Below are 288,358 nucleotides of genomic sequence, written 5' to 3' on the forward strand. Positions count from 1 at the left end.
GCTGGGACCAGATGCCATGATCTTAGTTTTCTGAATGTTGAATTTTAAGTCAAACTTTTTCACTCTCCTTTTTCACTTTCATCAAGAGGCTCTTTAGTTCTTCTTCACTTTGTGCCATAAGTATGGTGTCAACTGCAAATCTCATGTTATTGATATTTATCTTGGCAATCCTGATCCCTTTGTCCCTACACCCCATTAAACAGCCTTCCCTCACCAACACCCGTATCTGCAAAACCAGGCCAACCCTTGAGAGAACAAGGCCTGAGACAGACAGCAGAGCAGGTCCTGGTTTCTAGAAAGTTACAGTACTAATGCCCTTCTTACAAGAAAACAGATAGCAGGCTCCTTAAATATTAAGCCGTTTAGGGGAAGAAAAAAAAACACCTCTATTACATCATGAAATCTATGCTAAACCAAAGCAGGATGCACTTGAAGTTCATTTTTCTGCTTCACTTTAGAAGTCCCATGTTTATTAATCCTGGGAGAAGAACAGCTCTAGCTCTAGCCAAACTTGGCAGTTTAAACATCTGTCATTTCTACAGTATCTGTTTTTATTTAGCGACGTTACCTGTTTCTATCCAGTGCTGTTCTATTTCGCATATGACATTTTAGTGTGTGTTCAATGTTTTGGACCATATCTATGCTACAGAGGGCAGTCACTTTAATTTATGAGTGATCCCAATTGTCACTTCCCCCAACCAGCAATGGAATTTTTCAATATCCTCAGAATAAATCCCTCCTCTGGAGCAGTAAACATAATATGACAGTGTGTCAACTACGGATTTGTTTCAAGATTATTTACTTACAATTCAACAACACTGCTGGCCCACGAAGTGCCCCGTCAGCGAAAGTTGCATTGTTTGAAGTAGCTCAGGGAAACAGCCAGAGTTTCAGAATCCAAAGAATGTAGTTTTCTTAAATACCTCAGGATTACAAGATGCTATAGAACTAATAAATTCGCTCCTTAAAATAGCCCAGAAGGAATCCTTAATGTTTGAAAGTGTAGGTTATTGATGGGGAGAGAGAACGGAGTTTTGTCCCTAAGGCTCACATAACAAATATCATGAATAACTTTTTTCTGCTTTCTTCTCTTTGTGATTATTTTTTAAAGATAAATTCCAGAGGCAGATAATCTTTTGGAAGAGAAGGCTGGGGTGATGAAACAAAGAGATTATCTGCAAAAACCCACTTCAGGACAACCTTTTACGCAGCGAATGTTTCAGTTCAGTTCAGTTCAGTCGCTCAGTCATGTCCGACTCTTTGCGACCCCATGAATCACAGCATGCCAGGCCTCCCTGTCTATCACCAATTCCAGGAGTTCACTCAAACCCATGTCCATTGAGTCGGTGATGCCATCCAGCCATCTCATCCTCTGTCATCCCCTTCCCCTCCTGCCCCCAATCCCTCCCAGCATCAGAGTCTTTTCCAATGAGTCAACTCTTCGCATGAGGTGGCCAAAGTATTGGAGTTTCAGCTTCAACATCAGTCCTTCCAATGAACACTACACCCAGGACTGATCTTCTTTAGAATGGACTGGTTGGGTCTCCTTGCAGTCCAAGGGACTCTCAAGAGTCTTCTCCAACACCACAGTTCAAAAGCATCGATTATTCGGTGATTAGCTTTCTTCACAGTCCAACTCTCACATCCATACATGACCACTGGAAAAACCACAGTCTTGACTAGACGGACCTTTGTTGGCAAAGTAATGTCTCTGCTTTTTAATATGCTATCTAGGTTGGTCATAACTTTCCTTCCAAGGAGTAAGCGTCTTTTAATTTCATGGCTGCCATCACCATCTGCAGTGATTTTGGAGCCCAAAAAATAAAGTCTGACACTGTTGCCACTGTTTCCCCATCTATTTGCCATGAAATGATGGGACCAGATGCCATGATCTTAGTTTTATGAATGTTGAGCTTTAAGCCAACTTTTTCACTCTCCTCTTTCACTTTCATCAAGAGGCTTTTGAGTTCTTTCTTCTTCACTTTCTGCCATAAGGGTGGTATCATCTGCATATCTGAGGTTATTGATATTTCTCCCGGCAATCTTGATTCCAGTTTGTGCTTCTTCCAGCCCAGCGTTCCTCATGATGTACTCTGCTAATAAGTTAAATAAGCAGGGTGACAACATACAGCCTTGATGTACTCCTTTTCCTATTTGGAACCAGTCTGTTGTTCCATGTCCAGTTCTAACTGTTGCTTCCTGACCTGCATACAGGTTTCTCAAGAGGCAGGTCAGCGAATATTTACCTAATGCCTACTGCTGTTTCTCAGGACGGTGGGTGGGGCCAGCTCCCCCACCTCTGGGGTGAATTGGGTCCTACAGCTGTAGGTGGACCTACCTGTCTGGTACTTTAGTGACTGGACGGAGCAGGACATTCAGCAACTAGGTCATTGTTTACATTTAAAGCATTGTGTTAGTTGCTCAGCCATGTCAGACTCTTTGTGACTGCATGGACTGTAGCCCACCAGGCTCCTCTGTCCATGGAATTCTCCACATAAGAATAATGGAGTGGGTTGCCATTCCCTCCTCTAAGGGATCTTCCTGACCCAGGGATTGAACACCTCATCTCTGGTATCTCCTTCGTGGGCTGGCGGGCTCCTTACCACTGGCTTCATAATTAAACTTGTAGCTAATGAATATTAAGTGACTAAACTGGACAGAGCCTTGACTCGGCAGCTCCTTCCAAGGGCCTATATGAGAGGAAGTTGGTGCTACACCAGGAAAGAAGGGTTGGGGGGATGGAGGTGGAGAAAGAGCAGACGGACTGAATCTTCTGTGTGAATCGGAAAATGGCTGAGAATCTCTAACCTCAGGTGATTCACTGAGAAAATGGCAACAATAAAACATACCTCGTCGGCTTTTTCAGTGAACCGAGGTAGTAGATGTGCATGTAAGAATGTTTTGTATACCACAACGCACGACATTTCCTGAGCATTTAGGTGGACCATTGTGTTAAACACTTGACACACGTTATCTCCTGTAATCACCAATGCAACCCTGTAAGGTTAACCATCCTGTGTTATAGGAACTTGAAGTTTAGCAGGCCTGCGGCCATGTGACTAACAGTGGGCAGGGCTTGCGTTGAAAGGCGGTACCCAGGGCTCTGGGCCAAGCTCAAGGCCCTCATCGCGCAGACGCCTCTGCATCTGGGCCACAGGATCGCCCAGTGTATACAGGCCGCTGACATAATTGAGACAACTTATTTCAGATCATAATGTACCCAAGAGCTGCACCCCTTGGCTTCTCCTGTTGGGGCTGCGCCCGCCAAAGTACAATGACAACAGAGGAAAGACATCTCTGTTCACTAAATTGCCATTTCCTTCTCCAGTGCATGAAAGTGAAAAGTGAAAGTGAAGTCGCTCAGTCGTGTCCGACTCTTAGCGACCCCGTGGACTACAGCCTACCAGGTTCCTCTGTCCTTGGGATTTTCCAGGCAAGAGTACCGGAGTGGGGTGCCATTGCCTTCTCCAAGATGAAGAATAGTTTCCGAATATGTTCTTAATCCTATTCCATTTATCTAACCATTAACCCCAGCCTTGTAAATGCCGGGAGTTTCCCCGCACTAAATTAATCCTGATGAACCGGGGTTTCTAAGGCGTTCTTTCCTTTATTTTGAACAATGTGTAAGCATGAAAGAGTTTATGTCTTAGTCTCGAAAACTTGACTGTGTTGTGAATTTAGGATGTTCACAGTTTTAAATTATAAAGACAGCTAAATAATGCCTATCACTTTCTTAAGATTTGCTAAATAGTCACAATCTTGATAAGGTCACAAAGACAGGTCTGCAGTGAAATATGTATCTTCTTCACCTTTTTCAGCCTGACTCGATGGATGAGTTTGAAGTGGAAGTTTACATCTGAAAGCCAATTTTGCCCCCTTGCCTGATGCCCATCTGTTATCCTTAAAATCTTACTGAAAATGCCTCTATGAGATTCTAAGAGGATTGTGGAACTTTCAAATTAACTAATTATGGGCTCCCACTATGCACTGAAGCTTGAAATCACCCTGGCAGACCAACATTTTTATGAGATGTAAGTGAAAACAATACCATGAGTAAACCACTGTTTCCATTTTAAGTTTTGTCCCATGCACCACACTCAGGGAAAAAGAAACCCTGACCTATGCCAAAGGAAAAAATAAAAGAGAACATGGATTTCAGATAAGAATGATCCAGAAACCAAAGGAATTTGGAAAGGACTGTGTGGAAGCAAATATAGAACTTGAAGGAAAGGAGGGGGACCAGCATTCCGGGTGATGAGCCTACTGAGTTTCAATAGACGTTTTCGCCAGCATCTAAATGAGAAACCTCCATGGGGATGGTCAGTTGCCAACTGGAGAAAGGATGAGGGGACATCATCTCCTCCTGCCCTGACTGCCCCTTTCCTATTTAGAGGTGTCACAGGCAAGAGCAGGATTATGATTACATGTTGGTGAAGGGATTTCTAGTGGCTGCTTCAGAAGAGACTCACGTGACCTATTGGTTTCCTTGAACATTTTGTTTGCTGACACAACTGCTAAACTTTGAGATGCAGTGGCACTGTAATTCAGAAGCTTCTTTTTAAATGTATATTGCAGGAAATTCCCTGGATGTCCAGTGGTTAAGGCTCTGCTTCTACTGCAGGGGGCCATGGGTTCAATCACTGGTGCGGATGTTAGAATCCCAAATGCTGCAGGGCGAGGCCAAAAATAAATAAATAAGGGAGAAGATGCAGTATAGTCACTGCCACGCCTGAATATAATACAATATAAAATAATATAAAATATAATACTATAATATAATCTATGTTGCCAATATTGTTTTATTGGCAATATAAATTTGCCAATAAAGCAGTAACTATAAATAACTCTATATTGCAGGCACGAAAGTGACTTTCGGTCAAAATCTACTTCTTAGATTTTGTTGTTAATGCAAATCCCTTCTTCCTAAAAGGACACATTTTCTGTACCATCTCCTGGCACTTTCATTTGGTCTCTCCAGTTCTCAGTAAGTAGGGGAACAGACTCTGGGGAACTGATAACAGGGCAGTTGTGTCCTATGTGGGGAAGGGGCACAGTCCCCGCTGTTCCGCTTCCTCAGGGTCCAAGCTTGGGGCCCAGGAGTAGCGTCTAGGACCCTACCTGGATCGGCCTCACTGCCAGTCACAGGGGCGAGTCCTCTACTCCCAAGGAGGTGCTGGGGGAAAAGGTCACAGGAATGTGACAGGCAGACTGGGCGCTTCTCCTTCCATGCAGGCTCAGGGAAAGAGAATCACCCAGATGACTGCTCCATCTGCAGTTCACTGTCCCTATGGGCGGGCCCCACAGCAGGGTCCATCCTTGGATAAAGATAGTGATGCGAACCTATTTGCAGGGCAGGGATAGACGTAGAGAACGGACTTTGGACACAGCAGGAGAAGGAGAGGGTGGGACGAGTGGAGAGTAGCACTGACATATATACACTACCATGTATAAAATAGACAGCTGGCAGGAAGCAGCTGTATAGCACAGGGAGCCCAGCTCAGTGCTCTGTGACGACCTGGAGGGGTGGGATGCAGGGGTGGGATGGAGGCTTAAGAGGGAGGGGCTATGTGTATACTTGTGGCTGGTTTGTGTTGCTGTACAGCAGAAACCAATGTAACATTGTAATTATCCTCCAATTAAAAAAAAAAAGATATTGATACTGTACTAAAGCAGCTAGGCATGAACAGGCTTGAGGCCAGATTTCAATTTTCCCTCTGTCTGTCCTTTTCTCTGAGAAGTGTCCTTACTAGTTGAACTCCAGTGAGCGATGCAAGGACTGGGCAAATACCAGGTTCTGCCTGACCTGTTTTTCACAAGACCTGTTTTCTTGGGCCTGCATGGTTATTTTATTTTATTTTTTAAATTTCAAGGTCTTTTAAAAGGGTATGAACTCCCCAGGTCACTGCTAATCCCTAAATACATCCTTAACCACGCAGGCCACTTTGCTCATTCTGTGTTACTAAGACCCCCGTGGGCTTTTGACCTTTCCCCGTCTGGGAAGCAGAAAATTCTTAGTTAACAGAAGAGTCAGCTTCTCACGCTGAAGTCTCAGGGGCCTTGGATAATGAAAGAAGGTGGATCAAAGAAGAAACTAATAGCTTAGTCTATGAGATATTTAAAAAATCCGGCTAAGCCACTCTCATTCCTCTTGGTTCTGCATTTTCTGTTGTGTGCCTGGACTTGGGGGAGTCCTCCAGAGACTCCTTACAGGGTGGTCAACTGCTGGATCATAAAACCTTTGAGGTTCTGCTTTGTTTATGTCAACACAGATTGTGTCTTTCTCAGCTTATTACCATCAGAACAGTGTCTGAGTGGGGCTGATGTGGCCTCTGGGAAGAGAAGGCAGCCATTCTTTCAATGGATGCAATTCATTTTAGCCCACAAGTTCCGCATGCCCTGGAGATTCATTTCTCCTCACATTTTTCCTTCCTTCTTCTTCAACACCCAAATCCAAATGATGTATAAGTGGAGCAGATCTTGGCTGGGGAAGAGTAGGGAACATTGGCCATCTTTATGTTTTTCACCACAAACTCCACAATAGATCTGAGTTTACTAAAACATACAAGGTTATTCTAGTCCCTATGTTGTAGCCACGTGTTCCAGGAAACAAGCTCACTCAGAAGGACAACGCAGATAGTGAAGTGCAGTTTATTATACCTGTAGGCCCAAGGCAGAGCCTCATCTTAGCCAAGGACCCCGACCAGCATTTGTGAAAACCTTATATACCCTAAGTGTACGTGCCCAAACCCACCTCCCCAAATTCCCTGAAACTAGCCTGAACAAAGGAAGAGAAAGATACAATCAAAGTTAACCCTGATTCATATGCGTTAAGCCTAGGGAGTTAACAGTGGACAATTATCAATAGGCCTGTGGTCATACCCCAATAAGCATAATAGAATTTATGATTCTATTTGGTTACACAGATAATTAGGGTATTCTTTTAGGCAATGGAGAGTCTAGGTATGAGCCCTGGGGTTCTTCCATCCGGAGGGTCTGTTTTTACAGTTGGTATGTCGTTTCCATAGATACTGGGTATATAGCTCAAAGTCCACAGTCCAGCCCAAGATGGAGTCCTGCTTTCAAGATGGAGCCTGTTCTGTTTCCTCCTTCACCTATGCTGTGTGTGACTGCTCAGTCGTGTCCAACTCTTTGTGACCCCATGAATTGTAGCCCACCAGGCTCCTCTGTCCATTGGATTTCCCAAGCAAGATTACTGGCGTGGGTAGCCATTTCCTTCTCCAAAGGATCTTTCCAACCCAGGGATTGAACCTCACTCTCTTGCATCTCCTGCATTGGCAGGTGGATTCTTTACCACTGAACCACCTGAGAAACCCATATTCTAGTCCCTGGAGGTATACTTAAAGTTACCAAATAAGCATAGAGCATTTTTTCTTGAAAGTAATCAAATTTGCTCAATGATCAGTCATTTAAAACTATAGTAAAACCAGCAAGTGTGCAATGAAACAGAAAGCAAAATTTACTTTTTTAAAAGACCAAACACAGGATTATAAAGACATTTCATTCTTGGTGTAGGCTTCTTCCAAATGTTCTCCTAGATCCCATGGGAGTGTTTTAGATTTCCTTTGCTATTAGGAGTATCCGGGTGAAAGTTTGAGAACCAGTGTGAGATTCTGGTAAATTCTTTTCTAAAACACAGTCTGCTTTTGTATCTGAGAGGAGTAGTTCTTTATTTCTGGGGTTCGTGGAATGAGAAATTATGTAGCCCTTGGCTGGACACTTTAAGTCTGTTCCTGGGCTTGCCAAAAAGCCCTGGGTTGAGTCACTGAACTGGACTTCGTATTCCCACTCTGAGACCACCGGGATTGTAAAACTTGCCGCTGAGTCTATTTCTTGTAAATAACCCCATGTAGTCACGAATAAATAGTTTCGTTCTGTTACTGTTGGTTTGGGGGCCACGCCCCTACAGACACAGTTATCCTGCTTGTGTAGACTCATCAAGCATTGGCATTCTTTCTGTTCTGCATTTGTTGGAAAGTAAATAGGCAGCAATAAAGCAATTTTATTATGCATATTTTCTGCCTTGGGTGGCACCTGGAATTTGCTGACTTTGCTGAGTGCAACTTAAATTTTAAAAGGCTCCTGTGCCTCACCTTATTCATGCCATGCAAGTCAGATGGAAAACCAAATAATTAGAATAAGCAAGCTGCGTGGGTCCTTTCTCTTGCTCTCAACTGACTCCAGACCCTGCTGTGGAATTCCAGCAGCTCTTTCCCGACCCCCCCGCCACGACCTTCTAGCTGCTAATCTTCCATGACCAGATCGAAACAACCACCTTGCCTCCTCGCCACATCTTAAATAATCAACAACTGAGCATATTACCTAGGACACTGTGGTACAAAAAAATGTTGAGAGCTGAGAACAAAACCACTCCTAACCATTGATTTTCCAGAATATCTCATTCACTTTAGGTTGGTCTTGTTTGACTTAGAAAAGTGACTTTAAAACATTGAAGCTGATTTTCACAAGCATTATATAGTCTCTGACTAATGCCAACTGAAAACACTTTGCGCAAACTCCTTCCCACTAACTTGTACCCAAAGGGGACGAGGTGAAGCAGAATTGAAGAGCAGAGGTAAACTCCAGACGTATTACTCTTTCTGTCAGTGACACGGAAAGGAACCCTGTCTGAGAGCCTACAAACTCCTGTTAACCTTTCTAGGCAAGATGCTAAATCGTTGTTTGACTTAGGGCAGAAACTCAGTATCATAACTTCCCAGTGATCCTGCATTTTGGTAATGACCTCAACTTTTGGAGAAAGCAGCATGGTGTGGTGAATGAAGCCTCAGCATCAGACTCAGACCAGCCAAGGTTTAAATCCCACAGCCATCACTGCACCACTGGATATGTGACAAGTCCTCCCAGGCCTCTTTTTTTTTTTTTTCTCTGCAAAATGAGGAATGATTTCAAGGATTTAATAAGACAACAGATGAGATGAGGAAGCCCAGTGCTAGGCACACACTCAGTGTAAGCTTCCCTTCTTTTTTAAAACCAGATCGCTGACTATGAACATAAAGTAACTCCCCACGAAGAGCTGACTTTGGCCAAGAGTGCTGTTTTCTGCGAAGGGAACTCTTGGTGGCCCTTGGTTGTGACCGCTGATCCCACACATCTGGAAACTATGACAACTGTTTTGCTTTGAGCTCAGCTTGGCCCAAATGTAGCTCTATATAAAGCAGCTTCTATCCCTCAGTTTTTTTCCAACACATCATAGCTTGGCTTGAATTTGGGCAGAAGAGTGGGTGTCAAAAGAAATGCACAAGGTCTGGGAGGAATTCACATTCAACTAATAGTCACCCAGCCCGGGATGGCCCCTGGAGTAGCTCCCTATAGTAACTGTCCCTGGAGTAGTTCATTCAACACTCACAGGCACCTAGTAGGAAGCTCTATAATTATGCCTATTTTGCAGATGTCTCAGCTGAGGCTGGGAGGTTAAGTGGCTTTCTCAAGGTCACAGAAATAATAAGGTTTGGGATAAGATCCCAGGCTTTTGGACCTGGTAAAGAAAGTAGGAGGATTTGCAGGGTTAAAAGATGAGCAGTGGCAGTGTCTACCCCTGCCAAAGTCTATTTTGAGCTGACACCACCTGCGACAACATCTGCTGGAGGTGGGGGTATTGGGAGGAACATCCCGGATATTTTGCCTTGACCTTTAGAAACCCTGTACCCAGGCCCTCTGTCCATTATGTCACATATTGACTGGGGCAGGTAGTGAGACCTGGCTAGTTAAACATGTCATGTAAAACAATATCTGATCAGTAATTGAAAAAACAATTTGTAAAACTCTGTTAGCATAATTTAATCTTTTTTGTTTGTTTCATTTTGAAAATTAAGAAGTATTAAAAAAAAGAAATATTTTAAGCCCAACATTAATGTCATTTATTTAACTCAGCAAACATTGATTACTCTACTTAATATACATCAAGCACTGTTCTAGATGTTGGAGATACAAAAACTCGTCAATTAAAACTCTTAAAAGTGCCCTTTCTTATCACTGATCAAATAGTGATAAACTGAGGGATTTTTTTTTTAATAAAGAATGCTAAAATTGTCGGTTTTCTGTTTTTTTAACCATTTAAAGAACTACAGAGCAATTTTTTTAACCACCAAAATCAGTAATAGTTTATTTGAATTGTTTTTAATTATTTAGAAAGAAACACTCATTTTTTAATTTATGTGATGGAGAAACCCTGAAGATGTCCAGACTTGGATCAGACAAAAATAACTGAGTCCTAGGCCTACAGAACAGTTTTAAACACAGTTCCCTTATGGGCTTACTTGATAAACTTGCTCTTTCTTTTCACCTGCAAAGCATCCATTTCCCTCTCACCCTTTGTTCTCAGGAGGCAATTTTGAGGCCCAACACACTCTGCATGACCTCCTCCTGTGTCCAGTGCCCAAGCAGAGTGTGGGTTTCAGCACAGCCCCAACTGGATGGCAAACAGTGAGAGTAATATGCTGCGAGAGTTACTTAAACAAAAACAAAAAAAAACAATACCAGAAAGCAGGCTTGCTGCTCCCCTCTCTCCAAATCAAAGCCTCCTGAATAGAATAATGACTGTTATTCAAGCACAATTATACCGAGTTCTTAGAATTGAAACGCTGAAAGTAAGTCTTCTATTCGGATACTGCATTTCCTATTTCAGCATATGCCCAATAAGCTAGTGATGTTTTTATTATTGTTGAGTGTAATGTCAGGAGACAAAGTCCTACAAATTTTCTACATAACTTTTTCCATGTTATCTGTTTTCCATTTACATCGAGTTGAATTCGCGGTGTGACTTTTAATATTCTTTCTTCCCGCACATTTTATGCCAAGGGATCAAACTCAATCCTGAGTATCCTAAATGTACAGTCAGACCAAGCGCATGGTTTTTTGTTTGTTTTGGTGATTTTTGTTTGCTTGTTTTTTAATTTGTATGGAAAAGGAGCGAGGACCTACAAACCTCCAAATAAACCTACAAACCTAGTCCTATGAATGCTGACAAATGGCCTGGAAAGAGCAAGGGCCTGCACGTTTAAGGAGACCACGTGGTTACAGGCAGTTCTTGCCCACTCAGGTCTCAGCTCGAGGAAAGTGGGTAATGACCGAGGGAACTGTGGCTGTAACGTATGTCAGCTCTGGCAGATGGGGCGGGCTTAGCCAGCAGGGTCCTGGGTACCACAAGGGACGCAGATGGGAAGGCCTGAGCCGAGACCCCGCGTTCCTGGCCGGGGCGCCCGAGCGCCAGCGCGGTGATCTCAAGCGTTACGGAACAACCGCCGCCGTCGCCGCAGGATGGCTTCCGGCTTCAAGAAGCCCACCGGGGCCTCCACCAGCCAGAAAAGAAAGGTGGGGCCCAAGCCCGAACTCACTGAAGAGCAGAAGCAAGAAGTTCGCGAAGCGTTCGACCTCTTCGATGCTGACGGCAGCGGCACCATCGACGTTAAGGAGCTCAAGGTGGCCATGAGGGCGCTGGGCTTTGAACCCAGGAAGGAGGAGATGAAGAGGATGATCGCTGACGTGGACAAAGAAGGCACCGGGAAGATCAGCTTCAACGACTTCTTGGCCGTGATGACTCAGAAGATGGCTGAGAAAGACACCAAGGAAGAAATCCTGAAGGCGTTCAGGCTCTTTGATGATGACGAGACCGGGAAGATCTCTTTCAAAAACCTGAAGCGTGTGGCCAAAGAGTTGGGAGAAAACCTCACGGATGAAGAGCTCCAGGAAATGATTGACGAAGCCGACCGAGATGGAGACGGCGAAGTGAACGAGGATGAGTTTCTTCGCATCATGAAAAAGACCAATCTCTACTGAGTCCCTTTCTAGGGAAATTGTCTGGCTTCCCTGCTTCTCGATTCGTGAAATCTGGAGTTGGAGGCCAGAGCCATCTCTCCTCTTCCCCCCAGTTTGTCTAGATAGTTCTATTTCCAAATCTCTAGTTCAATTATAGAATTTTCAAATGCTTTTAATGTTGAGTTTTGGTTTTCATTCCCAAGAATGGACCTGGGTTGAATCAAGGGTCCTGAAACTTCTCTCCAGGCACCATTTGCCTTGCATTGGTGGACACTCTTTAAACTGAAGGCGACGTGGCCTCTTGAGACAACTAGCATTGTGGTTCCCTTGTTGTTTCTTTGGTATTCTTAAATTATCTTGCTACCTGTATTATTGCTTACGTTCAAGTCGTTCTCACAGGATAAGATGTCACCAACAGGCCATCCAGCCATTGATTATCACTTAACTGAATTCCTGGTTTGAAGGAAAACAGTGCAGCCACTTATGGGCTCAGAAAAGGTATTGTTCCAAGAGATACACTTGTCTTTGGCTGGTGGTAAATGGTGCAACTTAAATTATCCTCTGGCTTCATCACAGGCATAGACTCTTGATTTGCGTGTACCTTACCTACTGTGGATTATCCAGGGCCACAATGTATTCTTGGGCTACAGAATAAAAAGAAAATTTACTATTGGCCCAAGCAAAGTGTGATTGCTTAAGAGATTAAGCTAACTAATACTTTGTGTAAATATTTACAAATGTAAGATCTGAGCTTAGAAAGTAGTTAAAAAAACGATAATACACGTTGAACTACTTATCTGTCTTTGAAAAGATAGTGTTTCAGTTATTAGACCAACTATACTATAACCTTAGTCATTTCATTACCTCTTTATTAGAAGCCACTGTCTACCTTCTAATTCTTAGAACATCTTATTTCTTGATACTTAATCTCCTCTCCTATATATAGCTGATTCCCTAAAGTCTGGCATATAAGTATTTCTCTATGTTATAATCTCAAGAAACTATTCATTGTGACTTGTGTTTGTGTTAATACTACTTGTCCTCTGTTATAAATTAAACCTTTCTTGTTTTGAAATAAGATACCTACCCTTTTGAACATCTGCAAATATGAAGTTAGAAGTTAAATAATATAACTGTGGGAAAATACTATAATCTGCTGAGATGGAGGACAAATGTTTTGATAATAGGCAATGAAACTACCAAAACAAGCAGGATATTTTGGTGACAACTTAACCTAAATTAAACCTTCATGCAAAGTCCCATTAAAATAAATGCTGAAATTCTGGAAAATTTTTCACTTGCTTTGCCAGCAATTTTACCCTTCAGAGGGCTGTTAATGTAATCAGGAAAACTACTATTCTGGGTTTAATTCTCATTAACAGGGACTAATTTGTCAGAGCAGCAGGACTGGCTGAAGTGATGGGTATGTGGGCATTTACTGTGAGAAAGGATTTTGCTGAGGTAGCTGGCACAGGGCAGGGGAACTCACCCAGACTGCAGATGCCAACAGTTCAGGTTCAAGGTCTTAGTGTGGATTCAGGTGCAGTTGGAGGGGACTCAGGTTCAGCTTGGGTCAAACACCAGTGGGAGGGGCCTGGTCTGAGGGTAAGGGGAGGAGTGTGGCATTCTGGGAAATAAGAGTTCCTGGCGTCCCGCTGACCAGAGTCTTGGCCCAAAGAAGTACATATGGATCAAGGTAGAAAAACCAGAAACAAAGTTGGCAGAAACTAGGAGCTAGGAGAAAGGGTCAGAGTTTCAGCCAGCTGGACTGGGTTCAGTCTTGGCTCCTGGCCCAGCAGAGGATAGAAGTGAAAACCGGGAACTGGGGCTGAAGCCCAGTAATCAGGCTGCTCGAACTCTGTGGGGTCAACTGTGGAGGCTGTAGCCTAGGACTTCAAGGGTTGGCTTAAGGACACGATCCATCCCACACACAGGAAGTAGTAACAGTAGTAGTCGTAGCTGCTGTGTCGTGTCTGACTCTTTGCGACCCCAGGCTCCTCTGTCCATGGAATTCTCCAGGCAAGAATACTGGAGTGGGTAGCCATTCCCGTCTCCAGGGGATCCTCCCAACTCAGGAATCGAACCCGGGTCTCCTGTATTGCGGGCAGATTCTTTACCATCTGAGCCGTGAGGGAAGCACACACAGGACGGGGGCTCCTTATTTCTGAATATTTCTGAGCCCCATTCATCGCTAAGGAAGAACTTCTCAATGGACTACTAGTCTTGCTTCTCAATAGGTGCATATTCTGAGGGATGCAGGGTAAAGTGGAGATAGGAAGACAACTACATTGACATTTGAATTTTTTAAATATTTACTTATTTTGGCTGCACTGGGTCTTAGTTGCAGCTTGTGAGATCTAGTTCCCTGACCAGGGATGGAACCCAGGCCCCCTGCATTGGGACTGTGGAGTCTTACCCACAGGATCACCAAGGAAATCCCAACACTTGAATTTTAAGAGAAATAAATCATACATGTCTGGCTGAGTCAGACATATCCCAGTCTTTATACAAACAGAACCCAATTCACCGAAAATTTATAAACACCTTTTTGCAGATGAGTAAACACAGCTATAAATGTTGGGAAGAACTAAGAAAGTAGTTTTCAATGGGTTATTACAAATGATCCCAGGAAAGAAGCAGGAAGTATACCAAAGAAACTGTGTAGGGGGACTTCCTTGGTGGTAAAAGTACCCTTATCCTTTTTAATAGATAATTTTATGTATCAGTTGGCTTAGGTCATAGGGTGCCCTGATATTTGTTTAAACACTATAGGTAGGACTTCCCTGTGGTCCAGTAGCTAAGACTGTGCTCCCAATGCAAGGGGCAGGGGTTCAATCCCTGGTAGGGAAGTATATCCCACATGCCTCATCTAAAGATCCCGTGAGCTGGAACTAAGACTTTGGCTGCTGCTGCTGCTGCTGCTAAGTCACTTAGTCGTGTCCGACTCTGTGTGACCCCATAGGTGGAAGCCCACCAGGCTCCCCCGTCCCTGGGATTCTCCAGGCAAGAACACTGGAGTGGGTTGCCATTTCCTTCTCCAATGTGTGAAAGTGAAAAGTGAAAGTGAAGTCGCTCAGTCATGTCCGACCCTTAGCGACCCCACGGACTGCAGCCTACCAGGCTCCTCCATCCATGAGATTTTCTAGGCAAGAGTACTGGAGTGGCTTGCCATTGCCTTCTCTGAGACTTTGGCTAGACACCAAATAAAATATTTTTAAAAAATTAAAAAATTATGGAGGGCACTCATTGATAAGTCCTTGCTTTCAAAAGTTAAATGTAACAGGTGAAAAGTAGACTATTTGAGCCGAGGATGAAAATATGAGAGTATAAAGTTTGTATTGCTGTCATGAAAGCTAACGCCCCAGATAAGCAGAGGACAGTAAAGGGATTTTTTTCCCCTTAGGGCATCCTAGTTGTGTTTAAGATGAGAAGACTGAGGATGTTGCTGCTGCTGCTAAGTCGCTTCAGTCGTACCTGACTCTGTGCGACCCTATAGACAGCAGCCTACCAGGCTCCCCCATCCCTGGGATTCTTCAGGCAAGAACACTGGAGTGGGTTGCCATTTCCTTCTCCAACGCATGAAAATGAAAAGTGAAAGTGAAGTCGCTCAGTCGTGTCTGGCTCTTAGTGACCCCATGGACTGCAGACTACCAAGCTCCTCTGTCCATGGGATTTTCCAGGCAAGAGTACTGGAGTGGGGTGCCATTGCCTTCTCTGATTGAAGATGGGATTGGTCCAACTCTTTAAATTGTTGCAGGTTGGTTTCCACAGGAAGCTGACTCTGAGGTTTGTGTGTGCTTAGATGCTCAGTCATGTCCGACTCTTTGTTACCCAGTGGACTGTAGTCTGCCAGGCTCCTCTGTCCATGGGGATTCTCCAGGCAAGAATACTGGAGTGGGCTGCCATGTCCTCCTTCAAGGGGTCTTCCCAACCCAGGGATCGAACCCACACTGCAGGCGGATTCTTTACTGTCTGAGCCACCAGGGAAGAGTTTATTTTAGTGTGTTCTCTGGATCACTTGTGTGAGGGGAAAAGAAACTAAGACCCAGCAGAGGGAGAAATTGAGCTATGATGTGGTTATAACAAAGGTCTCAGCTGATCTCCCGAGGAACCGTGGAGCAAAGATGACCCTGCAGACGATCCAAATTGTGACAAGGATATTGAGCCTTGAAAACTTGTCATTGATTGACAGTCACTGGACCTGAGCTGTCCCTAGGAAAGGGCGTATGACCTTGAGCAAGGTGGCTGTCCTCAGCCAAGGGCAATCAGTCCCTGGGAAAGAGAAGTCAGTTGCAAAGTCTTAGCTGTCAAGACTCCCAGCTCCTTGGGGATGACTTCAGTTCTGAGGGACAGGCCTGAGGGAGGTGTGAGGCAGGGCCTCACACTTAGATCTCTCTTCCTGAGGGAACTTACAAAAGGAAATCTGGAGGGAGGAACTACAGCCCCTATCACAGTGGCTGGTCTCGAGGCCACAGGCAGTGGTCATCACTCTCCCTGACGACCCAGTCTTGACTCCCCTCACCCCCAGCCCCTCTATGACCTGGTGAGTTGCCTAATGGGAGGAGCCAGTTCCTCATCCCTGAGGATGAGCCCCCATTCTCAGGCTCTGGCTGCTGCACACATCTCCCTGCCCTCAAAATTGAGCACAGGAGCCCCAAAAGACATTCAAGTGTGTCACCTGGGTGCCAAGCATACTGTTCCCATGTTCTGCCCACAGCTCTGCACCCTCCTGATGACCAGGAGTAGTTACTCATGGTGGTGACACCTCCCCTAGACCGCTGCCCTCTCAGCATGACTTAAATCATTTTCCTTCTCTCTTGAAGAACTTCTTTCCTACAAAGCTGGCCTATTGGTGGTAGGTCTACTAACTTCAGCTTTTGCCTATCTGAGAAAAATCTTTATTTCTTCTCCACTTCTGAAAGATTGAGAGCTTCCCTGATGGCTCAGTTCGTAAAGATCTACCTGTAATGCAGGAGACCCAGGTTCCATCCCTGGGTTGGGAAGATCCCCTGGAGAAGGGATTGGCAACCCACTCCAGTATTCTTGCCTGGAGAATTCCATGGACAGAGGAGCCTGGTGGGCTACAGTCCATGGGGTCTCAAGAGTTGGATACGACTGAGTGACTTACACTTTCACTTTCTGAAGGATTACTTTACCAAAACCACCGTTCCAAGTTAGTGGTGGTTTTTGGTTTGTTTGTTTGTTTTAACTTTCAGCACTTTAAATATTTCATTCCACTTTCATCTTGCTTGCATGGTTTCTAAACAGGAGTCTGTGTAATTCTTATCCATGTTTTCCTACAAGTAAAGTCTTTTGCCCACGCACCTCCGGCCTGTTTGGGGAATTTGTTGGTGATTTTCTGCAGGTTTTTTTTTAATTTGATAATGAAAGACTTTAATTGTAATGTCATCGGCGCATGCCATTTCTTTACAGGTTCATAACTGAACTGAACTGAAGTTTACTAGATATTAAGAAACACTTGGACATTTTAAAACTAAATAGCAAGCATTTAAAATACCACGGTGTTCAGCTGATATGTATATTTAAAAGCATAAAGGAGATTCATAAAAATGAAAACATGTTTCAAAAATAAGAGTGCAAATACATCCTATTTTATCATCTATAGTAACGTAGTATGGTACTTCATTCATTCACTTGCGTATTTATTCATTCACTTGTGTACTTATTCATTAAAGTATATTGACCTGCAACATTACATTTTTTAAAAATTATTTATTGATGTATTTTTGGCTGTGCTGGGTCTTCGTTGCTGTGGTCTGTTCTCTAGCTGTGTAGAGTGGGGGCTACTCTCTAGTTGTGTGGTGTGGGCTTCTCGTTGCCGTGACTTCTCTTGCTGGGGAGCACACGCTTCAGTAGTTGTGCCTCTCAGGCTCTAGAGCACAGGCTCAGTAGTTGCAGCGCAGGGGCTTAGTTGCTCCACAGCATGTGGGATCTTCCCAACTCAGGGACTGAACCCATGTCTCCTGCATTGACAGGCGGATTCTTTGCCACTGAGCCACCAGGGAAGCCCAACACTGTTTTTTCCAGGTATACAGCATACTGACTCGATATTTCTATGTATTACAAAAGGATCACCACTTCTACAGCTTGATAACCACATGTAGATTTTTGGTGGTGTTTGAGATTCCCGAACCTGCGGTTTCTGTCATTAATTTTTGGACGTTCTCAGTCATTATTACTTTCAGTATTTCCTTTCCTTTCTCTCTCTCTCTTTTCCTTTTGGTATTCCCTTTATACATACATACGTGATTCCCTTGGTAATTGTCCCACAGTTCTTACACATTCTGATCTTTTTCATTCTTTCTCCCCTTTACATTTCAGTTTTAGGTGTTTCTATTGAATATCTTCAAGCTTACTGATTCTTCCCGTGGCTCTGTAAGGGTATTAACGAGCCCCTGAAAATGGCGTTCTTCATTTCTGTATCAGTGTTTTTTATTTCTAGAATTTCCTTTTGACTCTTTCCTAGGGTTTCTATCTCCCTGCTCACATACACGTTCTTTCATAATGTCCACTTTTTCCATTAGTGCCCTTGCTGCTGCTGCTGCTGCTAAGTCGCTTCAGTCGTGTCCGACTCTGTGTGACCCCATAGACGGCAGCCCACCAGGCTCCTCTGTCCATGCGATTTTCTAGGCAACAGTACTGGAGTGGCTTGCCATTGCCTTCTCCAATTAGTGCCCTTAGCATATCTATTATTTAAATGATAATTAATTTGGTTGTTGGTGATGTTGAGTTTTTCTACAACCCTAATGATTTTCTGTCCAGTTATTCTGACAGTTTGTTGAGAGAGGGACAGTGAAGTCTCCTATTATAATTGTGGATCTATTTCTCCTTTCAGCTCTGTTAGTTTTTGCCTCACATATTTTGCTGCTCTGTTGTTTGGTGCATAGACCAATTGCTGTGACTTCTCAGTGGATTGACTCTTACTATCATATAATCTTTCTCCCAGTCTCTGATAGCTTTATGAGCGCTGAAGTCTATTTTCTCTGATATAAATTTAGCACTTCTGCTTCCTTTGATTCATGTTTGCAATATATATCATTTTCTATCCTTTTACTTTCAACTTGCCTATACCATTATATTTGGATTGAATTTCTTATAGACTGCGTCTGGTTTTCAATCTACTCTTTCAATGTGTATCTTTTAATCAGTTTATTTAGGCCCATACTTTTAGTGTAGATCTACTAATGACAAATTCTTTTTTTTCCCCCTCTGAGAATGACTTCATTTCCCCCTTCATCCTGAAGGATATCTTCACTGGATATAGGATTCTGGGTCATCAGTTCTTTTCTTTTGGCACTATGCTATCAAAATAAGGACTAAACTAAGGTAAAAATGAATGTGTTCCCAGGCTACGTTCATAAAACTGTGATTCACCTAATGAGGAGGGAGATATCTCTATGGTCTGGAGGACTATGCTCACTTCTGGGAATTACATCTTAAAAGGAATTGAAGAGGGGGCTTCCCTGGTGATCCATTGGTTGAGACTCCGAGCTCCCAATGCAGGGGGCCTGGGTTCAATCCCTGGTCAGGGAACTAGATCCACATAAAAGTTACTTCATGCTGCAACTAAGTGATGTAGCCAAATAAAATTTTCTTAGAAGAGATAATATATGCATAGACAAACAACTACATATTTTTAAAAAAAGGAATTGAAGAAGTCAAGGCCTATTGATATCAGGGGGATAAATACGGTGAGGGGATACAAAACCACATCCTAAGAGGAATGGCATAAGAGAACTAAGGCTGCTGCTCCTGAAAAGAAAATACTCTCAAAGAATAGGACCTCCAAAGAAAATAGGATTTGTTCCCCTGGGTTCCCAGGGGTTTCAGACAGAGGGAATGGTAAGGGAAAGAGATTTAAATTTAGTACCAGGAAGACTTTTCAACAACCAGAGCTGCACAAAATGGACTGCATTGCATAAAGATTATGTTCCTGTTGCGAAGGTGCGGAGCTTAGGGTTGGTGGAATATTTTACCAGGATGTTTTGCCAGGATGCCACATGTATTTCAATCTATCGATGTTGAAATGCCTTCCCAGGCATCTCCATTTTCATATGGGTTTCTTGGATGTAAAATGAAATGGAATGTATCTATTCATTTTTATTGAAGTAGAGTTGATTTACAATATTGTGTTAGTTTCAGGAGTACAGCATAGTGTTCAGGTTTTTTTCCAGATTACATCTGAAATGGAATGTTTTTAGATAGAGAAACTTTACACTTGGCAGAGTCTATCTTTATTTTAACAACCAAACAAATTTATGTATCCTACATAAGAATATTTTGTGACTTCAGTGGATGATGATACTTATAGAAAATGTCTGCCCTGTTAGGATCTTGCCTGATACATTTATAATTCAAGTTGATGCTAAAAAGTGATAGGTGTGATTTTAACAGCGGCCAACACTTAAATAGCAATTACACTGTACCACCAACTGTTCTAGGAGCTTCTATGTGTTCAATTATTATCTCCATTTTACAAAAGCAGAAATAGAGACAAGAAGAGATTAAGTAATCTCCACAAGGTTACTCGGCTAGTAAGTGGTAAACCGAAGTCTCTATGACTCCTAAGTCTAGACTTAAAATTTATACCCTGCCCACCACCCTAATTTCTTAGTTTAATCAGCTTGTCAGGACCTGTCTGGTCCAATGTATGTGTTTCCTCACAGCATATTCTTCTGAAGATTCTCAAGTGGAAAATCTAACTCCTCTGAGACTGGTCTTAAGCTTTGGAAATAAACTCAAGTTATTTGTACTTAAATCTGATGGACAGAGTGGTTGAAAAGCTGGATATTATCATTTGACGTTTAAAACTGTCAATGCCACTGAAATGATGAGTCTAATTTCTCTGAATGGTTTGTAAACTGGCTTCAAAAGTCCTTCCAAAAGAGAAGCACAGACAAGGTGGTGACTGATGGATAGCATCGCTGGAATAGGTCTCTAATCACCTTGGCAACCCAGTGTTTTGAAAGAACAACATTCACTGGAATATGTACATCTGGTGATGTTGTTATTTTCAAAGTTACACACTACACAGATGCATCCTTTGCTTTGTCAAAGAACTGTTCTTGCATTTGTTAAGAAATAAAAAGGAGGAGGGAGAAGGCACCAAGTAGGAGATTCCGATGCATCATGTACTTGAATAACACCAGATCTTGATTAGGTGCCATTAGGGAGGAAGGGTAACGCCCTTGGCATCTCCAACGAAGTACAGACTCTTAGGAAGCAATAGCTTCCTAGTGAGACAGATCAAGTTTGAAGTCCAACACAGAGCCAATTCCTAGCTGGTTTGGCAGGAGGAGGTTGGGGGGCGGAGGGGGATTACTTCTCTGAGCCTTAATCTGTAAAACAACATCTTATCGGGGTGTCAGAAATAATTTCTATAAAGGGATCTGACCCAATAAAGGAAACATGTTAAAAAATAATAATAAATCAAGTGTACTCAAAAAGACAAAGTAGATGAATGAGAACATCTTCCTCACATATAGAGTGGAATAGCCTCTAAAAGACACTGTCAAAAATAAACACAGGGCTTCCTTGGTGGCCCAGTGGTTAAAACTTCCGACTTCTAACACAGAAGGTACAGGTTTGATCCCTGGTGGGAGAACTAAGATCTCACATTTCGCGCTGCATGGCCAATAAATAAGTTAATAAATAAAATTTTTTAATTTAAAAAGATCAACTTAACCTGTTGATTCTTGGTTCACCTTCCCAGGACCACTGAGAGGAAGTTTGGGACCCAGAGTAGGTACATATTTTAAAATTTTATGTCTCCTTAGCTTGGGCAGGCTTGACATTTCTGTTGGCTTCCCCTCTCTCTCACTCTCTCCATCATGGAGTGTCTGGGCTCTTCTGTCCATGGGATTCTCCAGGCAAGAATACTGGAGCGGATTGTCATGCCCTTCTCCAGGGGATATCTTCCTGACCCAATGATCGAACCTGCATCTCTTATGTCCTATACATTGGCAAGCAGGTTCTTTACCACTATTGCCACTGGGAAGCCCAAATAAATTTTTTTAAATAAAAAAAAAAACAACTCACCTATCGCTTCTTGATTCACCCCCCAACACCACTGAAAGGAAGTTTGGGACTCAGCATAGGGGAAATATTTTCCAATTGCTTGGCTCCTTAGCTCAGGTAGGCTTGCCATGTCTGTTGGCTTCCCCGTTCTCTCACTCCCTCCTGCATCACCAGGAGTGTGTGAACCAGTGCCCCCCAGGCCCAGGGGCAGAGTCTGGCTACTAGGAGCCGCCTGCAGCTGTGCCTCCAGCCAGTGCAGCCAGCGGGCGAGTCGGGGCTGAACACCAGCCAAGACCTGCTCGTTAAACCCAGCGCCTGGCACAGGGAGCAGCTGCCCACAGTACCTTTAACTTGGCACACGAGACTGCCTGCTTTTTTTCTCTTTTCTTCCCAATCGGCTTTATCTGTCCTTTTTTTTTTTTCTTAATTTGCACAATGCATTGAATATGTCACTCACGGGCCTGCCACCAGAATAGTTTTTTGTTTGTTTTTCTTTTCTTAACTGAGTTAGGTGGCCAAGTTTGAAAAGTCAGGGACTTCATGCAAGAATCCGCATTTCTTTCAGAAAATGGGATGTTCTTTGCACCACAGTAGGCCATATTCCTTCCTGACAACACTTTAGCTGGAGCCAGATGGCCTCTGCTTGCTGCAGACCTAGGCGGCTAGTTTTCCACAGGCCCCCGGGAGCCTGTTGGGTTTCCCACACCCGGGGCCAAGGGAGGGCGGGAGGGTGGTGGTGGGGTGGGTAAACTTCTGTGCCAACAGGTCTGATTTCCAGCTGGTGGCATAGATGCCTCCAGAGGGCAGCATGCGCACACACATGAGTGACAGGTGAGGGACAGCATCCTTTAGATGCTGACATTTGTCTGAGTCTGAACAAAGATCCAGAGAAAGCCACTCTCAGGTCAGGCAAACCCCATGGACATGCGGTCTCTGTGGCGTGGGCAGAATAAAGCCTCTCTCTGTTCTTGCCCAGGGATGTGGAGACACTGGTGGCTGCTTCAGAAGCTGCCAGCAAAACTCAGGCCACCTTCTGGGCTATTCCAGTACGTTTCTTCTCTTTATCAAAACAGCCAGGAGGCAGAGGTACATGGCAGGAGACAACCCTTCCCTACAAAACCATTGGGGAAAAAACCAGGCAGCCAAAGTCACTCTGACACGCCTGTATCAGTGTTGGGCAGTTTATGGGTAAATGGGTTATGCACGACTAGGTAAATTCAGCATTGGAGGAAGGGGCCCAGTGATTTCAATCCACATTCCTTCTGGGCCCTGGTTAATGATGTTAATGAAATGAAGAGCTGCACACACTATTTATGGCCAGGTTAAGCCGATTACCCTAGCTTAGCCTGCTTTCAATGTGCAGATCTCACCAGCGGAGGACGCAAGTCTCTGTTACCTGTTTTTCTCTCCCTGGGACTTCTCCCTGGACACTGAAAACAGGAATCCTAATAAGGCCATTTTTTTTACCCATCTCATTCGAGAACAGGATTTTCAAACTCCCCCTTCAACATTGATGAAACTCCCTTAGTCCCTGGCAGGGAGGTGGGAAATTTCCAAAAATAGTCAGCTGCACAATCACTAGGAGAGCAGAGATGTTGATACCTAATAAAGATGCCATAAGTAAAGAATGATGAGCCACCATGAGAAATGACTCGCTAGAGAAGGACACGTTGGAATGTGGGATAATAAAAATCACTTAAACTTTGTGTGACCTTGAAGAAAGTCACGGCGACTTTCTGCCAGGTCCCTGGGACGCTGGGTTGAGATACAACTGTTTCCTTACTATCTAGTCTGCTGAATTTAGACACGCTCTGAGCCCTCCTCCTTGGACTGCCAGAGTCTCCCTCCCATCTCAAGGGCTGTCTAAGTTCCTCCCTGCACTTTACAACCATTAGGCAGGAGCAGTTAATGAGACTATCAGTTCCGTGGAAGCTTGTAGCAGTGGGGAGGGGCGTCCTCTTTGATAATTTAGAACAGTGCTGAGCGGGAGGGTCAGGTCTCCTGGGGTGGTGTCACGAATTGAAAAAGTGACTGTGGCACTGCGCTCCTCTACAGTTTTCTACAGCTGGTCCAGATTTTCCATGGGCTCACCTTTAAATTAAAAGAATTTCTGCACTTTCAAGAATTTGAAAACAAAGCCATGTGTGAGAATATGAGACCCACTCCTATGCCCTTACAAGAAATAGGTTGCATTCCTTTTTCTGCACTTAAAAAAAAAGCACCTCTTTTTTTTTTTAGAATGCCATATATGTAAATGATCCCCAATGAATCTTTAGCATGTGCCCATCTTGTTTTGATTTAAACTGATTTAAACTAAACTTTAAAAATATGCCCATTGTTCCCTTTTAGGAGCTCTTGGCAACGTTTTCAGAATTGGAGCTATATGAGCAAATTAGCAAATGAATAGAATTAGCAAGTACCATTTAGCAAGCACTCATGGTACAAATACGTCTACAATACAGAAAAAGCATCACCATAGATCTTATAAGGCTGTATAAGGTTTCTTACCTAATTTCATTCTTAATTAGCAAAATCCCATGAAATTATATAGAGAGGTGGAAAATAATAAAGTCACTGGAATAGGATTTTTACACACCTTTCAGTGATTTTGGTTTTGTTTTTAAAGGAATTGTGTAATGTAGTGGCGCTAGTGGTTAAGAATCTGCCTGCCAATGCAAGGAACGCAGGAGATGCAGGTTCGATTCCTGGATTGGAAAGATCCCTGGAGAAGGAAATGGCAACCCACGCCAGTATTCTTGCCTGAAAAATTCCACGGACAGAGGAGCCTGGCAAGCTACAGTCCATGGGGTCACAAAGAGCTGGGCACGACTGGGCATGCATACCCAGGAGCGGGATTGCTGGATGATAGTGGAAAGAACAAAAAGATCTGGGTAAGACAGAATTTTTGTTCTCTACCTTCACTGTTCTGTGATATTGGGCAAATCACCCTTTTTATTTAACTACAAAGTGGAGTTGGTAATGCTCATATTACAGGGTTGAAAAAATTAAACGAAATTCTATGTAAAATGTCTAATAGGGTGACTGACACAGTGGAAGATGCTGGGTTAAGGTAACTCTCAGGGACATAGGTTTGATCCCTGCTCCAGGAAGATGCCATATGCTGTGGACCAGCTAAGTTCCTCGGCCACAACCCCTGAGGCCACACTTTAGAGCCTGTGCTCCTCAACAAGGGAAGTCACCGCAACGAGAAGCCTGAGGACCACAACTAGAGACTAGCCCCCACTCACCGAAATCGGAGAAAGCCCACATTCAGCAACAAAGGCCCAGCACAGTTAAAAATTAAAAAAATTTTTTAAAAAGATAACCTGGGACTTCCCTGGTAGTGGATTGGTTAAGACCTCGTGCTTCTAAGGCAAGGGATGTGAGTTCGATCCCCTGTCAGGGAACTAAGATCCCATATGCAGCACAGCAAAAAAAAAAAAAAAAAATTAAAAAAAGAAAAGGTAACTGATTATTTGTAGTTTCTTCAAATGATAGTGACTTAAGTTGCCTAAGTAATTTTTTTAAACTTTAGAAATAGTTGATTTTTTCAAGTAATTTAAATGATGTGGTGATGATCATTTTGTAATATATAGAAAGATCAAATCACTATGCAGTGATTTGTGAACTAACACAGCTTTGTAGGTCAAATATACTTTAAAAACAAGCCCAAAGAAAAAGAGATCAGATTTGTTGGTACCAGAGGTGAAGTTGGGGGTGGAGGAATTGAATGGAGACCATCAAAAGGCACAAACTTCTAGTTATAAAATAAATACTAGGAATGTAATGTGTGCGTGTGCTCAGTTGCTCAGTCATGTCCAACTTTATTCCCCAGGCAAGAATATTGGAGTCGGTTGCCATTTCCTCCTCCAGGGGATCTTTCTGACCCAGGGATCGAACCCCTGCCTCCTACATTGCAGGTGGGTTCTTTACCACTGAGCCACCTAGGAAACAGGGATGTAATACACAACATAATTATAAATTATAAATATTATATAAATTATAATTATAAATTATAAATATAATTAACAGTGCTTTATGTTATATATGAAAGCTCTTAAGAGAGTAAATCCTAAGCATTTTCATCAAGAGGAAATTTTTTTCTATATCTTTAATTTTGTGACTATACGAGATGATGTATTTTAACTAAACCTCTTATGGTAATCATTACTTATTGTAATACTGATGTATGTAAGTCAAACCATTATGCTGTGTATTTAAAACATACACAGTGCTGTATTCAATTATATTGCAGTAAAACTGACAGGAAAAAAGATATAATTCACTTACCACACAATTTCTTCATTTAAAATATACCCCCCAAATTATTTGAGTGATTTATTTTTAGCACCAAAAATATCAGTGACATTTTTGTCACTATCAGAAAATTAGCATAATGTCACAGTTATAAAAATGAATAATGATTTAAAGCATAATCATTCATTAAATTATTTCCCCAATGTCACATCACATGGGCAAATCTTAATTTTGGTGACTAGCTTATCTATCGGAGAAAGCAATGGCAAGCCACTCCAGTACGCTTGCCTAGAAAATCCCATGGATGGAGGAGCCTGGCAGGCTGTAGTCCGTGGGGTCGCTATGGGTCGGACACGACTGAGCGACTTCACTTTCAGTTTTCACTTTCACACATTGGAGAAGGAAATGGCAACCCACTCCAGTGTTCTTGCCTGGAGGATCCCAGGGACGGGGGAGCCTGGTGGGCTTCCATCTATGGGATCACACAGAGTCGGACACGACTGAAGTGACTTAGCAGCAGCAGCAGCTTATCTATTCCTCTTATTTGCAAACTATGAAGGGGCCTGTTATCACTCACATGTTATGTATGTACAGTAGTTGGATTTTTTAAAAGGTTTTTTTGATGTGGACCATTTTTAAAGTCTTTATTGAATTTGTTATAGTGTTGCTTTTGTTTTATGTTTTAGTTTTATGGCCTCAAGTTATGTGGGGTCTTAGCTCCCCAGCCAGGCATTGAACCTGCATCTGCTGCATTGGAAGGCAAAACCTTAACCACTAGACCTCCAGGGAAGTCCCCAGTTGAATTTCTTTTTTTTTTTTCTTAATTTGCTTCAGTAGCTCTAGCCTTTCCCATGAAGATTAAAGGCAATCCATTTGTCTTTTTTTTTTTTTTTCTTTTCTGAAAATCTCTCATAAATTATAAATACTATACACTGGCTAAGTCTTTTCTGTACTTCCATATAGGACACATAAATCAGTATCTATATGAAGTTTCTCACTAATAAAAGGAGTTTATCTGGTTCCAGAACCAGGCAGTCTTATTGCATATTGAGCTTCCACGGTTCAGCCAAAAGTCTGAGGATAAAGACTTGCTGCAAAAAATTTTGACTAGTTCTAAACCACTTTCTCACTTGGTAAATAAATACAAAAGTTAGAAATAGCCACTGGTACAATCATTATGGGTGCATATTCCTCCTGTAGAATATTTGAACAAGGGACTTGCAGTTTACAGAGAAAGCTGGCCAGGTGTTTATAAATATATCCAGAAACCTGAGCAAATTAGTGGAAAGACAGACCTGTTATTTCTATAAATACGTTAGAGTACATTTTGATTTTACACCTGAGGAACTAATTAGATTAAGTTTGTTTGTAAGGTTTGGGGTTAAGAAAATACTGTCAGTAAAGGGTTTTTCTTAGGACTTCTTAATTAATTAATCTGTAAAGTTACCAGATCCCAGTCAAAGAAGATTTGAAGTTTTACAAAACTCAAGATAACTATCAAAGAACTAGAACAGCTTTATCATCTCTAAATAAAGTCTCAGTGAAGCTGTATCCTAAGGAATCAAAATCTATATTTTTTAATTTTAAAAATATGTGTTTATTTATTTGTGCTGAGTCTTAGTAGCAGCACATGGGATCTTTAGTTGTGGCATGTGGGATTTTTTTTTTTTAAGTTGAGGCATGTGAACTCTTAGTTGCAGCATATGGGATCTGGTTCCCTTACCAAGGATCAAACCCGGGCCCCCTGCATTGGGAGTATGGAGTCTCAGCCGCTGGACCAACAGAGAAGTCCAAAAATCTACGTTTTAAAATTAACCCTAATTGTAAGGTGATCAACTGTCCCAGGTGACCTGAGGCAGAAGATTTCTCAGGCTAAAGGATTTCAGTGCTGTATCCAGTACCGTTTAGTTCAGTTCAGTCACTCAGTCATGTCCGACTCTTTTTGACCCCATGGACTGCAGCACGCTAGGCTTCCCTGTCCATCACCAACTCCTGGAGCATCCTGTATCCAGTACAGTCACAGGCAAACCAGGACAGTTGGTCATCCTACCTTATGGTCTGATATATATCATTAGATAGAATACCTGGATTCTTTCATGCCTCAAAAATCTACCTGGCTTGCCTGACTCTATAAGCTTTTATTCATAATTGCCTATTTGGCACCAGGATCTGGAGACAATATTGTATAATTACTAGACAAGCATCACTAATTGAAATATTCTGTGGTTCTCATGCTTTGTGTCTCATGCTGATAGCCCCACATGGATAGTTCTATATCCAGGTTCATGGTGCTTCAGACATTTAGCCATTAGACTGAACTCAGCAAAGCAAGATGACCAAAACTGACCTTTCCAGTGGCTCCTGTCTTGGTTGTGCTGTTATCATCTAAGTTAGATATGATATCAAGAAATGTATAAAAACAGTTCCATGTGAAAGTAGATTGTAAACAGTTTGCCCGCCTTTCTGCCTACTTTCCTACAAATATTAAGTTAAATGTAGTACATGCCCTTAAGTTGTAATTCACTTGAATTACATTGAATGATTGAATTCACTTGATTCATTGAATGATTTTCCAGGGCCAGGCCCTGTGCTAGGTGCTGGAACTCCAAGAATGAATGAGAGGGCTTCCCCAGGTGGTGCAGTGAATAAGAATCCACCTGCCAATGCAGGGGACACAGGTTCGATCCTTGGTCTGGGAAGATTCCACCTGTCTCAGAGCAACTAGTCCTGTGAGCCACAACTACTGAGCCCAAGCTCCGGGGCCCACAACTTCTGAAGCCTGCACACCTAGAGCCTGTGCTCCCCAACAAGAGAAGCCTGTGCACCACAATGAAGAGTAGCCCCCACTTGCCACAACTAGAGAATGCCTGTGTGCACCAGCAAAGATCCAGCACAACCAAAATAAATAAATGAATAAGAATGAATGAGAAATAGTTCTGGAACATTCCATCCCAATGGAAAGGGAAACATGCATTGGTTGCTTTTGATTTGCCATCGTCTCCCCCTGATCCATTCTCTTCCTCTCTCTGCCTTGCTCCACAATTCAAGGATTGTTCTCTATTAGCTGCATCTCTGGGGTTGTCTGGCTCTGTGGATTCTGATTGAGTTCAGCCAGTGGGAGGTGGCATTTTGGCCTGAAGCTCTGGCCATTTCTCTGTGATGGTAACTCTGTCCTGCAAGCTTCCAGTGCTCACAGGGCTCCCATAACCAATCGTCAATTTCCTCACCTCCACCAGCTTCTGTGACTAGTCCCTTCATAAAGTTAGTTTCATGATTTCTTCTGAGTGTGCCTTCTGTTTTCTGTGCCAACCCTGACTGATTCAACAGGTAAATAAACTGTTGAAATAAAGGAAGGTAAGTGAAGGAATAGAGGCATACACACAAGTAGAGTGGTGTGATACAGAAGGGCAATTCAAGAGTGCCCAGAGAATGGGAATAAGTAAATGTTTCTTGGTCTGAACACTAAAGGTTAAGTAATAAGTGGGAGAAAGACCTGGAAGGGGCAATGTCTAGCATGGAGAGAAAACTAACTAGGATATATTCATGCAACTGTTAGCCGGTTGGAGCGCTAATATATGGAAGGAAGCAGAGGGAGATAATGTGGAAAGACAGACCAGGGTCAGGCAATATAAGGATGCTAAGCAATTCTGTTCATTACACACACACACACACACACACTCTCTCTCTCTCTCTCTCTCTGCCAAACACTGTTGTAGGTACTTGAGATTCATTACACAATAAATAGAACAACAATCCATGCTCTCAGGAGATCTAAAACAGGGCAGCAGTAGAGATGCAGAGGAGGGACAAATATTCAATACACAGAAAATTAAAAACGAAAACAATGCCCAGACAGTGCAGATAAGTCCTAAATAATTTTTTTTATTTTTAGTTTTGAAATAATTATGGATTCACAGGAGGTTCCAAAAAATGTATAGGATGTACCATGTACCCCTCAGTCAGCCTCCCCCAGTGTTTACATCTGATAATTATTATAGTGCAATATAAAAACCAAGGAGCTGTCATTAATATAATTCAGAGTCTTCACTTCTCATCAGTTATACACACTCGTGTGCATGTTTGTGTCTCTATGTAATTTTATCATATGTGTAACGTAGCCACACATATGAAACAAACTCAAAACATCATGCTACCTCCTGAGAGCCCCCTCCATCTGTCATCCCTAACTCCTGAAAACTACTAGCCTGTTCTTCACCTATAACTGTGGCATCTCATGAATGTTACATAAATGGAATCATGCGGTGTGGATCCTTTGGGGATTGAGTTTTTTTCATTCAGCATAATTTATTTACTTATAGCTCATCCAAATTGCGTGCATCAATATTCCATTCCTTTTTTTTTTTTTTTGCTCAGTAGTATTCCACGTCATGGATGTACCAGTGTTTGTTCAACCCACTGAACCCACTGAAAGACACATGGATAGTTTGCAGTTTGGGGTTATTATGAACAAAGCTGCTATGAACAGCTGTGTACAACCTAGACGCTTTTTGAGTGAACGAATTTGAGAGAATGGATACGCTGTGACCAGCTGGAGGGGATGAAGCCGAGCATTTTTAGTGAAAAATGAGCTCCAATGTACGTGCAGCCACCAAGCACTGCAAAAAGGGTTTATTTTGTTTCATCTATGTTCTTATACATATGTGTGTGTGTGCCTGTATATATATATATATGCTGCTACTGCTGCTAAGTCGCTTCAGTCGTGTCCGACTCTGTGCGACCCCATAGACGGCAGCCCACCAGGCTCCACCATCCCTGGGATTCTCCAGGCAAGAACACTGCAGTGGGTTGCCATTTCCTTCTCCAATGCATGAAAGGAAAAGGGAAAGTGAAGTCGTTCAGTCGTGTCTGACTAGTAGCGACCCCATGGACTGCAGTCTACCAGGCTCCTCTGTCCATGGGATTTTCTAGACAAGAGTACTGGAGTGGCTTGCCATTGCCTTCTCAGTATATATATATATATATATATACTTTGAAAGTGAAAGCCGCTCAGTTGTGTCCAACTCTTTGCGAACCCATGGACTATACAATCCATGGAATTCTCCAGGCCAGAATACTGGAGTAGGTAGCCTATCCCTTCTCCAGAAGATCTTCCCAATCCAGGGATCGAACCCAGGTCTCCTGCATTGGAGGCAGATTCTTTACCAACTAAGCTATCAGGGAAGCCCCCTATATATACTTTATTAATAATCAAATGGTATCTTTAAAATAAAACAATTTAAGATAAAAAAACTGTGAATTTAAAACTCTAAAGTAAAACTTGACAGCATCTTAATGTTGTCAAGACCCAACAGTGCTCAATAGAATAATTTTAAATATTTAAGTAAATTTTAAATGGTCTTTGTTGTGGTCTGGCACTTTTAAAATTCTGATGTTTTACAAATTCTGTTTCGTTAGTTGTTCAAGCTCCTGTTCTTTTCTTAACTATTTATTTAGTTAGTTGTGCTGCATCTTAGTTGCGGGAAGTGGGGTTTTAGTTGTGGCATGCAAATGAAGCGTGAGAATTCTTAATTGTAGGATGTGAGAATCTAGTTTCCTGACTAGGAATTGAACCCTGGGCCCCCTGCACTGGGAGCAGAGTCTTAGCCACTCAACCACCAGGGAAGTCCTTCAAGCTCCTCTTCTGTAGCTATTAATATGAAGCCCTATTGTATCAGTGCTCCCCAAAGAGTTTTAAAATAAGTTTTAATTTGAAGAAAAGAGCATTCTATACATAGAAATTTCAAAAATAAAAAGTGATGAAGGACACATTTCAGGATAACATGCATAATATTTTACATCACCTACTTCACAATAATTCCAAGATAGTTTCTTTTACTTTTCTTCTGTTTTTTTAAAAGGCTACTTTTTAATAAATTTACACATAACCCCAAAATATTCCCTAGTCTTTTTGCCTCCCAGCATCACACTTTTCTTCAACAGTCAAATAAGGATAATTCATCCTGGCAAGTCTGTCACCTCCTTTCAGATAAAAATCTGCCAATAACCCAAAGAGCATTCATAATGGCTCCCAGTCTATCTGTAAGATCCATGTATAATTTCTTTGCCCAATTTTAATATTTTAATTGTGTTGTCTTCTTCTTCCAAAAATTTACAGTTAGTACACAGGAAGAGTTCTTTTTTTTTTTTCATATAGAAAAAGTTAAATTTGTTCAGGTAACAAGTCAAGGGATTTATTGTTTTACTTATATGTTCCTGTTTGTACTTTATTATTTCATTTGTACTTGGGATTACTTTGGCAATTATGGATCAGAAGATGAGGCTGACATGTACTATTCAATCGATACAATGATTTATTCCTCCACAGATCATTAGCATATACATCTGTGCCTGCATGCTAGGTTGCCTCAGTCGTGTCCAACTCTTTGCGACCCCATGGACTGAAGCCTGCCAGGCTCCTCTGACCATGGGATTTTCCAGGTAAGAATACTGGAGTGGGTTGCCATGCTCTCCTCTGGGGGATCTTTCCAAACCAGGGATCGAACCTGTGTCTCCTGTGGCTCCTGCATTGCAAGCGGATTCTTAACCACTAAGTCATGGGGGAAGCCCAGAATAGGCTACAGCTGTCCCCAAATAGCATGATATTTTGCCCATCCCATTGCCATGGAGATCAAGAACCAAATTAAAACTTATTTGCCAGGGTCATAATAATGAAGTCAGAATTTAAAGAAAAACTTGCTTTTCAATTATGTATAATTTTGCTCATTTGCTCTGATGGTCTGCTGATCTCTACATGTTTTGTTGTTCAGTTGCTGAATCCTGTCTGACTCTTTGTGACACCATGGACTGCAGTACAGCAGGCTTCCTTGTCCTTCACCATCACCCAGGGTTTGCTCAAACTCATGTCCATTGAGTCAGTGATGCCATCCAACCATCTCGTCCTCTGTTGCCCTCTACACACTTTAATTTATCACTAATAAAGTCCCTCAAGCCAGGAACTCACATGAGTTTTGACATTCCATGAACCCAGATACAACACATAGTCTGGCAGTCTGCTTGGGTTGGCTCCTGGATGGAAGAACAGAGTGAAGTCTGGGATAATTCCCAAACATCTGGATCTGGTGACAGGGAGCCCATGGTAAGGCGAGCTTGAGAAGAAAAAGCTGGATTAGGAACAGTTGAGTCTGAAATCCCAGTGGGCTATACAATTCAAGAGGCAGCCAGTAGAAGGCTGGCTATGAGTGTTTGAGATTCCGGGTCACATCAGCCAAACAAAGTGGCCTGACATTTTCCACAAGAAGAAAATCCTGGGAAATATAAACATGTAAGGCCAGGACAGAGGGAGAGGGACAGGAAAAAGACCATGCAGGTTTCTAATGTTTGATAATGTGCCTGGTGCAGAGCCGGTACTCTGAAAATACTGCAAAAGAGATGAAGACAGAACTCTGCCATGGGGGCCTAGAGTGCGTTGGGTAGGCTCAGCCCATTCTTTTTGTTCAGTTGCTAAGTTGTGTCCGACTCTTTGTGACTCTATTGACTGTAGCACACCAGGCTCCTCTGTCTTCCACTGTCTCCTGGAGTTTGCTCAAATTCATGTCCATTGAGTCAGTGATACCATCAGCTCTTTGCATCAAGCATTAAAAGCTTCAGCTTTAGCATCAGTCCTTGCAATGAATATTCAGGGTTGATTTCCTTTAGGATTGACTGGTTTGATCTCCTTGCAGTCCTTGGGACTCTCAAGAGTCTTCTCCAGCACCGCAGTTGGAAAGCATCAATTCTTCAGCACTCATATCTGTACATGACTTTATGGTTCAACTCTCACATCCATACATGACTACTGGAAAAACCATAATTAAATCTATATGGTGCTGGTCTGTACAGATAAATTCTGATTTTATGATGAGGTTAAATGGGATGTACTTTCTTCACCTTTTATTCAAGGTTGATGTTTTTCATGAAAGATTTGGAAATCAGGATTCAGTGCCTACTTTTGCTGCCTGTGTAACATAAGCCTAAAATAATCATTTTGGTTTAGTCTGAATTTTTAAAAGAGGCTGTTGGTCAGCCTTCCAATTACATTGTGCTCTAAGGCTTGATTTGTATTAACTAATTTCATCTGTTCAGCAACTCGATATGGGTGATAAAGTAGCTGTAATATGTTATTTTACAGATTGACTCAAACTATGTTGAAGCTTGATGAGAATAAATAAATAAGAATCACAGAAACTAAGACCTGGGAGTACCAGTTGAAAATATTTCTTCCAATAATTTCTCATTTTTGGATGACACAGTGAAATCCAGAGCCCACAGTGGTGAGGATTCTGATGGTACCTAATTCCTTTTAATTTTTTAACACTTTTTTTTAAATGGCTAACTCTTATTTATTTATGTTTGGCTGTGCTGGGTCTTCGTTGCTAAGCAGGCTTTCTCTAGTTGTGGGGAGCAGGGACTACTTTCTTGTTATGAAGCATGGGCTCTAGGACAAGGGGACTTCAGCACTTGGGGCACTTGAGCTTAGTTGCTCTGTAGCATGTGGAATCTTCCTGGTCCAGGGATAGAACCTGTGTCCCCTGCATTTGAAGGCGGATTAACTACGCATGCCAGTTGGAGGGTTGGTGATCCTCACTAGTCTTAACCAGCTCTCTCCAACTGGACACAGCTGACTCCATGTCCCTGGAGAAAAACTTGGGCAAACATCTTACTGCTTAACCACTGGACCACCATGGAAGTCCCTGGAACCTGGTTCTTAAATTAGTGAACTTTATACTTCACCACTTGTCCTCTCTGTTAGTGAGCTAGTCAACATTTGTCCACAAAGAGGGCAAATTTTTAAAAAAGTATTGACACTCTACATCTAAACTGTTCCTTTTTAATGTGAATTATATCTTTATTACATGAATGACTGAATAAGGGAAGATAAAGAAGAAAGCAAAGGCGAGAGGAAGGAAGGAGAGAGGGAAGGAAAGAAATAGAGCTAGTGATTTTAATTATTACTATTGTTGCTGAACCAAGTTCATTTCTCCTGACATTCACACAAGCCAAAGCAGTCAAGTGAGAAGAGGGGAGAACAACTCCCAGATCAGCCCCCTTTTGGGGTGCAATGGGCTTGGGGTCCTTGGGGGATAAAGCATAAAGAAACAGGATGGTTTGAGGGGCGGGGAACCAGGGATCATGAGGAAAGGTGCTTGGGGAAAGGTGTGAAAATCGTTACTGTTCTGTGAAGGCCTCGGCACGTTCAAAAATGGAGACGCTTAGCAAGACCCGAGGGTGGAATTTTTGGCCCTCTGCCATCAAAAGGTCACCAACTGGACACTTACGCATGCCAGTTGGAGGGTTGGTGGTGCTAACTAGTCTTAACCAGCCCTCTCCAACTGGACACAGCTGACTCCAAGTCCCTGGGAAACAACTTGGGCAAACATCTTACTGCTTAGGCTGTGTGCTGCTTGGAGGATGTGCAAGTCTTAAAAAGACCTTGATTAGTGAAGGCAGGTGAAGTGTATTTAACTAATGATTACCCATGATTTCATTGTTGTTTAATCACTAAGTCATATCCAGCTCTTTGCAACCCCATGGACTGTAGCCCACCAGGTTCCTCTGTCCATGGAGTGGGTTGCCATTTCCTTCTCCAGAGGATCTTCCTGACCCAGGGATCTAACCCACATTGCTACATTGGCAGGCAGTTTGTTTACCACTGAGTCACCTGGGAAGCTCCATGGTTTCACTACAATCTACATAAATCATGTATTTGACTCTTTATGTTTTTGTCTTTTATTTTCTCTTAGGCATTCCCTTCTTGGGGTGTGTGGGATGTGTGTGTGTATGTGTGTGTTCTACCAGAGTAACACTCCCTCCCAAGCAGGAGTATGTTGCTTGACTCATGAGAGAATCCAAGCTGTGGGGAATGCGCTGACTTCACCCTTCTTCCTCGCCTTGTCCACCTTCCTGTGCAAGACAGTAAACCCCAGCTCATGCACAGGACCCACCCCTGCCAGGCTGCACGACTCCAGGGACCGCTGGCATTGTATTCTGGATATGGGCTCCACAGAGAAATCAGCACAGATGACACAGGCTTCTCGGCTTGCTCTCTGTCAAATAGGTACCCAAAGGGAAGCCCAGAAGTTGTCTGGCTGTGCCAAAGGCAGGGTGGGCCAGTCTAATCAGAGATGACATAGTAGCAGGTTCACTACAGGCACACATGGAAGATGCTCTGTCCAAGCCTGACCTGTTCAAGTCCATCTGTCTGACTCTTCCATTTCTCAGTGAATACCCTGTGCATCTTTTTGTTGTCCTTGATTAAGATTACCTTGCTTCTAGGTCTCCTTAGTTACCAAGCTTTGCATGCTGCGTGCTGAGTCGCTTCAGTAATGTCTGACTCTTTGCAACCCTGTGGACTGTAGACCGCCAGGCTCCTCTGTCCATGGGATTCTCCTGGCAAGAATACTGGAGTGGGTTGCCATGCCCTCCTCCAGGGGATCTTCCCAACCCCAGAAATCCAACCCACACCTCTTATGTTTCATGCCCTGGCAGGCAGGTTCTTTACCACTTGCGCCACCTGGGAAATTTACCAACCTACTAGTTATTAATATAATATTTTACACCCCACTTAAATCTTGAACATAGTGATGTCATAATTATGAAAGTAACCAGATTTGCATGAAGTGTTGCCTAATCTTAAGGACAAAATGACAGCTGTGAAAACAGATGAAATAATTAGAGGAAGAAACTGTTTGGAAGCTTTGGGATATTTTAAAAGTAATTAGTACTAGTTAGCAATAAAATTCTGTTCTCAGAAATTACACTTAAATGGGAAACATGGTGACTGCAGCCATGAAATTAAGACACTTGCTTCTTGGAAGAAAAGCTATGACCAACCTAGACAGCATACTAAAAAGCAGAGACATTACTTTGCCAACAAAGGCCCATCTAGTCAAAGCTATGGTTTTTCCAGTAGTCATGTATGGATGTGAGAGTTGGACCATAAAGAAGGCTGAGCACTGAAGAACTGATGCTTTTGAACTGTGGTGTTGGAGAAGACTCTTGAGAGTCCCTTAGATTGCAAGGAGATCAAACCAGTCAATCCTAAAGGAAATCAGTCCTGAATATTCATTGGAAAGACTGATGCTGAAATTGAAGCTCCAATACTTTTTGGCCATCCGATGCAACTCTGGAAAAGATTTTGATGCTGGGAAAGATTGAAGGTGGGAGGAGAAGGGGATGACAGAGGATGAGATGGTTGGATGGCATCATCAACTCGATGGACATGAGTTTGAGCAAGTTCCGGGAGCTGGTGATGGAAAGGGAAGCCTGACTTGCTGAAGTCCATGGGGTCGCAGAATTGGACACGACTGAGCAACTGAACTGAACTGAACTGATGGAATACAGAGGAAAAAAATATCTGCCACTGGAGAATGAGCCACCAGTCTTCCTAAACATTGGTTTCATTTTCAACAAAATGTGAGCTTGTTGGGACTTCCCTGGTGGTCGAGACTTCACTTTCAAATGCAGGGGGTGCCGGTTTGCTCCCTGGTCTGGGAGCTAAAATCCCACATGCCTTGAGGCCAAAACAACAACAAGAAAAAAAAAAACAACACAATGGAAAAAGCATGTAGAGTCCAGCCATAACTTCAAGTGAGTCCAAATTTGGACAACAGAAAAGTAACGAGAAAGGTTCTCAGTGTCAGAGTTGGCACTGATGCTGCACAATTTCCTATGATTGACTTTCCCAGAACTGGACTCTTGTCTTCCTGAGAAAAAGACCCCAAATGCTGCTTCTTCCTTTGGCCGTGTGATCACCTCTCAGAATAAAACACATCTGTTTGTAGGGGTGGTTTGCTGCTGCTGCTGCTAAGTCACTTCAGTTGTGTCCGACTCTGTGTGACCCCATAGACAGCAGCCCATCAGGCACCCCCCGCCCTCCCCCGCCCCGTGCCTGGGATTCTCCAGGCAAGAATACTGGAATGGGTTGCCATTTCCTTCTCCAATCCATGAAAGTGAAAAGTGAAAGTGAAGTCACTCAGTCATGTCCGACTCTTAGCGACCCCGTGGACTGCAGCCTACCAGGCTCCTCTGTCCATGGGATTTTCCAGGCAAGAGTACTGGAGTCCATAGGGTCACAAAGAGTTGGACATGACTGAAATGACCTAACACACACACAAGACAGCTAAATGAGATGTGAACAAGACTTCTGGTGTGTCTTATAATTCCCCATCCCCGTGTCCAAGCAGAGCAGAGATAAACTCCAGATTGCACATTGCTCAGACACAAGGATCAACTTCTAAGGGCCCCAAAAGGCAGGTGAATCAGTTTAGAACAGTCAGTGTGACCTGCTGGAAAGTACTGAACATCAATAAGTAGTGATCAGTAAGTCCAATCAATAAGCATCAATAAGTCGAATCCCTCCAACTTGGAAAAGGGACCCCAAAACAATCTTGAGATTTCAGTAGCCAGAGACCCAAACTACAGTAGCTGCTATGGTGACTCTCTAATTGTTTTTTTGAAGAATCATTGGCTGAATTTTTAGCTCAGCTAATCAATTAGTACATTGTAGTGAAATTACACTCTTTATATGCTAGATGTTATCATCTCATCTAGTTAAAACGTTTGCACATGTTTTTTAAAATGCCAAACACCCATGTAAATAATCTTCAGAATGTTTTTTAAATTAATTTTTATTGGAGTATAGTTGTTTTACAATGAGGTGTTAGTTTCTGCTGTACAGCAAGGAGAGTCAGTTACATGTGTACATATACCCACTGTTTTTTAGATTCTGTTCCCATATAGGTCATCACAGACTATGGAGCAGAGGCCCCCGTGCAATACAGTAGGTCCTTATTACTTATCTCAGAATGTTTTATCTAAGCATTTTCTTACTCTTTTTCATATTGTTCCTTACATTTCCAGCAAAGACATTTGTTTGACCTATATACGAAGAGGGGTGTGTGTGTGTGTGTGCGCTCACACGCACGTGTGCTCAGTCATGTCTGCCTCTTTGAAACATTAAGGACTGTAGCCTGCCAGGCTCCACTGTCCATGGAATTTTCCAGGCAAGAATACTGGAGTGGGTAGCCATTTCCTCCTCCAGGGGACTTTCTCAACCCAAGAATGGAACCAGCGTCTCCTGCATTGGCAGGCGGATTCTTTACCACTGAACCACCTGGGAAGCTCGTGTAAGAAGATATACAGAAAAAATTTCAAATTAAAAAAATATTTTAAGTCTTTAATGAGTCTTATCAAACATATCTGTGTATGCTTGTTTTGGCAACACAGATTCAAACACTGGAACAATACAGAGGCAGGGCCCCTGTACAAGGATGACACGCAAATGCATGAAGAATTCCATATTAAAAAAAAAATTGTGTAAAATAAAGTAGCTCAAGGTCACTGTTCCTGATCATGTAGACAGTCCGCCCTCTAGTGTTTCTTTCCAGACCCTACCACATTCTAAACCATACTCTTAATCTCACAATGTTAGGTTAATAGGATTAAGAGCTGTGTCATCAAATTAATAGAACAAGATTAAATCCCTGACACAGACAAACGTTAAATCAGAGGAAAGTGAAGGTCCTTACAGAAGCTGGTGGCAACCTCATTGGGGAGAGCCTGCAAAGTTAGTGGTAAATATGTTAAAATTTTATTTGGGAAATAGGGTCTAGATCCCTGGGAGAAGGGAATGGCTCCTGACTCCAGTATTCCTGCCTGGAGAATCCCTTGGGCAGAGGAACCTGGAGGGCTACAGTCCACGGGGTCACAAAGAGTCATACACAAATGAGCGACCAACACTGAACTGAAAGGGCCTTAACAGAAAGAGAAGAATTAGCTCAAATGATAATTCTAGATGTAAGATATGATAGCTTTGTAACTACTAGTACTTTAAAAAGACATTCCAAATGTAGATTAAATAATATAGGGTTGGTTTTTTATTCCAAAATAACAAATATATATATAAAATATAAATATCCTTTTTGGGAGGAGATAAGATCATCTAATTTATAGATATAACTGTGAAATCATATGTTTTTATTAGGAATGTTTACAACTAATTATATAAAAGGAAATTTATATCTAAGAAGAAAAAAATTTGTGTATGATTCATTTATCTGATGGGTTTTAAAAGATATATGAGAAAAATCTGAGGTGTTCTTGCTTTCATAAAAAAAAATAAGTAGTAAACCATCTAGGTTAAAAATTACTTATGACCTCAGAATTTTGGAGAAAAAACAATCCACTCTGACATAGCTAATTCTGTGTTTGGGGTTGTTTACTGTTGACAAGGAAATAAAATGAAGTTTGGATTCTATGGGGCTGGGATCCATACTTCTGATTGACTTAAATTCCAAATGCTTCAGACGAAGACCTTATTTAACTGCCATAAAGAATGCAAACAAAAGAGGGACTTGGGTTGTCTTTTCAAAGAATTTATTTAGATTTCAAGTTTCCTTATGTCTCAACCATATTAACATATATTGTCTAAAGTCATAAAGAAAACTCGACAGAAAAATGCTTTGGATTACCAGGTGTTTTCAATTGATGCCAACAGAAACTAAACCACAGGCATCTGATGCAGGTTTATCCTTCCTTTGCAGTCACGGCGGAAGCATGAAGCTGCCACTCTTGGTGTTCATCGTGTATCTGCTGTGGCTGAAAGCCTGTCACTGTGCACCTGCTTGGAAGGACAGAACTTCTATCCGTGAAGACCCGAAGGGTAACGTTTGGTCTCTTTATCTGCGCTGTGTCCCGTCTGCCTGTTTCCATGTCCTGCTGGCACTTACGGTGATTTACAGTTGAGAGAGAACCGTACTCAGAACGCCCTCTAGTTTCACAGGGAGACGTTCTCCAGGCTCTTAAGCCAAGTAGACAAGACGCCAAACATCTGGATTAAAAATAGAAAATTCCAATTGTGTCTCTGAGAACGGTTCACAGTTCCAGATGTTCGCCATCACAGAGATAAAACTTGCCAACGTCTCAGGCTGCACGGCTTGGGTTCATCCAGATGTTTGGTGTCCTCTGAGCAGGGTTTTAATGAACAGTGAAATTCTTTGCTAGCGTTAGAAACATTTAAACAATTAAAGTCATCTATCCAGTTATTCGTGAGACCGTGAAAGGATGGGTTAGAGCGACATCGAATCTGGTTGGTCTGTGCTCATTAACTTGGAGCCTTTGTTTGACAAGATATGCTTTGGGTGACTATCTTAGAAAAATAAATTACTTTAAATGTTCCTTTTGGGGGTCTGTAAATAAATTTGGAGGCCAGGTTAAGCTCCTTTGGCAGCCACGTTGGCTATTGTGAAAAGAGTATGACAAACAATGAATTTCATACTCACTAAAGGCTTATTAAAAGGGTGTTAGAGACGTCTGGGAGGTTATTAAAGAATCTTGCATTATACCAGATACTTTCTAGGTTTGATGCCTCCTGGGAAGGTAATTGAAGCTGAAAGAAAGGGAAATTGTTCTCTCTGTTTGAGGTTCCCAGTTGAGCATTTAATATAAATTGTCTGTGAAGAAAATTCAATGTTTTCTTCTAATATAAACACACTTGAGTTTTAAGGGAAAGAAACAAAAAATTGGATAAATGAAAACAGGCTCTGAGGAGAATGATAAGATGGGGTTAAATGAACTCTGACTTGGCTGGAATCTCAGAAGTGAAGAACAGAAGGTATTTCCCTTGGGGTGGAGGGGACAGGTAGCCCCCTCCATGTGGTAGCTGATAGCCCAAGCATAGTGATCTGCTTTTGGAGTCTGATGCAATAAAAAAAACAATTAAGCCTCTACTGGGGGGACACGAAAAACTGGTAAACTCATTGTATTTTTTATATTATTATTATTATAAAACTTTAAACTTTTAATTTTGTATTGGGGTATAACTGACTAACAATGCTGTGGTAGTTTCAGGTGAACTGCAAACGGACTCAGCCATACATATACATGTATCCATTCTCTCCCAAACCCCGCCACCCATCCAGGCTGCCACCTGACACTGAAAAGAGTCCCGTGTGCTGTACAGTAGGTCCTTGTTGGTTATCCATTTTAAATATAGCAGTGTGTACCTGACCTTCCCAAACTCCCTGCAACCATGAGTTCGTTTTCTAAGTCTGTGAGTCTCTTTCTGTTCTGTAAGTTCACTTGTATCATTTCTCTCTGGATTCCACATGTAAGGGATGTCCATAGGATATTTTTCCTCTGTTTGACTTACTTCACTCAATGTGACACTCTCTAGGTCCATTCATGTAGATGAAAATGGCATTATTTCATTCTTTTTAATGGCTGATACTCATTGTATTCTGATACACTATAATCTGATTAGATCTTAAAGGAAAAAACTACAACATAATCTTTTAGGTTTTTCCAAGGCTGGGGAGATAGACGTAGATGAAGAGGTGAAGAAAGCTTTGATTGGCATGAAGCAGATGAAAATCCTGATGGAAAGAAGAGAGGAGGAACACAGCAAACTAATGAGAACCCTGAAGAAATGCAGAGAAGAAAAGCAGGTACGGTCATTGAAAATCATACCTGTCCTGGGACGTCCGGCGGTAAAGATGCCTCACTCCCAATGCCGGGGCCACGGGTTTGATCCCTGGTCAGGGAACTAAGATCCCGCATGCTGAACGGTGCAGCCTAAAAAAAAAAAAAAAAAAACGGCAATAACTGTATAACTGCTCAGAAATATGTCTGGACCATAAATAGTGCACATCTGAATGCAGTGGAGAAATTATTTATTTACCCTAATCATAGTTTTTCTGGAAATCCATCCTATTGGAGGACGACTTTGAAGGAAATTTCAAATTTCTTCAAAGAACATATTTCTTATAGATTAGGCCTTTGAAAGACTCCAAACTCATGTATTTGGAGGATTCAATGCTATTTGGGAAATGCTACTTTCTTAAAACTGCTCAATGGTACCTTTTGAGTTGGAATGTCAAGTCAAAAATGTCTGGAAGTTTTTGGCCAGATCAGTGGCCTACAAAAATTGTTTTCTTTCCCATTCTTTTTACTGTAATTATTGTTAGTATCCACTCCTGAATATATGCATTTTCATTTATTTATAAATTAGATACATGAATTGCTACCAAGTCCATATTTCAAATAATCTTTTACATATTTTGAAAAAATTTTAGCTTGTTGCCAAATCTGTTTAGATCATCATTTTTACTGACACAATGCCAACAAAGAGCTCATAATGAAAACGTGTTAACCCTGCCGTTATTTCTTACCTCCCTGAGCAGGAGTTATTCATATTTTAAAATCTGCTGGTTATTTTTTTTTTTCAAGAATCTTTTAAAGTCTCCTACCTTTTTAGTGAGGGCTAGTTTAAAGTAGTTAAAAACCATCATTTACCTGTGCTTAGTTGTTCAGTCACATCGCCAGGCTCTTCTGTCCATGGAATTTTCCAGGCAAGAATACTGGAGTGGGTTGCCATTTCCTACTCAGGGGTGGGGGGGAATCTTCCAGACCCAGGGATCAAACCCACATCTCTTGTAGCATCTCCTGTATTGGCAGGCAGATTCTTTACCTTTAGTGCCACCTGGGAAGCCCTCATTTACCTGAGTCCTCTTAAAAGGCAATTCACTGCAACTGGCTCCAAGTGAACAAGGCAACCAATGTCGATGCTTCTGGAATGTACAGAGTCCCTCTTCCCCAGGGTCCTCATGCATAGCTGGCCACATGCAATGGCCTGACACGAGCACCAGTGCCTGTGAAATAGTATATCAGCCTCATCAATTTAATTCATGTACCTTTACTTAATAGTTTCTGTCTAAACTATATAACTTATCAATGGAGAATATATATTATATTCAGACACCCATGGGCTATATTAAAAACTGTTCATATGTTACAGTATAAAGCTCAATACATTTCTAAATTATAGACAGTGCATGGCTCATAGTTTAATGGCAATAACCATTAACATCACACACAGAATAGTTAAATTTTTAAAAAAATTATTTCCAACATGCCCTTAAATCAAAAAGTATGTCAAAACTATAACAAAAATAATTTGCAAAGCATTTTAAATTTTAAAATTGGGAGTGTGTACTGTGCTTGGAAGCTCAGTTGTGTCTGACTTTTTGCGACCCCATGGACTGCAGCCTGCCAGGCTCCTCTGTCCATGGGGATTCTCCAGGCAAGAATACTGGAATTGGTTGCCATTCCCTCCTCCAGGAGGGATCCCTCCCAACCCAGGGATCGAACCCAGGTCTTGCACATTTTTAAACTTTATTTTCATGAAAAAGTGTTTAATTGTGTTAAAATATATATAAGAAAATTTGCCATCTTAACCACTTTTATGAGTACAGCCCAATAGTATTAAATACATTTGCATTGTTGGCAACCAAGCTCTAGAATTCTTCCCATTTTGCAAAACCAAAACTCTTTTGTTTTGTTAGTCACGAAGTTATGTCGACTCTTTGAGACACCTTGGACTGTAGCCCGCCAGGCTCCTCTGTCCATGGGATTTCCCCGGCCAGAATACTGGAGTAGGTTGCTGTTTCCTTCTCCAGGGCATATTCCAAACCCAGGGATTGCACCCATGTCTCCTGCAAAACCAAAACTCTACCCATTAAACAACTCCCCATAGTTGATTTTTAAATTAAAAAATAAATAGAACTTCTAATATCTCCTCTCTAGATCTATAAAGGTGGGATTCACCAAGCTCCAGGACTTCCCTGGAGGCTCAGATGGTAAAGAATTGGCCCTCAATGCAGGAAACCCAGGTTCAAGCCCTAGATCGTGAAGATCCCCTGGAGAAGGGAATGGCTACTCACTCCAGTATTTTTTGCCTGGAGAGAATTCCATGGACAGAGGAGCCTGGTGGGCTGTAGTCCATGGGGTCACAAAGAGTTGGACATGACTGAGCGACTAACACTTCCACACCAGCTCCAGGCAGATTCTGGCATTCACAGTGGCCACTGGGTGTCCCCTGAGCCATTGGAGCAGGGCTATGTCACAGGCTGTGACCTCAGAGCTAGAGTCAGCCTGTCACCAGCTGGTTGATTTTGCAGCCACACAGGGTCCCTGGTGAGGAGACGGCTTGAGCAGCAGCTGCAAAACCTCCTTCCTTTCAGCAGCTAGCGAAAGACCTTGAGGAAATCAAAACCTTATGAAGAAATGGGGAAGCTCCTCTAAGCCAGGTTCTTCCCTGGTGGGCTTGTGAGTCTGACCACCAGGAATAACCACACTAGATATCATTTACAGGCCCTTATAAAACACATTATCACATCCTTCCAGCATCTGAGTAAACCATCATTTTCATTTTACATCTAAGGAAACTGAGTTTTGAGACGTTAATTAATGTGTTAACCCAACCCTGTCATGACTGACCCAGGAGAAAGTGAGCTGGCACTGTGCCTGCAGGACCTAGGACCTTCTGTTTTTCTCCTTTTCCCTGGCCTCCTGGTGAGCCAAGGAGGCAGCACATACTATGAAAAGAAAGCTCAGTGTGAGGTCAGCAATGTTAGTTCCATTTCCGATGCTGCAGGATCTCAGAAGCTAGTAGAATTTTTATTATTTCTTAAGACTTATTTATTCTATTTTTTTTTAAATCATTGAATTATCCTCTTAAGGTACGGGTCACTCATAAAAATTCATTTGTTTTTCAATGAATTTTGTTTATCTCATTATTTGGCCATGCCACACGGCATGTGGGATCTTAGTTGCCCCACCAGGGACAGACCCACACCCCCTGCATTGGATGCCTGGAGTCTTAACCACTGAACAGACAGGGAAGTCCCAAAAATTCATTTTAAAAAGGAAAAATCTGTTTAACCCAAAGTCTCCCTTCCTAAAATGATTTTAAACCTAAAGTAAAGGATACTTTACATAAATTACGAATTGGCAGATACGCGGTGGACAACCCCAGTTTCCCAGAAAAAAAGACTCCATTCATCCTCGGGTGACGTGGCATGATCTCAGTCCCCCTCCTCAGTTTCTCCCTGTTTATGTTTAGTACGTGTGTGCTTCAGTTGTGTCTGATTCTGTGTGACCCTACGGGCTGGAGCCCACCAGGCTCTTCTGTCCATGGGATTCTCCAGGCAAAAATACTGGAGTGGGCTGCCATTTCTTTCTTCAGGGGATCTTCCAGATCCAGAGACTGAACCCACGCCTCTTGCGTCTCCTACGTTGGCAGGCGGGTTCTTTATCACTAGCGCCACCTGGGAAGCCCATTTTATATTAGTGGGAGCATCTAAAGCTTCCTCTTACTAAAGTGGGAAACCCTAAAGCAGTCCTTCAAGTGAGTCCACACCACGCACCCCTGTCCAGGTTTGGGTGACTGCAGGAAGACAACCCTAAATATGAAATCTATCGCTGGGTGGGACATTTGGAGGAAGCAGAAGGCTCGGACAGGACATTCCTAAACCAGAGACCTACTTCCTCCGGGGCAACATTTCACTACCAAATCTTGGGCCATGTGATTTGGCCATTGGTTTTCATTATGCTCTTGGAGGTAAGCGAAAGCAAATCAGATGATTACAGGCTAGGTGTCTTGCTTGCTTATTTCAATATGAAAACTTAAGAAGTAGATCCTATGAGTATTCCTGTTTGCTACAAAGGAAATGGCTCAGAAATGATTAAATAATTTGCCCATAGGTCCACAGTGAAGGTAGTTTGTAATTGGAAATACTGGGATTTTGGTTTACAGTGACAATGAGCATAATATTTAAAAAAGACTGAGAAAATTTGGGTGGTATTGTTTCCTCCTCTGGTGGAACAAGTTTTCTTGAGAAGTTGCAGGATTCCATAATTGTTCCACAAAGCCCCAGAAGATAGGTTAAACCTTTCTAGATCACGAGGTTTGTTTGGTAGGCTGGGGCCCGGCCAGGTTTCCTATATGGCACGCAGTAAAGGACAGCTGGCTCAACCCCAGGATTTTGCCACTAGGAAAGATGAAAATTCTGAGCTTAGCAGAGATGTGGGAGTTGGTTAGTGCCCAGTTGTCTCTTTGGGCTTAACATGCCAGAAAGGGGTACTTATCTTTTTCTTTTCCAGTAGGTAAAATTATGCACTAAATTGGTTTTCGAAACTGTGCTCACTCGTGTTTTTCCACTTAAGGGAGTTGCCATCAGCTCTAAGGTTCTCCTCTTATGGATGCGTCTATTAGCTTCCCTAACTCCCCTGAGCTACTTCTCAGCCCTGGAGGGAGCCGGTTTGCACAAGTCCCCTCTTGCAGGCAGGCCTGGGGGTCTATGGGATGCTGGCCTGGCAGGGAGCTCTGGGGGCGGGGTTGATGTTCTCTGGACCGGTGTCACCTCTGCTGGGTGGGACCTGGTCGAGTTCAGCAGGCACCGCCAGGAGGCGTGCTCGGAATGTGGACAAGAAACACAAAGCTGCTGAGAACACAGCATCTCTGCCATTAGAATGCAACTTACTGCGAAGACTTGATTTGATGTACCAGAGTTGTGGTTTCTGGCAGTGTTTGAGAGCGTATGAAAATTAAAGGCAGCATAAATGAAGGAGATAAATGTATCAACTTTGTCAGCCTTAAAATCCCATCTTCACATCCTCCAAGGACTAGACGTGAAGACAGACAAGTAAGCAGATCAATTAGTCATTCTGCAGAGCAAGGGCTGTCTTTGTGGCTGGTTCACTCATGAGCAGCGAATGCCCATCCCATAGCAAGCTCTCAATAAGCAGCTGTTGAATGTATAAATAAGCAGGTGGATAAGAAGTGTCCAGTTTTCAGCAGAGATCAAGAGGTGCCCTTCTCTTAACTGAACTGAAAGATTCTGCGTAAATCTATCAGCTGCTCATTTGTAGCAGAAATGAGGTTTAGTTTAGAAGACACGCATTTTGTAAAGTGAGAAATCAATTAAGATATAGCACACAAAGTCATGCAATGGAAATAGGGTGTGTGTTTCTACTTTTTAATTAGGAGGCCCTGAAGCTTATGAATGAAGTTCAAGAACATCTAGAAGAAGAAGAAAGGCTATGCCAGGTGTCTTTGATGGATTCCTGGGACGAATGCAAATCTTGCCTGGAAAGTGACTGCATGAGATTGTATACAACCTGCCAAAGCAGTTGGTCCTCTATGAAAACCATGGTAAGGAAAAAGCAGAACTCAAGATTGCTAAGTTCTTAAGGTACCTGCTTCAGCTTACTTTTAAAAGTGATTTAATATTTAGAATAGAGACGGTTGATCTGATATTGACCTTTTGCAACCTGGAATCTAGCATTCATATTTCTGCATGAATCACCGGTGGATCTGTAATTTATAAATTAGAACAGCCACCCAGTGTTTATCCCCCCTCTCATGACACTGTATGTATCTCTCAGAAATACTCTTTCTGCCTTGTATTTGTTATTTGTGAACCTATTCATGCTAGACTGTAAGCTCTACGAGGGCAGGAACCGTATCTTATCTGCCTTCATTTAAGTACCGAAGGTTTTCAGTAAATGTTTGCCGAATTGCATTCTGAGTAATAGTATTATAGTTTCTGATTTCAACCTGCTTTGATATTTTTCTCTGGAGGCCAAACCTTTGAAGGCATCCTCTGCCTCCTGAATCTTTTCTTCAATGGGCTTGCCTTCTTGTGACAGCACACACATGTGTGTGCACACACACACACGAGCCCATATTCATGGCCCCTTTATCTCAATCTATGTCCTGAGGACTGGCGTGTTTTCTTTTTTTGTCCCCTTGGGCTCTCTTCTGGGCAGAGAGAATCACAGAAGGTGGTGACCTGAATAGGATGAGCTCTGACCCATAAAAGGCTCCTCTGCTTTTGGCCCTCCCCCTTGAATAAGTGGGCTGAGTATGAAACACAGTGAAATTCTTCTCCCTGTCAGAGCATGCACTAATTAGAGTCTGTTCTTGGCTTGGCAGTGCCATCCCCAATTACAGAGGGAGAAACCCCTAGGATAATTCCTATGCCAAGTTCATTTGCCTCCACTGTTAATCGCATCTGCTCTATTTTTACAGCCAGTCTCAGATACAATAGAGTATGTTGGATGAGCACTGGGTGGAATTCAGGAGCTTTGAGGACCATTCCTATCTGTGATAACTGTGTAACCTTAGGACAGTTTCCTGAGCCTTTAAATTTTTGTTTCTGTGTCTGGGTTCAGGTAAACAGAAGCTGACAGAGGGAGAGGCAGATGATCCACCCAGATTACTTTTTGAGAAAGGCACGAGTCCCCTAAGGATTCCTGGAGAACTCTTTGAACAGAACTGGGGTAGGGCGGTGAATGGTGGTGTTCCAGCAGTGATGTTTGATGGTTGTTATGTTCCAAAACACACAACATGGTCACATCACTTTCATACAAGGGCAACTCTGGCATGGACTTACATGTCACAAAGATGAAGGAGAACATGGTGTGATTCCTGGAAGATCTCTCTCTGAGTAAGAAATTCTATAATTAGAGCTTCATTCCTTTGACTGCAGCCAAGGAGGGCTTTGATCACTGGTAGGTGATGGATAGAGAGGCCTGGCGTGCTGTGATTAATGGGGTCACGGAGAGTCGGACACGACTGAGCGACTGAACTGAACTGAACATGTAACATCCCTAAGTAACCTATTTAGATGTATTAAGCATCTATCGCAAAGAGTCAGACACAGCTTAGCAACTGAACAACCACCACAACAAAAAGCATCAATTAGTTCAGTGCAAATGTATTGATTTTTTCTTTTCCATGGACTAATTTAAAAACATGAGACCAAGGAAAGTAGGAGGACACTAATAACATCCCACTTAAGTGGGGAAGAAACCTAAGACACTAAGGCAGAAATGAAAGACGGGAGCCTTCACAGTTTTCAGGCAATCAACATGGTCTAAAACCATGCATGCCAACTACCACCAGTACATAAGGGCTGTGGCTTGTCAACAGTATTGAAAATCTGGCTTTCTTAGGTCTTTTGGTAGGCAAACAGAAGCCAGGAGGAATTTCAGACCCTTTTTCCATAATTAAAGTCAAAGCCACGTGCGAGCATGCATGCTAAGTCACTCAGTTAAGTCCAACTCTTTGTGACCCCATGGACGGTAGCCCCCCAGGCTCCCCTGTCCATGGAATTCTTCAGGCAAGAATACTGGAATGGGTTGTCATGCCCTCCTCCAGTAGCTCTTCCTGACCCAGGGATCAAACCTGCATCTCCTGTGGTTCCTGGATTGAGAAGGATTCTTTACCACTGAGCCACTGGGGCAGCCCCAAAGCCAGGTACATGAGTGGTAGATCTTAAAGTGGATCACCTCTTCCTAGTTTGCCCAGGATTGTTCTTGATTTGGAATGACTTCTGTAAGTTGACTTAAAAGTTTACAATAAAAAACAGTCCCGAAAGAAAATACATTTATTTCATTTCTGTCCCCCACTTCACCCCATAGATTGAACGGGTTTTCCGGAAGATATATCAGTTTCTGTTTCCTTTCCATGAAGATGAAGAAAAAGAGCTCCCTGTCGGTGAGAAGTTCACTGAGGAAGATGTACAGCTGACGCAGATAGAGCATGTGTTCAGCCAGCTGACCGTGGATGTGGGATTTCTCTATAACATGAGCTTTCACGTCTTCAAACAGATGCAACAAGACTTTGACCAGGCTTTTCAATCATACTTTATGTCAGACACAGACTCCATGGAGCCTTACTTTTTTCCAGCTTCTTCCAAAGAGCCAGCAAAAAAAGCACATCCTATGCAGAGTTGGGACATTCCCAGCTTCTTCCAGCTGTTTTGTAATTTCAGCCTCTCTGTTTATCAAAGAGTCAGCACAACAGTTACAGAGATGCTGAAGGCCATTGAGGACTTACCCAAACAAGACAAAGGCAAGTGTTAAAAGATTATTTGTACTTAGATATCTACACCAAAGTAAAGTTTTATTTAGCTTTGGAAATGGTAACTGTTTCTAAGTCATCGTACTGTGTTTCCAAGAGTGGTGGTTAATGGATAATCAAAGTCTCATAGCCTCTTAAAAGAGACTCTGAGGTCTCCCAAACACCAGCCCTCTCCCATCTTTGTCAAAAGCTTGGTAGGACTGTTTTCTCTTTTTAAAGCGAATGTTCAAAGCTAACAAAGAAAATGCTGGTAAAGTGAGAACTTTTAAAAGATGGTAGCCTTCTTTATTAAAACTTGGGCAGGCACTCAGGTGTATTCTGCTTGAACATCATGAGGTTTCTTTAAAATCAGTCCAGACTCCTCAGCTCCCAGTTAAGGAAGAAGCTTTAGGGCCATGTAAAACCAGGTCACATTTAGGGTCCTCCATGGCCTCCTCCGCATCGCTACTATAATTCTTTAAATCACAACATTTGTGCACAAAACCAGATTCAGTGTTCATAAACAAACCCAAAACTACAGAAATAGGAACTTCTGTAACTTTTACGAATCGCCTTCTGCTAGTACCACTCATGCCCCCTGATATTCTGTGTTGGAAAAACAATCCTGCTTTATATTTTTAAATGAATTTGGCAGCACTAGGTCTTAGGTGCAGCATGTGGGATCTAGCTCCCTGACCAGAGATTGAACCCAGGCCCCCCTGCATTGGGAGCACACAGTCATAGCCTCTGGATTACCAAGCAAGGCCCTGCTTTATGTTGTAACACAGGAGGAGGTCCCTTCTTTGGGCTTCTGTGGAGTGTGTGGGGCCCAGCATCTCAGAAATGAGAGATGTCATGTGGGCCACAGGTAGAATCTGTGTTTCCTTGAACTTATCTCTGTGGACCATTAGGCCAAGGACAGGCATGTTCTTTGATGAAAAATAAAACAAAACTCTTTCCAGAAATCCCGTTTATCCATAGGATTTCCCAGGCAAGAATACTGGAATGGGTTGCCATTTTCTTCTCCAGGGAATCTTTCCAACCCAGGGATGGAACCTTGGTCTCCTGCATTGCAGGCGGATTCTTTACCATCTGAGCCACCAGGGAAGTCTCTTTCCAAAGATACTCACATCCTAATCCCCAGCTGCTGCTGCTGCTAAGTTGCTTCAGTTGTGTCCAACTCTGTGCAGCCCCATAGACGGCAGCCCACCAGGCTCCCCCATCCCTGGGATTCTCCAGGCAAGAACACTGGAGTGGGTTGCCATTTCCTTCTCCAATGCATGAAAGTGAAAAGTGAAAGTGAAGTTACTCAGTCGTGTCCGACTCTTAGCGACCCCATGGACTGCAGCCTACCAGGCTCCTCTGTCCATGGGATTTTCCAGGCAAGAGTGCTGGAGTGGGGTGCCATTGCCTTCTCCGCTAATCCCCAGACCTGTGAAAATATTAAGTTACATGGCTGAAGGAAATTAAGGCTGCCAATGGAATTGTGGCTGCCAATCAGTCGACCTTAAATAGAGAGAGTGCAACTTCCCTGGTGCTCCATTGGCTAAAACTCCTCACTCCCAGTGTAGAGGGCCTGAGTCTGATCCCTGATGAGGGAACTGGATCCTTCATGCCGGCACAAAGATCCTGCACTCAGCAAAGAAGATCCTGTGCACCGCAACTAAGACCTGGTAAAGCCAAATAAATAAATAAAAATTAAATTAAAAAAATCAAAACAGAGTATTTGGGGTTGTCCAGGTGGCTCCAGTGAGATCACACGAGCTCTTAATAGTAGCAGAAGGAGGCAGAAAAGCACTGATAGAGATGGTAGAGGGAGAGGGACTTGGCCCTACTTTGCTGGATAGGAAAATGGAGGAAGGGAACTAGGAGCCAAGGAAGGTGGTGGCCTCCAGAAACTAGACAGACATGGAGATGGATTCTCCCCCAGAGCCTCCAGAAAAGATCAGCCCTGCCAACACTCAGCCCACTGAGTTCCATTTCAGACTTCTGACCTACAGAACTGTAAAATAATCTATGTTGTTTCAAGCCACTAAATGTGTGGAATCGGTTACAACAGCAATAGGAAACTATTACATGCCTCTCATCAATGATATACTCTCTGAGTGAGCTTCCCTAGTGGCTCAGTGGTAAAGAATCTGCCAGACAAGCAGGAGATGCGGGTTTGATCCCTGAGTCCAGAAGATCCCCTGGAGGAAGAAATAGCAACCCCTTCAGTATTCTTGCCTGGAGAATCCCATGGACAGAGGAGCCTTGCAGGCTGCAGTCCATGGGGTCACAAAAGAGTCAGACACGACTAACAGACTACACAACAGGATTCTATCAAATTGTGTACTATAGTAGGTTCACACAGCGCTGGGTGCCAGGTGATGTGGGTTTTAATCCTGCCCTGGAGAATGTTTCTGTCTTTAATTTTCCCCTGGGGAAAACAGGCAAGCTGGGAGAACAAACGATTACTAGAAGTGCTCGAAGGGAAGTAAATGAATCCACGATGCTCATGAGATTTTCACTGCTGATCAGAAGGCAATCGAAATCCTGAGAAAATAATAATCACTTGCCTGCCATAGATAATCCTGACATTTCTGGAACCTTGCGTGAAATTGGAAACATTCCGACGAGTTCTGGCCAGGTTCTCCACACAGCTGGAGAGTTCCAGAGATATTAGAAATGTCTGTTTCTTAAACTAGATGTAGGTATTTACTTTATGACTGTTCTTTTTTTGCATTTCACATATATAATGTTAGGAACAGTAGTTCAAAGATTTAGGAAAACATCTAAAGCAGATCTAAATATCTAAAGAGAACCTTTTTCTATTCTAGAAGAATTAATCGTCCATGTAAAGATGATGAAGGGGGTTCCTAGAAGGGGTCCTGAGGCTCTGTGTTGGCACGGCTGAAGGGAGGTGATGGGTCACTGCCATGGGAATAGAATGGGGAATGGCTGTCATAGAGACCTGGAATTCACCACCCCTGAGTATAGCAGGTGTTAATCTAGATGTTGAAAAAAGACAAGGGTAGCTTATGATGCCGGAGAAGGCAATGGCAAGCCACTCCAGTACTCTTGCCTAGAAAATCCCATGGATGGAAGAGCCTGGTAGGCTGCAGTCCGTGGGGTTGCTAAGGGTCGGACACAACTGAGCGACTTCACTTTCACTTTTCACTTTCCACTTTTACACACTGGAGAAGGAAATGGCAACCCACTCCAGTTTCTTGCCTGGAGAATCCCAGGGACGGGGGAGCCTGGTGGGCTGCCGTCTATGGGGTCACACAGAGTCGGACACGACTGAAGTGACTTAGCAGCAGCAGCAGCAGCTTATGATGCAGATAACACAGCTCCCAACTTTTAGGAGTTCAGTTTAGAGAAAGGACTTCCCTGGTGACTCAGACAGTAAAGACTCCACCTACAATTCGGGACACCTGGGTTCAATCCCTGGGTTGGGAAGATCCCCTGGAGGAGAGCCTGGCAACCCACTCCAGTATTCTTACCTGGAGAATCCCCATGGACAGAGGAGCCTGGCGGGCTTACAGTCCATGGGGTCACAAAAGAATTGGACACGAATGAGCGCTAAGCATCAGAGGAAGGAAAACAGATCAATGGACAATTACACAACCGTGTTGTAACTGAAATGACAGAAGAAGGTATAGAAGAATGACAAGATTAGGATGATAAGACTGAATCCCTCCTCTTGAAGGACTCAGAGACTAACAGAGAACACAAAAATGAACCAGCACGTCATGCAGAAATGTTCTACCATAGAACTCATGGGGGTTCTGTGGGGCCAGAGGAGATGCCACTAAATCTATAGGGAGTGGGGAAAATGACTAGTATTCTACAAAGGGAGTGCTGCTTTACACACCAGAAGATCTAGCAAATGCCTGGTAGGTTTTTAAACAATAAACTTCACAACTTATCTCAAAATGGAATGTTTCATTGTTTAACATCAAGGATTTAATGTAACAGAATATCATCAGGTTACCAATTAATAATAAATTTTTTCTAGTGTGAAATAGTTGGGAACTATCAATTTTCTGTTGCATGCACTCCTTTTTTATCATCATTTTTATATGGATGATTAATTCTTCTAGAACAGAAAAAGGTTCTCTTTAGATGTTTAGATCTGTTTTAGATGTTTTCCTAAATCTTTGAACTACTGTTCATAACATTATATATGTGAAATGCAAAAAAAGAACAGTCATAAAGTAAATACCTACATCTAGTTTAAGAAACAGACATTTCTAATATCTCGGGAACTCTAATACACATTTGAATTATAGCTCGAAAAAATTAAAACTTGTTGTTGTTCAGTTGCTAAGTCATGTCTGACTCTCTGCACCCTATGGACTGCAGCACAACAGGCTTCCCTGTCCTCCACTATCTTCCAGAGTTTGCTCAAGTTCATATCCATTGAGTTGGTGATGCCATACAACCATCTTATCCTCTGCCATGGATAATTACTAAAAAAAATTTTAACAGAAGCCCAAAAAGAAAAGTGGCTAATAATTCCCTATTTAGTTAACAAAAGTGACATCAGAAATAATAATGATAAAACGAAGACACACTAAATTTAAAAGAATTCAAATATTCTAAAGAACAAAATTAATGAAAGCTGCCTTCTCCCACCCCTTTAAGTCTCTCTTCCAAAAGATAGTGAGTATTAATAATTCCTCAAGAGTCCTTCCTGAAAATAAAATTATTTGCATGAACCTCTGCGTGGGAGGTTGGAATTGGGGCAAGTAGTAATAATAGTAATGATGAGTAGTAATCTTAATATTATATTTTAATAGTAATGAGATTACTGGATTAAAGGCTATATGCACTTTTAATAGATGTCAAATTGTCTTAGCAACTGGTTGAACCAGTATGGCCTCCTGCAATTGAATATAGAACAAAGATTTTGAAAGTGCTGGTTAGAAAGAGAAATGCCATTGCACCCACGCCTTTAAAGTTCAGACTCTCTAATGACACTGATGTGAAATTGCTGTGTTCCTTGCAGATTCTGCCCACGGTGGACCAAATTCCACAACGTGGCCTGTGCGGGGCAGAGGGCTGTGTGGAGAACTTGGCCAGAACTCATCGGAATGTTTCCAATTTCATGCACGATGCCAGAAATGTCAGGATTACCTATGGGCAGGTAAGTGATTATTATTTTCTCAGGATTTCAATTGCCTTCTGATCAGCGGTCAAAATCTCACTTTTACAAGCATCATGGATTCATTTACTTCCCTTTGAGCACTTTTTCGTGAGTTCAGTGACATCTGGGGGTGCTCAGGGCAGGTTTACAGACTCTTATTATTCAAAAGTAGGTCAACTCACTTTTTCTCTTTTTGAAACTCCCTTGCTGTTCCCGTGGAAAACATGTATGATTAAGGACCAAACAAACACTCAAGTGAGCAAAAGAGATCTCTGGGTAAATTAAGGCAATTATTTGATTTTTAATGCAAAGAGGGGGAAAAAAAACCACCCAGGAAGAAATCTTCACATTGTGTAAGCAAATTTTTGGCCAAGTGAGTTTTTTGTTTGTTTTTTTAAGTGGCATTAACTTCTTCCAGTTGGTGGGTTAATTACTAATTGTATTTAGTGATTTAGTACTGGGTTGGCCAAAAATTTCATATATAAGTAACATCTTATGGAAAGACCCAAATTAAATTTTTGGCCAACTTAATTTTTAAATATAGGTAGCTGGCTTAAAACTCAACATCCAAAAACTAAGATCATGGCATCCAGTCCCATCGCATCATGGCAAATAGATGGGGAAACAATGGAAACAGTGACAGACTTTATTTTCTTGGGCTGCAAAACCACTGCAGATGGAGACTGCAGCCATGAAATTAAAAGATGCTTGTTACTTGGAAGAAAAGCTAAGGCAAACCTAGACAGCATATTAAAAAGCAGAGACATTACTTTGCCAACAAAGGTCCATCTAGTCAAGGCTATGGTTTTTCCAGTAGTCATGTATGGATGTGAGAGTTGGACCATAAAGAAAGCTGAGCACCAAAGAATTGATACCTTTGAACTGTGGTGTTAGAGAAGACTCTTGGGAGTCCCTTGGACTGCAAGGAGATCAATCTTAAAGGAAATCAGTCCTGAATATTCACTTGAAGGACTGATGCTGAAGCTGAAGCTCTAATACTTTGGCCCCCTAATGTGAAGAATTGACTCATTAGAAAAGATCCTGATGCTGGGAAAGATTGAAGGTGGGAGGAGAAGGGGATGACAGAGGATGAGATGGTTGGATGGCATCACCGACTCGATGGACATGAATTTGAGCAAGCTCCGGGAGTTGGTGATGGACAGGGAATCCTGGTGTGCTGCAGTCCATGGGGTGACCGCAGAGTCCAACACGACTGAGTGACCAAACTGAACTGGGTGGCTTCTCACAAGCCCCAGGGAGCCTGTCACTTCCTAGATCTGACCAACAGCCACCTTTCATTCCTTCCCCAGGAGAAAAATTATCTCCACCGGCCCTTCTCACTTTCCTCTGACCCTCGAGTTCCTTCCTCAGCTGAAGTCACTTCCCATCTACTAGGTTCTCAACATAAATTTTCTTACTAAAGCCAAGAAGAACTTTTGATTCCTCTACTTCTATTTCTTTGTCTCACCAAAGCCCTTAAGGGAAGGAAATTCTAAAAAGTGTGGCTAAGAATTGGAGCAAGAATTAAATATAACTCAAGCTTTTTATTAGAGCAGATGAGGGTCTTATTTCTTCAGAATTGCTCACTGGGTGACTCTCCACAACTCTGTTTCATCATTTGGAAGATGAAATTAATATAGCTACTACACACAGGTGTTTCAAGAATTAAGATGTCTGAAGTATTCATGATTCTCATTATTCAAGATTTTGTGCTTCAAGTCAGAGTTACAAGGTTATATACAGACACAAATTTTTGTAGCAGAAAAGTATACACTAATGTAAAAGTGAGTGAAAGTGTTAGTTGCTCAGTCGTGTCTGATTCTTTTCGACCCCATGGAGTGTAGCCCATCAGGCTCCTCTGTCATGGAATTCTTCAGGCAAGAATGCTAGCGTGGGGTGCCATTCCCTTCTACTGACCTCTTATAAGAATAGTCCAATTCAAACATCCCACTGATGTATCATTAACTTCCTTACATCCAGTGAAACGCTTTGAAGAGTAATCTCTCCCTGATTGTCACAAGATAATAGAGAAGATGGGGGTGGGGTAGGGTGGGGAGGTGATTAGAGCAAGGTGGTCAAAAGGTACAAAGTTCCAGTTACAAGATAAGTAAGTACTGGGGTGTAATGTACAACATGACAACTGTAGCTAACACTGCTGTGTGATATACAGGAAAATTAAAAGGGTAAATCCTAAGAATTCGCATCACAGGAGAATTTTATTTTCTTTTTATCTATTAACATATGAGATGATGGATTTTGACTAAACCTACAGCAGTCATCAGTTGACAGTATGTGTAAATACAACCTTCCTGATTTATTACTTTTAATAGTTTCTGTGTGACCCTGAATATTCATTGGAAGGGCTGAAGCTGCTCCAATACTTTGGCAACCTGATGCGAAGAGCTGACTCATTGGAAAAGACCCTGATGCTGGGAAAGACTGAGATCAAAAGGAGAAGAGGGCAGCAGAGGATGAGATGTTTAGATAGCATCACTGACTCAATGGACAGAAATTGGAGCAAACTCCTGGAGATAGTGGACAGGGAAACCTGGCGTGCTGCAGTTCTTGGGGTCACAGAGTTGGACATGACTTCAGTTCAGTTCAGTTCAGTCGCTCAGTCGTGTCCGACTCTCCGCGACCCCATGAATCACAGCACGCCAGGCCTCCCTGTCCATCACCAACTCCCGGAGTACACTCAAACTCATGTCCACAGAGTCGGTGATGCCATCCAGCCATCTCATTCTCCGTCGTCCCCTTCTCCTCCCGCCCCCAACCTTTCCCAGCATCAGAGTCTTTTCCAGTTGGTCAACTCGTCGCATGAGGTGGCCAAAGTATTGCAGTTTCAGCTTTAGCATCAGTCCCTCCAATGAACATCCAGGATTGATCTCCTTTAGAATGGACTGGTTGGATCTCCTTGCAGTATAAGGGACTCTCAAGAGTCTTCTCCAACACCACAGTTCAAAAGCATCGATTCTTCGGCGATCAGCCTTCTTCACAGTCCAACTCTCACATCCTTACATGACCACGGGAAAAACCATTGCCTTGACTAGACGGACCTTGGTTGGCAAGGTAATGTCTCTGCTTTTTAATATACTATCAAGGTTGGTCATAACTTTCCTTCCAAGGAGCAAGCGTCTTTTAATTTCATGGCTGCAATCAGCATCTGCAGTGATTTTGGAGCCCAAAAAAATAAAGTCTGACACGGTTTCCACTGTTTTTCCATCTATTTCCCATGAAGTGATGGGACCAGATGCCATGATCTTTGTTTTCTGAATGTTGAGCTTCAAGCCAACCTTTTCACTCTCCTCTTTCACTTTCATCAAGAGGCTTTTGAGTCCCTCTTCACTTTCTGCCATAAGGGTAGTGTCATCTGCATATCTGAGGTTATTGATATTTCTCCCAGCAATCTTGATTCCAGCCTGTGCTTCTTCCAGCCCAGCGTTCCTCATGATGTACTCTGCATATAAGTTAAATAAGCAAGGTGACAATATACAACCTTGACGTACACCTTTTCCTATTTGGAACCAGTCTGTTGTTCCATGTCCAGTTCTAACAGTTGCTTCCTGACCTGCATACAGGTTTCTCAAGAGGCAGATCAGGTGGTCTGGGATTCCCATCTCTTTCAGAATGTTCCACAGTTTATTGTGATCGACACAGTCAAAGGCTTTGGCATAGTCAATGAAGCAGAAATAGATGTTTTACTGGAACTCTCTTGCTTTCTCCATGATCCAGCGGATGTTGGCAATTTGATCTCTGGTGCCTCTGCCTTTTCTAAAACCTGCTTGAACATCTGGGAGTTCACGGTTTACATACTGCTGAAGCCTGGCTTGGAGAATTTTGAGCATGACTTTACTAGCGTGTGAGATGAGTGCAATTGTGCGGTAGTTGGAGCATTCTTTGGGATTGCCTTTCTTTGGGATTGGAATGAAGACTGACCTTTTCCAGTCCTGTGGCCACTGCTGAGGTTTCCAAATCTGCTGGCATATTGAGTGCAGCACTTTCACAGCATCATCTTTCAAGACTTGAAATAGCTCAACTGGAATTCCATCACCTCCACTAGCTTTGTTAGTAGTGATGCTTTCTAAGGCCCACTTGACTTCACATTCCAAGATGTCTGGCTCTAGGTCAGTGATCACATTATTGTGACTATCTTGGTCGTGAAGATCTTTTTTGTACAGTTCTTCTGTGTATTCCTGCCACCTCTTCTTAATATCTTCTGCTTCTGTTAGGTCCATACCATTTCTGTCCTTTATCGAGCCCATCTTTGCATGAAATGTTCCCTTGGAATCTCTAATTTTCTTGAAGAGGTCTCTTGTTTTTCCTATTCTGTTGTTTTCCTCTATTTCTTTGCACTGATCACTGAGGAAGGCTTTCTTATCTCTCCTTGCTATTCTTTGGAACTCTGCATTCAGATGCTTATATCTTTCCTTTTCTCCTTTGCTTTTCGCCTCTCTTCTTTTCACAGCTATTTGAAGGCCTCCTCAGACAGCCATTTCGCTCTTTTGCATTTCTTTTCCATGGGGATGGTCTTGGTCCCTGTCTCCTGTACAATGTCACGAACCTCCATCCAGAGTTCATCAGGCACTCTATCAATCAGATCTAGTCCCTTAAATCTATTTCTCACTTCCACTGTATAATCATAAGGGATTTGATTGAGGTCATATCTGAATGGTCTAGTGGTTTTCCCCACCTTCTTCAATTTAAGTCTGAACTTCGCAATAAGGAGTTCATGATCTGAGCCACAGTCAGCTCCTGGTCTTGTTTTCGCTAACTGTATACAGCTTCTCCATCTTTGGTTGCAAAGAATATAATCAATCTGATTTCGGTGTTGACCATCTGGTGATGTCCATGTGTAGTCTTCTCTTGTGTTGTTGGAAGAGGGTGTTTGCTATGACCAGTGCATTCTCTTGACAAAACTCTATTAGCCTTTGCCCTGCTTCATTCCGTGCTCCAAGGCCAAATTTGCCAGTTACTCCAGGTGTTTCTTGACTTCCTACTTTTGCATTCCAGTCCCCTATAATGAAAAGGACATCTTTTTTGGGTGTTAGTTCTAAAAGGTCTTGTAGGTCTTCATAGAACCGATTAACTTCGGCTTCTTCAGCATTACTGGTTGGGGCATAGGCCTGGATTACTGTAATATTGAATGGTTTGCCTTGGAAACGAACAGAAATCATCCTGTCATTTTTAAGATTGCATCCAAGTACTGCATTTCGGACTCTTTTGTTGACCATGATGGCTACTCCATTTCTTCTAAGGGATTCCTGTCCACAGTAGTAGATATAATGGTCATCCGAGTTAAATTCACCCATTCCAGTCCATTTTAATTCACTGATTCCTAGAATGTCGACGTTCACTCTTGCCATCTCCTGTTTGACCACTTCCAATTTGCCTTGATTCATGGACCTAACATTCCAGGTTCCTATGCAATATTGCTCTTTACAGCACCGGACCTTGCTTCTTTCACTGGTCACATCCACAACTGGGTACTGGTTTTGCTTTTGCTCCATCCCTTTATTCCTTCTATAGTTATTTCTCCACTGAGCTCCAGTAGCATACTGGGCACCTACCGACCTGGGGAATTCCTCATTCAGTATCCTATCATTTTGCCCTTTGTCACTGTTCATGGGGTTCTCAAGGCAAGTATACTGAAGTGGTTTGCCATTCCCTTCTCCAGTGAACCACATTCGGCTGTGGTCCATGTGATCACATCGGCTAGTTTCCTGTGATTATGATTTCAGTTTGTCTGCCCTCTGGTGCCCCCTAGCAATACCTACCGTCTTATTTGGGTTTCTCTTACCTTGGTCGTGGAAAATCTCTTCACAGCCGCTCCAGCAAAGTGCAGCCGCTGTACCTTACCTCTTGGACGAGGGGTATCTCCTCAAGGCCGCCCCTCCTGACCTTGAACGCGGAGTATCTCCCCTCGGCCCTCCTGCGCCCGCGCAGCCACCGCCTGTTGGACGTGGGGTAGCTCCTCTCGGCCGCCGACCCTGGCCTCAGGCGTGGGGTAGCTCCTCAAGGCGGCACCTCTTTGCGTTGTTCGTTGCGCCCAGGCCTGGCGTCTCTCGCGTCGCGTCATGACTTAACTGAACAATAACAACAAAATTCATTCCTTAAGATTCTTCTGTATACAAGACTATGTCATCTGTGAATAGAGATAGTTCTACTTTTTCCTTTCTTACGTGATTGTTTTTTACACCAAGTTTCACCTTTATTTTAGGGAAATCTTTTTCCACTCTCTGAAAGAGTAAATGAGAATCCCTTGTAGAATTCTCCTTGCCTAAAATCATGAGGGAAGTCACCACCTTCTTCCCCCGTAATTTAAAGAAAATTTATATAGCTGTTTTAAAAGTTAACAACTCTAAACTTGCAAATGAAGACATTTTGAAAGAATATCTGGATCTCCTTTGAAATGTATACTGTATCTTGTTAACTGTGACTCCCTTTGTTTTCAGAATATTTTCTTGAATTACTTCTGAAATATATGTGCATGCGTGTGTGCTAAGTTGTTTCAGTCCAGTCTGATGCTTTGCAACCCCATGAACTGCAGCATGCCAGGCTCCTCATCCTCCACTATCTCCTGGGGTTTGCTCAGATTCAGATTCATGTCCATTGAATTGGTGATACTGTTTATGATTAGTCAATTACAGCTTGTGTGAGAGCTCTGTGTCAGGCTGGAGCCTCCACTATATGGAGCAAAACTAGTTCCGCTGTCAGGGGAGAGAGCATGATAAAACCTAAACCGTTCTTAAAGGCTTCCACGAACAGTGAGACACGTCACTCTGAAGGTGGCACGCTCAACGTCCAGGCGGCAGGGAAGTGCAGTCACTCCATGTGAACTGACCTGAGTGTCAAGGAGCAGCCCTAGTGACCTTCAGAGACACTATGGAAAGGAAGACAAGAAAAGGCACGTTGGCTATATCTTCAGTGTGTGTTGGCCCTGTGATCAGTCACTTTGCAAGGTTATTTCATTCATGCCCTTTGAACCTGGTTGAAAACTCACCAGGTACAAAACGAGTGAAAACTCACTCTTGGTCAAAAAGGCTGAAAACAGAAAGCGTAAGGGCTGGGACTTAACTCCACAATCTTTTTTTTCCTTTTTGCTGCTGAGCATGCATGCATGTGAGCTCAGCCACTTCAGTTATGCAGGTCTCTTTGGGATCCCATGGACTGTAGCCCACTAGGCTCCTCTGTCCATGGGACTCTCCAGTCAAGAATACTGGAGTAGGTTACCATGCCCTCCTCCAGGGGATCTTCCCAAGACAGGGATCAAACCTGTGTCTCCTGTGTCTCCTGCATTGCAGGCGGATTCTTTACCACTGAGCCACCAGGGAAGCCCCTAAATTTACACTACCCAACTCCAAAGCCCGTGGACCTTTTTCTTTACGCTGTTACTTCCTTCTTTGCTAGACTGTCCTGCTGTTCCCGAACTACACACAAAGGCGGATGAGGCCCTTGAGTTGGTCAACATATCCAATCAGCAGTATGCCCAGGTACTCCAGATGACCCAGCATCACTTGGAGGATACCACGTATCTGATGGAGAAGATGAGAGAGCAGTTTGGTTGGGTAACAGAGCTGGCCAGCCAGACCCCAGGAAGCGAGAACATCTTCAGTTTCACAAAGGTAATGGAGAGCCGAGAACAGATATGGAGATTACACGTGCATACATTGATTTTTCTGTTTCTTATTAATTCCATCTGAATTTGAAAACAAGCTGCAGGAGGATATTCATACATTGTGATTGTACTCAGGCTGACTTGTGCATGGCCTTTAGAAAACAAGACACTCTATAGAGAAAACCAACTTAAAACACAAAATACTTTCTGATCCAGAGATGGCTAATTCTTTGTTTTAATCATACTGCACTTTATTATTTTCTTTACAGTATTATTTATTTGTTTTTGGCTATGCTGGGGCTTTTGCTGTGTGGGCTTTTCTCTAGTTGCAGTGCATGGGCTTTTCATGGCAGTGGCTTCTCTTCTTCAGGAGCTCAGGCTCTAGGGCATGTGGCCTCAGGCATTGTGGTGCACGCGCTGAATTGCCCCACAGCACGTGGGATCTTCCCAAATCAGGGATCGAACCTGTGTCTCCTGCATTGGCTGGCAGATTCTTTACCACGAAGCCACCAGGGAAGCCCCCACAGATGGCTAATTCTAACGAGAGCTATAGTGAGATAACTGAAACAGGTAACCTTGAAGAAACCTGGCCAATACTGTTTCTAAGAGAGAAGATTTTCAGGTAAAGAAACTTGAGTTCAAAAGCTGGCTCTGAAACTTACCAGCTGAGTGAGTTTGGGAAAACTCCACCTGGAAAATGGGAATAAAACAGCTACTTTAAAATGGGTGCCTGTAAAGTGATGAGTATAGATTCCTTATCTGAAACAAGAACTCTGTAAATTATAGCTCTCACTAGCTTTTGACACAATAAGCTGGTGACTTACTTTGAAAATTAAACACATTTTTATATTAATATTCACAAATAATCAGATTGCCATCTTAAGTTGCACTTATACCTTGTATCCCACTTCTCATCAATAACTCCTGTTGCATAACATAAAACAGTGATTGACTTTCTTTCCTAATGCTCCCCCACTCCATACACACACATATGACATTAATACACGATGCACCAGGCTAGTGGTTCCTGATGAGGTTGGTATTGGTGGGCTCCTAAAAAGACCTGGATACAGAAATCACTGGGCAGAGCTATCGGAGGTGCAGTGTTTTGTGCAGCATGTAATGTTAGTGCCCTACCCAGACTAATGCTAACTGCTCACCCTTGCAACCTTCTCTAAAGGGTTGTCCTTGGAGCCACTTATCCCTCAGGATCAGGCTGAAGCTGGAGCTTACCTGAAGCCACTTCCTGGATTAGCTTCTCCCTCTTCTCTGTCTTGCTTGCCTCATCCCCTTAAAAGCTCTACCTGAAAGCACTCTTCATAAATCACTGTGTCAGATGCCGAGGCTCTGCTTCTTGGCAATCTGACCTAAGACATCTTGTATCCTAGTGAATCACTGTCTTTCAAACTACGAGGTCAGTGGTTGAGAAATAAGTTTAGAGTCACAAACAGCACATTAAAACAGAAAATGGAATAGGACAGACTAGAAGAAAAAAACATTAGAGTGCATTGTATTTAATAAGTCAAATGTGTATGTCATGAAACTTTCATTTCCATATGTATGTTTATATGTGTGGATACATCATACGGGGCTTCCCAGGTGGCGCTGGTGATAAAGAACCTGCCTGCCAATGCAGGAGACATAAGAGACGTGGGTTCAATCCCTGGGTCAGGAAGATCTCCTGGAAGAGGGCATGGCAACCCATCCCAGTATTGCCTGAAGAATCCCATGGACAGAGGAGCCTGGTGGGCTATAGTCCATGGGGTCGCAATGAGTTGGACATGACTGAAGTGACACACACACGTACACACACATTATACATAAGACTTCTTTTTTCTTTTTATTGAAGTGTAGTTGATTTACAATGTTGCATTAGTTTCAGATGTACCAAAGTTATTGTTTTATATATATTCTTTTCAGATTGTTTTTCATTATAGGTTATTACAAGGTATTGCTCTAGAGTAGGTCCTTGTTGTTTATCTATTTTATATATAGTAGTTTGTATCTGTTAATCCCAAATTCCTAATGTATTCCTCCAGCTTTTCCCCTTTGGTTATCATAAGTTTGTTTTCTAAGACATGTGTTTTTGAGTCATGGTAACAAACTTGTTTGTAACCACAGACCATAGTCAAAAGGTTTTGAAAGCCACTATCAATTCCTGCTGACTCTCTAATCCTGTTACTTCATTAGCTAGATCATTCCTTAGGATCATAAAATAATTCGACATATTTTGACATATGTGTTCATCCTCACAAATACAGACTTCTAGTTTAAGGATAAAAATTCTTGTAAGGAATAGGGAAAAATAAAATTTCAAGAAAAATTTTAGTAGTGTATTCAATCTTTAGAAGAGTAGAGGCAATATTTAATTATTTTTATCATCATCAAGATTTCCATTCTATGCTTTAATTTGCTTCCATTCTAGTGTCTCTGAGTAACATTGACTTATTTAACTAAAATTTTTGATATTTTTAAATGTACTTATTTTTTAATTGAAGGATAATTGCTTTATAGAATTTTGTTGATATTGATAACAAAGGCATTTCCATACAAAAAACTCCATATAAAGTAAAATTACATCATTTTCGATGATACATTTTTCTAATAAAATCACCACTAAAAAGCACTTACTATTTGTCAGGCAATGTTCTAAGAACTTTCCCCATGTATTATATAATTGAATACCCTCCGTGTTCCTATAAGGTAATCTGCATTGGCAGGCAGATTCCAGCAGCAGCAGCAGCAGCGCCTCCTGGGAAGGAGCACTCACCAAATACTCCATCCACTCACTCAGACCGTCTAGCTTCTCTTGCAGTTAAGTTGTAACCATGTGTTAAGATCTGGCCAATGAGACGTGAACAAAAATGAAGAGTTGTTTGTAGACTGAGATAGAAGCCTGTGTGTGGTTATGCATTCTCTTTCTCTACTGAGGGTACAAAGAAAGCCATATCTTGTTACACATGCTACCGCACACCGACGTGATCTTCCTCTCTTAACCAGGGTCTTGAGCATCTTGGTGGTTCAGAGTCCTTGTGCTGGGACACGTAACATAAGTGAGAGATAAATTATGTTGTATAAAGCCACTGGAATGCTGGGCTAATATGCTACCTCAGGCACAACCTAGCCTATCCTGAATGTGTGCTAAAAGTTAGTAACTTTTTATTGTATGATCCTGTTTCTTAGGTAGTTCCAGGTGTTCACGAAGGAAATTTCTCCAAACAAGATGAAAAGATGATAGACATAAGCATTCTGCCTTCCTCTAATTTCACACTCACCATTCCTCTTGAAGAAAGTGCTGAGAATTCCGACTTCATTAGCTACATGCTGGCCAAAGCTGTACAGCATTTTAAGGAACATTTTAAATCTTGGTAAGCAGAGTGTTTGATTAGGGATGTTTGCTGATAGGAATAGATGGTTCTTAAAAGGGAAAAATGACAAACTAGCTTTTGAATACCTTGAAAACATATTCAACCTCATTAATAATCAAAGGCATGAAAAGTAAGACAAGATAGCAGTTTTTACCTATTGAATTTTCAAATTAAAAAAAAATCCTGATAGAATGCAACGAAGTGGGAATTCTCATATGTGATTGCCAGAAACATAAACTGGTTTTGCCTTTTTGAAAAGTCATTCAATTATACATATCAAGAGTCATCAAATTTCTTTTTGATATAATAATTCCACTTCTGGAATCAATCCAAAGGAGTAAATCTAAAATTGAATTGAAGTTCCCACCCCAAGATCTATATTTGCAAAATTATTTAAAATAGTAAAATGTTAAAAACAATCTGAATGCCTAAAAAAACAGAAAATGGTTAAAAGTTGTGGCTAAATATGCTCCAATTATCTTATAAAACCATTAAAAATATTTATAAAACTTAAATCATGACATTTAAACGTCATAGAATGTTGGAACAAGAGTTTATTCTAAGCCTATCTATAAGGCAAATATTATTATTACCATCTTCCAGAAAAGAAACTTGAGACTCAGGGTCCAAGTGTTAGTTGCTCGGTCATGTCTGACTCTTTGAGACTCCATGGACTGTAGCCCACCCGGCTCCTCTGTCCATGGAATTCTCCAGACAAGAATATTGGAGCAGGTTGCCATTTCCTTCTCCAGGAAATCTTTCTGACCCAGGGATGGAACCCAGGTCTCCTGCATTGCAGGTAGATGCTTTACTATCTGAGCAACCAAATGAATTACTCAAGTCAGGAGGGAGTAGAGGTAAATTTTAACTTAGTTTTCTCTGAATCATAATTGCCACATTAAACTGGTTCCTGTTGGGACATTTGGTCGAAAAAAAAAAAAAGTTAAAAATGAGTTCAAAACTATAAATGTAATGATCAAAGCAAAAACATCTACAATCTGCATTAAAAATAAAAAGGGTTGGCAGGAATTACAATGGGAAACATGATTTTTTTAAACCTTTCCATCTTTTGATATTTTCACAATTTTCTATAATGAATAAATAATTTTGAGATTTCAAATTAGAAGATATGTTGCTAAAATAGCTAGGTAAATGTAGATTGAACACTGTATCAATGTGTTCTGCATCTTTAAACTTTAGTATAAGTACTTCTATTCCATGGTAATCCTACAGTGAGACAATGTAAATCTGTTCAGTCTACAGGAAAAACAACTGAATAACATTTCAGGCGTACATTAGTCACCATCTCTGTTAAACTTAGGATAATCTTCTGAATTAGTGGCACAATTAGAACTGTACATAGTATTCTCCTTTGGTAAAATGGTCAATCTTAAAGAAGCATTAAATGTTAATTCTAAGTTATTACTCATAAGGGACCTTGTTAGTAGGTCACTATCAATGTATAATTAAGCTGGGTATTACTGGATTTGCTGCCTCTTTATCTCTGAATTTTGGAGAAGTTGTTGTTATATCAGTCAACCAATATCCTGGGTGTTCATTGGAGGGACTGATGCTAAAGCTGAAACTGCAATACTTTGGCCACCTCATGCGACGAGTTGACTCACTGGAAAAGACTCTAATGCTGGGAAAGGTTGGGGGCGGGAGGAGAAGGGGACGACGGAGAATGAGATGGCTGGATGGCATCACCGACTCTGTGGACATGAGTTTGAGTGAACTCCGGAAGTTGGTGAGGGACAGGGAGGCCTGGCGTGCTGTGATTCATGGGGTTGCGGAGAGTCGGACACGACTGAGCGACTGAACTGAACTGAACTGAAGTGAAGGCACAGGACTTCCCTAGTGGCTCAGATGGTAAAGAATCTGCCAGCAATGCAAGAGACCTGGTTTTGATCCCTGGAGAAGGGAATGGCTACCCACTCCAGTATTCTTGCCTGGAGAATTCCATGGACAGAGGAGCCTGGTGGGCTATAGTCCATAGGGTCACAAGGAATTGGACACAACTGAGCAACTAACACTTTCACTTTCACTTTAAGTGAAGGCACAAGACCCAGGTACTGTGGAGAAGAAAACGATGGGTTTGGGAGAGAAAAGATGCACAGAATAGTAATTCGAGGTGGCATTTAGTGAGTGCCCAAGGGGGCCCTCTGGGAGTGGAAAGTGTCTTTACTTTCCATGGGGGACAAACTTCTCAGGTGACATATTTCCTTGTTTTCTCTTCTTTTCCTGTTTGTCTTCTATCTCCCTCATCCTTTCCTCTTCTTTCCTCTTTCTCTCTCTCCCTCTCCTCCCTAAAATATATGATATATATATCATATATATATATGTTTGATCATATATATGTGATCATGCGCTCATAATATAAAGATGAGAGACGTCCCTGGTGGTCCAATGGTTGAAACACTGCTCTTCCAATGCAAGAGGCGTAAGTTTGATCCCTGGTTGGCTGCTGTGTAGTGCAGCCAAAAAATGAAATAAACAAAAAATATACATAAAGGTGAAAATATCCCCCAAAGATTCCTCAATTAGAGGAAAATGTGAGCAAATGGAGCCAGAAAGACCAGAGTGCCTAGATACTGGGGACCCTGAGAGGTCCTATTAAACTGGTCTCCTCCCACGAGGGCTCTTTGCCACCTCCCTCTGTCCAGAAACCTCCCCGTTATGAGCTTGAGTTCTTGCTTCAGTTGTAAGCAACCAAGACCAGCTCAATTAAAAGACATCAAGGATACCGTGCCCCTCACAAAATGAGTGGAGAAGCTGGGCAGCCGTGCCTGGGGCTTCAACTCTGTAGGCCACAGTGAGACTCTGCAGGATTTTGAGGAACGAAACATGTTTGTGCTCGAATGGGATTGACAACTTATTTCTGACTGAATAATAAAAATATTTCCAACAAAATTCTTTCCCAGATTTTGGAATGAAGAGGCTGCAAAGATAATTGGAAATATGTTGAAAAATTGAGATAGTAGACAAATTATTTATTAATAAGGCTCACAGAGTGATCATTTGCAAGGGCATTATTATTTTTTTAACAGTTTTTTAATTCTAAAAGTAACAATCATAAATTCCAAACATTTAGAAGATAAAATATATCCACAATCCCCAGTCTTCACAAAACTGCTTGCTTGGTTTTTTCACATTTTCTACTTATCTTCTTAGATAGATTCCAGGAAACAGAATTATTTGCTTAAAGGTTCACATTTGATTGAGACATATTGCCAAATTTGATAGCAGCAATGTCTAAAGTCCTATTAATACTTTCTTATATCCTAACTAGTGTTTTGATTTAAAAACTTTACTAATAAATGAAATTTTTTACTATTACAAATTTATGTTTTTGATTATTTGTGAGAACAGACATCTTTTAAAATTTGCTTACTAGTTGAATTTCTTTTGTGCATCCTAGTCAAGGCAGCAGGTAGGTTTTTGTCAGTGTTATGATTAGATCAACACATCAAGGTCTCAAACCTGCCATCAGTTGAAAGAGCAACGTACTGAGGAAAGTAACAGTAAAGATGGAGGAAAAGAAACACCCTTGTCATTTCCTTTCAAATCTATGAATACTTGTGAGGTCCTTACTCCAAGAATGTAGCTCATTAAAACATGAATACCAATTTTATAGGTTAGAACATATATTAAGAACCCTCTCCTGGAATTCTCATCTACTTGTCTAGTATCCTAAGTGCCTAACTTTATTGATTGGTTTGCGATGTGTTTATCTCCCTATTCCAAACTTCCCCAGCTGCCGTGGCCAGGATCCACAGTAACAGGCTGTAACAGAATATTTTGCATGCCCCAAGTATCTAATAAGCGTTTGGGAACTGGTTCTTACTGTAATTATCAGAATGAAAGGCACTCATAGGAAACGCATTGAATAAAGTAGTGTGCCATAAGCAGTAGAAGTTTACTGAACAAATTACTATGTGCATGCAGAATACACTCCAGAAGGAGTGTTTTATCTTCACATAAGAGACAAGGGCCTTTGTAGAGGTTTCATGAGTCAGGGCAACTGAGAAGATCCCTTTGAGTAGTATTATTAAAAACATCCATACAGATGAGTTTTCTGTTATTTTGCTATGTGTTAATTTTTTCAAAAGCCAAGAGTATTTATTCTGTTACTCATCCTAGACTTTATTTCAAAGGAAAAAATGCCCTCTGTCTGTAAGTAATTTATTAATATTTTGATTATTGATGCTTTTTGTAAAGGTTAAAACTGATACATCGTAAACACAGCAAACCTCTTCAGCTGAGACCTGAAAATCTCAAAATACATAAGATAATGAAGTAAATATAGTTGCAGGAAAATATGTCACTTATGCAGATTCTTTACTATCTGAGCCACCAGGGAAGCCCGTACATATTGTACAGCACTGTTAATTTTCTTATGTTGAATGGCAGCTTAATAGCTATTCAAACTGAATTAAAAGTGAACATTCCTTTTTTAGAAAATCAAATGTAAATATCACTGTATTTTATGATATATTCACAGTTTGTATATTAAATATTAAATCACCAGGGTGTCTGTGTCCTATCACTTCTACTACAAATATGTCAGTTTCTAATTAACAGAGAATTTTTCTTTCAATTTGCTTTTGAGTTTACAATATATATTTGACTTATTGAAAAAAATCTGTAATTCATTCCTTTGTCTAGTAAATATCTATAGCTTCTCTATAGTTTTTATGGTAAAATATGCATAACAAAATTTACTATTTGAATCATTTTTAAGTGCACAGTTCAGTGGCACTAAGGAAATTCATATTGTTGTGTAGCCATCACCATCATTCATTTCCCGGACTTTTTTCATCTTCCCAAACTGAAACTCTGTCCCCATTAAACACTAAGTCCCATTCCCCAGACCTTGACAACCACCATTCTGTCTCTATGAATCTGACTACTTTAGATATGACTCCATGAAGTAGAATATTTGTCCTTTTGCAACTAGCTGATTTCACTTAGTGTTAATGTCTCCAAGGTTCAACCTATGTGGTAGCATGTGCTGGAATTTCTTTCCTCTTTAAGGCTGAATACTACTCTGTTGTACACGTGTATCACATTTTGTTTATCCATTCATCCAGAGATGGACTCTTGGGTGGCTTCCATCTCTTGGCCATCGTGAAGAGTGCTGCCATGCATATGGGTGTACTGTTTCAGTTCAGTTCAGTTCAGTCACTCAGTCGTGTCCGACTCTTTGCGACCCCATGAATCACAGCATGCCAGGCCTCCCTGTCCATCACCAACTCCCGGAGTTCCCTCAAACTCATGTCCATCGAGTCGGTGATGCCATCCAGCCATCTCATTCTCTGTCGTTCCCTTCTCCTCTCGCCCCCCAATCCTTCCCAGCATCAGAGTCTTTTCCAGTGAGTCAACTCATCTCATGAGGTGGCCAAAGTATTTAGATTCTTTTAAAAATTAACAGAACAGTGCTGACTTTTAACAAGGCCATCCATACTGTATGTAAAACACAAGATGTCTTTGGCTGACACTTACTTAACCTCAGAATCTGGACCTTGGTGCAATATGAGAAGAAATTCATTTGTCAGTATGTGTCACCAAGGATTACACTGGGGATATATAAAGTCAGTCACTCTACACATAGACTATGTATAGTCAGTCTTTCAAATTATAGACAGCAATATATTTAAAGAGAGGACTCAAAACCATTAAAACTATTTCTTTTTCACCCAGTCTTGAGCTATTTGGTAGGAAGTCTAGTCACGTAAAGTTCAAAGGCAGTCCATTGAACATAGTCAATTTCAAATGAAGGTAAAGCTCTTATATCTGAAGCCTATAGAAAAAAGTATACTTCTGATAGAATTCTGGATAACTTAATGTAGAGTAAATCTCAAATAGTCTATTCCACCATATATTTGACATATTTGTCATAAAAGGTGCCAAAAAAGCAAGTTACAAAAGGAATCTGACTATTTGGTAGCCAAAGTTTATCAAAAATTTGTAGAGTTAAGAAAGGAAAGGGAAATACTGGACACACTACAGCTGTCAGAGAAAGCCTTTGCATGCAGGCTGGCCAGGATTTTAATCCGGGCTGCCAGATTTTCTAGGTGTTTGACTAGGCAAGACCCTTAATCTCTCTAAACCTCAGTTATTTTATCTATAAAATGATAACCGTAAAGTTTTTGCTTTATTGAGTAGTCTGGAGAACTACAGTGAGTCATAATGATAAGCATCAACTGGTGGCGGTGGTGGTGATTCAGTTCAGCTCAGTTCAGTCGCTCAGTCGTGTCCAACTCTTTGCAACCCCATGCATCGCAGCACGCCAGGCCTCCCTGTCCATCACCAGCTCCCGGAGTTTACCCAAACTCATGTCCATTTTGTCGGTGATGCCCTCCAGACATCTCATCCTCTGTTGTCCCCTTCTCCTCCTGCCCCCAATCCCTCCCAGCAATGATGAATATAAAGTAAATATTTTTAAAATTTGAAAATATTTAAAAATTTCCTGGGACACAAAAATCTAGGTATCAAATATTCATTCTAGATTGAGCTATATGTACATATAATTTATAATGTACATAATTGATCAAAATAAACATTACACATTCCTATGACTGTTAAACACAGTGAAATTTTTAACAGAAATAGATCTCTTAATGAGAAGAAAGAGCTTTTTACTCCCAGCAAGTTAATGGATCTATTAAGAATGATTATTTACGCATGGGGTCGCAAAGAGTGGACACGATTGAGCGACTGAACTGATACTGACACTGATTTCTTCCAAGAATGAGACAGGATTCAGCATCCCTATCATCCTTGTTTTGTGTTTTTATAGATTCAAGCGCTGAGTAAAGCTGAGGGTATAACGCATTAGAGGTTGGACTGTTCTCTCCCCAGATCTTCCCCTGCTGGTTTCGTTTCACTTTTCAGGTCTCAGCTCAAATGTGACCCTCCTCAAGGAGACCTCTCCTGATGGTGGGATCAAAAGTAGTCCTTCTGAACCCGATTACACGATCATCATCGCACCCATCACTCTCTGCAGGTGTCTTTTTCAGGGACTTCCCATTGCTCTTCTGGGCTAGAGTGTCAGTTCTTTTGCCAGGAACCTTGTCTGTCTTGGTGATGGCCTGGGACGCACTGTGCTATAAATGCTGTTGGATGAATGAATGATGTGCTTGTATGAAAGGATCACTCATTTACAGAGCAGCCACCAGTAAAGAAACCAGGCTCTTAGTTATCATCAAACCAAGGTCCTCCAAGCAACACAATGGAAGAGGAACCTCCTTGGGTGCTGGGAAGTCTAAGGTTGTATCCTGAGATTCACCTGCGGTATAAGTGATATTCCAGTCTAGCAACTAAAGTGTTAGTCCCTCAGTCGTGTCTAACTCTTTGAGACCCCATGGACTGTAGCCCACCAGGCTCCTCTGTCCATGGGATTCTTTCAGGCAAGAATACTGGAGTGGGTTGCCATTCCCTTCTCCAGGGAGCAATTAAACAGCTCAAAATAACAAAAGGGAAGTAAATACATAAGAGTAACTACAACCAGACAATCTGGGAGATTTCCTGTCTGGGATCCTACACATGGTTGGAAATGTGTGGAGACATTTTGGGTCAGTGTGGGGTGGGGAGAATGCCTACATTTAGTTGTCTCCCCGCCAGCATCAACAGTCCTGCAGTAATTGACATGAAGGACCATCCCTTGCTGGAAAACTGCTCCTTTGCCCCTCATCTTAGCTTCTAACACCCAGTGGCGCTTTCAAGCTAAGGCAGACCACGTGAGTCCCCATCCCTGTCTGAAGCCTCTTTTCTGAGATCAAGTTTTCAACAGAACCTTCTCTTCCCAAATGACCATCAGAAAGAAAGTCCACTGCATCTGGAGACAGCACAACCACAAGGAAGGTGCTGGGGGGAGGGAAAGAATGAATCTAGTTGATGGTGGAAAAGCCAGTCTAGCAGGTGATGGATTAAATAGATTTAATAGATTAAATTATTTAAAACAGCTGCTCCCTGTGCATTACAGTTTACCCTTTGTGAGCAATCATACAACCAAACAAGCAAGTACATTCCAACTCTGAGGCTCCCGAAATGTTCCCTGAAACACTCCCTTAGTCTAGTTTTAGTGCTTGTTTTTCCCTCTGATTAACCCAAACGGCCAGCTATTTTGTAAACTGTCTTCAGGACTGGATTTATTTTATATAGGCTTTGTGCTCTGTAAAGACACAAATTCTGGGAGTCCCCTAGTGGCCGAGTGGTTAGGATTTCAGGCTTTTACTGCTGTGGCAGCTTCCTACCCTGGTGAGGAACTGAGATCTCAAGCCAGAGGCACAAGTCAAAGGAAAAAAAAAAAGTGCAACATTGTTTTTGCTGAGCAGATTAGGCAGACCTGAGGGTGAAAAATATTAGTCTTCCCAGAATGTTTTCCTGTTACAAAAAATTTAACCTTGAGTTTAAGAAGTGCCCTATAGCATAAAGATTCAAGAATCTTGCTTGTCTATCTTTACTATCAATAAAATTGAGATGGGAGGAGGAAGAAAAAAGAAAAACCATCGATTTTACTGAACGGAAAGAAAGTGTTTAATATGTTTCATACAGAGCCCACATCTCATTCTTCCTAACCCCAGATGTGGCAACAAAAAATTTATTGAGCATCTACCATACCCTGAAGACACAGTTGACTCAAAAGACTGCTGTTGCCTGTACATGTATTAGTACCTTTTAAACGCATTATCAAATATTTTACACCTATCAGTGTTTATATTATAAATATTTCACTAATATTGAAAAATTTGGTATGCAAAACTGAAAAGGGCTGGCTGTCATTAACTTTAACTTAATCCATTTGCTCCAGCTGCTGGCCTTGAGTGAAGATGCGGGAAAATAGAAATGCAAATCACTTGCAAGAGTCCCCCTCAGTTGTAGGAAACATCTCAAAGAAATAGGGTTTTGTTTTTCGATTTCATGAACACGTGGAAATTGTTCCAGGCTTCCTTTGATCACAGAAAAGCGCGGTCGACCCCAAGTCTTTCCAACGAGAGTGGCTTTTCTCAGGCAATACACCAAGATACAGCTTTAGAATTTCTTTCGAGGCCAAGGGTTCTTCACTTTTAAAATGGAATACAAGCCACTGGGGAAGGCGACAGCGTTCTTAGCCCAAGGTCCCGCGAGCTCTCGGGACGCGACGGGCCGTTTCTCGCGGGATCGGGTGGGGCCTACGTCACTGAAGCGTCACAGGAAGAGGCGGAGTCTCGCGCTGTGGCGGGAAAAGAGATTCCTGGGAAGCGCTAGTAGACCGTGCCCGCCGCCGTCGGGTCCTCGCCGCCGCGCCCGCAACCAGCACTATGCCGGCCGCCGGCTCCGAGCCGCCACGCCCGCCGTCGCCGCCCGCAGTGCAGGAGCAGGGCGCCGAGCCGCGGCCGCCGCCGCCGCACGGGGAGCTGCAGTACCTGGGGCAGATCGAGCACATCCTCCGCTGCGGCTTCCGGAAGGATGACCGCACAGGCACCGGCACCCTGTCGGTGTTCGGGATGCAGGCGCGGTACAACCTGAGAGGTGAGGCGGCCGCGTCACGGGAGCGGGCGGGCCCGGTGCGCGCGGAACTGCGGTGGGGAGAGCGCTGCGGACAGGCCGGGCCCAGCGACGGGCATCTAGCCCTAACCTCTGCAGCCTGGGTAAGGGGAATGGTTTCGGCCCCGCTTTACAGACGCCGAAACTGGCTCGGACTCGAGACGTGAACTTGCATAAGGTCACACGGACTGGACGGACAGAGCTGGGAGGTAAAAACAGGCCCTCTGGCTCTTAATCACGCCGTTATGCTGTCTCCCCTAAGCCGGCTTGGCTCTGCAACGCTAGCCCCAGACTAGAGGGTGGGAGAGGATCTGCCCGGGCTTGACCAAGGCCGTGACTGTAGGCCCTCTTTTCCGCCACTACTCTTCCCTTCGCGTTGACTGTTCCGCTTTGTTTTTAAAAATTGGAGCTCAGATGACGTGGGCGGGGCCGCGGCGGGAGGAGACCGCCGGGAAGCAGGGGCGGGAACTTGGGGCTCGTGACAGCGAGCCAGCTTTCCTCCCTAATCTTGAAACAGAAACGCGAGAATCCGAGGAGTTCTTATTCACTTTTTTTTTGGGGGGGGGTACCGTGCCACAGGGCTTGCGAGCTCTTAGAACCTGGGCCACAGTAGCGAAAGTGGGGAGTCCTAACCACTGGACTTTTTGGGAATTCCCTTATTTGCTTCGCTGGTGGCTCAGTTGGTTAAGAATCCGCCTGCAATGCGGGAACCCTGGGTTCGATCCCTGGGTTGGAAAGATCCCCTGGAGAAAGGAACGGTTACTCAGTCCTGTATGCTGGCCTGGAGAATTTCATGGACCGTATATATAATCCATGGGGTCGCAAAGAGTCGGACACGACTGAGCGACTTTCACTTTCCTGGGGAGAAAGGTGTCTTGGAAATTGTTAGTGCCAGGCTCTCAGGGGACAAAGAGGTGGGATGGGGGTCGGCCTCAGACAGGCGTCTGTGAAACGGGTGCGGAGGGTGGTTGTCAGTGGGGAGACCAGCTGTTGAAGGAGGTGCACCCAGGTCAGGGCAGAAACCCTCTGCCACATACCCATGCAGAGACTGGAAAATCCGGAGCTGCTGTGACCAGATTGGCTTGGACAGCTTGGGGAGTTTTGTCTTGAGTAGAGGGATCCACCTTCCTGCAGCTCCTGCGTGGTAGCCTCCCATGAGCCACAGACCTCATTTTCACTCCAGCGCCTCTGCTTAGACTTGGGCGCTGTTGATTATCTTCGCCTATCTTCAGCTTGCCCATGTGATCAAAATGGAGGAAATGATCCCCCAAATGGAGGGAATGTAGGTGCTTGAAGACTCTGCCCTTGTTACATGAGTATCACCTGTACAGTCGGCTGAATAGGTACTGAATTTGAGATAAGCTTTTACATTTTTCTCAGCTGTTTGATGCAGACTTACCACCTCCTGGTGCCTGTAAAATGGAGATCATAATGGAGCCTCAAGCAGGATTGTATTGAGAATCACATAGGATTGTGCATATCAGGTGTTTAAACAGTTAACTATTTTTAGTTCAGTTAAAAAATAAAGGTTGGGGGCTTCCCTGGGGAGCGCCATGGTTAAGACATCATACACTACAGGGGGCATGGGGTTCAAGCTGTTACAGGGGGAACTAGGATCCCACATACCAAATGGATAACCAACAGGGATCTCTTATATAACACATGGAACTATGCTCAATGTTACGGAGCAGCCTGGATGGGAGGGGAGGTTGGGGAGAATGGACATGTGTATGTCTGAATCTCTTTGCTGTTCATCTGAAACTATGATAACATTGTTCATCGGCTATATCCCAATACAAAATAAAAAGTTCAAAAAAAAGGAAACAGAAAAGTTTTTAAAATATATAAATAAAGGTTAATTTTCTTTGCAAATATTTAAGAACTAAGAGAGTCCCTTGGACTTCAAGGAGATCCAACCAGTCCATCCTAAAGGAGATCAGTCCTGGGTTTTCATTGAAAGGACTAATGTTGAAGCTGAAACTCCAATACTTTGGCCACCTGATGCAAAGAGCTGACTCATTTGAAAAGACCCTGGTGCTGGGAAAGATTGAGGGCAGCAGGAAAAGGGGACAACAGAGGATGAGATGGTTGGATGGCATCACCAACTCGATGGACATGGGTTTGGGTGAACTCTGGGAGTTGGTGATGGACAGGGAGGCCTGGTGTGCTGTGGTTCATGGGGTCGCAAAGAGTCGGACACGACTGAGTGACTGAACTGAATTGATTCAATTTTAGCCAGGGCAATATCTGCTATTACCTGGTGGTGAGCCTGTTCTTCCTGGCAGGATAATCGTGCAATAGGAGCCTTCAGGCTGTGTCCTAGGGCACATTCTGTGTGTTGTCTTCACACCTCTGGGAAGGGTTTGCACTGACTGGGTAGTGGCTGCTGGCTCTTTCCCTGTCCACATGGGCCTCCCCGCCCCATATCTCTATGTGAAATTCCTGTGTCTGGTGGTCAAGGGGCGCAGGAGGGTGATCTCACCTGAAGTGTGTCACTGACTTGGGGCTGCAGCCTTGGGAACCCCACTCTGATTCGGGGGTGCCCGTGTGGCAGAAGTCACAGGTTTCCAACTCCTTTGCAGTCACTTCCCAGGCCTTCTGTCCTGGGGCATGTCCTCTCTTTTTACAGAAAAAGTTGGATGGCATGTTCTGTCTTCTCATCTTGAAATTACATGGCAAACTGTTTTCCAGATGAATTTCCTCTGCTGACAACCAAACGTGTTTTCTGGAAAGGTGTTTTGGAGGAGTTGCTGTGGTTTATCAAGGTAAAGAAGTTGCTGCTATTGGAAGTCAATAATCTGTTGTCAGTACAGCACCAGCGAAATCCTTTTAAAAGCGCATCATGTCACTCCTTGGCCTAAAGTCCTTAGTGGCTCCTGTTTTATTCAAGGTCCTTATAGTCCTGTCTCAGCTCTGGCCTCAGCCAGAGTCACGCTCGCTCTGCTCCTCTCACCCTGGCCTCCTTGCTGATTTTTGAGCACACCAGGACGTCCCCATTTGGGGCTGGGTACTCGCCGTTCCTGCTCCCTGGAATCCCCACCCCTGTGTAGCACCCTCACCTTAAGTTCTCTACTCAGTGAGTTTCCCCTGCCTCCGATGTAAAACCGTGATCACCCCTACCCCTCCTTTGTTTTTTCTCTAGATAAGCCTCATATATAAGGTCTTCCCCCTTTACCCCCTTCAAGGGAGAAGGCAGACAAATGAATAAAATACTATCATTTTAAAAATATTTATTTAAAATAAAAATTTTTTGACATTTAGAAAAGTACTATAAGCTCCATGAGGGCAGAGAATTTCTCTTGTCTGCGTCTCCTGGAACCCGGCCTGCCGCACAGTAGGCACTCACGGGGATTGCTCACTGAATACAGATCCCAGCAGTGCTCTCCTGGGGGGTGAGTCAGAAGAGGCTCTTGAGTAATAAGCTGAGCATGGTGATGGTGGGCAGCGGCCACACCTGGGTCTCCCCTTCATCTCTTCTTCATCTCACTGGTCTGAGGCTCTGGCCAACACTGCTCACAGGGTGCCTAAAGAGATGGGCTCTCTTCTGGGCTGGGCTCGAGGTTGGGCTTCCTTCAGTGGCTTGTATTGTCTTGGGCCAAAGCAGGCCAAAGACCTCAACGCATTTTAGAAAAGGTTTAGGTTTGGATACAGATCTCAGAAGAGGATGTTTGCAGACTAGTTAGAGCCCAGGCTGAATGGATGGGGAGGGAGACTTTTGAAGCAACATGAGTGATCAAGAAATGAGTCATTGGAAGTGAAAATAATTAGTACGGACTCAACGACAGAAAGGGAGGAACTGGGATGCTCAAAAATAGAGGTCATGCACTTGTTTGATCATAAAGCTGTAGTGCAGGATTTCAGTGAGTCCTCACCAGGAAGACAGCAGACCCGCCTCTGATAGTCACTCCATGGGTGACTCAAGATAGAGGAGTTGATGTACCTACACTTCAGCTGGGGTCTTTGGGCGAGATGGGGAGATGCAGTCTGTTCCTTGGTTCGTATCTGTTGAGTGCCAAGCGTTTGCCTGTATTATCTACTCCTCCCAGTAATGTGGGTGGTGATTGCTACTACTGTGCTCTTTCTTGGGTGCAGATGCTGAGGCTGGAGGGGTCAGGGAACTGGTCAGAGGAGAAGCAAGGAGATGGCAGGCCTAGCGCCCAGGTATGTGGCCTCACTGCCTGCTTGTAACCATTACAGCACATCCTAGCCAGAGGCCAAATGGGGTCTTGACCTGGATGCACCATCAGGATACATGGGCCAACTCTAATGAGATGAAATACATAAGAGGAACATAAAGCTTATACTCGGCACTAAAAAAAGACAAGAACCCACACCTTAACTTTCCAAGTACAGGTTGTTGATAAACATAACTTGATAGTGGTACTTGTAAAGATATATGACTGACATATTTGACAGAAAAGCTGATACTGATCAGGCCTATCAGTGGAAACATCCTATATAACAGGTCTAAGATACACCAAACACATTGTGAGTGTGGAGTAGATTCATTCTGGGGTGTTAAACTTAGTCACAAGACATATTTAGTTAAGAAACAGGACTGTTAGATGGGAGCAGTGGAAGGACTTGGAGATGTTTAGAAGTCTTGGTTGAGGAGAACAGGAAAAAAGATTTGAGGGAGTAATTGCAAAGAAGGATCAGACTGTCCCAGGGGTCTTTGGAAAGCCTGGGCTGGTACCAGCCTTCCTAGTGATGGGGCGCATCAGGTACTGCCCCTGTCTGTCAGCACAGGCCCACTTGTGGGCTTGGAATTCACTGGATGCCACGTCTCTTACAGGGATCCACCAACGCTAAGGAACTGTCTTCCAAGGGAGTGAAAATTTGGGATGCCAACGGGTCCCGAGACTTCTTGGACAGCTTGGGCTTCTCCAACAGAGCTGAAGGGGATTTAGGCCCAGTTTATGGCTTCCAGTGGAGGCATTTTGGGGCTGAATACAAAGATATGGATTCAGGTGAGGAGCTGGAGGGGGGGCCTTGGATTTCCTCAGTGCCTCTTACAGCCTGGGTTTGTTAATGTGGCTGCAAGTGAAGCCTGGGGGATAGGAAGCTGATGATGGGGAAATGGATATATAACTTGGACCTTGTGAGGGGCTGCTTCGGATCTAGGGGGAGGGTTGGGTCACACACCAGGAGATGAGCACTTGTGGGTCTGGGCACCTTCCATACCTTGTTCATCAGCAGACAGTGACCTGGTGGGTCTGTGTTGGAGGGAGGTTGGAAGTTCATCTGGGGATGAGTCCCAGGGACTGACTGCCCTATGGTCACCTTGATCTTCCTTTCCAAGACCGAACCACCCAGCACACTGCTGGTGGCGCTGATGTGACAGCACCCATCTTGATCGCCCTCTCCTCCCCACCCTGCTGGGGTGGAGATGAAACATCTCACTCCTGGACACCCACCCTCCTCTGTCACTTGGTGGCACCACTTCTCACACAAATTATCGTTGGGAAACCCCACAGCACTTAACAGATTTCCCCAGCTTTGCAAATTTGTGTGCAGTTTCAGCCCATGGCAATTTATGTAGTCATCAGCACAATCAAGATACAAAACTGTTCCATTACAGGTCATCTTTTTAAAAATCTTTTCTGGAACTGTGATAGTGACAGGGCTTTCTTTCCCCAAAGTAAGAACTCCTGGACTCAAGCATAGTCTGACTCCAGCAAACAGACATTTAACCATAGAGATGGGAGGCTTTGCACTTCTCAGCTTCCAGTTCAGTCCAAAAGGAGGCAAGTTCAGAGACCAGACATGGGAGAAAAGTACAGGGTGGTATATAATAGAGAGGTTTCCTGATGTTTACAGGTCAGTAGCTGTTTAGCTGTTAAATTGTAATTTTTGGTGGGAGTGTTGGAAGACTAGTATCTAGATGACAAAAAGGAATCATCATCGGTTGTTGGACCACGTAGGGTAGGAAACATTCTACTGCAGATCCAGCCCTGCCTGGCAGTGAAATGGGACAAGAATCGTTGATGGTACAGACATGATGTCCCATAGGGACCACTGGAAGAAACTGATTGTTGAGGATGAAGGAGGTTTAGTGATAGGAGAAGGGGGAGGAGGGACACCGTGGCCAAGTATTTAAAAGTCTCTTAAGTAGTGGGAAAATAGACATATGGCTCCAGAGGACAGACCTAGGAGCCCAGACTCAACATAACCCAGCAAAGTATGAGACATCACTACTGTTCACTGGATATTGTGTGACTGGGCCGGCAGGGCCTTGGGGGGAGGACAGTGTGCTCGGTGACCTGGGCCCCTCTCCCGGGATGCCGTGGTTCACATGTGTGGTGGTCTCTTGTTTTTGCCAATTCTGCAGATTATTCAGGTCAAGGAGTAGATCAACTGCAAAAAGTGATCGACACAATCAAAACCAACCCTAACGACAGAAGAATCATCCTGTGTGCTTGGAATCCAAAAGGTTAATGGCACCCTAGTCATCCTCCCGTGTCCTAACTGAGCCTTGAGCAGAGGAACCGGGTCGGAGGTGGTCCTGGGAACTGTCCCCGGCTGCACAGCTGCTCGTGTGACCCTGGCCATGTCCCATGTGGCCCCATTTTTACCTTCAGAGAGCTAGCTTGGGCCCAGATGAAATTAATTTGTTTTTACGGGCTTTAATTATAAAAATATCCATGAAAATTTAACATTTTAAATTGGGACAGTTGGAATTTCTGATCGCCTCCACCTTACTGTTATGAACCTTTTAAACAATTGTAAAATTAAGCTCTCCTGAAGTGTAGTAAATAGCCTGAGTGGAATTTTTGCATTAACGATAGCAATTTGAGTACAGGAGGGTGTGCCTGAGTCACCAGTCTCATGGTCCCTGCAAATGAACTTATTCCCCCTGTACTTGTGGCTTGGTGCCACGGAGGTGGGCCAAGTGATTCATTTCAGCTCGGATGAGAGCGGGTGGCTTCAGCAGTCCTTGTACACCCACAGAGGCCTCACGGTAATGGACAGGTATCCGTCGTCGGCCTTATGCCATACCTGGGGTGGGAATGGTTCATGGGGGTCACTGGCCCAGTGGCTCTTCTCATCATCTCTGCTCTAAGAGCTGGCTTCTGCTGCTTTTTGCTGTGCTTAGAGTTGTGTTCCTTAAAAACCACGTCCTCTCCTGACTTTCCCGTGTGTTGGCCCCTCAGATCTCCCTCTCATGGCCCTCCCCCCGTGCCATGCCCTCTGCCAGTTCTACGTGGTGAATGGGGAGCTGTCCTGCCAGTTGTACCAACGGTCGGGAGACATGGGCCTGGGTGTGCCCTTCAACATTGCCAGCTACGCCCTGCTCACCTACATGATCGCACACATCACGGACCTGAAGGTAGGCTGCTCTGGGTCGGGTGGAGGGGGGACCAGCCTAGAACACTGGGCTGTGAGGTCCTGTCACGTGGGAGAACTGATGGCTGAGAATTCCGGCTCTTTATAGTCTTTAGATGCGATCTGTGTAAATGAATGAACTGCTCACTCTGGCTTGCCTGGAGCAGTTAATATGACTTTGGATCAACTTTTCTCAAAAGCGATACTGGTTAAATTTCCTTGTGAAGAGCTTTGGGATGTCTGCATGCTTACATGTTGACAGTTTCGATTTCTTCTGTGGTGTTTAGCCAGGTGACTTCGTACACACTCTGGGAGATGCACACATTTACCTGAATCACATCGAGCCGCTGAAAACTCAGGTAAGAAATGTACCTGTCACGCTATGGGGTCTGGTACCTTCTCTTGAGACCTTGTCCATATGGGAGGCGTCCCTCCTGTAATAGATGTTCTCCTCCAGGCTCTGATGGGGCTTAGAGGAAAGGCTTCCAGGTTTGTGGATGGTGGTGGACAGGCAGGGACCACACAGGTGGGCCTCAGTGGCCACACACACCAACCGTGGCAGGTGCTGTGAGGTACTGCACGTGTGTATCTTCTTTCCCATCATGGTTTGTCCTAGGATATTGAATATAGTTCCAGTGCTATACAGTAGGTTCATTTACCCGTTTTATGTATACCAGTTTGTACCTGCTAACCCCAGCCCTCCACTCCCTTCCCCCTTGGAAACCACCAGTCTGTTCTCTGTCCATGATACTGTTTCTGTTTCAGGGATAGGTTCATTTGTATCATGTTAGATCCCACACTTACGTGACGTCCTGTGGTATTTGTGCTTCTGACTTTGCCTACATGTAGCTGCTAATGGCATTTCATTCTTGCTGAGTAGTAGTCCATTGTGTGTGTGTGTGTGTACACGCGTGTGCAGATATATACCTAAGTGCGTGTGTGTACATGTGTGTGCAGATATGTACATGTACACAAGCCTGATATTTATCCGGTCGTCGATGGATATTTAAGTTGTTTCCTTGTCTTTGCTATTGTGAGTAGTGCTGCTATGAATACAGGGGTGCATGTATCCTTGAATTATAGTTTTGTCTAGATACATGCCCAGGAGTGGAATTGCTGGGTCATATGGTAATTCTGTTTTTGGTTTCCTGAGGAACTTTTCATACTGTTTTCACTAGTGGCTGCATCTGTTTACATTCCCACCACTAGTATAGGAAGACTCCCTTTTCTCCACACCCTCTCCAGCATTTGTTATACTCTTTAATGATGGCCATTTTGACTGGTGTGAGAAGGTACCTAATTGTGTCTTTGATTTGCATTTCTATAATTAGTGATGTTGAATATTGTTTCATGTGCCTGTGGGCCATCTGTGTATCTTCTTTGGAGAACTGTCTCTTTAGGTCATCTGCCCATTTAGAAATTGGGTTTTTCTTGTTGTTGAGTGTATTACAGAGCTGTTTGTGTATTCTGGAAATTAAGCCGTTGTCAGTTGCATTGTTTACAAATATTTTCTGTAGATTGTCTTTTAGTTTTATGGTTTCCTTTTGCACATCTTACAAGCTGTGCAAAAACTTGTAAGTTAGATTAGGTCCCCTTTGTTTTATTTCTATTGCTTTGGGAGACTGACCTAAGAAAACGTTGGTATGATTTATATCAGAATGTTTTACCTGTGTTTTCTTCTGGGAGTTTTATGGTGTTGTCTTATTAAGCCTTTAAGCCAGTTTCTTTTCAACAAAGGATGATTTAAGTGGCAATTTAAAAAAAGGAGTGTCTGTGCTTAATGAACTCTGAAGGAAAAAAAACTTGAACCAGAAACCTTTCAGCCCCTTCTGGTTAGATCTGGGAGAGGGTGGTCCCAGGGTTCATCTGGATACTCCGGTCGTGCTGACAGAGGAGGAGGGCATGCCCTGTGTCCACGTCCTCATTGCTGCTGTCTGTCCAGCCCAGGAGTCCTGGCTTCATCCCTGTTAGTTGTCAACATGTGTCCTCTTGCCTTGTCCTTTCTGCCAGGGGCAGTTGGGCTAGGGATCATGGGACTCAAGTAAACATCCTGTAACTACTTCTTAAAGTAAAAAACCGTGCCCTGTTTTTAACAAATTTAAGAACTTACAGCCAGTGAACCACCAAGGCTCCTGACACCATGTGGTCCACTGATGACCCTTCACTCTCCACGGGGGTGAGAGAATGGGTCAGCAGCCTTGAGTAACAAGGGACGAGGTATCTTCGGTACTCCACCCCTGCACCGTAATACTTTCCTGGGAAAATTCTGTGATTTGCTTCTTGAAGGGACATGGGGAGCAAAAATTAAAGCAGGGCGTATGGATCTGGGAAAATAATGGTCTTATGTTGTTTTTAGGTTCAGCGAGAACCAAGGCCTTTCCCCAAGCTCAAAATCCTTCGAAAAGTTGAGACAATCGATGACTTCAAGGCTGAAGACTTTCAGATAGAAGGCTACAATCCTCACCCGACTATTAAAATGGAAATGGCTGTCTAGAGTGCTTTTAAAGGCGTTGTTTGAAGGATATTTACACCCAGGTAAAAGTTCACTTGGCTCTAAAGGCGAAGGATCTAGGTCAAAACCTGTTAGTGATCTATTGGTTATTATCCATTAACTTTTAAGAATGTTGCCACTGGCAAATAAGAGCTGTGCTGTTCTCTTAGTAATAAAAGGCCTTGGGTTTGGGTGACTCACTGAGGGTGTCTGTACATGCAGTTATTTTGAATAAAGACAGGAAAGAGAATTTATATATATTAATTCAAATTTCATAGTGTTTTTAGGAAAATGGTCAGTGCATTTCACGAATTATATAGAACTATTTCCCCAAATCCGAGCAAGCTGGGTAACACCCATGTTAATGCCTAGTGTGGTTATGAACGTTTAAAGTTTTATATCTTGCTACAATAAATGTTCTGCATTCATGTTTTTTAAAACTCTGTATTATCATTTATTGGTGTAGTTCCTGCCTAAAGTAGATTAACTGAACCCTCCTAAAGAAACACACATGTGCTGTGTTCTGGTTTGGATGTGGCTTAGATAGGGTATATTTTAGAAATGCTGACTAAGCTATAGTTCACCCTATTTTTCTGTGTTTCATCTAATTCTGGCTTTCTTTATCATTAAAAAACTGATTATCTAGAATAAAGTCTTTAAGGGTTATAAAAATAGTCTGATACCATTTTACCCTCATTAGCTTCAGCACAGTGTGAATTCTCTAATAGGCTTACACTGAGCAAGAGAAAGCTGCTAAACCACCTCAGGGCTATCAGTGCTTTTTTTTTTTTAACTTTGGTTGCAGAGCAGATACTGCACAGTTCTGCAGCACTGTTTGTATTACACTAATTTATGACAAGTGTGTTTTTAAAAAGATTAAGGAAGTATTCCAGCATGCTGCTTATTTTCAAAGTACAGTTCAATGTCTGGGTATCAGCGTGTGATGGAAAATTTAAGAACATCTTCCTGTACTTTGAATTAATTGGAGCTATTTTTGTTTAAATACTACACAGGAGAATTTTTTCTGCTAAAAGAATCAAGTAATAATGATGACTAAGCTGATCCCTGAGGTTAGTATGACTTTTAGCTGAACTTGTCTTGATTGGCAGGATGATTTCATTTTTTCTTCTATTTTTGTAAAACCAGACCCAAGAAATCTTAAGCCTTTTCACTTAAAGCAAAAGGTGTCAGAGATGAGCGCTTAATTCCCTTGAGCAGTTAGGAGCTTCTTCCAGACTTCACCATCTGGATAGCGGTGTTTCTTTACTGAGTCCTCCTTCATTTCTGTTGAATAACCAGGATCCTATCAAAGACAAAAAATGGAGTTGTTAATAACCTTCCAGAACAAAAGTCATTTATTTTACTTATTTCTGCTGCTCCCAGAAATGCTTTTAAGTCTCAGCCAGAGGCAACCGAATTAACATTTTTAAAAGTAAGTTTGCAGGTTGTTTGAAATGGGGGAGAGGTACCCTGCTACTTCTTAGGCTTAGTTAACTAATCACACTTCCTTTGTTAGTTCCACCTCTGTTGGTGAAAATGAGCCCCGATCTCTTGAACAGGAGGGTCAGTGGAGCAGATTTAAAAAAAAAAAAAAAAATAGGTGCAGTCAAAATCTTTTGCTAACTTGCTAGATGGTGCCTGGTTTTTAGTTTTGTTGCAGGGGGTAGAGGGCAAGGAGTACGTGCTTTCAGGTCCAGCTAGTGGGGAAAGGCTGCCAGGAGAGAAGCCTTGTCAGGGGCCATTTCACCCCAAACCCTGACCTTTGGGCCTGGGGACTTAAAAGAACCATTTGTTTCTAGATAATGAAAACAGATTCTGAAGAGAGCAAGCTTTGTTCCCCGGGGTCTAGCTCTCTAGAACAGTAAGGCAGGGCTGGCAGACCTCCTGAGGAAGCCTGGGGGTGGGGGGCGCCGCAGGCTCACCTTTGGAGGCATGTAGGAAGCCTCCCTGATCAGCACGGGATACTTGAAATGCTCATGCAGGTGGTCGACGTATTCACACATCCTGGGAGGAAGGAGTCAGGTTGGAGTAAGTGCCTTCAGTTAGATGGGCTGCTGGGCAGAGGGCTGAGCACCACTGAGAGAGATGGACTCGGCCGAGGGGTGGCTGATACCCATGGTTCTAGGCAAACCCTTCAGCCTTTTTCTCATCCCTCAAAGCCATAGGACCTTTCAGGGTTGGTCGAAACCCATCCCCCTCCTTGGTCCTGCTTTGTGGAACTGAAATGGGGGAGGCAGAAAACCCTAGGAGTGGTGGTTTTTAGAGTTGAAAATCTCTCAGCTGTATTAAAACCCAGCTGAAGAAGCAACCATTGCTTTACAGAAGTCCCCGTAGACCCTCCCAGGTCCCATTTCTCAGTCCTGAACTTGATGTTCACCTTTCCCAGGCATGTCTTCATGCTCTGCCTACATACTCCTAGTGATCTGTCTGAAGTACAATATTTAATTCTGGGAAGAAAGAAAAGCATGGTAAAACCGTACGTCTGCAGATGACTGGAAGGAGACTGTCCTAATTTAAAGCTCATCTGGGGCATGTTGAGAAATAAGATGGAACTAAAAGATGCAGCCAGATGATGAAGACTCCAGAGTTGGGAAGAGACTGGACAGAGGCAATGAGTATGTGATGAAAGCGAGGCTTTAGAAAGTCAGAAACAGGAGCTGGGTTTCGGGTTTGCATTTGTTGCAACTCCCCCCTCTCCCCCCAACTTATGTACCTAGAAAACAGCTACCAGGAAGCCACCTCTAAAAGAAAGACGACTACATTTAGTGGTGGATCTCTAAACTGCCTTTGAGTTCTAGGATGTGCCAAGTGGCCAGGGTTCTATCTGGACTGAGAGGCAGCACTGATGGTAACACCACATCACTGACCTGTCTTGGAGGCTTGCAGAGACGGATATGAAGTCAAATATGATCAGATGCTGCACCAGTTCACAGAGGCCAACTCCCCCAGCGTGTGGGCACACAGGAACTAGAAGTGTAGACAGATAGCCGCTGAGTGCCAAGGAGGGCAGAGGGGGTGGTGTGAAGGGGGAATCTGTGGCTTTTCTTAGTGTCTGCAGGTGATTATATCATCAATATTTAGGACTGAAAATCATCAAAGATTCCCTGATTAAGCCTGAGTTAGAAAAAAGTCAGCATGGCAACTCCAGATGGAAGCAGGGTATGTGTGGGGAGATGGTGCCTGGTCTGCAGCCCCATGGCACCCTTACTTTCAAACTTCTTGGCCATCAGCAACACCGAGAGGTTCTCATTGACACTTCCCAGCCTGCAGCTGTCGATCTGCAGAAACTTCAGGGCTTTTGCCTGCAGGAGTTGCTTAAATATCACTCTATTGTGGCACTGGAAAGAGAATTAAAACACACCAACAGGAGAGTCAGCCCTCGCCTTCAGGGTCTATGAACCTGGCACTGCGCCCACTCTAAGCCACTCAACAGTGGCCTCCTGGGAGCCCGGACTGTATGCATTCTTCGTCCTCAGTGGGCGTGAGGCGAGCCCTGACAGGCAGGAGGGGACCTCCTGCTCACTTCATTACAAGTCTGCTGGAAGTAAGTATGTGTGTGTGTCTCATGTAAGACCATAAGACTGTGTGTCTGTCTCTTGTTTGTCGCATAAAAGACCATCTATCAGGGTGTGACCGCCGCAGGCACTGGTAAGTGGGAGAAGCAGCATTGGGATGAGATGCAGGGGCCGCGGTGAGCAGGTGACCTGGGTGACAGAACAGACACAGGGCAGGAGAGCCGAGAATCCGTTCCTTACACGGTGCCACTCGTGGGCAGTCTGCCGTGGGTTTTGGCAGGTGCTTGTGCTCGTTTAGAAGCACAGAAAGGGAACACTGTGTGTTTAAGTAGTTTCGAGGCTGACTTAAAATCAAACGGTGCTTACTATATACCCCTGCAGCTTTAAATTGCTGCTTGTAAATTCCGATGAGATGCTTTGAAAAAGAACAGTGACCTGAGTCACAGGAATTGTAGAAGAATCTACAAACTCCTGACCATGTCTTGCTGTAAAGTAACCCCATTTCTAAGATGAAAAAAACCTCCCATCGCAGAACACAGGTGGCTAGCCTCCTCGTGTGCAGTGTCCGCAGGCATGCCAGTGTGTGCCACCCCAAGGAGATGTCTCCTACCTGTTCTCCTGTGGCCACGCCGATGCCTAAGGGGGCCAGTGCCTGTGAATACAAGGCAACCTGGTGTCAGTTTCCTGTTTTAGAACTGACACTCCTAATGTTTGAAAACATTTTGGGGCTGTTCAGCTATTTAGAGAGGAAGAAGGAAAGAGCCCTGCTTTGGAGCTGTGTGAAGTTTCAGGTGCCGCAAAAGGGGCACTGGACCACCTGGGTCTGATGGCATCACAGGCTCACATCCCGCAGCTTGCTCCTCCCCTCAACTCCTTTATAAGTCACCCCCTCTGGCTTCACAGTCAGTGCTGTGAACCTAGCTAATGGGAGACTCCCTGAGGCATAGAATGTTTCTCACACATTCTCATGCACTGAGTTCTGATACCTGAAGGGGAGAGAAGCCAAGAGGGCCCCCAGTTTGGGTGGATCTGCCCTGGTTCAAGGGCCCTGGTTCAAGGGCTCTAGGGGATATTGAGGGGCAGCCTTCTATGGGTCCGCCTGACCTTGACCTTAGCAAACCTCCACTTTGTTTCAGTCTGGGTGAGTAAAAGATCTGAACATCAGTCAGATTTCTGCATTTACAGAGTATAGGAATCACATCTGGTGACCTCTGGGTTGCTGGTAGTCTTTCAACTTTTAGTGATTACTCTCTCTAGGATAAATAGCAGCGTAAGAGGGAACAAGCCCAGGAATCCTAGGGTCTGAGACCACCGGTCTGGCAGCAGCAGTTTCTCTACCTTGGAAATGGCGGCGTGTCCCAGAATGTCGTCAGGGGAGGTAGGCTCCTCGATCCACAGCGGCTTGAACTCGGCCAGCTTTGTCATCCACTCCACGGCTTCGGGCACGTCCCAGCGCTGGTTGGCGTCCATCATCTGAAAGGGAAGAGAGACCCTTCGAGAGGAGTCCTGCCCACTGCTAACCCTGCTTCAGGGCTGTGCCTCCAGGGAGGAAGTGCTGTCTTACTCGCGGTCACTCGGCGCCACGACTGTGGGGCCTAGCATGCAACCAAACAAAGGGGGCTGCTGAGGTGAGCCTGACATGCTGTCTCGGAGATGGCATCACTCAGGGAGCTGCTGCGAGGTCCAAAAGTGCCCTGGTTTGGGCCCAAAAGTGCTGGCTGGCTCTGAAGCTCCAGCCTGATCTGCATTTGTGCATGTATGCTCAGTCATGACTGACTCTGTGACCCCATGTAGCCGACCAGGCTCCTCTGTCCATGGGATTTCCCAGGCAAGAATACAGGAGTGCATTGCCATTTCCTCCAGGGGATCTTCCTGAGCCAAGGATTGAACCCATGTCTTCTGCATTGGCAGGCAGATTCTTTACCACTTTGCCACCTGGGAAGCCCAGCCTGCATTTAGAAACCACCAAAATACATTTGTCTTGCAAGGTTTGTAGGAACTGTTTCATCACATTCTGAATCACTCACAGTTAACGCTGAGTTTGTTCTCAATGGTCTCTTACTGGCTATTGTCTACTCCGGTTGGTAGGATAATAAATAATCCAAACTATCATTAATTAAGCACCTACTGCACCAGGCGTTTTACGGATCCTGTCCCATTTAATGTCATAATAACTCTTATGAGGCAGTTCATATCAACCCATCCTACAGACAGGAAAGCTGACATGCAAAGGAGTAACTTGCAATAAGTCAAGTAAATGATGATTTCAAGTCTGGGCCTCTGGAAGCCAGGTGCTGAGTGTGCAGAGGTAAGAAAGGGCCTCTCCGTCTCTGACATCATCACGCTTGGCCAAGTCAGACCCAGAGATGGATTTCTCTGGTAGAACGTGCTGAGTGGTATACCCAGAATCGATCTGTGTCATAAATTATCTAGATGAGGATGACCTCAGAAGACAAAAGTGGTGTTAATTCATATACAAATAATGGGGCTTTTGATCCTAGGTCAAGGACTCAAACTTCTATTTTAATATATGAAACATGCTTCCAAAACAATTTAAAACTATCTTATTGTGACTTTCTTTTAGGAAAATATTTTACATGTAATAAGAAACATAAAAATACACAGGAGTGGCTGATCCTTACATTTATCTCAGCAAAAGTTCCAGATTCTTGAGCAGTGGCTCCCAGAAACCCACCTACCCAACGGCAGCCAGGCGGATTTGTTAAGAAGGGGGATTAAATGATTGACACACTGGGGCACCAGTGGGAGACCTGTTTGTTCAGGCACAGCCACACTAGCTCAAAGGAACAATCTCTAAATCGATCTTACTGAATGGTTCTGCAGAATAAAACAGTTAAAAAACTATCTACCCCCCTCACTTGTGTTTGTTGGTTTTCAGCTGTTTTTTTAAGATTTGCCTACTCCAAGATCTCAAAGCTGTACCTCTGACATACAGTGTTCAGATTCCCAATGTTCTTTAATTCTCGCTTGAAGCGGCTCGTGTTTGGGCCCTAGACAGAGGCTTCCCAGGTGGCACTAGTGGTAAAGAAGCCGCCTGCCAGTGCAGGAGACGTAAGAGATGCGGGTTCGATCCCTGGGTCGGGAGGATCCCCTGGAGAAGGAAATGGCAACCCTCTCCAGTAATCTTGCCTGGAGAATCCCATGGATGGAGGAGCCTGGTGAGCTAAATCCATGGGGTTGCAAAGAGCTGGACATGACAGAAGTGACTTAGCAGAGGCCTCATAAGAGGCTGCTTGCTTCTCAGCGGCTGGGGAGGGTACTTACTAGTGTCTTCTCAGGCCCAATCATGTTTCTGATGAGTCGGCATCTACGGATGTCATCCTGGAGATCTTCACCAACTTTTACCTTAAACCTGTAACATAAGTTTCATCTCATGATTTAGATCTGTTCACTGACTCAGTGAAGACATTTGGATTTTCTGTAGAAGTGACTGTTTCAGTAATTTACAGGTCCTGTCTTCCAGCAGTGAACTCTTGCCCTTTCCCAATCAGTGTTCAGACAAGCCACTCAAAAATAACCCTGTAAGCATCTCTCTTTACTCAGTATCAGGGCAGTAACTCTAAAGGACCTGCTGACCTCAAGTCCAGGAGTGGACAGAGCACTAGAACTTTAATAACATGATGGGTTTTGCTGTGCCATGGAAGGGAATTAAGAACAAAAGAGGTCAGACCTGGCAGGTGAGCCATATTCCTCCCCCCTCGCGCACTAGCTTCTGTCCTGCACACGGGCGTCGCCTGCTGCTCTGGAGCCTGGATGGCCCGAGGTCCCTACATCCCACTGTGCCCAGCCTGTGTGCTGACAAAAAGCCCCTCAGGTCCTCTGCGCTCAGCACCAAACACTGAAGACGACCTTTCCCTCCTGGCTGGAAGCCTCAGGAGGACTCTCTGAGCTCAGGGGCCTAGGAGATCTCTCCTGGGCCTTCTCTGACCCCCAGTGGACACTGTGTCAGCCTCTCCTGACTACCCAGAGGGAGGAAAGGTGCCAGCACTTACGAGCACTTGCTGCCAACCCCAGCTGTGCTGGTCCTTTTCAGAAACAGCAACTTTGAGGAGAACCATGAAATCTATTCTTCCCGGTTTAGAAAGAAAACAAGGTTCAGAGAGGCTGAGCAATTTCCCCACGATCACACAGCAGGTACTTAGGGAATGGGGAAGAGGCACAATGTTGATTCCAAATCCACCGTATCCCAAGCGTCTTTTCAGTGCCCCATGCTGCCTCCATTAAGTTCTTACTTCCCTAGCCCTTTACTTAGCTGAGGCGTCAACAGGAATTCAGTGCCTTTCAGTGTTTCGTGGGCATGCAAATCACCCAGGGATCTTGTTAAAATGCAGATTTTTGGTACATGCATACAATGGAGTATTACCCAGCCACTAAAAAAAATGAAAAGTTACCATTCGAAGCCACATGGATGCACCTAGAGATTGTTATACTGAGTGAAGTCAGACAAAAAATATATCACTTATAAGTGGAATATGAAAAAAGTTACAAATGAACTTATTTATACAACAGAAGTAGAGTCATGGATGTAGAACACAAACATGGTTACCAGGGGATGTGGGGGGATAAACTGGGAGATAGGGATTGACAGATACACACTACTATTCATAAAACAGGTAACTAATAAGGGCCTCCTGTACAGCACAAGGAACTCTACTCAATACTCTATAATGGTCTACTATAGGAAAAGAACCCAAAGAAAGGTGGATGCATGTGTAACTGATTCACTTTGCTGTACACCTGAAACTGACAACTTTGTAAACCAACTGCAGTGAATTTTTTTTTTTAAAGTCACAAAAAATACAGATTCTGATGCAGCAGGTCTGGGTTAAGGCTCAAAATTCTGCATTTTAAGTTAATTGGAGACTTTTTAGTCCTTATTATTCATCAAGCAACCAACACAAATAATTTTCTTAATCTACCACAGCTGCAGTGGGACTGGCTGGCGCTCCTGCTCCACAGACCACTCTCGGAGCAGCAGGAGGCAGGTGGCCAGACTCATGCAAAAATCCAAGTGACGTGTCACAGGCACACCGTCCACTGTGAGCCGCATGTATGGACTCGCAGTAGCCTCGGACAACCACAGCTAACCCAAAGGAAACCCCAGGATGCCCAGGGGTCCGTAACCACACAGCAGGACAGACGAGAAGTGCAGAGGGATAGCCTGGAGAGGAGGTAGCCTGGGGAAGAGGAGGAACTTGGCTCTTGGGAGAATTCCAAGGAGAATCATTGGGACCAGTAGCTGGAAGGTATAGGGGAGTCCAGGGTTCATTACATCGAAGCTCTTCTAACACTCAGCCCTTCAACTACACACAAACGCCCTACCAAGCTCAGCGTGTCTGGAGGTTTTCACACAAGCTGAATCAATGCTTGGTACTGCAGTAAAGAGTGGCTTTCTATTCTGGATCGATGCTTGAAATCAATGATCTCATTTCACTCTGATGTGCCAGGATTCTAACTAGACTCGTCTTTGGATAACGCTGGAAATCAATGATCTCTTGACTCTGATGTTACAGGATTCTAACTAGGCTCATATCTTATCTTTGGACAAAGGGCCTCTGATGAAACTTCTGAGTCCCAACATGCCAGGCTGCTCCTGGCGAATCCCGACCTCCCTGGTGCCCTTGGCTCCTGGCTCCTCTCCACAACTGGCCTCACTTGCCAACTGCAGAGTCAAGTTCACGATCACCCAAATGAGTTACCTGGTCCAGCCATCCTTGAGTGCCTCACTGCAGAGCTGTGGGGAAAGGAGCAGAGCCATCAACACACACCCTCCCTGGTCTCAGCGGCACCTCAGTCATCTCTGACTCGGCTTCATAAATGCTACGGCCGCACCGTGAACCAGAACAACAACAATATGTTGTTGAAATTCAGGGCACAAACAGCTTAGCCCACAGAGCAAGGCTGTTTGGTGACTTTCCTGCCTCATCTCTATGGTAACCACTTCATTCATTGTCACAACATCCCTGGTGGGGGGAATGGAGCGTCTCTGTCCCTCTTTTTAAAGCTGGGATAGTCTGCAGCGTCCGTAGACCGAGCCGGTGAAAGAGTAACAGCCAGAAGCTAGTCCCCCTTCTCTGCCAGCTGCAGGTAAGCACAGGGCAATGAGAGAGGGGAGTGACACAGCCACGGCCACCTCTGGTCCGTGAGCATCACACAGGGCAGCATTCATCGGAATCCTCAAAACCACCCCTGGGACAGCTATCATTTCCCACCTCGCGGTGAGGAAACCAACGCCAAGCATGGTCAGGGGTCACGTTATACAAGGTCACACCGTTGCCTCTGCCTGGAGCCGGCTCCCCCATCCAGAGCCGAGGCGGGCTCGCCAGGTTACAGAGCCCTGTGTCCACAAGGGAGACGCCTCTCCTTTACGTGGAATGTGTCCACGTATCCAGGATGAAGCCTGGAACCCACAATGATTCAGGAAGGCCAAGGGGAAAATGTCACATCTCCTGCTGTCTACAGAAGTCGGTTCCGCAGCCCACCTGCTTCAGCGTGGCGTCAGGGTAGCCCAGCCAGGCGCACGATGTGGTGTAGGCAGGGTAGCCGTGTGCCAGCATTTGCTCCTCTGTGGAAACAAAACCATCTGCAACAGTTTGTACCCGCCAGACCTCCAGCTTTAGAATCATCTGAGGCTGAAGTGCTGCCTGCGGAGAATCCAGCTATTCTGTCTGCCCTGTTCATCCTCATCCCCCAGCCCGGAGGATGTCACACTGGGGCCCAGTTACCCTCTGGGAGGCCCCGCTGGCCAAGCCTTCCCCTGTCGTGCGGTGTGACTGTAAAGTCAGCCCTGCTCCTGGCAGTGGCCAAGGGGAACTCTGACCTAAGAGGTCACCCCTGGAGGTTGCTGCATCCATACCCAACCATCTGTCTGCAGGGGATGGAGTGGGGCACGTGATGTGAGCCCCCAAGGACAGGGACCTGCAGAGATGCACGAAAGAAAAATAACGGAAATTTCCTCACAACCCACCTCGCTCTTTTTTCCCGACCTGACTTTGCCGCAGAATTTCTGGAAAAAATAAAAAGCGTCATACTCTTAAACAACGAGGCTCTGGGCCTGGCGGCTGCCAGGGTAGAATGAACCAGGAAGCTCCCGGTGTGTAGGGACGACTCACCACAGGCCTCCTCCTCCGTCAGGACGTCAGTGATGTACCTGAAATCGATGCAGGACACCAGCGTCCGGGGGTCCTGGCGGCAAGATGGCAGGATGGAAAGGTCCACGTCAGTCCCCAAGTGGATCTCGGTTCTAAGGATCTGCTTACGCTGGGCCTGGGCTCATTCTGTCCAGGAAAGGCCCTTTGGGCCCCCTCCCCCCCGACCCTGCCCTCGGGGCTCTGGCCTCCCTGGAGAGGCCCTCACTCTCAGCTGGGCCTCTGGCTGAGACCTCCTCCCACCAATCTAAGTCTTTTGGGAAGCAGGTTGTACTGTGACCAACGGTACCTATGCCACTGTGACCCTTCACTGTCATCAAAGCCCTTTGAACGTGGAGATTCTGCTTAAGACCACTGGCTTTGAAATAGGGAACAGGATCCAAAAGAATGAAAACTCCACAGCAGGGCAATCTCAGTTACCTCCTAGTAGTCGTAATCATTCAGTTCTGGGGGCCACCTCTGGCACCTCCCTGGAGAGGCCAGCCTAGAGCCTGCAGGTGGCCCAAGAGGTCCATGCCCTTTCCTTCAGATGATGCCCCCAGGCCACCTGCAGCCATGTCAGACAAGTGACAGCCTTTCGTTTCCATTTTCCTCCAACAATCTCCAAGGTCATGGTTCTTTGTTTCTCCTTAATTATCAGGCCAAATAATAACCAGGGCCTTTGTTAACCACCAGATTTTCAGTGACCATCCAAGACATTGCCCCGAGGTGGCTGAAGCTCAGAGAGGTTAGGCGGCATGCCGAAGGTCACACAGCCAGCAAGTGGAGCCCGGATTGAAAGCCAGGTCTGCCTGGGTCTGATGTTCACTCCCTTTAACCTGCCCAGTTTCCTCCTCCGCGGCAGTGAGATGTTTGTCCCTGGTATCAACACGTCAGGGAGAAAGGAAAGGGCAGAGGCCTATCCTTAGAATTCACCCTGGGCTCCTTCCTCAAGGATCTGATCTGCCATTTGCGTTTGATGTCAAAGTGACCAGATAATATCTTAGTAATAATACCTTGGTCTTCAGAGTTTGAAGCACTTTTCTCAACTAGTCTTTGAACCAATTCTGTGGCACTTCTAGAGAAGTTAGGATTATTCCCTTTTCACAGTCAGGAAACAGAAGCTTGAGAATTTGTATCACACGTGGAAGGAAGCACCAAAGTGGGGGAGGGGACCCACGAGACACCCCTGCCCGTGTGAGCACAGCGCTCTGCCACCTCAGACACCAGAGAAGGAATACTGGGCCTGACTGTGTACTGCCGATCGGCAGTACAGTGCCTGCTCCAGAGACCATGCTGAATGTATCCACTGATAATCGAAGGGCACGGAATCCATGAAATCCATTTCATTTACAGAAAACAAATAAAGTATTAAAGAATTTACTTACCATGTCAACAAGTAACTTCCACAGAGGCTTGAAGGAAAGAAAAGATTTGTAAAACGTGTGAGGCTCCCATGTGTTTTCTGGCAATAAATGCCTAGTGGCAAATTCCCTCATCAGAATAACGCCTGCCGGCACCCCCACCCACTGTCTCCAGTGGCCCTCACCTCTGTGGCCTGCTCTTCTCAGCCCTTTCTAACCTACTCCGATGATGTCCCAACTGCTGCCAATATCCCTCTGGGCAGACACACAATCGAACAATTCTTCTTACGTCCCCTGGGAGCCTGCTGTACATGCCTTTGCTCGCAGAGGGAGTTGTGTTCCTCTGTCATGTGCTGTATGTTCCATGGGGTCAGAGATGCTGCTGGAGGATTACCTTCCCCTCCTGCTTGGCCCACAGGTCCCACACAGCGTTGAGCACGGCCGCTGTGGCCAGATGCACCACACCCTTCTCAGGACCGATCTGGTTAGGAAACAAAAGACACCAGCATTTCTTAGAAAAGAAAAGGATATTTAGGTCTCCTTGCCAGGGACACGCTTCATGAATTAAAAGGCAGCAATGGAAGCTCTGCCCTAATGCTGGGAAAGATTGAAGGTGGGAGGAGAAGGGGACGACAGAGGATAAGATGGTCGGATGGCATCACCAACTCAATGGACATGAGTTTGAGTAAATTCCGGGAGTTGGTGATGGACAGGGAGGCCTGGCATGCTGTGTTCATGGGGTTGCAGAGAGTTGGACACGACTGAGCGACTGAACTGAACTGACTTGGAGGTTAAGCTCTTCTCCAGTAGTTTCTAACCTATAGAAGATCTGCAAGAATAGTACAAAAACTCCTGTATATTTCCTCTCTTTGTATTTACATATATATACATGCACAAACACACATATATACACAGGTAAATAAAACATAATACATAAGGAAAATTTATTTTACTGAGTCACTTGAGAGTAAGTTGTAGATCCCATGCCCCTTTGATCCTAAATACTTCCAAGTATAGTTCCTAAAAACAAGGACATTCTCTCACACAGCCATAGTGCAATGATCAAATTCAGGGAATATAATATTGATAGAACACTATTATCTATGAAGACAGTCCATAATCAAATTGTACCAACTGTCTCAATAATGTACTTTCTGTTATTCACAAATGGCATTTAGCTGACATGTCACTTTAGTCTCTTTTTATCTGGAGCAAATTTTCTTTTCTAAAAAAATAATTATCAGTATTTTCAAGGACAGCGTTCCTCCAGCTGGGTTCCTCCAGCAGCCCCATCGTGATTAGACTGTGATGCTGCCACGGCATTCTTGTTGCTGTTATCAGGGCTGTTATTGTTTAGGGCTTCCCTGGTGGCTCAGAGGGTAAAGCGTCTGCCTGCAATGCAGGAGACCTGGGTTCAATCCCTGGGTCAGGAAGATCCCCTGGAGAAGGAAATGGCAACCCACTCCAGTACTCTTGCCTGGAAAATCCCATGGACAGAGAAGCCTGGTAGACTACAGTCCATGGGATTGCAAAGAGTCGGACATGTCTGAGCGACTTCACTTTCTCTGGTGGCTCAGATGATAAAGAATCCACCCGTCAATGCAGGAGATGTGGGTTCCATCCCTGGGTCAGGAAGATCCCTTGGAGGAGGAAATGGCAACCCACTCCAGTATCCTTGACTGGGAAATCCCATGGACAGGGTAGCCTGGCAGGCTACAGTCCACGGGGACTCAAAGAGTCGGATAGCACTGAGCATGCACGTATTATCTCTTAGTGCTAGGGTAGGTTAGTACCCTTCAGGCTGCTCCACTGTGATTCCCCTTTTGAAGTAAGGAGATGAGCGTTGCCCCTAAGTTTCAGCATCCACCGATCGTTCCTGCCTCAGTTACAGCCATGATGCTTGCAATAAGGTGGTTTTCTAATGTTACCATTCCTGTTATATTAGTTTGTATTCTGTGGTAATGACAAGCCTTCCTTTGTTGGTTGTTTGCTATCTGAATGGACTCAGGGACTCTTAGGTTCTTCAATGATTTATCAGCCATGACTACCAGATTGTTTTTTTCTTAAAGCAAAGGATATAGTAAGAGTCTTTATTCCAAGTATAATTCAGAAATAAGGAAAACAAGTAAAATGCCAACAGTTAAATATTTATGACATAGTTAAATACCACCTTTATTGAATCGCCCCAGATTCGACCAATGGGAACTCCTTCCAAGGGATGCTTTTAAAGCAAGTTTCACTCGGTTTGCAGAAGTTAAGAATGAAATCCGAGGCAATGTGGACAATGTGCCTTTCTCTGTGCTCAGGAGACTGAACAGTTAGAAAAAGACAGAGCTGATGTCAGGAGACACGGGCAAGGTGTCAGCTCCTGGACTGACCTGGAAAAAGTGAACGTGTTAGTCGCTCAGTCGTGTCTGATTCTTTGCGACCCCATGGACTGTAGCCTGCCAGGCTCCTCTGTCCATGGGATTCTCCAGGCAAGAATACAGGAGTGGGTCGTCATTGCTTTCTCCAAGGGATATTCTTGACCTGGGATTGAACCCAGGTCTCTTGCATTGCCGGCAGATTCTTTACCACTGAGTCAGCAGGAAAGCCCTGATCTAACTGTGATAAAATTCTATCTCTAGAATCTCACTTTTTCATGCTTTGAACTTAAGGTTCAAATACAGTCCTACACACAAAAAGGCACTCTAGTCTCTCTCTTCTTAACTTTTGCTCTTCTCTTACATTTCTGTCCTTAATAACCTCCTCCCACAACTTCAATTCTTCTCATATTATTTCTCTCTAAAAGGTTCCCATTTGGCACTTTATCTTCTGGGGGGTCTACACCACTTCTTTCCATTCAGGGAGCAGAGATGAGGTCTGGAAGGGCAGTGATAGCTCTTGGGATCCAAGTATGTCCAGAGTCCAGTCTCACAGAAAGGACTAGATTACCTTAAAATACTGACTGTCCACATGGTTCAAGCCCTAATTCATCTGAATAAGATGTTTACCGTAATATCTTAAACCTGTTTCTATTTTCACAGTTGTTGCAATCAAAGGACATGCGACTTCAGGAATGTTATTTACAGAATAGTTTTACAAAGCAAGACACCTTACCCATCTGAGCTGCCCATCACTTGTGAGCTGCCTGTAGAAGCCTCTGAAATCCCCAACAATGTCGCCAAGCTCCTTGTTCAGCACGTGGGGGGCCAGAGCATTCACAGCACAGACAACTGTAAAAGAGGACACAACTCCTGTTTAGTGTTGGTGTGAATGAATTAAGACACGCGAGTACTGCAAACTAGAGTGGGCATTTTATGAAGATACTTTTAAATATAAAAGGTACATGCCTTCAAAAATTGCCTCAAATATGTCATCTGTGGTTGTTATAACTAACAGAATAGTTGTTCACCTATATTCAGAGCTTAATTTCTGAATAGAGCAAATCCATTTTGATTGGTTGCCACATGAAAAGAACCATAGACCTGGAAGTTTAAAGCATGTTCCCAAATCATTTTCCTATTCACTTTGTAAAGTGTCCATATGTCAGCTGCAGAACAAAATCTTGCTATTTCATTGTTCCCAAGGAATAAGAAGACTGACTTAGAGAATTTTTAGAAATGTCCTTTCATCATTATCAAGTATAGAAGATATCTGGAATTCACAATATAACTATATTAAAGATGAAATGAATTTGCAATTAGCTTAATATTTACATGTAAAACGTTAAAGTACATGAGAAAACTTCATGAACATTAAACTAATTTGAAGGTTAACCTTCATTTGGGTCAGCATTACCATCAATTACTTATTTTTGGTATTCTACTTAAATAAGAATTTGTTGTTATTTCAGATGAAGAATCAGTAAAAAAAAAAAAACAAACAACAGTCTGCAAAGACCCTTCTACCGTTTGCTCAGTCTATAAAACACTCTCAGTCTACGTTTAAATGGCCAGAATAATCAACTTAGCCTCAAAGCAATGAATTTATTATAAAAAACGTTGCTTGACTTGTTGTTTGGCATAGCCATTGCTTCAGTATTAAAATTCTCACATCACTTCATAGGGTAGTCCCAGAGACACAGTTTTACTTTAGACAGATCTTAGGAGAAAGACATTTTGAAAGTATTTAAACACATTCATAGGACACGCTTGGCTTCTGCGTGACACAGCCCTCAGATGATGATCATACTGAGTATTTAGGGCTGATCCCCACACCTTCCGTGTTCTCTAGAGCTCTTGTTACTAGGATGCGGAATGATTCCAGTTCAGACATTCACCCCCTTGAGCTGTGGGAAGACAGAGCCCCCCTCTCCCCTTGGTGATTGGTGCTCTTGGATTAGACATGTGAAGAGTAAGCTGGAGGCTCAGAGAGACCTGTATCAATACCTACATCAAACCTCCGTCTCACTAAGGAGAGGGTTACACAACAGACTGGTTTGTGTCACAGAGCAAATGCATTTAACGAACCTTGAGGATGAGCCCATCTTTTTTGGCTCCAACAGAAGCACAAACAACACTAACACATTCATCGAGAGGATGTGGACTCTCCCCCCTCAGACTGAGTCCACTGAAAGAAGTTTACTAAAATTTGATGGCTTCCATAGAAATCTGGATCGTGGTGATCTGAATCCAGACTTCCCTGGTGGCTCAGATGGTAAAGAAACCACCAGAAATGCAGAAGACGCAGGTTCAATCCCTGGGTCCAGAAGATCCCCTGGAGGAGGAAATGGCAACCCAGTCCAGTATTCTTGCCTGAAAAACCCGATGGACAGAGGAGCCTGGCGGGCTACAGTCCACGGGGTCGCAGAGTCAGCCTGATTCCGGTGTCTGAAAAGATGAATAGGAAATCGGCCTGGAGAAACTTGGGCCTTGAAGGCAGCTTACTGTTGACTGAAGCCAGGGTTCTCTCCTGTGACTACATCTGCCTAAAACTTTCTGGGATCTTCCTGCCCGGGAGGGACAAGTCAGAAAGGCTACAGAGAACATGGGTCTGAGCTCTCATGCTGCCAGGAACCCTTATGGCTATTTAGTCTCTTTTAAAAATCCGCTTTTTTCATCTCTTTTTCTTTTCCTATACAAAAACTATATTGGTCTCATCTATACTTAAAAAAAAAAATCAAGCATAACCTTCCCCTCTCTCACACATACAGGCCCTCTCTTCACGGTAATGAAAGCACTGTTTTCTTAGATTATAAAAGAATGATTAGTTAAGTAAGCTGATAAAGGCTGCAGAAGAACCATGATGAGCTAATGGAATTTTTTTCAACTTTAATTCGAACACCATGTAATGGTTCAGTGAGATGGCAGAGTCACCTGAAAAACGCAGCAAGGTCACAATTAAAATGGTTCTGTCATGCTGTGGTCTGAAACAGGCGGAAACCAACTCCATCACCACAAAAGAGCTATTTGTTCCAGGCACAGAGATGGGAATTGATTTCTCCTGCTGAAGATGTCCACAGGGACAGTGCAGGTGGGGAGGAGTATGGGAGGCCCCCACCCTGTGAACTCAGCAGCACACCTGTACCAGGAAACACAGTCCCTTCACGGCGGGCCCGAGTGAGCACAGTTCCAAGTCCTGGCTGTTACCAGTGGTTCCAAAGGCTTGTTCCAGAACGCATCTTGTAAGCTTGCTGAGTTTGGCACAAACTTTGGGGGCCGCCCTGTATGGTTAGAGCTTCATAAAGTGCTCAACCTATACCAGAGAATTAAAATGGCAGTCCAGCCTGTGGGGGTCAGTGGTCACTGCCTGGGGGGAAACAACAGTAAATGGTTGACTTAGAGGGTGGGAATCAGTGCCCAGGTGCCTCCATCTGCCTGGCCAATTCCTGGTTACCCTTCAAGGCTCATCACAAAGCCTCACAGTTGCTCTGAAGCTGTCCTGACCCTCCTGACAGTTTCCGTGTAGTTCATACTCACTTTAAAACAAATGGTCTTTCTCATACTGCGCTGTCGTTTCTTGTACGCCTGTCTCCCTGAGAAGTTCATGCGTCCCTGTTCCTTGTACATGGGACTCTCTCCCCTTTCTCTCTCCTTGTAAAGTCATTCCTGCGGTGCCTGGCAGAACATGTAACACACAGGGGCACACAGGAGGAATCCATGGAAGGGCTGGTGGATGGATGACTGGATGGCAACCTGCGAGGGGTGGGAACAGCCTAATGGTATCCACAGAATGTTCAAGAAATGTTCCCTTGTCCTACACACACACACCTCTTTTATCTGCTTGATGATATTAAAATCATTCAATGGGTCAAGACTGTTCTACAACTAGGAGAGGGCTGACAGTGCAAATATCCATGAGACAGGGGTCAAGTCACCACCAAAGTCAGAGAATCTATTTCCTTGTTTCAGCCCCTAAGGACTCAGTGAAATTGATCTGGCAGAGAGGTCTTCTTTTGGTACGTGTTGAATTTTGTTCTTTGTGCGTGCATAAAGCAAATTATGCTTTAAAAAAAAAAAGGAAATAATTTGTACTTAAATGTTCCGCAGGACTAGCTGAACAGCTGTCAGGGTCTATTTCCTTGTCTCCAAAAATTTGGAGGCTCAAGACCATGTCTGAGCCCTTATCCAGCTCTGAGAAAAGAAAGACCGACTTGTGGCTCGACAAGCAGCCTTCACTGTTGGCTCTTCCCGAATGAGAGCTCTGAAACTAGGCAGGACCTACGGCCTTTGCAGAAAGAAGGGCAGTGAACTTGAAATCGACTCCATGTGGAGGATTCACAAAAGCAAGTAGACTCTCTCTGTGCACGCCAATAAGCCTTGTTCCATGAACACATGTCTCCCCTCTCAAGCCCCTTAGCTACTCACCCAGTTCAGGTTCTAGCTCGGCAGAGAGAGATGGGCTGAGCTTGAAAGATGTGCCTGCAGTTTTATGGATAACTGCAAGGAGAGAAGCCAAATTCTGCTATTTAAAAAATTTCTCCCAATGAAATAAGCAAACCATCAAACATTGTTTTTACTCACGGCAAGCAACATATGGAGGCAAATAGGTCAGAACTGGAATGTTAGTGAAATGAAGGCATCCTAGGGCCTCAAGAGATGCCCAACTTACCAACTTCAGTTCCTCTTCCCAGAGTGAAAGTAATTCCATAGCCCTTGAGTCCGTCTTCTGCATCCGTCTCCAGGACAACGTAGGCTGCTGAGTAGTCAGGGTCTGTGTGCTGCAGGGGAAATGCAACCCAAAACCCGCAAACGTAAGAAATCCCTGAATAAACCCAGTAATGATGTCACATAAGAGCAGACGCAGTAAGAGCTCCCATTGGAGGAAACCTTTCATGTTCCCCAAAGCAAACACAGAAGCTCTGAATGGACAAAAGGAATGTCTTCCTGGAGGATGGAAGAGGGACTTGGGGTGAGAGGGAAGACCCAGGAATGAGATCTCTGTAGAGCAGAGGGAATTATATTTGGTATTGTGTAATAAACTACAATGGAAAAGAAAAAAGCTGTTGCTGGGAGGTGGTAGGCTCAGCTGGAGCTGGGCTCTCGGAAACCTTGGTGAGCGCCTGGAACATTGAAGGCCTGAGTGGTCCACATTTCTTAAAAGGCTGGTAAGAAACAATTCCAAGGACAGAGGAGCCTAGTGGGCTAAGTCCACGGGGTCGCAAAGAGTTGGACACAAATGAGTGCCTAACACACATGCACTCACACACACACAAGAAATCATTGGAACCCTTTGCTAGAACAAGAATGGGGAACAGTTTCAGGGCTCCTTTGTGAAAATATCCTATTTGTGACCAGGAAGGCTTGCTGTGCTGGCAAGTGCTGACGGAGCTGAATTGCTGAATCCAGCATGTGGTGAGGGCTGGGCGGTGGGGCTGGGTGGGATGGGGGCAATCCTGAAAGTCATGGCTGTACTGCTGAGAACTGCCACGCAGACTTTCTAGTAAGAAGGCATTTGGGGGGACTTCCCTGGTGGTCCAGTGGTTAAGACTCTGCACTTCCACTGCAGGCGGCATGAGTTTGAACCGTGGTCGGGGAACTAAGATCCCTATGGCATGGGGCAGCCCCCAAAATAAATAAAATGAAAATAGAGGCACTTGGGAACGAGCACACAACACACACCACATATCCAGGAGCTAATATACATATGTATTTATTAGCTTGCAATGCAGGTGTCAGATATAATCTCTCCTGGCCCAGATGTCCTAAACCACTCAGGCCAGAGACAAATTCCATTTCTTATTCTACAGTAAGCCAGCAACCTTAACACTTTACAAATTCAAAGAGGAAAGTCAAGGTTTCAGTTCATTGGCAAGCAGTTATTACAGCCACACCTACTGACAGCCTTCTCTGTGTCAGACTCTCTACACACATCTCATTTACATGGATAAAGCGGATCCTGCTGTACTCATTTTACAGGTTAGAAAAACTAGGCCTAGAGAGATTGTGTGGTTTCCCCACAGCTGCTATACCACAGAGGGGCAGAGGCGGTTGCCCTAAATCAGGTATTTTAATTTTACAAGTCAGCATGACTTCAAACAGATGTTTGGAGATTCACAAAGGACGGCCCAATGGGTGGTTACTTCCCTGGTAGCCCAACTGGTAGAGAATCTGCCTGCAATGCAGGAGACCCTGGTTCAATTCCTGGGTTGGGAAGATCTACTGGAGAAGGGATAGGCTACCCACTCCAGTATCCTTGGACTTCCCTGGTAGCTCGGCTGGTATAGAATCCGCCTGCAATGTGGGAGACCTGGGTCCGATCCCTGGGTTGGAAAGATGCCCTGGAGGAGGGAAAGGGATAGGCTACCCACTCCAGTATTCTGGCCTAGAGAATTCCATGGATAGTAGTATAGCCCATGGGGTCGCAGAGTTAGACACGACTGGGAGACTTTCACTTCATAACATCATATGAGAAAGGACACAAGGGTTTTAAATCAGGAATAACCTAATCTCAGAACAAAGAACATTCTTTTGAATCACTTGAGCACTTCTTAACAAGAGGCCGTTTCAGGTGCACACAGAGAACATGGAATGTAATGAACATACACAGTGTGCCCTCCATGTTCAAGAGGCAAACATTACAGTGTGAATCGAAATCCTCGGGTACCAATCCCCCTCAACTCCCCACCAGTAACAGGAAACCACTACCCTAACAGGGAGGCTTCCCACATTCATTACATACAGGGCAACTTTGTTTTTCCAGTGTGGCCAATGGTGAGTGGGCGTGGGGTTGGCGGGGAGGAGCAATGAGGATCCAAGGCGGGCAGGACTCATATTTGGGAGCCACTGCAGCAGATGTCGGAGAAGGCAATGGCAAGCCACTCCAGTACTCTTGCCTAGAAAATCCCATGGATGGAGGAGCCTGGTAGGCTGCAGTCCATGGGGTCGCTACGAGTCAGACACGACTGAGCGACTTCACTTTCACTTTTCACTTTCACACATTGGAGAAGGAAATGGCAACCCACTCCAGTGTTCTTGCCTGGAGAGTCCCAGGGACGGGGGAGCCTGTGGGCTGCCGTCTATGGGGTCACACAGAGTCGGACACGACTGAAGTGACTTAGCAGCAGCAGGAGATGTGGGTGTGGAGCACCCTGCTAACACTCTCAGGGAACAAAAACACCTTTCAGGGCTCACTTGACTGCATTTCCAAAGGCTGACATCTACCTAACTCTTCACGGTGACACATCCTCTGTACTCATGTTTTCCGGGAACTTCATGGCATCACGGACTCAATGGACATGACTTCGAGCAAACTTTAGGAGATCCTGAGGAACAGGGCCTGGAAAGCTGTAGTCCATAGGGTCGCAGAGTCGGACACCACTGAGCGACTGAACAATGAACAACAGGAGAGCCCCTTTCACATGACCCAACTGCTGTGAGCTTGTTCATCTGGTTTTCCAGCCAATGGCAAGCCACTCCAGTACTCTTGCCTAGAAAATCCCATGGATGGAGGAGCCTGGTAGGCTGCAGTCTGTGGGGTCGCTAAGGGTCGGACACAACTGAGCGACTTCACTTTCAGTTTTCACTTTCACACATTGGAGAAAGAAATGGCAACCCACTCCAGTGTTCTTGCCTGGAGAATCCCAGGTACGGGGGAGCCTGGTGGGCTTCCATCTATGGGGTCACACAGAGTCGGACACGACTGAAGTGACTTAGCAGCAGCAGCAGCAGCCAAACTTGACTCCTTCCTTTCACAGATGGGCCCAAGAGGTCCAGAGAGCTAGGGCCTTCTCCTGGCTACACAGCAAGTTGTAGGGGGAGGCAGGGATCACCATCTGAAACACCCTGCGTGGGGGCTTCCTGGGCTCCACTGCCATGGAGGAGCTCACACTGTGTTTAGTGATTCTCTGGGGGCGTCCCAACAACATCGTTTTGCAAATACGATTCGCATTTCCAACAAAATGTGAATCATAAATGTAAAAACAGGAAATACTAAATGCCAGCAAAGAAAAGCACAATAAGAAAAAGAAACCTAGGAGGATGGGGAGTCTCTAGATACCTTCACTCCTCTTACAAAAGCAACGGTTCCAAAGGTGGGAAGCTTTCAAGGGGCCCCCTCCGGGGTGCCCCGCGCCTAAGGGGCCCTAGCGTCGGCAGGGCGGGAGGGCACCGGGACCGACAGCGCTTACCATGGCGTCCGAGCCGTGGCCTCCGAGTGACGTGGGGAAGCGCACGTCGTGGACCGAGAGCCGGGAGACCCTGCCGTGCACCATGCCCACACGCGCCGGGGCGCCACGAACTTTGCTGGAGCGGACGCGGGGCGCGCGGAGCGGGAGGGGCGCGCGGAGCCGGCGCGGATTGGCCGCGCGGCCCGGGGGCGTGGCCGCGCTCGAGAACTCCGGGAAATGGTCAAACTTGGTGGGACTGGAGGGGCCGGCCCGGCTAAGGGTCCCCTGACGCACACGTTTTCCGCGCCAAGTTTCCGCCCCGCGACGGGGGCGCTGTTCCCCAAGGCGGACTAGCTCAGGGTCTCCACCACCCCGGGCCCCCTCCCCTCTCCCGTCTCTCCTCCCCCCAGACTAGAAATTGTCATGTGACCTTACCCGGAGCGGCGCCCCGAGAGGAAGAAACCCGGTCGGTTCAGAGTGCGATCGCCTCGCAGCAGATTCGGACCAGCTCCGAATCTGAAGTCAGTCAAGGCTGGCGCAGCCAGGATAGCCTTGGGCCAGAAAATCTTGAAATGACCTCAGCCTGTTTGCCATCTGATAAACTAAGAGGCGGGTCATCATTTATTACATCCTTGCTGATGCAGAAAGCTTTAAATACAGGACTGCTTATCTACCCAGCCTTGCAAGGTCTGCAGGCATTGTCCATTTTACTGAAGAAATGGGATTCAGAGAGATTAAGTAATTTAAGAGACTTGCCCGAGGCCACACAACTAGGTAAGTGGCTAAGAGTACTAGCTGCAAACCCAAGGCTCTGTCCTCTGGGTGGCAGGAATTGTGGGGTTCAGAGCTATAGGATCCCTCTTACAACATGGTGAGAGGTACGGACAGCCCCCCACGCCCAACATACACACTGCAGTGTGCACACGTTTTTATACCATTTTAGGGATGGTCCACTTAACCCCTTGTCTTGCCTACAGCACGCCACGTTTCAGTTCCTACTACTACGGACTGTTCTGACCACTGTTTGGGAAGCAGTGCTATACAGATATAGTTTTCCATTAATAACTGTTCCTGTGGGTATGGCAGGGATGTTTTCAGGGATCTCCAGGTCACGTCTGCTGCTCAAGGACGCATACACATAGAACCCTGCCAGATGAATTCCTCTGGCTAAAGACTGAGATGGTTAACTCAAATGCTACAGAGGCTGGGTGGGCACCAGGAAGCAAAGAGGGATGAGGTAAGCAGCAGTGATTGCAGCTAAAGGGACAGCCAGGCAGCGCCAGTTGATTGCGGCCCTGTAGGAATTAAGAGCGCAGATTCTAGTCGCATCTTCCTAGTTTCCAAGAGAAGTTTCAAATTTGAATGTTAATGGGAAATGGCCTTTCTTTCCACTGGCCTGTCCTACCCACTCTGCAGTTTAGACAGTTAACTTTACATATGGATCAATGTTTATTAACATTTAATTGTACTACCTATTTGTTCATCCCTATTTTTTGCTGTCTTGATTTTTAGGGTGGGGGTGTCTGGCTGGAATATATGTTCGTTTTCTTTCAGAATGGTTCTTTGGGCTAAGTGGTATATTCTGAGAACTCTGTGTTCTGAACATGTCTTTTTCTTTCAAGATTTGAAGGATTTTACTTATAGAATTATTAGTTCAAATTAATACTTTTAAAAGTAATGTTAAGTCTCATTCTTTAAGAATTTTTCCTTCCCCATTCTCTGGAAAATGTCTGGATTTTCTCTTTATGGTTTTAAAATTATTACTAACATATATTTAAGATTCACTTAGATATTAATCTTACTCCACAGCTGATGGATTCTTTCAAACCAGAAGCAGCACACTACTCTGAAAATTTTCTCTACTTGATTCTTCCTCTTCATTATTATTTTTTCATCTGGAATTTATGTTGGTTTGATATTAAACTTGCTCTGAATCTATTACCCAGGCTTTAATTTAAAAAAAAATTCCTTTTTGATTCTTTTGAGTTCTGGGCATATCTTTTGGTTAACTATTTCAGTTCACTGACTGGGTCAGTTTATTATACAGGTTGAGTTCTGCCGACACAGCTATTCCAAACGCTGACACCCCCTCCCCACACCCCTGTAATTAATAGTCCCATTACGTTTTAGGAAAAATAAAGTAAAATGGACAGACTTTATATTCTTATCGCAGCAACGAAGACCCAGCACAGCCATAAATAAATAAATAAAATTGTATAAATACTGTGTGGGATGAAAAGCAGAAAACACACTGCAAAGTAAGAGATTAGTGAACAGGAAGACAGAGCAAAAGTATCCAAATGAAGCAAAAAGAAGGATTAAACAGAAACAGAAGAGAACATTACTGACCTGTGAGGCAATATTAAATGGCCCAATATACACATAATTAAGAGCCCAGAGTGAACAGGGAAAAACAAACTGAAAAATAATCTCCCAGATTTTCCGACTTCGATATAATCCACTGAATCAAGCCTCTCAAACTCTAAATAGAATAACCTTTAATAAAGTCATGTAAATAAATTGCTGAAAACCAGGAATAAAGACTTCTTTTCAGAATGTTTTAAAAATACTTTTATGAACTTCCCCGGTGGCCCAGTAGTTAAGTCTGCCTCTCAATGCAGGGGCCATGGGCTCGATGCCAGGTCCAGGAAGACCCCGCAGACCGAGGAGCAACTGAGCCCAGCGCCTGAGCTCTGGAGCCTGTACTCTCCAACAAGAAAAGCCACCACGAGAAGCCCAAGGACTGCAACGAAGAGTAACCCCCTCACCTGTACTGGAGAAAGCCCTCAGGCAGCAGTGAAGACCCAGCACATCCATAAACAAACATTTTTCTGTATTAATATCATCTTCCTAATTTTCTAGCAGTGATATGGATTACAAAAACACAAGTTAGAAACCCAGATCTCTGATCCTTTCGGAGAGTTTGGGATCAGAAGATGTAAACCAGGCATAGTTTGCTAATTTCATGGTATATTCTTTCAGTGTTTTAGGAGACCAAGGCATTCCCAGAAAATAGCAATTATGTGAGTGAGTAAAAGGACTCTGATAGCCTTTAAGAACCCACACCACTTTACATAATTCAGTTTTCCTATTAGGATCACTGTCACTCCTTTCGGCCAATTGTTAGAGTTTTTATTTCTGTCATCTCTATTACCCCTTAAGACTGCAGGCAATTTTTTACTTCAGATTCTGTCTTCCAGCTTACTCATGCTAATTTGACTTTTAAGATGTGAGTGAAGCTGAACTGCTTCCCTGTGTATGCGGGAAATAGTGTCTGTGCCCCCCAGTGTCTCTGAAGCACTTAGAAGACTTTTTCCTCACTACATGTAAACTCCTTTGTGTGAAACCCACCCCTCCCCTTTGTTGTCAACCTTTTTGGACATTCTCCTAATCCCTTTACTACCCTCAAGGCCACCCACCCAGGTTGTAAAGCAGAGTTGAAGGAAAGTTTGTGGTAACAGAAAAACTTATCAAGCATCTTAGACATCTTGTTTCTTAAAGGTCTGTGGGCCTTTCCTGGGGTTCTCATACTATTTAACTTGGCTTTCATTGTTTTACTAGTTTCTTGGGTGCTTCCTCTTTCATTTCTTCTTTTTCTTAGCTCAGCCCTCCTAACTCCCTCATTCCTGTTCATCATTCTTTCTACTCATGAATGATTCATTCCTTCTTGGAGTGTTATACCTAACTGGTTGGTTCAGTGGCGTTTTACCACATTTGGTTTGCCAATTTTTGGAAAAATAGTTAATTGAAAAATCCTTAAGGTTCAGTTTAGAAATCAGAGTTCTAAATATACTCATTTCCTATGTTCTCTCCATTTATGGTAACTAGGGCTTCCCTGGTGGCTCAGATGGTAAAGAATCTGCCTGCAATGCAGGAGACCTGGGTTTGACCCCTGGGTCAGGAAGATCTCCAGGAGAAAGGAAACGCAACCCACTCCAGTGTTCTTGCCTGGAGAATTCCATGGACAGAGGAGCCTGGCGGGCTACAGTCCATGTGGTCACAGAGTCAGACACAACTAAGCAACGAACGCTTGCACTTATGGTTATATTTAACAGAATGACATATATTGCTACTGTACCAAAAATGTTACTTTTGTATGAACTCTCACTTTGATGTAATAAAATAAGATACAGCTAGTGGTAGCATGCTGAGTATCAGTCAGGGTCCCACATGGAAACAGATATCATACTCCAGATAATTCTAGGATATTTACAAAGAGGGGGGCAGGAAACGGGGACAAGAAACAACGCATCAATCAGTCAGTAGAAGTGGCCTTAGGCAGAGAAGACAGGGGAGAGCAGGTGCTAACAGTCCCCTAAAGGAGAGAGGAGGTCACACTGAAAGGAACCTGCAAGTGGAGAGGACACAGCCAGCCTAACTCTCAAGGAGGGAAGCAGGGGAATAAATACCTTGACCTCTCAGGTTTCCTCTGGTCTTCCGCCTGAGCTCCTCGCTGGCTTAGCTCAAGAGGAATCCAGAGCGAGGGAACCCACTGGTGAGGACAGGGGAGCCTTCTGGCGCAATGTGGCTGTTAAAGGACAAATGGATGATACCGGGGGCATACACAGCTTGTTTTACTCAGAACTATTCCTTTCTGTGTCTCGACAGCTTGAATGTGAATTAATCAGGACTCTGACTGTTATGAAGGAAACTCAAAAAAAGAAAAGAAGGGAGTAAGGAAGGAAATGGAAACAGGGGAGGAGCTGATTTTATGAAAATAAAATGCTGCTGGGGCCCATGCTCTCTCCCTCCCCTCTGCATGCCGGTTTGTTTTGGATCTAAGTGGGGACCTGGACTCCAGCAGCATCCGGGTAGCATCTTTAGAGTGCTATAATCAGACAAGAGATGAGACTCATCTTCTAGTTCCATGGAGCAAAGTCTTAGAGACTTTACTAAGAGATGTAAATCAAGATTTTGTATAAATGGGATTGGAAGACTGACTAGAAAAGATGGTAAGATATTATTTTTTACCGAACTAATTTATATAAACGTAATATAATCCTAACCAAAATCTCCCCTGAATTCTTCTGGGGTATGAAAAATAAAGTCTAAAAAGTTTATCAAGAATTTGCCAGAACACCAACATTGGGAAAAAAAAAAGGCTACTTTAATTATTAAACTGCATTATCAAGTGATTAGTCATTGAAAGTATTATACTCATGTCAGAATGTCAAGTGAATTGGACAAAACCAATGGGGTGGGAGATGCATTAACCAGTCATTGCTGCTGGGAAAATTAATGGTATGGGGGAAAAAAAAAAAATCAAGCTAGACCCTTAAATCACATTTTATGCCTTCAAAACTTCCAAGTGAATTACAGAGTGATGAAGAACACAAAAGCATCAAATGGAACAGATGAGATGAATATTTAATCTTGGGATGCAAAGGATGTTTTAGGAATAAAAAAGATTTGACAACATATAAATGTGCAACTTAAATGTCAAAAAAATACATGCAAAATTAAAAGGCAAACAGCAAACTAGGAAAACACTCTTAAGTTGAGAACTTATTTCTCTACTGTATAAAAATATTTAATAAATGTTTATTAAATGATGTGTTTGTTCATTAAATGTTACTTTTCTGGAATCATTAGGGAAAAACAAAGCTAATAATTTTAGATAAAATAACACCAGAAAGCAATTAATACTATTACCTTATTGGAAATAACAAATGCTTTTGATTGGCCATTCATAATTTAGCATAATCTTATTTTCATTATACCTATAACAGAAGTGTAAAACACATATAGAAATAAGGCCTGCATATTTTTCATTTTTAGAAAATTAAATCCTTTATGATCAAAAGTGGTTATTCTATTTTATATCCTTCACACAGAATCTTCTATGAATAACTTCACTTAAATCTCTTAGGTTTGTCAGTACATTAAAACTGTACTTGCTGATATTAAAAAAAAAAAAAAAACCTTGTAAAAACAATGTCACTCACCTGACATGGAAAATTAATCACACAGAATAAGTTTAATAATGTTCTGAATTTAAAAAGAACTGATTTAATTCTGCTCAAAAGTCATAACTCAATACTTTTTTTTCCCCCAATGGAAGAAGAAAATCAGAATATACTTTGCTTTAAATGCCATTTTTTAAAAAACTGATAGAACATATGAATAGTGGCTAAAAAGATAAATGGGTACATTCAATGAGAATTTTTATTTCAATTATCCACAAAACAATATAATAATACTTTATAAAAATATTAAGTTTTAGGCTACCATTATTCATTAAAAAAAGTGTTTGTGCTAGAAGGCTGTTTTTACCAACTTCCTTTTTTGGTAAGGAAAACAAATTAAGAGGCTGAAGAAAAGCTGTTGGAAAAAAATCTTCAAATGTACAAACTTGTTTATTTTTCTCAGAATTTAAAAATACATAAACCATTTAAACTGAATACACGTTAAGTTAGTGTTTTATTTCCTAACTATACAATTGATATTATAAGGAACTGTTCCATTCAATTAAAACCTAATGAATGCCATCAACTTTTTCTGGCTTATTTTTCAGAAGGGAATTATTAGTACATAAACATAAGTTTATCCTTTTTAAAATGCTTAGAAAAATTGAAATATCACAGTTCACACAAAGCCCTTTAAAAATCTGAAGTCACAGGTTGAGGATGTAAAAGGTAAAATGATGACAGCAGTCTTCTCAGGAAAATCCTCGTGGAAGGATTCAACACTGTGCAAGTTAGGTAAACGTAAGAAACCACTGCAGGTTTTAGTACCGGAACTACTGCCGACCTGCATGAAGTTCATCTGCCACTTTAAAATGGGCTGGATCTCAACACAGATACCACAGCACAGAACTGTTTATCTAATGACCAAATCAGGTAAGTGATGATGGCTAGTAATGATATTCCTAAAATGCTGGGACCGGATGTGTTGCTACATTTAAAATGTAACTACAAAAGAGAGTATTTTAAAACGTAAATACCAGACTTTTGTCAGACTCAGTTCCTTTGCTAGACACTTAAACCGTGACGCTGCCATTCAAATTCATATTTTGGGATTTTCTGAGTTAAGTCATAAAAATCAGTATTATTCTGTATGTTTCACTGGCATACTTTAAATATGCAACAACTGTTCCCCTCTTTTCACCAATTATACTGAGTACGTTCTCCTCAAATCAACTAAATTCTAAAGGGAAAAACGATCATCATTAAGTATACTTAAAAAGGGAATGCAGATTCAACATGGACTTGAAAACTGGAGTTCTAAAAACGTTCTGCATAGAAGCTTTATCACTGGAATTAGTGGGAAGCCTTAACTTAGTCATTTGAGGCTTCAGCACTCATTTAGTGTTGTGTGAAGAAAGATTAGCTTTATAGTCCTACCTATAACTCTTAAAATCTCAGAAAACAGATTAAGTGAGGAGCTTTGAGTGCCAGCAAAGCCATTTTGTCACTCCGTAACATCAACGTTAAACACAACATCCCATCTCTCTATCTGTAAAACTTTCACATTTTCTTTTCTCATATTTCTTTTAAATAGATTTTCCTTTCTGTTAGTCTATATTCAGTATGAGCAAAAGTGCATTCAAGTCCCTGATCTAGGATATTTTCCATTTGTGGCACCCACCGTTAAGTACATATTAGCAATCTCACAGTACCAGTCTACTTTTCAAAGATGACTGTTAAAAAACGCTGAGGTTATTTTTTTCATGCTATCTAAAGATTAAAAGATTTCCCCTTGGATTGTACGATTTCGATTATATATTGCCTTTAAAAAAAAATCAATGCAACCTTACAAAAGATTAGTTCACTTTCTAATTACCTTCATTATTTTAAACTGAGCTATTAAGAAATGATTCAAATGAAAAATGTCTTCTACTTTCCAGTTTCATGAGTATATTGAGTATCAACACAGTGCATTATATTTTCAAATCCCACTGCTGTCATCTAACATTTAATCAAGTTTTAGATGCCGTTTCCTTTTTGCTTCTAAAAATCTGGCCCACTTCCACGCAAACAGAGGCATATATTAAGGTTGCATATTAACTGTTCAACTTAGAAAAAACTTCTAAGAAGAATAAATGCAAGATATTTTTAAAAACTGGAATGGAATTGTTTGGTCCCGTGAAAATTCCATAATTCTAGATTTTATTATGGTGTAACTGATTTTAATCTCCCAAGTTTTGCCTATACTGATTGATAAAATGTCTCTTAATTGTAAGTTTGGGGAATAAAAGGAAGGGAGTGGTTCATAAGCAGCAGCCTTGCTGCTCTTCATTGTCACGCCATCATTCACATGGTCATCTGAATCTCAACTACACCTTCTTTGGACCCTGAAATCAGCTGGAAAAATTCATCATTGGTACTTGATAGAGTTTAACACTTGGAAAAAAAAAGTGGTTTTGTGCAACCATGTCTGGAATTCCAGTTTACCATCAAAAACATGCAGGGTAAAGAAGATTTTCTTCTTTTGATTCCTGTACGTAAGTGAGGAAGTCTACACAAGTTCTTTACAATTTTGGCAGATCGGTGCATATAAAATAGGCTTCTTGGATTATAAATTTTCTCCTGGCTGGTACTGTGGCTCTGTAGCAGTGAAATAGTCTTCCAGGAAGGACTGGATATACTCAAATGTTGGTCTTTCATCAGGGTCCTTCTTCCAACACAGATTCATCAATTCATGGAGGGACTCTGGACAGCCCTGTGGGCATGGCATCCTATACCCTCGCTCCACCTGCTCCAGCACCTCGCGGTTCACCATACCTGACACACGAGAGTCAAACAGCAAGAAACGGTGAGAAACAGTGATCCTAAACACCAGGAGCGAAACAGAACCAATGCCCCAACCACTAATTCGAGATATATTCAAGTGAGTTTCTTTACTGAAATGATCCTTTCTGACAGAGAAATAAATTTTAAATGTCAAAGGACATCAACAAAAGCTTAGAAAAATGCTAATCTGTTTCAACATAGCTAACTTTCTTCATTCCACCTAAAATCTGGTTTTTCGTACTCATGCCTTTCAAAGCCAACCCCAAACTTGGGCTAATGAGGAACAGAGGCAAGACAGTGTCTAAAAGGAATTCAGAAGAATGAGTTCTAATTCTGGTTTTGCCAAATATACTGATTATGTTACTTTATATTAAGTCACTTCCTTGAAACAGTCTCCTTATCTAATGTCACCTGTTTGACTTTGCTCAAATTATATTACACAGGTCCTTTCTTGTATTCCTATGTAATTCCCAACTATTTCATCAGCAGCTCACCCTGTGTTATCACAGGCTAAGCATACCCTGTTACTTGTGGGAGGAAGGGAAGGAGATGACTGAGATACATTCATGCTCATCATCTGAGAAAACAGTAGAGCAAAAAGACCCTTTTAGACAAGGGAGAAAGCTATGCACACAGAGCCCCATCTCAAGGATTGTGGCTCTCACAGAATGCTCACCATCCAATGCCAAAAAGAGAGAGGAAGGGAGGGAGAGAAGAAAGAAAACAGACAGATAAACAAAGAGAAAAATAAAGGCCTCTCCCCCATAAACTCCAACTACATGAAATGCAAGCTCACCTGGATATGGCACTCTGCCCTTTGTTACCAGTTCTGTCTGTAGAATTCCAAATGACCACACATCAGACTTGATTGTAAATCGACCATACAATGCAGCCTCAGGAGCTGTCCACTTGATTGGAAATTTTGCACCTAAAACAGTATTGACAAGCTTGCTTCAGTAACTGGTTTCTTTCTGTGCACATACGGCAAAAGCAGGGCTCATTTTTTGTCAATATCCCTACTGTACCTGTCATCAGTGTCAAATTCTTCAAAAGTACAAGATCTTCTGTAGTACTATGTAAAATTTCCATTAGCAGAAAACACATTTCTTCCCGATAAGATATTCAATGACATAAAAAAGAGCATGGCTGGTGGGGACAGAAAACCATTCAAGAAGGAACAGAGGTAAAAATGCTAGTAAGAAGCAACCAAAACCATGGATTATAGGATCCATAACTTTCTAAGTGAGCCCAGCTGCCTGCGTGCTGCAGTCCATGGGGTCACAAAGAGTCGGACACGACTGAGTGACTGAACTGAACTGAGCTCCTAGTAGTTACAACTGCAGGCTGCCAAGAGCATATTCTGTTGGTTCTAATGTCTACTGGTTTTTGACCATAATGTCCTTTCTATATTATGATCTCTCTCTAGAAAATTTTACAGTACTATCATTTTGAAAAGCCTGTATTAATTTACTCAAATATTTAGTGTCTTAGCACTTTTTATGCACATTATGCTAATTGTTATCAGACAGAAAAACACAGCCTTTGTGATGTTTATACACTTATAGTGAAAATAAGATTATAGGTGTCTTAAATACTTGAGGTTACTTACTAATATAGATATATAATGTTGTAAAATATAGTTCTTTAGATGTTCTGACAAACAGAAGATCAATTTTCATTAGCACAATCATAAAAGGTTTCATGTAAACAGTGGTAGCGAAGAATTTTTGGAGGTAAAGACTGAAGAACAGGGAGATATTCTAGCTGGAGGGGACAGCACAGAGGCATGGAGCTGGAAAAGAAAGCGCTGAGCTTCTAGTGCTTAACGTAGTAAAACCTGGATGGTTCTGAGGTTTGCTGGAAACGTTTTAAAATGTTTCTTATTTCTTGGCATGCCAAGGGAAGTGTGAAGAGCAGAATACTGCCTGCTGTATTCATAATGCAAACAACACCCACAGTCAGGTTCTTCTCTGGGGGAAAGAGCTATCAGAAAGCCACAGTATTATGCACTATGCATAATTTTATGATCAAAAAAATCAATGTTTCTATGACTTTTGAGCAGGCCTAGAGCTGTTTGCTTAATTCTGTACAACCCTGTATGTTCAAAAGAACGGTAAGAAAATCCATTCACTGAAAATGAGGTTACCAGCATTTATTAAACAGTCATTTTACCTTGTCTTGCCGTATATTCATTGTCTTCAATTAACCTTGCTAAGCCAAAATCTGCTATTTTGCACACAAGGTTTTCTCCTACAAGAATATTAGCAGCCCGAAGATCTCGATGAATATAGTTCATTCTTTCAATATAGGCCATACCATCAGCAATCTTGGGAAGAAAAACAAACATATATGGTATGAAGGGAAGGATAGAGGGGGCAATTCTGGTTAATGTTAAACCAGATCACTGAAGACACGTCTCTTGAAAAGAGATGATGGTAATGGGGCAGAGTCTAGTAGATGACAGGAAAAACAGAAAACCTTTTAACGGAGCAGGGAGAGAAGGATGAGGGGTTGAGAGAAGAGAAGCGGGTAAGGGGGAGAAAAGAGATGGCACGTGGCCCGCAAAGCCTGAAGCATTCAGCTGGCCCTTCACAGATGAACAGTCTGCCCGCCTCCACCATAAAGGGGCTCAGAGCCTGGGGCTCAGGCATATGGACGAGGCTTGACATATGCTAAGGTTGCACAGGCACGGTTTTCTTGGTATAAAGTTTCTCTGAATTGCCAGATCCTGTGGACATCTGGACACTCATTGTGAGAGGAGTCTTAGATTCAATGTGTCAATCAAGGCCCCTTAAATACCTACCACACATCTGAATAAAACTTTTAATAGTTCTCAATTATATTTAAAAACAAAACTCAGAAGAGTAAAACTACCCCATCTTAAACTGTATACCCACCATCTAAATTCTTGCTTGGGACTATATTAAAAAAGAAATTCAGCATATACTTTATTTTTCTTTATTTAAAGACCAATATGATTAATTACTTAAGGTATATTGGGCCTTCCCTGGTGGCTCAGAAGGCAATGAATCTGCCTGCAATGTGGAAGACCTGAGTTTGATCCCTGGGTTGGGAAGATCCCTTGGAGAAGGGAATGGCTACCCACTCAGTATTCTTGCCTGGAAAATTCCATGGACAGAGGAGCCTGGAGGGCTACATTCCATGGGGTCCCAAAGAGTGGGACATGACTGAGCGACTAAACCTTTCACTTAGGTATGTTACGTTCCCACCTTCTATCCTAGTAGGATCAGTGTGACCCTGTGCTGCTTAAATCTGCCGATCTATCGCACCCCATTCCCAGCTTTGTTCAGGTCTCCTGCAGCATATACTTCAGATTTCTAATATTGTCTTTGGAATAGCAATCATTCATTATCTTAACACGTATCTGCTGAAGTATAAATACGTACAGATTTTGTATTTGTGGATGCATGTGTTTCTAAAAAACCACATGATACAGGGCAGCACAGTACTGGGATCACTGACTCTAATACTTGTAAGTTGTATGAATTTTAGACACCTGGGTCCTCAGATACTACAGTATCTGTAATATACAGAGATTAGACTGGATTATCTGTAATGTTACTCCCAGCTCTAAAACTCCATGATTTCACCATATAAACAATAGTATTCTGAGGAGCCTGGTGGGCTGCAGTCCATAGGGTCACAAAGTCGGATAAGACTGAAGAGACTTAGCACGTGCACGCACACACACAAGATTAGTTTACATTTTTAATGTGCATTTGCAGTTCAAATAGACACATGGATGAACACACAAGTACCTGAGCAGCCATGTCAACCAGCTGTGGGAGCTTCAGATACTTTCCATCTCCCTCCTTCAGGAAATCTAATAAGCTCCCTGTAACAGACAGTAAGACATTCATGAACAATAAGCAAATTTAAAAAGAGTAAAATGGGCTGATTAGGATATAAAGATGTAATACTGTCTGTTCTTTGAAAAAAAAAAAAAAAATCTTGACTGTAAAGGGAAGCAAGAGCCAGAAAGAAGCTGGTGAAAAGCTGATCCTGGGACCACGGGAGGGTTTTCTGTTTAAATGAAAGGATGAAGAACACAGTGTAAGAACTGTCCTTAAATAGAGGAAGTGACACCACTTCTTTTTTAGCCTGCAAGACAGACTGGTGTTACATCAATGCTCTGCAGGACAATGTTGAAATACAGAAAGAAGCAAAAGCTACAGCTCTTTGTTTCTGGGCTCAGAATCTAGATGAAGTGCCACAATCAATCCGCTAAGTAGAGCATCATTCGGTGTAATGATCATTGCTGAAACAGTACAAAAGCTACAGAGCCCAGAAACAGCAGGGAATTGGAGTGTGTCATTTAGACAACTGTTTTTCTTTGCTCTTTAACCAATTACAACAAATCCCCCCTCCCTTAAGTGTTCCTTATATCCATTCATGGAGCATTCTAGATGTGCCAGTGGGCCTTTAACTATTTTTGGGTCATGGGTCATTATGAGAATCTGATGAAGACTGCTGACTCTCTGTCTAGAAAAATACACATGAATATGAAAAAACTGATGGAGAGCTTCAGAGGAGGTTTTCTGGACCCTCTGAAGTTCATTCATGGCGGAGAACAGGCACTTGATAAGTAACTGTGAGACCAATGCAGAGCAGTCCTTCAGGTTGCCCCATACACGTCTCTAGCCTTATTTCCAACCAGCTACCTTCTGCACGTTCCACTACCCACGGTTTTGCTCCCCATTTCCTTACAGCTCTGCAGAAATACCAGTAACCCTTCTGTTTACCCATCCACATCCCTCATCATCTTAAAGGATGGTACAAGACTTGTCTTTCCTACTGATTTTTCTACTTTTTATTCCAACCTGGGTAATCTCTTCCTCAATTTCTATGTTATTCACTGAATGTGTCAAACACCTAGAAATTCATTATGCTTTGGCCTGAACTTATTTGTTCACGCATGCTATTACTTAGTTTTATACTGAAAATTAACTCATTGGGTTAGGTCTTCTTTCCAAATTCAATGTAAGTTAGTCAGATGGCTTTATTTCTTTGATGACTTGTAATACTAGCAGACTGCTTATATATTAGAAGCATTCAATACATTTCAATTATTATTAATAATTTCTAGAGTATCCTGCTTCCCTGGTGGCTCAGATGGTAAAGCGTCTGCCTGCAATGCAGGAGACCTGGGTTCAATCCCTGGATCTGGAAGATCCCCTGGAGAAGGAAATGGCAACCCACTCCAGTACTCTTGTCTGGGAAATCCCATGGATGGAGGAGCCTGGTAGGCTACAGTCCATGGGGTCGCAAAGAGTCGGATACGACGGAGCGACTTCAGTTCCAGTTTCCGAGTATCCTGACAATCAAGAGAACACAAGAAGCAATGAGTTCAGTTGGGTTACAGAGGGCCCAGTTCTAAGTGCGTGAAGAGCAAAATGGGGAACTACCGAGTTTAAAAATGGAAGGGGCGTTTGTGATCCTACATTCTAAATATCCCATCTAGACATAATCCTAATCCGGCAATCTGACAACACAGACCTCTACCACATTCCCCAATTCAATACTTCTTGAAATCAATACACGAGGTAAATGGCCCGTTAGCTTTATCTCAACAACACTCTTATACTCTCGATATCCTGATTTAAACTTCCTCCTGGTCCCTTTCCTCCCTTTTAGTTCACCCTAATATACTCTGATGTAGGATACCTGGCAGTTTTTTTAGGCAGAGATTCCTTGTTAAAAATGCCATGTGCTCTGATTCATGTTGAGGTTTAACAGAAAAAAAAAATTTGTAAAGCAATTATCCTTCAATTACAAAATAAATAAAACATTTAAAAGTGCAAAAAAAAATGTCATGTGCTTTGGGAGGTTTAGGTAATGTTTTAGCCACCAATTAGTTCCACTGCTCAGTCATGTCCAACTCTTTGCAACCCCATGGACTGCAGCATGCCAGGCTTCCCTGTCCATCGCCAACTCCCAGAGTTTACTCAAACTCATGTCCATCGAGTCAGTGATGCATCCAACCATCTCATCTTCTGTTGCCCGCTTCTCCTCTTGCCTTCAATCTTTCCCAGTATCAGGGTCTTTTCCAATGAGCCAGTTCTTCACATCAGGTGGCCAAAGTATTGGAGTTTCAGCTTCAACATCAGTCCTTCCAATGAATATTCAGGACTGATTTCCTTTAGGATGGACTGATTGGATCTCCTTGCTGTCCAAGGGACTTGCAATAGTCTTCTCCAACACCACGGTTCAAAAGCATCAATTCTTCAGTGCTCAGCTTTCTTTATAGTCCAACTCTCACATCCGTACATGACCACTGGAAAAACCAAAGCTTTGACCAGATGGACCTCTGTTGGCAAAGTAACGTCTCTGCTTTTTAATATGCTGTCTAGGTTGGTCATAACTTTTCTTCCAAGGAGCAAGCGTCTTTTAATTTCATGGCTGCAGTCACCATCTGCAGTGATTTCGGAGCCCAAGAAAATAAAGGCTTCTCACTGTTTCCATTGTTTCCCCATCCATTTGCCATGAAGTGATGGGATCAGATGCCATGATCTTAGCTTTCTGAATGTTAAATTTTAAGCCAACAAGAGGCTCTTCGGTTATTCTTCACTTTCTGCCATAAGGGTGGTGTCATCTGCATATCTGAGGTTATTGATATTTCTTCCAGCAATTCTGATTCCAACTAGTGCTTCATCCAGCCTGGCATTTCACATGATGTACTCTGCATATAAGTTAAATAAGCAGGGTGACAATATACAGCCTTGACGTACTCCTTTCCTGATTTGGAACCAGTCTGTTGTTCCATGTCCAGTTCTAACTGCTGCTTCTTGACCTGAATACAGATTTCTCAGGAGGCAGGTCAGGTTGTTTGGCATTCCCATCTCTTTCAGAATTTTCCACAGTTTGTTATGATCCACACAGTCAAAGGCTTTGGGGTAGTCAATAAAGCAGAAGTAGATGTTTTTATGGAACTCTCATTTTTTTGATGATTCAACAGATGTTGGCAATTTGATCTCTGGTTCCTCTGCCTTTTCTAAAACCAGCTTGAACATCGGGAATTTCATAGTTCACATACTGTTGAAGCCTGGCCTGGAGAATTTTGAGCATTACTTTGCTAGTGTGTGAGATGAGTTCAACTGTATGGTAGTCTGAACATACTTGGCATTGCCTTTCTTTGGGATTGGAATGAAAACTGACCTTTTCCAGTCCTGAGGCCACTGTTGAATTTTCCAAATTTGCTGGCATATTGAGTGCAGCACTTTCACAGCATCATTTTTTAGGATCTGAAATAGCTCAACTGGAATTCCATCACCTCCACTAGCTTTGTTCGTAGTGGTGCTTCCTAAAGTCCACTTGACTTTGCATTCCAGGATGTTTAGCTCTAGGTGAGTGATCACACCATTGTGGCTATCTGGGTCATGAAGATCTTTTTTGTACAGTTCTTCTGTGTATTCTTGCCACCTCTTCTTAATATCGTCTGCTTCTGTTATGTCCAGACCATTTCTGTCCTTTATTGTGCCCATCTTTGCATGAAATGTTCCCTTGGTATCTCTAGTATTCTTGAAGTCTTTCCCATTCTATTGTTTTCCTCTATTTCTTTGCATTGATCACTGAGGAAGGCTTTCTTATCTCTCCGTGCTAGTCTATGGAACTCTCTTAAGAATGTCAGTTCTTAACTTCTAGTTTTTCTGTTTCTTTTTGGGGGAAGTATTTTCTCGTCAATGTGCAGCTTGTAGTTGGTGCTGTCACCACTAGATGGAGGTACCTCACTGACCAAGATGGACATCTGGAGAGTGATGATGCCATCAGAGGCTTTCACTATGGATTAGTGACTCATTAATACTGAAAACAGGAGATAAAATTCAAGAGGGTAAAAAGCAGGCCTGTCAGCAGCATACTTGGTGACTTACCGGTCCCTCTTCCAATGCATCATCAGCAAAGGGGAAAGAGGGAAGAGTGACAACTTTTCCTTCTCCTTTCCCTGCCCTAATCCACCCTGTTACTGAAGATCCCACACCTTGGGGTCTGGGGTTTGGAGAAAGACCCTTCAGTTGACAGCAGTGGAAAAAAGAAGTTTCTAGGAGTCCTCAGAGTATATTAAAACTAGATAAAATTAATTTCCTTAACTTTACCTGATTTCTTCATTTAGCACTGAAGACACAAATATTGTTCTGATTGTATTGTTTTAAATCAACTAGTGCAAATACTTTTTTTTCCTATTCTACTGCCTCCAGTCAAACGGAATGAAGGACTTTACTTTCAAAATAAATTCAGTGCCTTATTTTCCTTTTTAACTCTGTACTATCCTTCAGAATAACTGGGACTAATTACTAAGGATTCTGTTAAACAACATATCAGATTTTCTCTTTTCATATGTCTACATAAAAATCTCCAATTATAAAACACAATAAAAATCTGTATGCATAAAGATAGAAATGACAAAATTTATTAACACGAATATCCCAGAGATACTGACGGAAACATACCTTTTGACATAAACTCAGTGACAATGTAAATCGGCTCTTCAGAAACAACAGCATATAGTGGAACAAGTTTATCATGTCTTAGTTTTTTCATTATCTGAGCCTCTTGAAGAAAAGCTTCTGGCATCATTGTGCCTGGCTTCAGTGTTTTGATCGCTACTTTTGTGGTTCCATTCCACGTTCCTAGAGAAACAACCCACATTTCACTATTTCAACCTGTATCTTAAGAGATTTACAACAACCTTCAATGAGCAGCAGTAAGCTTACACATTTCAACAGATCACAAATGATGGCCTTTTAATCTATGGCCAAACAATGAAAGAAAACAAAAGTTCAGGCTCCTTACCCATCCATACTTCACCAAAACATCCTTGTCCTAGTTTAACCTCTAGTCGCAAAGATTCTCGCGGGATTTCCCAAGCATCTTTTGCTAGACCTTGAGTCTGGGGTTTCACAGTTGGACACACAGTTGTTAACTTATGGCATAAACCATCGGCATGTTCTAGATAAATGAATAAACTATACTGTAAATGAATAATTTACAAAAACTGAGGTATATACAGTTGTACCAGTGTTTTTAAAAGTTTAAATCATAGGAAATAAAAACACAATGTTCTATCAGTTTTATTACAAAAGCACGAACACAAAAATGAAATTGCATAAAAGAAACAAAACATACAAGTGAAACATTTTATTAAATACATTTTAAAGTTATTATTTATTGAATACTTATATCCCAGCTATTGTGCCAATTTAGCACTTGACAAATTCATATAAATAAAGGAATCTTAGAAAACTTAAGCAACTTTCTCAGGGTCACCCAGTAAATACGTGATGGAGATGGGTTTTAAACCCTAGATCCGACTGCCTCCAATGTTCAGCTTTTGATCACTGTACTTTATTTCTTCCCCAAAGAGAATGCTACCATTAACAGTTATTTCTAGAATCCACAAGCGTTAAGAAGCACAATAAAATCAAGGAAAAACTTCTTTAAAGGACTGATTTTCAAATAAAGGGACACACAAAAACAGGAAACTCCGAATTTACAATGGTTTGACTTGTGAATCCTGTTTACACACATGCCGTTCCACTTTCAACAAGTAACCACACACATCCACATTCTAACAAGTGCAATTACAACTGATGCTGCTGCTTGGTAATGTGCTGAGTCAATGTCAAGACTGATGACTGACTTGATAGACTCAATTTGCAGCCAGCTGTCACTGCAGAAGAAACTGTCATGGAAACTTACCTCCCCTAGTATTACTCACTTAAAGACTTGCGGATGCATTTATGTATCAAATTGGAGATTAAACATTTTGAGACAGAAGACTCTAATACAGACTACTGTTTAAAGATCGGTGAAGGGCTGATAAATGTCTATACTTCCTACAGGTTAATTTTCCATGAAAACAAAATGCACCTTCAGATCACAGTTCATTAGAATCATACTTCACCAAGTCTTATGTGGTCCAGCCTATGCTGAGGAAGGCAACCCAACAGGACACATAACAGCTTTTTACTAATGTGTTTAGTTTTACCTACTTAGTAAATATCCAAAAATAAAATTTTGCTTTTTCGTTTATTGTCACATCTATTTGGCACATCATACAGGAGCCCAACTCAGGTGGGAAGTATTTCTGTTCTTCATTCTGAAACTAAAATACACCGGGCACGTTCTGTGTGAGAAGGAGCACACTAAACCTTAGGAGGCATGAAAACATGGATCTGTCCTCATACAATCAAACACAAGGAAGTAACTTTCACCTGTGAAGTATGCACGTACCTGTGTAGTGTTTTACCAGTTTCTGCAGAGTATCAAACTGTGCTCTGGTTGTGATGTAGTATCCACCGTTGTCAAGTTTCCTAATTTTGTAGTGCTTCACGTTGTCACCCCTCACCTCATCCCAGTCCCGAATAGAGAGGGAATAAGCACCTGGAGGGGAAATGGACACTTACTGGATGTTCCTTCAAACACTGCCTGAGGAAAATTCTATACTTGTAGTAACAATATTCATACCTTTAGTAGTTTCACTCTCTCTTACTAAGAAAATACCTCGCTGATTCCCAGGATTCAGAAGTAATCTTTCAGCATCTTTTCTCCCCATTTTGCCAAAATACCATCTGGGGGAAAGAAAGAGTAGTGTTCTGAGTTAGAAGAGTGTAAGCATCAGAAAAATTAAACACAGATATTAGTCAGAATGGAGTGGGGGTAGGGAGGATGACAAAGAATAAAACACAGCTTTAAAATACAGCAGAACAAAATGGAAGGTCTTTCTTTAATAAGAATATTACAAATATTAGTCAGAATATACTCTGTCATAGTTTCTACATGTACTAACTACTCCACAAGCTTCTTAAACTCCATGTGGCAGTCAGAGGAACAGCAAATACAGAAGGCAAGGCAACAGTGACACACCTCCTTTTAGACAATGACAGATGGGAATATCAACACTACAACACGGAGAGTGAAAGGGCTTCCCTGGTGTCTCAGATGGTAGAGACTTTGCCAATGCAGGAGACCCAGATTTGATTCCTGGAGTTTTGATATCATCCCCCAGATTCGATCCCTGGGTTGGGAAAATCCTGTGAAGAAGGGAATGGCAACTCACTCTAGTATTCTTTCCTTCAGAATCCCATGGACAGAGAAGCCTGGCGGGCTAGGTGTTGCAAAAAGTCAGACACCACTGAGCAACTAACACACATAAAGAGTAAAAGTGGTTCTCTGGCAGCAGTGATCATTTGTATTTAGTTTTGTTGTTCAATCGCTCAGTCGTGTCCAACTCTTTGCGACCCCATGGACTGCAGGACGCCAGGCTTCCCTGTCCTTGACTACCTCCCAGAGCTTGCTCAAATTCATGTCCATTGAGTCTGTGATGCCATCCAACCACCTCATCCTCTGTCGTCTCCTTCTCCTCCTGACTTCAGTCTTTCCCAGTATCAGGGCCTTTTCTAATGAGTCGGCTCTTCACATCAGGTGGCCAAAGTATTGGAGCTTCAGCATCAGTCCTTCCAATGAATATTCAGGGTTAATTCCTCTAGGATGGACTGGTTTGATCTTGCTGTCCAAGGAACTCTCAAGAGCCTTCTCCAGCACTGGAGTTCAAAAGCATCAATCCTTCGGCACTCAGCCTTCTTTATGGTCCTACTCTCACATCCATACATGACTACTGAAAAAACCATAGCTTTGACTAAATGAACCTTTGTCAGCAAAGTAAGGTCTCTGCTTTGTAATATGCTGTCTAGGTTGGTCATAGCTTTTCTTCCAAGGAGCAAGCGTCTTTAATTTCACGGCTGCCATCACCATCTGCAGTGATTTTGCTGCCCAAGAAAATAAAGTCTGTCAAGGTTTCCATTGTTTCCCCATCTATTTGCCATGAAGTGATGGGACCGGATGCCATGATCTTAGCTTTCTGAATGCTTAAAGCCAACTTTTTCACTCTCCTCTTTCACTTTCATCAAGAGGCTTTTTAGTTCTTCACTTTCTGCCATAAGGGTGGTGTCACATCTGCATATCTGAGGTTATTGATCCTGGCAATCTTGATACCAGCTTTTACTTAGTAAGATGTAAGTGAATCATACCCAAATTATTAGGGATCCTAGTGTGGGTTTGATTTTGTGAATAAAAACGCAATTTTTGCTGTGGGGGAGCCATAGAATAGTGGAGAAGACAAAAGGACAAAATCTAAAGTAACAAGTGCCAAAGCATAACAGAGAGTTATGGAGACACATTATACATCACAAATATAAGCAGACAAACATTGATCGAGCACCTAGTCTGTGCAGGGGGCTGTGTTAACTGCTGTGATATGAAGTATTATTTATGGATCCCAGGCAAACCTGCTTTGACATAAAGGTACAGGCATGTCTCATCTTAACTGCGTTTTGCTCTACTGCACTTTGCAGATGCTGTCTTTTTAAAAACTGAAAGTTTGTGGCAACCCTGCTTTGAGCAACTCTATCGAAGTCATTTTTCCAAAAACATCTGCTAACTTTGTGTCACTGTGTCACATTTTGCTGTCTTGCAATATTCCAAACCTTTTTCCCCACATAAGACAGCAAATTTAATTGACAAATGTTGTGTGTGTTCTGACTGCCCTTTCAACTCTCCATCTTCTCTCTGCATGTCCCCAACTCTCTGAGACACGCAATACTGAAATTAGGCTTACAATGGTCTCCAAGTGTTCCTTTCTCTGAGTGAAAGAACAGTTGATTAATGCAGCAAATTTCACTGTTCTTTTAAGAAACTGCCACAGCCACCCCAACATTCAGCAACTATCAACCCAGACCCGTCAGCAGCCATCAACATGGAGGCAGGATCCTCTATGAGCAAAGAGATTATGGTTTGCTGAAAGCTTAGATGATGGTGCGCGTATTTCAGCAATAAAGTATTTTTAAAGAAGGTATGTACTTTTTTCTTTAGACACAAGCTATTGCACACTTAACAGACTACAGTATAGTGTAACTATAACTTTTATATGCACTGGGAAACCAACTCACTTTACTGCAATATTTACTTTATTGTGGTTGTCTAGAACCAAATCCACAATATTTCCAAATATGCCTGTAATGTCACTGAAGGTGAACTTTAACGTTTTAAAAGTTGTAAGAACGGTATGTAGGACTCCCATTTACCCTCCACTCAGGTTTCCTGTTAACAGTGCTTTGTCATATTCTCTCTTTCCCTGTGTACATGTGTGTGTGTGTGGCTGTGTGTGTGAATGACAGCTGCAAACATGCTGATCCACTGCCCTGAACACCCCCCTGTGCACCTCCCAAGAGACAAAGACACCCCCACACCACCGTGGGAGGAAGCGCCTGAGTCCAGGAGTGAACACTATGACAGTAACATCAGCTGAGGGCAAGTTTCTGAAGTGAAAGAGTCTGTGGAATATAAAAAGCGCTAATGTGATGTTTTTAAAGTGGGGGAAAAAAAAAAGACCAGGGACTAGGCATAATGCAGTATTATAAATGCAGCTTCACTTATGATCCTACGGTAAGCAAACACTATGGCATTAATTATTAATTCTCAAGTAACTTCTCCTATTAATACGATACATTAGCTGTATTAAGACTGGCATGTAATTGTGTGTGTGTAAAATTGTGGCTAAGCAAAATGTGCATTAAGACATTTTAAAAATCAAAATAATTAATAAAATATGAAGTGGAGCCATACTCTTCAGCCTGAATGGAATCCGCCGGGGCTACGTAATTGCTTGGGATGTAGCCGTTCTTTCCTGTAGCGATTGATCTCGCCTCCCACCAGTCTCCTTCCCTGCAACACACAGAACAACAGTCACCACAAGGCAGCCTGCAGCCCAGGACACAGTCTGCCGCAGTGCCGTCCTGAATCTGAAATGGACAAGAGAGGTTACTTCGTTTTCATTTATGCATTTGTTTGATCAAGAATTAAACTCAAAGAATAGTATTTAAAAAATAGGTTACATGAATTAAGGAAATAAGGCTAAGCAAAATCACAAATGTGTATTTTTGCTCTGAATCAAAAAGCAAAACAAAAACCCTGAAAAACAAACCCCCTTGCCCTAAAAAAACCAAAACCCACTTTAATTTTACTTATAGGATCTCTTTTTTACATAACTCTTTCAACCTAAGACAATAAACTATACTGAATAAATCTTTCAGATTACTCAGTTTTGAGTAAATGTTTTCTCCTTTAAAAGCTTTACTGAGATATAATTTCTATACCATAAGATTCCCCTAAGATATTTTGAATTTTGCAACCATCACCACTATCAATTTCAGAACATTTTCATCGCCCACCAAAAGAAACTGTGTACCCATTAAGAGCCACATCCCATCCCGACCCTTCCCCATAATTTCCAACCACTAATATGCTTTCTGTTTCTATGGACATGCCCACTGTGGGGGCATTTCATGTACATGGAACCATAAAATATGTGGTCTTTTTGACTGGATTCATTTACTAAGCATAATTTTTTCAGCATTTGTGAGTTGTTTTTTTTTAATTGCTAAATGATCTTCTTTTTAACAGTGCAAAAAAGTAATGTTCCTTTTTAGTCCTATTAGGAGGAAAAAAGTTCAGATGTCCTAGAACTCTTACAGCCAAAATATTTAGCAATGAGCGATAATAAAAAATTTAATTCCTGGAACAGTACATATTTACAAGAATGTTATCCATGAATATCCAAATAAGACTAAAATTAATTCAGAACATGAGAAGTACATGTAATTTCTAACATGCAAGCCTTGAACTCTCCCCGAATTAATGGAAAGCAGTGTATATTATCAATCTACAGTGAGGAAGACACATGGATTCTTCTACTGAAGATTAAACGCATGTTTGTCTTCACCAGAGGAAAAGTATTGAAAACACTGTCTACACTGAAATTTTATAAATGCCTGAGGTGAATTTGCTCTCTAAAAAATGAAATGGAAAATCCTTTGGATTTTCAAATGTTTACAAACTCAAGCACTTGCCTTGTAGCCTCCTGGTATATATTAAGTACATTCAGACACACAAACTGAAACCTCTGACCCTGATAACCGTTCAATGATTCATTCAGACTTTCACTGACTATCTTTTTAAGTGACAGAACTTACAACAGGGTGTACAGAAATGGGAAAAGTCCTTAACCTCAGGTAACTCTGTGGAGGGCAGGATTTGTCAGCCTCAGCATTCCTGACGCTTTGGGCTGGCTAACTCTTTGTTGTGTGGGACTGTCCTGTGCACCGTCAGATGTTGAGTAACAGCCCTAGCCTCTATCTACCAGATGACACTATCTACCAGAAGACAGTTGCAGAACCCTGGCTGTAACCACCAAAAATGCCTCCAGACATTACCAAACGGCCCCTGGGTGATTCGGCCTCTGGCTGAGAACCACTGGTGTAAAAGAATGACAGTGAAGTGAAGTGAAGTCGCTCAGTCGTGTCCGACTCTTTGCAACCCCACGGACTGTAGCCTATCAGGCTCCTCTGTCCACAGCATTTTCCAGGCAAGAGTACTGGAGTGTGTTGCCATTTCCTTCTTCAGGGGATCTTCCCGACCCAGGGATCAAACCTGGGTCTCCCGCATTGTAGGCAGAGGCTTTTACCGTCTGAGCCACCAGGGAAGAGCCAAAAGAATGATAGGCAAGTGACAAACTACAATTCAAAACTGTGGTGGCAGCTGTAACTGAGGTTAGCACAGGCTACTACGTGAACACTTAGGAGAGACACCCAATCCAGCAGGAGGTGCGGACTGGGCCAGGCAGGGAAGGTATAAAGAAAATCAAGGAAGGTTTCCTTGAGAAAGGACACAGAAAAATACACTTTGAACGACAGACAGGGTTGGCTAGATAAGGGAAGAAAAATGGAGAGGCAAGAAGCCACATTTCCGAAAGAAGAAATCACATGTAAAGGCACAGAGAAGGGGAGAAGCCCGGTGAATTCAGGGCCACAAGTGACTGAGTCTGGCAGGGCAGCGGAGTGGGGAAGGGGCAGAAGCCTGATGAGCGAGGCCTGCTCTCACTGCTGTTTCATCTTCACAGCAGCGAGCAGTTACTGAACGGCTTCAAAGAAGAAAGACAGGACTGTACTTCATGTTCTCGAACAATAACTGGTACCAAGTGGGGATAAGGATGGAAGGAAACGTGCCTGGATGCAAAGAGACCATAAATATCTATTTTGAGAAGTTACAAAGTGGCTGCTGTGCTTGCTAATGAAATTATGGGATCTGTTTTTCATAACAAGAATTGAATTTTCTAAGGTAAGATCACTAAGTGACAGAAAGTCTGAGAGTCACAAAAGGCAGGAGACAGTTTGGGACTGCAGGGGCTCCTCAGCCTTTTTCTTGTTTTTGAGAAAGAGATAAGATCTTTAAACTACCTGGCACTTAGATAAATGGTATCATAGAAATCTCTTTATAAAGGTGTTTTTTTTTTTTTTGAAGTAATGTACTTCCTTTCATATATTCCCTCAATCCTCATTCTTAAAACTCTGTTTATGGCAGAACCACAGCAACACAATTTGTAGAAGTTGTAACTTTTGGCTTGAGCAGTAGTCTTCTGCCATGTGTCTAAAGGAACCAACGCATCATCCAACCCAGTGGGCAGAGACCCAGACCCCACCACTCTTGTCTCTGAATCATCAACTAGGTCAGTGGTTTCAGTGTAATGTAGGCTGCCACCGCTATTTCTCCCTTGTAAATAACTTGTAACACTTACGTGTTGTTAATTATTTGAAATCTTTCACCCTTCTTAAATGAAAGGTCTTCTGTAGTTCTAGCTTCATAATCATATAAGGCCACAAATATAGTAACACCACCTATTGGGGGAAAGAAAGACCAAGGTAAAATATACACAAATTAACAACAGAGAAATTTATTAGTAAAAACATTGCCAATGATGACAAAGAAAGTTTAAGCATAGTTCTCTGCCTAGTCTCCAGCCCCAATTTTTAAAAGTTGGAGATTTGGACCACTGAAGTTTTCAAGTTAATAAGATGATGTCTTAAGGTCTTCCATGAAAACTTCCATACTATACAAATTCTAAAATTCTATAGAGCCAGAGAAAGAAACCTTTTTAACCTTGATTCATACTTGCAACATCTCTAGCTTGAGAAGTGATGTGGTGACTGATGAATTTAGTCACTAAGTTGACTCTTGCAACCCCATGGACTGTAGTTGCCTGCCAGGCTCCTCTGTCCAGGGGTTTCCCAGGCAAGAATACTGGAGTGGGTTGCCATTTCCTTCTCAAGGGGATCTTCTCTACCCAGGGACTGAACTCAAGGTTCTTGCACTGCAGGCAGATATTTACTGCTGAGCCACCAGGGAAGCCCAAGTTCAAATCAATTTTTTTTTGGCAGAAAAAGCGTTAACAAGTATTATAAACTAATGGCATGGATCATCTCAAATTCTTAAAAACAACAGGTGAACATTGCCATCCTTAATACTTACTGTGTAGCACATCATTTACTGTATAGCACAAGGAACTCTGCCAACTATGTAGAAAGAGTATGTGTAACTGATTCACTTTGCTGTTCAGCAGAAACTAATACAACCTTGTAAATCAACTATACTCCAATAAAAATTAATTAAAAAAGACTAACGATCAACAGTAATAACTAGGTTTTTAATTAAGATTATTTATTATATTTAACGCAGAGCAATGGTATGCCTGATAAGGATGATAAATTCCAAAAATAATCATGTCATATAAATCACTGTACGTGAATGCTTAAGAGATTAGCAATTTAAATAATCAAATTATTATCTGCAAGGGGAAGAACAGAATCTCATTTATCTGGCTTTGCTCCTGAGGCCCAGCCATGTATTAACTACCTATTTGACATCTCAATGTCTATCAAGCATTTACAACTTATTAGGTACAAAATAAAGGTGTTCATTTTTCTCCTCTAACCTGTATTGCTGAAGTCTTCACTATTTCAGCAAACACTACCAACCAATCAGGTACTCAAAGCCAACTCCATTAACAGCACTGACAGTTCTACCCCTTAAGTACCTTATCCACTTTCTTGTCCATTTCAGTGCTTCCATCCTAACCCAAGGATGTTATTTCTGTTATTTCTCACTCGGAGTGTAGTAGCCCAACTCACTCTCTATCTGCTTCCCTATATCCATTCTCCACACAGCTGGCCAGAGGGAGTGTGGGGAATTCAATCGTGCAAATCCTTTACTGATCTCTTCAATAGCTTCCTTTGACTTTGAACAGAACCCAAACTTCATACTATGGTCTGTGGATGTGTGCCACTCACAGTTGGAGTGTGTCCAACTCCTTGGGATCCCATGGACTGTAGCCCATCCAGCTCCTCTGTCCATGGAATCTCCAGGCAAGAATAGTGGAGTGGGTAGCCATTCTCTTCTCCAGGGGCTCTTCCTGACCCAGGGATTGAACCCAGGTCTCCCCCATTGCAGGCAGATCTATGAGGTCCTGAGAAATCCTGACTCTTCAATCCCTTATCATGTAATTCCACCCTCTGCCGGTACTAGTCCTCATGACTGCCAAGGCCACCTCTATCTCCTGAACTGCATTTGCTGTTCTCTCTCCCCAGAAAGCTTTTTTCCTAGTTCTGCACACATTTAGGTTGTTTTCATCAACCAGACCTCAGCTCAAATAACTTCATCTCAAGATTATTTTTCCTTGATCATTTAAAGAGCCTTCACCAATCATTCTGGTTAGCTCCTTCATAGTATTTATGAACTGTTAATCATCCTGTTTCGTTGTTTTTATAATTATTACCCTGCTGCTGCTAAGTCTCTTCAGTCGTGTCCGACTCTACGTGACCCCAGACAGCAGCCCACCAGGCTCCGCGGTCCCTGGGATTCTCCAGGCAAGAACACAACCCTCCTTATAATGTAAACTCCATTAGGGCAGAAACCTTGCTTCTCTTGCTTACAACTCTCTATACTGTACTCAACACACAGATACTCATTAGTAAATGAATATCCATTAATGGACTATTTCACATAAACACACTGCTTTAGGTAACATTTAATCATTTTGGATTACTATCTTTCCAGAAAATAAACTTATTCTGGTGATGGATAAATAACCAGCATGACCATCTATTACTATGTTATTATATTGTTAAGTATTTAGAGTTAAGGGGCTGAAGTTGGGACTCTAACTGGCTCTCTGATGTCCACAACTCCTCAAGTGGACAGTCTATAGGTGAGTGTCTGATATTTTCCGGTCACTATTTTTGTCCTGGAGGTGAGCAGAGGTAAGGGACACATTTATAGTTCAAGCTTGTAGAAGAGATTCTTCTTTTCTCCCCACAAGTTGCTCGGTTTGATGCTGGCAGCTGTCTCCCCAAGTCTAAGGATAAAGAGCATACTCCAAGGACTGCAAGAGGGAGAGACCAAAGAAACTCGAGTCCTTGATGACATGAAAAAACTACTGGTTCAAGGAATCCTAGAACCTCTCCTACCTTTAAATGTCAGTTGCACTTTTGTTACTTAAGGGAAAAGGAACCTGGCAGGGGACCCTTCACAGAAGAACTACTTCTCTTTTTAAAGTTTCTGACTACCTTTTTTAGAGCATTTCTGGCTCCATGAAAGGCTGTCGGCCATCACTTCTAACTGTTCTCTGAAAAGACATTGTAGTGTAACAAAGTTTTAGAATAGGGCATTAAATCTTTGCCCTCCTGCTTATCATCTGTGACTGAAAAAAAAAAATCACTTAACCTGTGAGCCTCAGGATTTTTATTTTTTCAATTAGCAGTACCTAACAGAACTGCATTATCATCACGAAATTGCCTTTACCTAACACATTAAATAACTACTATAATACTTTAATAATGACCAGCACTTTATAATCCTCAGAAGTTGGTAGCATCCTAGAGGGAGGGGGATACATTTTAAATCTTTCCCAATGCCTGCCACACAGTCAGCACCCAGTAATTATTTGAAAAATGAATTAGTGAAGTAATTAATGGTTAACAGTGTGTCTGCCAGTCACTCAGTCATGTCCGACTCTGTGATCTCATGGACTGTATAGCCTGCCAGGCTCCTCTGTCCATGGAATTCTCCAGGCAAGAATACTGGAGTGGGTTGCCATTCCCTTCTCCAAGGGATCTTCCTGCTCAGGGGATTAAACCTGGGTCTCCTGCATTGCAGGTAGATTCATTACCATCTGAGCCACCAGGGAAGCCCAATTAATGGTATAAACCAGTACATAATCATCATCAAATTACTGCCAAATTTCTGAGAATAATATCCACGTAGAGTTTACTTTGTATGTTAGAGATTTTTAATTTTCACATAAAGTTATTTTAAACACCCCACCCTTACCCCCTCATAACTTATTTCTCTTACAGCAGACCAACTGGATGTATGTATTGCCCAAGGTCACATTCTCAAACAGACTGTCCATCTAAAGCTCACCTGTTAAACCAGCAGGATATGAACTTGGCACCACTGAAAACGAGGAAGATGCTCCTCCAAAAGGTGTCACTGCCGAGGACCCTCCGAATGGTGTCATGGAGAGGTTGCTGAAATTGACAGATGTGCTCTTTGTGGAGGATGTTGGTGCCACCGCAGTGTGTTCTGCTCCATAATGGCTGACTCCTGTACTGACCGGTTCTGGCGTGTTTTCTGGTCTATATTTAATGGATGGACTTTTGTTCTCTTTACTTTTAATGCAGCCCATTATCAAGCCTACAAAGGTGATAAGGCAAACTGTGAGAAGCAGTTAACATAAAGGATACTTCAAAAGAGGCATACTTTAATAGTTGCCTTTAAACCGGGCATTTCTCTCCTGCAAAATAAGAAACAATAACAAATAAACCAAAAAATCCTAGGCAGCTAAAAATAAAGTCTCTACTCCTCATTTATTTTTATTATAGTTCTGCTAACATATTATTCTAATCATGTCATTCTCCAGCTCAATCACCTTTAATGGCTCAACGACAACATGCCACAGTGTACTGGAAAAACCGTGGGCTCTGAAGTCAGAAGCCAAAGTCTGAATCCTGGCTTCCTACTTTCCAGTGGAATGATTTCAGGTATGTTGCTTAACTTCGCTGCAACCTGAGTGCCTTGAAAAAGGAGAACAACAATATCACCTACTTCATAAGGTTTTCCATAAGAAGTAAGTTTATTTATCACAACTTCTAGACCATCTCTGGTACACAGCAGGTACTAGCAAATTCTGGCCGTTTTTCTTTTACCTACACCAGTGCTGTGTAACAAACAGAATCCGAGCTGTATCTATAATTTTAGATTTCCCAGTAAACACATTTAAAAACTAAAAACAGGTCAAATTAATTTTAGTAATATGTATTTCAACATGTCATCAGTATGAAAAATGCTAATGAGATTTTTACACTCTTCTTTTGTACTAAATCAGAGAAATCTGGTGTGTATTTTAAACTCACAGTACATTTCAATTTGGACCAAGCACATCTCAAGTGCTCAACAGTTGTATGTGGCTAGTGGCTACTCCACTGGACAGTGCAGTGCTATATATTTTCCCTATTGATGGACACACCCTCAGTGCTTGCCAAATCTGACTTCAGTCTATCTTTCCCACTTTACCTCCCATCATTTCCTCACTTATCTTATGCATAAAAGAGAAACAGTCTCAGATCTCGGAGTTGGAATGTCTTTAGATCACTATCTTAAAACCGGTATATTCAGAAGACCTGACAGTAAAACACAGTATAGGAACATGACTGGGACTGAAAGCTTAAGTAACTACTAAAAACACTATGAGAGAATGATTAGCTAAATATATGAAAGTCAGTTGCTTCTGAAAGTGTTCCATTCCGTTCCGTTGCTCAGTCGTGTCCGACTCTTTGCAACCCCGTGGACTGTAGCCTACCAGGCTTCTCCGTCCATGGGATTCTCCAGGCAAGAATACTGGAGTGGGTTACCTTTTCCTTCTCCAGGGGATCTTCCCGACCCAGGGATCGAACCCGGGTCTCCCGCATTGGAGGCAGATGCTTTAACCTCTGAGCCACCAAAGTGTTAGAAGGAACTAAAGGTAGGTTGGTTCATAATGTGGTAGTTGGAAAACAAAAGCCTTTAAAGCATAACGTGAAAGTTTCCAGAAACCCTGAAGGAAAAGACGAAGAGATATATGATTAACTTGGGGATGGGGGGCAGGTATGGGCACAGAAACTTTTAAGTGAAACTAAAGACATGAGAAGTAGGGAAAAGGTCTCTGTACTTGCTCATGTTCTTACTTGCTCTCGCAACACAGGAATGTACCATATAAAAATTAGTTGAGGTTCTTAATATAGACAAGGGCTCCCCTTTTGGCTCAGCTGGTAAAGAATCCATCTGCAATGTGGGAGACCTGGGTTTGATCCCTGGGTTGGGAAAATCTCCTGGAGAAGGGAACAGCTACCCACTCCAGTATTCTGGCCTGGAGAATTCCATGGACTATATATATAGTTAGTCCAGGGGTTGCAAAGAATCGGACACAACTGAGCGACTTTCATTCACACAATATAGACAATTCTTACACATGAGAAAATATACATAGCCCCTTAGAAAAATCTGAATGCCTATCAAGAGGCAATTCACAAAAGAAACACAAAAGGCCAACTAGCATATGAAGACATGTCCAATCACCCCAGTCTTCAAATAAATGCAAATCTCTAAAGATATCCTTTTTGCTTATCAGATTGGCAAATTCTGACTCAATACTCAAGGTTGAGGCATGAATTTTAATCAACAATCAATATATACCCCCAAAATACATTAAGCTGCAAAAAATATTTAAAAATCTGTACAGAGGATTTTCAATATTACCAATATCTGAAGCCTAAATATTAAGAAAATATTTTAATAAAGACACAGACTTTGAAAAAACAGCAGTTGTATGATGGAGAAAAAATTATGAAAGCCAGAATGAGTGCTAACTTAAACTGGAAAACAAACCAATTGAAATACATCATTTCACAACCGAAGTTACTGTACTCCTCAGTTCAGTTCAGTTCAGTCGCTCAGTCGTGTCCGACTCTCCGCGACCCCATGAATCACAGCATGCCAGGCCTCCCTGTCCATCACCAACTCCCGGAGTACACTCAAACTCATGTCCACAGAGTCGGTGATGCCATCCCCACCCTCATTTTCATTTCCAGCTTTCTAAGTTCCTCATTTTCACCTTTTTTTCACTCAGGATTCCTGTTAAGGTCTTTTCTTCCCGTAAGACATCACTCCTAACTTAACACTTCCTCCAAAACCACATCACTTCTAACTTGACTCTTCCTCTGTAAGTTCTGTTTCCCCCTCACCCTTCCAATTTTCCATTACTTCTCTTAACCTGTCCTCCAGTTTCTTTTTCTTAATCCAGAATCTCTGGTCCAACTAGTCACAAATATACAGGAGCCATCACTGCTGCCTACCTCTTTTAGAAATATAATTATAAATGTGGAATGTGACTTACATTTTTAAGTAATCTTCAGGTGTAAAATGTATTTAAAAGATTTTAATGGATTCTCTTAAAAAACATAACATGATTTAAAATAAGTGAAAGCCTCTTTCAGGTTCCAAGCTACTAGCTTTACAGATATATTATTTATTAATAACATATATTTATTAGACACTATAAAGGGAGCCAAAGATGGCAAGAAATGGTTCTTTTTCTTTAAAAAGGTCGCAAGTACGTGTAAGAAAAATCATAGTATTGTACAATGTGAAAACCCTGGAGGAGGGCATGGCAATCCACTCCAGTATTCTCACCTGGAGAAGCCCATGGACAGAGGAGCCTGATAGGCTATAGTCCATAGGGTTGAAAAGAGTTGGACACGACTGAAGCGAATTAGCACACATGTATGCATGCACAATGTGAAAACTGCCAGAGTGAAAACAAAAAATGCCAGAGCAGAGGTATATACAAACATGTCGGGAATACCACTGAAGTTATCAGCTCTGCTTTGAGAGCTTGGGAAAGAAAATTCTGCAGACGGTGGCACTGAGCTAGGTTTTGAAGGGCTGGAGATTTAGGAAAGAATATTCTAGAAGGAATGAAGTGTGAAGAATGGCTCCAACGTTTGGAAAAGCAAGGTATATCAGGGAACAGAAAACTTTGTGGCAGAAATATAAGGGGGGTGTTTTTGAGAATGGTGGGATAGGCAGCTAGTTAGAGGAGAATTTACATACACAGAGGGTTATTTGCTAAGCAGTAACTTTTAGATTTATCCAGGGAACATTGGAAAGTTGAGATCCTTAAAAAGCTGAAAAGCAGAAAATATGTGTTTGAGTGGAAATACGAGTTATAGACTGGAAAGAAATAATGATGGCAGTTAAGTCAAGTCATAAAACTACTGCAAAATCCACGTGAGGAAGTACAAAAGCAAGAATACTGTGGGGCCAAAGGTGAGGGGGAGATGAGAGGTCAACACTAAACACAATAATCAAGTGCAGATGAGTGGCTGGTTATGGGTGGGTGTGAAGAAAAAGGAGTCATTTATGCGCTCCCTACAATTTATCGGACACTTTAAAAGTAGTGACTATCTGTGTGCTAAAGGGCTGGAGGACTCCAAAGTTTCTAGTTCGACTGAACGGAAAGCAACACCATAACGGAGGCAGAGAAAAGAGGAACAGGTTTTTCTGGACCAACGTGTTCGGTTTCGGAAGTCAGTTTCAGGGGCCTGCCGGGAGTGATGGTGCAAAACCAAGTGGGGGACTGACAATAAAATCTAAAACTCACAATGAGGCAGAAACCAGAGATAAAGTAAATGAAAATATTTTCACAGTGTTATCACACCTTTTGGAGATAACAAAACTCACCCAAGGTACAGATTTGGAGGGGTGTGAGAAATTAATACAGTGTTGCAGGACACCTAGAGATAAGGGATAGGCAGGCAAGGAAATTAGGAAGCAGCAATTATGAGTCGGGAGTGCTTTCATAAACATCAAAACATAACTGGAAAGGATTGTCACTGATCTCAAGATGGGGCAGTTTCAACTGTCTCTTAGCACTTTTTCCCTTAAAAGAAATACGGTAATGAGCTAAGTGTGGGTAACATATAATTCTTTTTGTTAGTTTGAAGTATTTAATACATTTTTAACAAGTAGAATAGTAAAGTGGGAACAGTGAGATAAGACTTTCAAGAAGAAAATGGCTAATAATGGTAAAGACCAACATGAAATCAAGTGGCATTTAAACCGATTTTAAAAGGCCAGCTGATTAATAATCAGGAGCTCACTGATGACTTTCACAAGAGCATTTCTTAGCATCATGAACAGATTGCAGCAAAGTGAATAATAAGTTTAATAACTAGCCCATGAAAATATGGTAAATTCTGGAATGCAACATCTTCGCAAATTGGGAATGTACACTTTTTAAAAATTTTAACTGACTGATGATTGCTTTACAATATTGATTTCTGTCATACATCAACACAAATTAACCACAGGTATACATGTGTCCCCTCCCTCTTGAATTTCCCTCCTAACTCCCACCCCGCTCTAGATTATTACTGAGCCCCAGTCTGAGTTCCTTGAGTCATACGGCAAATTCCCACTGGCTATCTATTTACATGTGTTAGCGTATCTGCTTCCATGCTACTCTCTCCACCCACCTCACCCTCTCTTGCCTCTCCCTCCTCTTGTCCGTAAGTCTGTTCTCTCTGTCTGCATCTCCACTGCTGCTCTGTGAATAGGTTCATCAGTACCATCTTTCTAGATTCCACATATATACGTTAATATATGATATTTGTTTTTCTCTTTCTGACTTCACTCTGTGTAAGAGGCTCGCTAGGTTCATCCACTTCATTAGAACTGACTCAAATGAGAGAACATACACTTTTTATCAAAATGTTTTCTATGATTCCTTTGTCTAGCTCACAGGTCCTTTCTTTCACAGTCGCAGAGTAATCTACTTCAACAGAGTTACTCAACAGCCATTCTCCTCCTGCTTTGATAAAAGAACCTTGATTTTGTTCCCTTTCCTCCCACTTGACAAGTCCTTCATTTGTCCAGCCTCAGGAAGTAAATAATGACTGATTTAAGCCACTCATACAGTCGTATCCCTTTGCCAGTTAACCGTGTAAGCCACGAACATGGGCTTCCAGGAAGTTTTTCTCACTTGTAAAAAGGAATACAAGACGGAAACATTCCACTTCCATTCCTGAGATGTTATTACTGTTCTTGCCTAAATCTGAGACTACAACACACCCGCATGAGAGGACACGAACACACTGGAGAGGGAGTGCAGGAAGAGAAAGGAACTGGCTCCCTGACGCTGCTACTCAGGTACTGAACTGTGTAACCCTGTAACTCAATGAAATAACCCAAAGAAACACTCCAAAAATCTCATTCAGTTCAGTTCAGTCTCTCAGTCGTGTCCGATCCTGTGATCCCGTGAATCACAGCACGCCAGGCCTCCCTGTCCATCACCAACTCCCGTTCACTCAAACTCATGTCCATCGAGTCGGCGATGCCATCCAGCCATCTCATTCTCTGTCGTCCCCAAAGTATCTATTGTAAAGGTCACTTTTCTTGTTTGGTTTTCAGTTGCAGTTGAAAGGATCTTAAATAATAAACTACTCAAATCACATGACAATGGTTAATACATTAAATTCCTTTTCAACATATCCAGGTACAACAGCTTTGAAAAAAATTATCTTCTCTCAAAGCATCTACATAAAGTCTGAGCTATCCTCAAAGTATTTACATAAATCTGTAAAATTTATAGTCTATAAAGGTAAACTTATATTTTGGGGGGGGACTTCTCTGGTGGCCAGTGGCTAAGATCTCATGTTCCCAATGCAAGGGGCTTGGGTTCGATCCCTGGTCAGGGAACTGGTTCCCACATGTTGCAACTAAGAGTTTGAATGACACTACTAAAGATCCAGCAAGCTGCAACTATGCCCTGGTGCAGCAGCCAAATAAAATACAATTAAAAAACTTTTTTAAGCAAACAATTTCATACTGATATTTACTTGGGCATAAAGTGCACAAATATTTTGCTGAAAAAGAAGGCTTTACCTCAATTTGAATGTTGTTACTTTAAGATTTTCTGATAAATATGAATTTAAAATTTAGATTATGGAAATTTCTTCCCTTAGACCCTTGCAGATAGTCTTTCTTAAAAAAATTTTTTTTAAATCAACTTTAAGGTATAATTTACATACAATAAAACACACCCATTGAAAGTATATAGTTCAGTTGAGTTTTGGCAAATGTCTATTATAACTGTGTGGTCAATACTATAACTACAATATAGAATATTCCAATCACCCCCAAAAGATTCTGTTGTACCCTTTTCCCAATTAACCTAACCCCCAACCCCAGCCCTAGGCAACCACTGATTTGTTTTCTCTAACTACAGATTATCTTTTCTAGAGTTCCATATAAATAGAATAATTCTATATATAGTCGTCTTTGTGTCTGGCATGTTAACTAGCCATTGTGGAGGCAGCCATGCTCACCACTGTACCACCAACACTTTACTAGGCACTGTGTAGCTGAGATACTTCCATACTGTTGCCTATATAGGTAGTTCATTAATTTTTACTGCTAAGTAGAATCCCACCATAGACCATAACTATTTATCCATTCACTTGCTGAGGCTACTTGGGTTGTTCCAGTTTGGGGCTGTTATAAATAAAGCGGCTGTCAACAGTCCCACACAAGTCTTTGGGAGGGTAGATACGTGTCCTTCTCCCCTCCCCGCTCCTCGTATCCATCAATTCCTAGAAATGGAACTGCCTGATCATATAAAGTTAAGCATGACGATAAGAAGCTACTAAACCGGTTTCCATAGTGACTGGTACCATTTTGCATCCCCACCAGCAATGAAGGTGAATTAGCTACAACAACATGGAATTCCTGCAACTGCCGAGATGGTTGCCCTGTTCCTGCCGTTGCACGCCCTCACAGGCTTTTCTCAAAGTATCGGGCCTAGCCTTTTCTTTCTTTCTTTCTGAGTATTTTATTAACTTATTTTGGCTGCACTGGGTCTTTGTTGCTGCCCATGGGTTTTCTCGAGTTGCGACTAAAGGGCTCAGTAGTTGTGGTGCATGGGCTTAGTTGCCCTGAGGCATGTGGAATCTTCCTGGACCACGGATCAAACCTGGGTCCCCTGAACTGGCAGGCAGATTCTCACTCACTGGACTACCAAGGAAGCCCAAGCTAGCGTTTTCAATTACAAATCATTTCACATCACTCCGTGCCACAATCCATCCAAGACCTTGTGTCGCACTCAGAATAAAAGCCAAAGTTCTTACAATGGCTTTCAAGCTCCCACTGTGGAGCTCCCAACACTTCTCCTACCTCATCTCCCACAACTCTGCCCTTACTTGCCCCACAGCCTTGTTGTCCTTCAGATGGGCCAAGCAACCCCCATGTTGAGCCACTGAACCCTCTCTCTGCCTGGAAAACTCTTCAGCTGCATAACTGCCTGGCTTGCCCCTCAGCCTCTCCAGGTCTCTGCACTGCGATCACCTTCTCAAGAACGTCTCTGACCACCCTCCATAAAGCAGCAACGCGACACTCCCCAGAGCACTGCCTACTTCCCTTTATTTTTTGATAACATTGACACTACACAAAACGTAAGGGCTGAGAGCACAGACTGTTTTCGTTGTTTGTTTACTGGATGTACAGAACAGTGCTTAGGAACACAGACTTTAGAAACAGAATGTTTGAGTTCAAAGTCTGAGTCCACTGCTCAGCAGCTGTGGGACTTTTGGCAAGATACTCAACATTTCTGTGCCTCAGTTTCCTCATCTGTAAAATGTGAATAATAAAAGCAAGACCCAAAGGTTACTGTGAGGATTAAATGAGTGAATCTATGTAATGTGCCTACAACAGTGCTGGCATATAATAACCACTAATGTTTGCTATGATGGTAATGACTCTAAGGATAACGCTGGCTTTCCCCTCCAGAATATAAGACTGGGCTTTTTTTTTTTAAATTTTACTGAGGTATAACACATATGCAGAAAAGTAAATATAACCAACGTACAGCTCAATGAATGAGCACAAACCAAACACCAATGTACTTATCACCCAGATCAAGAAACATGGCTTAACTACCACCAACCATCCTACTGGAAATATATGTGAGAGTAGATTGCAGGGTCACAGAGTGTTTCCAGAGTGCTGGAGCAATTTATAACCCATCAGCAGATTAGGAGAGTTGTCAGCACTTCCCATTTTCACCGAAACTTGGTATTTTCAATCTTTTAAGATGTATCTGTTCTGGTGAGTGTGTAGCGAGTGGTCTCTCACTGTGTTTTAAAATTTCATGTTCATAATTATTAATGAAGTGAGCACCTTTTTGTATGTTTATTCCCCACTTCTCTTTTGTGAAACGTCTATTCAAAACACTTATTCACTTCTGTACAGGACTGTCTCTTTTTATTGATCTATAAGGCATTCTCTGTAGTATTCCCAGAACCTAGAAAAGAGTGCAAGTGTTAGTCACTCAGTCCTGTCTGACTCTTTGTGACCCCATGGACTGTAGCCCACCAGGCTCTTCTGTCCATGGGATTTCTAAGGCAAGAATACTGGAATGCATTGCCATTCCCTTCTCCAGGGGATCTTCTTCACCCAGGGACTGAACCTGAGTCTCCTGCATTGCAGGCGGAGCCATCAAGGAAGCCCATTAATAGCTGCAATGCAGGAGGCTGGGGTTCAACCCCTGGGTTGGGAAGATCCCTTGGAGAAGTGAATGGCTACCTACTGCAGTATTCTTGCCTGGGAAACCCCATGGACAGAGGAGCCTGGCGGACTACAGTCCATGGGGCCACAAAGGGTCCCATATCCAACCCAAGGAGGTTCTAATGTGACTAATTTTTATAAAGGAAACCTCTGTCTAGAACCTTGTCGAAGACAAGTCTTTCAAGGGCCTCCTACTACCTAGAGAATAAGAACCCAGCTCCTTAACTTCCCCAATTTACTTTCCCAACCACTTGCTAATCTTCCAAATATAGATCTGGGGTTGGGGGACACAAAAAAGCCAATCAGACTTTACTATTCGAATCAGAGAGCAGAGACTGTCCTTCAGGCAGAGTAACAGGATGTGCGAAAGCTCACAGAGAGGGGAGAACGAGGTGGGCTTTTGAAATCCTAGTTTGGTGCTGAAGTACAACCTGGAAAAGCACGAAGGGGAAAGATGAGACCAGAAGAGACAGCAACAGGGGAGAGAGCCTGTACTACAAGCATCTTCTGCTTCCTTCTGCTCAACACAAACTGCTCTAGATGCATGAGTATTCATTTAACTTTTGTTGAAAGAATAAATCACTGAAGCGTAACTTGATTCTGACATATTCTTTTCAACAACTTGCCTAACATTTGTTTCTCTCCAAAGGGCCAAGCATAGCAAGCATTCTAGAAATACTTGTAGGTTTTCCATTTCCTTATCAATTCCATAAGTCAGAAGTTTCTCAAATGTGTATCAGGCACTTATATATCAGAGTTACCTACATGGTATCAGAACCTTCTTTGTAACAGCATGTTTCGCAGAGCCGGAGCAAACTTGAGACGGCCTGTAAAGCACATCCAGCTCAGTCATTAGCAAGCAGCACTTCACACTGTAAGCTATGTTAGGGTATTTTGTTTTGATGATATTTTACACAGTTTGACAGTATTTCGTGTTTCAAGAGTATTTTTTTATTATTCAATTTGATCCCATAATAATCCTAATGTTACAGAGCGGGAAAAGTAGGTATAACCTCCACATCGTTTATTTGAAGAACCTGAAGTCTGGGTGGGTGAAGTCACCTGCCCAAGGGGATAAAGCTAGAAGTGAGCACAGCTAGGGAACTGGGTCTAAATGTTAGGCTGTTCTCTTTCCCCCACCCATACAGCCTCTGGGGGTGCTTGAGCATACCATTTTCTCTTCTGTGACAAGTTATTAAATATCTGCCCGTCAGAAAATGCTACAAACATGATAACATTATTGGCAGTCAGCCTCGCTGCTCCACCCACAACACAAATCTACTAACTCTGAAAACTGCAACCCACCCCTCTCCACCATAACAATGTTGTTTTATTACTAGTGATAGTGACCAAACATTCTTGATGACTTATTTTTTGAACTAAAAAAAAAATTTAAATGTATATTATTTCTAGAGACTAACTCTTGCAAGTTAACCGATTGTGATATTATATGCTTTATCCAGCAAGGGGGTAAAAAGCTCTCATTTCGTGCTCTACAGATTGAAGACACAATCAGTGATCTTTTCTCTAAGCTTCATTTTCAAATCCCCACCCTTTAGCATAGAGTGCAGAAGATAAGCAGGACACAAAAGAACAGAAAACAGACGGAGAAGAGGAAACATCACACTGCTGAAGGGCGTGTACTCTGTCTAGTAAAAGCAAACAAAGAACTCAATTTTCCAAGAGCCAAAGGAGAATAGAAAGTGTGAGCAATGGAAAACTGAGCTTGCAGTCTCATTGACAGCAGTCTTCTACCATCTCCCCCCCACTTTTTTTGTACTTAGATACACAAACAACTGACTTTAAAGAAAAAGCCAACTCACTCTAAATTCTCGGTTACTCCCCATGGTTTCTTTAATGAAGTCTGGCATAGGATCAACCATACGGACTTGATGTAAAGAACACTTAAAATGCATTGTGTTAGAAAATATAGTGACAAATTACAAATTAATGGGAAACCCCAAGATATTTATTACTTGTATTTAGAAGTATCCTTCTCTCCATAAATTCAGTCAACTCTTAAAAAAAAATTTTTTTTTAAAATCTTCTCAGGTTTTCATGCTTCACCTACTGTTCTTTGTCAAGATTTTTGAGCTAGAAACTACAGTAAACAATTAGATACTACTATGAAGTCCTTATGGAATTTAAATGCGCCTCAGACATTGTATGGGTTCTTTCTGCATTGTAGTTTTAAACCTTAAAAATATATCATGCAACTATTTCTACAACAATGTATATACCCCTTCTGTTTATCGTTTTAAGACTCAAGAAAAGAAATTAAATACACACACATTTTTAGAAACATCAGTTTATAAAACTGACCTAGAACTCTTGCTTTCTCCAAATTCCTGTAATAATTTTTTTCCACTATGCTTCTGCTGTGACAATATTTTGAGTTTCAATGCCTGTGTTAGTCAATAGATTTAAAACTGCAAAGTTTAATTGGTAAATAAAACACACAACTGTAAAGATGAAATGAACACAGATCTGAAGAGAGGGAGCTTTTCGCAACAGAATTAACAGCAAGAAATTGTCAGGTGTGTTTCAAAAATTAAAATAAGTCACAAGGGGAGGAACGTGGGAAGAGTTCAGGGAAGCAAGGCGAGAAGTGAGTCAATTTAACCTGCTTCCACCCTTAGAGACCTGGAACCTTTCTGATCTTTGACACCCTTTGGTGCATGTCTTTTACCCTGCAAAATCACAGCCTTTTATAAGCAATAAGCAGAAGCTGGGTCCTTGCCTCTCAAACTCAGGCTAGCATTTCTAGTAGTAAGAGAGAAATTTTACAAAATACATTCTATCCGTATCCAATAATTTAACTGTAGCATGTACATATTATGCGGGTTTAAAACCACTGTTTATTTAAAATAGCTGCTTATTCTGAAATAATATTAGATGTATGGAAGAATTATAATCTTCTTTTAAAACCCTGTCCTTTTTAGCTTATTTTGCTACCTAACATCCCTTCTAAAACCAGATGTTATATTACTCCATGAAGGAAACAGTTTACTTTGCTTTAAAATGCTTGTTTCAAAATCTGAATTGTCAAATATGTGAAAAAGATATTTAAAACATTTTTAACTTCCACGAAGAAAATTCTGTCCTGTTAGCAATAATTTTTTAAACTATGGTTTTGTCCTATAATATGTACTTAACACATGTTTATTTTTCTCTTTCTTGGCATTGATTTTGAAGCAAACAAAAGCTAATACAAATCTCTAGATATCTACTAGGTAAAAGGGTATGTTAAGTACCAATTGTGCCTTTAAATAGGTCTGTTTTTTCTTCTAAAAATAGAAGTCTACAGAATAGTGGTAATTACACAGTAGAATGGCAAAGACAAGCAATGACTTTCTAGTGATTTGCTGGAAGTGAACATGACATTATTTTTTTTTAATATTAATGGAAAAGTCTTTCAGATTCTCTAAAGTATCAAAATTCACTAGATAACTACAGGCATTCCCCTCCAGAAACATCAACGGTGAAGATGAAAGACTAGTTCTATAATCTTTATATCCACTAGTCAAAATATCCACTCTCTGCAGGAGGCTTTGTTAACTGGGACAGCTGTCTTCCAGAGATCTCAAATTCATCACAGTCAAAATGGAACCTGCCATCTTTCCCACCAAAATCCACTCTTCCTTCTCTGTCACCAGGTCAGTGAATGGTGAGTACACTGTTCTAGTACCCCACTGCCTCAGTCAGACATGCAAGAGTCATTCTTAACTCACAACCCTCCCAGGCCCCACATATCCAGTCAGTCACTACTAACTGACCATATATCCTGTAATCTCCAACATTCCTCCACCTTCCCCTCAACTAATTACTACTTCTCTTGGCTATTAATCATTTACTGTCTGGATTATTGCAAAAATGTCCTTCGCTGACCTTCACTGCCTCCAGTATTAAGAGTTTCTTTAGTCTTTTCTAGGTGTAATGTGAAGGATGTTTTGTGTTTTCTGAAGAGAAAATCTATTAGGAACCTTCAATGTCCCTGTCCAATACTCTTTCGAATATAAAGTCTAAATTCCTTAATGTGAAATGGAAGCCCTTGCAGGATTTGCTTTATTTACCTCTCCTGGCTCATCTCTTTCCAACCATGTCCTTGCTCTCTGCATATGAATTTTTTTAAGATCCTCAAATGCACCATTTTATTTTCATAAATGCTTGCTACAACCTACCTCTCTCCTTACGGTCGGCTCAATGACTACTCAGCCTTTGGCTCTTAAAGGTTCAAGGCATCTTCCCTGACCTCCCATGTGCTCTTATAATACACTTCATTCCTTCCCCAAAGCATGCACTAAACTGCCACTGCCTGCGGGTCTCTGCTGTAGCTTGGCCTAGTGTCTAGCCCACAAATGATGGCCAATAAATATCTTTAGTGAGTGAGTAAGAATTGACTTTGGGATTAGACATACATTTCAATTCTGGTTCTACTTCTTTGTAGCTACTGGGATCCTTGATCAAATTACTTCATCTCTCCTAAAACCAGGTCCGCTCATTTTTCTAGAGGAATGACACCTATCTTGCAAGGTTGTGAGGATTTGGTTGTGAGGATTAGCTGATACTGTATATAGAGCAGCTACCAGTATCCTAACAAAAGCAAACGTTCGCTTTAGTTAAGACTATTCTGGCTACAAGGACAGAAATTCTGGCTACAAGGACAGAAATTCTGGCTACAAGGACAGAAATTCTGGCTACAAGGACAGAAATTCTGGCTACAAGGACAGAACTAGAGACAGATTAAGCAAAATGGGGGTTTTAAATAAAGGTTACAGCAGTGTCTCATGAAATCCAACCCAAGGTCGTAAGAAAAAAAGCTAGAATCAGGAGCCCAAGTCATAAACAGTTACTTTGTTCCTTTTCTCTCTTCCTCTTGGGTCCTCCTAGCTCTGCTCAGTTCAGTTCAGTTCAGTCGTGTCCGACTCTTAGCGACCCCATGAACCACAACACAAAAGGCCTCCCTGTCCATCACCAACTCCCGGAGTTCACTCAAACTCATGTCCATCGAGTCGGTGATGCCATTCAGCCACCTCATTCTCTGTCGTCCCTGTCTCCTCCTACCCCTAATCGCTCCCAGCATCAGAGTCTTTTCCAGTGAGTCAACTCGTCGCATGAGGTGGCCAAAGTATTGCAGTTTCAGCTTTAGCATCAGTCCTTCCAATGAACACCCAGGACTGATCTCCTCTAGAATGGACTGGTTGGATCTCCTTGCAGTCCAAGGGACTCTCAAGAGTCTTCTCCAGAACCACAGTTCAAAAGCATCAATTCTTCGGCGATCAGCTTTCTTCACAGTCCAACTCTCACATCCATACATGACCACGGGAAAAACCATAGCCTTGACTAGACGGACCTTGGTTGGCAAAGTAATGTCTCTGCTTTTTAATATGCTATCTAGGCTGGTCATAACTTTCCTTCCAAGGAGTAGTGTCTTTTAATTTCATGGCTGCAATCAGCATCTGCAGTGATTTTGGAGCCCAAAAAAATAAAGTCTGACACGGTTTCCACTGTTTCCCCATCTATTTCCCATGAAGTGATGGGACCAGATGCCATGATCTTCGTTTTCTGAATGTTGAACTTCAAGCCAACCTTTTCACTCTCCTTTTACTTTCATCAAGAGGCCTTTGAGTTCCTCTTCACTTTCTGCCATAAGGGTGGTGTCATCTGCATATCTGAGGTTACTGATATTTCTCCCGGCAATCTTGATTCCAGCGGGTGCTTCTTCCAGCCCAGCGTTCCTCATGATGTACTCTGCATAGAAGTTAAATAAGCAGGGTGACAATATACAACCTTGACGTACTCCTTTTCCTATTTGGAACCAGTCTATTGTTCCATGTCCAGTTCTAACTGTTGCTTCCTGACCTGCATACAGGTTTCTCAAGAGGCAGGTCAGGTGGTCTGGTATTCCCATCTCTTTCAGAATTTTCCACAGTTCATTGTGATCCACACAGTCAAAGGCCTTGGCATAGTCAATGAAGCAGAAATAGATGTTTTTCTGGAACTCTCTTGCTTTCTCCATAATCCAGCGGATGTTGGCAATTTGATCTCTGGTGCCTCTGCCTTTTCTAAAACCTGCTTGAACATCTGGAAGTTCACGATTCACATACTGCTCACTTCCTCCCAATTTCCCTCTTCTTTCCTCACCTCCTCCGCTCCTCCCTGCCTGTTCATCCCCCTCCTGTATTTGTCCTAGTTTCCCTCTTTCACCTGATCTGTCTCATCCTTTTCTCCTGTGGCACAATGGCTTTTGGGCTCTTCACATGCTGGAACATGGATGTCAACAGTTCCACTGTTACAATCTTCATTTTAGAGCCAGAGGGTTCTCAGTATCAATTTCAAATTCTTAAACGATTCTGGCCCCTACTGGGTCAGCTACCTGCCTCTGGGTTGGTCTCTATAGCCAAGAGGTGGGATCACCACCGAAAATAGCAGTTCCCTCTTTAACCATGAAATGGTGGAGAAGGTCCTAGAAAATGAGAGTCTTAGCAATCAAAATGCTTGGGGTTTATTCCATCATGTGAAAGCTATTAACATTTAGAGAGCATTGTTTTACTCATATGAATTAGCTCCAATAACAGTATATTAGTAATTAGTCAAATTTTAAGTTACACTTCTTTGATTTTAAATTTTATATGAATAAAAAGTGTGATATCAGCATATATAAAAAGAATTAACTCTTTATTTCTAACTTCCTGAACTTCTGATCTCAATAGCTAGTGATGCAAAACAGACTACAAAGGTTTATTTATTATTTCTTATTGCCACACTGGCAATAAAACATTTACTATAAAAATGTCATCATTAATAAATCCTCATTATCATGGATTCCACATTTGCAAAATAACCTGCTTGTTAAGATTTATTGCCAACTCCCAAACCAACGATAACTTTTGGTGCTTTGGTAGATTTTTGCAGATATGAGCAGAGCTGTGAAAAATGAGTTGCCAGATCCATACCTCCCCAACTCAAGGCAAACAAGGCTCTCATACTGTAAATAAGTATCCTTTCCACAGCTTATCTAGTGCCACTTTTCTTTTCTTTGCATTTTTGTTTTTTGTTGGTGATGTCACTTTCTATTTTTAAGGCCATACTGTACAGCATGGGGTATTGTAGTTTCCTAGCAAGGGACTGAACCTACCCCCCTGCACTGGGAGCCTGGAGTCTCAACCACTGGAACACCAGGAAAGTCCCATCACTGTTTAAAACAGGATCCCAGGCACTAATGCTGAAGTGCTGTCTACTGTTTCTAAGCACAAGAAGGCTGTGGTGTGCCTTCTGGAGAAAATGTGCTGGATAAGCTTCATTTAGAACCAAGTTATAGAGCTATTTTTAAGTTCAAGGTTACTGAATCAATAATATACATTAAATAAAGTGTGTCTTTAAACAGAAGCACACATAAAACATTATACGTTCATCAGTTGACAAAATGTTATAACCAGGGGCTTACAGGAACCTAACCTTGTATTTATTTCCTCTAAGCGCAATGGTTCAGTATTCACCAAACAAGTGTTCAAGGTGACCTTCTAGACTATAACTACTGCAAATAATGAGAAATGACTGTACATAACTATTTTGATAGAAAAAATTTTCATGAGTCTAAAGTTAAACTTTTTGAAAACTGATTACATATTGCTAAATTTCCCTCTAAGAATATACTTTTAAATAATATAATCTAAAATGTTTTAAAGTATTAAAGCATTTTAGATTATATTAAATATATTAAAAATGTATACTTATTTTTCTATTTTAAAAGTCTATCTTTAAACATATTAAAACCCTCCAACAATTTCTATACCACTTTTGCATTTGAGTGAATTAAAACTCATATGAGATGTTACATTGTATTGTTTTGCCCCAAACATAAAAGTATTGAATTTGCTAGCTATGTATTTAATTATCAATTACTAAAACAGAAATCAATAATGTAACAAATCAATAGGTAGTTAAGACATTCAAATTTTTTGTGTATCTAATTTTATATACATTTACTACATTTCATATTTTTTAATAAATGAGTAAAATAAGTAATACACATAAGGTAATACACTGAAACAGCTGCCTGATTAAGCATATAGGTAAAATAACAAATTTAATCATAATCAAATGTTTCTCCTGATTAGATGATGATAACTTCAAAAAGAGCTAACATTCACTGAACAGTATGTTATAGCTACTGAGCTTACACTTAAAATGGATTATCTCATCTAATTTTCAAAACACTCTTAAAAAAACAATTACTGTTACTTTCCTTTACAGACGCAAAACCTGATACACAGAGGGTTAAGTGACTTGTCCATCCAAGATTACACAGCAAGTAAGGCAGTAAGACTCCAGAGCTCCACGGTTTACCACGGTCAAACTGAACATCTTTAAAGTTTCAAGTTGTATAAATGTGTCTCTATTTTCTATTTTTCCATACTACCTGCAAGATATGGTCTGAGGTATTTATTACAAATGAAATTCCTTGCTCTGAATCCAGGTTTACTGAATTAGAATTTCTGGAAGCAGAACTTAGGAGCCTACATTTTAACAGACAGCCCCAGGTGATGAGCAGGCACTCATTTTTAAGTCATGATGAGAGCCACCATTGTTAAGTATATGACTAACCCCTTATTCCTATGCACGGATATTTAACATTCCATGAAACAAGTTAACTACACGTTGCATGAATGAATTTCTGACTGGACACAATTTTCTCCTGTTCTCATTTTTAAGTATTGACAACAAAATACTATATGCTATAAGAAATGGTACACAAAAAGTATTTTTTCAAGTTTTCCTAAATAAGATGAATACATAGTTTTTCATGATCCAAAATTTGCTTCAAGGAAGAAACAAAAACTGAAATTATAAAATAAAAATAACAAATTCCTACCAAATTAGTGAGCTACAGCCAAGGCTGTATTCAGAGCAAAATTCATAGCCTTACACACCTATTACTGAAAAGGAATTACTACAAATAAACTACTTAAAACTCAGGGAAAAACAAAACCAAGTGAAAGTGAAAGCCACTTAGTCCTGTCTGATTCTTTGTGACCCCATGGACTCTAGCCTTCCAAGCTCCTCTGTCCATGAAATTCTCCAGGCAAGAATACTGGAGTGGGTTGTCATTCCCTTCTCCAGGGGAACTTTCTGACCCATGGATCAAAGCCAGGTCTCCCACATTGCAGGCAGATTCTTTACCATCTGAGCCACCAGGAAAGCCCAAGTAGCCACTAGAAACACCAAAAGAGGATTTTTATTAGTAAATTATACTGAGATTTCTTTTCCTGCTATTTCTAATTAATTTTTCCTTTAACTTTATTTCATTATTATAATGGAAAAACTTATAATGCGATTTACAAATAAAAATCAATGAAACAGATAAACCACTAGATTTCATCTTAATCCAAACATGAAAAAGGAGAGTACACAGTTTTAGGTGTGAGAATACTAGAGTGATAGAGGATCTGAAAAACTATAAACAGGAACTTTGTACAACTCTCTTCTAATAAAGTTTTAACAACTAGATGAAAGAGGTGCCTATCTAGGCAAATGGAAATCAGTAAAATTAATTCAGCTAAAAAGACAAAAAAAAAAGGAAAGAAAAAAAGTTAGTAACTCAGTTAAAAGACAAGAGACCTAAATAAATCAATAAGCATGAAAACTCAGTGAAAAATTCTATGAAAAAAATTGTTAAACATGTTATGGGTAAATTACCTAACACTTGTCAAGAAGAAATTAGTTCTATGCTCGTTTGGGCTTCCCTGGTGGCTTATATGGTAAAGAATCCGCCCGCAATGCGGGAGACCTGGGTTGAACCTCTGGGTTGGGAAGAACCCCCGGAGGAGGGCATGGCAACCCACTCCAGTATTCTTGCCTGGAGAATCCCATGGACAGAGGAGCCTGGCGGGGTACAGTCCATGGGGTCAAAGAGTCGGACACAACTGACTGACTATGCTCTTTAATCTCTGGATGCTTCGAGAAATTCCCTTCTTACTTTTTACTGACATTCAATACCTGACACTGGTTTGGGGTCGCCATGGAACAAGCTGGGGAAACAGGGAAAGATCTAGTGAAGAGTTTCTAGGCCAATCTTCCCACTCTCAAGAATCTTCTCTTGGGAGGGCTGCTCACAAATATCAGTCCCTAGCAAATTAAGAGTTTTCTGAGGACGCACCTGCACTGAAAAGCCCTTACAATACCAGCCACCAACAACCAGTAGCAGCACTCTATCCTTGCCCATCACCAGATGTGACCACTGGCTGTAGTTTGTTTTTTTCAGACTTAAAATTTTTATTGAGAGTCTAGACCAGCCCAGAAAATGAAGTGCAAATAATAAAATGTATATTTTCTACTTTTTAATCTCAAAATACATTTAATTTGTCTTTTGATTTTTCTAATATTTTTGGTATAGAGATTTTCTAAGAGAGCGAGTGAGGCCATTTGTCTTTTTAGGGATGCAATTTTCTTAGTTCTAAATGTCTTTTCAACAAACATGGGGTAATCAAGACACCTCCTTCCACATCATCACCTAGGTGACTCAGAAATTCTCCATATTCATTCATTAATTCAAAAAACACTTATTGAGAGCCTAAAAAGTGGAGTTACAGCAGTGAACAAAACAAAGTCCCAGTGCTCAGGCAGCCTGCACTGTTACTGGGAACAGTGATAGACAGTACCAGGCATTAACTATATGCCAGGCACTAAGTACTCTGGCACACGATAACCCGCTTCATCTTTAAAACAACCCCGTGAGTTAAATGCTGCTTCTTCTTTTCCTTTAAGGATGAGAAAACTGAGGCACAGAGATTATGTAACTTGCCCCAAATCAAAGATAGCCCCAGGCAGCCTGGCTCCAGAGCAATGATGTGAGTCACATACATAACTCTAAATCTTCTAGTAGCCACATTAAAAAAGGCGAAACAATAGGGAAATTCCCTGTTGGTCTAGCGGTCGGGACTCTGAGCTTTCATGGCTGAAGGCCTGGGGTTTGATCCCTGATAAGGGAAAGAGCAGCGAAAAACAAGCAGGTGAGATTAATTGTAATAACATCTTACTTAACCTAACATACTAACATACCCAAAACATTACCATTTCAACATGTATCAACAAAAACAGCTGAATTATTTACATTCTTTCTATGATATCAAGTCTTCACAATCTGGGTGTATTTCACATCTCAATGTGGACCAGCCACATTTCAGCCGTTCAACTTCCCATGTGGCCAGGAGCTACCTGACATGTGGTAATTAACACTAAGAAACATGTATTTGCTTTCCCTCCCTATTCCTGGGGGCTTCCCTTATAGCTCAGCTACAAGGTAAAGAATCTGCCTGCAATGCAGGAGACCTGGGTTCGATTCCTGGGTTGGGAAGATTCCCTGGTGAAGGGAAAGGCTACCCACTCCAGTATTCTGGCCTGGAGAAATCCATGAATAGTAATACAGCCCATGGGGTCACAAAAAGTTGGACGCGACAGAGCGACTTTCACTTCACTTCCCTATTCCTAGCCCAGAGCTCCTAAAACCCTTGGAATTTCCTGATAAGAGCAATAAAAAGTGAAGGAACACCTTCTGTTACTCACAATAAGTCCCTGAGTTTCTCTCAGTGGTAACCCCTCAGTTCAGTTGCCCACTCGTGTCCGACTCTTTGCGACCCCATGAATCACAGCACGCCAGGCCTCCCTGTCCATCACCAACTCCCAGAGTTCACTCAAACTCATGTCCATCGAGTTGGTGATGCCATCCAGCCATCTCATTCTCTGTCGTCCCCTTCTCCTCCTGCCCCCAATCCCTCCCAGCATCTGGGTGTTTTTCCAGTGAGTCAACTCTTCGCATGAGGTGGCCAAAGTATTGGAGTTTCAGCTTTAACATCAGTCCTTCCAATGAACACCCAGGACTGATCTCCTTTAGGATGGACTGGTTGGATCTCCCTGCAGTCCAAAGGACTCTTCAAGAGTCTTCTCCAGCACCACAGCTCAAAAGCATCAATTCTTCAGCGCTCAGCTTTCTTCACAGTCCAACTCTCACATCCATACATGACCACGGGAAAACCATAGCCTTGACTAGACAGACCTTTGTTAGCAAAGTAATGTCTCTGCCTTTCAATATGTTGTCTAGGTTGGTCATAACTTTCCTTCCAAGGAGTAAGCGTCTTTTAATTTCATAGCTGCAATCACCATCTGCAGTGATTTTGGAGCCCCAAAAAATAAAGTCAGCCACTGTTTCCACCGTTTCCCCATCTATTTTCCATGAAGTGATGGGACCAGATGCCATGATCTTCGTTTTCTGAATGTTGAGCTTTAAGTCAACTTTTTCACTCTCCTCTTTCACTTTCATCAAGAGGATCTTTAGTTCTTTACTTTCTGCCATAAGGGTGGTGTCATCTGCATATCTGAGGTTATTGATATTTCTCCCAGCAATCTTGATTCCAGCTTGTGCTTCTTTCAGCCCAGCGTTCCTCATGATGTACTCTGCATAGAAGTTAAATAAGCAGGGTGACAATATACAGCCTTTCCTATTTGGAACCAGTCTGTTGTTCCACGTCCAGTTCTAACTGTTGCTTCCTGACCTGCACACAGGTTTCTCAAGAGGCAGGTCAGGTGGTCTAGTGTTCCCATCTCTTTCAGAATTTTCCACAGTTTATTGTGATCCACACAGTCAAAGGCTTTGGCATAGTCAATAAAGCAGAAATAGATGTTTTTCTTGAACTCTCTTGCTTTTTCGACGATCCAGTGGATGTTGGCAATTTGATCTCTGGTTCCTCTGGCTTTTCTAAAACCAGCTTGAACATCTGGAAGTTCACCGTTCACGTATTGCTGAAGCCTGGTTTGGATAATTTTGGGCATTACTTTACCAGCGTGTGAGATGAGTGCAATTGTGCGGTCAAAGCCCTTAAGGGAGGAGGGAGGCTGGATGCCAGAGGAACCAACCAGGTGAATGAAGTGGTGGAACTCTCAGACCCACCAACCACTCCCACCTAGGGGGAGGGAACAGAAGCTGGAGGTTGAACTAGCCACCAAAGTCAATGATCTCATCAGTGAGTGAGTCGTTCAGTCGTGCCCAACTCTTTGCAACCCCATGGACTGTAGTCTGCCAGGTTTCTCTGTCCATGGGATTCTCCAGGCAAGAATATTGGAGAGGTTGCCATTCCCTTCTCCAGGGGATCTTCCCAACCCAGGGATCAAGCATGGGTCTCCTGCACTGCAAGAAGTGAGGCCTCTGTAAAGAAGCCTCCAGAAAACTCCTTCCAGGCGCTGAAGCGACCTGGGGGTTCTGGGAGGGTGGCTCACCCAGAAGCCCCAAGCCCTTTCCCATGCCCCTTGCTCCTCTTCCATCGCCCGTTTCGGAGCCATATCCTTTAATAATAAATCAGGAGCCAAGTAAATGAACTTTTCCTGGGTTGTTAGCCATCTCAGCAAATAATCAAACCCAAAGAGGTGGTCTTGATAATATGAATGGAAGGTAATGAAATAGAGATAAATGAGGTGAGAATTTTTAGGTGAGCTCTTCAGGTATAATTACGCTTTGCTACCATGTAGTTCCCAGATAGATCGTAAAGAATCTGCCTGCAATGCAGAAGACCCTGGTTCAATCCCTGGGTCAGGAAGTTCCCCTGGAGAAGGGCTTGGCAACCCACTCCAGTATTCTTGCCTGGAAAATCCCCATGAACAGAGGAGCCTGGTGGGCTACTGCCCATGGGGTCTCAGAGTCGGACAGGACTGAGAGACTAAGCACAGTGCATGTCTATTTAAAAATAGTTTCTCCAGATTGTTGGTACTTGAAAGTTTATAGAGTTCTGTTAAATTAGGTTAGGGGCTTCCCAGGTAGCTCAGTGGTAAAGAATCCACCTGCCAATGGAGGAGATGTGGGTTTGATCCCTGGTTCAGGAAGATCCCCTGTAGAAGAAAATGGCAACCTACTCCAGTATTCTTGCCTGGAGAAACCTATGGACGGAGGAACCTGGCAGGCTACAGTCCATGGGGTTGCAAAGGGTTGGACACCACTGAGTGAGCGCACCCGCATGCACTGCCACACACACACATACACACAAATTAGGTTAAATGATGGGAATTCACTGAATACCCAGATCATTTCAAATAAGATAAAATACTGAAACATTAACTGCTCAACAAGTCTTAAATTTCCCTACTTCTGCCTTCTTATGAGAGAAAAACTAAAGATACTTGGGTTTATCAGAAACATCCAACTAACATACTACTACTACTGTGGGCAGGAATCCCTTAGAAGAAATGGAGTAGCCATCATGGTCAACAAAAGAGTCCAAAATGCAGTACTTGGATACAATCTTAAAAATGACAGAATGATTTCTGTTTGATTCCAAGGCAAACCATTCAGTATTACAGTAATTCAAGTCTATGCCCCAACCAGTAATGCTGAAGAAGCCGAAGTTGAACGGTTCTATGAAGACCTACAAGACCTTTTAGAACTAACACTCAAAAAAGATGTCCTTTTCATTATAGGGGACTGGAATGCAAAAATTCAGTTCAGTTGCTCAGTCGTGTCCGACTCTTTGCGACCCCATGAACCACAGCACGCCAGGCCTCCCTGTCCATCACCAACTCCCGGAGTTCACTCAAACTCATGTCCATCGAGTCGGTGATGCCATCCAGCCATCTCACTCTCTGTCGTCCCCGTCTCCTCCCAACCCCAATCCCTCCTAGCATCAGACTCTTCCAGTGAGTCAACTCATCGCATGAGGTGGCCAAAATATTGGAGTTTCAGCTTTAGCATCAAAAAGTAGGAAGTCAAGAAACACCTGGAGTAACAGGCAAATTTGGCCTTGGAGCACGGAATGAAGCAGGGCAAAGGCTAATACAGTTTTGCCAAGAGAACGCACTGGTCATAGCAAACACCCTCTTCCAACAACACAAGAGAAGACTCTACACACAGACATCACCAGATGGTCAACACTGAAATCAGATTGATTATATTCTTTGCAGCCAAAGATGGAGAAGCTGTATACAGTTAGCAAAAACAAGACCAGGGGCTGACTGTGGCTCAGATCATGAACTCCTTATTGCCAAATTCAGACTTAAATTGAGGAAAGTAGGGAAAACCACTAGACCATTCAGATATGACCTAAATCAAATTCCTTATGATTATACAATGGAAGTAAGAAATAGATTTAAGGGTCTAGATCTGATAGATAGAGTGCCTGATGAACTCTGGACGGAGGTTCGTGACATTGTATAGGAGACAGGGACCAAGACCATCCCCATGGAAAAGAAATGCAAAAAAGCAAAATGGCTATCTGAGGAGGCCTTACAAATAGCTGTGAAAAGAAGAGAAGCAAAAAGCAAAGGAGAAAAGGAAAGATATAAGCATCTGAATGCAGAGTTCCAAAGAATAGCAAGGAGAGATAAGAAAGCCTTCCTCAGTGATCAATGCAAAGAAATAGAGGAAAACAACAGAATAGGAAAAACAAGAGATCTTTTCAAGAAAATTAAGAGATATCAAGGGAACATATCATGCAAAGGTGGGCTCGATAAAGGACAGAAATGGTATGGATGTAACAGAAGCAGAAGATATTAAGAAGAGGTGGCAAGAATACACAGAAGAACTGTACAAAAAAGATCTTCACGATGAAGATAATCACGATGGCGTGATCACTCACCTGGAACCAGACATCTTGGAATGTGAAGTCAAGTGGGCCTTAGAGAGCATCACTACGAACAAAGCTAGTGGAGGTGATGGAATTCCAATTGAGCTATTTCAAATCCTGAAAAATGATGCTGTGAAAGTGCTGCACTCAATATGCCAGCAAATTTGGAAAACTCAGCAGTGGCCACAGAACTGGAAAAGGTCAGTCTTCATTCCAATCCCAAAGAAAGGCAATGCCAAAGAATGCTCAAGCTACCCCACAATTGTACTCATCTCACACACTAGTAAAGTTATGCTCAAAATTCTCCAAGCCAGGCTTCAGCACTATGTGAACCATGAACTTCCAGATGTTCAAGCAGGTTTTAGAAAAGGCAGAGGAACCAGAGATCAAATTGCCAACATCCGCTGGATCATGGAGAAAGCAAGAGAGTTCCAGAAAAACATCTATTTCTGCTTCATTGACTATGCCAAAGCCTTTGACCGTGTGGATCACAATAAACTATGGAACATTCTGAAAGAGATGGGAATACCAGACCACCTGACCTGCCTCTTGAGAAAGCTGTATGCAGGTCAGGAAGCAACAGTTAGAACTGGACATGGAACAACAGACTGGTTCCAAATAGGAAAAGGAGTACGTCAAGGTTGTATATTGTCACCCTGCTTATTTAACTTCTATGCAGAGTACATCATGAGGAACGCTGGGCTGGAAGAAGCACAAGCTGGAATCAAGGTTGCCGGGAGAAATATCAATAACCTCAGATATGCAGATGACACCACCCTTATGGCAGAAAGTGAAGAGGAACTAAAAAGCCTCTTGATGAAAGTGAAAGAGGAGAGTGAAAAGGTTGCCTTGAAGCTTAACATTCAGAAAACGAAGATCATGGCATCTAGTCCCATCACTTCATGGGAAATAGATGGGGAAACAGTGGAAACACTGTCACACTTTATTTTGGGGGGCTCCAAAATCACTGCAGATGCTGATTGCAGCCAGGAAATTAAAAGATGCTTACTCCTTGGAAGGAAAGTTATGACCAACCTAAATAGCATATTAAAAAGCAGAGACATTACTTTGCTAACAAAGGTCCATCTAGTCAAGGCTATGGTTTTCCCGTGGTCATGTATGGATGTGAGAGTTGGACTGTGAAGAAAGGTGATTGCCGAAGAACTGATGCTTTTGCACTGTGGTGCTGGAGAAGACTCTTCAGAGTCCCTTGGACTGCAAGGAGATCCAACCAGTCCATTCTAAAGGAGATCAGTCCTGGGTCTTCACTGGAAGGACTGATGCTAAAGCTGAAACTCCAATACTTTGGCCACCTCATGCGTCGACTCACTGGAAAAGAATCTGATGCTAGGAAGGATTGGGGGTGGGAGGAGATGGGGACGAGAGAGAATGAGATGGCTGGATGGCATCACCGACTCGATGGACATGAGTTTGAGTGAACTCCGGGAGTTGGTGATGGACAGGGAGGCCTGGCGTGCTGTGATTCATGGGGTCGCAAAGAGTCGGACACGATTGAGCGACTGAACTGAACATAACAATGTAAATCAACACTTCCATCAAAAAAAAAAAAAAAGAAAGGACTTCCCTAACGGACCAGTAGTTAAGACTGTGCTCTCAATGCAGCAGGGCCAGGTTCAACCCCTGTCTGCGGAACTAAGATTCCGCATGTCAGGCAGTGCATCATGTGGCCAAAAAGAAAAGCAAATTATGCTATAAGGAAATGAATGTTTCTGGAGGTTATAGAATATATTTGTCAGTTTGCCAATGAGAAAATGGTGGTATGATAAAGCGTCCACAATTGATTACTTCTTAGTTTTCATCAGAAATTCAGGTTTTTAAGAGTTGAAAATTTTAATTAATATATGTAATTAAAACTAAAAATTAATAAGGAAAACATCTTTGTATCCAAGTAAAAAATGTATAAGGAATGAAAATGCATTTTGTTAAGGGAAAGAAAGTAGGGGACAAATTAATATGGATACAGAAAGTTGTAGAAGATTTGCAAGAGAAAACTAAAGAATCTTTAGAAAGCAATTCTGTGTGTGGTCAGGACTTAGAATGAATTTCACTAAGTTAATGAATTTTAATATTAAAGGCAATATGGTACAAAACTTGAATATATTTTCTTTGTTAAGAGAACAACATTTTCTCTGGAGGAAATACTGAGCTGCTAAGTTTCCTTACCTTTTAAGTAATCTGTTAGAACCTTCTGTATTTCCTGTTGAAATTTTTTATTGTCATTTTATTAAATGAAAAGTACAAGTATTATTTCTCAGCAACCTGTGATCCTATTCGAAGCTTGGCATGCAACATTTCCATCCCCCAAATTGAGGCAGAACTACACCCTGTTTCAGCAAGAAGTAGCCTGAGCAGCTGTCACTCCAACCCCTCAAAGATCTGGGGAAAGTTAAAACAGTAGCGGGGACTGAAACTAAGTCCTCCCAAAACCAAGTTCCATTACCAAGCTTATGCTTAATCTCTCTATCCAAAACCTTACCCCTTTTTTTGTCCCCTCTGACCTCAATCCTGTGCTAACTGAACACTAATCAACTGGAAACAGACACCTACAATTGCTGTTGTAGATATCATCAGTAACATACAAGATCGGGTCATTTCTTTAGGGCAAGACAGCTAACTGACTCCTGAGCCATGGACCACCTGGACAGAGAATCATAAACCAGAAACATTCTGACTCCCGATACTATGATCCAGAATGTCGCAAGACCATGGTTAATCCCAGCCTCTTTGTTCTTCCCCTTTAAGAATATCCCCAACTCCAAGACCCACTCCGATATTCTTGCCTGGGAACTCCATGGACAGAGAAGCCTGACAGGCTACAGACCACTGGTGTTGCGAAGAGTGGAACATGACTCAGCAACTGAACAACAAACTCAAGACCAAGTTGCACTGGACCTGAGGCTTGTCTCCCACTGCCTTGCTCAGTTCCCTTCACCAAATCCTATTTTTGCTAACAACTCCCGCTGTCAGAGTTTGGCTTTCTGCACTGCAGACACACCAGCTCTCTGCTTGGTTTCAGAGCCTGGGACAACTTATACCAAAAAATAAATAAGCAGTAATCAAAACAAGATGTGGCTATATCGTAGTATACAGGAAGCATCCTGAAGAGGCTCTTGCTTGCCAAATGTAGGATGAAATTGAGCAGCAAAAGGAATAACGACACTAATGGATTATAACCTGTTGGCTGAAAAGAAAATCCAAAAATCACTGATAACACAGGACAGTGAAAGGAAGATTTTCTTAGAGAACCCCAACTAATAAATGTAGAAGGAATTACAGGGTTAAGAAAAGCATTATTCTGCAGTCATCATTTCAATAACCAATTCAGGAAAGACTCACATTCATGGAAACTAAAACTATTTTTCCATGTATCAACTATTAATGAAAAAGAAAAAAATGCTAACTTTACAGTGGAGAAGCCCAACAGATATCACATTACCAAAGAAGAGTTAATACTGCCAATAACAGAACAGACTAACAAGGGGAGCCTTGTTCCTGATGGGCTCTACACGGCAGGGCACAGCACCCCGATGCAGTATTCCTGCCCGTAATCTGCATCTAATCACAAGGAAGCACAGAGAAATCTCAATGAGGTACACTGTACAAAACAAGCATTCTGACTTTTCAAAAATATCAACATCATGAAAGATAAAGGTTGAAGAACTATCCAGATTGAAGGAGACCAAAGAGACATAACTAAATGCAGTGTGTTGGATTCTGGATTTTTGCTATAAAGGACATTATTGGGACAATCAGAAAAATGTGGATTATGGACTGCTGCATTAGCGTCTTAGGGCTGCTAGAAAGGAAGGAAGGAATAAAAGAAAAGAAAAAGGCTTAAACAGAAAGGATTCTCTCACAGTCAGGGAGACTAGCAGTTCAAAATCAAGGTGCTGGCAGGACCATGCTCCCTCCAAAACTCTGGACAGAACCTCCCCTGCCCCTCCTAACTTCTGGTTGTGGGCGGCAGCCCGTGGGGCTCCTTGGTCCGCAGCTGCATCACTCCACCTCTGTCCCTCTGGTCACATGGCACTTCCCTCTTAACAGGACACCGGTCATAATGCACTGGGGCCACCTAATTCAATATGACTACGTCTCAACTAGATCACATCTGCAGACACCCTGCTTCCAAATCAGGCTGCATTCACAGATGCTGGGGCCTAGAACTTCTAGCAGAATGCAATTCAACCTACGACAGTGGTCTATTAGATGACTGCATTATGGGGATGTTAAAACCCCTTAATTTGATTTGACGGTACTGTGGATGTATAAGAAAATGACCATGCTTTAAGGAATACACACTGTAGTACTTAAGGGTAATGAGAATGACTTTTGCAAGTAACTTTCAAGGTGGGGGTGGGGTGGGGAGGATACCCACCTCCAGGGGAATCTTCCTGACCCAGGGATTGAACCCCAGTCTCCTGCATTGCAGGCAGATTCTTTAGTGACTGAGGCAAAATGTTAGCAACTGGTATATCTGGGTGAGGGAGCTCGAGGAATTCTTTGCACTATTTTTTCAACTCTTCCGTAACTTTGAAATTATTTCCAAATAACAAGTTTTTCTAAAACCACACATGAAATAATACCTATGAATAAGCTTAACAAAAAAATGTTCAGAGTCTATATTAAAAAAATAAAACTCTGTGGGATATAAAGAACCTTAATAAATGGAACCATGCCACTTATTCTTAGTGAGATCCATTATTATGATGTCCATTCTTTCCTAAATAAATCTAAATAATTAACAGTATCTACATCAAAATCACGATGTTCACATGAAGAAGTAGATGCATAAGAACAGCTGAGAAATTTCTGAAAAGAGAAAACATGAGGAAATGTGTCCCACTAGTAACCACAACCTCGTGGTTCAGAGAATAGACTCTGGAGCTGGAAAGGTGGTGGCAGTCCTAGATTGTAACTTGAACAAACATAACTTCTCAAAGCCTATTTCTTCACCTGTAAAAATAAAGACATTGAGAATACTTAACTCAGTTGCTTGCTCCGGCAGCACATGTGCTAAGACGTGAACCAGAAAGAGAAGACAGACATGGCCCCAATGCAAGGACAGGCACGTTTGTGAGGGGCTTAGGGCTTCAGAGACTTACAGGGAAGGAAAAAAAAAAAAGCAAATCCTTTCATTAAACAAAACGGCTACACGTCAGAACATTTAAGCCAGATTTTCAAAAGAAAAAAGAACTCAGGGTTTTGTAAGAAACAATCAGGTAAAATACATTTAAAGTATTTGCTGCTGTGATGGACACACAAGTAAATAATAATTAGCTGCTGCTCCTATCAAGGTCACAATTACCCTCATCATCTAGTTATGTGGTACTGGCCAAGGACTAGACACGTAAATATCCAGAAAATAAAGAGTGCCCTCAAACAAGTCTGAGAGTAAGAATCTGTAAATGCTAAAGGTGGCATTCTGAATCAGTGGGAAAAAGGAAGAGATTTAATAAACAGCTGGTGTGCTCCATCATCTGATGAAGCAAAGAACTGGAACCTTATCTCACAACATAGATAAATTTCAGAATAAAAAGCTAGATTATTTGCAATATAAACAAAAACAAAAACCCATAAACAGAATTTTTAAAACGATTGTCAGCTGTGGAAAGTATTCTTAGAATACAAAATACAGAAGTTACAAAAGGAAAATTATTTGCAATAACTTTTTAAGATTAAATAAAAATATTAGACAAAATAAAGACAAGCAGATATGAGGGAAATGCTTGCAACATGAAAGATTAGTATCCATAGTATATGAACAGTCTGTAAAAATCTATCAGAAAAAGACATCCCAAAAGCAAAACTGGCAAAGGTTATGAGCAAGCAGTTTACCACCTGGAAAAATGCACGGTAGCCTTCAAGTGAAAAAGCAAATAAAAACTGTTCACATATATAACGAAAACAAAACAATGTTCACAGACATTATGGGACAAACACCCATGCTCATATACTCCAATTTATTTTTTCTTTAAAAAACAAAACCCAGAAATACATAAAAAGAGCCTTAGGCGTGTTAATATCCCTGACTCTGAATACGATCAGAAAGATAAAGCAAAGTTTATAGGGACATTAGAAGATTTAATTGCAGAAAGGGGAAAATAAAACAGGAAAAAAAAATGTGGAAAAGGAATCACTGGCCCTTGCCTTTAGAAGGAAACGAAGCTTTATCAGGTCGGACCACTCACCAACACAGGAAAAGTACCATTGACAGATGACCCAGAGTGAGTATTCCTGTAAACTCCAAAAGGTGGGTAAAGGATTCCATAAAACGCTGCTGGACAACCAAATGTTAAAGGTTACTTCTTTGTATTAATAACATTCCAATTGTTTATAAATGGTAACTGTTTAATAAACTGACAGAATTCTGTCCAGATTCAAAGGCAACCTTCAGTGTCTGCATTTATTAAAATTCACCTTTTAAGACATCATTTAATTCTTTCCTTTTTTGAGATGTCTGTCTCCATGATTTCTATTACTGGTGGGGTCCTGGGCGTATCAGAAATGTCTTTCAGAACCTTCCAATGGATTCTTGGAGACCTAAAAGCCTGACATCAGTTAAAGCTAGATGCCCTAACTATCTCCTAACTAGTTTCTTACACTTTTTTACTAGCTTTTCCACCAAAGAATATCCTCTTGTTACAGAATTTAGGGGATTAAAAAGAAGACATGTCAGCTCTTTTTTACTACTGATTATTTCAACTTTCTGAAACTGCAGATCTGTGGTTTCTTTCTTACTTCTGGCTGTGGATTTATCTCTAAGAGTTGTCTATGCTGTCAGATTCTCCATCTTGTAAGCATCAATCATCCTAAAAGTCCTACTCATCCTCTGATAATATCCTAAGAGGTTCTTGACCCTCTCTTCCACTTGACCTTTATTACAAGCTCCTCCTTCTGACTTAAGTTCTATTCATTAAAAAAAAAATTCAAAATCAAAAATTAAGCCCCAGGAGAAGTGGCCTAAAGGAGTGGGGCAGGGGTGGGGATTTGGAGGGAAAGTGCACTTTGAGATTGGGGAAAAGGGAGGTTTTAGGTCCATTGTTATTTCCACCTACCACTACCCCCACCAAATTCTTTGATACAGCTAATTACTGTCTTTTCTTAATCACTAAAAATGCTATACAAATGTAGATAAAAGTCCCGTTCTGTTCTGACCCCCTCCCCTCCCAGAGTGTTTCCCAAACTTTTCATGTAGAAAAGTCTAGGGCTTTTTTAGAGTTTTCATTACTTTAGGTGGTAAACTGCCCGACAGAGTCTTAAACCATCATTATTAGTTTGCTTCTGTACTCAAATAAAGTGCTGCACTAAATATGCCAGCAAATATGGAAAACTCAGCAGTGGCCACAGAACTGGAAAAGGTCAGTCTTCATTCCAATCCCAAAGAAAGGCAATGCCAAAGAATGTTCAAGCTACCCCACAATTGCACTCATCTCACATGCTAGTAAAGCAATGCTTAAAATTCTCCAAGCCAGGCTTCAGCAATACGTGAACGGTGAACTTCCAGATGTTCAAGCTTGTTTTAGAAAAGGCAGAGGAACCGGAGATCAAATTGCCAACATTCGATTGATCATAGGAAAAGCAAGTGAGTTCCAGAAAAACATCTATTTCTGCTTCATTGACTATGCCAAAGCCTTTGACTGTGTAGATCACAATAAACTGTGGAAAATTCTGAAAGAGATGGAATACTAGACCACCTGACCTGCCTCTTGAGAAACCTGTATGCAGGTCAAGAAGCAACAGTTAGAACTGGACATGGAACAACAGACTGGCTCCAAATAGGAAAAGGAGTGTGTCAAGGCTGTATATTGTCACCCTGCTTATTTAACTTATATGCAGAATACATCATGAGAAACACCGGCCTGTAGGAAGCACAAGCTGGAATCAAGATTGCCGGGAGAAATATCAATAACCTCAGATATGCAGATGACACCACCCTTATGGCAAAAAGTGAAGAGGAACTAAAAAGCCTCTTGATGAAAGTGAAAGAGAGTGAAAAAGTTGGGTTAAAGCTCAACATTCAGAAAACTAAGATCATGGCATTAGGTTCCATCACTTCATGGCAGATAGATGGGGAAACGTGGAAACAGTGGCTGACTTTATTTTTCTGGGCTCCAAAATCACTGAGGATGGTGACTGCAGCCATGAAATTAAAAGACACTCCTTGGAAGGAAAGTTATGACCAACCTAGACAGCATACTAAAAAGCAGAGACATTACTTTGCCAACAAAGGTCCTTCTAGTCAAGGCTATGGTTTTCCCAGTGGTCATGTATGGATGTGAGAGTTTGACTATAAAGAAAACTGATCGCTGAAGAATTGATGCTTTTGAACTGTGGTGTTGGAGAACACTCTTGAGGGTACCTTGGACTGCAAGGAGATCCAACCAGTCCATCCTAAAGGAGATCAGTCCTGGGTGTTCATTAGAAGGACTGCTGTTGAAGCTGAAACTCCAATATTTTGGCCACCTAATGCGAAGAGCTGACTCACTGGAAAAGACCCTGATGCTGGGAAAGATTGAGGGCAGGAGGAGAAGGGGACAACAGAGGATGAGATGGTTGGATGGCATTATTGACTCGATGGACATGGGTTTGGGTGGACTCCGGGAATTGGTGATGGACAAGGAGGCCTGGCGTGCTGTGGTTCATGGGGTCGCAAAGAGTTGGACACAACTGAGCGACTGAACTGAACTCAAATATTGTTGCCTGAATTAAGAAGATAGCATCTATGTCCACGTCTTTCAAATAAATATTATAACCATGTTTACACAACTAAATTGTACAGTTTCAGGCAACTACTAGGCTACTTCCTGTCCCCTACCAAGGCAGGGCCTGCAACTTTTCCACTAAAAAGTCTGTCTCCCCTTCTATGGTGCGATGTTGTCACTAGAAGGTAACTGCCCTGCCAAGGACTATTTGTCTCAGTTCTGCTTTCAACCAAACACCCGTATATGATGCCATCAATGTAAGGGAAACTGACAAGTGCCAGAGTTCTTAACAGCATGGCTGCCAGAGACATCGCTAGGGGGTCCGTCTCCTCTTCTACGGTGTAACGCTGTCACTAGAAGGTAACTGCCCTGCCAAGGACTATTTGTCTCAGTTCTACTTTCAACCAAACACCTGCATATGATACCATCAATATAAGGGAAACCAACAAGTGCCAGAGTTCTTAACAGCATGGCTGCCAGAGACATCGCTAGGGACTTCCCTGGGGGCTCAGATGGTAAAGAATCTGCCTGCAATGCAAGAGACCCAGGTTCAATTGCTGGGTCGGGAAGATCCCCTGGAGAAACGAATGGCTACCCATTCCAGTATTCTTGCCTGGAGAATCCCACGTACAGAGGAGCCTTGCGGGCTACAGACCATGGACTCTCAAAGAGTCAGACACAACTGATAAAAATAAAATAAAAGCTAGGAACTATGATATAAAGAAAAATCCACTTACTAAAAGTACTTTTCTCACCTCTCCTTACATTTACATGTCACTGCTAAATCAAATCACAGTTTCTCCATCAGACTCGAGTAGAATGTTTATTTGAATTCATCCTGAGCATCAATGCCATTGTTTAGCACTGGGCCCGCCACTACAAGGAGTCCTGAGGTAACCACATGAGTTTTCAGCGAGGAGCTGGCTGCTGACATTGCTTTCTCCCATGCCCATGCTAGATAAACACGGTCAGCAAATTGATGCACTCTCCCACATTAAAAAATATATATACATTTAACATGTGTCTACTATGTGTTACTGTTAGATATATGAGATAACTTTAGTAAACAAAATCAAGATCCCTGCCCTCGTGGAGCTTACATTCTAGTGGCAGCCATTCCAAGCATTTAGAGTTGGCATAGTTTTTTGCTGTTTGGCTGTGCTGCCTGGCATTCAGGGAGGCCAGCTCCCAACCAGGGACAGAACCTGTGCCCCCTGAAGTGGCAGCACAGACGTGTAACCACTGCATCATCAGGGATGTCCCTGGCACAACATGATAAAACCTATCTGCCAACCCTCATGGAGACTCAATACGCACAGGCAGTAATGGAAAACTGCTGGTAGTGATATACTGCAGATATTCTATGTGGGATAATAATGCTACAACATCAAGCTGTATTCCCACAGAAAACAGTGCTCCAGCTTATTAGTGAAGATAAAGGGTACAGTCTTACATGAGAAAATGAAGAAATAAAAGGAAGCCAAGGTGGTGAGGGAAATCACTGCCAATGGAACTGGACACAGTGGCCAAAGAGTAGCAAACAAAATTTCCATTTAGAGCTTGAGATGAGACCCTTCATCCAGAGAGCAAGGAATTCATGAAACAAACAATAAGATTTAAAGGAACAAGCCAGTATGGAAGAATCCTACTGGATTTCCTCTAGAAGGAAGTGCAGCTTTGTCGGCTGGTGAGTCTGCACCAAGGTTCAGGAAATCCCTGTCCTCCCCATGGAGCAAACCAGAAAGTTTCTCTCTTTCTGCAGCATGAGCCCGAAACGTGATGAGGACAACGTAGATAAGACACAGCTTTCAGCTATTTCTACCAACTCATCAAGGAATAAATCATGTACTCAGTAGAAAAGAAGGCAATGCTGTACAGCGTGATCCAGCTTTGGAGTTGGAAAACTGATACGAGTATAAACTATAGACATATATGTATGGGGGAGGAGTGCTGACTTTATACATACAGACAATATATACACTTTACAAACCCAAACTTACTGAAGAACAGCATTTACTACAGTTGAGTTAAGAGTAGTAACCCATTTCTGCATGCTTCTTTGTTCTTCTGATTAATAAATTTGAAAAATAATTATTTAATTGAAAAAAAATGTTAATGTAATTATTTTCTTTAGCCACACCGTATGGCTTGTGAGAAGCTTATGAGATCTTAGTTCCCTAACCAGGGATTGATTCCGGGCCCTCGGCTCTAACCACTGGACCGCCAGGGAATTCCTTGATGAATTAAATTTAAATAGGAAAAAAAACTTGATTGGAAAAACATGTGAACACTGTTTCTTTGCAATCGGGCTGTACATCTTGTTTCATAAAAAAGATAATGCTTTGAAATTAGTATATTAATTTTTCATTACAAACCCAAACTTGTGAAAGGAAAGCATTTGCTACAGTCCAGTGTAATAAGCCATCTTTTTCAGCACATATAATTTCTGACCTTGACATTTATTATGAAATATGTACCACAAAGCCACTTCCATTAAAAAGAAAAGTCTAGGTGTTGAAAATTCTCAACCCCAATACAAATGCACACTTTAAAGCAGAAGGAAAAAGATAAGAAGTCCCCCACATCGCTGCCCCTTAACCCCAAGGAAGGCATCTCGCAAGAAACACTCTTGCTGTCAGTCATTCAGGCACATCACCTCGTCATGTGACCTCAGCAAATCACATATCCTTGTTGGTCCTCAATTTTCCTTTGTGTGTAATGAAAGCCTATCTTACACATGATTCTTCCATGTTTTTGGAAAGGCATTTCAAAGATTTAAGTTAAACATGATAATGTATAGCAAAGCATATGTCATAAAACAGGTCTTATTCCTTCCTTACCCAATGCCTAAGAGGAGGAGTGAACGGGTGTGAGACAGATAAAAGGACATGAAAAAGAAAATCACAGACTCCTCATTACGTCCACTGCCCAGTTTTCCCTTCCGCCTTCCTCGTTTTCGTTTCTCATTCCCAGTCTTTTGACCTGCTTCCATTTCTCACACTGTCCTACAGGGTCGGAGCAGGAGGCAAGCTTCAGTACAAGCCGGCAGGAGGAACTAGGGAAGCTCCTGTCCTAATATCAAGCTTAGAGTCCTCACATCCTAATATGGAGCTCACAGCAGTGATTTTTAAATAGTGAAAAGCAGGGAAGGTGGGGAGAGAGGGTGGCTCGCAGAAATATAGGTTCACCCACTGTATAATCAGAGCATTTGGTAGGACAGGTATTTCCTGTGTTCACGGAGCCTGGTGAATTAAAAAAACCAAACCTAAAATCAATCAGAACATATTTACCACTGAAACACTGTTATATCTGTATATTAGGCTTTTACAGGTAAACTCTAACGGGCTGCCCAGAATCTAACCAAAAAGACAAACCCTACAGAAAAGAACTTTTTCCGGAAAAAGTAATTTTACTTTCAACCTTACAATTTTAGCTTCCTTTCTTTTCCTTCAGTCTCTTTCTTTCTATTCAATACTCTGTAAACCTTAAAAAGCTAACCATTTTCAAATGCCCATGGCTTGTTCTAAATATTAATTACACATATTAAAGAAAAACATCCAAAACAGTTAGTCTGCCCTTTTGTCAATTAAAAAAGTAAATTCGTTTTAACACTAATGTTAAGTGTGTTTTCTGACACAATGGGGCAAAGCTGTCATCCAGTCATGACTGTTAAATGACATCACAACTATGAGCTTCAATGAATCAGTAAGTCCTCACTTTTCTAATTTCACTGCAAAATAAATCTGAAAATATTTTTAAAAGCCTTGCTTTCAAATGTGCTTTTTTCTAGTAAAACTTCTAGATAGGTGTTGGGGAGCCTGTGTATGTGAGTGACTAATACCTGTAAAGAACTAACATCTAGAAAAACATCAACTCAAGCCTTCCTGCCTAAAGAATTCAATCAGTTTACTAGAATCTAAATCTATGCAGTGCAAAGATTTCAGATATATCACACCCTAATACCATCAAAAATCAGAGCAGTATCCTAACGGATTATCACACTAAGATCAATCTAAAAAATTCATAACAGCCTCCTAATTATAGCCAGCTCCACCCAACTGTGAATTCCTAGAAGGCAGCAGTCATGCTGCCATCATTTTCATAACATCACAACTGGCACTGTATTTGCTGCATCATAGGTTTAATAAATGCCCACTTATTGAATGGAATACACTGCATTTGCTTGAGGAAGTCCAGTGTTAAGTCCATGGGTCAATTTTTTTACCCTTTTACTTATCTGATATCTGATCGGATCTCAAATTTTAGACTCTAAAGCATCTCCTTAACATTTTTATCAACATAAAAACGTTCAACTGTAATAGAGTCACATAAGGCATTAGAAGAAGAAGGCAATGGCAACCCACTCCAGTACTCTTGCCTGGAAAATCCCATGGGTGGAGGAGCCTGGTAGGCTGTAGTCCATGGGGTCGTGAAGAGTCGGATACGACTGAGCGACTTCACTTTCACTTTTCACTTTCATGCACTGGAGAAGGAAATGGCAGCCCACTCCAGTGTTCTTGCCTAGAGAATCCCAGTGACGGCGGAGCCTGGTGGGCTACCATCTATGGGGTCGCACAGAGTGGGACACGACTGAAGTGACTTAGCAGCAGCAGCAAGGCATTAGAAAACACTATACCCACATTTCAAACGGTGGGACTGAGGCCTACGGAGTTCACTGAATTGACCAAGACCACAAGCTTAGTGGCTAAGAATCCACTTGCCAAAGCAGGAGATGCGGGGTCGATCCCGAGGTTGGAAAGATCCCCTGGACACGGAAATGACAACCCACTCCAGTGTTCTTGCCTGGAGAATCCCATGAACAGAGGAGCCTGGCAGGCTGCAGTCCATGGGATTGCAAGAGATTCAGACACGACTGAGAGACCAAACACCAACAAACACAGCTCTTCCCTGTCAGAAGTGAAGTTAAAATCCAGGTGGTCTTCCACCTTTTGGTCCTGTCCTTATTACACTACGTTACCTTCTCTGCTCTTTTTCAAATGCTTGACTGCTGTTATTTCAAAAGTGGAAATATCAATATTAATTGCATTAGAGTAAATGTAAGAAATCCATTGGAGAAGGGAATGGCAACCCACTCCAGTATTCTTGCCTGCAGAATTCCACGGACAGAGAAACCTGTCAGGCTACAGTCTGTGGGGTCGCAAAGAGAAGGACACGACTGAGCGACTAACACACACAAGAAACCAATAAACTTGCCATGGAACAGTTTTAAGTGTTGAGCAGCAAAAGCCACTGATTTTCTCCACCTCATCCAAATTTCTACTTAATGCTAAGAAACTGAAAGTTACATTAAAAAAATTCGAGAAGTGACTATCGTCTATAATCAGTTTAGATCAACACATTGTTAGGAACAGAGGCTGAAACCAGACAATCTTTAAATTTCAGGGGTCAGTCTCCTTCTCCCAGTACTTCCTGTCTCCACCCCCACGAATAATTCAGCAGACATACCCTATGACCTATGCATTCTTTCGTGTGTTACATCAAGAAGATGAAGATTTCTTCATCATTTTGTCCTTGAAATATATTAATATTTTTAAAGTCATAATTATAATAATGACTGTCACTGATAGGATACCAAATGTATTTTCTTACAATCTAAGATTTTGGGTTTTCAACACTCATTAAAATAGTAAAAAAAAAAAAAAAAAAAAGAAATTAACATAAACTTTACTAGAAACTAGTATGTATAACTTCAACAACAAAGATTCCAGTTTATGTTAGAAATAGCAAAATGATCTTTAAGTTCACATTTAAAGTTGAAACTTTTTAAACAGTTTTATAAAAATGATTTTCTAGGCCACAACTTTGAGGGTTAAAAATCTAAAGAACTTGTTTTAACATTAGTTTCTGAAAAAGCATTAAGCTACTTTTGCAAAATTTTAGTACAGGTATACGTTATAAACACGTGTGGATAAAGTCTGTGCATATAAACTCATATAAATATACATTGAACCACATCCCTGTATACAATTCAAGATTTATTAAGGATTTATTCTCCTAGGGACTGATCTCAAAGATTCACGTCAAACAGTTGCTTACCACAGGTCAAGTATATCACGGTCATGAGAAGAAATAATTGGAAAGGAAGGAGAACTATGCTTTGATACCAGGGTTCTATGGGAGCACAGAGAGTGGGGGTCAACACACCAGTGTATTGTAGAATATGTGCCACAGTAACAAAATCAAGTGTGCAGTCTTCAGGACGTCTTCCCTCCTTTTGGCTATGTAAGTTTGAGAGCTACTTCTCCCAACACTTTCTGTCCCCTTCCCCAAACTGACCAAATCTTGAACCATTAAATTCGAAAACCTCAACTAGCAAGGGGAACTACCTAGATCTTCCAATGGTATGGTAAAGAGGGGCTTCCTTGGTGGCCAGAGACAAGGGTTCGATCCCTGGGTGGAGCAGATCCTCTGGAAAAGGAAATGGCAACCCACTCTAGTATTTCTGCCTGGGAAATCCCATGGACAGAGGAGCCTGGTGGGCTACAGTCCATGGGGTCGCAAAGAGTCGGACATGACTGAACAATAACAGCGGTAAAAGAGGACAAGACGTCGTTGCTCTCTGCTTGGCATAATCATAAACTGAGAAATATTTCAGAACCTGCAACAATTTGCCTGCAGCATCTTCCAGGCTGGGGCTTGCCATATACAGCTGATGCTGTGTATGTGTTTGCTGATGTCCATCTTCTCATACCCAAGGAACAAATGAAGAACAATAGGAAAAATAATCTGGGGTTCCTACTTGCAGAACTCAAGCAGTCACAGGGGAGATGCCCTGTGTGGCTAGCTCTAGAAATAATCCCTCTTAAAGGTCTTCCACTTCCTGGAAGAAAGGCTGAGAGTACAAAGAACCTGTGTATCAGCTCTGCCACCCACCAAACAACAGAAACAGCAGCAGCACTTCCAAGAGACACAGCTTAAAGCAGCAGAGTATGTGGTTCATATAAGCTTCAGACAATCTGAAATCCTATCTATACTCAAATAAGGGGCACTGCAGGGCACTGCTATGGTGGGGGGCGGGGCACAGAGGGGGAAGCACAGCTCAGTCCATCAGTAACCTCACTGTAGTTATCCTGTACTCTCAACTTACAGGATTCCCTCTCTGCCCTGGAGGGAAGTTCAAGATCTTAAAGAATAACACCAGGTAAACCCAAGCCAGAGCAGGAGGTGTTGCTATCAAGTCTGCTAGTTCCAAGACAACAGTGGTGCTGCTGCAGCCAACGATTCCTTGGCACATAGACGTGTTAAAATGATACTGGCAGCGGCACCGGCTCTTCTCTTTCACCCTCTGCTGTTTCTATAGCTCCTTTTGCTAAATCTGCCTCTGAGTTTAGACAGGAGCTGGATGGTTCATAATCACCCAGCAGCTGCAGCTGAGCAATAGGCAGCCTAATTGTGGCGCTGGAGCAGCTGAGAGGAAGAAAAGAGACGACATACCCCACTGCAGCCACACACAAGACGGCCGCACACACCACCAACCAGATACCAAGATACTTTAAGAGGAACAGATGGCTTCCTTTAAAGAAAAGCAGTTGTACCTCGCTAGAGGAACTTGTATTATAGACCTGTTTAAAAGTGAACTAAAGGTGACCTAAGCCATGCAGCCTTCTGAACAATGGAAGATCTTAACTAAAACTTCCTGTAAATAGTTCACACAACAAAGCCAGCGCCACAAACATCACCATTATAACATAACTGAAAGTTCCTGTGATGTAAGAACGTGGCACAGACATGATCTCTTCAACTCTGCTTTACAGCAAGGCAAAGAAACAACACGCCAACTACAGCAACCCATTCCATACAGCAAGTAAAGCACAAGGCAACGACCCACAGCATTTCAGAAACTCCAGTATAAAACTGTCGCCTGAAACAAAACACTATCTCTTCAGGTACTGTTCAGCACATCTTCATGAAGTCTGAGTAAACTAAAACTTATTTTAAGCTGATAATTTTAAGATATCCTTAAGGATATCAGAACAGGCTGAAATGACTGATCTGAAGGATTACTGTTCCAGAAAACTGAAAATGGATGAAAAGACATATTGCTTTGATGCCACAGTTAAATTTTGAGTCTTAATTACCATAACTTGCTGAAAAACAGGGTATATTTTATATCTGATGACAGAACTGTGTCCACTAGTTTAAAAACACACTCTGGTTACCTACTATTTGTCATGTACAACATGCAAAACTGAAGAGGATTTAAAGTTAAATCTGGTGTCTTGTCTCAAAATATTAATGTAATTAACATGTTATTTATATGCAGAAGTAGTTACATGCACCTGCTGGTTATCTGCCAGTTACCATTTAATAGGGTCTAACCTGTTTGCAAATGGGCAACCCAAGCAGTGTTCTAAAGTGATCAAATATTAAGTTCTTCCATGAAGTCCTTTATAAAGCACATTACACATAGGCTTTTTATAAAAAAGGAAAAAAAAAGTTTCACATAGACTAAAACACAGATTCAGAAAAGTAATCATGGCTTAATGAACTACACACTTTCGACACCCTTGTAACTGCCATCAGGTGAAAGAACATCACTCCAGGATCCAGGTCCCAATCAGTTTCCTCCCTCCTCTCTAATCTTGGTACTTCTCTAGAAATCATTTCCTTGCAGGTTTTTTTAAAAAATACATAGTTTTATCACCTAAGTTTGCATTCAAAGTCGCCAGACCTTGTACCGCTCTTTAAACATTTTTGATATTAGGCTGCTGCTTTTTTTTTAAACCATAATGCTAATAGGAACTAACAATAAGCCGTGTCTATGTTAAAGAGATTCACTAGATTAAGAGCTAAAGGTACATATAGAGAAAAATTACATTAATTATTTACTGCCTCAGTTCAGTCGCTCAGTTGTGTCCAACTCTGCGACCCCATGAGAGAAGAAAACTGAACACTATTACATAAACAAGACTTAGAGCATTTGTCAGTAATGTTTCATTTACACCGGTTCACTGCTATTCTTTTAAAATATTTATTATTTTAACAGAACATATCATGAAGATTTATTTGCACATTGATTTTTCAGCTTGAGAACCTACTGATTTATAAAAAACAACTTGAGCCATGTATTAATATTACACTTCAGCCATAAGACAAATTCCACCTATCCCATAAGATAGGTCAAAGCTGTAATTTCACTTTCGGTTAAACAGAAAGGAGTCAATTTTGTGGTTTATGAAGTCAGCAAAAACATACTGCAAAATTAAAGCTATTATAACATTATGGTGGTTACAGCAGAGTATGTATTTTAAGAGCCCTTTTATATTTTATCCTGGAAACGTGGATATGAACTGTCTTGTATTTAGATTCAGAGCAGTCTTTTTTTTTTTCAAATTTAGGACCCGATGAATCTCCACTGAAGTTTAGCTAATATCCAAAAATTAAAATACAATTAAATGTCCTTTTCTTAAAAGGTCAACTACGGAAGAGGTCTAATATATTAGTAAAACAGAATAAAATATAAATGTTGAAATACAACTTTCTCACAGAATAGATGAAAAACCATGCTTAACACATATAAGATCCTCGGCTTGTAATACAGGACACTTCATTACCTGTCCATTCAAAGAGTTTCCTGTCCACTGTGTACTAACCATTGTGCTAGTTAAGAATTAAATTTACCACTTCGCCTTAAAATGCCTATAGTCACATGTATGTATTAGTAATATTTTCCTTAGCGTGTAGTTTTAACTACAGATAATTTAACAGGATGGCTTAGAACTGTCACGATAATTTTTGTCACTGCATTCCTGCAGCTGCAATGCTCGAATATACCACAGTCACATATGTGTGTACGTGAGATCACCAATGTGCACGCACGTACCAGTGGGAACACACACACATAATAAATGGCATGTACATAAAGTTTGATCCCTGAGGAGACTGAACTTTTCATTTCTCTAACAACTTACAAATCGTTAGACCGTGTGTCAGGCCGTGCGTGTTTTAATTAATTAAGCAGAAAGTAATTCTACCCAATCCGAACCGCCTCGGGTCCCACCCACCACAAAGCAAAATCAGTCCCTACGTCGGACTTGATTTTCGAAGAGCTTCTTAAAACAACGCTGCCCCATGCCCAATAGAGCGAAAGCTGGAAGCAATTACCAAGAAGAAAAACACACATTAAAACAAGATTTTCTATAACACATGCGGACAGAGAACCGAACCAAGGGGGGGAGGCGGAGCGGCAGAACTGCTGTAAAAGTGCACGCTGAAAACGGCATATTTCCCAACCCCCAACCCAAAACAAAGGAAAACTTTAACATGTTGCGGTTTTCAATCAAACCCAGTGCAGCCGGAGGCTCCCCCGCCCCACCCCCGGCACAGATGCCGCCGGCGCAGCCGACCCGCGGACCCGCGACCCCGAGCCGGGAAGGGCCGCTGCCCCCGCCTCCCCCCTCGGCCCGAAGGGGGCCCCGCCGCCCCCGCGCCGGGCGGCCAGCCAACCTTACAGACTCGGGTGCGGGACTCCCGCCGCTCCGGGGACCTTAGGTCGGACCTGGGCGGGACCGGGAAGCACTGGACGGGGCGGAGACCTAGCAGGGGGCGAGCAGGTAGCGCCGGGAAGGAGACACGCCCGCCGGGCCGGCCGGGCCGGGGGAGGGGAGAAGTTTCCCCCGAACTTCCCGACTCGGAGCGGCGGGGGCGGGAGCGGCGGCGCCGCCGGGCGCGCGCGGGCGCCGGGCCTAGCGCTGCGGGGCCCCCGCCGGCTCCTTACCTGCGCTCCGGCCGCGCTCGCATGAGTCGCCGCAGCAGCGCGGAAGGGTGGCGGGGAGGGGGCGGCGGGCGGAGACCAGGCCCGCGGCGCCCGCTCCCGTCCTCCACCTCCTCGTCCCGGGCGCCGGGCGGCAGCGACGACGGCACAGCCAGCCTCCGGCGCTCCGCTCGAGGAGGAGGGAGTTCCCGGGCTCCCCACCCCGCGGCCTCGCGCTCCACCTTCTCCCCGCGCGGGGCCCGCCCTCACTCCCGGCCCCGCCCCCAGGCCGGCCCGGGGGGCGGGGCTACCTGCCCGCGCGCCCACCCGCTCACCGGAACTCGCGCCGCGCCCGGCCCGGCTCCGGCGACCCCGCCTTCCGGCGCCGCCGCCGCCGCCGTCGCGCGCGCCCCCTCGGGGGGCGGGCCAGCCCTCCCGCGGTCGCCGTCTGCGGCGAGACCGAGTCGCTAATCCCGACCCAACATGGCGGCGGGGCCCGAGGCGGCGCAGGCTGAGGGGGCGTGAGGGGGCGGCTTTCCTCCCACAGCGCCGCCTCCCCGCCCGCGGACCCCGCGGCTGCCGCGCGAGAGGTAGTGCGCTGCCCGCCCCCTTCGCCCGGCTCTGTGCTGCCGAGGGCTTTGTTTCCGTGGGGGAGGACCGGGGAGTTTGGGGGCTGGCTCTTGGCTCCTCGGCACTAGGCTTCCGCACCCTTTGTCGCGGGTAGTAAAATCTCAGTCGCGCCGCGTGAGCCAGGGGGGCGTTCCTGACACGCTCATCACCCGCCTGATAGCCGTCCAGAAACGCTCGCGTCTGGCCGCCTTCCGACCCGGGGATCCAGTCCCAGCCCCGGGAGCTTCCTGTTGACTGTAGGTCGAACCAGCCTTGCCGGGAGAGGGGACCGAAGCCGAGTTCTGTTGGCGACTCTCCCGGTAATGGTGGTTTGGGCTTATCTTGGGACCGCGTATTCTTAGGCGATGCTGGCGATGTCCCAGCCGAGGAACTGCGGGGCCGGGGGTGCGCCGGAGCGGGCGGCAGGTATCACAGCCCCATTTGACAGCTGTGGAAACTGAGGCTGCCACTCCAACGAAGGCAGAGCACCCACCAGCTGGACTCCTATATCTTGCAGCCGGTCGCTAGACGGAAAGGGGAGAGTGTCCAGAAGGACCTGGAATTCTAAAATGTGGGCCAGTCACTGTCAGAAAGGGCTGAATATTGAGTCTCTTCCGCTGAAATCACTGCCCTGTCAGACTCGTAGATTAACTTCCTCTTCGTATTTCCTCTGTGGTGGGGTTATCAGAGCTACTAATGCTGGGACTATTGGTTTCCTTTGTGGTTTTCAGTGAAATTCAGAATCATCCTTGACAAACACAAAATGATACAATCATATGTGTCAGTATTCTGGTATTCTAGGAATTAAGGAAACTCTATATAAGGGTATGAAAGAAAATGTTTTTTCAGCTCACTAGATGAACCAAAGATAGGCTTAGGCATTTACATTAACTACAAGGTGCTTTAATAGATTTAGCTACCAAAACCTCATTTACTCTTGAGTGTCATGGGCATGAAAAATTTCATGTTGGTTTACTAACCATGGTGGTCCACTGGTTCAGACTGTGCACTTGCACTGCAGAAGGCAGGAGGTTCCATCCCTAATCCAGGATTTAAGCGCCTCCCTGCCTCTTGGTTTGGCCAAAATAAATAATAAATAAACATGTCATGAAACTTAACATTTAACTTATTTTTAACTAGAAAATAAATTCCTTGAACTGTTACTTTTCTAAACTTCTATATAAAATAGAGATTATATCTTTGTCCTAAACTCATCTTCAAAACAAAAACACCTCTCAGCTTCATAAAATCAACTGTAAAATACTGGTTAAAATACGTTAAAGTCAATTCTAGAATACTAAAGTTAACTCTATAAGGGGTGAGGTGGTTTTGAAAATATTCTGTATGGAGTTTTAAAGGTGGGCGAGGGTGTCAAAATCTCTCCTACATGTTTCCTTACATTATCTTTGTTTTCTTCTCTTAACCATTATTTTTATTTTTTTGAACCTCATTCCCTGTTTTTTCTTTTGGAATATTCATCTTAACATCAAGCTTCAGTCTGTAAATATTCTTGCAAACTTTTCAACCTTAAACTCAGTGGCTTATTTATTTCTAGGCATATTTAAAACAAATGGGACAGGACTTTTTTGGTGGTCCAGGGGTTAAGAATCCAACTGCCTATGCAGGGGACCCGGGTTCAGTCCCTGCTCCAGGAAAACTCCCACATGCTGTGGAGCAACTAAGCCTGAGCACCACAACTGCTGAGCCCGAGGGCCCATGAGCTGCGCTAAGAGAAGCCACTGCAGAGAGAAGACTGCACCTGTAAGGAAGAGTAGGTCCTGCTGCCTGAAAGTGAAAGTCGCTCAGTCCTGTAGACTCTTTGTGGCCCCCTGGACTATACAGTCCATGGAATTCTCCAGGCCAGAATACTGGAGTGGGTAGCCTTTCCCTTCTCCAGGGGATCTTCCTGACCGAGGAAGATCAGACCTAAGGATTGAACCTAGGTCTCCTGCATTGCAGGCGGATTCTTGAACAGCTGAGCCACACGGGAAGCTCCTACAACTAGAGAAATCCTGCACATAGCAATGAGGACCCAGTGCAGCTAAAAATAAATACACACAAAAAAACACGAAAAACAAACAGGACAAAGAACCTCAAGTCTCACTGGGTTTGGTTTAATAGAAGTTGCTTTCAAGTGATTTCTGTTCATTTGTGAAAAGGACAAATGAAGAAGCACAGCCTCCCACAGGGCAGGGAGATCTGCTATGCATTAACCTTTATGGGTTAAGGGTTCAGGAGTCATAAGGAGCCCAAATCATGGGGTCCCTGGGTGAGTGTTGGACAAAGGGGAAAGCTTGATATAAATGAGTGAAAAAGTGAAATGCAAAATTTAATTTTATTAATATTACTTGACTGATGTACAGTTTACAGTACATTTGGAGTTTAGGTAGGGCCACACCCTCTCACCCTGGAACGCCTGATTCTGCCAGGACATGGTTGTGTTTGGAATAAACCTCTCCTGCCTGCCATCAATCATCTGCTGCTGCTGCCTCCATCACTCAGTCTGTGATGATAATCTTCTCTTGCTGGTAACTAGAGAGGCTTGTATTCCTACAGGGGGTGCATGCACCGGTCTCTGCTCTTTATCCTCACTACCACCCCCTACCCAAAAATGCCTTCCGCCAGACTTGAAGTGCCTGCCCACAGCTTGGTGCTCCTTAGGGCCACTCGGTGCCTCGGGTTATCTTCAGTGCCCCAGCCTTGCCTCCTCCACCTGGCCAATTAGGGCGAACATGAGGAGCCCTCTAAGCAAAGATTTGGAAAATCAGGCAAAAGGAAATTATTCATCCTTGAATATTAGGCTCATTGTGCCAAGCTCCGTGGAGAGGTGCCATAACCCATCCATTTCTGATACCTTCGTTGCTTTATAGACTGGTGCTTAACTGGGCAATTCATTGGATGTGTAAGGACATCTCCTACAATGAACAGACATAAGAAATGGCAGTCTTACATGAGCTTCAGCAATTCCAACCCATCTTTTTGCCCTGTTGTGTTGCTCTGTCCAGTGTCTAATTTCTTGACCACCTGGCCTATGATCTTAGATTTCCATTCTGTGCCTGGCACGCCTCCCCAGCTCCAGGACTATTTTTTGGAAATCTAGTCTCTGCTATTGGAATCTATTCTAGGGTCATCCTGGTTTATTTCTGTGACATCAGTTCTTCCTAGTTCTGCATTTTGGTCCCAGGCCTGTTACATGTACACAGCCAGCATCAGCAATCTTACCCCCACCCCTAACCCTGCACCACTTTGCCTATTTCTAGATATTTTATTTGGCTGTACGAAATGCCATGTGAGATTTTACTTCCCCAACCAGGGATTGAACCAGTGCCCCCTGCAGGGGAAGTGTGGAGTCTTAATCACTGGACCACCAGGGAAGTCCCTGCCTGTTTCTAGATATTGTTGTTTTTCTGTCACTAAGTTGTGTCTGATTCTTTGCAATCCCATGAACTACAGATTGTTGGGCCCCTGTGTCCTCCATTATCTCCCAGAGTTTGTTCAAATTAATGTTCATTGAGTCAGTGATGCTATCTAACCATCTCATCCTCAGTCACCCACTTCTCCTTTTGCCTTCCATCCTTCCCAGCATCAGGGTCTTTTCCAAGGAGCCTAAGAGTAAGCTCTTTGCATCAGGTGGCCAAAGTATTGGAGCTTCAGCTTTAGCATCAGTCCTTTCAATGAATATTCAAGGTTTATTTTCTTTAGGATTGCCTCTTTTGATCTCCTTGCAGTCCAAGGAACTCTCAAGAGTCTTCACCATCACCACAGTTCAAAAGCATCAATTCTTTGGGGCTCAGCCTTTTATGGTCCAACTCTCACATCCATAATGACTACTGGAAAAGCCATAGCTTTGACTATACAGATCTTTGTTGGCAAAGTGATGTCTCTGCTTTTTAATACGCTGTCTAGGATTGTAATAGCTTTTCTTCCAAGGAGCAAGCATCTTTTGGTTTCATGGCTGCAGTCACAGTCTGCAGTGATTTTGGAGCCCAGGAAAATAAAATCTGCCACTGTTTGCATTTCTTCCCTTCTATTTCCCATGAAGTGATGGTATCAGATGCCATGATCTTACTTTTTCTAATGTTAAGTTTGAGTTTCAAGCCAACCAGCTTCAAAACTGCTATTACAGGACAGAGTGAGGAACCAGGTTGAGAGTTGGGAAGTCTGAGGTTATGGTTGAGGTTCCTAGGTAATCTGCTGCTGCTGCTGCTAAGTCGCTTCAGTCGTGTCCGACTCTGTGCGACCCCACAGACACAGCCCACCAGGCTCCCTGGTCCCTGGGATTCTCCAGGTAAGAACACTGGAGTGGGTTGCCACTTCCTTCTCCAGGTAATCTAGCCTTAGGCATTAGGCATACCTTCAAACTTTCCTATCCTCAACTTGACTCCTTACTCTGTCCTGTGATAGCAGTTTCGAAGCTGGATGGCACTTGGCATATTCTCACATGCCCTCCACCTCACAGAGTACAGCGGACACACAGACTGCAGTGGATACCTTTTGAAGGTGTCTGTGGAACCCAAGGTCCTCTCCTCTGCCAATAGCCGATGTGGAGCCCTTTGGTCTGAGTACCCCAACTGTCAGGCTCTAGCTTGAAATTTGGAATTTGGAGGAAGTGACACAAAGGTGACTCAGGTTATTCCTGGTGGGGTGGTGGAGTCGAGGGTCCAGTGGCAGTAGGTGAGTCTCCAGGGGTTGGGGCAGGGGAGCCAGGAGCAGTAGACAATGGTTTTCAGAGAGAGAACAGATGCACAGTGAGAAGCCTGTATGCAGATAAGAGCTTGTAGGACCCCAATGGTAACTACTTGCTTTGAGCCACATGTTTTTTTTTTTTTTATTTCTAAAAAAGAATTTTATTAAAAAAGCACAAATGCAAAGAAATGAACAGAGGAAAATGTATGCGTCGAACCTGGACTGGTCACTTATGATAATATACATGCTACAATTCCATTCTCCCCAATCATTCCACCTTCACCCTCTCCCACAGAGTCCCAAAGACTGTTCTAAATGCCTATGTCTCTTTTGCAGTCTCTTATACAGGGTTCAGGTTACCATTTTTCTAAATTCCATATATATGCGTTAATATACAGTATTGATGTTCTTCTTTCTGGCTTACTTCACTCTGTATAATTGGCTCCAATTTCATCCACCTCATTAAAACTGATTCAAATGCATTCTTTTTGATGGCTGAGAAATACTCCATTATGTATATGTACCAAAGCTTTCTTATCCATTCATCTGCAGATGGACATCTAGGTTGCTTCCATGTCCTGGCTATTATAAACAGTGCTGCAATGAACATTGGAGTACATGTGTTTCTTTCAATTCTGGTTTCCTCGGTATGTATGCCCAGGAGTGCGATCGCTGGATCATATGGCAGTTCTATTTCCAGTTTTCTGAGGAATCTACATGTAAGACCCCAAGAGGGGAACACAGCTGGCCAATCAGCCCCACCTCTGGCTGCCTCGGGGAGTCACTGCTTTTAGATTGCAGCACAGAAGCACATACATACCTTTTCTTCTAGACAAGTGGTCCCCAGCCCTTTGGGCACCAGACCAGTTTTGTGGAAGACAGTTTTTCCACAGACCCAGGTGGAAGGGGATGGTCTCGGGATGATTCAAGGGCGTTACATTTATTGTGCACTTTATTTCTATTATTATTACTCTAGCTCCATCTCAGATCATTAGGCATCAGATCCTGGGGGTTCAGTTCAGTTCAGTCGCTCAGTCGTGTCCTACTCTTTGCGACCCCATGAACCACAGCACGTCAGGCCTCCCTGTCCATCACCAACTCCCGGAGTCCACCCAAACCCATGTCCATCGAGTCGGTAATGCCACCCAACCATCTCATCCTCTGTCGTCCCCTTCTCCTCCTTGGTGACCCCTATTGTAGAATACCACCTCCATCCTCAAAAGACTTCTCAACACAGCAATTCAGGCAGCAGACACCTGAAATTGACATTAGATGCCCAAGCCCATTTGCTAGCTCTGCCCTATAGGCTTGTAATTTCCTCCCAGGATCTATATTTGCAATTCCTGTAGCCATTACCCAGTGGTTGACCTGATACATTAAGTCTATGTGTGGTCAGAATAAGTCAGTGTCTCTGACAGTGAGTTTAAATCCCCAACTAAAATTGCTACCAGATTGCTACTTCCTGGAAATCTTTTACAAATGGGTTATAGAAAGTAGAACATAACTTTGCTTGGAGGCAAAGAAGTTAGAATGTTTACCTACATCAAAGATTTAGAAAAGAAACTGCAAGTCAGTCAGGCTCTTATCTCTTGAATTAACTGACATCAGATCATAAAACATAAAGGATTGGAATCAGGGAACTTTTTATTTTTAAATATTTTGCAAGCTAACTTTGTGGTCTGGTTAAAAATACGTTTAGAATAAATCTGTGTTTTTGAAAACCTGTTTTAATATTTCTTTAAGCTAGGCCTTCTTTTCATATTTTCAGTGGTATAGATCATTATTTTTTACATCTGTGAGCAACTAAAATCAGACAAGATCTTATTATGTGATGTAAACATAATGCATTTTTAATCTTTTAGCAACGTGTATTTATACTTCTTTTACTTGTATATGAAAAGGGCTTTTCAGTACTTGAAATAGCTCTTCCTTCTAAGGGAATAAGTGTTAGTTGCTCAGTCGTGTCTGACACCTTGCGACCCCATGGACTGTAGCCTGACAAGCGCCTCTGCCCATGGAATTCTCCAGGCAAGAATACTGGAGTGCGTTTCCATTCTCTTCTCCAGGGGATCTTTCCCACCCAGGAGTTGAACCAGTGTCTCCTGCATTGCAGGCAGATTCTTTACCATCTGAGCCACCAGGGAAGCCCCTTAAGGGAATAAGGTACACAGCAAGTACTTAATGTAACATCTATGTTTTGATGAAATGTCCTGTGAATGAATTAATGCGACCGACAGTACAGATACTAGGATTACCTGCATCTTTCAATGAATCCTCATAAACACTCTGGAGGTTGGCAGTATTATTCCCATTTGAAGATTGGATCCCTCCAGCTTGGAGAAGTTAAACAACACACAGCTAATAAGAGGAAATGCTCCAAAGCTGGTTCTACAGAAAGTCACTGGGATTGCAGAAAAGAACTTTTTTTTTCAGTGTTATTTCAATGACTATGTAAAACTGCATTTATTTCTCCAAATTCTAAAATAATTAAAATTGGTAAACTGCCTTTATAATTAGGAAATGCAAATAAAAAATGTGGGATTCTGGGACTTCCCTGGCAGATCATTGGCTAGGACCCAGCACTTGCATTGACGTGTGCCTGGGTTCAATACCTGGTCAGGGAACTATGATCCCAGAAGCTGCTCAGTGTGACCAAAAAAATAAATAAACAAAAAAAAAAAAAAAAGATTTTTTTTAAAAATGTGGGATTCTGTGCTTCCCTGGTGGCTCAGACAGTAAAGAGTCTGCCTGCAATGCAGGAGATCCAGGTTCAATCCCTGGGTCAGGAAGATCCCCTGGAAAGGGAATGGCAACTCACTCCAGTATTCTTGCCTGGAGAATCCCATGGACAGAGGAGCCTGGTGGCCTACAGTCCATGGTGTCTCAAAGAGTTGGACACAACTGAGCAGCTAACCCTTTCACTCCATTTTATATCTTCATATTCTGTTTCTAATCCTGCCTTTGCTGTCATATGAAAGCCACTTATAAAAAAATATGTGGGATTCTACAAATTCATAGGAAATTTTTTATTGGGTAATCTTACATCCCTAAGAATGAGTTGGAAGCAAACTTAAAAAGATGTATGAGATTAGCCTTAAAAGAATGAATTCAATTCAGAAAGAACGTATGAATTAAGTATAACTTTCTGGAGATTAGTATTTGGCATCTATCAAGGCAGTCTTCCAATGACATCTCCCTCAAACCACGGTCTTCAACTGAAGAACCAAATATCTGAAAAATGACTGTATGTATGGCATATATAATTTACCTTGTCAAATACAAAGGATCTATGTTAAATCAACATTAAGGCTTACATTTTAATCTGCTAAGGTTAAGTAACTGTAGTTAAACCTTCCAAGTCAACTTAACTCAGTGCTCACAGTCAGTAAATAGGTCATAAACCGCCCCTCCCACACAAAAAAGATACAAGCACAACAGAACAAAAACACAGGTTCAAGAAAGAAGGGACAAATGTATACCTGTGGCTCATTCATGTTGATATATGGCAGAAACCAATACAATATTGTAAAGCAATTATCCTCCAATTAAAAATAAATAAATTTTAAAAAATCATGGCTAAGAACCCAAACTAGGTAAGGTTGTTGACTCTTTTAAAAATCAGCTTATTCATTCATTCATAAAACATTTATAGGATATCTCCTAACAAATTCTGTATATTTCAGTTTATGTTGTATTAAAAGAGATCTTATGATTTTATTAACTTGAAGAACTGGAAAAATCAGTGGCAGGATACTGTCTTTGTATTGGAATTCAACAAACCTAAATATTAAGAGTTTCAAAGATGTTATGTGGATTTTTTTTCACAGAAAAAGGAATTACTGTACTACAAATTTAATGTTAAAATACATAGTTTTGGACATTTTCATTAGAGACTAATAAAATTAATGTTTATAGCTAACTTAATTTTTTAAAGAGATTTTGTTTTGTTCAAAAGAGCTAACCACTATTTTTAAAAATGTTCTTTTAGCTGTATTGTCATCATCATCATTTTTATTTATTTATAGTGGACTAGGGCTTCTCAGGTGGCACTAGTGTAAAGAATCTACCTGCCAACACAGGAGATGCAAGAGGTGCGCGTTCGATCCCTGGATCAGGAAGATACCCTGCTGTAAGAAATGTCACCCCACTCCAGTATTCTTGCCTGGAAAATTCCACTGACAGAGAAGCCTGGTGGGCTATGGTCCATTGGGCTTCAAAGAGTCAGATACAACTGAACACACACACACACAGTGGACTAATGTACAGCTATTTCAAATTTTTGAGCACTGAGTTCTGGTCATTAATTTCTGTGGGCCCCTGTGCTTCTGAATACTTGAAACCATGTTTACTAAAGAATCAACAACCGTGTACTGAAGAATCATGTACAATGATTCATACTTTAGAGGATGCTATTTAAAAATTCCAAATGTGACTAACTTCAAAGTAGAGATTTTTTTTTTCGGACACCTGGTAATTTTGGCATAAAATAGAGAATTGGCGTTCATGTTCATTTTATGTAAAATGAATTCCAACAAGTTTAAGTAGAAGCAGAGTTGGAGACTAAGTAATGGATGTTTTGAAAACCAGACTGGAAATTTTGTTTATATTAGAGTGAAGCTCTTTTAAAATTTATTTGAACTTCTGTTCAGGAAAATATTTAGATTCTCCTTCGCCCTCTTAAGGATCTATTGTCTAGTTGTGGATTTTATTTGAAAACCTTGAAACAGAAAAAAAATAATTCCTCCTTTTGTAAAAGTCTCCAAGTCTCACATATTCTCTTTAAAAATCACCAGTCTCATTTCCTTTGAGATGATGAGCTATACATCCAAAGAACAAAGCATTTCCTGAGTCTGTTTAGTGTACATGTACATAGGATTTGTTCCTGAGTGTTTGTTACATACCCTCAAGAATCTGGTAGAAATTAAAAAGCAAAACAAAAAAGTCAGAGAATACAGAAATTTATATAAAACCCTGAGATGATAAACAGCACATAATTATGTAAAGTCCTAGCAAGGATTTGATAAATTTGGTCATTTAGAAGTATGTATAAACACTTAAGAAGCTTTACTTACCTTAAGGTAATCAGTTTGAAAATCCATAGAAAGCTATGACAGTGGGAAGATGTTTGGACTGGGAATAAATATCAATTCTTGTCCAATTGCTAGTGGGTATGGAATTTCTTTTAGGGTGAAGAAAATATTCTGGAATGTGATAGTGGTAATGTTTGCACAACTTTGTGAATATACTAAAAACCATTGAATTGTTCACTTTAAAGGGTGAATTTTATGGTATGTAAAAGGTTGGGGGCGGGAGAAGGGGACGATGGAGAATGAGATGGCTGGATGGCATCACCAACTCTGTGGACATGAGTTTGAGTGAACTCCGGGAGTTGGTGATGGACAGGGAGGCCTGGCGTGCTGTGATTCATGGGGTCGCGGAGAGTCGGACACGACTGAGTGACTGAACTGAACTGAACTGAAATTATGTAAAAGAAAATCCTGGTTTTAGATTTTTATGCCCGTTTGGAACCTTTATGTCCTTTTCCCCCAACTTTGCTGAGGTATAACAGGTAACATTGTGCAATAGGGGAGACCTGGGTTCAATCCCTGGGTCAGAAAGATCCCCTAGAGAAGGGAATGGCTACCCACTCCAGTAGTCTTGCCTGGAGAATCCCGTGGACAGAGGAGCCTGGCGGGTTACAATCCATGGGGTGGCAAAGAATCAGACACAACTGAGCAGCTAATATCCAACAGTAAAAATTGTGTAAGTTCAAGATGTACAGTGTGATGATTTTGATGCCTGTATACATTGTGAAACATCACAATAAAGTTAGTCAGCACATCCAGCACCATTTATGCTACATAGACTAGATCAAAGCAAAAAGTATAAAATGCATGCTGATTGCAGCCATGAAATTAAAAGACGCTTGCTCCTTGGAAGGAAAGTTATGACCAACCTAGATAGTATATTAAAAAGCAGAGACATTACTTTGCCAACCAAGGTCCGTCTAGTCAAGGCTATGGTTTTTCCAGTGGTCATGTATGGATGTAAGAGTTGGACTGTGAAGAAAGCTGAGCGCCGAAGAATGGATGCTTTTGAACTGTGGTGTTGGAGAAGACTCTTGAGAGTCCCTTATACTGCAAGGAGATCCAACCAGTCCATTCTAAGGGAGATCAATCCTGGGTGTTCATTGGAGGGACTGATGCTAAAGCTGAAACTCCAATACTCTGGCCAACTCATGCGACGAGTTGACTCACTGGAAAAGACTCTGATGCTGGGAAGGATTGGGGGCGGGAGGAGAAGGGTACGACAGAGAATGAGATGGCTGGATGGCATCACCGACCCTATGGACATGAAATTGAGTGAACTCTGGGAGTTGGTGATGGACAGGGAGGCCTGGTGGGCTGTGGTTCATGGGGGTCGCAAAGAGTCAGACACGACTGAGCGACTGAACTGAACTGACCTGAACTGAAGGAAGTAAAAGCTATTATGTAACTTCCAATGGGAAGAGTAGGATATTGGGACATCTGACTATCCATTTGGAGAAAGAAAATTTTCTTCAAGATTTCCTGCAAATTTATTGGCTATTCATATTTCTAATTTTGTGATCTGTCTTTTAGCAACTTTGCGTTTAGGTGTGACTGTCTTTACTAATTTTTAACTGTTCTATTTTGAGATACTTTTCATAAATGATGGCAACATTTCCCCCAAGTTTTCACGTGCCGCTTAACTTGATTTGTGGGTTTTCTTTTAGTACAGAGAAACTGAGAACTGTTTTAGTCAATTTATCAATCTCTTCCTTCTTGGTATCTTCATTTTTTTTTTTAATTAAAAAATTATGGATTTATTTTGGCTGCACCGGCCTTCGTTGCTGCATGGTCTTTGCATCTCTAGTCGCTGTGAGCGAGGATTACCCTTCCTGGTGCTGCCCGGCTTCTCATTGGTGGCTTCGCTTGTGGCGCGTGGGCTCCAGAGCGCAGACGTCGTGGGTCGCAGCGCATGTGCTCAGCAGTTGCGGCGCACGGGCTCCAGCTGCTCTGAGGCACGTGCAACCTTCCCGGACCTGGGATCCAATCCATGTCCCCTGTACTGGCGGGCAGGTTCTTATCCACTGTACCACCAGGGAAGTCCCTTCTTTTAAATCACCAGTCTTAAAAAATCTCCTTTCCGATCCTAAAATTATTTATATACTTTTCCCTAGTATTTTTGTGATTTTCTTTTGCATTAAAAAAGTTCATCCATTTGCCCGCTGTACAGCACAGGGAACTCTGCTCAGTGTTATATGGCAGCCTGGAAGGGAGGGGAGTTTGGGGGAGAATGGATACATGTATATGTATGGCTGAGCCCCTTTGCTGTTCACTTGAAACGATCAGAACATTGTTAACGGGATAACCTCAATACAAAATAAAAAGTACACGAAAAATTTAGACCATTTGAATATGTTTGATGTTGTAGGACAGGAAGTAGCAATTTTCTTTTTCTTCCACCCCCCCCACCCCCAGTGGATAGTGAGTTGTGCCACTGTTCTCTTCTTTCTACTGGGATTGCATTTATCTCTTTTTCTTGCCTGGTTGTTCTGACTAGAACTTTTCTACTATGTTGAATAGGAGTTGTGAGAGTAGGCACTTCTGTCTCATTCCTGATTTTATAGGAAAAGCTTTCCGAGTTTCACAAGTGAGTGTGTTAGCTATGAGTTTCTTAGATATAGTCTATGTTATGTGAGCTATGTCGCTTCTATATTCAGTTTCTTAAGAGCTTTGATCATGAAAGGGTGTTGAGTTTTGTCAAATGCTTTTTCTGCATACGTGGAGAGGATCATATGATTTTTACCCATCATCCTATTAATGTGATGTATCATGTTTCATAGCTACTTAAGTCAGTTTCCCAAGTTCTTAACACTTCAGTTTTTCCATTGTAAATTGAAGGGAATTTATTAGAGCAAAGCTTTTCATACTGTAGTTTGCAGTTCCTTAGTGAGTAGGAAAATCAATTTAGTGGATGGTAACCAGCATCTTTTAAAAAATGAAACAAATATATGAGCATATTTGTTACTGTTGTTTAGTCACCAAGTTGTGTCCAACTCTGCAATCCCAAGGACTGTAGCCTGCCAGGCTCCTCTGTCCATTGAATTTTCCATGCAAATGGAGACATAGCAAACAGATTTTTTTCTTTTAGGATTTTTTAAAAAATGTGGATCATTTTTAAAGTCTTTATTGAATTTGTTACAATGCTGCTTGTTTTATGTTTTGGTTTTTTGGCCATGAGGCCTGTGGGATCTTAGTTCCCTGACCAGGGTTCAAACCCATGCCCTCTGAATTGGAAGCAGGAAGTCTTAACCACAGGACAGGTGGGAAAATTTTTTTTAAATTCTTTTTTTTTTTTTTTTTTTTAGTAAAGAGCATGGTATGCAATGGAGATAATAGTTTTTGTAATTTGGTATAAGGATTATATCCTTAACACCAACTTAAGACTCAAGTCATTTTTTGTTGAAATGATAATTTTGACAAGATGATAAAATAATTAGAATGACCCCACATCTGCAACTCTGATGGTGTAGTTATTTGGTATCACTGCGTACTTTTCTCCTACTATTTCATCCCTCAGGTTGGTTTCCCAAAGCCCCAGCACAAATGGCTACCTGGTCGTTTCCAGTTTGAGGACCGTGTCTTTCACTTTTGGATGTCCTCTTACAGTATCCAGAACCATGCCATGCACGCGGACGGTGCTAAATATGTGCTTGAGCAACGAATGTATACATGAAGCTCATTTGGAAGAGACCTAGGAATACTTTGTTAGAAGTGAAAAAGGATGCCTCGGCACTGGGACATCAAGAATGACAGCCCCGTGTGGCAGTGCTGAGAAGCAGCAGGCAGCAGGGCAAAAATGCAGTAAAGTCCCTTATGTACAGACCAGTTCTGTTCTGAGATCGTGTTCATTTAAGTCTAACAGAATGAGCCTAGGTACTCAGCCAACACGACCAACTATGTAGTACTACCCTGTAATAGGTTTATAACACTTGGCACACAAATCATATTTAAAAAAGCAACACAAAAAATAAAGAGAATACTTTGAATTTTACAGTACAGTACCTTGTTGTACTATACTACGCCTGGCATTCAGAGGTTGACATTGAGTAAACAGGCAAGAAGACACACTGCCTGGAGGAGGGAGAGGAGGTGGAGATGGCAGAGCTGAAGGATCATCAGCAACAGGAGACCGAGGGCGAGCTCTAATGTCGCTCCCGTCTGATGCTGATGGAACCCTCGCTCGCATCTTTGAAAGTTCGAAACTTGAAGGTTCGCGTGTAGGAGACTTACTGCATGTAGAGGCAGCCCAAAGGCTGCCCAAGGAAATGAAGGCAAACTGGGACCCGGAGACTAAGGGCAAGTTAGGGAAGGGGGTGATGTCATCAGAACAGCAGGAGAGGAAGGCAGTTTTGGCAGCAGACTTTGAAGAAAAAAAAAAAGAGGGGAAAAAGGAAACGGGAAAAGGAAGTCTGCTCAGCACGCAGGATGACATTGGGGTGGGAGGGGAGCTTCCTGTCACAGCTTGATGTTTGCAGCATCTGGTCACCTCTCATAACAAGGAGACTTTAGAAACCTGAGCTTTCTCAAGCTGCCGGTTTACAATACGTCCGGATTCCATGGCCTAACAGTGCTGGCAGACGGGCACATCCGAAGGCAGAAACAAAACACAGATGGAAGACAAATGTGTCTCTTACACTGAGGCCATTCCCATTAGTTTTTCCTATTTGGAAAAGTATATAGGCTTCTCGTGTTTTTGGAATTTACTAATTTTGTGTTGAAGTGTTGAAAGTTTTCTTTTAATAAAGTGATTTGCAGATTGTGACATGTGGCTAAGAGGCCGGCAAAGAAAACAGTTGTTTCCAAAGCTAGTGATTTTTCCACAACCTATTTTTCTGTTGCATTAATTTTTGCAAGATCCCACACCTTACTTCATTTACAGTATGGATCCAAGTTTCCCGCAATGCCATTGTGCCCTCTAGCGTTTCTTAGTATATCATGACAGCTATGTTGGAGTTCTAAAAAGTGGTCAGAGGTGAACTGAAGAGTAGGAAAGATAAAGAGTTCCACCTTATCATCTCTATCAGTCAGTAGAAGTGTGGCTATGTGATGGTAACAAATCTCAGTGGCTGAAAAAAATGAAAGTTTTTTCTGTTTCTTTTTTTCTAGCAGAAGGTACCAGGCAGGCTGCTCACACCCATCTACACGAAGCATCTTGGGATCCAGGATTCCCGCGTCTTGTGAACTCTGTCACGTGGGAACTCGGCAGGACAGGGAAACACACGGAGAAGGCCTGCTGGCTCTCACCTGCTCTACCCAGGAAAGAAAACGTGTCACCCTGCTACCTTCCACTGGCAAGAAGGTGTCCCCAGCCCAATAACCAGGCAGCCTGGAGGGCGGGGAGAGACACAGGGGGTCCTGGGGGCACCAGCGGCCCCTGCTAAATCTTCTGTGGGAGCACCTGGGAACGAATGCATGAGAAATTCCAGCTGTATTATCTGGGGAAATATTTTTGAAGTTTTCCAGCAGGAGATTATTCAATCAAAAAGAGAATAACAATAGCAGTTTTAATGTTCAAAATTCTTTATCTTTCAATGTGACACTCAAAATTAAATATCCCCTCTGTGCAAGAGCAGAAGTGTAGGGATAGACTTCTTTTCTAAGATTTTTTTTTATGTGGACCATTTTTAAAGTCTTCATTGAATTTGTTACGTTATTGCTTCTGTGTTTTTGTTTAATGTTTTGGTTTTTTGGCCAGGAGGCATGTGGGATATTAGCTGCCCGATCAGGGATTGAACACACACCCCCTGTATTGGAAGGTGATGTCTTAACCACTGGACTATCAGGGAAGTCCAAGGGACAGACTTTTAAGTTACTGTTTCTGTTCTGATTGACTTGTGTGTGAAATAAAACATCCCTTCCTTCCCTGTTCTTTGTGAGAACTATCCTACTTCTCTGCCTCTCTTCCTTAGATGTTTAAGTTGGATTTTATTTTTAATGACTTCTTTCCAACTTTGGTTTGGAAAGCTGTTACCCAAGCTGTTCTTTTTACTAATATCCCATCTTGGAGATATATATTGCATTTATTTAAGAAAGTTTGCAAATTTTATCTATTATTAGGAAGATATATTTAAGAAAACCTTATAGTTATTTATTAAGTATTGAGCTTGATGGCTCTTTTGATTTTTTTAATTGTAAAATATATGTAACATTAAAATGTACCATTTTAACAATTTTGGTCTTTTATTTATTTTAAAAAAGTTTTGGCCACACTCTGTGGCATGTGGGACTTTAGTTCACCAGAGCAGGGATCAAACAAAACCCTCACCCCCTGTACTGGAAAGCCATCTAAACCACCGGACCACCAGGGAAGTCCCTAAACACTCTTTTCTGCTCTGTAGGACTGCTGTGAAGGTTAGGATGAGTTAGTACATGTAATACTCTTAGGACAGCACCTGGAGGGCTCAGGTGTGCTTTGTGCTAGGTAGCCAAGGGTTGGTGGCTGGGTCCCCTCTGAAGGATTAGAAGAAACATCCAGAGAGGAGAGGTTGTTTTGGTTTGAAAACCACTGGGGATGAATTTGGGATTGACAGCGTGGAAACATGGACTTTGATCCTGTCTTCACCAGAGTAGCAGTGTGGCTGGCGTCAGGTCCCTTACCTTCTTTGGATAGCAGTTTTCTTCTTGCTGATATGGGCGGGGGGCGCCCTGACATCCCCACGTTCGAGTTAGTGGAGGCTGGGGTTCCGCAGTACCCCTGCGCAGCGCCTTTCGGGGTCCGCGGGCGCCACCCTGTGGTAGAAATGGATAATGCCATCAACAGGCTCGGCGAGACTGAACACGCAGGGAGGGACCCAGGTTTCTAGATGGATTTTTATCTACAGACAGAAAAATCTCTCCAGGGACAGGGGGCCTTAACCAGGGTGGGAGTGCTCTATTATAGTAATAAATGGAGCATGATCTGGACGTGGCACGGCAGGCAGAATCTCATTATGGCAACGGGAATAACTCATCAAAATACCTGAATAATTTACAGCGTGCTCAGCCTGTTCCAGAGAATGGGGACCAATAACAGTAACTAGACTTGGAATCTGTTTAATTGAATTCGTTTTTTCTGTGTTGAAACCGTGACCTTGAAAATGACTCTATCTTCACAGTCATGCCTAGCTCATGAGTTTCTGGATATACTTGTTAAATCTGCTCTGTGTACTGTTTATGTCCTGGCATTTGTTGAACTGAAAGTCAAGGTCACTCTGCCATGAGACCCAACAGCCTCTTCTGTCTCTAAAGGATTTTTAAATGTCTGATTAGTAACATTGGAGAGCCGGTGTATAATTCAGAAAGGTTGTTGGGACAAATGCTTCAGGGAATGACCTTGGCTTCTGAATTTCCTTCCATGGGCAGAGAGGGTGTTTGCAACAGAGGCTGTCAGGAAACAAATATAATAAAAAGATAACAGACCAGAAGTCAGAAGGAGTTGTTCTGTCATTTCACCAATGTTTGAACCCTGGAGGAACAAGATCTATGCCTCTGGTTTGGGACTGCATATACCCTCTCCCTAGGTTTAAGCCCACCTTTTTTTTTTCCTCCCTTCCAGCAAAACTTCAGACTGAAATTTTACCTTCCGAAGAGCTAGCTTCAAAAATTGCCCAGAAAATCTCCTGTTCCTTTATATTTAAGGTCGTTTCATTCCCTCTGTGAAGAAATCTGTGGATTACAAACTGTATCATCCTGGGAATTCCCTGGTGGCTTAGTTGTTAGGATTTTGGGTTTTCACTGCAGTGGCCCGGGTACAATCCCTGGTCAGAGAACTGAGATCCTACAAGCAATGCTGTGTGGCCAAAATAAACAACAACCCAGAACTCCCAACTCCCTCAACAGTCCCCCCCGCCGCCCCACCGCATAGTATCCAAAAATTGTTATAGGCTGATATTAAACCAATCAGCCACGAAGTCAGTCCTCCCTGGAGAAGGAAATGGCAACCCACTCCAGTACTCTTGCCCTGGACAGAGGAGTCTGGCGGGCTACAGTCCATGGGGTTGCAAAGAGTTGGACACAACAGAACACACACACAAAAAGCAAAAAAACTCAGTCAATCCTGTCATCCTACCCTTTAGCTCCTTGCCCTGCAGTCTCAGATCTAACTTTCCAGCCAAATATAGACACCCAAAGAAATGTAAACACTCTACTCCTGTGTGTACAAGGTTAGGATATTCATACTCATTCGTATTTCCTTCTCATTTCACAACAGAAGGTGTGCACCCTCCACTCATGTTCTGGATCCTATGACCTCTTATCTCCTACCCTGCTTGCTTTGTGCCATGTACTCAATTGTGTCTGACTCTTTGTGACTCCATGGACTGTAGCCCACCAGGCTCCTTTGTCCATGGAATTTTCCAGGCAAAATTACTGGAGTGGGTTGCCATTTCCTCCTTTAGGAGATCTTCTCCACCTTGGGATTGAACCCACGTCTCCTGTGTCTCCTGCATTACAGGCAGATTCTTAATCCGCTGAGCCGTTGGAGAAACCCTACCTCCTACTCATACATCAACTATCATCCTCTCGTGTATTTCCAGCTTTTCCTCCTGAACATATAGTCAGTCATGCATAAGTGATTCCCATCTTCAAAGAAAGATGGAAACTGGATCCTATTCTCCACTTCAGTTATCGTTGGCAAGGAATTCTCCACTCCTGGTCTGAGTCGACCCTCCTAACAGGGCAGGTGTGTTAATCTTTCTGCACCTCCACATAGGAGAATAATTCTCTATATGATAGTCATAAAACTTCCAACTCAGTCATGCTAGGGAAACTATTCTGCTAAAATGACCATGGCCCGATTCAGCAGTTGATTTTCTGATCCCTCTCACATACTCGTGTGTAATGATGCCAGAACAACCAGATCCTCCTCTGTGATTTCCTTTCCTGAACATCCTGAGATCATTCACTCTACTAATTACGTGTCTCAAAGGGGTGACCTATCTCTTCTTGCTGTTGTTTAGTTGCTAAGTTGTGTCCAACTCTTTTTCAACCCCATGAACTGTAGCCCCCACCAGGCTCCTTTGTCCATGGGATTTCCCAGGCAGGAATACTGGAGTGGGTTGCTATTTCCTCCACCAGGCAATCCTCCGACCGAGGGATTGAACCCACATCTCCTGCTGGCAGGCAGATTTTTTTTACCACTGAGCCACCTGGGAATTCATTGCCTGATGATTAACTTCCTCTTTTGTGACGGGACAGGAAGGCAAGCAAGGAAAAATTCCAACCTCTCAACTCCCTCAGAGGCTTTCATTAGATGTGATTACAAAGGCATGATTTTAGAACAACAAACCAAGCCAAACAAAATTCTAGGGCCACAGTTTTTCAATCCTTTTCTTGTTCACTCATCTGAAAAAGTAAGTGGTGCTGGTTGGTGTGACCAGCATGGCCTTCGTTAACATCAAGAACGTGTGAGTTCTCCTGATCTGTGTTTCTGGCTAGTTCTGCTTGAATATATACACCTCTTACTGCTGTACGCTTAGAACTTCAGATCTGGAACAAATGTGATGACCAAGTGAGCCCTTATTAGCTTGCTTAATAATGTTAGGAAATTCAGGCACTGGGATGCACACTGGCCCCTATAAGTCTCAACCACAGGAAGCGTGGGGTGGAGATTGCTTTCCTGGGGCCCATTACTCAGAGAATGCATGCCTGCACCAAATAGAAACCATCTGGCCTAGTGAATTTATTGTTACGAGCTAATTACACTGTATATTTTCATGTAGATTTAAAGGGCTAGGTTTTTTTGGGGGAAAAAAATTGGCACTTTAATCCACTTAAGTCATTTTTTAAAAAATTAATTTCAGTTTGAGACAGATATTTTATTTTGTATTTTTGGCTATGCCAATAGCCTGTGAGATCTGAGTTCCCCGTCTAGGGTTTGAACCCTCGCCCTTGGCAGTGAAAGCGCCAAGTCCTGACCACTGGACTGCCAGGGAATTCCTGAGGTAGGTATTTTAGATCAAATTAAAAGTGATCATTTTCCTTTATAAGTATGTTCGGTCCCTCAATATTGTTGCTTTTCAAAAGTTTGTCTGACTGTCCTTAACCCAAGTATTAAGATAATGATAAAAATGCGAAGGAGAAGTAGACATCTTTTCAATCTCATGAGTAAACTTTCCAGCCAAAGTGTTTCTGGCAGAGGATTCCATTTTGTATAGTAAAAAGATTTTAGACAATCTGGAAACAGCCTAGATTGCTTGATGTAATAATAGCTATCAGTTATTAAGCATACAGAGGCTTCCCAGTTGGTGCTAGTGGTAAAGAATCTGTCTGCCAATGCAGGAGATGCAAGAGTCATGGATTTGATCCCTGGGTGGGGAAGATACCCTGGAGAAGGGCATGGCAACCCACTCCAGTATTCTTACCTGGAGAATCTCATGAACAGAGGAGCCTGGTGGAATACAGTCATGGGGTCGCAAATAGACACGGCTGAAGGAGCGCACACACACATACACACACATGTTAAGCAAAGAACACAGGCTCTGCTACATATATGTGCTGAGTATTTTACATGAGCTATAGCTCATTTAATCCGTACACAGTAAATACGGAGTAGTTGGCAGTTTTATCTTACAGATAAAGACACTAAAGTTTGAAGGAACAGAGTACCTTTCTTCCTGCATGATAGGTGAAAACCCAGATCTGTCCAGTTTCTAAAGTCTCTTCCTGGGAGCGTCTTAGATGCAGAATCTCAGGGCCCCTTCCCCCCCAACCTGTTGCATTTTGACAAGACTCCCAGGTGAATAGAATGTACTCTGTGTGTATGTGTGTGTTAGTTGCTACAGTCGTGTCTGACTCTTCGCGACCCTATGGACTGTAGCCTGCCAGCCTTCTCTATCCAAAGGATTCTCCAGGCAAGAATACTGGAGTGGGTTGCCATTTCCTCCTCCAGGGAATCTTCCCCACCCAGGGATTGAACCCATGTCTCCTGCATAAGCAGATTCTTATATCCGCTGAGGCGTCAGGGAAGCCCAGTATGCCCGTAATGTTTGGAATTAGATTACACAGTGATTTGAGAAGATATCTGAGATCTCCCTCCTCTGTTCCCCACCCCCAATTTTCTTCATCAATCTGTTAAAATAACCCCCCAAAGTTTTTTTCTTAATTTAGTCGCTGCTGCTGCTATTTAGTTGCTAAGATGTGTTGGACTCTTTTTTGACCCCCATGGATTGTAGCCTGCCAGGCTCCTCTGTCCATAGGATTTTGTAGGTGAGAATACTGGAGTGGGTTGCCATTTCCTTCTCCAGGGGATCTTTCTGACCCAGGGATTGAACCCACATCTCCTGCATTGGCAGGCAGGTTCTTTACCACTGAGCCAGCTGGGAAGTCCCCTGTTACTTGCTATCACTCACCAATACTTCACAAACACTGTCGCATTTAAGCCTCATACCCAGCTCATAGTATCAATACTATCATTCCTACTCATAGGTAAAGAAATTGAGTCTTAAGGAGATCAGAGGGCTAATATAAGAATTGGAAGAGGTACTATACGCTCAGGTGAAATTAAAGTTCAAAATGGTATAAAATATTGCTTGTTTTGATTTCCCTTTTAACTAATATATCATAATAAAAAAGCTGAAAATTGTAGCTAATTTTTGAGTGCTCACAATTTGCTCAGCACTACAGTAAGTGCCTTATTTGACCTAAGTATGTGACACTATTACGTATCTCTCTGACACATGGACAAATACTATAAAACCATTCGGCCTGTTTAATCACAAATTTATGGGGGCTTCCCTGGTGGCTCAGAGGTAAAGAATCTGCCTGCCAATGCAGGAGACACAGGTTTGATCCCTAGGTCGGGAAGATCCCCTGGAGGAGGAAGTGGCAACCCATTCCAGAATTCTTGCCTGGGAAATCCCACGGACAGAGAAGCCTAGCGGGCTACAGTCCATGGGGTCCCAGAGTTGGACAGGACTTAGGGACTAAACAACAACAGCAAATATCAAATTTATGGGTGGAAAGAAGGAATGACAACTATTGATTAACTGTTACCAGCAAGACATCTGACCATCAGCCAGAGACTCTCAGTCAGGTGTGGGGCTCCCTGGCAGGGACATTTGGAGCCACATGGGGGCCATTTATGGTGGTCATGGATCATGGGAGTCACAGATGGCATTTAGTGTCCGAGGATGAGGGATGCCAAATGCTGCCAAGTGTGGGATCTCATACAACCGAGCCTCAGCTATCCCCAAATGCTCTTGGTCCTCTCCTTGAGGAACGGAGGGAGAACTCTGCCACAGTTTTTGTGTTTATAAAACAAGGCTCAACCTTGGAAACAAGTGTACTGATTATTTCCATTTGCAAACACTTAACACATCCTGTTGCCAAATCATTCTGATACACCCACTAGGACACAGATTATACTGAGAACCCAGGGGCTTTGAAGCCATCAGAAGTGGCTAATGGTCAGAGGGACCACGAGGATAGAGCTCTTCTCCCCTTACCTAGACTCCCATCCCCACCCTGGCCGGTGTTGGAGCATCAGACATCCCTGGGAAGAGGAGGACCAATCCGAGCATGAGCCTCACATCCCACTGAGGCAGATTTTCCTAGCAGGTGGGGTTCCGTGCTTGAGCTCACCTTCCTCTATGACTTCCAGCTGTAGGAGTTCCTGCCCAAGCCCCAGACTAAAGGCGAAGGTCAGGAGCGCGTGTGTGTGTGTGTACTTTACCCTTTGGGGAAAGCAGCAGGAAGTGCACTCTCTACCATTAGGCCTAAGCCCTTCTCCAGGCCTGCTATTAACAGAATTTATGTTAGGGACTTTGCTTAGCTATTAACAAAGAGCTTCTGTCTTTCCTTTGGTGTTCCTTCCCACCACGCATGCTCTTCGGTCGGCCTGCGGAAAGGCGCTGGAGGAGGGGGCTGGGGGACACTGACTTGGACTACCGTTCAGTTGCAGGAGTAGCTGCCATGTCTGTGAAGCACCTACTGTGTGCCTCAGCGCTTTTATTTACATTTTCTTTTCTCAAAACAACTCTGATAGGTATTGTCCCTGATGTGGAAGGAGAAACTCTGATACATGAGTAACTTGCCCAGGATTACTTGATTGCTAGATCCAAGAATCGAAACTAAGGGACTTTCCTGGTGGTCCAGTGGTTAAGACTTGGCAGTTTCCACTGCAGGGGGCACGGGTTCCATCCCTTGTCTGGGAACTAAGATCCTATAAACTGTGCAGACCAGCCAAAAAGAAAAAAAAAAAAAAAGCATTGGAATTAAGGTAGTTTCCTAAGGTCTGAAGACATTAAATAGTTTAAAAGATAAAGCAATTTCTTCTATGTTTTATGATACAGATTTATCAACAAAGTACTTTAAAAAAAACCTTTATGGTTAGATTCTGTTGGCTGAAATAAAAACACATGATGTAAAAGTTGTGAATTAAGTTTTATTCAGTGGTAGAGAACCTGCCTACCAATGCAGGAGACAGAAGAGACTCAGGTTCAATTCCTGAGTTGGGAAGATCCCCTGGAGGAGGGCATGGCAACCCACTCCAGTGTTCTTGCCTGGAGAGTCCCATGCACAGAGGAGCAGGCTGTGGTCCACAGGGTTGCAAAGAGCCAGACACAACTTATGCTCTCACGCACCTTACTGAGGATTGTATCTCAGGACACAGGCTCTCAGATAGCTCTGAGAAATTTCTCTGAAGATGTGAGAGAGGAGTCAGGATATAGATGATATTTTTTCTGGGAAAAACATATAATTAAGCATAAAAAGATTATTGCTAATCCCAAAGAACAAACAAGTCAAGTTAATGATTTTAGTGCTTTTCTACGTATGGGAAGATTCAGGAATCTTGGGGTCACTGAGAATTTTCCTTGGGTAAGTATTTTAACTATCTAGAGATCAGTATATTCAAAGCGCAGAATGCTTCCTGTTTTTCTCCATACTAGCTCCCCTCAGGGTGCACTGTCAGGCGAGTGCAGTGACTAATGGCTTCATCCTAGTAGAACTGGAATGACAGGCAACAGTTTTTTCTTTACAATCCAAAGTTGTATTTTGAGAAAAAAAAAAAATACACGGTTTCTGGTAGCTTCCCTAGGAATGTAGGCTGCTCTGATTCTCTGGCAAGGATATAAACCAGGTTCCTAAATTTTCCCAACACTTTCAAATGTGCCATCTGCATGTCTGGGATCTAAAGCATATGTATTTTCCTCCATTCAACAACACAGAAGACTGGCATTTTAGTCATTTGTCACTATGAATTGATGGCAATTCAGCCCTTGCCAGAAGTTTGCTCATGACAGCTGATGAGAGAAAGGAAAAAAGATTTGTGGATATTATTATGTTTATCTCTTTTTCTAGGGTCTCTAAGTTATTGGATTGTGTTATGTTAAGTGATTAGAGAATAATGTTCTAACTCAGTGTGTGTGTTTGCATATGTGTGTGTGTGGATAATCATGGTGGTGTCACTAAGTCGTGTCAGACTCTTGTGACCACATGGATGTAGCCCACCAGGCTCCTCTGTTCATGGCATTTCCCCAGGCAAGAATACTGCAGTGGGCTGCCATTTCCTTTTCCAGGGGATCTTCTCAACCCAGAGATTGAACCTGGGTCTTCAGCATTGCAGACAGATTCTTTACCAACTGAGCCACCAGGGAAGCTGCATATAATCATAGTTCCTTTAAAAATATCCTTATAGGAGGAAGCTGTGCTCCAAACAACAATGCTCTTTGGCTGATCTGCCATTAGACTAATTTCTAGTGCTGTTATAATTGATCTAGCAGAAATGATGGGTGTTCTTTCTTATCTTACTGTTTAGGGTCTGTTTCACAAAATAGGATGTCTGATGGGGGAAGACTTTCTTTTCAAATATAGAAGGCTGGTTCTTCAGTCAAGGTATACAAATGTCCAGATTTTCACACTATTTGAATAATTCAGTTCAGTTCAGTTCAGTCGCTCAGTCGTGTCCGACTCTCCGCGACCCCATGAATCACAGCACGCCAGGCCTCCCTGTCCATCACCAACTCCCGGAGTACACTCAAACTCATGTCCACAGAGTCGGTGATGCCATCCAGCCATCTCATTCTCTGTCGTCCCCTTCTCCTCCCGCCCCCAACCTTTCCCAGCATCAGAGTCTTTTCCAGTGAGTCAACTCGTTGCATGAGGTGGCCAAAGTATTGGAGTTTCAGCTTTAGCATCAGTCCCTCCAATGAACATCCAGGACTGATCTCCTTTAGAATGGACTGGTTGGATCTCCTTGCAGTATAAGGGACTCTCAAGAGTCTTCTCCAACACCACAGTTCAAAAGCATCGATTCTTCGGCGATCAGCTTTCTTCACAGTCCAACTCTCACATCCATACATGACCACGGGAAAAACCATTGCCTTGACTAGACGGACCTTGGTTGGCAAAGTAATGTCTCTGCTTTTTAATATACTATCAAGGTTGGTCATAACTTTCCTTCCAAGGAGCAAGCATCTTTTAATTTCATGGCTGCAATCAGCATCCGCAGTGATTTTGGAGCCCAAAAAAATAAAGTCTGACACTGTTTCCACTGTTTTTCCATCTATTTCCCATGAAGTGATGGGACCAGATGCCATGATCTTTGTTTTCTGAATGTTGAGCTTCAAGCCAACCTTTTCACTCTCCTCTTTCACTTTCATCAAGAGCCTTTTGAGTTCCTCTTCACTTCCTGCCATAAGGGTAGTGTCATCTGCATATCTGAGGTTATTGATATTTCTCCAAGCAATCTTGATTCCAGCTTGTGCTTCTTTAAGCCCAGCGTTCCTCATGATGTATTCTGCATATAAGTTAAATAAGCAAGGTGACAATATACAACCTTGACGTACACCTTTTCCTATTTGGAACCAGTCTGTTGTTCCATGTCCAGTTCTAACTGTTGCTTCCTGACCTGCATACAGCTTTCTCAAGAGGCAGGTCAGGTGGTCTGGGATTCCCATCTCTTACAGAATGTTCCACAGTTTATTGTGATCGACACAGTCAAAGGCTTTGGCATAGTCAATGAAGCAGAAATAGATGTTTTTCTGAAACTCTCTTGCTTTCTCCATGATCCAGCGGATGTTGGCAATTTGATCTCTGGTGCCTCTGCCTTTTCTAAAACCTGCTTGAACATCTGGGAGTTCACGGTTTACATACTGCTGAAGCCTGGCTTGGAGAATTTTGAGCATGACTTTACTAGCGTGTGAGATGAGTGCAATTGTGCGGTAGTTTGAGCATTCTTTGGCATTGCCTTTCTTTGGGATTGGAATGAAGACTGACCTCTTCCAGTCCTGTGGCCACTGCTGAGTTTTCCAAATCTGCTGGCATATTGAGTGCAGCACTTTCACAGCATCATCTTTCAAGACTTGAAATAGCTCAACTGGAATTCCATCACCTCCACTAGCTTTGTTAGTAGTGATGCTTTCTAAGGCCCACTTGACTTCACATTCCAAGATGTCTGGCTCTAGGTCAGTGATCACGTTATCGTGACTATCTTGCTTGTGAAGATCTTTTTTGTACAGTTCTTCTGTGTATTCCTGCCACCTCTTCTTAATATCTTCTGCTTCTGTTAGGTCCATACAATTTCTGTCCTTTATTGAGCCCATCTTTGCATGACATATTCCCTTGATATCTCTAATTTTCTTGAAGAGATCTCTTGTTTTTCCTATTCTGTTGTTTTCCTCTATTTCTTTGCATTGATCACTGAGGAAGGCTTTCTTATCTCTCCTTGCTATTCTTTGGAACTCTGCATTCAGATGCTTATATCTTTCCTTTTCTCCTTTGCTTTTCGCTTCTCTTCTTTTCACAGCTATTTGTAAGGCCTCCTCAGACAGCCATTTTGCTTTTTTGCATTTCTTTTCCATGGGGATGGTCTTGGTCCCTGTCTCCTGTACAATGTCAAGAACCTCCGTCCAGAGTTCATCAGGCACTCTATCAATCAGATCTAGTCCCTTAAATCTATTTCTCACTTCCACTGTATAATCATAAGGGATTTGATTGAGGTCATATCTGAATGGCCCCGGCGGCGCAGACGCTACGCGAGAGACGCCGGCCCCGGCGCAACGAACCACGCAAAGAGGTGCGGCCCTGAGGAGCTACCCCACGCCTGAGGCCAGGGCCGGCGGCCGAGAGGAGCTACCCCACGTCCAACAGGCGGTGGCTGCGTGGGCGCAGGAGGGCTGAGAGGAGCTACTCCGCGTTCAAGGTCAGGAGGGGCGGCCTTGAGGAGATACCCCTTGTCCAAGGTAAGGTACAGCGGCTGCACTTTGCTGGAGCGGCTGGGAAGAGATTTTCCACGACCAAGGTAAGAGAAACCCAAATAAGACGGTAGGTATTGCTAGGGGGCATCAGAGGGCAGACACACTGAAATCATAATCACAGGAAACTAGTCGATCTGATCACATGGACCATAGCCGAATGTGGTCCACTGGAGAAGGGAATGGCAAACCACTTCAGTATACTTGCCTTGAGAACCCCATGAACAGTATCAAAGGGCAAAATGATAGGATACTGAATGAGGAATTCCCCAGGTTGGTAGGTGCCCAGTATGCTACTGGAGCTCAGTGGAGAAATAACTATAGAAGGAATAAAGGGATGGAGCAAAAGCAAAACCAATACCCAGCTGTGGATGTGACCAGTGATAGAAGCAAGGTCCGGTGCTGTAAAGAGCAATATTGCATAGGAACCTGGAATGTTAGGTCCATGAATCAAGGCAAATTGGATGTGGTCAAACGGGAGATGGCAAGAGTGAACGTCGACATTCTAGGAATCAGTGAATTAAAATGGACTGGAATGGGTGAATTTAACTCGGATGACCATTATATCTACTACTGTGGGCAGGAAACCCTTAGAAGAAATGGAGTAGCCATCATGGTCAACAAAAGAGTCCGAAATGCAGTACTTGGATGCAATCTTAAAAATGACAGAATGATTTCTGTTCGTTTCCAAGGCAAACCATTCAATATTACAGTAATCCAGGCCTATGCCCCAACCAGTAATGCTGAAGAAGCTGAAGTTAATCGGTTCTATGAAGACCTACAAGACCTTTCAGAACTAACACCCAAAAAAGATGTCCTTTTCATTATAGGGGACTGGAATGCAAAAGTAGGAAGTCAAGAAACACCTGGAGTAACAGGCAAATTTGGCCTTGGAGCACGGAATGAAGCAGGGCAAAGGCTAATAGAGTTTTGCCAAGAGAACGCACTGGTCATAGCAAACACCCTCTTCCAACAACACAAGAGAAGACTCTACACATGGACATCACCAGATGGTCAACACCGAAATCAGATTGATTATATTCTTTGCAACCAAAGATGGAGAAGCTGTATACAGTTAGCGAAAACAAGACCAGGAGCTGACTGTGGCTCAGATCATGAACTCCTTATTGCGAAATTCAGACTTAAATTGAAGAAAGTAGGGAAAACCACTAGACCATTTGAATAATTATCTACTACCTTATTGAATGCATTTATATAAGCATCGTTTGAGAAGTTCCTGCTGGAGTCGAGTTTGCCTTTATGGAGGAATATATGTGCCTTATTCTATTTGGAAGTGAGAGTTCTTACTTAATATCTTTGCTTTATTGTTTTGGTTCCCAGAAAACTCATGGCCAAATGAGTACTTCACTGTATTGCTTAATTAATTCCAGATGATAAGTATACATATTGATCTTTAAAACATTATATATGGAATTTAGAAAGATGGTAATGATAACCCTGTATACGAGACAGCAAAAAAGACACAGGTATATAAAACAGTCTTTGGGACTCTGTGGGAGAGGGTGAGGGTGGGATGATTTGGGAGAATGGCATTGAAACATGTATATTATCATATGTGAAACGAATCACCAGTCCAGGTTCGACGCATGATACAGGATGCTTGGGGCTGGTGCACGGGGATGACCCAGAGGGAGGATAAGGGGAGGAGGGAGGCGGGAGGGGGGTTCAAGAAGGGGAACACATGTACACCCGGGGCGGATTCATGTCAATGTATGGCAAAACCAACCAATATAATATTGTAAAGTAATTAGCCTCCAATAAAAAAATAAAATTAAATAAAAAAAAACAAAAAAAATTTAATCGTCAGCTTGTGTCTTAATATTTTCTAAGTTATCTAAAACACTTTCTCCCTCTTAATTTTTGGCAATAGGCATAGAATTATCTTACAGATTACTTGCTCACTGCCAAGGACAAAACTACCTAAAATGGAGAGATCTGGCTTTTACTATCCCAACCCAAAGATCAATTTCACAACCACTAACAGTAGGATGAGGGATTGGGGGCAGGAGGAGAAGGGGACGACAGGGAATGAGATGGCTGGATGGCATCACCAACTCGATGGACATGAGTTTGAGTGAGCTCTGGGAGTTGGTGATGGACAGGGAGGCCTGGCTTGCTGTGATTCAAGGGATCGCAGAGTCGGACACGACTGAGCGACTGAACTGAACTGAACTGAACAGTAGGACAATCAGACATTACGTGCCTCCTGATGAGATACAATATGATGTATGTATTACCACTTGCCAAAGAATGTGAACTTGAATGTAGTCAAGTCTTCGGGTCTTACTTCCAGTTAAACAGCATCACAAAACGACAGATCTAGAATGAGGGAGATTATACAATACAACTGACTGGGCATCTTAGAAAGCTAAATGTTGTGAAAATAATTGGGACGACAGAGTCAATTTTAGATTAAAAGAGATGGAAGAGGGAATTCCCTGGTAGTCCAGTGGTTAGGACTCCACACTTTCACTGCTGATCCCACAAGCTGGGCAACTCAGTCAAAATAATTAATTCATTCATAGAGATGGGAAGAGGTGCAGAAGGCAGATTAACAGTCATTATTTTTAGGCATGTAAAATAGTGCAGCCACTTTGGGAAACAGTTAACCAGTTACAAGTAAATTTACTATATGACCCAGCAATTCCTCTTCTAGGTATCTTCCACCTAAGAGAAAATATATATCCACAAAAGGATTTGTATGTGAATATTCATAGCAGTATTATTGATGAAAGACAAAGGCTTGAAGCAATTTAAATGTCCATCAACTGATAAGTGGATGAACAAAACATGATCGATCCATACAATGGAATATTACTCAGCCATAAAAAGAAAAAAACTACTGATACACATTATAACGTGGATGAACATCAAAGCCATTATATCAAAAATGTTACACTAAGCGAAGGAAGCCAGATGCATAAGACCACATATTGTGTGGTTCCATCAATATGAAATGCCCAGGAAAGGAAAATCTAGACAGACAGTTGGTAGGTTAGTGGTTGTTGGGGGCTGAGGATAGAAATGATGATTTACTGTACAAGATCATAAGGGACATTTTTGGGGTGAAAAAATGTTTTAAAACTGGATTGTGGTGATGGTTGCTCAACTCTGTGAGTTCACTGCATTGTCCACTTATAATGAGTGGATTTTATAGTACATAAGGACCTGTTTGCTCTCCTAGCAGAGCCGCAGCTTGTGGGAGCTTAGTTCCCTGACCAGGGATTGAACCTGGATTACAGCAGTGAAAGTGCTGAGTCCTAGCCACTGGACCACCAGGGAATTCCTTCTGTTCAATTTTCTATTGGGTTATTTCTCTCTCTCTCCCTTTTTTGCTTTTGATTTGTCAAATTTCTGAATATGTTCTTGATACTAATCATTGGTAAGGTACCTGAAATACAGATATCTCCTACAACTCTATGGTGTGTCTTTTTATTTATAACTTTTTGAGAGTTTGTTTTGTAGCATTTGAGCTCGGGACATCCACTGGAGGGGTCTGGGTGGATAAAGATCTCAGGATCTTGACTGTTGAAATTTAAACCTCACTACAACTGTGGTGTTGGAGAAGACTCTTGAGAGTCCCTTGGACTGCAAGGAGATCCAACCAGTCCATTCTAAAGGAGATCAATCCTGGGTGTTCATTGGAAGGACTGATGCTAAAGCTGAAACTGCAATACTTTGGCCACCTCATGCGATGAGTTGACTCACTGGAAAAGACTCTGATGCTGGGAAAGGTTGGGGGTGGGAGGAGAAGGGGACGACAGAGAATGAGATGGCTGGATGGCATCACCGACTCTGTGGACGTGAGTTTGAGTGAACTCCAGGAGTTGGTGATGGACAGGGAGGCCTGGCGTGCTGTGATTCATGGGGTCACGGAGAGTCGGACACGACTGAGCGACTGAACTGAACTGAACAACTTGTATAGGGGACTTCCCAGGTGGCTCAAGGGTAAAGACGCCACCTGCCAATGCAGGAGACTCAGTTTAGGATTCCTGGTTTGGGAAGATACCCTGAAGAAGGAAATGACAACCCACTCTAGTATTCTTGCCTGGAGAAGCCCATAGACAGAGAAGCCTGGAGGACTACAGTCCATGTTGTTGCGAAGAGTTGGACATGACTGAGCACACATATTAAAAAACAAAACAAAACACTTGGGCAAATTATTAAAACCTTGGGCAAGTTATTCAATTTTCCTGTGCCTCATTTTTCTTATCTGTAAAATGGGAATATTAATAGTACATAGATTATTGTAAGGATTAGAGTGTATTAGTTTTCTATCAATGGTTAGCAAACTATTACAAACTTAGCAGCTTAAACCGCACAGATTTATTATCTCACAGCTTCTGTTGGTCAGGAATTGGGTCAGGAAGCTCAGTTCTTCCTCCTGTGTCTCTTTTACCCCCTCACTACTTCCAAACTCATGACAGTTCCAACAACAGAGGTGTGTGAATTCCTCCCCACTAAGTAACTGTGGCACTAACTGGGTGTCCGACAACTTAATCCTGACGCTATCTACCTGAGGATAGAGGTAGACATATCTAGGTAGGTAGACCCAGAGGTTAAGCTCTCAGTTCTATAAGATTTCTTCCCTACAACCCCTTTTCTTTGGCAGCACCAAGTGGCTTGTAGGATGTAGTTCCCTGACCAGGGATCGAACCAGGGCCTGCTGCATTGGGAGTGTGGAGTCTTAGCCACTGGACCACCAGGGCAGTCCTTTCATCTTCTTCTCAGGGTGGGACTGATAGTTGAAGCCAATGACAGGTCTTGTGTCCGATAGTTGGTTGCCCAGATGAATAACTTTTCATTAGGTTTCCTCATTCACAGTGGAATATGTCTTCATTCTCTTTAGAGTCTTTGACAAATTAGATTTTGGAGTAATTTTAGAAAAATTTAAATTAGTTATTTTTAACTGGAGGAAATGAAATCACCCTTCACAGAACTTTTAATGGGAAAAGTAATTTCTGTATTCTTTTGGGTGAACACTTTTGGGCAAAAGTTATTCATGGAATCCCAATGGTTATTACGTCAAATATGAACCTGAGTCAAAAGAAGAATGATTTGGTATTTTTTGTGTTTGAGATTCATGTATCTGAGGCACAGAGAACATTCAATGTATTTGTAATACCATAAATTATGCAGTAGATGAAAATCTTTTGGTGATTCATTTTCTCACGTATTAATTTAATGAAGACAATGTTTCAAAGTGAGATTTATTATTGTGAATAATACAGTGGTAGTAAGGGTGAGGCAGACATTTATTTTGGGTTAAGTGAGTACACCTTTATTTTCATAACTTAGAACATTATCCGTCATATAGAGAGACTAAACTAAATGCCACACTTCCTGTATTTGTCCAGAGAGCTAATCAGGATGGTTTGTTCATGAGGAAACATCTTGTGTTTGGCTGAAAGTAGCAATTTAGGAAAAAACTCAGGAGACTTTTAGGAACTGAACTGATTTCATGCTTCTAAGAATAAATGAACTAACTGTGCAAATAGATTATCAGCAAGGACCTGCTGTATTGCAGAGGGAACTCTGATAAGTACTATGTGGCAGCCTGGATGGGAGGGGAGCTTGGGGGAGAATGGATACATGTATATGTATGGCTGAATCCCTTTGCTGTCCACCTGAAACCTTCACAACATTGTTAATGGGCTATACTCTAATAGAAAATAAACATAGTTAATTGGCTATACAGCCAATAGCAAATAAAAAGTTTAAAAAGTGGTTATAATAGATAGCTAGTGGGAATTTGCTGTACTACACAAGGAGCTCAAACCCCGGTGCCCTGTGACAACTTAGAGGGGTGGGAAGGGGAGGGAGAGTGTTTAAGAGGGAGGGAACATATACATACCTATGGTTGATTCATGTTGATGTGTGGCAAAAACTAATAGTATTGTAAAGCAATTATCCTCCAATTAAAAATTTTTTAAAAATAGTTACAAAGATTATTTCTCAGCTTGAAAGAATATGAACTATGTGTCATCAAGAACTTAAAAACCAGTTTTGGTGATACATATGGAAGATAAGGAACAAAAAATTATGTTCTATCTTTTATTCTAAGTATCTGTAAGCGTACAACCCACTAAATAACATACCTAGCTTACAATAAAGCTGCAAGTCACTGGTGTTTATGAAAAAGAAAATTCATCAATAAGCTTTAGAAGAAAGAAAACATACTCAACCTTGGATCCTAAGATACGATGATATTACACAGTGTGTGTGTTGAAAATGCAACTTGCTAATATTCCATCTAAAAACCAATCATGGAGGATTCATTTCTGGGGAATTAAGTGAAATTTGAATAGATTTCACCTCAACACACTAATCAGGTGGGATAATTTCAGGTGGAATGACTTTGCTGAAAAAATTTGAAGACTAGGTTAGTTTTCGTTTAGTTCTAGTTAGTTTAGTTTGGCTCTAGTTAGTTTTGGTTTAACTCTAGTTAGTTTAATTTAGCTCTAGCTGTTAGTAGTCACTGCTCTGTCAGATTGCTGCTGTTTCCCAGTCTTCTCATTTAAAAAAAGGATTTGATATATGTTTATATTGAGAAATGATTGCCACTATAATTTAGTTAACATAAATCACCTCACATAGTTACACATTTTTTTCTCATGATGAGAACTTGTAATTTTTATGCCCTTAGCAACTTCCTCTTTTTAACTGAATATAGTATACATGCATTATTAGTTTCAACTGTGTAACATCATGTTTGTACATTTACACACATTGTGAACTGATCACCACAAGTGATCAGAAGTCTAGTGACCATCTGTCACACACAAAGTTATCACAATATTATTGAAACATTCCCTACTCTGTACATTACAGCCCTATAGTTATTTCATAACTGAAAGTTTGTAGCTCTTGGTCTTCTAATTTCACTCAACTTCCCATCTGCAACTTTCAAATACACAATGCAGTATTGTTAAGACTTTGGCCACCTGATGCAGAGAACCGACTCTTTGGAAAAGACCTGATGCTGGGAAATACTGAAGGCAAAAGGAGACGGGGACAGCAGAGGATGAGATGGTTAGATAGAATCACCGACTCAATGGACGTGAGCTTGAGCAAACTCTGGGAGATGATAGAGGACGCATACACCTGAGATCATTTAGCGTTTGTCTTTCTCTGTCTGAATTCTTTCACTGAGATGATACCTTCAAGTTTCATCCATGTTGTCAGAAATGGCAGGACTTTCTTTTTTTTAATGGCTGAATAATATATATATGTATATATATATATAAAATATTGTGATCCCATGGACTGTAGCCTGCCAGCCTTCTCTGTCCATGGGATTTTCCAGGCAAGAATACTGGAGTGGGTTGCCATTGCCTTCTCCAGAGGATCTTCCCAACCCAGGGGTCAAACCTGGGTCTCCTACATTGCAGGCAGATTCTTTACCAACTGAGTTACCAGGGAAGCCATATCTTGACTACTATAAACAACACTGCAATGAACTTGGGAGTGCAGATTTTTTTTTGAGATAGTGATTTTGTTTTCTTTGGATAAATACCCAGAAGTAGATTTGCTGGATCATATGGTAGTTCTATTTTTAATTTGCTGAGGCATCTCCATACTTTTTTTTTTAAAGAGTGAGAGACTTTATTTTTTTTTGGGCTCCAAAATCACTGCAGATGGTGACTGCAGCCATGAAATTAAAAGACGCTTGCTCCTTGGAAGAAAAGCTATGACCAACCTAGACAGCATATTAAAAAGCAGAGACATTACTTGGCCAACAAATGTCTGTCTAGTCAAAGCTATGGTTTTTCCAGTAGTCATGTAGGGATGTGAGAGTTGGACTATAAAGAAAGCTGAGCACTAAAGAATCGATGCTTTTGAACTGTGGTGTTGGAAAAGACACTTGAGAGTCCCTTGGCCTGCAAGGAGATCCAACCAGTCCATCCTAAAGAAAATCAGTCCTGAATATTCATTGGAAGTGTCAGGGGAGTGTGTAATGTCCTTAGTTCTGTCTCACCACAGCAAAAATTCGAAGCAATGGATGGACAAGTGTTACAGCTCAGTTTTATTTCACAAGCAAAAGAAAATACATCCTCAAGGTGTGAGGGTGGGCTGACCCAAAAGACATGAAGAGAAGAGAGGCCGATGGCTCAATTTTGGCTCCTGTTTTTATATGGTTTTTTCTCCTCCCTCTGAGCCTGCCCTGTGTAAACTGGGCTATCCAGGAGGGCTGTTTGTCCTACCTGAGGTTCTCAGTATGGTCCTTGGACCTTCCTTTGTTCTATTTTCATGGGCTTTTCCCTTTTTGTCTTTTAGCCTCCTCTATTCTGGACTCCTTTTTCCTATTCTAACTACCTAACATTCTCCCCTCAAGAGATGGGAGGCCCAGTTCTTTGGGAATAGGGTTGTCGAGATCTCTCTGGCTACTTCCTGCTGGACTGGGATGGCGAGGTTTCTTTGGGTCTCTCCTTGTTGCTAGTCTCAAGCCTCAGAGTCCTTATAGTGGTGTCCATCTAGGGGTCAGTGATATTTTCCATGGTTGGCTGTAGTTTTATATATCCTTGTTGAACTGGCACTGCATGTTGTAGCTTGTTGACAGGTGTATTGAGCGTCTTCTTCTGTTTTCTTCCATGGCTTGACTTGTGAGTAGTGAATCCAGGAGTTGTGTCCTGGTACCTTGACTCCTGGTGGCAAAGGTTTAGCCTCTATGGTCTCAAAATTGGAGACTACTGCATATCTGGCTCTTCTTTTTCCATCCAAGACAAAGTTGCTTCCTTTAGTGTACCAGATTTCCTCAGGATTGGTCAGAGGATCTTCTGACAATCCCTCTCGGGGTTTTGTCCAGTGGTCCAAGGTTTCTTATCCGGAGGTCTTCTGGAATCTGAGACTGTGTCACATGAGCTTTCTGCTAAGTTTGATTTTGCTGTCCCAGTTTCCAGCACACTGGGCTTCTTGTCACTTCCCCCGCACGGGGTTTTCTTTGCATTCAGCTTCCACCGTGGGAGATTTTGCCGAGTTGGGCTTCTGCTGTCCTTGGTTTATGCCTCACGGGGGCTGAGCTGAGGTTGTTTCAGCCAGGTTAAATCCAAGAAATGGCACCATAGATGTCAGGGGAGTGTGCAACTTCCTGGGTTCTGTCTTGTCACAGCAAAAATTTGAAGCAATGGACACTGACCAGTGTTACACCTCGGTGTTACAGCTCAATTTTATTTGGCAAGGAAAGGAAAATACATCCTCTAGGTGTGAGGGCAGGCCAACCCAAAAGACGCAAAGAGAAGAGAGACCCCTCCATACTGTGTTTTAATTTACGTTCCTACCAACAGGGCACGAGGGTTTTCTTTTCTCCATATCCCCCCTAGCATTTGTCATCTCTTGTCATCTTGATGATAGCCATTCTAACAGATCTGAGATGATATCTCTTTGTGGTTTGATTTGCATTTGTCTGATGATTAGTGATGTTGAGCATCTTTCCATGTGCCTGTTGGCCATCTGTATGTCTTCTTAAATCTTCTCGTTTTTAATAAAGGCAGAAATCTATGCTCTGTTTTATATGAGATCTTTCAATTTTTTTAAAAATTAATTTTTATTGGAGTATGATTGCTTTCTAGGTGGCGCAGTGGTAAAGAATCTGAATCTGACTGCAATCCCACTCCGGTATTCTTGCCTGGGAAATTCCATGGACAGAGGAGCCTGGTGGGCTACAGTCCATGGGGTCACGAAGAATCAGATAGGACTTGTCAGCTAAATACACACACACACATAGTTTCGTTACAAAGCTGTGTTAGTTTCTACTGTGCAGCAAAAATGAATCAGTTACATACATATACATATATTCCTCCACTTTTGAACTTCCTTCCCATTCACACCTAAGTGTAGAGTTCCCCTGCGCTTAACAGTAGGTTCTCACTAGTTATTTATTTTATACATAGTGTCAATAGTGTGTATGTGTCAATCCCAATCTCCCAATTCCTCCCACCACCCCTCTTGATGTCCAGATATTTTTCTGTGTCTCTACCAATTTTTAAATGTTGGCTCAGTTTTCATGAAATTTAAACTGAGCCTCTTGGCTCAAAAGAAACTTGTGTATGGCTGACTGGAATGAGAGAGCTGTATGGGGCATTGATACTGATTAGAAAGAGAATGGATTCTGGGCTGCCATGCTTAACCACCCGGCCCCTTAGAAGACTCTTCATCTTCTGAACCCCAGCTTCCATTTATACTAGAAGGGATCAGCAGATGTGTGGTTCCTAGAGATGGGGGTGGGGGGTGGGCATAGGGGGAATTGGATGACAGTGAACAAAAAATACAAACTTCCAGCTATAGGATAAATAAAGACCAGGGCTGTAAAGTACAATATGATGACTGTAGTTATGGAATATTCAAAAGTTGTTACTAGATCCTAAGAATTCTCATCACAAGGAAAAAAAAAAACAATTTTGACCCTATGTGAAATGATGAATGTTAACTAAACTTATTGTAGTAATCATTTCATGATGTGTTTAAGTCAGATCATTATATTGTATGCTTTAAAACAGTGAAGTGAAAGCAAAAGTGTTAGTCACTCAGTTGTGTCCAACTCTTTGTGACTCCATGGACTGTAGCCTGCCAGGCTCCTCTGTCCATGGGACTCTCCAGGGAAGAATACCGTAGTCAGTAGCCATTCCCTTCTCCAGGGGATCTTCCCGACCTGGGGATCAAATCCAGGTTTCCCATATTGCAGGCAGATTCATTACCATCTGAGCCACTAGGGAAGCCCTTGATATAGTGCTCGATGCCAAATGTATCTCAACACAACTGAAAAAAAAGAGGATCAAATGACAAGATCTCCAAAACATCCTCATCTGAAACTCCTGAAAAACCACTTTTTCTGTTTTGTACCAATGACATGCTGTTCAGTGTGTTTCTTGAGAAATCTTTTATTTAATACACAAAACTCAGGATTTACTCATTTTTTCATTTATTTTTCTTATGCCCACTATCTTTCACATAGGTATTCTCGGACCAGTAGAATCCTCTGAACCTGCTGTAGCTCATTATACTTTCCTTTTGACATTTTAGCCTTTTCAACGATTACTTTCTTTGTGCATAGTACAGGAAACAAAGTCCATCTAACATATTTATAAAGAGAATTCACATCATGATTATTTCCTCTCTCTTCGTTTCCTTTGCATTTTGTGTGTCATTATTTTCTGGACCATAGTAGGTAGCAGAAAATGAAGCTAACAGCAGATATTTAGTGAAGTCTAGCTTTTCAGGCAGTTACTCTGGTTGCTTCAGCTCGTTTCTACTTCACTTTTTTTTAAAAGAAATAAAGTTATCATTCTTTTTTTTTATTAAAGAAAATATTTATTTGGCTGTGCCAGGTCTTAATTGTGACATGTTAGATCTCTTAGTTGTAGCATGTGGGATCTAGTTCCCTGGCCAGGGATCAAACATGGGGTCCCTGAATTGGGAGTGTGGAGTCTTAGCCACTGGCTCACCAGGGAAGCCCCTCAACTTCACTTTTAACAGTGTACAAATTCAAAACATTCTAGCCCTCGCTGTAATAATTACAGTTTGGCAGGTTAGGCTGAAAAATCTGATTTTTATTAAGACTGATTTCTTAAATTCCTAGACTTATTTTTGTACCATTGGGCTTGTCACACATTATGCCATTTAAAAAACACACTCAGGTGTAAGAAAAATATTAAGAAACAGACAGCCTGATGTAAATCCTATTCAGCTTCTCTAACCTTTTGTCAAGGTCTCTCTGTGTTACATATTTGTTGTGAAAAGGTATCCTTGGCAACCAGATCATTGTCTGGTTATATAAAACAGACCCCAGACCATCCTTCTATAGATTCAGCTGCTTGACCCTGGATTTGCTTTTCCTTCCCAATGATAATAAGCACCCAGATGGCGGGTCCTGACAGCAAAAGCGCACGGGCCACAGCATTTGAATGAGAAGTGGGACATGCTTTAGGCCACGTGCCCATGTGCCTGGTGGCCTCCCCTTCTCAGCTCCCTCTTCTTATCTTTCATCAGAGCCTCTTCCTGCAAAGCTGCCCAACAAAGGAAGCCTGGCATTTCATTATAGCCCCAGGGAAAACAAAGGGAAAATTAAAAGGTTCATGGAGCATTTAAAAAAATTCAAAATGGGGCTTGACTGGTCCCCAAGTGCAAATCGAAATATTGGAAGGAATTAAAAAAGGGTTTTTTAATTAAAAAAATTCAGAATGAAAATAGAGTTCCAGCTGAAAGCAAAATGTGTATTCTTACAAATTGTCATCGCGGGGGGGAAAAAAGAACAATAATGAGAAAAAGGAATGATGAACCCCCAAGATGAGTACGTTTGGGTGCACTTGAGAAATAATAACAGGGAGACACTTTTCTAATTTTATTCTGAAATTGGTGGTTTATCCAATCAAAGGGATTTCCCCTGCTTCTATGGTGGTTCAAACTTGGCTGGGAAAAATGTTCAGAAAGCATATTGCCTTTAAAATTCCTTGCTGTTTTTGTTTAGTCGCTAAGTCATGTCTGACTCTTCTCGACCCCATTGACTGTAGCACGCCAGGCCCCCCTGTCCTCCACTATCTCCTGGAGTTTGCTCAAACTCATGTCCATCAAGTCAGTGATGCCGTCCAACCATCTCATCCTCTGTCACCTCTTTCTCTTCCTGCCCTCAATCTCTCTCAGCATCGGGGTCTTCTCCAGTGAGTTGGCTTTTCACATCAGGTGGCCAAAGTATTCCTTGGAGACCCTACAAGTCCCTCCCTTTTTCTCCTGAAGGGAATGTCCTAGTTTGAGGCCGTGAAAGAAGCAGGGTCTTCCTGACTAGAGGCAGCTTTGATGCTCCTTAATTTTCAATAGGTCAGAGCTACCTGCTAATTTTTGTGAATAAGAAAAGTGGGAGAGGAGATTGTGAGAAAAACAAAACCCTTCCTTTCTCGGCTTGCCTATTTTGGTAGACAATTTTGGTCTCTGCATCTTTTTAGCACATGCCTAACTGTGGAAAAACTTCCTAGAATTGCCTGTTCACACTTATAGGAGAAACCTCTGCACTGACACCCCCCAAACTGGAGATTTTTTTCACCTTTTCTTGGCTGTCTGACCAATAAGTGACATTTACAGTTCAGACAACATGTTGTGTTTCCAAGTGGAATAAGGGCTAGCAGCTTGGGAAATCTCACTCTGAACAAGGCTCCTCAGGTCCATGGGGGACACTGTTCCTTCATGAAATGCAGAATAAAGAATTAACCTAGGTTATGCAAGGGAGTTTCTCAGACCATCTCCTCTGGTGGAATTCACATCTGGTTTCATAACTGTTGCGGTCTTTTTTACAGACCGGGACCTGGTGGATCAGAGTCGATAAAAAGAAAGCAAAAGAGAGAGAGACTAATATTCCCTGGGTTACGTGGAAAACCGATACAGCTCTAGAATAGGGCTTGTATCACTCACGAAAGCACAGGGCATCTTCTCAAGGAGGTCTTGGAAGCCCAGGCAGGAAAGTGAGCCTGGCAGGCCTCCACGCTCCAAAGAACTAGCCAGAGAGGGAAAGAAGGACACGGGGGAACCCAAGTCTCTAATGGAACAAGGGTGCTTTATTCATGTTTGCGTGAACTTATATATTGTTGTACAAGGAAGCTTTAGGTAAAAAAAGTTAGGCAAAGAACAAAAAACCAGATGTATAACAACCATTACCAAGGGACTAACAAGAAATAACAATCGTCACAAGGCCAGAGGACAGTCCATAACTTGAGTAAGAAGGTCGTGACTAAACAGTTTTACCTTAGGGTAAAAGGTTACTGAAGGAAATCCATGCATGCATTCCATCACATGACCTCGGTCCTGGGAACAGCGTGCGGCTCCACTTGTTCTGGTCTACCAGGAACTGATAGGGAACAGAGGGTTCATGAGAAACAGAAAGCAACATACAGGAATCCTAAAGTTAAACGTTCCCTGACACATAACCTTCTAGTTTCTGAAAACCCAAAGTGCTTTCAACATGAGGCATCCGGACATAATCGAATAATTGCCGACAGTTATCTGAGGAGTCATACACCCTGGGAAAGCAACAGACCCTCTGATTCCAGCAGTGTTGTTTTCACTTAAATCCAGACACGACTAATTGGGTTTCCTTCTTATTAATGAGTCCCCCTTAAGATACTAGGGCTTCTGTGGTGGCTCAGATGGTAAAGAATCTGCCTGCAATATGGGTGACTCGGGTTTGAATCCTGGGTTGGGGAAGATCCCCTGGAGAAGGGCACAGCAACCCACTCCAGTATTCTTGCCTGGAGAATTCCATGGACAGAGGAGCCTTGGTGAGTTATCGCCCACAGAGTGGCAGAGTTGGACACGACTAACACTTTCACTTCACTAAGTTACTAATGCAAGCAGTTCTATTATTTTTCTGTCTGAATTGACCAAATTCACTCTTAGAGTCTTTCTTCAGGGAAATCAGCCCTTGGTAGGGGTCCCAGACCTCCAGGATCTAATACCTAATGGTCTGAGGTGAAGCTGAAGTAATAATACTAGATATAAGGTACACAGTAAATATAATGTGTTTCAATCATCCCCAAACCATCCTCCTGCCCCATCTGTGGAAGAATTGTCTTCCACAAAACCGGTCCCTGATGCCAAAAAGATTAAGGACCACTGCCTTAGAGAACAGCAAACTTTTTCTGTGAAGTAGAATGCATATATTATCCAGATGGTGGCTCAGCTGGTAAAGAATTCGACTGCAGTATGGGAGACCTGGGTTCCATCCCTGGGTTGGGAAGATTCCCTGGAGAAGGGAAAGGCTATCCACTCCAGTATTCTGGCCTGGAGAATTCCAGGGACTGTATAGTCCATGGGATCGCAAAGAGTTGGACACGACTGAATGACTTTCACTTTCACTACCCAGAAGATAAGGAGCCCACAGCAAAGATGTTTGGCTGTGGACATGCGGCCTGCCATCCAGTGAAGGCTCCTGCAGGCTAGATCCCCCAATAATCAATCAGTCCTAAAAAAAAAAAAAAGAATCAATTGATCTTTAAGGGGAAGGGTATTTGCTTTTAAAACATGTTATTTTGCCTTACACCCGAAGAACCTGAGCCCAAGTAAACACACAGAAGAACAAGGGCATTCATGTTCAAAGTTAGGATTCCATTAACATCCAAGGAGACCTGGAAAAAATGTTTTCTCTCTTTCCTAACTATATTCAGAGATAATAGTTAGATAAGAGCTCCCTTGGCTCAAGACACTAGCTTCGGTAAACACATGTTGTATTTTTCTGTTTCACTTTTGCATTCTTCCTTCTGTCTCATTGAGGGTTTCTGTGAAGTAGTGCACTTGAGATCGCTGCTGTCAAGCCCAGTTTTGCCTGCTTTTACTCAGGCAGCAGTTGGGAGGAAAAAGTGCAATTTGAATAACTGAGATCTTTATTTAAACTGAAAGATATGAAGACTGAAGATCCTGCTCTGAATTGCTCCTGGTCTCCGTTGGCTTTATGATAGATGGTTCCTATTTCCTTGATGGATTGTGATCTGTGAGTCAGAGGATTTCCTGTAACGATGTAGGAGTCGTTTCAGAACCCCATCATTGGCACTATGCTCCTAAAAAAAGGTGGCCAAGCTAGAAAAGGCGATGGTTTTGGCAGCGAGTAAGTTCCGCAAACGACCACGAGGTGGCGGTGCTGCGCCGTGAGTGCTAGCCGGCTGAAGTCCCTGGACTTCAGGGCCGCGAGGTTCTGTGGACAGAACCCTGATCCCGTGATGTATGTGAACCAAAGCGATTTAACCAAAGCAGAGGTGGTCCTTATAGAACATATTTTCTGTTACGCTTTTGTTGAGGCTGTGATTTATTATATAAGTCTATAGGCTGGGGTGTTTTTTTTTTAATTGGAAAGGGAATATGAAGGCAAAATTCAGAGTTTGTCAAGATTATAAATAAAATTTTACATTTTAAATTTATGTTTCAGAGTGATTAATTAATTTGTAACATTGTGTTAGTTACAAGTGTAGAGCGAAGTGACTCATATATATTTATATATATATTCAGATATATATTTATATATATTTATTCAGTTCAGTTCAGTTCAGTTCAGTTGCTCAGTCGTGTCTGACTCCTTGCGACCCCATGAATCACAGCACGCCAGGCCTCCCTGTCCATCACCAACTCCCGGAGTTCACTCAAACTCATGTCCATCGAGTTGGTGATGCCATCCAGCCATCTCATTCTCTGTCGTCCCCGTCTCCTCCTGCCCCCAATCCCTCCCAGAATCAGACTCTTTTCCAGTGAGTCAATTTGTTGCATGAGGTGTGTTGTTCAGCTGGTAAGTTGGATCTGACTCTTTGGGATCTTTTGGACTACAGCATGCCAGGCTCCCCTGTCCTTCACTGTCTCCCGGAATTTGCTCAAATTCATGTCCTTTGAGTCAGTGCTGCTATCTAACCATCTCATCCCTTGCTGCCCCTTTCTCCTTTCGCCTTCAATCTTTCCCAACAAAGGTCCGTCTAGTCAAGGCTATGGTTTTTCCCATGGTCATGTATGGATGTGAGAGTTGGACTGTGAAGAAAGCTGATCGCCGAAGAATCGATGCTTTTGAACTGTGGTGTTGGAGAAGACTCTTGAGAGTCCCTTATACTGCAAGGAGATCCAACCAGTCCATTCTAAAGGAGATCAATCCTGGGTGTTCATTGGAAGGACTGATGCTAAAGCTGAAACTGCAATACTTTGGCCACCTCATGCGACGAGTTGACTCACTGGAAAAGACTCTGATGCTGGGAAAGGTTGAGGGCGGGAGGAGTAGGGGATGACCAAGAATGAGATGGCTGGATGGCATCACCGACTCTGTGGACATGAGTTTGAGTGAACTCCGGGAGTTGGTGATGGACAGGGAGGCCTGGCGTGCTGTGATTCATGGGGTCGCGGAGAGTCGGACACGACTGAGCGACTGAACTGAACTGAACTGATATCAAGAAAATGACCCTGATATAATATATGTATATACACACACACATATATAGTCTTTTTCAGATTCTTTTTCCTTATTACTACAAGATACTGAGCATAGTTCCCTATGCTATATAGGAGATTCTTCTTTGCTTGTTTTTATATAGCAGTGAAGTGAAGTGAAAGTCGCTCAGTCGGATGTGACTCTTTGCAACCCTGTGGACTATACAGTCCACAGAATTCTCCAGGCCAGAATTCTGGAGTGGGTAGCCTTTCCCTTCTCCAGGATATATAGCTGTGTGTGTGTTTTAATTCTAAACTCCTAATTTATGTCTCCCCACCCCCTACATTTTACATTAATTCATGTTTTCCATTGGATGATGAACATTTTCCTGAGACTGGAGAAGTAGCCAGCTGTTGTGAGAGTGCCACCGTGGGTTCTGAAGGAGGAGCGATAGGGTGGTGAAGCAGGTACTCATGTTCTCAGCCGCAACAGGAGACATCAGAACTGGAGACCCCAAAGGTGCCTTCAGGTTCCAGCAGTCTGCGATGAGCTGATTTTCAGCAGTTTCAAAGTGTAAGAGCTGTCAAAAGCCACTCAATTTGATTCAGTTTCCTGTAAAGGCATGTGAATGTTTGTAATATGGTATTTATGTGATTACTACTCTTGTTCAGTATCAGAAGTGATGATCCTTCCTAGAATTCCCAAATAGAGGAAAACTTTGACGTTTTAGTTGAGGAGGTAATGGAATTGTCCATAATGGTATTATCTGAGTGCTTTATCTTTGCTCTAAATGTTTTGAAAACTGCTGGCCTTCTATTTGCTACATTTAAAATTACATTAAGAAGTCAGCCAGAGAAAGACAAAGATGGTGTGTTTTCACCCACATGTGGAATCTAAAAAAGCCGAGCTCGAAGGAGAGTTGGAACAATTGTTGCCAGGGGCTGGGTGTGTGGGGGAAACGGGGAGACGCTGGTCGAAGCATGTATAATTCCATCTGTAAGATGAATGAGTTCTGGGATGTGCAGCATGCGACTATAATTGCGTGCTCAGTCACTCAGTCGTATCCGACTCTTCATGACCCCATGGACTGTAGCCCACCAGGCTCCTCTGTCCATGGGATTCTCCAGGCAAGGATACTGGAGTGGGTTACCAGTGGTCTTCCTCCAGGGGATCCTCCTGACCCAGGGATCAAACTTGGGTTTCTTGCATCTTCTGCATTGGCAGGCAGATTCTTTACCACTAGTGCCACCTGGGAAGCCATATAATACAATGTTGTATTATATTCTTGAAAGTTATTAAGAGAGTAGATCTTATCTTATACATACATGTGAGAGTGTGGAGCTGTTAACTAATCTTATTGTGGTCATTTCACAATATGTACATGTATCAGAATCATCACATTGTGCACCTTAAGCTCACATGTATTATATGTCAATAGTAAAAAGCTGAAAAAAACCCAAATCGCATTATTATTTTTGAGTCATTTATCTGACATTAAAGAATTACATACATTATATACATTTTTTTGGTCTAGGGACATGATATATTTTACATATCTATTTCCTTTAAATGAACTTATTTTCTTTTAAATAATTTGTTTACTTATTGAGGGAACCAGTAATGGGCTCTGCCTTCAAATTGTTGCTGGTCAATTGCTAAGTCATGTCTGACTCTTTGTGACCCCAGGGACTTCAGGATGCCAGGCTTCCCTGTCTTTCACTAACTCCTGGAGTTTGCTCAAACTCATGTACGTTAAGTTGGTAATGCCATACAACCATCTCATCCTCTGTCGCCCCCTTCTCCTCCTGCCTTCAATCTTTCCCAGCATCAGGGCCTTTTCCATTAAGTCGGCTCTTCACACTAGGTGGCCAAAGTATTGGAGCTTCAGCTTCAGTATCAGCCCTTCCAATGAACACTGGGATACTGCTTTCAAGGGAATTACACTTTTCTGGACAGACAGCAAACTGGGCAAGCAATTCAAAGAATGTGTGGTAAGTGAGCTAAGTGGAGAAATACAAGATTTTCTGAGAGAACAAAACTTTAAGATTAAAAATTACTACCTATAAAAAACTGAATGTTAGATTGTTCAGGGATGTTTGTAGAAAAAAAAATCCTTTAACAGAGGAAACAGTAAAAAGCATTGTGTGTCTGTGTTAAATGGTTCTTTTCTTTATGGAAACCTGGAAATGTATAAAATGCTTTGACCATTTTGACCATTGATGCCATAGAAAAGCTAATTCTAAATACTAACTAATACTAAATACTAAGGAAATATTTTTCACTTAGTTTTCAAGTCACATAGTTGAATCTGGGGAAGCAAAAACGTTAAATATCAGTCGGCTTTCTATACTTTGTCAAACTTCTTTTTTCCTCTTGTTATTCATATCCCCCCTTTAGGAGAATTACGAAATCCTAATTAGAACTGCGCTGCTGCTGCTGCTGCTAAGTCGCGTCAGTCGTGTCCGACTCTGTGCGACCCCAGAGACGGCAGCCCACCAGGCTCCCCCGCCCCTGGGATTCTCCAGGCAAGAACACTGGAGTGGGTTGCCATTTCCTTCTCCATGGCATGAAAGTGAAAAGTGAAAGTGAAGTCGCTCAGTCGTGTCCGACTCTTCGCGACCCCATGGACTGCAGCCTACCAGGCTCCTCCATCCATGGGATTTTCCAGGCAAGAGTACTGGAGTGGGGTGCCATTGCCTTCTCCAGAACTGCGTAGTTAACCTAAATTTGAAATTAGAAGGCAACAGTTTGTATTTGCAATCTAAATCATATCAGGTTAATGCAAGCTTCTGCTTATGCAAGAAATACACTGAAATCTCTCATTTATACTCTGAACAAAACAAGGGAGAAAATATTCAGAGAACCAGTGATTCATAGGAGAAGGAAATGGCAACCCATTCCAGTATTCTTGACTGGAGAATCCCATGGACCGAGGAGCCTGGTGGGCTACAGTTCATGGGGTCGCAAAAGAGTCTGACGTGACTGAATGACTAAGCACAGTGATTCATAGCTATTTTTGTTGGGGTGAAAAATCATCTCTTGAGAAGGAAAATGGCTCAGTGAACAAAGGCTGGATGAACTGGATGATACAGGCTACACTTGTAACTGAAAGGAGAAGGAAGAAAGTGCTTTTTACAAGGACAGTTTTGATGTGATTGAATATTACATTTATAATACGCCGCTCCTTGTTGACGAGTAGTGTGATTCCGAGGATGACCCTTTGAGATACATACATCTAACAACTAACTCCTCTTTTCACCTTCCCCAAATAGAATGTTTGAAGTTTGCTCTTGTTCTTTCTTCATACTAATAATTTCGGTATTACTTCTGAAACTTGTGTGTGCTTAGTCATTCAGTTGTGTCCAACTGTTCATGGACCCCATGGACTATAGCCCGCCAGGCTCCTCTGCCCATGGAATTTTCCAGGCAAGAGTACTGGAGTGGGTTGCCAATTTCTTCTCCACGGGATCTTCCTGACCCAGGGGTTGAACCTGCGTCTCCTGCATTGACAGGCAGATTTTCTATCACTAGCACCACTTAAAAGCCTTGGCCTCCTTCTGAGTGTCACACCCAGTTCTTACAACCAGAATGAATTGTGACTGTCTTCTCCCAGGGACAATTTTCAGGGTGATCATCTTGAATCAAAAAAATGTTAGGGATGGGCCATGGCTTTAAAGATCATGTATCTAATCCCATATTTTACAGATGAAAAATTAAATCTTGAGGAGTTTAGTTACATATCTGATAGGCTGTGGAGCTCCAACTAGAACTCAGAGTGGAGAAACCAGAACAGAATTTGTTTGTATAAAGAATCTACTGTGATAGCTGTGGACCAATGACTTAATTATTGTCTTTATAATAATCTTATGTCATCAAAAAATCCTTTTTTTTTTTTTTTTTAGCCAGTGTGTGTGGCTTACAGGGGGCTTCCCAGGTGGCACTGGTGGTAAAGAATCAGCCTGCCTATGCCGGAGGCATATGAGACTCAAGTTCGATCCCTGGGTTGGGAATACCCCTCGGAGGAGGGCATGGCAACCCACTCCAGCATTCATACCTGGAAAATCCCACAGACAGAGGAGCCTGGTGGGCTACAGTCAATAAGGTCGCAAAGAGTCAGACAGGGCTGAAGCAACTTAGCTGGCACGCACACACATGGTTTATAGGATCTCAGTTCCCTGACCAGAGTCTGAACAGCTTTCACAGCCATGGCAGTGAAAGCATTGAATCCTAACCATTGGACCCCCAGGGAAGTCCCGGAAAATTCTTATTTTCAGACAATGAGGTTAAGACTAGAAAAGTAAGGGATAGTAGTCCAAATCCACGTTAGCTGGCTTTTCACTCATTCATTTAAAAATATCGAGAGCTGATCTGTGCCAGGTGCTGTGCTGGGGACTCGAAAGTGTGCAAACAGAGGTGGACTCTTAAGTCATTTATGGCTTGGCTGCAGAGGCAGATACCATTTAGATAATTGCACAAAAAGATGTGAGATTACCCTGACAAGCTGTGAAGGACAGAGTAGGTCATTTGTGCTGCATCTGACGTGAACGTCGCAGAGTCTCTTCCCATGGGGATGGTCCTCGCAGAGGCTTGGCCTGCCTGGTGCTGGCTTCCAGGAGGGCAGCTGGGGGTGAGGCTGGGTGGCTTGGTGGGAGGACAAAGGGACAATGTCCTGCCCTTTGATTAATTTCTCTGGGGCCTCCTGCTCTTGCTTCCTCTGGTGATTTTCTTATCATAATTGGAACAGGTCTGTCAACATATTTTTCTTGAAAAAAAAATGTAGACAATTGTGAAACCATGCTTGAGAGAGTGACAACTTGCTTTCTCTTCGAGCCCATACTTCTGGATCTTGGTAAAACTCCATGGAAACTGTGACATTGACAGTGACTTCTCCTTACTATGAACCATAATCCTAAAATGGTAAGTCAGCTTGCTTATATCTGGGTGAATATCCATCTGTCCATCCATCCATCCATCCATCCACTCATCCATCCATCCATCCACCCACCCACCCACTCATCCATCCATCCACTCATCCATCCACCCACCCACTCATCCATCCATCCATCCATCCACCCACTCATCGATCGATCCATCCATCCATCCACCCACTCATCCATCCATCCATCCATCCACTCATCCATCCATCCATCCACTCATCCATCCATCCATCCACTCATCCATCCATCCGTCCATCCATCCATCCACTCATCCATCCATCCACTCATCCATCCATCCATCCATCCACTCATCCATCCATCCATCCGTCCGTCCATCCGTCCATCCATCCATCCATCCACTCATCCATCCATCCATCCATCCACTCATCCATCCATCCACTCATCCATCCATCCATCCACTCATCCATCCATCCACTCATCCATCCATCCATCCATCCACTCATCCATCCATCCATCCATCCATGCATCCACCCACTCATCCATCCATCCGTCCATCCATCCATCCATCCATCCATCCACTCATCCATCCATCCATCCATCCATCCATCCACTCATCCATCCATCCATCCATCCACTCATCCATCCATCCATCCATCCATCCATGCATCCACCCACTCATCCATCCATCCATCCATCCATCCGTCCATCCATCCATCCATCTGTCCATCCACTCATCCATCCATCCACCCACTCATCCATCCATCCGTCCACTCATCCATCCATCCACCCACTCATCCATCCATCCACCCACTCATCCATCCATCCACCCACTCATCCATCCATCCGTCCACTCATCCATCCATCCATCCACCCACTCATCCATCCATCCGTCCACTCCATCCATCCATCCATCCACTCATCCATCCATCCATCCACGCATCCACCCACTCATCCATCCATCCATCCATCCATCCGTCCATCCGTCCATCCATCCATCCATCCATCCGTCCATCCGTCCATCCATCCATCCATCCATCCACTCATCCATCCATCCACCCACTCATCCATCCATCCGTCCACTCATCCATCCATCCACCCACTCATCCATCCATCCGTCCACTCATCCATCCATCCACCCACTCATCCATCCATCCGTCCACTCATCCATCCATCCACTCATCCATCCATCCACTCATCCATCCATCCATCCACTTATTCATCTTTCCATCCTTTTGCTCATTTTCTTAGTGGTTTTTCCCTCTTCCTGTCACAATCGCCTCCTAAGGAAGTTTTTGTTGTTGGTTATGTTAACTCTGTCAAATTTTATTTGCTTCTGAGACAAATCAAAGCAAACATGGAGAATGAAATGACTTTGTTTGGACAAAACGTGGAATCTTGAATGAGTGTGTCATTTTTACTTTCACTGTTGTCATCATAAAGTCTGTGCAGCACACATTTTTTCTTTTGGCAATGTCTTTCTAGATACATTTCCTTGCAAATATGTGCATAGACTTATTATTTTGTGAAAACAAAATCATGCCCTTTAAACATTTCTGTGGTCCTTTTCCCTCTTAGCAATGTATCATGAACATTTTAAGTTCCAGTTAATAAAGCTCTTCAAAGTAATTTCAACGACTGCATGGCATCCCGTTCATTGTAAGGATGAGCTACAATTTATTTAATTTCTTTTTGTTGGGGACCATTTGGAATGTCTTCATTCTCATGAACGTTTGCTGCAAAGGACATGCTTTTTAAAAAAAATTTAATTTATTTATTGTCTCCCCCAGGTGTTAGTTGTGGCACTCGGGATCTTCAGTCTTCACTGCAACATGTTCTTTCTTTTAGTTGAGACATTCGAACTCTTAATTGTAGTATGTAGGGTCTAGTTCCCTCAGCAAGGAGTGAACCAGGGGCCCTGCATTTGGAGCTCGGAGCCTGAGCCACTGGACCACCAGGGAAGTCCCTGAAATGAACATTCTTGCATGTCAAACTTTGTGCTGTTTTCTATAAATTTCTTTCTGATGTGTGTGTGCTCAGTTGCTTCAGCCGTATCTGACTCTTTGTGACCCCATGGACTGTAGCCCGCCAGGCTCCTCTGTCCATGGGATTCTCCAGGCAAGAATCTTGGAGTGGATTGCCATGTCCTTCTCCAGAGGATCTTCCCAACCCAGGGATGGAACCAGCTTCTCTTATGTCTCCTTCATTGGCAGGTGGGTTCTTTACCACTAGTGCCACCTGGGAAGCCCTTCCTTCTGATAGATTTCTGTATTAAAATCTGATAGAATTGCTAGATTAAGGGCTTTTGACACATGCTGCCAAATTCTCATTTTTCATGAGTTTCTATCAATTTATATTCCCTTCAATGAAACATGAGATATTTGTTTCTCCATTGATTCCCTGCCATAGTAACAGTAAACAATGGCAGTAAGTATTTTTAACCATTGAACACTTTTCCAAGTATTATTACTATCATTTTACTTTTTTGGCTGCCCTTTGAGGCCTGCAGGACCTTAGTTTCCTGATCAGGGATGGAACCCGTGTTCTGTTGCAGCAGAAGCTCAGAGTCTTAGCCACTGGACCACCAGGAATGTCTCTCATACTCTTGTTTCTATCTAAAATATGGGTCACATCAGAAAATCTAATTCTTTTTGGCTCTGAGTAGAAGGGAAGAAATATGGTTATGAAAAGGAAGATTTTTATCTTCAAATTATTAAAAGTTTTCTGAATAGTTCAAAGGAGAAATAAAGATCACATAATGACATAATGAAAGTCTGCTTGACATTTTTCTTAAAATTTTAATGAGAGGTAAATTGATAACTTATTGCTGGTTAATACTTGTCTTGGAATCGTGAATTAGAAGTAATTTCACTGGTAAAATGATACCTAGAGGGAATAAAACAAAATCATCTATTAGGCTTTTATAAGACACATTTCAGGAGTCTCCATTTATCTACTTACCTATCTTAAGTGCAGTAAGAAGGTGTTGGATAATAAAGAATTTTTCTGGTCTTTGCTGGAGGTTCCTGGGGTGGCAATTTTTATTTATTTATTTATTTTATTTTTTGGAGAAGGCAATGGGAACCCACTCCAGTGCTCTTGCCTGGAAAATCCCATGGGCGGAGGAGCCTGGTAGGCTGCAGTCCATGGGGTCACTAAGAGTAGGACACGACTGAGCTGCTTCACTTTCACACATTGGAGAAGGAAATGGCAACCCCCTCCAGTGTTCTTGTCTGGAGAATCCCAGGGACAGGGGAGCCTGGTGGGCTAACGTCTCTGGAGTCGCACAGAGTCGGACACGACTGAGGGACTCAGCAGCAGCAGCAGCATTTTATTTTTGACTGCACTAGGTCTTCCTTGCTGCACACAGGCTACTCTCTAGCTGCAGCATGTGGGCTTCTCATTGCTGTGACTTCTCTTGTTTCAGAGCGTGGGTTCTAGGCACATGGGCTTCAGTAGCTGTGACACGTGGGCTAGGTTGCCCAGCAGCATGTGGAATCTTCCCAAACTAGGGATTAAACCTGTGTCCCCTGCATTGGCAGCTGGATTCTTTTTTTAAAAAAAAAAAAAAAAAACTTTTTATTTTGTATTGGGGTATAGTTGATTAACAATGTTGTGATAGTTTGTGGTGAACAGTAAGGGGACTCAGCCATGCATGTACATGTATCCATTCTCTCCCAAATTCTCCTTCCACTCAGGGGCAGGCAGATTCTTAATCACCGGACCTTCTAAGGAAGTCCTGAGGTGGAGATTTTTAAGCCCTCAGAATTTCCCCAGGGAGAGAAATGACTTTTATTCAAGGAGTATCCCTCAGACCACACCCACATTTATGCTAATGAGATGAGTCATGTGGGCCCCTTTAATAGCTTTAGGGTTGGGGCTGGCTGTTCTGGAAAGACCAACCTTGTGATGAGAGGGGTGCAGCTTTGAGCCAAGTGATAGCAGCCCAACCTCTGGCAGAGGGGAGAATAGCTGGAGATTGAATTCAGTCATATGGTTAATGACTCAAGTGGTCATACCTACTTCAGTTCAGTTCAGTTCAGTTCAGTTCAGTCGCTCAGCCGTGTCCGACTCTCTGCGACCCCATGAATCACAGCACGCCAGGCCTCCCTGTCCATCACCAACTCCCGGAGTTCACTCAAACTCATGTCCACAGAGTCGGTGATGCCATCCAGCCATCTCATTCTCTGTCGTCCCCGTCTCCTCCTGCCCCCAACCTTTCCCAGCATCAGAGTCTTCCAGTGAGTCAACTCATCACATGAGGTGGCCAAAGTATTGGAGTTTCAGCTTTAGCCTCAGTCCTTCCAATGAACACCCAGGATTGATCTCCTTTAGAATGGACTGGTTGGATGTCCTTGCAGTCCAAGGGACTCTCAAGAGTCTTCTCCAGCACCACAGTTCAAAAGCATCAATTCTTCGGCGATCAGCTTTCTTCACAGTCCTACTAGTGAAACCCTAATAAGAACCAGTCAGTCCTAGAGAAATCAACCCTGAATATTCACTGGAAGGACTGAGTCTGAAGCCGAAGCTCCAATACTTTGGCCACCTGACACAAAGAGCCAACTCCTTGGAAAAGACCTTGATGCTGGGAAAGATTGAAGGCAGGAAGAAAAGGGGGTGACAGAGGATAAAATGGTTGGATGGCATCACCGACTCAATGGACATGAGTTTGAGCAAACTCTGGTAGACGGTGAAAGACAGGGAAGCCAGGTGTGCTGCGGTCCACGGTGTCACAAAGGATCAGACACGACTGAGTGACTGAACAACAGCAGTAAGAATTCTAGACAACAAGTGTGGTCAGTTTCCCAGTTGGTGAACGTATTGCAGTGCCAAGAGGGTCATGTGTCCTAATTCCACAGGGAGAGGATGTGGAAGTTTTATATTTGTGAACTTCCTAGACCTCACTCTAAAGATTTCTTTTTTTGTCTGGTCTTGAGTTCATCCTTTGTAATAAAACACAGTCATAAATATAGCACTTTCCTCAGTCTTATGAGTCTTTTTATTAAATTATCAAACTAGAAGGGAAGAGCAGGAAATTCTGAATATTTTAGCCAGTTGGACAGAAGTCTAGGAATGCCAGATCTTGTATTTCAAGTGAAGGGGTTCCTGTGGAGGTTTGCCCTCTGTATCCCACCAGGCTCCTCTGTTTGTGGGATTTCTCAGGCAAGAATACTGGAGTGAGTTGCCATTTCCTTCTCCAGGGGATCTTCCTGACCCAGGGAGCAAATAACCTGCATCTCCTGCATTGGCAGGTGGGTTCTTTATTACTTTGAGCCACAGAGGAAGCCTGGGGAGTTGGGTAGTTAGTCTCTAAACTGCGTTGCGCAAGGATGTTTCAGTGGGCGTTAAGTAGAGCTTCCTTTGAGGAGGTGGTTAGATGTTTGTAAATGGCTCCAAGCTGAAACTAAAGAGTCTCTTAATGAAGGTGAAAGAGGAGAGTGAAAAAGTTGGCTTAAAACTCAACATTCGAAAAACTAAGTTCATGGTATCCGGTTCCATCACTTCATGGCAAATAGATGGAGAAAAAATGAAAACAGTGGCAGATTTTATTTTCCTGGGCTGCGGAATCACTGCAGATGGTGACTGCAGCCATGAAATTGCTGCGCACGGGCTCTCTAGTTGTGGCGAGTGGAGGGGCTACTCTCTAGCTGTGGTGTGTGAGCTTCTCATTGCGGTGGCTTCTCTCCTTGTGAAGCATTGGCTCTAGGCATTCAGGCTTTAGTAGCTGCATCAGGTGGGCTCAATTGTTGTGGCTCAAGGGCTTAGTTGCTCAGGGGCATGTGGAATCTTCTTGGAACCAGGGATAGAACATGTGTCTCCTGCACTGACAGGCGCACTCTTATCCACTGTGCCATCAGGGAAGTCTGCCAAAACTTTTAACTCATTATATCAATGGAACGTTGTTATTTTGGCAAAGGGTGATACAGCCGAAATAAAAATCTTGGTGAAAAATAACCTTAAGAGTTTATTTTACAGAAACAATAGATTAGCAAGAAAAGTCCCTATATACTGAGGCAAGGGTCTATGCGTGCACCACTGCCCCATCCGAGGGGATGAGCTGGAAAAACTAGTGTTTCAATGATAACAGAGGATAGAGTTGACCATTGGTGAAAAGGGTCCCAGAGCCCTGCCTCCTACCCTGGTGCTGTGTGTGTGTCTGACAATGTGTGTGATGACATTATATTCCAGGGAGGTTAGGACTAGGTGAGTTCAGTTCAGTTGCTCAGTCGTGTCCAACTCTTTGCGACCCCATGAACCACAGCACACCAGGCCTCCCCGTCCATCACCAACTCCTGGAGTCCACCCAAACCGATGTCCATTGAGTTAGTGATGCCATCCAAGCATCTCATTCTCTCTTATCCCCTTTGCCTCCTGCCCTCAATCTTTCCAAGCATCAGGGTCTTTTCAAATGAGTCAGCTCTCCGCATCATGTGGCCAAAGTATTGGAGTTTCAGCTTCAATATCAGTCCTTCCAATGAACACTCAGGACTGATCTCCTTTAGGATGGACTTGTTGGATCTCCTTGCAGTCCCAGGGACTCTTAAGAGTCTTCTCCAACACCACAGTTCAAAAGCATCAAATCTTCTGTGCTCAGCTTTCTTTATAGTCCAACTCTCACATCCATACATGACTACTGGAAAAACCACAGCCTTGACTAGATGGACCTTTGTTGACAAAGTAATGTCTCTGCTTTTAAATATGCTGTCTAGGTTGGTCATAACTTTCCTTCCAAGGAGTAAGCGTCTTTTAATTTCATGGCTGCAATCAGGAGCTGCAGTAATTTTGGAGCCCAGAAAAATAAAGTCTGACATTGTTTCCAATATTTCCCCATCTATCTGCCATGAAGTGATGGGACCAGATGCCATGATCTTAGTTTTCTGAATGTTGAGCTTTAAGCCAACTTTTTCACTCTCCTCTTTCACTTTCATCAAGAGGATCTTTAGTTCTTCTTCACTTTCTCCCATAAGGGTGGTGTCATCTGCACATCTGAGGTTATTGATATTTCTCCTGGCAATCTTGATTCCAGCTTGTGCTTCCTCCAGCCCAGCGTTTCTCATGATGTACTCTGCATATAAGTTAAATAAGCAGGGTGACAATATACAGCCTTTTCCTATTTGGAACCAGTCTGTTGTTCCATGTCCAGTTCTAACTTTTCCTTCCTGACCTGCATACAGGTTTCTCAAGAGGCAGATCAGGTGGTCTGGTATTCTCATCTCTTTCAGAATTTCCCACAGTTTATTGCGATCCGCACAGTCAAAAGCTTTGGCATAGTCAATAAAGCAGAAATAGATGTTTTTCTGGAACTCTCTTGCTTTTTTGATGATCCTGCAGATGTTGGCAATTTGATCTCTGGTTCCTCTGCATTTTCTAAAACCAGCTTGAACATCTGGAAGTTCACAGTTCACATATTGCTGAAGCCTGGCTTGGAGAATTTTAAGCATTACTTTACTAGCGTGTGAGACGAGTGCAATTGTGCTGTAGCTTGAGCATTCTTTGGCATTGCCTTTTTTTTGTGACTATGTGAGAGCCGAGGATAAATCCAAGCTTTACAGTGAAGTCCCCTCCCTAAGTATTGTTTGGCAGTGACAAATCCCAGAGGGGAGGTCTGGGCAGAGAGCCTGAGCCTGCCCTCCGAGTCTACCTGTGGGCTTGCAGGAGAGCATTTTTGAATGCTCCCCAAGTGCTCAAGAGATAAGCAGGATTTTAATGATTCCCACGTGCTCAAGAGATGAGCAGGATTGGCTGAGAGAAGGCTCATGGTTAGAAGTGGTCTCCAGGGACAGGTGGCGCTAGTGGTAAAGAACCCACCTGCAGAAGATGTCAGAGATTTGGATCTCCCTGGTGTCAGGAAGATTCCCTGGGGGAGGGCTTGGCAACCCATTCTGGTATTCTTCCCTGGAAAGTCCCATAGACAGAGGAGCCTGGAGGGCTATAGCCCATGGGGTTGCAGAGTTGGACAAGAGTAGAACGGGGTGGGGGTGGGTGTCCCTGGATTTTACTGGGGAAAAAAATTCCTGGATTGACTGACTAAAAATGTGGAATGACGTTTGATTTGACTGAGTTTACCTAGAAATTATTAGATGACCATTTCTGCTGTTGTGTGGTAATAGAAGCTCAGGGCTGAAATGAAATTCAGTTACAGGAAAATAAAATACAATTTTGCATATTTGAGTTTATGGCTGTAAAAACCCATTCTTCTCTAGGCAATAATACAAACCAAATTAGAGTGTTTCCCACCTGCCCCCATGTTTTCCCATAATTTTTCATTGATTTCTCTCTTACTTCCTCCCACACAGGATGAATTGCTAGGCTGTCCCTGTCAGCTTTCTCGAATTTAGAGGCCAGGCGTGCCAGGGAACTTGGAAGATGTCAGGTTGTTAGTTATTATTGTAATAACTGTTTGGTTAAATAAAAGCTCTATGAATTTGTATATTGAAAAATTTTAGATGGTGCCTATTTATTTTAGCTTTGTTCCTTTTGCAATAAAAGCTTGCTATTTAATTATTAATTTGGTTGTTATTTCTGGCAATTCTTGACTATAAATAAATGTTTTCAAAACCTTGTCCACAAACCACTAAGGTTTTTTTTTTTCCTGGTGGTAGAGTTGTTATATATGAAATTGTTGACTCTGTAAGTAGTGTTTAACCATGAATAAATACTACCAATGTAAATTAAATTTACATGATAGTTTCTTTGTTTGGAAGGAATGGAAGCAAAGAAGACAATTTAGACCAAACTTGCAATGTCTCCATGTGATCTGGTGGCCAGAAGTCACTATTAGAAATTGTGCTGGTTAGTTTTATACGTCAACTTGGCTAGGCTATGGCAGCCAGTTATCCAAACACTAAGTCTCATTGTGAAGGTATTTCGTAAATGTGATTAACATATCAAATTAAAAAAAATCTGATTATTTTGTTTTATTTTGGGGGGCCATGTGGCATGTGCTTTTAATTTCCCAACCAGGATCAAACCCACACCCCCCTGAATTGGAAGTGTGGAGTCTTAACCACTGATGTGCATGCTAAGTCACCAGGGAAAGTCCAACTTTAACATTTTTTTAAAATTTAAGGCTGCCCTGGGTCTTCATTGCTGCCTGGGGGCTTTCTCTAGTTGTGGCAAGCAGGGGCTTCTCCTTGTATGGCATCTCCTGCTGTAGCTCTAGGGCATGTGGGCTTCAGTAGTTGTGGCTCCCAGGCCCATATGGGATCCTCCCAGTCCAGGAATCAAACCTATGTCCTATGTCCAGCAGATTCTCAACCGCTGGACCACCAAGGAAGTCCGAACTTCAATATTTCACAAGAACATTCTAACACTCTTTAAAACCACTTTGATTTAGGTCACATGGAGACACTCCCAGTGATTGCCTCTGGTGAAAAGGACACACATTAGGGCCTCCTTGGGTTAAAGCTCTCAGCCATAGGGTGGACTAGACCACTGTCCACCATACTTAACAACCATTCAGATATGTCCATTTCTAGAACTTCAAAACCATCAGCTAAAAACAACTCTTTATTCAAATGACTTTGAGATCGAGGCTGCACATACCATGACTGAAAACAAACGGAGTTTAAACTCTCTCTACAGACTTCTCTGCACTTTGTCAGGAATAACTGATATGAAATCAATGCCTTAGACCAAAGGTTCTCAACATTCTCCTCCCTTTTTAAAATTTTTATGATAAGCACAGTGATTTTCAAAAGCAGTTTAATATGTATATCTATAACTGAATTACTTTGCTGTACAAGTGAAACAATATTCAGTCAAAACAGACTCTTTGCATTCCCATGGACTGTAGCCCATCTGTAGCCCAGACTCCTCTGTCCATGAAATTCTCTGGGCAAGAATACTGGAGTGGGTTGCCATTCCCTTCTCCAGGGGATCTTCCTGACCCAGGGATCAAACCCAGGTCTCCTGCAATGTAGGCAGCTTCTTTACTGTCTGAGCCACCAGGGAAGCCCAAATCAACTGTAATTAAAAAAAAAAAGCAGCTTGCAAAGCAGTCACATCTCACACTCAAGTCTGCTGTCTTAGGTTAGTGAGTTATCCTCGGGAGTGGCAATGACTCACCTGATACACTCTCTTGTTTTGGCTGCGCCCTGTGGCATGTGGGATTTTAATTCCCTGACCAGAGACTGAAACTGAAGCCCATGTATTGGAAGCTCAGAGTCTTAACCACTGAATGGTCAGGGAAGTCTTGAGGTTTTATTAATTTAGCAACACCTTTGCCTTCCAGTGACAGCCTTATGTAAGAAGTGTCTGTTGTGTGCGCCTCCAGGAAATGGCCATCACATACTCTTGCTCTAGTGCATGTAAACCACACAGCTCTATTCAGAATGGTCTGTCTCTACACCACGCATTGAGTTGGCCCAGTATCTCCTTGTTTTAACATGCTAGTGTTGCATCATGAGATTGCAAACCATTTCAAAAGCACTAGACCTAGCTGACAATTACCTTAAATTGCAATGCAGGAGATACTGGTTCGACCCCTGGGTTGGAAAGATCCCCTGGAGGAGGAAAATGGCAGCCCACTCTAGTATTCTTGCCTGGAGAATTCCGTGGACAGAGGAGCCTGGCAGGCTACAGTCCGTGGAGGGCTCCAAGAGTGGGACATGACTTAGCAACTTAACAACAGCAAAATTCAGCCTTGTAGCCACTTACATTCAGCATGTTTATTAAGGTTATCACTTTTTTAACCTGGTTTTATTGTATTTATGTACCTCCTTTTATTTTTTAATGTTATTTAGTTACTTATTTGTCTATACCAGGTCTTAGTTGCCACATGTGAACTCTTAGTTGGGCGTGTGGGGTCTAACCAGGGATTGAACCCAGGCCCCCTGCAGCTGGAGTGCAGTGTCTTAGCCACGTTACTTCCAGGAAAGTCCCTTCCGTTCTTTTTAAAGTGTCTCAACAAGATATTAATTCTGTGCAGAAATCCTTTGAGGGCGACCAGGCTTATATCCCAATTTAAAGATGAAAAGTAATAGCAAAATGGAAGCTGAGGGTATATGTATAAAACAGATAGAGATGTTGCCTGCGCTTGCAAGCAGGAGTAGCTCTCCAATTCTCTATGAACTGCTTTATGGAGGTGCATCAGAGTACGTCTCAGTATTTCCCAGCATCCTTTGGGAATGGACTGTAGCCCATCAGGCTCCTCTGTCCATCGGGATTCTCTTGGCAAGAATACTGGAGTGGATTCTTTCCTGGTAGCTCAGCTGGTAAAGAATCCGCCTGAAATGCAGGAGACCCTGGTTTGATTCTTGGGTTGGAAAGATCCCTTTGAGAAGGGAACGGCTACCTACTCCGGTATTCTGGCCTGGAGAAGTCCATGGACCGTATAGTCCATGGGGTTGCAAAGAATCAGACATGGCCGAGTGACTTTCACTTTCTTTCTAAGAATTACCTGCACCTTTTGTGGGAGAAGGGATTATACCATGTATATTAGTTTCCTGGAGCTGCTGTAACAATGTAGCACAAACCAGGTGGCTCAGAACCACAGAAATTCATTGTCTCACAGGTCCAAGGGTTAGAAGTCTGAGTCAAGTTGACAGGACCATCTGCTTGGTGAAAGCTATTGGGGAAGGAACCTTCCTGGCCTCCTCTAGCTTCTGGAAGTCCCAGACATCCTGTGTCCCAGTATTCTATTCTTTCCATGAAAAATTACATAGTAGAGTGTTTTTTTTTTAAAATTATTTATTTATTTTTGGCTGCACTGGGTCTTCACTGCTGTGTGTAGGCTTTCTCTAGTTGTGGTGAGGGGGGCCACTCTCTAGTGGAGTTCAAGTTTCACATTGCAGTGGCTCCTCTTGATGTGGAGCACATGCTTGAGGGACGGTGGCTTAGGTAATTGCAGCACTGGGTGCTCGAGCACGGGCTCAGTAGTTGCAGTGCAGGGGCTTCATTGCTCCAAGGCATGTGGAATTGTCCGGGATCAGGGATTGAACCCCCATCCCCTGCATTGGCAGGCAGATTCATAACTGCTAGATCACCAGGGAAGTCCCAGTAGTGTTTATTTCTTTGTATTTATATACTTGATATTTATTCCTCTTATGTGTTATTCATTAGCACAACACTGTTTTAGTTATTGCAACTTTATCACATTTTTTAATACCTGTCAGTACAATCTTATTCATTACTTATCTCTTTAAAATGATACTTACACACAATCTCTTCATTTATTTAAAATGTTCAGAAAAAGCAAAAAGAGTTGTTCAAACTACTGGCTTAAAACTCATGTTTTGTTAAATAATCATGTGTTTTTTAATGAAAGCTGATGCTTTTTCTCCTTTAATAATAATGGTGAGACTTCTTTGTTGGTCCAGTTAAGACTCTGCTCTTCCAGTGCAGGGGTGTGGGTTCAATCCCTGGTCTAGAAACTAAGTTCTGGAAACTAAGACCTCACATGCCTAGCGACATGGCCAAAAAATAAAAATGAATAAATAACAACAAGAATAATAAAGTAATTAAAAATAATGGTGATTGTACAGCAATAATGAGAAGACCAAATGGTAGGAGGAAGCCCAGTAAGTTTGGAAACAGCCAGTCTTGAGTAAGAAACTTCACTTTGTCATTTATTAGCTGTGTGTTTTGGTGAAGTTAGTTCACTTTCAAGAGTCTCAGTTTATCCACTGGTTAAAAAAGAAATAAAAGTACCAAATATACCTCCCAGGACAATCAGAGGATTAAATGGAACATTGCTAACACAGAGCAAGTCACTGCTGTTAAAGAAGCAGCCCAGAAAATGTAATTTTCCTTCTCTTATGCTGGTCTAGGATGTATTCTTTGTAAAACATTTATATATATATCATCTCATTTGACTCACAAAAGTCTTGACTCACTGGCAATCATATGATTTCTGTGGTATTAAATTACACAATGATTTAATAACATATGATGATGAATGATATGATGGGTATTAAATGGTGATCTTATAGAATAATTCTTTTTTTTTTTTTAACTTAAACACATCACTGAAACTTCTGCTACACTCTTAGATATGAAATCATTTTAAATAATGACTCAGGATGGCAATGTTTTTAACCTTTTAACAATTTGATGACATAAGTAAGAATGTGTGCACATTAATGCACATATTTTTAGAAACATATTTATTCCATAAAGCAAAGTTGACAAGTATGTGATGTTTGTAGTCTAACTAAACCAATTTCTGTTGTGTTAGTAGCATTTGATTCCCATTAAACATAATTTTTATTTAAAAATTAGCAAGAACATGTACACCTGGGGCAGATTCATGTCAATGTATGGCAAATAGCCTCCAATTAAAAAAAATAAAAATTAACAAGAAAAGAAACGTGTTTTCAGTTAAGACAAATCACAAGTTACATCTCATATTAAATTAGTAATTTGTATTTGTAATTTGTATAACAACTCTGGAATAAATAAATATGTAAGCTACTATAGTATACTACTGTCTGAAGTCAAATGAACATGTAAACTAGTATGATATATACGTCAATATATATTAGTATAATATAGTACTGTCTGAAGTCACTGAGACTTTTGAATCTCTACTTTGCCCAAAGTTTAGCTTTTGTTTTATGTTCGAAGGATTTGTTACAAAAGAAACCACTTGCTGCATACAATAAGCAATTTGAATATTTGGTAGAGGATTATTTGACTTAATTTCAATGTACAATCATTAAAAGAAGAGAAATAGAAACAGTAGAGAAAAGTAACAGCACATACATCACCAAATTGGGCTGACCAACAAATATCCAGACTTGAAAACTGCTGAGAAGACCCTGGTTAACAGCAATCTGGAGTCCCAGCTGGGAGAAGGTCTCTGGTAGTGTGTCCATCCCATGGGTAAGAATTCAAATTGCAGTTTTGGGGCCTCTCGATTGTAATCCCAGGCTGAAAACTGATATCATCATCAGTTTGCACTGGGTTTACTTTACGTTTTTTCTTTACAATGTTCTTTGTTTCATTTTGTGAGTCACAAGATTTTCCAGACCCTGGGGGCTGGCCAGGGCTCCAGGGGGATGAGATAATTCCAAGCCTCACTTTCTCTCTTATCAAAAGTGCACTGTGACTTGCTAGTAGCAATCGGTAAGCTCTCGGGCAGGCACATGAATCTAGGTAGTGTTCGGGTAGGTCAGAGGCCTGCTCTGTTCTGTTCTTGAACAGGACTGCTGCTGCTGCTGCTGCTAAGTCACTTCAGTCGTGTCCGACTCTGTGCGACCCCATAGACGGCAGCCCACCAGACTCCCCCGTCCCTGGGATTCTCCAGGCAGGAACACTGGAGTGGGCTGCCATTGAACAGGACTACCTCCATTTTAATTTCCCCAACAACAATGTAGTAGTTGTGAGACTTTGGGTAAGTTACCTAAGCACTTGGAGTCTTAGTTTCTCATCTATGAAATGGATTAGTAGTAGTATCTAGAAAGGAGATTGTTTGAGGGTAAAGAAAATAACTCTAATTAAACACTTATCATAGTAAGTGTTCAATAGATAATTATTTTTGCTATTGTACTGTTATTGCTGATATTGACTGGTAAGGAGCAAAATCATGCAGCCCCGTTGGAAGGAAGGACTTAAAATAATTTAAAGAAACACTAATTGAAGCTTTAAAATAGTAAACTCATGGCAAATATAGTTGTATTTTAAGCAGATGATAGTTTTTTTAAAAAATTAAATCATGCCTGTGTATGTTATGGTGGAGAGAAGAATTGGTTTAAAAGTACTTGCAGAGATAGTATTATTAACACAAGGTGCTAGTAACAAGGTTAATGAAAAACAAAAGCTCCAAAATTATTACAAACAGGCCTATATTCACGGATATATATAAGGCTGAGTTTGAATCTAAAGAACAGAGGTTTGGGATGCTATGAACTAATACGGCCATATCCCTTTTTGATTTATGCAAAAAAGTCTTGTTTTATTTTGCACACAGATCTTCCTTCAAACTTTTTCAGAGGCTGTCACAAAAACTAATTTAAGATTTTGGGTTTCCTGAATCCTATCCAAGCTTTCTTCCTGCATTTAAGACTTATATGAGCAGAATATTTAGGCTGAAGTAGAGAGAAGACTTCCTTCTCCTTGGTTTTTAAGAGGACATGTTCTGGAAATCTCAGGAGAATCTGGAAGATGCTGCACAGTAAAGTATGGTATATATTTTTGGTACCCAGGATAGGGGAGGAAAGCCCTTCTTTTCTTCCCTTCTAGGTTCTTTGGCTGAGCTAATTAAATTGACATAAGACACATTAACAAAAGGAAAAATATCCAAATTTAATTCGTGTGTATGGAAGCACACAGAAATATGAGACAAGAAGAAGAGTACAGGAGACTACAAGACTACAAGTTCAGATAGCATCATTGGCTCAATGGATATGAATCTGAGCAAACTCCAGGAGATAGTGAAGGACAGGGAAGGTTGACGTGCTGCAGTCCATGGGGTCACAAAGAGTCGAACAGGAGTTAGTAACTCAATAACAACAGCAACATAAAACCAAAGCAGGAAGTTTTATACCTTCTGGATAAAGAAAATAAATAAATTAGTGAGAAATTGACAAGACAAAGAAGTTTGGACTTGGGTAGTAAATTAGTGTAGAAGCAACAAGGTTTTCTTATATATAGCCTTCTTGGCCCTCAATTCTCTATCTCTGATGATAAACATGCCCCTTCTACTTCCTGGGACAGGGAGGGTACCTTTCACATTGCAGATTTATTTCCTGCTTTCAGGGTGACAAAGGAGAGTCAGAGTGTTTTTCTTGCACCAGCTGTTTCTTGCTGCTGCTGCTGCTGCTGCTAAGTCACTTCAGTCGTGTCCGACTTGGTGTGACCCCATAGACGGAAGCCCACCAGGCTCCCCCATCCCTGGGATTCCAAAGCTGTTTCTTAAGTAGCTTTAATTCAAAATAATCAGTATGCCAAAGTGGCATATTTGGGGCAGCGCGCCCTGAACCCCATCACCAGTAAACTATGGTCAGAGAACCAGGCCTTAGAAGAACCATATACATGAGGTGGTTGAAATCACCCAAACCTGCAGCAAAGGTTCAGGCCCAGTTTTTGCTTCTTGAGCATCTGCTTTGTCTTAAAACAGCTGGCATATATGTATGACTGAGTCCCCTTGTGGTCCGCCTGAAACTATCACACCATAGTTAATCGGCTATACTCCAATAGAAAATAAAAAGTTTAACAAAAAATAAAAATGAAGAAAAGAAAGAAGAAAAAACTAGCAAAATTTCCTGGCTTTGTGAACAAGCAATTCTATTCTTGAATCGAGAGGAATACTTTTGTTCATGTGGTTTGCAAAGGTTTACCTTGGCTGACTGTTTTCAGAGTGGGTGAAGCACTAAGTTCTGAAGGTCAGAGAAGCCATGACACATTCTGGCTAAGCTCATCAGCTCCTTTCTACATCGTGAGTTCAGAGGGGCATGATGCAGGCCATCCAGTAAATGATGGTCATGATGTTCCACTGAAGAACATTTGGGGTTCCCTACAGGTATAATCAGTATGAAGTGAGTCATGAGTCATCACATTTACAGAAGAGTCAGAAGAGAAAAAGTTTCCAGTGAAATTGAATACAGTGTTGCAATTTACTCTTGTCACTCATAGGAGATGAGGAAGTTTTGCAAAGAGCTTGCTCACTGAAAAAGCTTACTGTAGTCTGGTTCCTAGCTAGGTACTGAATAGAAATGAATGGAATGAAAATATAAGACTTTCCCAATCTGGTTTAATGTTATTTATACTAGGAGTGTTGGAGAAGGAAATGGCAATCCACTCCAGTATTCTTGCCTGGAAAATCCCATGGACAGAGGAGCCTGGCGGGCTACAGTCCATGGCGTCGCAAGAGTCGGACACGACTTAGGGACTAAACCACCACCACCACCACACTAGGAGTGTATGAAGATAATGTGCGCAGTCATGTCCTTTCATGTGGTTAAAAAAAAATCCATGGGGTAGGGGATGCGAATGGTGGTGGTACAGAGCAATGGGGAGAGCTACACAGCCAAGAAAGGAAAAATGAACACATGGTAATTGTGCAGGATGAGTAGTCAGGCCAGAAGGAAAGTAGTGGAAGTCTTACCCCAGGAAACTGAGACTTGTTTATGCCAGGTATTTGCCAATGCTATGAATCCATCTGCAAATTCAAATTCTTGGTCATAGACTAGACATATTCCTTCTATTTGAATGCAAATCACACTTTTCAAGGGCTCAAGGGTTCTTTAAAATCGAGAGCTGTTTAAGGATTCAAGGCTTGACACTCAAGGAGACTGATATGTCTGTGACCAGGGAAAACGAGTTAGGGAAGTGTTAGTCTGACTCGTAGCTAGCTAGCATCCACCATTCCAGACCAGAAGTTTGAATGCTTCCATATCCTAAGCATGAATGGGACACAAAGGAGTTGATACATTACGGATTTGAAATTCAAGGTCTTTGATCAAACACCAACATATATTCCAACAAATACTTCCAAACAGTTTCTTCAGGCTTAGCCGGAAACTGCCTGCCCCCTGACCCTCCGAGAGACCCCCGTGAGACTTTTCAGGTGGAAGATTTCCGCGGCACCACCAGTTCTTCTAACCGAACATGATTCCAGCTGCGGGCCATTCTTCGCTTCCACAATCGGGAAAGAAACTTTGCCACCTGGGAATCCTTCCACCTGGTCTGGTGAACATTGAGGGTAAGGGGTGGGGCGATTGGAGAGAAGACTGACATTGCTTTGCGTTATTTATCAACAGGAAGTTCTGACTCCCCAGTCCCCTCTCCGGCCCCTCCCCTTCTCCCTGTGTCACTGTTACACCTGGGCGATCGGATGGTTTCTCTCTTCTTTGCTTCTGTAGTGAGTGAACGAGTCCACGTCTGGCGCCGCGGTCTGCAGCGCGGCCCTGGCCGGGACCCCCTGTCACCTCGCGCGGGGTGACTCTGGGTCTCTCCATCCCGGGCGTGATGCGCGCCTCCTCCTCTCTGCATCCCTAAACCCCCAGACACAAGGTCCCCTCCCCACCCCCGCCGAAAGCAGCACTGATGCTCTAATTAGACCACTCCCGAGGTTCGAAGCAAGCGACCACTTTCGGGCATCGGGGGTAGTTTTGGTCTTTGAGACGTCGGTCGCCCCCTATTCCTCTCCATCGAATAGGGAGCAGGAAGGGCCTGCGCTCGCGCCCAGGGTCTGCCGAAGCAGCGGAGCAGCCCCAGACCCATGAAGTTCTGGAGCCGGGTCCAAAGCTTCTAGATCCCGCTCTTCCTCAGCCTTCCCAGCATCTCCCCTCCCAGCGGCCCAGGAACTTTCGAGAACACGATAACATCTTTGCCCGTGGGACATCAAACTCGCCTAATTGGAGATGCTCAGTGGGAGGAAAGTTCTGCAGGACGACCCTGTCATCTCGGGTTCGATCGCCCCAGACAGCTGTGGATCGGGGCTGGGCGGGTCTTTGGATGGTGTCGAGCAATGCGTGGGTCTCGGAAGCTTTGTTGTTTTTGAAATTCAGTGACCCAGAACCTCAAATTCTCTTAGTCTTTCACTCGAGGGGACGGGTTCGGGCCTGGAAGCTGGTAATCCTGGGGCGCGGGATCCTGAGGTCTTGCGCTCACAGGGTCCACGCCGAGAACAGTCCGGTGGCACAGGCTTTGTGAACCAGAGGCGCAGGTCGGGTTCTTGTGTGCGGGGGGCTGGGGTGGCGGGGTTCTGCCATCCTCCGCACGAAGTTTATGGTATTTGTGGTTTTCCCCCTTTAATAGGCCGTGAAGTCAACAAACTCCCCACACGGGGGCTCCCTTGACTCAAGTTGAGTCGTGAACCGGTACCAGGAGTCTTGGAAATTTTCAGATGTTTCTACAGATTGAACTCATTTCAGAATTCGCGTGGGAGGGAAGAGGAAGGATTTTAATCTGGTTCACCTTTGACGTGAAGCGATGCGGAAGACAGGAAAGCCACAGTCGGTAATAGCTGCGGGCGCTTTAGTGAGAGAGCTGGATTATATTCACTGGATTATCCGGTCGTGTCTTCACCGCCGGCTCTTTGTGTGTGAGCTTACCCAGAGACAGAGGTGGACACGGAGCACACGCATGTAAACACTGCAGCCCAGATCAGCGAACACAGGAGTTGGAGAAAAAGCGATCCATTCCCGTGTAGATGTGGTTTTAGTCTTTATTGCAAATGGGCAATCTGTATATTCCCAGGAATAAACTAAGAAGAAGTGACAGTTTCTGGCCATTCCTGGCGAGAACGAAGCAATCTAATATTTGTCATCTTGGAGAAAATGTTAAATCTCCAATAAGCAGGAAAGGCATTGAGAATGAGAAGCATTATAATTTTGTCTTAGAAGCATCATGCAGAACTAATATAGCTTGTTTAAATGTTAGATCTAATTCATAGTAACAGGAAGCACTCCCACAAAATTGCCATTTCCTCTAATTTTTGTTTAAGATCCAAATAATTAAAATGTACACTAATGGTTATCGATGGCTCTACTTCCCTTTTAAAAGAAATAGACCTGAGTTCTCTTACTGGAGTAGAAATTTACGGATCTTCTTAAATAACTCCAGGCCTTGGAAGCCTCTGGGTGGATGTGGTGTTCCCTTTGGGCTTTCCTCTTTCCACCTAATTTTCAGTTAAACATTTTTAGCCACCCCCATGGAAGGGATTCCTGTTGGAAACCCTCAGGGAGTGAACTTGTACTGGGTATCATCATGCTTCCCCTGTCTGTCTGCTTTTCCTCACACAGAACTCAAGTTGTTAATAAATGGGGAAACATTTTTCACCCCCAAATTCTTGAAATTTCAGTTTTTCTGTAAAATACAATTTCACCATTTCATTGTTAACATTAGTAAGAGACACAGAATGTGTGAAGATGTCCAAATAGGCCATGTAGAGATCCACAAACCATAACTAAAGGGCAGACATAGAATGTTCTTTCCTCCCACAGTAAAGGCAGGGGTCCGACAATTGTCACCACTAAGGGCATTCGTGGACACTGCAAGGGAGGGACATATCTGAACAGTGGGTGGTACTTGGACAATGAATTGCCACATTATAAGGGTGACACTACCAAATCTTCCGATTTAGAGGCTCTGGTGAAAAATTAAACTAGTAGCAATTTTCAACACTTGCAGCATCTGCAACCAAATAGTTCAGCACTCCAAGCCTGGACAGCACCACAGGCCGGGTCTAGGATTCTTTCATTTTAATCTATAATTCTAATCAATTCCACTCAGAGCCAGACTGTCAACCACAGCCAGACTCATTAGCGATTTACTGAAAATCCTCCAAGACTTCCCTTTAGAAACAAAACGACTTCCACATTTAATTGTCTATCTAAAAGAACATAGGCAAGAAATTAGGAGTTCTAAATTAAATTTATTAATAGGAGAGCTTGATGGTGCTTTAATTCCAGAGCCCAGAGCTCTGATTGCTGGGGCTTCATGAAAAAGCAAAAAGAAAACAAGAGAGACGTAGTTAAAAACATTTTTTAAAAAAACCATTCTCAAGATTCTATGAATTCTTTACCCATCCTTGAGAAGTGGGTAAAACTGAAAACCATCAAGGTAATTAAACTCCTTTAAATTGTACAGTATGAGTGAGAGGTGTTTATGAGAAGTCGATGACTCCGGATCTTATCCAGGAGGACAGCAGAGGATAGTTAATATGTTCCTTGAGGGACTAGGATGCTGACGTCTTTTTCTGATACCCGATCATTACGTGACTGAAAAAAAAAAAAAAAAGGAAGTCATTCCACGTATAAAAATCCGAGCGCAACAGTGCAACAAAATATTCTGTACTTAAAAGGCCACAGGCAGACAGATGTTGACAAGAAAGTCTCTTCTGAAACCACGCTCGGATAGATTTCTGCTAACTGCCTTGATAAATAGGAGCAGAAGGCTGGTCACCTCTGTAATAACCACCGGCAGCAGTAGAAGAAACCGCAGCTTCAGACGCAGCCAGAGAGACTTCTGAGCAGCGAAGGCGCTGCCTGCTCGAGCTGCCAGGCCGGGCGGCTGCCCCAGACGCCGACTTCGCCGAGGCCCTCTCCCTTTCTCACTCTCTCTCCGCTTCTTTCCTTATCACTTCTTTCTTCTCGGTGGACTTCAGGCCACTTTGTCTCCCACCCCCGCTCAGCTCGCCGCCTCCTCCGTCTCTTCCCTCGCCCCCTTCTCTCGGTGCCACTCTGCGTTCCGAGCGTCGTCAAACTTTTGAACAGAATAACAGGACTCAGCAAACAAGTCCTCCAGCTCCTCCCGCGGCTCCGGCTCGTTCCTGCGGATCCTGCTCAGACGCTAACGCCAGACGGCGATGCCTCTTGGGTTGTGACTGCGGCGCACAAACTTGGAGAAGCCCTTTGCCCGCCGTCCTACTTGGCAGCAAACCCTCTCCTGGCAGCGGTAAGAGTTGGATGGCAAGGAGGGGGAAAATCTTACCAAACAACTCACCTGATTGCTAATTCTTTTGCCGGCATCGGGGTACGAGTTAGCTTTTCTGGGCGCCAGCTCTGGCGAGTTACTGGGCACTGGATACATACAGGCGTATTTTCTAACTATAACGAGAAGCAAGTGGCGGGGCGAGCCGGCTGTCGTTAAGCCGGATTCAACCCTGGGAGTCGGAGGGGAGCTCTGGGCCTCCCCCAGTTCGAGGAGTTTCTAGGGGGTCGGGGGTGGGGGTGGTGGAAGGGCAGGGGCGTTGGGACTGCTGCGTGATCTCTTTCCCGTCCTGCGCAGAATGACCATGTGCAGCGGAGCGAGGCTGGCCCTGCTCGTTTATGGGATACTGATGCACAGCAGCGTCTACGGCTCACCTGCCGCCGCCGGACTCCGGTTCCCGGGGATCAGGTAGGTGCTGGCTGCCCGAGCGGAGCGGAGGCTGGGACTTGTCGTACCCCCCCGACACCTCTTCGCGGTCGCCCTCCTGCAGTTCCTCGGTCCGGCTACTGCCGTCTCCCCTTGCGCCCCCACTGCGCCGCCACCAGCCTGGGTCCGGTCGCCGGTCACTTGGGGGATCTGGGCCGGACTCCTCCCGGGTTCGGCGCCGCTCCCCCAGCCCGCCGCAGCCCCGGGGTCCCGGGTGGAGCGAGCGCACCTCGAACCGGCCGAAGAAACCTCCCTTCCCCCAGCCCCTCCCCCGGGAGGGGGCCTGGGCAGGGCCCTGAGTTGACTTCTTTCCCCGATTCTTAGCTCGACTTCCGAGAACTTTGGCTCCCGCAGCCAGGTTGGGGGGTTGAGAGTGATGCTCCCGTGGACTTGGCTTTGTTACGGCTTGTTCTAGGCTATCGGGGCGGGGTCTCCTCCTCTCTCCCCATCACCTCAGTTTGGATTCTTTCCACTGGAAGAGCTTTCTTTCAAGTGATAGGTTTTCCAGCTGCTTTTAGAGTCTTGGGGAGGGGGGAGTGCTGGCCGGGTAGAGTTGAGAAGCGATTTGTGAGAAGGGAACAAAGCTGGGAGGGGGAGACACAGATGAAACGGATGCAAAGGAGGAAAAGAAAGCCAGCTGGCATGCAGTACGGGGAGGGTGGCCCTGCCCACCCCAGGCTGCAGTAACCCTGCCTCTTTCTTTTTTTTTCCCTCCTCTTAATTCCTGGTTTCTAATCGGTCGGTGCTGCCCGGGTTCGCCGCCGCAGCCCCAGAGTCCCGGGCCTGTCAGTGGGCGAGAGTGAAAGCTCGCAGCGCGGCGCAGCATCCGCGCTCCGCTGCGCACCCGGCTCGGGAGGCGAGGAGCGCGCGTTTTGCCCGCAAAGCTGCTCCTCCGAGCCGCGACCGAGAGCGATTTCCTCGTCGCTGACCACTGATTTGGCCGGAGAGATGGGTTCTGGCTTCGGTATTAGGATTTCAGCATCTGGGCACGGAGTAGGGGTGGAGGTGCCCAGAAAGACTTGGAGACTCCGGGCAGCGGGGCCAGGGCAGAAAGGCGCGTCGCCTAGGAAAGGCTGGGTGTGGGGCGGGCTCACTGGTGTGCTTGCCTTGCTCCTACCTCTCCAGGGATGGAGGAAAGGCGAGGGGAGGAACGAATAAGACCGATCCACCTAAAGAGCGCTCCTTGCCTGGGCCGCTTTCCGAGTCTCTCCAGAGGCCAAAAGCGAGGGGATTTTGTTGATTTACCCACCTCTCCCGTCCTCTATCAGGGATTGAGGCGGTGGGCAAGGGCGACTGGGAGATCTTTGGCTTTCGGTGCCCTATTGACCCTTTCCCTTTGCCTCGGGGTTTAGACGTCGTCCCGCCGCCCGGCCACCACTAACTGATTAGCGCTAACTATCGATTTACTGGGCTTAAAAGCCCTGTTTCACCCCCAGCTATTTTCAAAGTCCCGTGTGCCTGGTACTTTCTCCGGGCAAGACGCACCGGAGGGCGCGGGCACGCCACGGAATGAGCCGTTGCCAAACAGGCTAAGTTTAGGGGCATCTATTATTCATGTTCTCGCCAGATCCTCTCCAGCCCGAAATAGAAGCCGGAGGTTCTCCGTGACCTACATCTGCGCGGGGAAGGGCTCCCCTGGGCTCGGAGGCTGGGTGGGGGTGGTTGCCGCGTTGGCCGCCGGACTCCCCAGCCATCCACCCCCTCTGGCTCCGGGCCTCTCCCCATCCGGTCCTTGGTTGGCCGGCGATTCTCTCCCAGGGCCTTTCCCGTCTCCGCCAGTAGCTGCTTGTGCGGGAGGCTCAAGCGCCAGGCCGAGGGTAGGAGCTGTCCTCCCCGGCGGCCAGGTGTGCGAGGTCGGCAGAGACGTCTGGGCTTCCCAGTGCCCGTTGAGGTCGTGGCCCCCGCAGGGCGACCCTTCACCCCCGAGAGGAGGGGTGGGAATTTCTGCTGGGTGTCGTTTCCTCTTCCTGCCCCTGTCCTAGAAGAGACAGTTCTCCGAGGGGCGCCTTTTGGAAGAAGGAACATCGTGAGAGCCCCTATGGGTCTTTGGGTCCTCGCAGAGGCGGGGAAGGACCCTACTGACCACGCCTTCTGCCCCCTGGCTACCCCTGCAGTCCGGAGGACGAGGCGTACGACGAGGACGGAAACCCACAGCAGGACTTCTACTACTCGGAGCCGCCGGGCGTGGGGAGCCCCGCCTCCGCGCTGCGCGATGCCTACGCGCTCTACTACCCTGCGGAGGAAAGGTACCGCCGCGCAGCCGGGCACTGGGAGGGAGAAAGGGGCAGGGGACGGCCCATTGAGTAGGTGCTTTTTCATAAAAGCCCTCCAGTCTCTCTTCTCCCGGGCTGGTCCCCACGAGAGTGAGAGAAAGTTAGGAGCGGGCCGGTTTGTGTGGACAGGAGGGCTGCACGGGGATCAAAAGGTCTGCGGCCCAAGGAGTGGCAGTGAGTGCGCTCCCCGGCCGGGCTCCACACCTGAGGTCCTGGGAGGGCAGGACGAACTCTGGTTCCTGGCACTCACGGGAACATCCCAGGAGTTATTGCCTTCCGGAGCGCCGGGGGGCAAGCGTGACTAGCGGGGGACCTGGGGCTGCCACTTGGGCACTGAGTCAGTGACCCCCGGGCGCGCACTTTGCCTCCCTGTTAGAGATGTCGCCCACGGGATCCTTAATAAGGCCTACCGCAAAGTGCTGGACCAGCTGTCCGCCAGGAGATACCTGCAGACGCTCATGGCCAAGGGCTTGGGGTAAGAGTTTGCGAAAGAGTTAACCGGCGCGTGATGGCGCACGCGCCGCGGTGGGTGTGTGTGCCGGGCGCGCTGGGAGGGCGGGGCTGCTTCTACGTCCTTGCGTGCACGTGGGGCCGAGCGTGAGTCTGCGCCGCAGGGTCTACAGGGCCAGGCCCCTGCCACAGGCTAAGGTTTAGGTACCGCGCCAGAAGTTTGGCCAGAGAGCTCGGGAATGAGGCGAGGAGGGGAGCGGGCAGGAAAACCGGGAAGTCTGATCCGTTTTGAATAATTAAAAAATAAAAAAGAGGTTCCCCCTCTCCAGGCCATCAAAACCTTCAAGTTTCTTGGGACGATTGACTTTTTCTTTCCTCACATTTCTTTCACTGTTAAATTCAAATCGAAACAAACCCTCAAATTTGGACACTTAAGGAAGCAAACAGTCTTTGTTCGTGCCAGACAAACCCAAAGCACAGGATTTGCAGGAGCTTCTCTCACCAGAAGGCAACGTTTTAATAGAGCCCATGGGACACCAGAATACGTTTTCCACACTGAATAATTCATGTGATGAAAAGTATTGCCTGCAGCCTGTCGACTTGTATTATTATCACGTTTTTCAACTTAGCGCGTAGGAGAACAGCGCTCCCCTCTGACTAGGAATTGCGGGATCGATATAAACTCCACGGCAACAGCCAACGGGAAATTCAGGGCTCTTTGGTGCTTTTCTCTCTGCGTGGGTGGGGGCGTCCGGGAACGGTTAGGACAATTGAGCGCAAAAGCACTGATGGTCAGATCTGAGACGGCAGCGTTTGGAGAGGGGTTAGGCTTAAATCGCTTGCGTTTGGCCCGGGACCTCTTCCCAGGCCCATCCTATAAGGGCTTGGTGCCCCGATATCTTTGATGGGGAGGGAGAAGGGAAGGCTCCCATCGCCGCCCTCCCTGCGTCTGCTCCCTGGCGGGGCAGGGTGGCGCGCTGGGCGCCGAGAGCCCGCGTCCTCCCCCGAAGATTCCCTCGATGGGTGGGGTCTGCCTGCTCACCCCGCGTCTACTCACCGGGTGTCTCCCGCCCCGCCACCCTCTTCCCGACCTCTCTCCTTGCAGTGGGACCCCGGGCGGCGGCGCAGACGACGACTCGGAGCCGCTCTCCAAGCGCCACTCGGACGGCATCTTCACTGACAGCTACAGCCGCTACCGGAAACAAATGGCTGTTAAGAAATACTTGGCGGCCGTCCTAGGGAAAAGGTATAAACAAAGGGTTAAAAACAAAGGACGGCGAATACCGTACTTGTAGCGACGAGTTACCAGCTATCCTGTGTATACAGCCCTGACACAATGAGAAGTCGTTTTTCCCAACTGACTGATCTGTCATCGCTCCTGTGTTCTGTCCCACATGTATTTATGTATGAAGTCAAGCCATTAAATGAATATTTTGATAATAATATTGTTTTTCTTTTTACGAAGCACTAGAGAATGCACAGATATACTTTGTGGACCAATTATTGATATTGACATATATATTACGAATATATAAAGAGTATATATATATATATAATAGAGAGCTGTTCATACAGTGTGCACAAGGATTGAACATTCGCCTGAGCTGTTTGTTTTTATATAAAATAAATAGAAAAATAGACAATCATTGTTTTGAATATTACTCCTATTTTTGTAAACTGGAATTAAAAGGATAGTATTTTTATCCACGATAGGCCTGAAGATACTAATACTGACCATTTGCTACTGTACATAAACAGTGATGCCCTGCTCCAGGGAGACTTTGAGGTAATGATTTGGGAGGATTGCTGAAGGTCTCTCTTTTCCAGGGAGTCTCTGGGGCAGGCTGCTTCAATCCCAGCTGAACTCAACTGAGGCTCTGTCTACCCCTTGCTGGGTGGCAATGCCAATACTTCTTCTTTCTTTGATTCTATTTTTATGTGTATTTGTCTCTCTTCAGACTCTCAGCCCACAAGGAAATTCTCCTGATAAAACAACAGCTGGATCTAAATTGTGCTTCTCCCCAGAATTCATACCACTCCCTGGGGGAGGAGTTGGGGGACTGTACAGAGAAGAGAGACTTGAATAGGAAGCTCTCTTTTCTGTACTTCCAGGGACCCCAGTATCCCAAGTTTAGGGCAATTGGAACAAAGTGGGAATATTGGAAAAGGCAGAGCATAAGGCAGTAGAGGGAGGACCCTGGAGAGGGACTGGCTGCGGCAGCCCCAGGCCTGGGGGCTGGCGGTAAGCCCAGTCCCACCACAGGTCCCCTGCCTGCCTGACTTTGGGCGCTGGGTATTGGAAATGGATGCAAAGTACAATGTGTTTTTCTCCAGTGCTGTCCATGCTGCTCATGTTGTGAAATGGCCAGGATCCTCCCCTTTGAACCCTGCTCTGTAGGAGCCTCCCTTTTCTTCCATGGTTTTTCTGAAGACTCCTCTTTCCCACCTTATCGCACTGTTTAAGTACTGTTTGCCATTTTTTATTCACTTCTCTTAAACTTGTGAATGCTTCTTTTTCTGTCGTTTGATGCTAGCACTTATTGTAAAGTGTAGGAACCCCTGTGTGGTTACCACTAAGTAATTATGCACTATATATGAATCTTTTGTTTCTTGTTGATTGAGTTTGTAGGTAAAATGTATTTTTCTACATTTATGGCTTATTGCTTAGTAAAATTTATTTCATAAAACCAACCTTTGTGATATTAGAATGTGTAGTGTTCACATGTTGCTCAGTTGTACTAACTGATAAATCATTTAAACCTCATCTTCATATGTATGAGTACTATCTTGTATTTGTGGTCAAGAGTGAGGTAAGCAAGCTTCAACAGGCCCTGAGAATGTCCCCTTGTATTCTTTCTTGGCTACAGAAAGCATGTCTGTCTGTTTCCTGTCAATTTCTTGAACCTGTCAGGTAATCTCTATAACAAAAGAAACCTTCACCCAGCAAGCAGAAGAAGCAACAGCAGGCAAACCAGCCAGCCAAACTCCCCAAATTTCAGGCACAAGTTCTTTTGAAAAACACACGAAAAATAAAGAAAAGATTAAACATTAGCATGTCAAGGACCTTTCCTTTTCCTTTACGGATTTGATCAGTATGGAGTCATAAAGAAAACAGACTTGGATTTGCATTCCCCAGGTGGGATGGATGCTGCCCTGAGATCACGTTGCAAACAGTGAAAGCACAGAGGCCATCGATCTGTGCCTCAGTCCTGTGTACGGAATCAATCTTTCTTTAATTCTGCAGTCTCCTCGGGCAATGTGACACAGGATGGGGTTTGCAGCTTCAGTGCCTTTCTTCGCCTTTTAAATCGCCACGATTCACAGATGGCTATTTAGTGGCCCTATAATGCTGCAACACATTGGCTTGCATTTTAGTCTTTAATTATTTGTTTCTTGGATAACGGGCAGAGTTTTCTGTATTTGTGTCAGCTGTTAGTGGTGAAATAGGCCGCTAGTTAACCTTTTCTTTATGAAGTCTAATTTAGTGTTCCCGTGGCTAGTTGCAAGCATTTACAGTGATCACCCAGTTTAATCTTTTGTATACTTTTTAGAAATGCCAAGAGCCTTACTAACCTGGAGCAGATTTATGATATAGTGATAATTTAGGTAGATGTTAGTCTTGAAGCTCTTATTTTGTGTGCAACTGATTATAAAAACATCTTACCCAAGTATTATTACACACATGATATCTATAACTAGGTCTTTGATAACTGTTATATAAAGTGTGTAAAATTTGTATGAATAAATTTTTATAAACAATGCAACTTCGTCTAATGTGTGGGGAAAAAAAAGACATTCAGGAAGTAACTACTTTAAAATCACTTAGAGTATTATATTTTCTTTAGCAACCAGAGGATTTTTCATGTTTGGAATATCTAATTATGTATTTTCATAAATTGTACTTTAATATCTACTTGATGGGTTACTGAATTTGACTAAAAATTTAAAGTAGCTACTCAGATGGAGACGCCTAAGAAGATATTAAGCTCATAAATAGGCAAAGATATTGGAACCTTTATAGGATGCTGAATTTAGATTAATTTCCATCCCCTAGTGTGTAAATACATTGCTAAGTATTCAGAAAGTTGCTGTTCAATGGTGGGAGATAGTTCTTGGGTATTAGTTACACTTCTAAAATAGCAATCTGACATTGTTCTTTTATAAGTAACTCTGCAGATTAAATTGGTCTCCATAAAACTCTGTATAAAAATAACTTTGGGGGTTTAGAAATATATTTAGAGGTCTACAGACAATTATCTCAGGTTAAAATACTTTGGGCAGAAGGAAAAAGAACACGAGTAAGCGAAGAGTTGCTTCCTTGGTGGCTCAGTGGTAAAGAACCCACCTGCAGTGCAGGAGACTCAAGAGATGTGGGTTCAATCCCTGGGTCCAGAAGATCCCCTGGAGAAGGAAATGGCAACCCACTCCAGTATTCTTGCCTGGAAAATTCCATGGACAGAGGAGCCTGGTGGGCTGCAGTCCATGGGGTTGCAAAGAGTCAGACAAGATCGAGTGACTGAGCACAGACTCACAAAGAGTTAATTCAATATCTTTAAAAGAAAATGTTCTTTGAAGTCTAGGACAAAATGTGAAAAGTCATTTGTGGATTGTTTTATTAATCATATTAACAAACTTGAAAGCAAAACCTTCATATGAAAGTTACATAAATTTCTCAGTAGTGTTTATTTCTTCAGCCCTTGCTATTTCTGGCTTAAAAATATGTTAAAAGTCACTTATCATGTCAAATACAATTTAAGTTTTCATCCTAAATATTAATGTATACAATGAATAAATCAATAAATATGTCACCATAGTACTAAAAGACCAGCAAAGATCTGCAAGGATTCAAAAACTAGAATTTAGCTCAGTATTTCAGGCCCAGAATCATATAAGGAGGAGACTATGATCTAGAGATCTCATTTGTAGTGTATTTTAAAAAATGAACAGTACAACTCATATTTACTTTGGATTTTATTGGATAAGGAGTTTTTCTTCATCTTTGAACCACTTCTGCTGCTCTTTCCCCATCTCCCAACCATGGAGTTGCTGAATATATACATATATATATATGTGTGTGTGTGTGTGTGTGTATATATATATATAGTGTGGTAGGTGTTAAATGGAAGAATGAAGAAAAAGATAATTTGGTTGAGGGCCAGTGACTTGTTGAGAAAATAGAAATAAGCCCCAGATTGGCTGACTTTGAGGCTTCCCTGCTGGCTCAGACAGTAAAGAATCTGCTTGCAATGCGGGAGACCTGGGTTCAGTCCCTGGAACAGGAAAATTCCTTGGATGAGGAAATGGCAACCCACTCCAGTATTCTTGCCTGCAAAATCACATGGACAGAGGAGCCTGGTAGGCTACAGTCCACGGGGTCACAAAAGAGTTGGACATGATTGAGCAGCTAACACACATGGCTGACTTCAAGTGAAGTGAATGTATATAGCAACTTTCTGTATTCTCTTATGTGGGATAACTCAAAATGATGGCTTCTCCTCGGAGGAACTGGCATATTTAAGTACCCAAGAAGTCATCAGGTGTGCCCTCCTGCTGTTAGGGCTGGAGACATATTGATTCAATACAGTATATATTTACTGAACACATAAAATGGACCAAGCACACTGGTTGAGAAAGCCTGTCTAACATGTGGGAGTTAAGCTAGTATTTTTCAACAGAATGTTTTCCTGCAACAGAATCACCTGGGGTACTTGTTAATAATACAAATTTCAGGGTTTCACTAGAATCAGTGGATCTGCATCTTAAATAAAAACCCTAGATTGATGGGCAGTAAAGTTTGAGACTACCTAAATTTAGAATTTGGTGACATATATAGGCATGTGCCGGAGAAGGCAACGGCAAGCCACTCCAGTACTCTTGCCTAGAAAATCCCATGGATGGAGGAGCCTGGTAGGCTGCAGTCCATGGGGTCGCTAAGGGTCGGACATGACTGAGCGATTTCACTTTCCACTTTCACACACTGGAGAAGGAAATGGCAACCCACTCCAGTGTTCTTGCCTGGAGAATCCCAGGGATGGGGGAGCCTGGTGGGCTTCCGTCTGTGGGGTCACACAGAGTCGGACACGACTGAAGTGACTTAGCAGCAGCAGCATAGGCATGTGCGTGTGCTGGGACTGGTTTTTTTTTTTCCCTATTAATGAGCAACACTTTATGCTATCTGTTGTTTAGTTGCTAAGTTGTGTCCTCGACTCTTTGTGACCCTGTGAATTGTAACCCACCAGGCTTCTCTGTTTTCCAGGCAAGAATACTAGAGTGGGTTTCCGTTTCCCCCTCCAGGGGATCTTCCCAACCCAGGGATGGAACCCACATGTCCCGCACTGGCAAGCGAGTTCTTTACCACTGAGCCACTAGGGAAGTCCCCATGCCCTCTGCACACAGTAATGAATACATCAAGAAGCTGTATTCTCCTAGGATGGACATTAGTTTCTTGGAAAAATTCAATATTTTCTTTAGGTCACTAAGCCCATAGTTAGCATTATTTTACCTTCTGGTTGGACCTCTCTGTTAAAGGAGCTTCTGGAAGAAGTGTGATCCTGTAAATAGAGTCTAAATAATTCAATCACATGACTGGGAGATTAATGAAATAATAGAACCCGTGCAGCTAGCTGGCAGTAACCTCGGGTCCAGAAGTCAACTTGAAACTGCATCATGTCCATGTTTGGCTTGAATCTAGCTGTTTACAAGATAATTTTACTTGGAGACCCCAAGTGACCTCACACTCCACTGAACTGTTCTCATTGGTTATAAGACCGGAAGTCAACACCAAGGCTGAGCTCTTCTCTTCCATTGTAACCCTTCTTTGAAGAAGGAAGATGCCTGCTCCTCTTGCTGCAGCCCACACCTCACCCCTGGCTTCCTATGTTGGTTTGAAACTGGTCACTCTTCCTCGGTCATTTCCCATGAACCAGGTGATTTTTAGCTCCTTCTCTTTCTCATTACCCTCTGATGTTCTGGGGTAGCCTGCCCTGTCCCAGGGTCCAGAGTTCCTCATACTCTGGACCCAACATGATCCTTCTTCTTTAGTAGCACAGGCTCTTATCAGTCTTGGAAACTGGAATGTTTCCTTTCATCTCCCACAATTCATGGTTGGAATGCCCTTTCTCAACCTACCCAAACTAAATATTCTGTAAGGGCCAACTCACAACCTCCTTCTATAGGAATCTTCCTCAGCCTCTCTGAGCAACCTTCTCTTCATTCTCATCACCATCCTTGTGCTTTTTCTCCCTGTAACCCTTACTCTCTGCAGCACTAGTTCTAATCTTTAATTCCACTCTCTGCAGCACTAGTTCTAATTTCTAATTCCACACTGCTCTGCTCTATTCCTGAACTGCTTTGTAAATGCGTGGCTTGTCTCCCCAGCTCGATGATCTCCTGGAAGGCCTGGATGACAAATTGCACGTTAATGCCCAACACACTTCTGGGAACATAATAAATACCTCTTTTGAGTGATGGAAATAACCAGAGGACTTGCAGAATTCGCCTTGACAATCCCCCCACTGAGTCTAATAGGATGGCTACAAAGCATATATAGGAAGTAAAATTAACTTGTTAATTGGTGCTTATTGTAAATCAGACTAGATCTTCCTCCAGGAAAAGCTACATAGAAAAGAATGCCAAATTAATTAGGCATGTTTCTGCCATAGGCCTCCCTGATGACTCAGTGGTAAAGAATCTGCCTCCAATCCAGGAGTCACAGGAGATGCAGGTTTGATCCCTGGGTCGGGAAGATACCCTGGAGAAGGAAGTGGCAACCCACTCCAGTATAAAATGAACTTCAAATTCATATATAGGCAAATGGCTGCGATACACTCAAGCTACCTACCAGGCCTTAATTTTTTCATCCTGATAAAGAAGAACTGTATTTCCAAATTGGAATTCTCCTTATGTTTCAGGAAAATCATACTTTTTCCAAGAATAAAGGAAAAGGGATTTCTTGAGACAAAGAATGGGACCTGGATTGCCCTCAAAGTGATACTTAGTAGTTATCTGCAGCTGCCAAAGAAACTTCTCAACAGAAGTTTCTTCATCTGTAGAAATCTGATTTGGAATGTTAGTTCATAGGCAGAAAAAGGGACGTAATGAAGATATTTTTTTAACAGCAGTGGACCATCATGCTAGGTGATGTCATCTGGTCCAAGTTTATTTTCTTCTAGCTGTAACTTTGCCTTATATTACAGAAGCTTGATTCAGGGAGGAGGAATTACCTGTAAGCCTAAAAGAAAACAGACAATGTGGTGTGCACCCGCATACATCTGTCCTCTCCTTGTTCACTACCTGGATTTGCTCTTGACACACATCCCTCATGCAGGACTTGCCTTTCACAGAATGCTAACTCCACTTCTGGCTTCCCTGGTGGCACAGTAGTAAAGAACCCACCTGCCAATGCAGGAGTCATGGGTTCAGTCCCTGGGTTGGGAAGATCCCCTGAAGAAGGAAATGGCAATCCACTTCAGTATTCTTGCCTGGAGAATCCCATGGACAGAGGATTCTGGCAGGCTACAGTCCATGGGGTTGCAAAGAGTTGAACATGGCTTATCGACTAGACAACAAAAACTCCACTTACAGGTATAAGGTCCCCTGACCACAGTTCAGGGCTTAATATTTCAGGATAGTGGGATTAGAGGTTTTCTTTTTCTTTTTCTGCTGGAAGCTTCTAGGAAGGAAACTCTTTCCTTCTGAATTACATGGTGTGTAATTTAACATGGCATTTAAGAAGCCAGCCTTGCACCTGAACCAACACCATGAAAGACAGAGTGGCAAGAAGTAACACATCCTTGAAAACACCAGCAAGCCCTTGAATCAAACCAACCCTGAAGCCCGAATTGAATGTTCCTGTTAAATCAGCTCATAAATTCCCTGCATCATTTAAGTCAGTTTTGTTTGTTGTTTGTAGTATCAGTATGTGCTGCAAGGCATGAGAACCCTTCTCCTCTGGAGAAGGAAATGACAACCCACTCCAGTATTCTTGCCTGGAGAATCCCATGGACAGAGGAACCTGATGGGCTACAGTCCGCGGAGTCACAAAGGAGTTGGACATGAATGAAGTGACTTAGCCCACACACACACAAAAGATGCTGGCTGGGCATCTTTTCTTCAAAACCAGGTGAGTGTTCAAACTAGTCTGCAGAAGTTCCAACCAATAGGAGGCATTAGAGCTTCCATTGCCCGAGTGTTCCAAAGACTTCACACTCTGCTAAAAATTTAACATTTAAATATTGCAAAACTTGTAGAACTGAACTACAGTAACTGCTTTTAACTATAGTAAAAAATATCCTGGGAGGAGCCCTCACCATCCTTTTCTGTTAACCCTGCTACTTCTCTGAACCACCAGCATCTTGTGTGTGTGTGTGGGTTAAGTCACTTAATTCATGTCCGACTCCTTTGTGACTCCGTGGACTGTAGCCCATCAGGCTCCTCTGTCCATGGGATTCTCCAGGCAAGAATACTGGAGTGGGTTGTCATTTCCTTCTCCAGAGGATCTTCCCAACCCAGGGATCGAACCCAGTTTCTCTTATGTCTCCTGCATTGACAGGGGGGTTCTTTACTGCTAGTGCCACCTGGGAAGCCCACTAGCATCTTAGAACTGCTCTGCTGTGAAACTTTTTTTGAATCTCTGCCTTTCCTTGTACTCATGAAACTTGTGATAAAGCTCAGTGGAGAGTAACTCTGGAAGACAGTTTGATTGTTCTTTTTTTTTTTTTTTTAACAAAAGTAAACATACGCTTACCACAAGATTCAGGAATCAGGCTCCTTGAAATCTGTCCAAAGGAGTTAAAAATGTCTGCCCACACTAAAACCTGCACATATATGTTTAGAGAAGCTTTATTCATAATCGCCAAAATAACTGAGATCTTTCAGTAGGTGAATAGGTAAAAAAAATGGTGGTACATACAGACAATGGAATATTACTATCAAAAAGAAATGAGCTGTCAAGATGTAAAGACATGAAGGAATGTTAAATGCATAGTACTAAGTGAAAGTACTAAGTCCCTGGTGGCTCAGTGGCAAAGAATCCACCTGCCAATGCAGGAGACGTGGGTTTGATCCCTGAGTCGGGAAGATCTCCTGGAGAAGGAAACGGCAACCCACTCCAATATTCTTGCCTAGAGACTTCCATGGACAGAGGAGCCTGGTGGGCTACAGTCCATGGGGTTGCAGAGTCAGATACGACTTAGTGACTGAGCATGCCTGCAAGTGAAAGAAGCCATCTGAAATGATTATATACTATAGGATTACAACTATATGCCATTCTGGAAAGGGTAGAACTATGGAGACAGTAAAAAGATCAGCAGTTGTCAGGGTTAGGAGGGGAAGACAAGAGATGAACAGGCTGAGCACAGGGGATTTTTAGGGCTTTGAAGAGTGGCTTAAAGCTCAACATTCAGAAAACTAAAATCATGACATCCAGTTCCATCATTTCATGGCAAATAGATGGGGAAACAGGGGAAACAGTGGAAACAGTGGCTGACTTTATTTTTCTGGGCTCCAAAATCACTGCAGATGGTGATTGCAGCCATGAAATTAAAAGATGCTTACTCCTTGGAAGGAAAGTTATGACTGACCTAGAAAGCATATTAAAAAGCGGAGACATTACTTTGTCAACAAAGGTCCGTCTAGTCAAGGTTATGGTTTTTCCAGTGGTGATGTATGGATGTGAGAGTTGGACTGTAAAGAAAGCTGGCCACAGAAGATTTGATGCTTTTGAACTGTGGTGTTGGAGAAGACTCTTGAGAGTCCCTTGGACTGCAAGGGGATCCAACCAGTCCATCTGAAAGGAGATCAATCCTGGGTGTTCATTGGAAGGACTGATGCTGGAGCTGAAACTCCAATACTTTGGCCACATGATGCGAAGAGCTGACTCATTTGAAAAGACCCTGATGCTGGGAAAGATTGAGGGTAGGAGGAGAAGGGGACGACAGAGGATGAGATGGTTGGATGGCATCACCAACTCAATGGAATGGGTTTGGGTGGACTCCGGGAGTTGGTGATGGACAGGGAGGCCTGATGTGCTGTGGTTCATGGGGTCACAAAGAGTCGGACATGACTGAATGACCGAACTGAACTGAACTGAAGAGATTCTATATTATAATAAATATCCACTAATATAATACCAATGTCCATATCCAATGTTACTATATTTGGTCAAGATTCATATAATGCACAACAAGAGTGAGTCCTAAGGTAAACTGTGGTCTTTGGGTGTATCATTGTAGGTTCATGTGGAAAAATAAAAAAAGTACTGATTTGGTGAACCATGTTGACAATGGTAGAGGCTATGCATGTGTAGAGGTAGGAGGTATGTGAGAAATCTCTTTCTCTTAATTTTGTTGTAAACCTGAAGCTGCTCTAAAAAAGTCTTTTTTTTTTTTTTAAAGTCAGAATTCAATGGCGTCTCACTCTCATCTTCTGATGCCTTGTGCTTCATTTCCCCAGGCTACCAGACTCTCTCTTCACTATTTCCTCACTCATCTTGGATCAGTTTAATGACCCTGCTAGGCCTCTAAATGTTTCCCTGACTATTTTCACCACTCACCTTATTAACTTTTCTCAAACTTAGATCAACTGATCCCAGTTGCTGAGGGCACTTGGAAAAATCTTGGCTGTTTTGCTCCAGCTCGAGTATAAACATATGATTTCCTATATCTGTTAGATGTATAATGCATTCACTTTTTTAAGCCTCACGGCATGTGGGATATTGGTTCCCCGACCAGGGATTGAACCTGTGCCCTCCCTCCCACACATTAGAAGCGTGAAGTTGTAACCACTGGACCGCCAGGGAAATCCCTTATGCGTTCACTTCTAATCAGTTCTCTTTCCTTTTCCTAAAGTCGTTCTCAAGATCCCCAGCCCATCTGCCCTTGAACTTCATTGTAGCCTTTGCCCATTTCCTGAAAACAAAACCAAAAAACTCCCTCAGTTTCTTTCCTTCTACTTCTGCATGTTTTTTTCATTTCAAATTTCCATCTCAATTCCTTGCTGTCTTTATTTCTTCTAAAACTGTGTGGAAATGTATTCATATTGTCCCATGTTTTCCAAAACCAGTATCTTCGTGGTCTCTTCCCAGGTGGCGCTAGTGGTAAAGAACCTGCCTGCCAATCCAGGAGATATAAGAGACTTGGGTTCTATTCCTGGGTTGGGAAGATCCCCTGGAATAGGAAATGGCATCCCACTCCAGTACTCCTGTCTGGAGAATTCCATGGACAGAGGAGCCTGTTGGGCTATAGTTCATGGGGTTGAAAGAGTTGGACACGACTGAGCGACTGAGCATGCATGCACCCTATGTTACATCTTTATAGCATCTCCTTCATTCCTAAAACTTTTTTTTCTCCTGGTTCCAGGGATTTGACTCTACTGTTTTTTTTTTTTTCCACCATCTGCTTCTTTTTCCAATCTTGCACATTGCCTCCTCTTCCTTCTTAAATGTGGATGGTCTTGAGTTCTGTCCTTGCCTTTCTCCTGGGGCTATGCCTTTAATTTAGGTGATCTCATCTATGATGGTCTGGTGCAGTCCTTGTCAGAGTCTGAATGTCCAGCTTTCATATTCACCTGGATGTCCAAGCTCTCCAGGCACTCCAAGCTCAATATGAAATCATTATCTGCATTCATTCCTTCTCTCTGCTTGTGGCATTATGATCCATCACGTTACCCAATGTAAACACTTCAGAGTATTCTTCCCTTCCTTTTCCTCCTCCTTGAAGTGAAAGTCACTCAGTCTTGTCTGACTCTTTGTGACCCCATGGAATAGTCCATTGAATTCTCCAGACCAGAATACTGGAGTGGGTAGTTGTTCCCTTCTCCAGGGGATCTTCCCAACCCAGGAATTGAACCCAGGAATCCCGCATTGCCGGTGGATTCTTCACCAGTTGAGCCACCAGGGAAGCCCTTCCTCCTCCTTATTCTATTTATTTAATCAGCCACTAAGTCTTAACAGATTTTTCAATCCTATTTTCTATGCAACTCCATATTCACATAATCTTTTGCTGTTTTTGCAACAGCCTCCTAACACTTTGGCTCTGCCTTTCTAAAACGAAAAAATATTTAATTATGCAGCATTCAGGATCTTTGATCTTCATTGCATCATGTGGGATCTAGTTCCCTGACTAGGGATCAAACTGGGCTCCTTGCATTGCGAACGTGGAGTATTAGCCACTGGACTACCAAGAAAGTCCCTGGCTCCACTTACTTCTTCCTAGTCACTCTCCTCTGCCTCCAGAAAGAACCATCTAAAACAAAATTCTGGGGACTTCCCTGGTGGTCCAGTGGTTAAGACTTGACACTCCACAGAAGAGGGTGTGAGTTCCATCCCTGGTCAGGGAACTAAGATCCCACATGCCACATGGCATGGCCAGAAAAATAATTCTGGTCATCTTACCTCCTTATATTGGGTTGAAAAATATTTACGATATCTTCTGGCCTATTGAATGGAGTCCAAAGTCTTTAGCATGACTTTAGTAATTTCCCACTAACCTTTTTCTTCGCACCTATTTTCCAAGCCAGCTTCAGCAATATGTGAACTGTGAACTTCCAGATGTTCAAGCTGGTTTTAGAAAAGCCAGAGGAACCAGAGATCAAATTGCCAACATCTGCTGGATCATCGAAAAACCAAGAGAGTTCCAGAAAAACATCTGTTTCTGCTTTATTGACTATGCCAAAGCCTTTGACTGTGTGGATCACAATAAACTGTGGAAAATTCTGAAAGAGATGGGAATACCAGACCACCTGATCTGCCTCTTGAGAAACCTGTATACAGGTTAGGAAGCAACAGTTAGAACTTGACATGGAAAAATAGACTGGTTCCAAATAGGAAAAGGAGTGTGTTAAGTCTATATATTGTTACCCTGCTTATTTAACTTATATGCAGAGTATATCATGAGAAACGCTGGGCTGGAGGAAGCACAGGCTGGAATCAAATTTGCCAGGAGAAATATCAATAACCTCAGATATGCAGATGACACCATCCTTATGGCAGAAAGTGAAGAAGAACTAAAGATCCTCTTGATGAAAGTGAAAGAGGAGAGTGAAAAAGTTGGCTTAAAGCTCAACATTCAGAAAACTAAGATCATGGCATCTGGTCCCATCACTTCATGGCAAATAGATTGGGAAATAGTGGAAACCATGTCAGACTTTATTTTTCTGGGCTCCAAAATCACTGCAGATGGTGATTGCAGCCATGAAATTAAAAGAAGCTTACTCCTTGGAAGGAAAGTTATGACCAACCTAGATAGCATATTAAAGAGCGGAGACATTACTTTGTCAACAAAGGTCCGTCTAGTCAAGGTTATGGTTTTTCCAGTGGTGATGTATAGATGTGAGAGTTGGACTATAAAGAAAGCTGAGTGCCGAAGAATTGATGCTTTTGAACTGTGGTGTTGGAGAAGACTCTTGAGAGTCCCTTGGACTGCAAGGAGAGCCAACCTGTCCATTCTAAAGGAGATCAGTCCTGGGTGTTCATTGGAAGGACTGATGTTGAAGCTGAATCTCCGATACTTTGGCCACGTGATGCGGAGAGCTGACTCATTAGAAAAGACCCTAATGCTGGGAAAGATTGAAGACAGGAGGAGAAGGGGGCAACAGAGGATGAGATGGTTGGATGGCATCACTGACACAATGGACATGTGTTTGGGTGGACTCTGGGAGTTGGTGGTGGACAGGGAGGCCTGGCATGCTGTGGTTCATGGGGTTGCAGAGAGTTGGACACGACTGAGCGACTGAACTGAACTGAACTGAATCACCCTGTATCTGTGACACGTTCTCTGTAGAAAGCTCTTCTGTCCTTTTTTGCGCTGGGAGATGCTACTTATCTTTCAAGGAAGGACCAGCTCCTTTCTCTGTTTCCCTGATGCGTTTCTTCATACTACTAGATATGTGTACGTGTCTTTAGCTGATCGGGTGAGGACCTAAGGACCATGATTATTCAACTTCTAAGGCTTAGGGCCTGTAGTTTCTGGCACGTAATGGACACTTAGTCACTGCATGTTGAATTGAAATTAATTCCATGAAGGTTGGTGAATGATTATTCTCTGTAGAGACACTAGGAAAAAAAAACTTAAGGTCGAACATGAAGTATTTTGATTTTTTTATTAGGAAGGATTTGGACAGCCACAAACACTTTTTGAATGGCTGAGTCAAAGCATGCGTGAGTGCTAAGTCGTTTCAGTTGTGTCTGACTCTTTGTGATCCATGGACTGTATAAGCCCACCAAGCTCTTCTGCCCATGGGATTCTCCAGGCAAGAATACTGGAATGGGTTGCTATTTCCTCCTCCAGGGGATCTTCCTGACCCAGGGATTGAACCTGCATCTCCTGCATTGGCAGGCAGCTTCTTTACCACTAGCGCCACCTGGGAAGCCTGAGTCAAAGCATACTTCTTTGAATATCCAGTGTTTGTGTGCCGAGGTTGTCTGAGTTCTTTGGGATTGTTTCCCTCTCTGTTTTTCTTATTCTCTTCTCCCCTTAGCAGGTGATAAATCTTATATCCTCAGGTGACAGATGGGAACAGCAACACAGAACTTGCACACAGAACTTTGGGTGCTCCCAAGTTGTCCATTGACTTAATGAATTTGTTTTCTGAGAAAACATAGGCCACCAAGTTAGAGCCCAAATTCCTTGGAGTTGCTTGAAAACTCCAATATATTTGACCTTATGCCTTGATTTGTGTGTTTCCAAAACTTAAACTTTGATGAGAAATTTAAATTAAAAAAAAAAGAAGGCATTCAAACAATGGGTACGAGACTTTCTTGAGTGGTTGTCTTCCAGCTTGCGGATGTATGCAGATGTTCTTGGATGAGCCCCTACTAAGATCTCTTCTGGCTCTCCCACTCTGAGTGTAAATAGGGAGAGTCGGGGAGAGGCCGTCTGACTCCCTTAGTGTCACGTACTTGCCTGTGGAAGCCAGATGCTTCATCCTACAGTGAGCTGGGGAAACAAATGATGCTTTTAGCATTAATTAGATAGAAGCTATCTTGGGACTGTGATTTTGCAAGGACCCGTTTTGCTCACATAACTTTCATCATTATGTAAGGAGCTGATGATCCCATTTGCAGATACCATCTTCTGATCATGAGATTATTTATTGCACTTCAGTTAGTGAGAGGGAAGGAAAAGAAACAAAAATGTGAACCCGTTCGCTAGGCATCCTGGTGAAAAAGGATACTGAAGCTGCCAAAGCGAGTCCTCTGTTTTCCATTGGACACGACTGAGCGACTGTACTGAACTGAATCAGTGCATGTTTTCCTCCAGGATCATCAGTAATGGAGAGAGGATCCTGTCTCTTCTTACTTGGATCTTTGTTTGAGATGTATTAAAGAAGAATTACACTTCTTTAAAAAATTGCTTAAAGTTGACATTTGGTCTATTATTTTAATATTTTATATTAACATTATTAACTATAGTTTAATATTTAAGACAATTGTTTAATATTTATTCTTTAATATTTTTATTATTTTGGATGTACTAAAATAATTGCAACTCTTTATAATTGCAGCCCATTGCAGTGCATGGGCTTTCTCTTGTGCAACACGGGCTTAGCAGCCCTGTGGCGTGTGGGATCTTAATTTCCCAACCAGGGACTGAACCCAGGTCCCTGCATTGGAAGGCAGATTCTCAACTGCTGGACCACCAGGGAAGTCTCAACAACTAGTTTATCTTAATGAGTAGCTTATGTCAGGATTTCCTTCTTTTTCATGGCTGAATAATATTTCATTGTATGTATGTACCACATTTTCTTTTTCCACGTATCTGTTAATGAATATTTAGGTTGTTTCAATCTTTTGGCTATTTTGAATAATGCTGCAGTGAACATGGGAGTGCAAATCTCTCTATCTTCATTGTGTTTTTTACATTTATTATTTAAAAAACTTATTTATTTGGCTGCACCAGTCTTAGTGGTGGCATGTGGGATCTAGTTCCCCAACAGGGATGGAACCCAGGTCCCCTGCATTGGGAGCATGGAGTCTTAGCCTTTGGACCATCAGGGAGTTCTCTTCATTGTTTAAATTGGTCTTTGCAATTTCATGGACTATAGCCTGCCAGGCTCCTCTGTCCATGGGATTCTCCAGGCAAGAATACTGGAGTGGGTTGCCATTTCCTCCTCCAGGGGATCTTCCTGACCCAGGGATTGAACCCAGGTCTCTTTCATTGAAGGCAGATTCTTTACTGTCTGAGCTACCAGGGAAACCCTTAACTGGACTGCTGCTGCTGCTGCTAAGTCGTGTCCGACTCTGTGTGACCCCTAAATACCACTAATAAATAACAGTACATTCTTTTGGACTCAGTTCAGTTCAGTTCAGTCGCTCAGTCGTGTCCGACTCTCCGCGACCCCATGAATCACAGCACGCCAGGCCTCCCTGTCCATCACCAACTCCCAGAGTTCACTCAAACTCATGTCCACAGAGTCGGTGATGGCATCCAGCCATCTCATTCTCCGTCGTCCCCTTCTCCTCCCGCCCCCAACCTTTCCCAGCATCAGAGTCTTTTCCAGTGAGTCAACTCATCGCATGAGGTGGCCAAAGTATTGCAGTTTCAGCTTTAGCATCAGTCCCTCCTAGATAGTGTTTAACTCTTAAATGAATAAAAGAATAATTTAATTTTTTTTCGGTCAGTTTTCTGTTGAGAGGATCATCTCAGGGTACCCAGCTGGCAATGCAGGCATCGAACTAGCATTCGAAGGGACTAAATCCATTCAGGGAGAATATGAGATGGTCCAGGCCGCACGCTGGATGTTCTGTGAGGGTCAGTGGCACACAGTGCTGCCTCCCTGATGTCCATGTGGCTGTCTTCCATCAGCGGAGTAAAGAGGAATACCACTCTGGACAGGACACTCTGAGCCTGAATACATATTTGCCAGCAGAGCCTCTGTCCCTCCAGGCAGAGAGGCCTGGGGCGTCCAGCTGCGAGGGCCTCACTATTAAGAGCCAAGGCCTGACTTTCATGTGCAAGCCATGCCTCTAGCAGCATCTGCCAGCTCTTAGCTGATTCTGGAAGCTGTTTCTTGTTTCTCTGGAAGCTGTTTCTTGTTTATCTAAACCTTGGTTGTGGGGGGTTTAGTTCTCATTCTTGATTAGAGTGTTTCTGGGGCTTTTACTTATACAATCTTGTTTTGCTTCAGGGAGAAAAATGGGAAAGTTTAGATTGCTTCAGCTTCCCTTTGTGAGGAGGAAATAGCTGGTTTAATATGCAGGTGCAAAGGGAAAACAAGCGAGAAGGCAGGCTGAGTGACTGCTGGCCCTGCCATGATAAATTTCCTAACAGGTTCCAGGTACTTCTGGCCTTCTCAGCTTCAGCCTCTTTGCTGATCAAATCTGGGAGCTAGGGAATTAGGACAAGGCCTTCCCTTCCCTTTGTACAGACAGATCTAAGTGTAGAAGTCATCCACACAGTTCCTGGGCTATTTGTACCTACGGAGGCTTCACTGAGCAGTTACGTATTCCGCGAATTCCTTCTTTCCTTTTCTGTTGCCAGATACAGCATCCCTTTTGTTCTGAAAGTCTGTGACTCTCCAGTCATCTGACAGTTATTGTTGTTTAGTTGCTTGGCTGTGTCCGACTCTTTGTGACCCCATGGACTGTAGTCCGCCAGGCTCCTCTGTCTGCGGGATTTCCCAGGCAAGAATCCTGGAGTGGGTAGCCATTTCCTTCTCCAGGGGATCTTTCTAATCCAGGGATCGAACCCATGTCTCTTGCACTGTCAGGCAGATTCTTTACCGTGGCACCACCAGGGAAACCCTCCACCTGTGACAGAGAGAAGTGGTTATCCTCCTTCTATTTTGAGCTGCCCCGATCTCTCCTTGGACATGAGTTTGAGTAAGTTCTGGGAGTTGGTGATGGACAGGGAAGCCTGGTGTGCTGCAGTCCTTGGGGTTGCATAGAGTCGGACACAACTGAGTGATTGAACTGAACTGATCTCTCCTTTCTGGTCATCCTGCCCTGGAAGGGTCAGGGTAAGGGTATACAATAACAGGACCACTCAACAGGCCACAGGGGCACAGCTGAGGAGGGCAGGGCACCAGGAGAGCCTCAGCAAGTGGAGCCCACGTTGAATGAATTGACAAAGTGGTGCTGATATTAGTGATATGACCCCTGCTTTTATTGTGTGATTTTCTTTCAGGAGCTTGGATACCAGCTTTTTATTGGTTTGTTCCTGAGAGTATTACAACCAGAGCACTGTGGTTTTGTCTTCATGCCTAAAGGTTCATGTGGTAAAATTGGAAAGGGACCACAGATGAGCCATGGAATTGATTAAAGGCATGAAAAATAGGGCTGTCAAAGGAGATGTGTCTATTTTATGGGAGATGAAATACTGAAGGGATTCTTGTTTTTATTGCTTTTTAGTTGCTCAGTTGTGTCCGACTCTTTTTGACCCCATGGACTGTAGACCACCAGGCTCCTCTGTCCACGGGGTTCTCCAGGCAAGAATACTGGAGTGGGTTGCCATGCCTTCCTCAGGGAATCTTGCCAACCCAGGGATCCAACCCACATCTCCTGCATTGGCAGGGATTCTTTACTGCTGAGCCACCTGGAAAGCCCAGAGGGATTCTTAGTAGTCATTAAAACATTAAATATGTTAGTTAAATGGCATAGGTCTCTTCCAGATGAGACTTAAGAAAGCTAATAGAACTATTTAACTTAGATATAAAACAGCACATTTTTTAAAGAAAAGATGACTGAACATGGGAATGGGTCTCTTAAGGAAAATTGAAGAATGCTTCTTTTTCACTATTTACATGCAGACTAGATGACCACTTGGGCTGGATAGTTGAGGATTGGGACTGGACCCTGGAGGCCTCTCCTAGAACGTGTATTTTGTGGTCTCAGATTTCCCTTTAAGCCACAGGAAGATTAAAAAAAAAAAATCTTTAGGCCATGCCATGTTGCTCTTGGGATCTTAGTTTCTTAATCAAGGATTAGACTCATGCCCTCTGCAATGGCAGTGTGGAATTTTAACCACTGGACTGCCAGGAAAGTCCAAAATTGCTCCACTTATCTTTTCTTTTTTTAGTTTCTTTTAAGAATTATGTTTATGTATCTATATATCTAAATATATATATAGATACAGTACTTTGGATATAAGATATATAATTTTTAGATACAAGTTTTTTCCAGTAATGTGTGCTTGTGTGATCAGTTGTATCCAACTCTTTGCGACCCCATGGACTGTAGTTTGTCTGGCTCCTCTGTCCATGGGATTTTCCAGGCAAGAATGCTGGCTGCTGCTGCTGCTGCTGCTAAGTCGCTTCAGTTGTGACCAACTCTGTGTGACCCCATAGATGGCAGCCCACCAGGCTCCCCCGTCCCTGGGATTCTCCAGGCAAGAACACTGGAGTGGGTTGCCATTTCCTTCTCCAACCTTTTTTTTTTAAATTAATTTATTTGACTGCTCCAGATCTTAGTTTTGACATGCAGGATCTTTAGTTGTGGCATTTGAACTCTTAGTTGCATCATGTGGGATCTAGTTCCCTGATCAGGGTGGAACCTGGGCCCCCTACATTGGGAGCTCAGAGTCTTAGCCATGAGACCACCAGGGAATTCCCGGAAGATGTTAGCAGCATACTGTCCTGGATTAGGAGGGCAGGGATACCTTCCTTACCTATCTGAATGTTTGCCTCCCTCTTAAGTTTCTCCTTTAGCCATTTACCCATCTTTTAGGGTAAACTGGATCCCTTGATAAGAGTGGCCTATAGACTGTTGCTAGGGAGCATGGGTTGGTTCTGGCCACAGCAGATAGAAACACAGTGGTGGAGTCTGACCACCTCTGTGTGTGTTGGAGGGGGACAGTTACTGTGCGGCCTGACACAGGTAGGCAGGAAGGTCTATCAAGAAGATCTGCTGACTTTGCAGATCATGGTTGGCAGCCATGGTACACCTATGTACCAGGTGAGTGAACTTGGGTAAGCTATTCAGTTTTTGAATCTCACGTTCTTCCTCTATGAAATGAGGATGAAAATAACAATACCTAATTCGCCGGTGTTTTATGAGATTCAAACGTGATAAGAAAGATCTCTGTAAACTGTAAATTTCCCTGCAGTGGTCACTGGCCTGAGCTTGCCTTTTGCTTATACTTATTGGTTTCTGGTGTCCCTGTTCGTTTCCTCTGCTACTTGCCCCTCATGCCTAGACCTCCATGTGGCTGCTGGACTGTCCAGGTTTCTGACTTCCTCTTCCCAAGCAAGATTCAGGGCTTCTCAGTCTCCTTGTCTGTAGCCTACCTCTTCTTCATTCTTTCAGAATCTTAATCTCAAAGGGGTGACTGTAAATCGGTGGCAATGGGCTGATCAGACAAACTAAACCCTCCAACCACTCAGATTTTAAATGGGCAACCATGACCAGGTGACAATGTCCTGACCCAGGTTAAATGCATGAGCTCTTTAGGAAGGCCCTTAAAGAATGGGGTTTGTGCTGGCTGGCGCCTCAGGCTTCTCTGAGAAGCCTGTGGGGGAGTATTTCTGGTAGACAATCCCTAAGACCCACTGTGCTGCAGCTGCCTGCCTGGCTCAGTGCAAATGGCATTGCCTGGGACGGGGGAGGGCAGGTCTTCCTTCCTTCCCCGCCACACACACCCTCACTCAGACACAGCCTCTCTAAAGAGAACAGTCATTCATCGAGTTTAGGCTGGGGGCAATTTGGAGAGTTAAATTCTGAACATTTGTCAGTAAAATAATGCTGCCTCTTAAAATAGCTCAAGGATGTTTCTGTGCAAGGTGCTTTCTGTGGATATTTGCATATATATTAATATATTTATATACATGAAACCTATCTCTATGTAAAAAGTGTATCTTTAGCTACACTATGTATAAAAACACATATTGAAGCACATGCCCAAATATAAGTCATGAACCAAAAATGATTGAACTCACATCAGTTACAATATTTATGTCCTGAGGATGGCTAAACTTAGCTACAACATCTAATTTGCAGTGACGTCTTTCTTTAACAAGTTTTATAAGAGGGATGATTTAAGTCAAGGAAGAGCAGTGACTCATTCACATGGTGGGCCAGTGGCTGAGCTAAGTTTAGAATAGAAGGAATGCTAGATCTTCTGGGGCTTAGAGTTTTTCTGTGAAGTCATTTTGCTCTTCCACACTGGTTTTTATCATTCATTAGGTAAAACCAAGGACTTGTAATACAATAGCAAAATTCTTGTTTTTCTTATTTAATTAGTTCACTTTGTGTATTTTTCTGTTTTAGGCTCTGTTTTGGGTCACCATTCAAATAGTTTGAGCTTAGTTTGGTTGTCTTGCAATTCATGGTGCAAGATGTTACCAAGTTAATTTTTACCTTTAAATTTTGCCAAAGCTAAAGACCTCCAGCAATTAGATATGGAAATTAGAGACAATTGAGGAGAGTAGGAAATGCTTTTGCTCCAAAGAGAAAAATCAAAGATCTGAATAATACATTGTTCAACATTCATTCAAAACACTTGAGCTAAGTTCTAGGGCCATAAGGGAGAGAAATTACCCTCAAGGAGCTCATATTATTTTGGGAGGAAGATGGAAATGCAAAGTAATTGTGATGCAAGGAGAGAAATATCTTACTAGGAGAGGTGCAGTTAACAAGATTACTGTGGCAACTAGGGGGAGGGACTGAGAAGTTAGAGAGCTGTGGAAGCTGGGATCTAGAAGGCACTGGAGAGGAGCATATCTGGGCCTTGTAAAGGTCCAGATAGGGCAGTCACTGACTCATGTAATGGCTTGGAAACTTCGTGTGTGTGTGTGTGTGTGTGTGTGTGTGTGTAGCAGCAAGGTCTAAGTGTTAGTTGCTCAGTCCTGTCCGGGTCTTTTGTGATCCTATGGACTGGGGCCCACCAGGCTCCTCTGTCTGTGAACTTCTCCAGGCAAGAATACTGGAGTGGGTTGCCATGCGCTTCTCCAGGGGATCTTCCTGACCCAGGGATTGAACGCTTGTCATCTGCATTGTGGGCAGGTTCTTTACCATCTAAACCACCAGGGAAGCCCCTATTAGAGCTATTTGAATGAAGAAAGATTGCCTCCAACTGGATTTGCTCCATGGGAGCCTGGGTAGATGTTCCAGAGGGAGGGAGTCTGGAGAGCACGACCTTTTAAGAGTCTTTAAATAAATGCCTCTCTGACCCTTGAGAGCTTGCTCAGTCCCTCAGCCTCCTTTGACTCTTTGTGGCCCCATGGACTGTAGCCCACTAGGCTCTTCTCTTAGTATATTTACACGTACATGCTGCTGCTAAGTTGCTTCTACACATATATTTATATACATGCATAAAGCACACATGGATATATATATCCATATATGTAAATATGTGGACTTCCCCGGTGGCTCAGTGATAAAGAATCTGCCTGCATTGCAGGAGACACAGGAGATACGGGTTCGATCCCTGGGTTGGGACGATCCCCTGGAGGAGGGCATGGAAACTCAATCCAGTATTCTTGCTGGGAAAATCCCATGAACAGAGGAACTTGGCAGGTTATGGTCCATAGGGTTGCAAAGAGTTGGACATGGCTGAATTGACTGAGCACACATATGTAAATGTATGTTATATATATCCATATACCCACTGTGGGAAAGCTGGAAATGTATAACAGTAGACAGAAAAAAATTGGGCTAGATGATCTCTAAACTCTGAATGCTATGACCATATCCAAATTTTATATCCAAGACCATATGGCAAAAGTCATGATGACGGAGGCTGGTCTCAAAAATAACTTCTAACTAGAGCTGCCTTGCCTTTTAGTCTTAAATAAAAACCTAGGTTAATTTTTATTATTATTTTGGCCTTGAGGCTTGTGTGATCCTAGTTCTCTGAGCAGGGATTGAACCCGTGTCCCCTGCAGTGGAAGGATGTAGTCTTAACCTCTGGACCACCAGAGAAGTCCTCCTAGGTGAATTTTCACTTAACTGAATGCCACTGTGAAATGGTGGACACCATTGTTGCATGTCTACAAGTTGTATCCACAATTAAGCTTGAAAGGTAAAGAGATTCTCTTGGATAGAATTCCATTACACATTCAGATGATGAATAATTCACTCCTACTTAATTGTGCTTCACTTAAAAAATGTTACAGTTTCTTTGTAGTTTTGAGCACCGAAAAAAGCCTTCCTTGTTCTAGTACATTCTGAATTTTGTTTAAGAAACATTTCGTTCTGAAACAAGCAATGGTGAAGAGTCTGAGGACTCTAACTCAGCAGTGATTGCTGCCCAGAAGGCTCATCTTGTTCCAAAGTGCATCGCAGTGTTTATACTTCTCAACTCTAATAGTCCTCCATCTTTCCTACTGAGGGACACAATGCCGGCTGCTACTCAAATTCTTGGAATACTAAAGCTTGCGTGTCAAGCCTTGCTGAGACAGAAACGTTTCTCACCCAAGTGTTTACTTCTAATGGTGCTTCTGAAGCAAGTACTTGGACCATTAACACTTGCCTGTCTTAGGTTAGAACCCCAGAAGCAGATCCTGAGAAGAGGATTCTCTGGAAAGAAATTTATTGATTAGAAAGTATCTCCTGGGAGGGACCACTTCTTGGGAAGTGTGACTTGGAAGGGGAAGAGATCAGTGTAGCTTGAAACCAAGTCCTAGGAAGAGGAGCACACCCTTGAGTCATCTTCCCCAAGTTGCAGAGAAGCAGGGTTTTATGATGTGCACCTGGGGTCACACCTGGATAAGACTCCCCAGGGGCCACACAGTTGGGTTCAGACAGCAGGAGAGAGGCACCCAGAAAAGAGGCATGGGTGCTCGTGGCTGGGAGTGAACGTGCACTGGGAGCCGGTGAGCATGAAAATGGCGGAGGGCTTCAAGGACACATGGAATCTTGTTCTGTGTCCTGAGAACTTGTCTCTGTGACCAGGGAGAGCAATCTCTCTAGTTTCTGCCAGCCAGAAAGGGCAAATAGCACCATGCATTTGGTGGTCAGTTGAACAGATTGGGATTCTGAGACATGAAGTCACAAGCCGTGTTCTGGTTGTTCAGCTCTTAGGAATTCAGAACAAGGGTGCACCGCCTATGACAGACTTCTGTTGTTTCAGCTTTAATTGTCTTGCTATTGCTGGAAATGTCCATTCCACTAGTACCTGCCTGGTGTTACATATTAGGGTCTATGACTGAGGGCATTTCACCTTCTCCTGAGAAACTGGAGACTAAAAGTTTTCACTAAAGTTTTCTTACTGCCTGTAGCAATGAAGATCTTTGCTTTCCCAGGCTATAGGAATGAACTTTCTGAATCTGGTGAGGACTGCATCTTTCACATTCTCCTTTGGGATGCCTCTTGTGTCCATGGGTATGTGTGCATGCTCAGTTGTGTCCGATTCTTTGTGACCACGTGGACTGCTGCATGCCAGGCTTCCCTGTCCTTCACTATCTCCCGGAGTTTGCTCAAACTCATGTCTATTGAGTCGGTGATGCCATCCAATCATCTCATCCTCTGTTGTCCCCTTCTCCTCCTGCCCTCAATCTTTCCTAGCATCAGGGTCTTTTTCCTTCTCCAGGGGTCTTCCCCACCTAGGGATCAAACCTGCATCTCCTGCATTGGCAGGTGGATTCTTTACCACTGAGCCACCTGGGAAACCCCCTTGTGTCCATAGTTAAGCCATAAAAAGGCTTATTGGTTTGAGTCCTACTCACCAAGGGCCAATGGAGAAGGAAATGGCAACCCACTCCAGTGTTCTTGCCTGGAAAATCCCATGGATGGAGAAGCCTTGTAGGCTACAGTCCATGGGGTCGCAAAGAGTCGGACACGACTAAGCAACTTCACTTTCACTTTTCACCAAGGGCCAAAGGATCATTTGAATTGGAAAAATTCTTGTATTTAAAAAACTATTTTAAACACGAGCTCTCATTCTAAGGGGCTTCCCTTGTGTCTCAGCTGGTAAAGAATCTGCCTGCAAGCCTGGGTTTGATCCCTGGCTTGGGAAGATCCGCTGGAGAAGGGAAAGGCTACCCACTCCCATATTCTGGCCTGAAGAATTCCAAGAACTGTATAGTTCATGGGGTCACAAAGAGTTGGACACAACTGAGTGACTTTCACTTCACTTTACTTCTCATTCTAAACAACTGTTTTATTGGTGCTGTAAACTATTAATACAAATTGGCACTTGCCATCTACCTCTACAGGGCTGAAATTATGTGCTCTCCTGGAGAAAATCCCCCTCAGAGGAAATAGAGGACCAGAAATTCTCCCAGGCCTTCCTGAAAATTACCAGGAAATGGCTGAACTGGAGGCTGATATTGAAGGGCTGATCGGGACATTGGTGGAAGCATTCCTCTCCAAGGTGCATTGGTCTAAGTTTAAACAGGGCACTCAGGAGGGAGGAGAGCATGCAAGGCCTTTGTTGAACACTTTATGCAGAGTTTATTTAAAAACCCTGAAGCTCTAGAACATGAAGAATCTTTTACCTTTTGCTTCAGTAGGAACATTTCTCCCTGATATAAAAAGAAAAATTCAGAATAGTTGTGGTAGTGGACTCATCAACCTCTAAGCATTACAATGAAAGCATTGCTCAATTTGGAGACAGTCTGAAGGAATGCAACAGAAAAAAAGGAGCTCAATAATTTTTGAGTTGTGATTTGAAACTGTAGAAAGACAAAAAAGTATAACTCTAAATTAAACTCTCAACTAAAGCCCATTCAAATCCTTTCCTATTTGCCTTTACAGATATTGCAAGAAAAAAAAAATCAGGACATTGGAAGTATAATAGCATTTAAGAAAAAGAAGGAAAAATTTAAATAACAATTATCCTAGGCTTCTTACGATAGACAAATCAGCTCCAAACTTCTGAGGAAAAATTTGCACTCTTTCCATGTCCCTTGAAGATATAAATCATATTATGTCTTTGAAATGTAAATACCCTAGGAGATAACTAAAACAATGCTCACACATGCTTGAAACTGAAGGGGAAAAGTAGGGAAAAGAAGTTTTCTAAAACAAACTGTTATACAAGCTCTCTGCTTAAACCGTAATCCACAGCCTCCATTAGATTACTTGTCATGGGTAAATACAAGTTTTCAAAACCTTCTTCATAAATAGTAAGAAGCTCTAGTCATTTGAGCTGGAAAACTTATTTCAACTGTTGTTTATTAACTAACGAGTTTCATATTGTTGTACCCAGTTTGGGCTTCCCAGGTGGCATTAGTAGTAGAGACTCACCTGTCAATGCAGGAGACATAAGAGATGCGGGTTTGATCTCTGGGTTGGGAAGATCCCCTGGAGGAGGGAGTGGCAACCCACTCCAGTATTCTTGCCTGGAAAATCCCCATGGACAGGGGAGCCTGGCAGGCTACAGTCCATACGGTGGAAAAGAGTCGGACATGACTGAAGTGACTTAGCATGCACACACATACCTGATTCACAGCTAAAATTTTGGAACAGAAGCTATAGGGTCTAGGGACTTCTCTGGCAGTCCAGTGGTTAAAACTTCGCCTTCCAGTGCAAAAGGGTGCAGGTTCATTTCCTGGTTGGGGAGCTAAGATCCCTCATGTTTCATGGGAACCAGAACATAATCAACAGAAGCAGTATTGTAACAAATTCAATAAAGAATTTAAAAATGGTCCACATCAAAAGGAAAAATAGAAACTATAGTCTCTGTGCCTGTTTATACTGTCTGTATGTTTATATATATCCATGGATGTATGTTTATGTGTGTATGTTTATACATATATATATATTCTACCTCCAGATGGTACTACTAAATTAATTTATAAAGATCTCATTTAACTGACATAAAGATAAACAAGTGCTGTATAAATTAAGTATACTCTCAGAGATATAAAAACTAATCCAAAAGTTTTACAAGTTCATGTGATGTAGAATCGTATTCTGTAAATAAAAACTGGTTTAAGTTTGTTGATTTAATTAAAACATGCATGCCTTTAGAGTTATCAATATTAAACATAATACTTTTATTTTACTTGGTTTATAAGTCAAATAAGTTTGTGTTGTCTCTGTTACAAAATATGCAAACAAGAAAAATATGATGACTAAAAATATGATGACTATGATTAATGTCTCTTGAAATTTTCACAATTAATATAAGTATGGCTGTTAAGAGCAAATGAATTAAATAAAAGTGGGATAGAAATTTTAAGTGAGCTTTTGAATAATAATTATGTTTTATAATATGTCTTGTTGTACTTATACAATTTCCCAAAATCTTATGTAACTTACACCCTTAGAGTTTTGCCAAGTTAAAGTAAATGATGGAAATTTATTTAATTTCATTTATTTAATATCTAGATCATTTCCAAATAAAATAAAAGACAGAAACTTCAGTTATTAAACATATTTATCTACTTTTAACTTCTTATTACCAAAAAAATTGTACTATGAGAAAGCATATGCTTCTAAAATTTCTGAAATGCATTTATAAATTTGCAATTTAAAGAATGCTGTTACAACAGTTCACTTCTGTGAACTGCTTACTTTTTTAATTTTCAATAAGAGTTAAGTTTTTTAAGAATTAAAAATTCTAATGTAATTAAAACTATCAGAGACATTAATATTTGCAAATAATATTTGCTTATTTTCCTTGCAACCCTGTATGCAAGGAAAGTAAGTTGTGTTTTTGGCTTAGAAAAGCTAATGGAGATGCACTTTTTTAAAGGAAAAGAAGTAAAGTAAGACTGGATATTTTGGAATTGGGAAGAGTAGACTAAAAGGAAAAACTAGACACAGAAAGCTGGGAGGAGAGCAAGAGATAGGGAAAGATGTGTGGTGGCGGAGAGAGAAAGAGAACCCTAAGTGGTCAGTTCAGCTGCTCAGTCGTGTCCGACTCTCCGTGACCCCATGGGCTGCAGCATGCCAGGCCTCCCTGTCCATCACCAGCTCCCGGAGTCCACCCAAACTCATGTCCATTGAGTCGGTGATGCCATCCAACCATCTCATCCTCTGTCGTTCCCCTCTCCTCCCACCTTCAATCTTTCCCAGCATCAGGGTCTTTTCAAATGAGTCAGTTCTTCCCATCAGGTGGCTGAAGTATTGGAGTTTCAGCTTCAGCATCATGAGTGGTCAAGTTGGCTAAAAATTGAATTGTTTTTATAAGGGTTTTAAAAACAAGCTTTAACACTAATATTATGCTTGCTAAGTTATTTCAGTCATGTCTGAGTCTTTGCAACTCTATGAACCGTAGCCCACCAGGCTCCTTTCTGTGGGATTCTCCAAGCAAGAATATTGGAGTGGGTTGCCACTTCCTCCTCCAGGTGATCTTCCTGACCCAGGGATTGAACCTGAGTCTCTTACATCTCCTGCTTTGGCAGGGGGATTCTTTACCACTAGGGCCACCTAGGAAGCTAATACTATGCTTACATAAAACAAAAACTTAATTTTCTTTGATTTGCTAAAAAGAGAAAGTTCTTTTGGACTATGACTCTGCTCTTGATTAGAGAAGGAAATGGCAACCCACTCCAGTACTCTTGCCTGGAAAATCCCACTGACAGAGGAGCCTGGTAGGCTACAGTCCATGGGGTCGCAAAGAGTCGGACATGACTGAGCAACTTCACTTCACTTCAGTTCTGCTCTTGATAAGATATTGTGAAAGGTTTTTCTTCACCTTTTAAGTACTATGCCAAGAAAGCAAAGTTTTTGTGTTTTATCAAAATAATTTTCTGTGTTTCATGGTATGTTTATCATCAGGTCTTTGATTACTTAAATAAACCAAATCTTCTAGATACCAAAAGAGTTAAATTTTGTTCAGAACTATGTAACTTTCTGTATGTGCCTTTGAAATAACATTGCCTTTTTTTTTATTTTAATGATTTGTTTTTCTAGATTTAGGAAAACGTTTTCTCTTAAGATACCCGTGACTTAGAGCAATTTGATAAAGGATACTTTTGTGAACAAAGATAAAATTATTACTCTGTCTTCCTACTCGATTCCTCTAGAATTAGGAAAATTCACTAAGTATTCTTATTTTTATGCAATATAGTTATTTGTATAAGTTCAATAAGAATGTCCTTCTTGTAACAAGACACAATGAAAAACACTGGTTATGAAGGCTTTGATTGGGATGTCATATTTGAGAGAGATGTGTATATGATATGACCAGACTGCTTTAAGAAAATAAAATTAGCTGTATGGAGCCAATAAAGTCCCTTGGGAAAACATCCTAATACCTTGCTTACAGGGTTTCTGGCAGCCTTACCAGATAATTAAGGAAGGTCACTTTGAGGCAGGTGAAAGAAACTCAGGATATTTTGGGACCTCAAGAAGAGAGAAGTTTACCCAAATGTTTAGGTATTGCAAACAAAGTCTCATCGTGAGTTCTTGGCTTGGCTTCCTAACTGGAGAGGCTTTTTAGAGTTCAGTCTGAGGTTCTTTATGAAAAGTTCCAGCAAAGAATATTTAAAAGCACCAATATAGTCAATCACAATCTCTGTTGTTCTTATGTAAATAATCAAGTCAACTGTATTGAAACGACTTAATTTGTAGATAAATTAGTCTTACTGTGATTATCTTCAATATAAATGGGGATAATTGTAGAGAGAAAAATTATGTTTCATTATCTTTCAATAATACACCTTGGTGGCTATCAGATTCTGGTGCTATTCATTGTCTTTGAGCTTTGTTTTCTACCTGTAAACTGGACTGGCCCTTGAATTCGTCTAGTTTCCTCCAGTATCTGGGTACAACTTCCAAATTAATGTTTGCAATTTTTCTACCACCCTTTTTGACTTGGAATCACTGAGAACTAAAACTTTCCCTTTCCCAAAGCTATGCAAACTAAAGTTGGACAACTTGATATAAACTTTAGAGAAGTCAACATACAGCTCATACACGGACAATCTTCAGACCTATTGCTGTGCAACTACTCAGAAAGATTATCAAAGACATTCAAATTGCAAACTAGGAAATCTGCAGATTGCTATTGCTGCCTTCATTCCATCTTTGGGTCAAACATCTAAAAGTCTTCTTGACTGCCTACACTCAAAACTCATATTGGCTTAATAACTTGCTCCACCCAATGACTTTTGCTTTTCTTATGTTTCCATAGAAATGCCTCTTATTAAATACTTGGTTGCTAGCACAATGTAGACTTAACTTTGGGAACCCACGTTAGCATCACCATCTCCCGAAATATGTTTAATTGAACCAACCTATTTTCAAGACTAAGAGAGGAATTCAATAAAATAATGGAGCAATCTGCCAACACAGCTTCTGAATTGTGAAACTTTTTGGAAGTTTCAAAGACTGAAAGAGAGCAGAATATGCTATCCCCAAATATGCTTCTATTGTTATGCCCTGAGTCCGGTCCCCCCATACTGGTAGAATAAGATACTCGCAGCAGTGCAAAAGCAAGAATGGGGTTTATTTCTAGCTCGAGCTAGGGCTCATGCCTCCTCCAGTGCAGTGGAGTGGGACAAGAGCCCCGATCCCAGGTCACAGCGGTTTTTATAGTCTCAGATTACATAAGCACCTACTTTTGTTCAAAAGATCAGCTGGCAGAAGCTCATTGGCCAGTTCATGTGCGCGCGTGGGGTTTTTCTGGGGGATTTCCCTTTTTCCTCTGATTGGCCTTTGGCTCCAGCGGGACTTTGCTAGGGAGGAGTTTCTTATTTTTGGCTCCTGCGGGATCTTCTTAGGGAGGAGTTTCTGTGAACTTAGCCTCCACCCTGTCTCCAGGAAATCGAAACTTAGGCCTAAGCAAGGTCTCAGGCCTATCCTGGCTACTCAGATGTTAGGGCTTCTAACACTATGGCATATTGATTATTTTGAATCAAAGTTACTTAAGAAACAGCCTGTGCAAGAAGAACACTCGGATACTCCTCTGTCCCCTTGAGTGCAGGAAGTTAATTCTCCCATGAGAAGTTACCCTTCCTATAACCAGGAGGGTAAAAGGCATCCTCATAGCGAGAGACAGCAAATTCAGGGCTGAGAAGTCTGCATAAAACCTTGTTACTTCTTTGCCAAAGCCTAAACCCCTTTGTTTTTTTAATTCTTCACAAATTAGTGTTTTCCTTCTCAGGTGGTGAAGAATCTGCCTGGATGTTGGAGAACTTTAATCCCTGGGTCAGGAAGTTCCCCTGGAGAAGGAATTGGCAACCCACTCCAGTATTTTTGCCTGGAGAATACCATGGACAGAGGAGCCTGGCAGGCTACAGTTTCTGGGGTCACAAAGAGTCGGACACGACTGAGTGACCAACACTTTAACTTTCAAGAAGTATAAAAGCCACCTGCTTTGGTCACTCCTTGGAGTCTCATATTTTTATGAGCTCCAGTATATATGAAAATAATTTTTTTTTCTCCTGTTAATCTGCGTATGTCAGTTAAATTATTAGACCAGCCAAAGATGCTAGAAGAGAGAAAGGGAGAAGTTTTCCTCCCCTATACTATCAATAAGAAAGTAGTTCTCAAGTACGTTGGAACATATTTGTTTCCCTACCCTTCTGGTCCATTCAGAACA

The 288,358-nt window shown here is 42.8% G+C and overlaps 6 protein-coding genes, 1 non-coding gene and 1 pseudogene across 13 annotated transcripts; 5 read left to right on the forward strand and 3 right to left on the reverse strand.

Annotated features, from left to right (window-relative positions):
* The first annotated feature begins 11,295 nt into the window (after window positions 1–11,295).
* On the forward strand, window positions 11,296–11,814 carry CETN1 (centrin 1). The gene has a single exon (XM_055416809.2). It carries the CDS (start codon window positions 11,296–11,298, stop codon window positions 11,812–11,814), a length of 519 nt encoding a protein of 172 aa, XP_055272784.1.
* A 27,481-nt stretch (window positions 11,815–39,295) lies between these two features.
* LOC129549936 (U6 spliceosomal RNA) lies at window positions 39,296–39,391 on the forward strand (annotated as a pseudogene).
* Window positions 39,392–40,572: 1,181 nt separating this feature from the next.
* Window positions 40,573–66,888, forward strand: CLUL1 (clusterin like 1). The gene is made up of 7 exons (XM_055416810.2): window positions 40,573–40,747; window positions 42,382–42,530; window positions 47,909–48,076; window positions 50,350–50,782; window positions 55,764–55,901; window positions 63,309–63,523; window positions 66,700–66,888. The coding sequence occupies exons 1-7, from the start codon at window positions 40,573–40,575 to the stop codon at window positions 66,886–66,888; spliced, it is 1,467 nt and encodes a 488-aa protein (XP_055272785.2).
* Window positions 66,889–76,063: 9,175 nt separating this feature from the next.
* TYMS (thymidylate synthetase) lies at window positions 76,064–86,557 on the forward strand. The gene is made up of 7 exons (XM_055417127.2): window positions 76,064–76,397; window positions 79,104–79,177; window positions 81,208–81,382; window positions 82,744–82,845; window positions 83,567–83,742; window positions 84,026–84,097; window positions 86,095–86,557. Exons 1-7 carry the CDS (start codon window positions 76,187–76,189, stop codon window positions 86,230–86,232), a joined length of 948 nt encoding a protein of 315 aa, XP_055273102.2. The 5' UTR covers window positions 76,064–76,186; the 3' UTR covers window positions 86,233–86,557.
* Window positions 86,558–86,562: 5 nt separating this feature from the next.
* Window positions 86,563–108,935, reverse strand: ENOSF1 (enolase superfamily member 1). 4 transcript variants are annotated; one of them, XM_055417128.2, is made up of 16 exons: window positions 108,806–108,935; window positions 105,289–105,397; window positions 101,356–101,471; window positions 98,651–98,737; window positions 98,281–98,307; window positions 96,878–96,950; window positions 96,733–96,771; window positions 96,248–96,330; window positions 95,465–95,499; window positions 93,030–93,117; window positions 91,083–91,217; window positions 90,355–90,396; window positions 89,438–89,567; window positions 89,097–89,196; window positions 88,152–88,233; window positions 86,563–87,532 (listed from the first exon to the last, which is right to left on the reverse strand). In XM_055417128.2, the coding sequence occupies exons 1-16, from the start codon at window positions 108,887–108,889 to the stop codon at window positions 87,431–87,433; spliced, it is 1,332 nt and encodes a 443-aa protein (XP_055273103.2). In that variant the 5' UTR covers window positions 108,890–108,935; the 3' UTR covers window positions 86,563–87,430. The 4 variants fall into 4 exon arrangements, 2 of the variants coding, with proteins under 2 accessions (XP_055273103.2, XP_088689502.1); XR_016036674.1 differs by lacking the exons at window positions 86,563–87,532; window positions 88,152–88,233 and having other exon boundaries at window positions 89,180–89,196; window positions 89,438–90,396; XR_016036675.1 differs by lacking the exons at window positions 86,563–87,532; window positions 88,152–88,233; window positions 98,281–98,307 and having other exon boundaries at window positions 89,180–89,196; window positions 89,438–90,396.
* Window positions 108,936–113,869: 4,934 nt separating this feature from the next.
* YES1 (YES proto-oncogene 1, Src family tyrosine kinase) lies at window positions 113,870–182,632 on the reverse strand. Of its 4 annotated transcripts, none has more exons than XM_055417131.2 (12): window positions 182,453–182,632; window positions 137,842–138,114; window positions 134,162–134,261; window positions 131,155–131,253; window positions 127,999–128,102; window positions 127,765–127,914; window positions 126,325–126,480; window positions 125,982–126,161; window positions 121,296–121,372; window positions 119,689–119,842; window positions 118,313–118,444; window positions 113,870–117,507 (listed from the first exon to the last, which is right to left on the reverse strand). In XM_055417131.2, exons 2-12 carry the CDS (start codon window positions 138,104–138,106, stop codon window positions 117,299–117,301), a joined length of 1,626 nt encoding a protein of 541 aa, XP_055273106.1. In that variant the 5' UTR covers window positions 138,107–138,114; window positions 182,453–182,632; the 3' UTR covers window positions 113,870–117,298. The 4 variants fall into 4 exon arrangements, with proteins under 4 accessions (XP_055273106.1, XP_055273105.1, XP_055273108.1 ...); XM_055417130.2 differs by lacking the exon at window positions 182,453–182,632 and adding an exon at window positions 182,142–182,348; XM_055417133.2 differs by lacking the exon at window positions 182,453–182,632 and adding an exon at window positions 139,332–139,638.
* Window positions 182,633–212,901: 30,269 nt separating this feature from the next.
* TRNAE-UUC (transfer RNA glutamic acid (anticodon UUC)) lies at window positions 212,902–212,973 on the reverse strand. The gene has a single exon. It is a non-coding gene; the product is annotated as a tRNA-Glu (tRNA).
* A 42,334-nt stretch (window positions 212,974–255,307) lies between these two features.
* ADCYAP1 (adenylate cyclase activating polypeptide 1) lies at window positions 255,308–257,403 on the forward strand. The gene is made up of 4 exons (XM_088833354.1): window positions 255,308–255,319; window positions 255,391–255,515; window positions 255,919–256,017; window positions 257,098–257,403. The coding sequence occupies exons 1-4, from the start codon at window positions 255,308–255,310 to the stop codon at window positions 257,285–257,287; spliced, it is 426 nt and encodes a 141-aa protein (XP_088689480.1). The 3' UTR covers window positions 257,288–257,403.
* The last annotated feature ends 30,955 nt before the right edge of the window (window positions 257,404–288,358 follow it).

This window comes from Moschus berezovskii, chromosome 28 (assembly GCF_049115385.1).
Source record: "Moschus berezovskii isolate FMDL1 chromosome 28, NW_MosBer_1.0, whole genome shotgun sequence".
NCBI classification, from domain to species: domain Eukaryota; kingdom Metazoa; phylum Chordata; class Mammalia; order Artiodactyla; family Moschidae; genus Moschus; species Moschus berezovskii.

Coding starts and splice junctions, on each gene's coding strand:
- CETN1 (XM_055416809.2), top strand. CDS start 11,296: ATGGCTTCCGGCTTCAAGAAGCCCACCGGGGCCTCCACCAGCCAGAAA.
- CLUL1 (XM_055416810.2), top strand. CDS start 40,573: ATGCCAACAGAAACTAAACCACAGGCATCTGATGCAGGTTTATCCTTC. Junction 40,748..42,381: donor TATCCGTGAAGACCCGAAGG/GTAACGTTTGGT, acceptor ATAATCTTTTAG/GTTTTTCCAAGGCTGGGGAG. Junction 63,524..66,699: donor ACATCTTCAGTTTCACAAAG/GTAATGGAGAGC, acceptor CCTGTTTCTTAG/GTAGTTCCAGGTGTTCACGA.
- TYMS (XM_055417127.2), top strand. CDS start 76,187: ATGCCGGCCGCCGGCTCCGAGCCGCCACGCCCGCCGTCGCCGCCCGCA. Junction 79,178..81,207: donor AGTTGCTGTGGTTTATCAAG/GTAAAGAAGTTG, acceptor CGTCTCTTACAG/GGATCCACCAACGCTAAGGA. Junction 81,383..82,743: donor ATACAAAGATATGGATTCAG/GTGAGGAGCTGG, acceptor CCAATTCTGCAG/ATTATTCAGGTCAAGGAGTA.
- ENOSF1 (XM_055417128.2), bottom strand. CDS start 108,889: ATGGTGCACGGCAGGGTCTCCCGGCTCTCGGTCCACGACGTGCGCTTC. Junction 88,234..89,096: donor TCTGCAAGCCTCCAAGACAG/GTCAGTGATGTG, acceptor CCTTCCTCCCAG/GATGTGTGAATACGTCGACC. Junction 87,533..88,151: donor CTTCCTACATGCCTCCAAAG/GTGAGCCTGCGG, acceptor TGTCTTTGATAG/GATCCTGGTTATTCAACAGA.
- YES1 (XM_055417131.2), bottom strand. CDS start 138,106: ATGGGCTGCATTAAAAGTAAAGAGAACAAAAGTCCATCCATTAAATAT. Junction 131,254..134,161: donor TTTCAAATAATTAACAACAC/GTAAGTGTTACA, acceptor TGTGTGTTGCAG/GGAAGGAGACTGGTGGGAGG. Junction 126,481..127,764: donor ACTGGTAAAACACTACACAG/GTACGTGCATAC, acceptor TCATTTATCTAG/AACATGCCGATGGTTTATGC.
- ADCYAP1 (XM_088833354.1), top strand. Junction 255,516..255,918: donor TACTACCCTGCGGAGGAAAG/GTACCGCCGCGC, acceptor CCTCCCTGTTAG/AGATGTCGCCCACGGGATCC. Junction 256,018..257,097: donor CTCATGGCCAAGGGCTTGGG/GTAAGAGTTTGC, acceptor CTCTCCTTGCAG/TGGGACCCCGGGCGGCGGCG.